Source organism: Pholis gunnellus, assembly GCF_910591455.1.
Source record: "Pholis gunnellus genome assembly, chromosome: 5".
Classification (NCBI taxonomy): Eukaryota; Metazoa; Chordata; class Actinopteri; order Perciformes; family Pholidae; genus Pholis; species Pholis gunnellus.
Genome location: NC_136531.1, coordinates 7661525 through 7925085, shown reverse-complemented (window position 1 = coordinate 7925085; position 263561 = coordinate 7661525). Strand labels below are relative to the sequence as shown.

At 40.9% G+C, this 263561-nt stretch overlaps 20 protein-coding genes across 27 annotated transcripts; 9 read left to right on the top strand and 11 right to left on the bottom strand.

Annotated features, from left to right (window-relative positions):
- Positions 1–6592: 6592 nt before the first annotated feature.
- Positions 6593–14435, top strand: anxa5b (annexin A5b; the record flags this gene model as incomplete). 2 transcript variants are annotated; one of them, XM_079159712.1, is made up of 13 exons in its annotated part: positions 6593–6708; positions 7033–7075; positions 10013–10097; positions 10457–10551; positions 11079–11192; positions 11296–11386; positions 11842–11921; positions 12267–12317; positions 12705–12798; positions 12890–12985; positions 13093–13151; positions 13761–13883; positions 14017–14435. In XM_079159712.1, the coding sequence occupies 12 exons, from the start codon at positions 7073–7075 to the stop codon at positions 14077–14079; spliced, it is 954 nt and encodes a 317-aa protein (XP_079015838.1). In that variant the 3' UTR covers positions 14080–14435. The 2 variants fall into 2 exon arrangements, with proteins under 2 accessions (XP_079015838.1, XP_079015837.1); XM_079159711.1 differs by lacking the exons at positions 6593–6708; positions 7033–7075 and having other exon boundaries at positions 10004–10097.
- An 8408-nt stretch (positions 14436–22843) lies between these two features.
- On the bottom strand, positions 22844–24892 carry LOC306695485 (fibroblast growth factor-binding protein 1-like). The gene is made up of 2 exons (XM_079158739.1): positions 24832–24892; positions 22844–24467 (listed from the first exon to the last, which is right to left on the bottom strand). Exon 2 carries the CDS (start codon positions 24435–24437, stop codon positions 23763–23765), a length of 675 nt encoding a protein of 224 aa, XP_079014865.1. The 5' UTR covers positions 24438–24467; positions 24832–24892; the 3' UTR covers positions 22844–23762.
- A 5189-nt stretch (positions 24893–30081) lies between these two features.
- Positions 30082–30855, bottom strand: fgfbp2b (fibroblast growth factor binding protein 2b; the record flags this gene model as incomplete). The annotated part of the gene is made up of 1 exon (XM_079159024.1): positions 30082–30855. The coding sequence occupies one exon, from the start codon at positions 30853–30855 to the stop codon at positions 30082–30084; it is 774 nt and encodes a 257-aa protein (XP_079015150.1).
- A 5697-nt stretch (positions 30856–36552) lies between these two features.
- On the bottom strand, positions 36553–57481 carry prom1b (prominin 1 b; the record flags this gene model as incomplete). Its single annotated transcript, XM_079160282.1, has 25 exons — positions 36553–36622; positions 36840–36905; positions 37430–37545; positions 38668–38757; positions 40395–40463; positions 40795–40875; positions 41111–41164; positions 41843–41935; positions 42601–42672; positions 43050–43196; positions 43294–43378; positions 43575–43678; positions 43886–44009; positions 44404–44556; positions 44743–44902; positions 45208–45271; positions 45410–45484; positions 45594–45811; positions 46558–46647; positions 46792–46855; positions 46968–47088; positions 49095–49300; positions 49404–49430; positions 49864–49925; positions 57220–57481. The coding sequence occupies 25 exons, from the start codon at positions 57479–57481 to the stop codon at positions 36553–36555; spliced, it is 2673 nt and encodes an 890-aa protein (XP_079016408.1).
- A 1310-nt stretch (positions 57482–58791) lies between these two features.
- Positions 58792–68203, bottom strand: tapt1b (transmembrane anterior posterior transformation 1b; the record flags this gene model as incomplete). Its single annotated transcript, XM_079158976.1, has 14 exons — positions 58792–61233; positions 61352–61524; positions 61630–61706; positions 61792–61860; positions 62445–62504; positions 63495–63604; positions 63765–63845; positions 64012–64081; positions 64171–64268; positions 64773–64908; positions 65028–65190; positions 66111–66229; positions 66333–66463; positions 68020–68203. The coding sequence occupies 14 exons, from the start codon at positions 68201–68203 to the stop codon at positions 60980–60982; spliced, it is 1725 nt and encodes a 574-aa protein (XP_079015102.1). The 3' UTR covers positions 58792–60979.
- Positions 68204–69326: 1123 nt separating this feature from the next.
- On the top strand, positions 69327–70911 carry clrn2 (clarin 2; the record flags this gene model as incomplete). The annotated part of the gene is made up of 3 exons (XM_079158964.1): positions 69327–69579; positions 70345–70524; positions 70643–70911. The coding sequence occupies 3 exons, from the start codon at positions 69327–69329 to the stop codon at positions 70909–70911; spliced, it is 702 nt and encodes a 233-aa protein (XP_079015090.1).
- A 1304-nt stretch (positions 70912–72215) lies between these two features.
- On the top strand, positions 72216–77377 carry lap3 (leucine aminopeptidase 3). The gene is made up of 13 exons (XM_079158801.1): positions 72216–72391; positions 73509–73624; positions 74092–74146; positions 74231–74336; positions 74462–74621; positions 74736–74900; positions 75306–75464; positions 75561–75685; positions 75886–75974; positions 76067–76169; positions 76348–76427; positions 76530–76642; positions 76864–77377. The coding sequence occupies exons 1-13, from the start codon at positions 72293–72295 to the stop codon at positions 77048–77050; spliced, it is 1557 nt and encodes a 518-aa protein (XP_079014927.1). The 5' UTR covers positions 72216–72292; the 3' UTR covers positions 77051–77377.
- A 727-nt stretch (positions 77378–78104) lies between these two features.
- On the top strand, positions 78105–80751 carry med28 (mediator complex subunit 28). The gene is made up of 4 exons (XM_079160237.1): positions 78105–78268; positions 79553–79619; positions 79729–79841; positions 80145–80751. Exons 1-4 carry the CDS (start codon positions 78110–78112, stop codon positions 80346–80348), a joined length of 543 nt encoding a protein of 180 aa, XP_079016363.1. The 5' UTR covers positions 78105–78109; the 3' UTR covers positions 80349–80751.
- Positions 80752–82591: 1840 nt separating this feature from the next.
- Positions 82592–94523, top strand: klhl2 (kelch-like family member 2). Its single transcript, XM_079158893.1, has 15 exons — positions 82592–82990; positions 86016–86135; positions 86247–86353; positions 86466–86587; positions 87551–87713; positions 87934–88043; positions 88146–88262; positions 89761–89910; positions 89999–90116; positions 90761–90958; positions 91195–91296; positions 91734–91862; positions 92016–92156; positions 92245–92388; positions 93079–94523. The coding sequence occupies exons 1-15, from the start codon at positions 82923–82925 to the stop codon at positions 93105–93107; spliced, it is 1818 nt and encodes a 605-aa protein (XP_079015019.1). The 5' UTR covers positions 82592–82922; the 3' UTR covers positions 93108–94523.
- A 1101-nt stretch (positions 94524–95624) lies between these two features.
- msmo1 (methylsterol monooxygenase 1) lies at positions 95625–100478 on the top strand. The gene is made up of 6 exons (XM_079160233.1): positions 95625–95658; positions 96815–97107; positions 97214–97362; positions 98104–98230; positions 98385–98539; positions 99623–100478. The coding sequence occupies exons 2-6, from the start codon at positions 96853–96855 to the stop codon at positions 99810–99812; spliced, it is 876 nt and encodes a 291-aa protein (XP_079016359.1). The 5' UTR covers positions 95625–95658; positions 96815–96852; the 3' UTR covers positions 99813–100478.
- A 2053-nt stretch (positions 100479–102531) lies between these two features.
- Positions 102532–118027, top strand: cpe (carboxypeptidase E). The gene is made up of 9 exons (XM_079160381.1): positions 102532–102907; positions 111886–112082; positions 112290–112457; positions 113643–113760; positions 114124–114306; positions 115057–115196; positions 115581–115680; positions 115954–116072; positions 116842–118027. Exons 1-9 carry the CDS (start codon positions 102667–102669, stop codon positions 116938–116940), a joined length of 1365 nt encoding a protein of 454 aa, XP_079016507.1. The 5' UTR covers positions 102532–102666; the 3' UTR covers positions 116941–118027.
- Positions 118028–128590: 10563 nt separating this feature from the next.
- tll1 (tolloid-like 1) lies at positions 128591–169734 on the top strand (the record flags this gene model as incomplete). The annotated part of the gene is made up of 21 exons (XM_079159026.1): positions 128591–128771; positions 143605–143727; positions 143922–144002; positions 144938–145111; positions 145214–145331; positions 147021–147199; positions 147750–147855; positions 148565–148689; positions 150170–150285; positions 150494–150596; positions 152446–152562; positions 152791–152936; positions 153415–153610; positions 153725–153850; positions 154881–155041; positions 155143–155323; positions 160415–160540; positions 163893–164020; positions 167520–167733; positions 168043–168293; positions 169375–169734. The coding sequence occupies 21 exons, from the start codon at positions 128591–128593 to the stop codon at positions 169507–169509; spliced, it is 3087 nt and encodes a 1028-aa protein (XP_079015152.1). The 3' UTR covers positions 169510–169734.
- A 4797-nt stretch (positions 169735–174531) lies between these two features.
- stox2a (storkhead box 2a) lies at positions 174532–191992 on the bottom strand. Its single transcript, XM_079160202.1, has 4 exons — positions 191500–191992; positions 182773–182925; positions 177318–179856; positions 174532–175362 (listed from the first exon to the last, which is right to left on the bottom strand). Exons 1-4 carry the CDS (start codon positions 191861–191863, stop codon positions 175161–175163), a joined length of 3258 nt encoding a protein of 1085 aa, XP_079016328.1. The 5' UTR covers positions 191864–191992; the 3' UTR covers positions 174532–175160.
- Positions 191993–193538: 1546 nt separating this feature from the next.
- On the bottom strand, positions 193539–198483 carry casp3a (caspase 3, apoptosis-related cysteine peptidase a). Its single transcript, XM_079158788.1, has 6 exons — positions 198358–198483; positions 197893–198032; positions 195505–195633; positions 195235–195410; positions 195021–195132; positions 193539–194935 (listed from the first exon to the last, which is right to left on the bottom strand). Exons 1-6 carry the CDS (start codon positions 198414–198416, stop codon positions 194706–194708), a joined length of 846 nt encoding a protein of 281 aa, XP_079014914.1. The 5' UTR covers positions 198417–198483; the 3' UTR covers positions 193539–194705.
- An 894-nt stretch (positions 198484–199377) lies between these two features.
- Positions 199378–209900, bottom strand: LOC306696718 (oxysterol-binding protein 1-like). Of its 4 annotated transcripts, none has more exons than XR_013767109.1 (17): positions 209765–209900; positions 208224–208394; positions 207786–207994; positions 207429–207591; positions 207205–207316; positions 206917–207115; positions 206659–206773; positions 206457–206520; positions 206171–206338; positions 205825–206070; positions 205607–205727; positions 205430–205533; positions 205223–205318; positions 204277–204461; positions 203948–204177; positions 203535–203805; positions 202208–202346 (listed from the first exon to the last, which is right to left on the bottom strand). XR_013767109.1 is itself a non-coding variant. In XM_079160396.1 (16 exons), exons 2-16 carry the CDS (start codon positions 208355–208357, stop codon positions 202204–202206), a joined length of 2289 nt encoding a protein of 762 aa, XP_079016522.1. In that variant the 5' UTR covers positions 208358–208394; positions 209765–209900; the 3' UTR covers positions 199378–202203. The 4 variants fall into 4 exon arrangements, 1 of the variants encoding a protein (XP_079016522.1); XR_013767110.1 differs by having other exon boundaries at positions 206457–206517; XR_013767111.1 differs by lacking the exon at positions 209765–209900 and adding an exon at positions 209517–209641.
- Positions 209901–211605: 1705 nt separating this feature from the next.
- Positions 211606–214552, bottom strand: sart1 (spliceosome associated factor 1, recruiter of U4/U6.U5 tri-snRNP). Its single transcript, XM_079159823.1, has one exon. The coding sequence runs from the start codon at positions 214222–214224 to the stop codon at positions 211909–211911; it is 2316 nt and encodes a 771-aa protein (XP_079015949.1). The 5' UTR covers positions 214225–214552; the 3' UTR covers positions 211606–211908.
- A 1017-nt stretch (positions 214553–215569) lies between these two features.
- pcm1 (pericentriolar material 1) lies at positions 215570–235357 on the top strand. Of its 4 annotated transcripts, none has more exons than XM_079159201.1 (39): positions 215570–215706; positions 217387–217505; positions 217616–217864; positions 218430–218756; positions 219941–220111; positions 220737–220856; positions 221032–221218; positions 221479–221588; positions 221857–222133; positions 222224–222374; positions 222706–222921; positions 223511–223677; positions 223835–224058; positions 224776–224915; positions 225047–225176; positions 225540–225710; positions 225915–226093; positions 226700–226924; positions 227019–227322; positions 227556–227701; positions 227802–228016; positions 228564–228744; positions 228836–229143; positions 229235–229390; positions 229631–229687; positions 229887–230059; positions 230595–230726; positions 231467–231596; positions 231883–231968; positions 232159–232293; positions 232401–232604; positions 232694–232753; positions 232844–232979; positions 233437–233585; positions 233692–233755; positions 233867–234075; positions 234255–234347; positions 234444–234567; positions 234734–235357. In XM_079159201.1, the coding sequence occupies exons 2-39, from the start codon at positions 217410–217412 to the stop codon at positions 234757–234759; spliced, it is 6228 nt and encodes a 2075-aa protein (XP_079015327.1). In that variant the 5' UTR covers positions 215570–215706; positions 217387–217409; the 3' UTR covers positions 234760–235357. The 4 variants fall into 4 exon arrangements, with proteins under 4 accessions (XP_079015327.1, XP_079015329.1, XP_079015326.1 ...); XM_079159203.1 differs by having other exon boundaries at positions 225912–226093; positions 227631–227701; XM_079159200.1 differs by having other exon boundaries at positions 225912–226093.
- A 1113-nt stretch (positions 235358–236470) lies between these two features.
- On the bottom strand, positions 236471–240834 carry LOC306696676 (acid ceramidase-like). The gene is made up of 14 exons (XM_079160342.1): positions 240708–240834; positions 240537–240583; positions 240143–240233; positions 239968–240054; positions 239652–239730; positions 239482–239556; positions 239340–239385; positions 239099–239243; positions 238933–238987; positions 238755–238836; positions 238048–238179; positions 237341–237464; positions 237042–237098; positions 236471–236950 (listed from the first exon to the last, which is right to left on the bottom strand). The coding sequence occupies exons 1-14, from the start codon at positions 240774–240776 to the stop codon at positions 236861–236863; spliced, it is 1179 nt and encodes a 392-aa protein (XP_079016468.1). The 5' UTR covers positions 240777–240834; the 3' UTR covers positions 236471–236860.
- A 996-nt stretch (positions 240835–241830) lies between these two features.
- LOC306695706 (acid ceramidase-like) lies at positions 241831–247304 on the bottom strand. The gene is made up of 6 exons (XM_079159013.1): positions 247178–247304; positions 247007–247053; positions 246613–246703; positions 246438–246524; positions 243869–243979; positions 241831–243154 (listed from the first exon to the last, which is right to left on the bottom strand). The coding sequence occupies exons 1-5, from the start codon at positions 247244–247246 to the stop codon at positions 243935–243937; spliced, it is 339 nt and encodes a 112-aa protein (XP_079015139.1). The 5' UTR covers positions 247247–247304; the 3' UTR covers positions 241831–243154; positions 243869–243934.
- A 2161-nt stretch (positions 247305–249465) lies between these two features.
- frg1 (FSHD region gene 1) lies at positions 249466–258227 on the bottom strand. The gene is made up of 9 exons (XM_079160288.1): positions 258121–258227; positions 257062–257129; positions 256760–256882; positions 254492–254549; positions 254217–254331; positions 253270–253374; positions 252985–253076; positions 250339–250449; positions 249466–249624 (listed from the first exon to the last, which is right to left on the bottom strand). Exons 1-9 carry the CDS (start codon positions 258177–258179, stop codon positions 249588–249590), a joined length of 768 nt encoding a protein of 255 aa, XP_079016414.1. The 5' UTR covers positions 258180–258227; the 3' UTR covers positions 249466–249587.
- Positions 258228–263561: the final 5334 nt, after the last annotated feature.

Here is a 263561-nt window from a genome sequence, read left to right as displayed (position 1 = left end):
GTTAATCATTCAAAGGCCATATTCTATGATTATGTGAGCCCCTATGTGGCTGCAGCGAATGTCCACATTCTAACTAAAACAACTGATAATGAACTATGTAAATACATTCTAACAAGTACATTTTCTCAAGTACTGTACTTTAGTGCCATATTGAGGTACTTGAGTGTTTCCATTTGATTCTGCTTAAGCCAATATTGTACTTTTCACTCCACTACATTTATTTGACAACATTAGTCCCTAGTTGTAGTTACAGATATACTTTTAATTTGAATGCAGGATTTTAGAATACTTGTAACAGAGGTTTTTTTTCACTTTGGTATTGTCACTTTTAGTGAAGTAAAATATCTGAGAACTTCCTCCATCACTGGTAACACGGGGTATTCATGTTCAGAATCAGAATCAGAACCGGTTATTGCCAAGTACGTTACACATACAAGGAATTTTAACTTGGTGAATGGTACATAACAATAAACAATGAACACAGTGCAATAATCAAGACATCATTTAAAAATAGAAACATATTAACATTTACAATAAAATAACAAACAGATAACAGTACTTTAAAACAAGTATATTGTAAAAGTAGCATGTGTATTTAAATATAGAAACATAGAAAGGATGTGCAAGGGAGTGTAACGTGTCCTGAGGATGTCAGAGTCAGAGGCAGTAGGGGTCCCGGGCTTTGTTGATGAACCCAACTGCAGATGGGAAGAAACTGTTCTTGTGGCGTGAGGTTGAAGAGTTTATGTCCAGGGTGAGAGGGGTCGGCTACAATCTTTCTTGCTCGCTTCAGGGTCCTGGAAGCACACAAGTCGTGGAGGGACGGCCAATTGCAGCCAATCACCCTCTCAGCAGGATGGACTCAATGATGGCTGTGTTGAAGTGTTCCATCATTGTCTTTGGCAGGTTGAACTTCTTCAGCTGCCTCAGGAAGTACATCCTCTGCTGAGCCTTCTTGGTGATGGAGTTGATGTTAGGGTCCCACTTGAGGTCCTGGGTTATGGTGGAGCCCAGGAAGCAGAAGGACTCCACAGCGTCGACGGGGGAGTCACGCAGGGTGATAGGGGCATGTGTTCTTCTTTAACTTGTTTACCATCCAATATAAAGATAATAGTGCATTACATTTGTTCTCGTATAAGGCACTTGCACCTACCAACATGGAAGAAGAACAAGTATTCTGTGAAACATGTCTGGACTGAGTTTGTATCTATAATGATAGAACATGTATTTCAATGCAAAACGTTATTTATATATTTGTTTTTTTACAGGTAAGACAATTGTATGTTTTTGTCTTTTTAGATCATATTTATTGCTTTAGCATAAATATATTAAACTAAATAGGCTGATCTTTTGTTTTTTCTCTAGACTTTATGCAATGGGTTTTTACTTTCAAAACAGGATGTCAGTGTTTCCAAACAAAGAAAATGTGGACATGCATGTGGCAGCGGTCTGTATAAAATCTCTGTGTAAGAAGACAACAGAGGCAAGAACTCCAATCTATCTATTTTTTGTTTTCTCTGATTACATGGAATGTTGAACAGAGGAAATTGATACATTTGGATACTCAGCAGCGCACCGCATATTCAGTTGCACCAAGGATGCAAAACTCAGATTTGTTGCTCTACGATCAAGATCTTTACTCTTGAATCTACTCGATCGGGTAGACACTTGATGACAGTCATCATTCATTCCTACCACAGAATGTTTTTGAACGCCTGGTGAAAGCAGCTCATGTGTGGTGATTGTGATCCTCACAAGATAAGGAAAACCAAAAATTCACTTGTGGACAACAGAACTAAATTCAACTCAGTTTCACTTCTCCTCTCCCATATGCAATAAAAGGAACAAGAAGAATCACATTTTGACCTTTTACCTCAGTTTCCTGTGTACACCACCATGCCTATATCTCCTAATTTGTGGAGGTGTACGGTGTACCTCCAGGTTGGGGATGGAGCATTGTGGTGTACTTTCGTCTCTTTGTCTCAATCCGCATGTTAGTTCTGTTTCTCTGGTTGTTAATTCAACAATCACAATGCTGCGGATACAGAAGGTGACGATACACTACGACCCAGAAGAGAGATTATTTTCATCATGTGATATGAAGACCATGAGATACAAGTGTTAGCTCTGGAAAGAAAGTTACTTATGAGGGGCAATATTAACGGTTAAATAACTGGACTTGATGAAAGAGCAGCATTTGTTACTCCCTCATTACCACCACTGAGAAGCCCTTTAGCAAGGCACTGGCAGCTGCTCAGTAACAAGCTCTCTCTCTCTCTCTCTTTCTCTCTTTCTCTCTTTCTCTCTGTCTGTCTGTCTGTCTCTCTCTCTCCCTTTGTTTCTTTCTCTCTCTCTTTCTCTCCCCCTCTTTCTCTTTCTCTCTCTCTGTCTCTCTTTCTGTTTCTCTCTCTCTTTCTCTCTCTCTTTCTCTCTCTCTGTCTCTCTTTCTCTTTCTCTCTCTCTGTCTCTCTTTCTGTTTCTCTCTCTCTCTTTCTCTTTCTATCTCTCTCTCTCTCTCTCTCTCGCTCTCTCTCTCTTTTTCTCTCTCTCTCTCTCTCTCTCTTTCTCTCTCTCTCTTTCTCTCTCTCTCTCTCTCTCTCCCTCTCTCTCTCTGTTAAACCTTTGTTAGAATTGATCTGCAGTTATCAGTCCGGTTTACTTGGTGATTCATTGACATGCAGATTCCACACATGCCAAAGTCAACAGAATGAACATCATTCAAAGCAGAAACAATCAGATAAGATGCTGCTGCAGTTGTGAATAAGTTCTTTCTCAAGACTGGTGGACAGACAACTCCATCTTCAACATACTGTGCAACAACTGCTTCTCCTAACTGAGCTGAGATCTCTAAGACATATGTCATATGAGATACTCAAGCCATTCTCATGAAGCATTTCAATGAGCTTCCTCTTTCTGGTTTTTGCAAACAGACATGCCAATATAGACGGCAAAAGATGTCTCACGGTCCTTGGAATGCCTGTGCACTTCTGGTTCTTCTTTATACTTTGAAAAGCAGTTGAACTGCAGGAGCTGCGATATAGCAAGGTCTGACTTTGATGCTCCATGTTTGAGTTGGGACTTGATGTCTGCATCATGTTCTATCATGCATTCAAACTGTAGAAGAGATAGTGGCACAGGTTGTTGCAGGTCTATATTGTGAAATGTGCTGCTTAAATTGGACTTGTGATGAATCATGTCCTGTCTGATCATTGCAGCAGCTTTTGCCAGGTGAATTGCATCACCATACTTGGATGCTTGCGCAAGGATGGAACCAACATCTGTCTCAAAAACCTGACTGTCATTGTCATTGCTTCTCTTAACTCGCTTCCTTTATGCTCACGAACAGTCAAGCGTTTGTGGACATGTCTCTTGAACCTTCTGTGGAATCTGGCTTCTAGCACCATCATCACTACTTGATGCTGGGGTGGATCTTTTCTTGGCTCTGTCTAACTTTGTGTTGTTGAACAACAGCCTGCAGCACTCATGATATTGTGCTCTATTTTGTCTCAAAGAGTCCTCTATGCCACAACCAAGTCAAGTCTTGTAGGGTTGAATTTGATGGGCAGTGCATTGAGTGAGTGAAACTGGGGAATATTCCTTGCCAAATTCACATAGTCACAATCTCCTCTTTTGGTAGGATTGGCCTGGGGGGACTGAAGGTCTTCCTTCCTGTCCTGCTGACATAGGCAAGACTTGCTCCAGTTGGTGGTCCGTGACTTACTAGTAGAGATTGCATCCATGGCAAGTCTGACATTCAGGGTCGAGGGTTGATCCTTTTACCACCCTGTAATGTATAGTGGGCACTTTCTTGTATGGGATGCAACTAACTAAAATGCTTTTGCCCGACACTTAGTCCGATCGTTCATCTGGTGTCATAAGTCCTGTGCGATCTGTACACCATCCAGATAACTATAACCCCTGTTATCCTTGGCTCGGCTATTCCATGCTGGCACATCCTGTCAATTCAAGTGTGGCTGCCTAACTGATCTAGGGGTTGGTTAGGCAGCATTTGGGATACTAAGTTGTAATAGAAGCTGGTATGAAATTCCAACCTAGCTGACATCAAACCCCAAGCTGAGTTTTACAGCAGTGATGTCACCAAGGTGCCTTGGTAGTGCCCAACAATCACTCTGCTAAATGCAAATACTTGGCTGCTTGATGACAAACTGGACGTGTTGATTAGAGGACTTTTAAGTTGTCTTTATCCTTTTAGTATATCTCTTTGATTACTTCCATAATGAGAAGATGTCCTCCATCACACACAGACCTTCTGTGTGCTACTCTCATCTAGTTTAGCCCGCGAGCCAACGCGGTTTACCGGGGTGTGGCCATTGCCGCTACGGTACATTGGCAATTCTTGGAACCATTGATGAGAGTTGGGCCAGTGATGAAGACCAGTGCCAGTAGTCTATCCAAGGGATGTGGCTGACTGCTGAAACAAAGGTATAGGAGGTATAAAGGAATAGATAACAAGATCATTCAAATCAGAGAAATACAAATTTCGGGAGGCCCAATTGGTGGCCATCTTGAAAAATAGCGGCCATCTTGGATTCTTGAATGGCCTATCGGGCAGATTTTACCAGATACCTCTGGAGAACAACGCTTGTATCATAATTTGCACGATTATTCTACTATCTGCCCCACTACTGATAGGAAATACCTTATTGTGAACTTGAAGCTATGTGGGGTTCCCATTGGTGTCAGTTATATATTATTAATTAAAGTTCAGCTCCAGATATCTTAAGACACTCAAATCATATGCTTTACTAAAGCATGACTGGTGATGAATGCATGAATTAATGTAGGCTGTGTTGTGAATTTCTCTCCATTAACAAAGTAAGGAATGTTAATTCACAGTTTCTTACAGTAATTTATATGTGACCAGCTGGATTTCAGTTACATATAAATTCATTTCAGAACCATGTATTTTCTCAGCCTCTCTGAAAGCAGAACAGTACTTATTCTCATAGAAATATCTATACATGTTAATAAATAATACCATTGGGTCATACGGCAACATGTAAAAGTTTGCAACCAGTTTGATATAAAACAAAGCTTCAAATTTCAGTGAGAATATATATATTGTGCTTTCAGAGAGGCTGAGGAAATGCATGGGTCTGAAATAATTTTTTATGTAACTGGATTCCAACTAATTTGGTTGTAAATCAATTAATATATAAAGTAACTGAATTACTATTCCTTCATTTGTTAATTGAGAGGAATTCATGATACAGCCTGCATTAAATCATCATCTAAAGTCATGCATTACTTAAACTTATGATACCCCTATAATAAAGTGTCTGAGAAATGCTGCTTGTGTCCAGTAACTGTGATTATTCCTCTACCTGCATAAGGGAAATGAAACGGACAAAATTTAAACAAGCAACTGATCAGTTTCTTTCTTTTCAGTGTATATGTTACATGATGGATCATGCTTTATTAAACCCTCAGTACAATCTGTTAACCAGCTGTATCACTTGGATATTTTCACTAAGAGACAATGAGGACAGCAGAGTATTATTATTATTATGGTGTATTATCTGTTTATATGGTCTTTAACTTGTGGGCGTGAGCACATTGTAAACAGACTTTCCTGCCATCTGTCAGCTCATAGTTAGCTCTGATGTGTACTCACCTTACAGCTGCACTAACACATATACATATGAATGCGTCAGGCAACCAGAGAAACGACTCCAAATGAATGCTAATGTTGCTCTGTGTCTGCTCCATGTGTTGTTATATAGGCATCTGTCTGCTAACACGTTCTACATACAAATAAAAAGAGGAATGAAAAGAAAAACTACCACTTTTATGATCTTTGAAGCATGAATGCATTGAGAGGCAATGCTCTGAATTTAATGTTTAGAAACTATAAAAGTTCCAACAAAATGAATAATATCTACATGGAAACCTGTCAGGTAACATGTTGTCATCTGTCAGGTGTTACTCACACACAGGTGTTCTGTTAATATATCGAATACAGTGGTGGAAGTACATTTACTCAAGTACTGTGCTTCAGTACACTTTTGAGGTACCTAACCTGAGTATTTCCATTTCCCGTTGGTTTCTACTTCTACTTTACTACATTTATTTGATAACTTTAGTCACTAGAAACTTTGCAGATTATTAAATAAATAAATATGGACATAATGTTATTAAGCCACACACAAAGTAGCCCAAATTTAACCCCACCTTTACCAGCTGCTACATTAGTGATGTTTACATATTTTACACATTATAATTCAGTGATATTATAGGCTATATATTATTCCGACACTGGACCACTCTGTGTGATGAGTGCTTTTACATTTGGTAACTAAGGCACATTGTGATGCTAATAGATTTGTACTTAAAAGTTTTTAATCATGCCTTGTAATAGAGTATTTGTACACGGTGGTACTGCAGCCTTACTTCTCATATAGTATCTGAGAGGATCAAACCTCTGTTTATTATGAAATATACGAAATGAAATAAAAACAGTTTCTCTTCTGGACACATGAAACAACATTTCCCACAATGCTTCGGGAGCACCAGAGTCCACGTGCACCGGGGTGTGGCCCACACACGCGCACCCTCACGCTCACGCGCGCACCAGAGAGTTTATTCGAGTGGGATTCTGGCGTCAGCCTTTCTTCCCTTCCTCTCTTCTCCCTCAGCCGGGTGTATCTTTCCGCTCTCCGAGCTTCATCTGACTGCTGCTACTCAGCGGTAAGTTTCACCGGAGCAGTTTATTTATTATTTGCATTTACTCTCTTTACCTTCCAGATACAAGTTCAGCAGCATCAGACAGGTGAGCGGGGACAGTCTGGGTCTACCTGCAGACAAAGGAGCGAGAGGTCTGCGGAAGTTTGATAGCTCGGCGACACTAAAACCGAGAAGAAATGGCACTCAGACACCGTTAAATAACCAGAATAAGAAGTGAAATGCAGATGTTTAAAGTGAATACATCTGGTTCGCAGAGAGAGAGAGAGCGAGCGAGAGTTTGGTATTTGTTATATTACGTCGCTATAACGTTTTTCCTCTCTCCAACAGATCTTCTTCTTCCGCAGAATAAATATCCAAGACTGACAAAATGGTGAGTCATGTTTACTTGACATACTTTTTTAGCTGTGAATTTAAAGAAACGCATTCGGCACATTTTAGATTAAAAGGATGATTACAATAACACAGTTCTAATGGTCTCTGCAAAAAACCGTTATTTATGCAAATATGTGAGGGACAAAATGTTTTTACCCAAGACAACGCCCACTTTGATCAACTTTATGTAATACTTAGACTCTTTTTAATCTAAAAGTAGGTTGTTAACATGAATTCACTGTTGATAAAATGTAAGATAACAATAAGTTTACACTAAGGTAGAAGTTATCAAATGAACACTTTTGCTGATGGCAGTTTATCGAGTTTTACGTGTGTGTGTGTGTGTGTGTGTGTGTGTGTGTGTGTGTGTGTTAATACTTGTAGAGGTTCCATTTGGGGAAGTTGGGACGTTTATTGTATGACTCATGTGGGCTCTCTTCCATCCGGGTGGGTCTCTTGGTCTCTCCTCCTCCCTTTGTTTTAAATACACCCATTTCCACGTCTAGCCTGAAATTTAAAGCCAACCTCCCTCTCTTAAAGGGGAAACTCTTTTTCTTCTGCCAGGGTGGAGCTTACCGTACCATAAAAATATAAAAAGCATGATCATAATCAACTGTGACGACGTAACGCTGCTGCTCTCTGCAGACAGTTTAGTCTGGGGCTGTAAACCCAACGTCTCCTCACAAAGTCAGTTTTCATGTGTCTTTCTTAGACTTGTGTCTGATTTGAGGATGAGACTGACCATAATCTATATTTTTCTTATTGTCAGCAAATGCAGTGAACAGACCAAAAGCAACAATATATTGATCTGATCATTAACAATAGCCTGATAGAGAGTATTCCTGACATGACCATGGGCACTGTAGTTTATTATGAGTCAGTCCCACATACTGTGTACACCCAAGTGCCCAAGAAATACAATATTTACTCCAGTTTTAGTAAAATGTGCTCCAAACAACAGCACCCAGCTGGTTATAAGAACTCATTATGTCTTTTTTAAAGTGCTGATTCGTGAAGTTTTTTAAAGTCTTCAGTAGGAAGGAATGGGCTTTGGGCTGCAGCCAGAACTTTGGGCTCCCCTCCCAAAAGATCATTCAGCGTGAAACCTTCCTAATATGACTAATCCAGTCATTCTCTTTTATGCATTTAAAAACTTGAAAACATGTTTTAGGACATACAATTCTCTTGTATGATTAATAGCTTAATCTTATATGGTTTTTCCACAAAAAAAGTCCAATTAACCTTTTTTTTTTTTAAATGACATCTTCGTTTTCTTGGCCGGAAAATTGTCAAAGTTTAAAAATATTATTTTCCACTTTTATATATATATATATATATATATATATATATATATATATATATATAAAAGTGGAAAATAATATTTTATATATATATATATGTATGTATGTATGTATGTGTGTATGTATGTGTGTATGTGTATGTGTATATATATATATATATGACAATATGACCTCCCTTCATACAAGCAGGGCTGCATGTGTTGTGGATTGTTTGTAGTCACTGCGTGTGCTTTAAATACCACTGAGATACCAGTTGTGACAGCCTGCGTTTACATATGACTCCATCGGACATCAGGTCATGTCTGAGCTCGCTCCACACAACGCATCGCTCGCTGTAGGAGCTAAAACGGCGTCTAACATTCCAGTAGAAATGGTCTGCGTTGTGTTGCGTTGCTGTTTGTCCGAGCAGCCGTCTGCATGCTGATTAGATTTAGTTTAGCTTGTGGTGATGAGTGTGTTTATGAGGACGGAGAGCTCGTGGACATTTTGGCGTTCTTTCCTGCAGCAGAAGACAGAATCCTGGTTGTTAACAGCGACTTGCTTTTGGACGTGCCTCAACTTATTTTTTCCAGATTTCCAGGGTCAAAACTCCAGAGACATTCCCGTGGTTTTCCCCTCTCAACATCCCTCCCCCTGAAAAAAGAAGCCGCCGCTTGGCTATCTCATTGTTAATGTATAACCGTTTTAGGGAGTGCCTGGAATGAGTGCAGCTTTATTATAGAGAGAAGCCTCTATTACTGAAATCAATCTTAAAGTTAATGTTTTTCCACCTTATCACATTCTCCCTGTGCTCCGTACCGATCGGTTTGTCTGTCTGAAACACTTTTTCCACATTCAGAGGAATGATTGGCCTCATAATCCATTATATTCGAATCGCTGGAGAATTCTGAGATAGACGGCTGACAATACGCTGTGGGAACATGAAACGGAGGGCGATGTGAGAGCTTGTGTGCACATCTGCATGTATTCTATGACGTCTGTAAGTCATTAAGTTCATCACGTGCGTCTCTAATGAGCGTACAGTATGCACATAACAAATCAGAGACACGGCGTTTTAAATATACACTATGTTCTCATGAATGTTAAGATGGATTAAGTGTGTTCTTTCATTTTATTAACGGGGAGAAGGAGAAGAGTCTTTGATGACATTATGTACATTAAGAATCTGAGATGCGTAATCTTGAGTCTGTTGTAAGCAGAGATTGATTAAGAATGTTCTGCCATGATGTAAAGGGGAACATTCTTTGATAAAGTTATGCATATAAGGAAGTTAATATGTATGAATGTAAGCATGAAACTACAGATTGATTTAAGTGGGGCCTGCAAGGTTCATCTCTGATAAGAAGCCACAGCGGAAGAATGTTTCTTTTGATAAATAAGTTCCTCTTCTGAAGTATCTGCTTGTTTCCAGACACATTTATGCATAAATATTGTCGCTGCTTCAGTATCACACATGAAGAGACTTCTTCTCACTTTACATCTACGTCGTGTTGGAAGCCACTGGGTGCATTAACGAAGGAGTTATTTATTGTTTTTTATTACTCAAACAAGAAGAAGAAGAAGAAGAAGATGTCGCAGGCGTTAAAAACCTACATCAGAATAATCCTCCTCTGTCCTTTTCTTCCATGCTGCAGGCCGGCAGAGGAACCGTCAAAGCCTGTCTGAACTTCAATGCCACTACAGATGCTGAGGTTCTGTACAAGGCCATGAAGGGGCTGGGTAAGATGCCTTTGTGTGTGTGTGTGTGCACATCTACACTGTGTCATCTGATACGTCGTAGGCGTGGCGTCAGTCAGTAGTACAACTCCAGCGCACCAATGAGAGAGCGTTTTTTTGGGAGTTCCTTTCTGTAGTACTCACTGCTGTCTCCACCCAGACAGCAGTGAGTCATAAACACAACAGCAGAGACGCAACTTGAGTCACTGTGAGGGGGGAAAAATACATCTACTGACCACGACTGAAGGCTGTGATCATGTGGGTGAAATAATCGTGATCAAGAGTCCGCCTCGACTGAGCATATTCGTTGTTATGTAGTGCGTGTGCTTGGCTGGGTAACCATGGTGCTTGTTGTCGTGTAGGGACCGATGAGGATGCCATCCTGCAGCTGTTGGTGGCTCGCAGCAACGCCCAGAGGCAGCAGATCAAGACCGCCTACAAAACCCTGTTTGGAAAGGTTGGACTACCTCAACAGCTGTTAAACCACATGAACACGCATATTACAAGAGCTTCAACTTTTAAAAAAACGGCCTCCGTATGCTTCAAACAAACTACTGTATACTTTGAAGTACAACCATGTTGAAGGTATAAACCTAACTACTGTAATGTTATACCTGTTCTAAACAGGACACAGCGAGACTAGCTGCTCCTCCTTGTTTCCAGTCTATGCTAAGCTAAGCTAACTGGCTCCAGTGTGAACATGACCGTAGTATTGATCTATCGGCAAGGAAGCAAATATTTAACTTTAACTTTAACAAAAGCTGAGCAGAAGAAAAAAAACATGCTGTCACTGTGAAAGCAATAATAAGCCCTCAACCGTTAGCTGTAGCTTATTGAGCAAGTTAAGCAAATCCCGTCACTTTCCCACCTTCGCACACCTGGCCGATCGCTGCGTAACAATGCTGTTAGACCAACCGACAAACAAAAGAATCCCACAGTCACACACAGGATCTAATTAAAGCACATGTTGTATCCTCATGACAGGATCTGATAGACGACCTGAAGGGAGAGCTGGGGGGCAAGTTTGAGACCCTGATTGTGGGACTGATGACCGCCCCCCTCGCTTATGACGTGTCGTCGCTCCGCAACGCCATCAAGGTGAGTGCTGCAGATGAGATAAAGGCTCTTACGTGCTGTAGATGGGAGAGTTTCTGAGTACGGTAGAAACTTCATCAGACCGCTTCCCTCTTTCGACCCGTAGGGCGCAGGAACCGACGAGAAGGTCCTCGTGGAGATCCTCGCCTCCAGAACACCTCAGCAGGTGAAGGAAATCGTCGCTGCTTATAGAAAAGGTAGCACTCGCACAACTTGAATAACAGAAAATATTTACAAATGTTTATTGTTTCTATGAATGGCTCTAACAAGCAGTGATTCCGAACAGGGAATAAACTGAAACTGCAGATGCTTTAACTTTTTTGGAGTCACGCCGATCACATTTTATTTATTGTAGCTTAACTTTAATTATAGACTCTGGGTCTTAAGTCTTTGAGTGTGTGGTAAGCAAAGGGACACTGGTATGTGGAGGAGGGACAGTTTAAAAGACAGAAAGGAAAGCATAGAAAGTGTTTGAAAGTGTTGGTCAATATTTAATATATTTCTGTGTTTTGATGCATGTGTCAAAGATGAATCTGATGGGCAGATGTTTTCTAATGATAGACAAAGAAAGTGTGACAATAAAACTGGGAATTCGTTTTAAAGATCAGGTCTAAAAGAAAACTTGAACATGTGTGTTTCTTGTGTTTCTCAGAGTATGATGACGACCTGGAGGAGGATATATCTGGTGACACCTCAGGTCACTTCAAGAGACTTCTGGTTATTCTGCTGCAGGTAAATCTCCTCTCCTCTGCTCTTTCCTTGTCCTCCCTTCTTCTCTGCTCTCTCCTTGTCTTCTCTCCTTTGCTCTCTCCTTGTCTCCTCTCCTTTCCTCTTCTTCTCTATCCTTGTCTCATCTCCTCTCTTCTTCTCTATCCTTGTCTTCTCTAGTCTCCTCTCCTTTTCTCAATCCATGTCTCCTATCCTGTCCTCCTCTTCCCTTGTCTCCCCTCCTCTATCCTGATCTCCTCTTATCTTGTCTCCCCTCCTATTTCCTTGTCTCCCCTCCTCTATCCTGATCTCCTCTCCTCTCTCCTTGTCTCCTCTCCTCTCTAACAGAAATGTTTTGTCTCTCCTCAGGCGAACAGGCAGAAGGGGATCCAGGAGGGAACCGTAGAGACTGACGCTCAGGTGAGTCGGTTGTTTTATCGCTAATCAGTAAATATTTCTGCTCTTCACTATCAATGGTGTCCTTGTTTTCTTGTCTGAGGGTGTGACTGTCACATGTGTTTGTGGAAAGAATCTGAATGCTGGGCTTTGAAGCATGTGTGTGTGTGTGTGTGTTGCAGTTTGCACAGCTGATCTCTGAGCGAGACTTTACTTTATTTTGTTCAGTTGCTGTTTCTGTCATTAGTATCACTGATAGTCGCTCTGAGAGAGCTGAACTCATTCCTCTTCAGCAAATATGAATGAAACACCACAATACTTCCCTCTGAAATGTAGTGAAGCAGAAGTATAAAGTAGCATGAAATGTACCTGAAAGTTGAGTTGATGTCCCGTGTGTTTCTGTGGTCGCAGGTCCTCTTCAAGGCTGGAGAGCAGAAGTTTGGCACCGATGAACAAACGTTTGTCACCATCCTGGGAAACCGGAGTCCAGAACATCTTAGGAAAGGTTCGTCTGAGAGTTGCAGTTTCAGAGCCTCTCAAATCTTTTTGGCAGCTTCACATAATATTCAAACTAATTGTGAACCTGTGTGTTTCAGTATTTAATGCCTACATGAAGTTGGCTGGATACGAGATGGAGGAGAGCATCAAGAGGGAAACATCTGGAGGCCTGAGAGATCTGCTTCTGGCCGTCGGTACGAAACTACTGCAGGCTGGTTCTGTTGCCCGCTTCTTGAGGCGGCGACTTTGAACGAATAATAATGACACGTTCTCAATCGTCTGTCCTGTTTTTCTTTTGAAGTGAAGTGTGCCAGGAGCGTTCCAGCCTACTTTGCTGAGACTCTGTACTACGCGATGAAGGTGAGACAACAAAGATAGTAGATAAAGTGTAATTAATGCTATGTTTGACCATTATAACAGTAGTTGTAATGACACATTATAATAACAGCAAAATGCAATCCATAAATAAAATTAAAAAAATGTCCCAGTTTGAATGTAATTTAAATGAATCAAGACTGTTATCAAGTTGTTTGGAATCCTAAAGAATCTCAGGGTGATAACTGCTTGTAGTTTATCTGTCTGGTCTGTAACTTTACCGCTTTGGTTCCCCGCTCTCAAAGAGTTGTGTTCATACGCAGAGAAAAAGCTCTAAAAACAACTGTACTTTGACCAGGGGGCCAGAAACACAACTCCAACTGAAAGCTCACTTTGTGTCGTAACCTTTGGATGTTTAAATGAGCAACTTTTTGCCAACATGTTCACCATATCGACTTAAAAGGTGATGATATGTCAGTGTTCGGCTTGTTTCTGCTGCCCCCAAGTGTGGTAACATGGAGCGCAATTGTCAAACAATGAACATCTGTATCCAGGCGCACATGAACTATTGCTTTATATTCACAGAAGCCTGTGCTCTCAGATGATCGTTATACATGCGTGAGGCATGCAGTCATCGTGTGTTTGTTGTTGCAGGGTGCAGGAACTGATGATAACACCCTGATCAGAGTGATGGTGACTCGCAGTGAGGTGGACTTGTTGGACAGCAGAACTGAGTTCAGGAAGTTGTTTGCCTGCTCTCTGTTTTCCATGATCAAGGTAAATACACACACACACACACACACATGAATACACAAACACACTGCACCACACACACATTTACTGAATAAGTTCCCATACTCCTATGAAGCTTTTTCTTCCTTTTCTTTATTGCTGTGTGTGTTTGTTATAGGGAGATACCGGCGGTGACTTCCGAAAGGCCCTACTATTGCTCTGCGGTGGAGATGATGCGTAACCGGGGCCACAAGCAATAAAACAGGAACCAAACCTGAAGTGCCTCTTCTCTAAGTCGGCCTTTTATTCTTGTGGGCCGTCGACTCCCTGAAACAAGAAAATAACACACAAAGTCCAAAACAACAAAACGTTCTTGTGCGTGAGAGACGGCCCATCAGGTCTTTTTAAACTATGACTCCAAATATTGTCTTTGAAAGGTAGCTAATACGTAATGCAGCCTTTGTCCGACTAACATCTTCAATATGACTAATATTATATCATTCATTTGTAGTACGAAAGCATGAGACTACAATTGTTTTCTTTGCACTTTGTATAGCAGAAACAATATATGCAATAATAAACATTTCAACTGATGAAGTACAAGGGCCCCTGTTTTCTTGTCTCAGTACCAGTCCTGTCCTGCAGTACACATGTACTAGTACATGTTGTACAAGTAAGTACCCGTTTGATTTCTGTTGGACATGCACTGTCCTCTCATTGCCACTAGAGGGAGATAGAGCCGCTTTAATAGAGAGAAATTCACCCATGTTGAAGCCAGAGGCGATAGAAACTTGAGTGTACTACACTTCAGTACAGTCTTAAGGTATTTGTACAGCTTTATACTCCTTTTACACTATTATATTACACTGTTTTATTCCATTACATTTATGTAAGAGCAACAGTAGTTGCTTACTTTGCTAATGAACACTTTACATACATAACTACAGATTAAACCCATTATAATCAGATCCACTTTGACCAGCTGCAAAGTAACAATCCTGATGATATGAAGGCATTACCAGTAATAATTTAACTATTCAAATATTCAGCTCTCTGAAAGGCAGCATTCTGTACTAAATAGGTTTTACTGATAATACTTTTGTAAAATGTCTAATCCAGGACTTTTACTTCGGAGTATAAATATAAAACATGCCATAGTTCTGTTATTTTTCTTTCTGCACTTCATTACATTAAAGATGAATGTAATTTAGTTTGTTGTGCTCAAAACCTGAAACACAATAATAACAAAAAAAGATCCCCATGCCTTGGAAAAAATGTGTTTTTATAATTTAATCATGATGTGATCCTTTAATACTCAAGGACACACACACACACACACACACACACACACACAAACACACACACGTGTGATGCCTACATGAATGGATACGAGATGGAGAGCGTAAAAAGGGAAATATCTGAACGATGACACACACACATACTCATAAAAGACAGGAAGGCGTTAAGAAAAAACAAAATAAAACATATAATTAGGATTTTTACAAAAGTAAAACTAAATAAAGTGGAAGATAAAATGCAGTACAAGAGAGTTTAAACCCTAAAAGAACTAAGAGCTGCAGCAGATCTCAAGTCTTCTCTTCAGTTTGTTGATATGTTGCATACAAACTGCTGCTTCCGCGTCATTCTTCTTGCATTCATTGTGCCGAAAGAAGTTAGTCATTATTTCTCCTCTGACACTGTCTATCTTTCATCTGTCTGTCTGTTGACGTCAGTGTAACGTCTCGGGTTGACCTGCAATTACTTTAAGTGTATCGACAGCTGCTGGCATTAACAGGTAACGTTAACTGTTGCCAGTGAAATGACATCAGGGGGAGATGCTTTGTTCTGTGTGGGTTGAAGGAGGGGTCATCACAGGTCCTCTTACACTACTCCTCTGTTATTCTTTTCACGGAAGCAGTTGCCCTTGATTGTTGCCACAGACACAAGCAGCCAATAACAAGCTCCGAACCGCAGGGTGTGGGGGTCAGGCCACCTCGAGCCTCAGGAAGAACAATACCTCCGACTCCTCCCACCTCGCTGCCCTGCGTGTTTCTGGGTGGGCATGTGTCCGGTCAGCTTTGTAGGTCAAATCTGAAGTACTTAGTGGAGCGTTGAGTTGTGTTTTGATGGGGTTTTTTTCTTCCTTCAGCCCCTCCTGACATCCAGAGCCCCTCCTCTTCTTCACCACTGAGGCTCTGAACTACTAACTGCAGTTCAAGTTCAAGTTGACCGGGAAGTTTTGTTTTCCTGTAAAGCTTAGAGCTGCTACCTTTAATGTTAAAATGTACAATGAAAGAAGCAAAAGTTTGTGCTTGATTGTCTGCCGAAAGCTGATACTATCCTCCTGCACACAGCTGCTGGTGTATTAACATGATGAAGAGCTGAAACAATTAGTTGATTCTTTGCATCAATGTAATCAGCAACTATCTTCATTGGTGATTCATTATTTAATTCATTTTTCGAGCCAGAAAAGGCCAGACCTTTCTGTAGTTTCAGTTTCTCAATCCGAGGATCCGAGGATTTTCCTCTTTTCTTTGTTTTATATTATAATAAACAGAAATGTCTTTTGGTTTCTAGATTGTTGGTTGAAATAAACAAGAAAAACGAAGCGCTTTGGTGCCTATAAGAATGTGTGACTTCACCGTGTTCTGCCATTTTATAGACTGAGCAATTGCTTGATTAATCAAAAAATAATAATTAACCATGGATAGTGAAAATAAATGTTAATTGGAGCCCTAATAACATTGGGTTTCACCCATCAGACGCTGATTGAGCTTCAGTAATAATAACACAAGATCAGAAGCTTCCGTTCGCTGGATAAGAGAGTATAGAAACAACAAATCCAGATGCTTCCACACGGCTGTATTACACGACACAATTAACATCTTATCTAATGTGAGACACTTCAGCAGAGGAAAAGATCTAATGACTAATTCAAAAGATGAATGCATGTTGAGAGGCACTGGTCTATATAGATATATGGAAAAAAAGAGCTATTTATTGTTGTGACAGTGAAGCATGTCAGTGTTAGACATGTTGTATAAGACTGAGGGCCTTCCCTCAGACAAAGCTTGGAAAAAGACTCTCTTCAGCTCCCCCTTAGTTCCTTAGTTTACTTAATTAGTTTCGGTCAATTCCTTGATGCTAGTGGGATCATGATGATGTCATTATACCGCATAGACTCTCAACAATTAAAGATATGATGTGACTGTTTGACGTAACTTCAGACTACATGAAACACACAAAAAAGCTCTGCTCTGAAGCATTTATCAGTTTCAGACCCTGAGAAAAACTCCCCAAAACGACTATCTCTGAATTATCTCTACAAGCAAACCCCACACTGAGGCTTTTATGTGTGGTCTTCTTTATGTTGTTTCACTTGCAGTCACTGAGCCTCTCACTTTGAAAACCTCTGATCTAGATCATTGATATGATGCAGAGGCTAGTTATTTCATGTTAAACAACGAAAAAAGGAAAAGAAAAGAGATAATACTGAAATAAACTAAACAGCATTAAGGAACGCGGGACCTGTTGTGTTGACCACACTGTCGTGGTCATTTCTGCAAAGCCATTGCTTCACTGCCAAGCCTGATAACTTGATTTTTAAAGCCATCCCGAAGGAGACAAAGGATGATATGGTGAGATGCACCGTGAGGAAGACAGGGCTGAGTGCTCGATGAGTATGGAAATGATGTGAATCTTATGCTACAGTCATCAGATCGTGACCCAACAGAGCACCTGTGGGTTAATTATGTTTGACAAAACTGAATTTATTGAGGAAATATGTTAATGAAGAATGGTTTTCATCCCTCCAGCAGCTTTTCAGATGCTTGAGGAATATATTTCAAGGTGCAGTGAAGCTTTTCTTTTTATAATATAGTTTATGTCACCCAACTTTATCTTTGCATCTTGCTTTGAAGAAGGGAACACTTAAGAAAGCACCGGATGGTTTTCTGTCAATCCAACCAAATGAAAGAGTGGATTTCCTCCGCTGCTTCCACAACCTGACATGAAGTCGTGACCACAAATCCGTAGATTTGGGAGTAATCTGCTGGTGGAAGCTGTCACAAATCCTAAACATACACATTCCTGAAGGCTTGCTCTGGCACTCCAGACTTTCTGCTCCTAAACCCCCAAAAGAGCATGGCTATATCCTCGATATATACACTAACACCCTGCCAGGTTGAAGCACAATAGGTAATCAGGCAGTGAATGAATGGAAGTGGGCTGGTGTTTATACTTTGGGGCTGATGAGGGAAGTGGAAAAAGGTGTGCAGGTGGGTGTGGAACATCAGGTGATGGGGATTGGCAGGAGGGAGTGGATCTGAACACAGAGAACATAGAAGGCAGGGAAACAAAGCATGCAAGAGAATGTGACAGCGAGGAGTTGGCTGGCATTAGGTGTGTTCCTATCCATCTGTTTATGCACATTTCAAATTTAACAAAACCAGAGTGGAAAAATTCAAAACTTTTTTCACTTTTGGCTGAAGGTTTGGGGTGAAGATAAAAATAAAACTCAACAAAATACGATGTAAAAAGATTTGAGGAATAACATTGATGGACATGAAGCATTTGTGACTTAAACGTCCACTGAAGAGATGAAAAATGGCAGCAAATAAAAACATCTGGTCTGTGTGATGAGGAGACTGAAACCTTCGGTTACAATCATGTTTTCACATTTTTTTCCACAATTTGAGGTTTGACTGGCGCGCTTTTACATACGTCATAACATCTTATATTTATCTCATAACAATATAGGTTATAATTCGTGCTACATTTGGGTGGAAATCTGGCAAAACATTTTTTTTATTTAGCAAGCAGGTACACTAGAGTCCCAAACCACAATTCTTAAAATAATGTAGTGTAATGATTAAATTGTAGAACATCTTATGAAACTAACAGGAATATATACCAGTTTCTGAACAAAGCAGCAGCAGAGAGATTATTTTTATTTGAAACAATTGATCACATATTAAAAAAACAGAAATGTGGGGAAGAATAAATAAATTACCTTCACTAACTCTTCCAGCCAAGCTTCCACATCGTATATTTGTGATGGAATATATGTAGCAAATCTGATTGATTTGGCTACTTTGGCATCAAAGTCTTAAATGTGCACAAGAAGAATGTCGGCATTAACAAAAAGAACAAACCCAACAAAACATTAGTCTGAAGCCCCAAATAAAACAAGTTTGCACCTGTTTCATTCATCAGGAAAAGCCTTTTCTTAGCTTTGGGAACAGGTTAGATGGAAGAACAGATAGAAAATATACTATCTACTTTTGCTTGAAAGGTCTGAAACCTCAAAGGGCTTTAAAAAGAAGTTGTTTTTATACTTTGAGCTGAGGAGTCAAAGGATGGCGCTTTCACCGGTCTTTGTACAGTTTGTAAAGCATCGTCATTACCGCCCTGCGCGATGAAGAGAAACAAGACGAGACATGCTGCCATCGTAACGGCTATGAGCGGGAAAAGGACTCACATACCTTAGATATGACTCAGATGAGTTGATGATTATTGATGATAATGTGTTTTCCTTCAGGGATTTCTTCACCTCACTATAGATATTACCAAGGTTAGTGAGAGTATTCGTCTTGATAGGGCTTCTAGTCTGTAGTGTTTTACATGTGACAGAAAAAATGTACAGTGTGACATTAGAGGGAAACTCCACCAATTCAATTTAAAAGGGACGATGAGGATTATTCAGCCTGTGAAAAGTTGTTTTTTTGGGGCTATGAAGGGGCTTTGAAAAGTATAAGAATTCTACTTAAATGGTAGTTAAGTAATGAGTAATACTTTGTTTGCCTTTATTTGAAAGTGGACAGTAAAGAGATGACAGGAAATGAGAGATAAAGACGTCGGTGTACTTCATCACACCTGCTTGACTTGACTGATGACTGAGAACAATTCATTTGGCTCTCAGATCATCATTGATCGTCCTCTGGGGAGCAGGACAAGGCGATTCGATTTCTGGGGGGAATGATTTATTTTTTCTGTCAATATTATCATAAAGTAAATGTTAGCTGATTCAGCAAGATTGATTTTTCCTTTGAATATCTAACTAAGTAGGCGACTATGACTCCCTCGCCTCATTGAAACAAATCAAACATCCTCTTGCTCTATGACCGTGTGCCGGCTAGTGAGCCTTTCGGCAACAGCAGACCAGATTTTACTGCACATGTGTTGTACCCAAATGATATGACGCCACATGAAGCGATGACATCTGCTCTTGTAACTCTCCTTGTATATTAGAGCTCTGCTTTATAGGAAGCGTCCTTAAGCTCTGGACCGCCAACTCTGGTAACTCAAAAGAAAGAATGACATAAGGCCCGCTGAACTTTTCTGAACTTTTCTGATGTATGTGCAAGTCGACTGAAATGTGAATGAGGTCGACTGACGAAATGAGGAGAACATGAAAACATTAGGTTTAAACTACAAAGAAAACTGAGGTGAGAGCAGGAAGGTTACTGATGTTTAATCAGCAGGTGCGGCCGTGATATCCTGATAAACTTGAGTCAGTGCTGCCTAAAAGCAAATTCCACTGAAAACACCTTCTAACAGAGGCAGAAATTACATGAGCGAACATGTTACCAATGCTACAAACCAGGAGTCGCTGAAACACCCAATTCAACTGCTCACTAAAACCAGAAGGCTTGTGTGGCATGAAAATGTGTGTTTTTCTTCTGATTATATTTCAGTTAAACTCACTGTCCCTCTGTTTCACACCCTCAGTATTATAAAGGAACAGTGTGCGGCATTGGGAGGGGGGGTCTATTGGCGGAAATGGAATATAATGTTAATATGTGTGTTTTTTTTAGAGTATAATCACCAGAAAAATAAGAAACGCTGTGTTTTTGTAATCTTTCAATGAGCCATTTACATCTGATCTAAATACGGAGCCGGCCGCCATGTTTCTACAGTAGCCCAGAATGGACAAACATTCGCTTTTATGCATTTTTCGCGTTTTTTGCGTCTGCTACCGTAGTTCCAAGCATATGAATGCGCTGTGTACGTATGAAAAGCGAGAGAGACAACGTGTTGTTGTTATATTGTTATCTTATGTTATTGCTTAGTTTACATACTTGTTTTAGCACAACCATGATGAAAATAAGTAATAATGACTTCAGGAAACGCCATGCGATGCACATCTTCTCATGAGATCGGGTTGGTACATCTCCTCAACGCGCTTGCCACACGAGAGAAGTTTCAGTTGGTTGCAATCTGCAACCTCGCCACTTGGTGCGGCCAAATCCTACACACTGCACCTTTAATACAAGCATGAAACAGCCATAGTGGCTCTGGCTCTTGTAAGTTATTGGTGCATAAGTGCTCAGTGCAACGTATCCTCCTCATACAACAGTTGGTATATGATATCCTACGAAATGTTACTCCTCAATTTTTGTCTCGTTTCCCTACGAAATAATTCCGTGGGATATCTACGAATTATCTTTCGTAGCTACGACTGCAGGGTGAGAGCAGCCAGCTCAGTGGCACAACCACACAAAAACACACACAGAGGAAACAGGCAAATCCTTAGATTTAAGAATGTTTAGAAATAAATCACCTGTAGACTAATCAATTGTTTCAGCACACATGTCAGTATCTCCCCACCTAAAAACTACAAAACACAGCATGCATCTGATTTATAGCCCCACAGCTCCTCCACTCTCCGTCTCACTGATCCTGCAGCACTTTATCCTGCTGGTGGATCTCCTCTTGATCAAAGCCTGCAGGAGCCCAAACATAAAATAAATACACCTACACGAGGAGGCAGCTGACACTTATAGCTCAGACTTTTGGGATGGTATCCTCATTTCCTTCTTGACCCTTGACCTCTAACCTCTAACTACTTCCTCTTTCCTGGAATGTGTCCTTGAGCTCTGGCTGATGGAGTCGGTGAAACAAAATCCCTTTTGTGTCATCAAAGAGAGCGGACTTCCGTTAAAAGGTGGAAATCTCTCTCCAGTTGGCTTTTTTTTTTTTAAGTGTCTGTCTGAGGGGACAAAGAGCAGCAGGTCAGAGGTGAAGAAGGTCAGGAGCTGACAGGAAAGCATAAAATCCACATCTGGGGTTGCACTTGTTCAGGGATTACACACACACACATACACAGCTGGATCATAGCAGTCTTTACTCACAATCTCCCCAAATGGCTTTTTAATGCAGCTCACAATCTCCCCAAATGGCTCTTAATGCAGCTGGCTGCTGTCACTGAGAAAGTAATTAGAGACTTGTGCAGGAAACCAGGTGAACACGCCTTCTATCTGGACGCCATGTACAATCACTCCACTTGTGTGTTTCTTTACCCTGAGGGCATGTCAGCAGTACATTATGTAATGCACACCATTTAATCTGCCAAGTGTGTGACACAAAGTCATACAGGATGTTTTGCTCTGAATGCTCTGTTAGTTGCTCACACTGAGAAAATCTCCATCTTATCAAGGACATTTGATTCATTATTAACCCCTAAAAGTATGTAAGTAAAAAGAAAAAATCTGCCTGTACAAACTCACCATGATGCTTTAAGACATATTAAAAAATGAAAGGATTTTTGCCCCCAAGGACTTGAAACAGTCCTGTTCAAACTTCTATTTCATTACAAAACGAGCAGACTGAACCAGTCAGAGACGATGATTTGGGTTGGAAATGTACCGTTTCTAATGTGGGAGTGTTCAGCAGTGTTGCGAGTCCTTAGGAGGACATTTTTTTTTAACTCAGCAACTCGTTTTGTACGTTGATTGTTGGTTTCTTGAAAGAAGACACTAAAATTAAGAAAAATGACACTTGATTCTAGAAAACGTTGGAAGTATCTTTTGGAAAGGAGTCATTGTTAGATCAGATATTTAGGACTCAACAAGAAAAACTGATAAAATGTGTATTTTGTGGTGCATATGTTTTCCACACAGTGTTCATATATCCCTCTGCTTCTCCCCTTTAAAAGACATGTTTCATATTCTTCAAGGCAACAGGACACATTGTATAAATAGAAAATATTTATTTTGTGGTGCATAAATACGGTGGTGTTTACATGGTTGATAAAGTTGAACAGAGAAGGAATGTACCACTCTATATTATAGTAATCAACCTTCAGTTCGGTGGGATAAACAGAGGTGCGGGAAGTGTTCAGGTTGAATAAAACAATACCACACTGTAAAAATACACTATTACAAGTGAGACAAAAACATATTCTCAAGATCCAGGATCCAAAACTCAGGTCAACATTGATTTGTGGTTGGTTTCCATGTTTGTGTTTAGTGGTCATAGATGGTCACCTGAAAGATGCTTGGAGTGGTGAAGAGGATTTCATTGAAAAGACAAAAAGACAAAACCAAACATTCAAAATATAAGTAAAACACAGATTCATCAGCACATTTTACTTCAAGTATCAAAAGTATCCATCTCTATATCAATCTATATCTCAGATCATCATTATTAGTGCATTGTTGCTGGAGCATCTTTTTTTAATGGCGTAATTGGTCAAGGTGAAGCTGAAATTGATTTGAATTTGTAACAATAAAATTATATTTGATAAAGTTTTGAAGGGACATTCAAAATCTGAAAAGTAACTACAACTGCATGATGAATGTTGTATTTATTTAACTTAAGAAAAAAAGATGAACAGAAGTGAAGTACAAGTTCCTCATTGTACTTAAAGTACAAAGTATAGAACATGTAGTTACTTTCCACTGCAGGTGATAAATTACTTGAAAAATACCTGATAATATCCACATCTGCTTGAGTTTGTGAACGTGTCATATTGGTGTTTGTGCTAACTGAAAATCACTCAGTTCACTTCTGTAGAAATCACACTGTGCAGAGAAACTCGGACTCTTGTTGATTCAAAATGAACCGCTGATTAACGCAACGAGTCCTAAAATAAATCCTGCTGCGCTCAGTCCGATCATGTCCACATCCTCCTGTGATCTGAAGCTAACAGTCGTCACTTTGCAGCATGGTCAGGAAGAAGTTGCACACACTGGCCCACGAGCCGCTGCAGTTCTCCTCGGCCGTTTTCCGGTGGTTTACGCGCCTTGTGCAGGCTGTCGGTCCGGCCGGAGGCGCAGCGGTGGAGACGGAGCGAGGCGGCTTGGTAGTCTCCGGTTCTCCGGACTGAGCGGAGACGACGGAGTCTAGCTTGAAGTGCGCCTCCCGAGGCGCGCGCTTGCACATGCCAGCCCTCACCAGCGCGCGGTCGTCCCTACACACTTTGCCTTGCAGCCTTCTCAACGCGCGGGCCACCTGCTTCCAGAAGCCCTTGGTGTCGGACTGGTAGCCCGGGCAGCTCTGCGGTTTGGCGTTGTATTCGCACCGCAGATCGGTGACTCCACCTCTAACGTGCGCCTCCCGGTCCTCGCATACCACAGACAGCCTGACGGTGTCCCCGACGTCTTTCGCCCGCCACGTGCACTGTATCTTGTCCTTGATGGAGAACTTTCCCCGGCCGCTCGCTGCGGGCTTGTTCCCGCTCCTCTGCCCTCTGCCGGGGGCTGATGTCACGGTCTTGTCCGCTCCTCGGTTCTTATTGCGCGCACCACAGGACAGAGAGACCTGCTGCCCGAGGAAGGCCAACAGCAACCAGGGAGCAAAAGTCTTCAGCAGGAACATACTCTCTTTTGGCAGACAATGTATTATTATCTGAAAGGTTAAAAAAAAAGAGGTTCAGAGCCTCAGTGATGGAAATAATCAGGTCATCCGACACAAAACTGTGTTTAGAATGAGTTAAAGGCTGTTATTAGAAAATATGTATCCACATTATCTCTTATGATATCCAGGAAAATAAAAAAAAAATAGATATTATATTTTGAATTTACAGTAAATAAACGTCATTATTAAAGGTTTTGCGTCAATCTGATAACTATTACGCAGTGAAAGGTGCAATTCAAACTTAACTCCTGAGCCTGTAGTTATTTTAAAGACACCTGTGGAAGGTGACGAGGCCGCACTATTCTACTCCACAGACAGAACATACAAGACAGTCAAAACACCGACTCCAACTTACCGAAAACTGCGAGGGTTGCTGTGCGTAAAGCTGCTTCTTGTGGCTCTACGAGATCTTGCACATGGCTTTCATACATAGATGCTGCGACACGCCTACCATTCCCGCCCAACAACACGCACACACACACGCACGCACACACATCTCGATTGGGAGAAACCTAGAAGGGAAGAAGGGAATGTGTTTTGTTCTGGTTTTACTTGACGTGTCTAAACTGAACTCCCGCCTTTAACAGAGTTTAGATCGAGATCAAAGAGATTGTATGTATGCCCTGATGATGGATCTGCGTGTCTGCACACAGTGGATTTAAATTACTTTAGCGAGGTTACCACATTACAACCTCAACACGCACACGCACATTCTCGGAGGCTCGACTCCTACTTTCCACCAATCCGCTGCTGCACTCAACCAGAAGGAGGTCCTGTCTTTTAACTTCGGGCCATGTGGCTTGACTTGGGTCATCACAGCAAAAGACAAAAGGACTCGAGGTAACAATATAGGCTACAATCTGCTAATGTAGGATAAAGTACAAACAGTGGTCATTAAAAATGATTGAAGAATATCTTTCTTATGGAATATTAAAAATGCATAAACAAAAACAAACCAAACAAATACAATACACCTTTGTTTCACTTTAAGTCATTTGCTGTCATTTACTGTAAAATCTGCTGTCACATATAGTCCATTTTACTAAAAATTAACATAATCTACTAAATGAACATCATGCTGTATTGAAGAAGACTTGACACTAGAGATGGAGACCATAAACTCATGTTTACAATATTTAGGTAATAAATATATCAAGTGAGAATTAGGGTCATTTTCTACAAGACTTCTAAACAATCGAGCCATCAGTTGCCCCCTGATGGCCAGTAGAGAGAATGCAGTTAAAAAAATAAATAATTTAAGATTTTTGGGGCCTTTTGCCTTAAATGGATAGTACAGTCGAAGAGAGACAGGGAGCGAGAAAGAGAGAGGACAACATGCAGCAAAAAGCCCCAAGTCGGACTAGAACCCGTGCCGCTGTGGTAAGGACTCAGCCTTGGGTGCATGGAGCACCAGAAGAATGCAAGTTTAAGGCACTTCAGATTTCTCAGACCCGAAAGGTTACCGCCTGGGTGCCGCTCAAAAACAGAAGTTCTTGTTGTAAGTTTCATTTTGCACATAAAGCTGACTTGGATATTGAGCTGTATTCATTGCACTGTTTAGACACATTTCTCATTGACCACATTGTTACTTTTACCTTCCTTTGTTCTGTCTGACTGTTATCTATAAAACAGTAACAGATTCACCAGATGTCAGCTCCTTCTCTCCCCATAAACCCTCAGTTGGTTCCTCCTTTGATCTCCTGACATTAACTCGGTGAGCTCCTTTATGTACTCCATCAGAAGTCAGACGAAGTCTTCATCCGTCGTTGGCAGCCTCTCGTTCATTAAAACAATCACTGCTGATGTCTTGCACTTTCTCTCATTTCTGTCTCTGTCGAACACCTTTTAAACTGTCCTTCCTTCACATGCATGTTTTCCCTTTATTTTTAAAGCACAAACTGAGCGATAAGCCCGTCTCATCATTTTGTCAAATCCACAAAGTCTAATGCTGCCAGGAAGCCAAAATACAAGAAAAAGGACACAAAAATGTACAGATATTTAGTGATAAACACTCAAAATGAACAGTTAAATGTTGTAAAAAATGTATTGTTTCACTTTTGATACACTATGTTATGTTATGTTATGTTATGTTTATTTTATTTGATATGGACATCACAGTAGCATTAGAATTGTAACACACATTTATGCACAAAGCCCAGATGCACTGTGTTAAGTGTTTGTAGCAAAATGCTAATTTACAACACCTGTCCACAGGAGGCTTTTTTTCTTTTTAAAAAGAAGTTTAAAATGGAAATAAAAAAGTTAAAACAGAAAATAGGAACAGAGAAAGGAAATAGATCCACAGATACATACACAAATACAAATACAGATGCATACACAAAGTGCAAGTGTGGTTACAGGGGTGTTAGGTGTGAGAACAATGTTGTTTGTCTTTTAGCCACGATTTAATACCTCTATTAAAAACATTAAAGTTGTGTTGCATTTTCAACTCAGTTGGTAGACAGTTCCATAGTTTTGCTCCTTTAACAGAGAAGACTGATTGTCCAAATGAGGTTTTGCGTAAAGCAATGCGACAGTTCCCGTTTACTGAGGCCCGTGTGTTCACTCTGCTGGTGTGCTGGTGTCTTGTGACGAATTCATTAAGCAGTGAAGGAGCATTTAAAAATAAGCTTTAGGTTGGAATAGCTTATGAAGCACACAAACAGAAGAAAATGTAAGAAGTGTAATGTACAACAGTCTATTTGCATGTGAAGTGAAGTGTAAAGAAATGTTGTAGAGACATTAATGGGACACTGTGTGAACTTTCAACCGGATTCTCAGCTTGTCTCTCCATGAGTTATATATATTAATGAAGTTATGTTACTATAAATAAAACACACACAGACTCTCGCCTAAACAACTGATGTTTTATATAGAGAGCAGCAGCAGCCAGCCGTGGTTCAAGAGGTCGTATCTTACCTGGAACACAGGTGTGACTAATGTCATTAACGACGACTCCAGTCAGGTGTTCCAGTTCAATCAATCATCAATGCAGTGAAAAAAAGGCCAAACAAAGACGAGTCTAAACGCTGTATCTAACCATATTCATGTTATTTTAAGGCTCAATCTGTAGACATCTTTGATTCCAGTGTTTGATTATCTTATAATTATGTTAAATTATGAAACCACATCCTAAGAAACCTAAACTTTCTCATGGAAGACAATATATTTGGACACTTTCCTATAGCAGTCTTAAACTAAGAGGGGCTTTTGCTCTTATGGGTCCTCCCTCTCGTAGAAATTGTAATTTGTTTGTTCATGTCATTGGCCAAACAAAAGATTTTTGCTGACAAAATGACAAGAGACAAGAAATTGTGTTGAAAATCAAGTTATTGAAGGATGTAAGGACAAAAAAATAAAGCTACTTGAATGTAAACTGATCAATTAGCACAGTAGTAGAAAACAAGGTTCAATATAAGAAAGCCACTATATGTAGATACAACTCCTAGGTTTGTTCTTAGTTTCTCAACATTGAATAGAAGGAACTGCACACTAAATTATACATTCATAACTTTGTATTTTGTACAATACATCTGGTGCATTTGATGCTGTGAAGTTGACCTACACATCAGATTACAGCACACCACTGATCCTACGAAGAACGTTATGAATCCACCACGCCCGGTCATCATGTTTCATTCCTGGAATGAAGCAGCTGCTGCAGGTACACAAGGAACAAAGACATCGTGGTAACAAGGAAGGAGCCATATAAAGGCTCAGATGGGCACAAGTCCAACCATCTCACAGGTTACAGTAGTTTCTCACTGAGTCACTGTGTCAGTAGTAGTAGGAGGTTAAGTCTATGTAAACAGTAGTAGGGAAGCTATGTGTGTGTGTGTGTGTGTGTGTGTGTGTGTGTGTGTGTGTGTGTGTGTGTGTCCTCTCTGCACTCAGCAGCACCATCTTGTGGTCATTAGAAGTCCAGCACCTCCTCACCATGACTGAATAACAGTAAATACAAGTGGTGGAAAGTAACTACATTTCTTCAAGTACTACAATGCAATTCTGAGATACATGTACTTTACTTGAGTTTTTTCCTTTCATACTACTTTATACTTCTGCTCCACTTCTTCTCAGAGAATTTAAAAAAACTTTTTACTCCGATACTTTTATCCGTCACGATAAACCTTAAAAACACAACATGTTGCTTAAGATTGCAGTGATTCCCAATAATTTGGCCTGTAGCCCTTTAAAGTATTCTGGCTGTTTCAGAGGTCAATGAGTTTTTAGCATTTTCCCTCTAAACTTCTCAAAAGGTTTCATTTAAATAACTGTTCAAGGACTTAAGAGGTAAAAAGATCTAATATTTTACCAAAATAAAGAATAAAAGATTCGAGAAAAGACCCCTCAGAATTGATCTTGTTTTAAAACTAGCTGAACCTCAATCAGCAACAACAGTCAAATGCTGCTTATGTGCAAGTCATTTTACTTTTCATACTGAGGTACATTTTACTGCTCATACTTCTGTACTTTTACGTGATATGAGGTTGGATGCAGGACATTTACTTAGTATTTTTACTTCAGTAAAGGATCTGAGTGCGTCTTTCACCTCTGAGGTACTAGAACTAGAAAATGTTTGGAGTTTGTCGTGACTGACGCATTGTTATAGGTATAAGTCCTATAAAAAGAAAAAGTAGCCCCACTCACTGTGATGAGTGAAAGCGAGTGTGTGTGTGTGTGTGTACAACACCGGTGCTGCAGCCACACTCGTTTCCTCTCACACAGACCCCCTCTGTTCCCGCACACGGCAGCTCTTAAGACCCAATTCATCAGCTCATACAAAGAAGTGTTTAGCTTTCCTCAGACGGCCTGTGTATTATCTTTACTGCAGTCTGTGTGTCTGTCCGCTAACAACTTCCCGAGGCCACGCTGCAGACATGTTGTTACAGCCGGCGACGAAGAGAAACAAGGACTTCTTTTGAGTGAGTGAGGGTGACAACTTGCAGCAGAAGAAACAGAGCAACACAGAGGAATAAGAAGAAGAGAGTTCTCCACTCTGACTTTATTCTCTTTACCTTCACATGTTGTTGGAACATTTATGTGACAAAAGGAGGACATTCTACATCATATACAAAAAAAAAAATCACATGCCTGCCATATTTTCCCTTTTGCCTTGCTGTGTGTTTTACAGATTTAAAAAGAATGACACGTACACTACATGCAGTCATCCACTAACCGTACACAAGTGTAGGTTGAGTGTTTTTGGCTCAGCTCGTATAAGATGCTGCAGTGTTGGGAGTCGGACCTAAAAAGGTATCAAAATCACTTCAGAGGCTCCCACACAGATCCTGGAGGTCGAGGATAGTCGAGAAGAGTTCTGGCGCTGGTGTTTCCAGCCTGAAACAAGGAAAGATTAGTGTTTTTATGTGATTAATTTGAGATAAAGTTAGTTTCTCTTATGAATATTGAGGCTGCACTGAGATAAATCACTCCATAAACTGGGTGTAGGACCTATATTTTACATTTTTCTACACAACAACCATGCATTTTTGTCTTTCTCTCACTTTGTATTCTAACATTTCCAGCCGCCCTCTTACTAAACTTCGTCTCTGACTGTTCTGTTCTTCATCTTCACTTTTCACCCACCTGTGTCTGCAGCATCGCCTCAGTTTTGGAACCAGCTGATGAAGTAGGTGCAGACGCCGTGGAAGCTCTTCCAGCAGTACTCGGAGGCGACGCGGGAGGCTTTGGAGTCAGGCTGCTCTGTGGGACGAGTAGTGGTCTTCCCAGGCTTGAGGGTAGTTTTCTTGGTCTGGGGGCCCTTGCCTGGCTGGGGCTTGCCTGGCTGCTGCTGGGGCTTGATGGGCTGCTGCTGGGGCTTGACAGGTTTGGGAGTAATGGCGGGCTTGTTCTGGGCTGGCACAACAGGTTTACGTGGCTCCTGGACAGGCTTGGAGGGCTTGGTGCTGGTTGTCTTGGGCCAGGAGGCCAGGAAGGTAATCTGGGCCTCGTCTGGGTATTTCTTGCACATGGCTGGGCGGTAGACTTTGGGTCCCTGGCAGGCGTGGCTCAGCTTTCTCATGTCCCACATAATCTGGGTGAAGTAGTGGCGAGGGTTGAGGTTGTAGGCGCGGCACAGGTTGGGTTTGCCCTGGAAGTCGCAGTAGTAGGAGCGTCCTTGGGTCTGGCCCTGGCTCGGACCTTTGCAGGAGACACGCAGGCGAGTATAGTCCCCGGCTCCAGATACCACCATGGTGCAGGAGTCTTTGGTCTTGGTGCTGAATCTGATGGGCTCATCCCAGACGCTGCGTTGCTGCTGCTGCTGCTGCTGCTGCTGCTGCTGCTGCCTGTTGTCGTTGCTGCTGTTGTTGGTCTGAGCGCTTGACACACAAACAGCTGCTGCCAAAAACAGCAGCGCCACTCTCATCTTGGATCTCATGGCGGCGTTTGGTGTGTCAGTGACGGATGAACGAGGGTATGGGATGATGTGTATGTATCCGCAGAAGAAGGTTGAGGTGTGCAAGGGTTGAACACGTCTGTGCGGGACTTTATATGGCTGAAGCTCACAAAGAAGGTATTATTCAGGTGAGATGAAGGCCTCAAACTCCTCCTCCAGCACTGACCCCCCTCTCCCTCACACCACACACACACACACACACACACACACACACACACGCACACACACACACACACACGACCACATGAAGCCTGTGTGGCATGTTCAAAACTAAAAAGTGATGGATGAGATGGAAGGAAGGAGGGGGGGAGAACATAAACTGAGGGAGGAGGAAGAGGGGTGAGGGGAAGCGGTCAACAGGTTTGTGGGGGGGGAGTACACACATGAAGCCAAATGCTGTGAAAAAGAGTTGCGAGACATTATATAATCTCACATAAGAGGTTCTTTGACTATTGATGAGAAGGAGAGGGGGAGGAGAGGACTGAGGAGGTCCCGTAAAAAGTGCCGCCTGAAGTTATTTGCTGAGGGCTCACGGTAAAAACCTCATTATGTTCATCGTAAGAGACGAAGTTCAGAACAGAGCGATATCTATTGTCCTTCTTTATAAACTCCTGCTGTATTTTTATAAACTCCTGCTGTGCAGCCAAACTTTGTTCGAACGCAAATTGCTTTATCGTGGTGGAGATCACAAAGCTTTAAAAGGTGACAACTTATGTCCCGCTACATGTTAAGGAAGTTCCTTCAACTGATTTTGGAGAGCTGGAGCATTGGAGCAAGCGGATATACTGTCAGACAGTTCTCTAATAGGATGATTCAACCTTAAAGTGAGACCAGATCTGTTGAAATAAGAAATGTCCTCTTTCAAATCATTGTTAAAATTGACCCTTCGCTAAGACCCGCCCCCCAACTGTCAGAGCTACGTTACCGTGGAGCCCACACTGTCACTAACTCAGTGGCGGGCCGTCACAGTTTAATACAAATACCTAACGTTATACAATTACAGCCCAAGAAACGAATAATAACCCTAGCTGTGGCGCCATCATGTGGTTATAAGGTGGTATTTCAGCAGTGAAGGCCCAGGTATAAAATGCAAGGCCCGCCACTGCACTAACTGCACTTCACAATATTACAAAATGCATTTAAAAGATATATCCAGGATGTGAAACTGATTCAGCAGCAAAAACAGGTTAAAAAGATAAAAATAGAAGCTAAAGCCGACACATGAAAGCGTAAAAGTGAACCACCACATCACCTGGCGATCGAGACAGAAGACAATGAAATTTAAGGAAGAACACTGTCCCAGTAAAGTCGGGTAGGTCTTCGGTCCCTGTTACAATTACTAAAAGGCAAATGCAGCATGTTTTGCACACCTTCAGTAGTTTACATAGCACAGAAGTGCTAACGCTTGATAATGATGTGCTAACGTAATCTGCTAACGTTAGCTCGACAGGTTTTTCTGTAGAAACGTAACGTTTTAAAAACGTTCATCTCCTTCCAACCTCTAGTTACTAAGTACTCTATCACTATTACACAATGTTTAACCATGACTAACTCTAAATCCACAAAACCAGCCTGATTGAATAAGAAAGAAAAACAATTCCATGAGTGTCTTTCTAGCTTGCTGATGCCAGACTAAGTTTGAAAGGCGGGACTTAGCCAGGGGTCAATTATAAATAATTTTGAATTTCTCAATTCAATACACTCAGAAGCTTTGCTGCCTCTGTCTCGCCTGGTCTGGTATGACGTGTAGCTTATGGTGGCTAGCTGTTTCCTCCTCCCTGCAGTCTTTATGCTAAGCTGTAGCTTTGTATTCACCGATATCGATGTTCTCATCTGGGCCATAAATCCAAATCAAGTAGCCTATTTCCCAAAAGGAAACAAAAAGCAAAAACTCTAATCCTAGTGGCAAATTGACTGTTTACAGTAGACAGACCACAAAAATAAACAACACAAAATGAACGGTCAAGCTGGTGGGTAAGAAACAAAATACAATAAAAAGCCGAAAGATTATACACTGAAATCTCAGAATGGTGACTGAGCTAAAGAAAGTCCCACTAACTCTGGATCGTATTATATGAATACAGAGATCAGTATCACCATTGACCATAGTCTTGACTTTTAACTTGTGAAACTAAACAGGGGAACAGACCCTGCCTTTGAGAAGACATAGTCCATATGTACCGGCTGGCTGGGACGCATAGCGGAAGAAGAGAGTGTAGCCTATAGCCTGCTGCTGCAAAGTCACACATGTGTGTACACATATACACATGCCCTCAGTACATTCAGGAAGTTTTGTTTTTATAGCCATCAATCTGGTGGGGAAGAGAAAAAGTTCCCCTGTACGAAACACAGGGAATGTGAAGTAAACATATGAAGTGGTATGTGTGTGTATGTTGTCTGAACCAGATGTTTCCAAAATTAAATTAGTGCAGTGCTCTTCTGATAGGATGCATCAGCGTCACACCACCTCAACCACTGCCAAGCCCCACCCCCGCTCCCTGCAAATCTGTCAACCTTCCCAAAACAGACCTTCTCAGCCGCTGTGTGTGCATGCACTCAACTCGGCATATGTTACATGAATGTTCTCTGCGTTCCCCTGTGCTCTGTGTGTTTTGGCAGACCGGCTAAGTTGATTTTTTTTTAGGGCGTGGATGTCTAACCCATCTGTACATCTCATACATATCATCAAGTGTTCTTTTTCAATCCTAGCAGTGGCTCAGAGTTTATGTACAGCATTAAAGCACACTTCAAAAGTGATTTTGGGTGATTTATGACACAAAGCACACACATATGAGTTTCTTCAGTAGGTGATATAACTTTATGTTTCATGTGTTTATGGAAGAAAAACACAGCAGACACTTATCAGACTGAAGTTTTTATTCACAGATTTGCGCCCTCACCACAAACTTCAGCTGTGTTATCATTTTTATATGTGTGTACGTTCGTCTGCCACCACAGAGGCCTCTGGGAGTTTTATTTTTCAAATCAAAGGACGGTGAAGAAAAAAAAAACTCTCACAAGTACAAGTCACTATTTGTCACTAATGGTCTGGCAAGAAATGCCTAAGACACAATATCTGGTTTGTCAGCTGTCTTAAAACCTTGTAAGGTTATGTGTATGTAGCTTATGTGTGTGTTGAATAGCTAGTAACACTTTGCCTCTGCCACATTGTTAGTTTCCTCCTTCAATGTTTGAACAAATAGTTTGACATTTTGGGAAATATTTCTCTTTCGTTTACTTGTTTAAAGTTAGCTAAAAAGATCGATCATTGTCTGTATGCTAACAATAACGCTACAGCATATCAACAGTTAGCTTAGCATAAAGCCTGGAAACAGAAAAAGAGTGGCTCAGAACAAAGGGAACAAAAACCACAAACTACCAGCTCTAACGCTCACTAATAAACAAGCATTTATCTTGTTTTTTAATTGTTAAAATTACACATTTTTTTAAAAAAGTATAAAAATGATGGTAAGAAGTCCAGTTAAGAAATAGTCTAGCGCATTACTCCCTGTAAATTGTCGTTTTCAGCCATGCTAGTGGCTCTATGGATGGCAATATTGATTTAATGACATTTTCTACAGACATTTATGCTCCCAGAGGATGAATCTTAAGGACTTTGGTGGATCCCCTAACGTTTTGTTTATCATTTTTGGCTTTCGGTTAAATATCAAGACTACTATGGGATGGATTTACGGTGGATTTACGGTGTCCAGCTGATGAATTCTAAAAACTTTGGTGATCACCTGACTTTTCATCTCGTGACATCATCAGGTCAAAATTGGAATTTGTTCACTACTTTGGTTTGGGCCATATGATGAGATAATGTTAGCATGCTAACACGCTAAATTAAGATGTTGAACATTGTCATCATATCTACCAAACATTAGCATGTTAGCATTGTCATTGTGAGCTTGTTAGCATGCTGACGTTAGCATTTAGCTCGAAGCACAATTGCTAGCATGGCATTAGATTTGCTACACTTTGTTTTTGTCTTTATGCTAAACTTAGCTAACAGGCTGGTATTCAACAAAAAGACACAAGAGTTGTATCTTCAGCAAACAAGGGCATTTCCCCAAAATGTCAGACTATTTCCTAATTTCCTGGTCGATCTAACCCGTTGAGCCAAAATGATGCGAGCTACATTACAAATATTGACAAAGAAAAAAAAGAGCTATATCTAAAAAAAAATCCTACTTATGTGTTATAAAACAAACATTAACAAAAAAATATATAAAACTTTCAAAAGTTTTGAAAGCGTAAAAAAATGTACATATGTGTCACCATGTTAGAAACTGATAACTGAAGTACAAACAACTGTATTCTCTACAGGTAAAAGTAGCTATTGCAGGAATATTGCTCTTAGAGTTGATGATCTACAGTATGACACACGAGGAGGACTGCTGATGCTCGTGCTGAACGTGCATGAGAAAATACTTGATAAATTATAGTTGGCTGGCATTTGAGGTCCTTGCCAAATGGCTTGAAGGGGTAACGGGGAGTGGGACTCCCTCACCACACAGTTCCTGATTGTTGTTGTTCTTCCCTTTGGTCCTTGAAAGAGTTACAAGAGCTGAATGGGAAAGCTGGAAAGTTCAGAGATCCTAGAAAAGCGAGAAGCCAAGTTAGTTGTCAAACAGTGTGTTTTCTTTTTTTATTATTCCTGAAGAGAGGTGTGGCACTTACCACGAGGGAAATATCAGTTCCAGTTCTCTTGTCCACTGTGGAAAAAGAGAAAATGAAAATCTACTCAGAAAATTCAAAATAAAATCACATTAGAAGGAGACTTTTTCTTTTAGCCTGACTTAAAAACTGGCATTGCCTTTTCTGTGACAAGATTGTAGAAGGATAGATCAAACAAATACAAATTGCAGATGTAAATAATGTAAATAATTCACAACTGCAACATTTCTTATCTATATTCCTTACTTATTAGTACTTATTGGTAAAGTGGATGAAGTTCCCATAATGTTAATAGAGTTAGAGAAAAATCATTAATTTCAGGGCCTTAGTTTTTCTACATCAAAGGCACAAGATGGTATCATCTATTCTATACAATCATATTTTTTTTCTAAATATTTATTCAAAATCTTGCAAAAAAATATCGGGTTAATCGGATAGTCCACCGAAAGAAATGTATCAGCCATTACTTAACGCCATCTTAAAAGGCCTAGGTCTGTATTTATGATATCTTTGCGTGTATGTTTTATGTTTATGTAAAACGCTCAATTTCCTGCACAACTTCAGATTTGTTTTTCACAGCACACACACCAGCATGTCAAACACACAAATCAATACTTTCAAACCACAAAATGCTTCTTCTTCCTGCAGGATGTCCGAGGACAAACACGGAAATCAGTCGGTCATAACTACACACAGTTTGGAGACAGTGTCTAGAGTATAACGGTGTCTTCCTCTTAACTCCATCATGAGGAACTTTTTCTTCTTGAGTCCCAGGCGTTTGAATGTACATGTGATGTAACGGTGATGGATGAAGGATGAAGAAAACAAGAAAAAATAGAAAGAAGAAAAAAAATCTCCTGGGTGAAATCAGACTGATGATGATTAAATGGCTGGTGATTCTCAGATGGTTTTAATTGTTTGTTAGCGTTGTTGGATGACGGTTAGTGCAAAGTTATACCTGACGGTCAGTCACTACCTCATCGACGAGTTCCTTTTGGGTCACCAGTCGGAGTTGCTCGGTGGAGCAGAGGCCCGAGGGAACCGGGTCAGAGTGTCACAATAGGGAGAGCTACACACACACACACACACACACACACACACACACACACACACACACACACACACACACACACACAGACAGACACATATATATATATACACACATGGGGAATTCTTTAAAAAGTCAAAGTCTGTTGAGAAATGTAGCAAATGTCTGCAGACTCTCCAAAATATCCCTCCGCCAATTAACACCGCGGCATGCATGCAAGCAGAGACACTGCTCGTACCTGACCACAGCGAGGTCTCCGTGGATATCGCACACTTGTTCACCATGATTACCTGTATTACCCATACTGCAACACAAGAGCGAGGTTGGACAGGTGAGGAAGAGAATGGGAAGACTCCGCTGAAAGCAACAAGGATGGAGTGATCCTCGGTATTAAAGTCGGAAAAGAGGAGGAAGACGCAGGAGAAGATGGTGAGATGAAGATCCATGCAAAGAGAGGAAGACCATGCTTGTAATTTCAGATTTGCGGTAAAAAAAAGGTGCAAGAAAGATGTGAAGGGATCCAAAAATCGAAGTACTCCGTACCAAACAGGCAATGGGCACGTGGAAGAGGGCGAAAAGACGTGTGAAGAGCAGACAAACATCAAAGTGCAACAAGCCACGGGTAAGAGGTTCTGGAGCGAGAGCGGAAATAACACGAGGAGAAAATATGAGGAGAATCACAGGAATAATGACAGAGAGAAGGAAAGAAGAGGATTAATTAATTATTTTTTAATCTACAGAGAAGATTCAGAAAAAACTACGAGGACTACTAACATCATTTCTGTCTGTGGCTGTATGTACAAAATGTGAGCGTGTGTTTGGACTCACTCTTCAAAGACGTCCTCTGTGTCCATCCTTCTGTAATACTTGGCCAGTTTGATGGAGAAGATGATACTGGGAATCAGGAGGACACAGCAGCCTCCCAGTCCGAACCAGAATGTGTTCTGAAAAACACGTCCAGTTAACCTTTGATTCATTCGCACTCAAATAAACTTTAATCTGAATTCGATTTTTAGTGCTAACATATGTTTCAAAGATTAGTCGATGAATTGATTCATCATTTAAGAGGTAGAAGATGTTTTCAGATCCTTCATAGTAGTAATAGTAGAAAGTAAAAGCAATAATAGAAATAACACATAGTAGTATTTTGAGTAGTTTTACTACTACTCTTACTCAATGCATGTTTTTTTATGCTAAGTCAGTGAAGTAACTAGTACAGTGCCTACAATACTCAGATAATAGTGATGCAGTAAGAAAGTACTATATTAGTATACTATACTATAAAGTGGCATAAAGTGGTAATTGTACAGTATTCAAATGTAAGTGTTGTTACTTTCCACCATGCTTCATATTTTCTATTTTGGTTTAGTGTTGGTCACAAAAACTTTCCTAAGGACTCATTTGGCACTTTTCACAATTTTATAGAGTTAAAAAGATGAATTGATAATCGTTAGTTGCAGCCCCGCGGTTTTCACATAAAGGCACATGGATGTACAAGAAATGTACACTTCACCAGGCACAAATAGGACGGAACATATAAATATAAACTCGTACACACATACAGCACATACAGAGGCTCCAGGCACTGCTGGAGCGCTGATGTACAAAACAAACCTTATATTTATATTGACCACAGTCTGTGACTTGTTTGAGCTCTCACAAACACACACGATATACAGCTGATATGTAAATAAAAAAACTTTACAACTCCTCAGGGTAGGAGTGAAAACAGTGAGGAATCTATGTGTATGTTACTCCCCCTCCTGCCTCAAAACAGACCCTATCTCATCTCAGTGTGTGTGTGAGCGAGTGTGTCGGAGACCTGAGAACATACTGTTCCCGTACGTGAGGCCCGAATGGCTCCACAGCCATCATCACTCCCAAAAACCCAGAGCTCCCTCAAACCGTCAAAGAGCCGTTTATGTTTCTAGTTGAAATCCAAATACATGTGGGGGGACATGTACTGTACATACAGCTGTGCAATGAATCAGTGCACACACACACACACACACACGCACACACACACACACACACATACAGATAACCACAGTGTTCTGGTGCCTTACCACTGAGTCGACTACGAAGCTGCACCCTACTATCTCCATGCTGTCCACAATGTTACTGATGGGTTTACACTGGGCCACCTCTGAAGTCAACTGTAGGGGAAAAAGACACCAGAAAACCCAAAGTATAGATTACAGTGTACGCATGAATGACGTCAAACGTCAAACCATAACTTGATGAGTATGGTGCAGCAGTGGAAGATGATCTCTCCTCAACCTTCTTATTATAGATGTTCAATTTAAATCAAAGTGGCTTCTTGGACTGTTTAAATAATCTGGTTACAATCAGAGAACTTCTAAAGCTTCCGTGATTTACTGAACATCCGAGCCCTGTTTCCACTTCACATTAACGTGCGTCTTGGGTGATCCGATCACACGTGGACAGCTCTAAATACATCGGTTCACACCTGGCATTTGCATGCGTCTCCAGATGCATCTCAAGTGACCACTTGGGATCGCTTCTCCGCTCTATACGCAAAAAGACACGTGCATCATTTCCGTTTGCTAAAACCAAATACATTGTTGTTTTTAAATGACGGGAGGCAGTAATCCACTTCCCTGGCTAGTCTAGAAATCAAAACCATACAGACTGGGTCTATTTATTTTGGGTTCCAGGCAAAACAAATTGTCCAAGATGTTTGAAGCACTTGTTATGCATCTCTGTGAGCTTTTTTCGAAATTGTCAAAAGTCGTGGACGAAGACAGCGTACGCGATTTTGATAACTAACTGGATATGACGTATTTGATGATGTATTTTCCTGTTTCATCCACGTCTGGACGCATCATGGCACATAAGCGTTCGGCTGTGCGTTACAATACCCATTCTACCATACTATTTAGTATGCCCGAAAAATATTTTGGATGTCAAAACACATAGTATGTCAACGCAGTATGTCAAAAACACCAGGATGTTCTCCTACATCAGGTCGCACATTGCAGTATGCAAGCCAGCGTGCTTTTCTGGTTATTCTGACCCACAAGCCTCTGTGCAGCAGATATATGAGCAACAGGGTCACAGTTCAAGGTGCCATGATATGTGGAAGTAGTGTGTCCCAATTGAATGCATACTGCATGCAACAGAACGCCCTTTGTAAGGGCAGCTGCTGTACTTACTTAAAGCAAAAAGCAAAAGTATGCGATTTGGAACGCAGCTTACAAAAGGTATGTTGTCAAATGGGTCCCGGACCACATCGATGAGTGCCTTGAGTAATCAGACAGGGTGACTTGGATTTAAGACTTTTCCCTTATTTGACTTGTATGACTGGTGTTTTGTCATTGTGTCACAAGATTCATGAAATCCTACTTACAATGTCTTAGCTTTTATAAGACTTTTGAAAGCATTTTTATACCACTTATGGCCTTTACGGCTTTTTAAGGAACTGTGAGAACTCTGTCAGATCACAATGTGCCTTGGTGGTCATTTACACTTGTATTTAGCGCTGTCCACTGCTGATCCGATCGCCCCAAAACACATTTTAAAACTAACTGTTAACAGGGTCCCGGTTGACTCTTAAGAGTGCAGCTCGATTGCTGATAGTTTAACTTTTCTCTCACTATAATCAAGTATGAATCCAACACTAACGGAACACTTTTACTTTGGGTTTCAATTTGCATCGTACAATTACACTCTTCCCTTCTGCTGATAAAGTCTCTGCTGTGAATTATCAACCTGTAAACTTTATAAGGAGACGTCAATATTATACAACATAGAAAACTGGTGGTATACTCACCGAGTTCTTAACCCATTCTGTATACTGTTTGAAGTATCCCACCAAGCTCTGTGTGTAGCCTTTTGTTTCCTAGAGAGGAACAAACAGAGAGGAAAACATGTCAGCAAATGTGTGACGGGAGTCTGTGGAGGGTTCGTGTGGATTCCTACGGTAAGATAAAATACTGAGTAACTTAAAGTTGTTCTTATAGTGCTGTTTCTGCTCAGGTCAATCAAACTTGTGTTGTAATACAAGAAGTTACTGTTGTGTGGGAGCTGAGGAACTTATCAAAACAAGTTTTTAGATGAATATCGCCGTTTTTGGCCACAAATGTGGCAATAAATAGATAAAGCTGTATCCACGTGTGCACAGTTACATATCACTCATATAATACAGTTTGTTGTAATTATCTTTTTAATACCTGTTTCACCACATGGGAGGCGTTATGAGTGATGAGGTACTCTGCTGCATCGATGGCACTCAGGATATTCGTAACCTTGACCTAAAAGACACAGACAGAGAACGAGATTAATTTGCACTTATGAGACAATTAAGCAAGTAAGTGTGAATAGTTTGTTTATGTTCAGATGACAATACAGAAGTTAATAGGAAGTGTTCTGCATGTTTGATAAGTAGATGGCATTGTCTGTGTGCTAATACAGTAAATTATTATATATATTATTGACAACATGTGATGGTAATACAATGATCTGTAATATCGTTGTTTGCTTCCTCACCGGCAGGTCACTGGACATCCTCTGCAGCTGCTTGATACTCTGGCTCAGTGTACTCTGTGTGAGGAGAGAAACTGTCACCAAACAAACCATAACTGCGTCTCTAAATGACCCATTAACAAAAAACGCCATCACATCACGTAACCGCTGTCACAACATTAACAACACTCCTATGACAAAACACGCAACATGAACACTGTCATGTTGCGATATATATGTATATATATATACATATATATATATATGTATATATATATGCGATATAACAGTGGCTTACCCGCGCTTTGACATATTTCTGTTACCATTTACCGAACAAAAAGGAAGAAGAGAGAAGATAAGTAAAGAGAGCGGCTAACAAATAAAAGGATTATACTTCCATTTTGTTTGTTCTTAAACTTGTGATCTGATTATTTACACTCTTTAAATGTGATTTTTATGTTATCTATCCTAACAATTTGTTTGTTATAGAGAAATAAGGTACATTGCTGTACATTATCTGACATTTTCTGTTAAGATAAGCCTTAAACAAGAGCATTACAAATGTTGTTTGCTCCAAGATGCGGCACAAGATGGTTTCTGCTAAGTCGAGTCTCATAAAGTAGTATACTGTATGTTTATTTACTTTGTCAGTAGAAGGAAGGTGTTTTTTGGACATAGGAGCAGATCTGTGTGTATTTGCTTGTGCATATGTATGACGTGTAAGTGTTTAATGTGTTTGATGAGAGAGTTGATTACCATTGCTTGCTCCATGGGAACCACATGTTCTCTGTGAATCTGTCTGATACTGCTGGCGTGTCCTTTCAGTGCGTTCTCCAGAGCACCACGTGGCTGTAAACAAACACACAAAAAGCAGAGGATGCAGCAGTTTGTTGCAGTTAAATCTTGAGGATAATCAGGTAATGACTATCAATTAAATTATTTATTATTCCTTCCTGCTTTAGAAATACAAGCACACACTAATCCGTCTGTGGTATGTCCCGTGTGCCTTTAAACGGCATAGTTCCTGTACTATGTACGATGCATGTGCCATAAATGTGTGTGTTCAGGGTGAATGGGCAGCTTGTTCAGACCAACTGAGCATGAAGCGAAATTATTTTCCAGAGAGGCTGTCCAACTGTATATTTGGGTTTGTTGGTTTAAGAATATTTCTTTAACATGTCAAGATTAAATCAAGGTTCAAAAACAAATGAAACAGAATCTCTAAAGCCAACTCCCTGGGTCCAAATACTTTCACAAGCACTCGAGCATCATAAGTTAAAACTAGATGTGACAGATCACTGCAGCCGACAAATATAAAAACTGATTATACCTCTTAGTCACTCTAAGCAGTTACTTTTTTTACAGCAGTACTACAGGTGTAACCTGCATAATAATCCAAAGCAATGTGTATTATGTATGTAAAACATTATTTCTTCATCATTTCATCATTTGAATGATAAAAGCAGCATCATGCCGTTGCTGTAATTTGTTGGTGAGATAATAATGAGACTCACCGTTAGGTCGGCCTGAGCCTCCAGGTCAGTCGAGTAGGAGAGGAGATCCACGAGAGTGACTCCCTTAGTGACCTAAATCAAAAAACAAAGGCTCATACAGTTGTAAATTCCCTCCTTCAGTCTGGAGATGCACAATCTGAATAAGAAATTTTTGCCCAAAATTATGTTAACAAAAAATTGAGCTGAAAACTTTTTGTATTTGTACAAAAGATTAGCTGATAAAATATTTATTTATTTCATAGTACAACAGCTGTGCTCATGTTTAGTTTATTGAAATAACCTTGACACAAAAACAATCAGATGAAAGGAGAACAGCACTAACGTTTTGTCAACGGCGTGGACATTACAGTAACTTACATTAAAGTCCTGGAGGCTTAGCCTGACCTTAACTAAAACCAAGACTCAATTTAGTAGAAAAGGTACTGTAGACACACAGACACACAGATTACCTCAGCCAGGTAGGCTTCATAGTCGATATTTCCAACTCCAGAGTTGGCGAAGTTGAAGAGGCTGTCTCTGCCGGCCTGCTCAAGCAGCGTGATGTCATGCAGGTCGACCTGCACACTCTCAAACACTTTGGCCAGATCCCTGTTGTACTGTTTGAACCACACATTCAAACGGATAAGTTACCATTCACACAGACTTTAACACAGACTTTTATCAGTATTTCCTACTCAGTAAACTGACACTCACCACAGTTCTGTTGAGGAAGGAGTTGATGTTGAACATGGTCTCCAGTTGCAGAGAATGGTACAGACCGTTGTTCTCATAGCAGTCCCTACAAAGACAAAAGACAAACATTTGAGTCAAAATTAGAAAAAACATTATTTATTTTTCTTTTACTTTGAGGCATAATATGCAGCTCATTAACATTATTTATCTTGTTTCATTTTTCTTTTCACTTTCAGTCACAAGACACAGTAAACAATGAGCTTCAATTACATTATGTACAGTATTAGCTGTTGGCATGTTACCTGTACATGCTTCCCAAAGTCAAGTCAATGTTGGGATTCTGAAACAGCATCCCTGGAAGGAAGTTCTTCTTGGCGGGATGAACCAGGAATGGTGTGTCTATGATCTACACACACACACACACACACACACACACACACACACACACACACACACACACACACACACACACACACACACACACAAAGACCACCGCGTTGTACGTTATTAAACACAATCCCGCTCAGATTAAATGCTTTCTAAAATAACACAGAGAAAGGCAGAGGGGAGAGTCAAAATAAGATGATTCGGGAAAGAAGTTTGTTTTTAACACCTTGAACAGCTGTCGGTTAGCGAGCGGTTCGCACATCATCTTCTCCACGTTGCCACCAACAACAAACAGGGTGGTCACGATGCCCATCAGCACCCAGACGAAGATGAAAGAGAAGCCCACCCCACTGAAAGAGCCAGAGGCAGAGTACGTGAAACACAATCACACAGAAACATCAGTAGGTATCTGCTAAGAATAACTGTTTACTGGCAGAATGCATCATTCATTCAGGGCAAAGCTGCAAAAATGGTCAATTATGGGACAAACGGGTGAACGAAACTGAACTTTTGTCACATTTGATCACATGTCTATAGAGAGAAAACAAATGTTCTATAGTGCAAACATCTGCTGTTGGTCACTTCAAATTAGCTGAGCATTAAAGTAATAATGTCAAAGATTTTAACTGAAATAAAAGTCAGTTAAGTCGCCATCCATCACCGAATGAGGTAACAGAATGGTGATTAAGCCTATGGCCCTCTGATGAAAGCCATTGCAATAAAACAGTGGTCTTAGTAACATACGCCATGAGCAGGTTGCCGCCGGTGTTCGATAGGCAGCCTCGTGTTGTTGGTGTAGCTTGCTTATCGTAGCCACAGGTGCCACACAGCAGCCCCAGGATGTTGAAGGCCAGGACCAGGACGACCATGCAGAGCACTGCCACACAGCCGACCCACCTGCGGCACAGACACATACAGACACACACTTAGTGCTGTCGTTTGCGAGGACACTGCATTGATTAACATGAATTTACCCTCACCATAACCATGTCATAATTATGAATACAATACATATTTTCCCCACGATATGTGTTCCCACGACCTGATTGATACATGTACACAGACAAATACACATGCACAAACCTGTAGAAGTCCATTTGGTCCATCTGTGGGTAATAGGACTCTATATTTTTCTGTCCTTCGTTGAGGAAAATGGTGAAATTGACCAGAGAAGGTTCCACTGGGAACATCTTTGAGAAGCTGTTGATCTCTATGCCAATCTTATCCAGCATACCTTTTACTCCTATACACACAAACAAACAATATCAATTAGAAGGCCTGTCAGTACAAAGGTGACAACATTGAGAAAAGTCTCACAGAAAGTGAAAAGGGACAAAGAAGGACTTACGAGGTAGAGCTGTGGTTTCATCATTCACAAGGTGAAGGCGAGAGAAGAACAAATACGAAAGTGAAATACCACAATCAGACTGAATCTCATTTCATTTGTAAAGAAGGGAAAACACTGTATTTGTTCGGCGAACTAAATAAACATACATACAGTACAGTGTACATACATATATATACATACATACATACACACTTCTGTACCTGAGACAATGTTTTTAGTTTGTTCTTTAACCAGATTTGGTGTATTATTAAAGGATGAGTAACCCTGGAGGTGGAAAGGAAGAGAGAAAGGATGATTTAGAAACATATATAACCATTTCTAGGGTGTATTTCGTAAGAATATGAAAAAGAGAGTGACAACAATGAGCAGGAGGATGCTGATAAACTGGAGACAGAGGCTAACCTTTTGTACAATGTTGCTGAGGTCCGTTTTCAGGACTGTATTGACATTTTCCAAGGCACGAGTGACGTCTGGCAGCTGACAGACACAGAGAGAAAAAGAGTGAAGATTAGTAAAGATGACAACTAAAATGTTTTTTTTCCATTTATTTCATTCTAATCTCATGTGTCAGATAATTCCTCAGTACCGTGGAGAAGTCAGCGTTGATTCCCAGCTGCGACAGCGTGGATCGGATGGTGTTACAGGTGTGAGACACAGCTCCATTAGTGCAGGCAGGGTCTGACAAGGTGTTGGACAGAGAGGCACGCTCCCCCGACAGACTGGCCTGAAGCATCCCCGTCCCCTCCTGGAGAACCTCCAGGGAGGTGTTGACGTTCTCTAGGGCCTCTTTGGTCTCCCGCATGGCTACAGGGGAGAGAGGAAGAGTGTGTTATTTTGTATTGTCAAACTGGTGAGCGTCATACATTTTATTTTAACACACATTCACAATCCACACAACTACCCAAATTACAACAATAACCAAAATACCACAATACCACAAAAAACACGATAGGAGACGTTTTACAGGGCATCTCAGCTCTGATTACCTTTGATGGCATTCTCAACTTTTGCTTTAGATAAAAGGAAATCAAAGAGGAAAAACGGAAAGTAAAACATGGTGAGGACGTGCCCTTAAAAGACACAATGGGATTCTGTAGTAATGAAACCACATGAGAGGAAACTGCACATAAAAACAAATCATGTAGCGTCACACAAAAAGTGTGCAGACAATAATAATAGATTTATACATAGATTTATGTTGCAATGGGGTCGCAATTTCATTTTCAGTTCAGCAAAATAAGGAATACTTTATCATGTTGAATAGTTCAAAGTAACATTCAACATGATAAAAGTGTATTATTTAGCAGTTTTTACGTGTTCGGAGGTTTCTGAGCATTTTATAAAACAGAAAACATGAACAAACTTTTACATTCAAACAAAAATAGTTCTTGGCTGAAGAGATTTATCCTTGAATTTCAAAATCAATATCACCAATTAGATGTTTCAGCAGCAGCAGCAGCAGCATCAGCACTGCATTGTGATACTACGTCTCCACTGCTTGGACTGAACAGGTGGTCGTATGAAAAGCTCATACAGAGTGTGTGTGTTACCTCCTGCCATACGCAGCGCAGTGTCCAGTGAGGGAACCACCTCTTTCTCCAGCTGACTGTGGATCCTCCCACCCAGCAAAGGTCCAATGTCTGTCCGGAAACACAGGAAGAGCAGACGGTTTTATGACAACACGACAGCTTTATATTGCCACTGTAGGTAAACACGGGGAGACACAGGCAAACAACGCGAGGGACATTAAACAAGTAAAGTATGTAAACAGTCTGAATTCTTACTGTCCAGGTCTGATAGGACTTTGTTCTTTGCTGTGGTGTACTGGGCTGTCAGGTAATCAATTTGCTGCAACAGAAGACACACATTAAGCATCCAAACATGAATTATTGTGTGTGTCTTTTAAATGGGAACGCATGTGTTTGTGTGTGTGTGTGTATGTGTGTGTGAGAGGGCATACCGCAGGTGTGTTGTTAGCAAACGTCTTCAGGTCTCTCATGTTGGTGTTGATGAGCCTCCGAGTGCTCTTAATCTGTGTGCTGACATTATGGTTGGCAGCATAGGCAATGAGCACACCCAGACTGAAACACAAGCACACACACAGGATCAGTAAAGTAAAGACAGTGAGCAGTACTGACCAGCAGAGGGCAGCATGGCTACATTAAGGTGTAGTTCGGCTCCATGGGCTTCAAAAGTCACTGTTGGAGAATTCAAAGAGATGTGACCGGCCTGCAAAGACGCATTTCTCTTTTTTTATTACACATCTCAATCTGAAATGTGGATTTTAAAAAGATGCAAGTCTCTCTTTGTCTCCATGTCGCTCTCTCTGCTTATCCTTTTAGATCTGACTGTTTATCACATGAATGCAGGGTAATCAGGTAGAGGGGTCATTATAAACTGCTCACACATTTGATCAAAGTCATTTATCCAACACACCTGTCTTTAAGTCTTTCTTTGTCCTGACTGTTGTCAGTTGAGTAAGATGAACAGATTTGGGAAAGATCTACACGATTTACAGCTAATACTTTAGCTTATTTTGGAAAATCCACATCTCACTTTCCTTCAAGCTTAAAATTATTATGTGAGGCATCTTCCACTCCTCTACAATCCATCTCCTTCATGTTTAGTAAATATTTAACAAGGAATTAATTCAAATGGATATTAACTTATCTCAAGTTTATTAACGTTAATGTGTTGTAATATACTGGAGCGAACTTACGATAATAAATCAAGAAAGCAGGACGGATAATGCCGCGATAATTCAAAGTTTTGACAACAACACAGAGTGATGAAGTCTGACGCGGTGCTGAGCTGATGACATGCAAACTTTCAGCTGAGTTAAAGTGAATTATTACTGTGATGTTTTGGTTATTCCTGAACTTGGAAATGATTCCTTTTCTTTTGAAGGGATTTCATTTACCTGCCAGATAACAAATCTCTTTCCCTCTGCTGAGCCTTGAGCAAAAGATTTGACTCAATGTCGACAGAAGAAGCAACAGAAAGAATCTTCTGTGTGAGAGACGATGCAAGAATCATGACAACAAACCCTGAGATAATATCTCCAAATGGCCACAAACTGCTGTATGTACTCATATATGCATGTTTTGTGTTTGTGATGTGAAAGCACTCATTCAGACAGAGAGGCCTCTCACAGTCAGCCAAGTGATATCAGTGACACCTAACTGTCCTGCTCACTTTGGATTGTGTTTCTCCTGCACTACAGGTTAACGGCCGGGAAGTCCCAGTCTGAATGTGAGCATTTTTGTGAAAGTGAAACTTCACGGACTTTACCCATCAAACTTCTGTTTACAGGTCTTATGGAGTACCACTGCATATGTGAGAAAAATAATTGCGTAATATTTTGTGGCTTCAAAGGGAGCTCAAAATCTGATAAACTGCCTCGAGTGATGTCACTGGGGTTGTTAGCCCGCTTGTCATCTCTTCTCGAAGCTACATTACAGGAGTTTGACGCTAAATCGGTGGAACCCACATACAAATACACATGCGCATGCAAAAGGTGTGTATACCCCATGAGTTTTTGCATAATTTGTGTTTGTGTAAATAATTTCACAATGAACTTATAATTACTTTTGATCTGGTATCACTGAGTAATGAGAAATGTCAGTTCATTTTTTATAAAGCTCATTGTAGGGACATTTGTTGTCAATTGTAGCGTTTACTACAAATTGCACCGATATGGCAGGAAATCAAGGAGAGAAGAATGCAACACAGGTGTCTGGCCAGAATTGAACCAGGAATGTTGTGGTTCATAGTCGTCAAATTCAGAAAACATTTGTGTACTGGTTGCTTTGGGATCTACGACTTAAAGTTTAGCAAGACATGTTTCCCTTTTTGTTGAAAATATATGCAAGTCGAGGTCTATATTTAAATACTTTTACCAGTACCCAGCTCAGTATATCCAAAATCCACTTTCCAACAACTCATCAGAATCTAGAAACCCAGAATGCACACAGTGAGAACAGAGTCACTGTCATAATACCTTAATTTCTCCCATGAAAAGGGAAAACTAATCCTCATAGTGTTGATAAACAAGATAATATGATAAAGGCTGAAAGGAGCGACTCACACAATGAAGATGGAGGTGGCGATGAGCGACGCGGTGTAGAAACCTCTCTGGCAGTCGACGTTCTTTCTCTGTCTCTGGTGCATCTCCCCTCCGCAGTTCTCACAGCATCGACACACACAGAAACACATGCCGATGATGGGAGTGAGGATCAGAAAGGTGACACCGATGGTCGCACATATGAGGAATCCGACTTCGTAGTGGATCATCTGCAGGAGGAGAAGATTCATACAATCACCGTTCTCCCTCGCTGGATCATTTTTATGACATTGTAGTGTGTATTATGGGAACACAATGTTATGAGGAGTTTACCTGTAGTAACAGGACCACATTTTCTGGCTGTGACCCCATAGCACGTGCACACGAACGGATGCAGACCAACAAGCGCACGTGCACACACACACACACACACACACACACACACACACACACACACACACACACACACACACAAATTCCCACACAAAGCCGTAGCAAGAGGGAAAGAAAGACAAACAAAACAGGGTCAGTGTGACAGCCAAGAGTTTAAGAGGCAGCAAAATTCCAATTTCTAAAGAGGGAATTGAAGACAACATCATGAGTCAAGGTAGAATAAAAGATGAAAAAAGTCAAATTAAATTTCTATACATCGAAGGTGCATTTTTTTGAATTTGCAAGAAACAAAATCTTTCATAAGTATCAAATCAACAATTACAGTTATATATTATTATATCCAAACACTGCTTAACAACATGATTAAGTTAATCTCCATTATAGCTTAAATCAAACGTACCTTTCTCCATTCTTCTATTTTGATTCCTCCCATGTTTTGTTGAATGACTTTAACAATCAGATCTGAAAAACAAATAGAACAGAAAGGTCGACGCTTAAGTCTTTCAATCTGCAGAAATGTAATTATAATCACTTGCGCAACAGTGTTTTACGGGCGGTGTACGACTCATATGCCAATATCACACACAATCAAAAACACTTCCTGTGTAACGTTTGAGAAGCTTCACTGGAGTGAAAAATCCATTTATCTGTTCATGAGCAGACAACTGAGATTATGAGGATTCATATTTTAATTTCCGAGGAAAAGTATTGCGAATGTATTTCCTCATATATCTGACAGCTGTGTGTTTTTGCGGAAGCTGTTTGAACTGTGTAGTTTGCCAGCGAGGACTGCAGGCTGGTCCAGCTGTCTGTGTATTTATGTGGGTCAGGCATCACTAAGCCTACCTGGATGGTGAGGGACTCACCCACACTGTTACTCTGCAGGGGAACACTGATTCCTCCCACACACACACACACACTAGGGATGCACCGATCCAACATTCTCAGTCCCGATATGATACCTTGGCTTCTGGTATCGGCCAATACAGAGTACCGATCCGATATCAGTGTTTAATTAATACGCTGTAGGCCTCACTGTGTGGAAGAGACTGGGTGCATCGATGCGTCTCTAACACACACACACACACACACACACACACACACTAACAAGAACACCTGTATGCATGCACACACACACAAACTCATTCACACTACATGTATGTTTGTGCTGTACATGAGTACAATTTCGTGATGCTTGTATTTTCCCTTTTCTGGTACTTTATACTTCTACTTCACTACATTTCAGAAGAAAATATTGCACTACTACACTTTTTAGAACGGCAAAAAATAATAAACTAAGAAATTCTGATACTGATACTATTGCAGATTATGTAAGCTACCCAGCAGTCTATAAAGTACTTAAAATAGGCCCTTTTCACAGCAGCCATTTTGACATGTAATTACATAATTATGGCCCTGTTCCATTTAGGTGGGCTGGGTATTGCCTGGTATTGTGCATGCCGGCTCACTGCAATGGCTGTGACATCAAATAGAATGGGACCTTCATCAGTTGTATCAGTTACACCTGTGTTCATCCTGCAACTACATGTCAAAGTGGCTGCTGTGAAAAGGGCCAATTAGTTAGTGATGCTTACATATCAATGCGGCAATAACTATAATCTGAAATGGGCCAGATGATAAGTACTTTTACTTAAGTCGAATTTAGAATTCAAGGCTTTTACCTGAAGTCCTGGAGTAAAGATCTGAATACTTCTTCCACCTTATTGATGTGGACATACACAGCACAGTATCTGAATAGTTGCATAGTTAGTAAAGGCAATATTTTCCAGTGTTTGTTATCGGTTTATCAGATCTCCCATATCGAATAGTTGGCGCCCCGCCCCTTTCGTGCTCAGCTGCAGATATCGACAAGTGATTGAAGAAATATGCCTCACACTACTTTTGTCTTTTAAGAATGTGATATTGTCGTATAGCAAGTCCTCTCAGGTTGGAACAGTGGGTGCCACTGCAAACGGCAACAAGCAGATGGAGGCCAGTTTAGCATGTAAATGCTGACACAGCTGTCACACACACACACACACACACACACACACACACACACACACACACACACACACACACACACACACACACACACACACACACACATTGTGTCTGTTCTGCCTCCTGCTTGCGCACCTGCTGACCCTCAGGTGAGGTGAGAAAGCACATGTAACTGAAAAGTGACTAGATTTGTTTTTCTCACTTTAATGTTCCAGTAAATTAGCTGAATTAAAGTACTATTACTGTCTCTTTGTGTCCTATGCTGTTTTGTTCATCCTCTCACATGGGGTTGCAATTTATGTTCATTTTCATCACGGATTAATCTGCCGATTGATTTGAATCTTTTTGTCATTAAAATGTCAGAAAATAGTGAACAGTGAAGTGAAACATTTCTATTATAATTCTTCAGAGTCCGCGGTGACATCTTTGAATTAATTGGGGACACAATTAAAAAAAAACTAATTTTAAAGAAGGAAAATTAAATCTGAGACGGTTCAGCATTTAGATAGCAAATACTGAAACAAACCTACATACTGGCCACAAGAATACCTAAACATTTTGGTTGTTATACTGTGTATACCCACAATCTCTTTGGAGTGTTTAGGGAGATTCTATGTGTGTTTGTTGAATGATTGGCTGCAAAGCAACTGCTTGTAAATCATGTGAGGTTTTAAGTCTGTGCTTTAACAGTAAAACTGTCTCAGAATAAGCCTTTCTGGTGAGTAAAAGGAGCTGAGATTTCGGATATCTTTTGTGACCATATGGATAATCCTCTCAGCACCATCTTCCTCTGGCTGTCTCACTCAGAGCTGTTTTATAAACGTGGTTCACCTGGAAGCCTCAGACTGTCACAACGGGGTGAAGACGTCTCCCCTCCTTTACCTCTGCAGATGAAGCATAATGAGCACATCTGAGTCATGTCGATGCCACCTGTTGTTGATCAGGTACTTAGTTAGCATTAGCCACCGGGGGCAGTTAAGCTTAGACAGCTTAGTTCTGTGACCCAATATAAGAGGTAGCTACTGCAAACGAAAGGAAGAGGACGGATAAAGAACCTGAAAGAATGAACACACCACTGCCCACCATGTGTCTGCTGCAAGACGAGGAACCGATTTCATACCAACACATGCATACGTTTCTTTCATTTACATGTTTTCAGCATCTGTTGTGAGGCTCTTGTTGTTTACTAGAGTTAAACAAGGTGAAGCAAACATTGGATCCACAACAGAACACACACAGGCCACTGTAAGGCTAAATATGTCAACAGCGAAACATCAAACACTGATGCTAGTTAGTTACCTTCTTACTGCAATGTGTAAATATAGCCCGCTCTGAGAGATTACTGGAAGGTGTGAACGCAGCCTCATGTAACCTGACAACAATCTATACTATTTACATTAAAGGCCTTATTTAACGGTAACACTCTCAGACACACACACACACACACACACAAAGCAGCGAAGGCATCTACGTGTTTGCATCCACTCCCCAATAAGGTTCATTGTGGATGGAAGTGTATTAGTCAACTCGATCACTCCTGAAACGGACAAACTGTTTACTGTTGATAAGATGGATTTTTGTTTTTGTACAGCCACAACGTCACACTTGAAATTCTTCAAGGAGTGATGACGAGGGTTCACATACACATGTTGGTCTCTGCCAATGTGATGAAGAGTCTCTCCAGCTGTCTGGACAGGGACTGACTTCTAACCCTTTGAACGTCCTTTGGGGGAAGCAAGTTAGATCGCAGTTACTCTACTGGAGTAATGTAAGTTTCAGAGTACATTCAATGGTTGGAAAATGGAAAATGGAACGGAGAAAGACTCCAGCATTAACTAGCAGTGTGTACTTGCAACCCCTCCTACCAGGTTCATGAGCTGTGAGCAGTTTAACCAGAGATACATACAATCCGCTCAAAGATTTTTAGCCTAAAAAAACACACCATGTTCTTTTTTCTTCCTTTTTTGGGAATTACCATGAACCCAGAGGAACCACTGCTTTAAGTTACCACGAGACAGCATATGGAACGGCATTGAATTGATTGATATTGGTTCTGAAACTAGTTTAACATCGGGGTGACAAACTGAGATTGTAGCTCTAAAATGTAGAAGAGCCAGGATCACTGCTTTACTACGTCGTTTTTATTACAAGCCACGATGTTGTGGGCTGCAGTTCAAAAGGTGCGATGACAAAGGTCACGTCAGGTTTGCCTTAAGCACAGTTATGTAAATAACTTAAATAACCTTATTACTCAATCAAGGCTATAAGTAGAGTATGTATGTTCGGGGCACCAGGAGCTATAGAAAGTTACACAGCCGTCTGTGAGCTGGAGCAAAACTAAGAGGATTATGTAATCTTTTTCTCTGTTTGCACTCAACACTTCCCACAAGAAATCATCGTTCAAGTGAAGATACAGAAAGACGAGAGACTGAAACAACTACTTTCATTGTCGACTGATCCGTCCATCGTTTCCTTAATAATAGTGAAATACTGGAAGTCTAACAATATCTGCAAATATTTGAGAGGCATAAAATGGCGATTTCTTTTTCTAAAAAAAATGCTTAAAACAAATAACAAATAATAGATTTTTTTGTGGATTGACTTATTAATGAATCGATGTGTCTCTTGTTTCAGGTCTAAGAGACACCTAAAGTACAAGCTGTCCAGTCTCCCATCGACAAGGACACGTTGAAAGCATGAAATAGCTTTAGTACATGAAGGACATAAAGGGCAACAAAAGATGAATACAAAATGAAAACTTGACTTTTTGGAGGCAGCAATACCTCCCTTTCCTTACACATATCCTTATCAGACAACTCATTAGGGTTTGTGATCTGATTTAAGACATTTGCCTCCTGATCAGTCCCAGTAATTAAGACAAACAGACAAATACCATGACTATGACCCACTTTCAGTATGTGTGTATGTGCGCATGCCCGTATGTGCTTACACACATGTGTGTGTGTGTGTGTTACAATGCCATCTGTAGCAGCGTTGGCTGTGCAGTGTTAGCATTAGCCCTGTGGATGCTAATCCTCTAATCTACCCTGTGTGTAGCAGAGGGATAAGACACGGCCTCCTCACACAGTAAATGAGTCCAAAATGCTTCTTCATCATAAAAACAACCGTCACACAGATTTATAAAGACGGATGAGCGGGTCAGGAACCAATGATGAACCCTTCAGCAGTAACTCAGATACAAGCAGCTCGAAACCTGAAACATTAATGACATTAATAATAAAACAGGGATTTGTGGAGATGTTGCCATAGAATCATTGTGAGATTGCTCAACCACGGACAATCCAAATGATCAGACAAGACCAATCAATCCACGACATTTCCTCAGTCTACCTGACATTGATTTGCATTTCTCCATTTAACACATAAACTCAAGCCCTTATCTCAATCGTGGACACAATTCAATGCAAGACAAGATTGTCGCATTTTCTAAAAGCTATATCGTATACTGAGCAATACATATACTTCATTTGATGTGAAAGTAAAATGTGGAACACTTGTCCATAGTAAAAGTAGTTTCTTTGGTTAGTACTATTGTCAATAACTCACATACAGACAGTATATTACATGTAAAATGTTAACAGATCCTAATAAGACTATAAATCCTAAATACTCTTCTAAAAGACAACACTATACACCGAGTCACACCAGAGAGTTCCCTATTAGAGCCAGTTCTTCAGAGAACTCAGTGTCAGCAGTTTGAACATGAATGAGTAGATAAGGCTGGACATGAATGCAATGTGATCATTTATCATCTTTTAATTGAATCAAATCATGATTAAAACATATATTAAGATATATTGATACACAATTGTGTTGATAACAATAATCACTTTCTAACTAAAATTTCTCAGGAAATCTATATTGATAAGAATTCTGCTTGTAGTGAAATCAAAATGTTGTCTTGATGTGATTATTCTGCATTTGTGTGCATGCATCTAAACATAGTCAGTGTATAACTTGAAATATTTATTAGTTTTTTTCTCTATAAATTCACTTGAAACGGTTCATTTTGCACTAAAGGTCTTAACTAAATGAGAAAATACTCAAAGTACTTTTCATTTGTCAAGTATTTAATTCCCACAGAGTATTCAAAAATAGCCTTCACCAGGTGGTTATTTCATAAATTATTTATTTATTGAATATAAAAAACATTTGTCTACTAATACTCTTGGGAGCATACTAAAGTATGCTCCGTATAAAATTAGTTGTAAAAAGAGTCGCATAGTGATGAATGTCAAATTAAGAGCAAATATTTCATTTAGTTTTTGGCTGTACACTGTATGATGACATACTAAATCAAACTTTTGCATAAAACTTTTTACTCGGTCTTAGCAAACATGTTCAGGCAGTTCGAGTAACATAAATATTATTCATAACAATCCTTTTTAAGTTTTTGGACTCACAGACGAACGTCTAAAGAATGTGCTTGTGCTGTATTTTCCCTCGAATAGTGAACCTCGAGGTACGTGTGTTGTGTTTTTTGCGTAAATATCATATATGAGTGTGTGACATGAGGTCCAGGTGGTCTCTACCTGTTCATGTGTATGACAGTAATTCATAGTGGAAAGTCCCCGACAGTGGCAGCATATGGTCCAGTGGATTAAGGTATTACGCGGTGATGCAGGTGACTGAGAAAGCCTCCTCTAATCGCTGATCTGCTAATTGATTACCCAGCCAGCAGCACTAACCCTGGACACCAAAATGGCAGCAACTTAAAACCTTCAATCCTATTGCACTATGTCATCCTCCAACGTGACCACTCATAGCTGCGCATACAGAACACAAACAAACCACTTTGAGTTGATTATGGCTCTATATATCCATGTTTTCTACCCCAAAGAGCGTGACATTCACGATGTATGTATTGACCAAGTGACAGACCTGATATCACCTCAATAATGTTAAAGCATGGGCCCCATGAGAGGATCATTCATAAGCTATATGATAGCTATTGATCCCATTAATCTGCTCATTTATGAGCTCTACAAACCATATATCATCATGCATGCAGTCCCTCCGTGCACGTGCTCTTTTGATTCAGTATCATCGTAATAAAGAGAGTTTTTGAGAAGTCATGCGTTGATATTTGCAGTGTGCAAATAAGTCCTGCAACAGTCGTCTCTTTGAGGTTTTTCAGTGTTTTTTGGACTTTGTTGTTTAGTTTATGACGTAAAACAAGGCCAGTCAGAGAGTCTGTGATGCTCCATAGACAGGAGAGTGGTTTCCAACCTTTATGACTCGTGACCCCTCAGCACATGTCATGGCTTGGCAGGTTTATGCACAGAGAGTTAAGTTTTCCTTCTCAGTGACAGTGACGGGCCCTTTTCACAGCACCCAGTTCGGTCTGTCATAGCGTAAACACAGGTGTAAATAATCAAATTAATTAGGATCCCACACAATGACACATCGATTAAATCAATTTAATATATCCTACTATTTACTGTATACTGTGTATATCATATTTTTTCTACTGAGCATATGGCACAAAAACGCTTAATTAAATGATTTGCAGTCACAATAAAGCTAAAATTCTGAATCACATAAATTAGTGTAACACCTGTTACAGGAACACACATAATTCACATGTAGGTTATTTAATGGTAATTTGAGCCATCCAGAATGACTTGTGTATCCAGAGGAAAAGGTAAAGCCCTGACAGGTGTGAGAGGAATAAGACGCAGAGTGAAGATGAAGGAAGGAGGGCATGAGTGGGGAGGAGGAATAATCTCACCTTTGGGAAAGGAGTTCGGTTGAATAACGTAGAGAAACGCGTGGACAACGTGGAAGAGGATCCCCACGGCCCCTGGTTCGTAGTAAGCGTGGGTATCATAAACCGCCGCCGGTACAAACCCAAAATCCAGCGGCTCTACCGGTGGAGGGGACCGCTGTCTGCGGGAGTCCACGCGGGACTCCACGCGCGCCTCATCCGCCTGCTGCTCGCCGCTCGTGGACCCCCAGCAGAGCAGCAGGACGAGCCACCTTGTCCACAACATATTGGCTCAGAAAAGTCCAGCTTTGTAACAACAATAAAAAAGTTAAACCTCCTAGCCCCCGGTCGCGCTATAGTCTCGCGCTGGGATGGAGAGGGGATACGCGCGAAAGGGGATACGCGCTGGTGACGCGAGGACACCTGTCCCTCTCGGTGCTTTATCCTCGCAGGAAAAGGAAAACTTTCAAACTTAACATCCAACGGTCGAGTTTTCGAGCAGCCGTTAGCTCCTGGTTTCTCGGTACGGACTCATCGCAGACATCTTTTTCGACAGTTTGAAGCGGACCAACGGACGGAAGGATGCGCTCGTTGTCTCGGTGTCCTGTCCTCACTCTCACCGGCCGGCTGTGAGTAGCCTAATCCCGCGTGCACGTAAAAAACCCAAGAGCGCTCGTGCTCGCTGAAAGCTCGGCCGGGTGCTTCTGTGGCACGCGACACTGTTACATGTTAGCTATTCAAGCAGCGATGGAAAGTATAAGTACAATCACCAAAGTACTGTTTTGAGTTACTTGATTATTTCTTGAATATCTCTCTGTATTTCTACATGACTAGATGTTATAAACAGTCAATTCTAGTCAAAATAAGTTCTCAAATGACCATTTAATTAAAATATTTCTACATCATATATATCTACTGTCACTGTCAGGTATTTCGAGACAACAATAAACTCCAACAATGACCAACTATCATTTGTGAAAAGTCTTCTGAGCATTAGAGGTGAGACAGTGTTATGGTGTATAGAGAGAATCCAACAACATAATCTCAGAGGGTGTCTGTATGTATGAGTTAATGTATGAATGGGAGGGAGGTCATTGCCTCTACACTTAGCAGCTGCCCTTCAGCTCTGAAGTTCATCAGATAGACGGTCAAGGCTATAGTGACATTTTGGCAAGAAACAAAAGGTTTGAGTTCAAAAAGGGGGAAACCCAAAGTTTAGTTAAAAAGCAACACTATAGCCAGTTAAGTCTTTGATGTATCAGCGCTCTCTTTCATCCTCTCACATCTCATAGTCACTTAACACGATACTAGTTTAATGTAAACTTGTGTGTTGACGTAATCAGGGAAACACAAGTCATGTATCCAGAAGTAGATAATTCAACAGTGTTGGACCCTGAAAAAAAAAAAAAACGTCCCCGTGTCTGAATGACTGTGATGACAGAAACCCCCCAAATGTCCATTCAGGGGGGAACAGTGGACTGCAGTGTTTTACCCTCTGAACAGAGCCTGCAGTGACTCCCGCCACTGTTCCTGTTAACCTCTTAAACACACACACACAGTAAAACAGTCACATCACACCACAAGGAGTTACAAAACAAATTCTTGTTTTATTCTCCGTCTACCATGTAGGAAATATGTTACATAAATGGGATGTACATGAAAAAATAAAAAACAATGAAATATCCCATTTATACATATATGTCTTTAGGTAATGAGATCCATTCATGCACTGCAAATGATCTCACACACACACACACACACACATTTATTTTACTGTATTGACTGTCCTCTGGTAGGCCGAGACTTGACCCGTCTGTGCCTCTCGTGTATTACATTTAAGCCAATCATATCTTTGAACAACCCAGAAGGTCCACTAACTGAAACATGATAATAGAAACGTTAATTAAGTGAGTATTGTGAGTTTTTCCTCCTTCCCACCTGTTAACAATTTACATTGTGCAATGCTTATTTGATCTATTGCCCAAGTTGCAACTCCAATTCCTTATCTTCAGAGCGGAAGTGTTATTAAAAGACCTTCTGGGGTATTTCTATTTCACGAAACCTTATGAGCACTGTGGCTCGAATGTAATGAAATGGAGAGAACTTGGGGCAATAGGTTGGACTTGGATCAGTTGGGCTCTTCAGACCACTGTTTAGTCAAACAGTTCCTCCAGCTGCAGCGCCTGAGGACTGTTGGGTACACAAGGATTTGAAAAGAGCTTCTTTCACTAAGCAAAGCCAGCAGCTGATGACCACAATGAGCAATGGCAGCAACCTTTAGGGTTCAAGCCGGACTTTTCCTATTGCTGGGTCCACACAGTGCTGTATGTCATTCAGCCTCATCAGTGTCTCAGCCTTCAGGTATCCTTCAACATTTCACCGTCCTCCATGTAATCGGAATTATTTTTCACTTCACTGTCAAGAGAAAGACTGGTAAAAACATGTTAAAATGATGCTGGTATGCCAGTGCCTCGCACCATGGGTTTGAAATGAAACACAGTGGTGTTACACCAAGACGTGGTTATCTGTCGGCTACATGCTTGGATGGTGAGCGTACACATATAGCATATTGAAGAAAAGAAAAATAAATTCACATAAAAAAAAAAGATACATCATCCAAACGGTTCACTTCAAAATAAATACTTTTGTCTTTACAAACAGGCGCTATCTTATCTTAGTGCTTCAAAGTAACAATATCAAGACAAACAGCTCGATACTAAAACTTCCAAACTTTTTACCCCGTGTCTAAAAGGTAAAGTCGCCTCTGTGACCAGACTGTAACTTCAGCCATGCCTGACGGCTAGTAACTCACTTTAAAATAAAATCCTTTAAAATGTGTGTCTGCAGAGCAAGTGGGAGATTTCAACAATGTGTTGATGTGATTATGAGTCGGCAGAAATACACCGGGCACGGACGCGACGCGCCACAGACTCCGTCTGGCGAGCAGTCGTGTGACAGCTTCACTTTGAGTTTTGGGAATTATATAATGCAGTTGATTATTAACTGGTGCTGAATTAATTAACTGGATCGTTTTAACAACAGGTTCACGAGAATCACTTTGATGCGATTGATTTATTGTAATGTCGCACTGTCTCCGGTACAATGAGGTATTTATTTTAACTATTTTTAAACTGATGTACTTGTTTTTTTTAAGTAGTTTTCGGGCCGTGTATTAAAAAAAAGTCGTGTATAAATAGAGATGAGCAGAGCCACGCCTGCAGCTTCAGTTGATTGTAATGGATGCGCTCCGTCACAGCAGACGTGTGGCGCCTCGGCCGAGCTCCGTGTATTTCGGCCATTACCTGCAGGTCGATTTTAGCAAAAAGATCTGAGATTCTTCATAAAAACTTAGTTTCAAAAACGTTTTGTTCTTTCTAAAAACAACTCTGTACACATATAAGCTTGTGCTTTTGAACACGTACTCGCACAGTCCAGCTGCTGTGTTCCTTAGATCACACAGCGACCCACGTCGCACTATTTCACATGTGCAGTTTTTGTTTCTCTCTTCGCGCTCTGCCCCAGATCTCACAATCGTCGTCACAACCGAGACCCGTCCTCGGAGGCTACTTGGTTCACGAGGTACCGACTGGACCAGACGGAAGCATCTGAAGGGACCTCTGACGCTTTGTAGTAACAGCTTTACGCCTCGGCTGGTTTTGTCAGTAATAAATAAATAAATACTTCAGGGGTATGTCAGGCCTGAGCTCGTGCTCAACGACCCGTGTCTGATCCCTGAACCTTGCTGTTGAGCCAGGACACGCTGACTGCTGGTTTTATGTGGCATTCAGTCTATTCGGTTGCCACAGATGGTGAAGCGGTCTATTTCCAGCAAATCTTTCTTGGGCGTTCGGTGTTCAAGTCTGTCCCCTTCCAGTCCTGTGTTGGCGTTGATGATTTTGCCCTCGTCCTCCTCGTCCGGCGTGGTCAGGAATGCGTCCGAGTCGCTCTTGGGGAGCGTTGGGGCGGAGCTCTCTGCCGTGTTAGCAGGCGGAGAACTGTCTGCAGCCAGTGACGTTTCTCCTTTGTCGGTTGTGGGTTCTAAGAGAGACAAAATAGTAGATATTATTACAAGAAGCAGGGGGAACATCCATCTATCCATTTATCCATTCCGGCTGTATTTAGCCGTTTAGCAACATAGAGATAGAGAAAGTGCCACCTTGCTGTGTTGCAGTGGGAACGTGTTTGGTGCGGTGAGCTCTGGAGTTTGCACGGCTGGAGACAACAGAGGGTGGAGGGTCGAAGAGCTTTTCTTCCATGTTGGCCTCTTTGACAAACGCACAAGACGTCCCCAGCAGAACGATACTGTTGAGCACCTTCAGAGTGATCATCCTGCTCACAAACACACAAAACATGAATATGTGAAAAAACTACATAAGAAACGCCCAAAACACTGCAAATGTGTTCAAAACTTGGAAAAGAGCACTTGACATTTACCCCAGGTAAAACAGCAGCACACACATACAGGAGAGCGAACCCTGGATCTTCACTGAGCTGGTCACTACTCTGATCAACTGAAGAAAGAAACACAAACAAATCATCAGATAAGTGATGAACACACACAATAGCAATAAGATATTTTCATAAGCAGTGACTGACCAGCAGAGCTAGCGGAAGGGGGATGAAGCCCATTCTTCTGGATACCGAGTCACTGTAGTCTGTGTAAGCCTGGAGGCACATTTAAAACATGTTGTCATTACATAGTCATTACATAACAATACTTAATCAAATTAGGACAAAGTAGGAAAGACGAGAGGACATGTCCTCAATATTGTAAATATCAGCGTCTGTCTGGCATTCAGGCTCTAAATAAAAGTTATTAAAATCCTTCTGTTCACACAGCGGTGATTATACCCTTAGTATCTCTGCTTGTATATAGACATTGTCGGTACATTTGAAAAAGTACTTTTATTTTTCAGATATTTAGTCACCTGCAAGACTATAACAGACATTCCCGTCCCTCTAATGCATCTATAAACTATGTCGTCTGTGAGAGCTCAATGCACTGCAACTTTTTGCCTTTTTACATTCTCTTTCAGGAGAATGCCGCATCAGAGTTTGGTTATATAAGAATGATGATATACAGTATTAAAAAAACCACATTATTTTAATAATGTGTTTAAGTATGAATTTAAGTATGAATCTCTTTCCTGTGTCCCCAACAGGTGACCCCACATTGGATCCTGAGCCCAAGTTTGAGAAACAGATTGTAGTTTGGAGACAAATCTGAAATTTGAATTTATTTTACTCACGTTTTTCTGTCGACTGCTGACGAGGTCAAAGGCAAGGCTGGCTCTGTATTCTCCGTAAACCTGGAAAAGGACACAACCGGTAACACACCACTAGTCAGCCAATTTACAAACAGATATACACAGTTATTGATGTTGTTGAAATGTCAGGGGTATCTTGATTATGTTTATCACGTATGTGTTAATATATAGGGAAGGTACAGAATGAATGAAATGAGCCAAATTGAATTTTGATAAAGCCGGCGTAAAAAGACAAAAGCTAAAATGTGCATAGCGTGATTAAAGTGGGTGAGCGTGGATACACAAGAGCTTGAACGCTCGCTGAGTGCGAGTGTGTGATTGGGTTTGACACTTTAGAGATAAAAGGGGTTAATCCCTTCCTGTGGTGTTGGTTTCTGTTACATAAGCAAAGTTACAACTCCTTGAAGGAAATCAAAACAAGAGAGAACAAACCACCAGGTTGTAAAACACAAAACACACCTGGTGTGAGTCAGTGGAGAGGAACAGAATAGAGTCTGTGGAGATTAAACATTCATTCACCTTTGACAAGTAGATCATCTTAACCTTACTGGGTCCACTGACTAGCTTTTCCCTGAGCTTTCGACTGCTGTCTTTGTCGGCGGATCGATTTTTGCTCAGTGTCAAGCAACCACATCCAAAACTGATCAGTGTCATAGTTAGATATCGCTACAAGCTGTTGAACCTCTGCCATCGAATGCTAAAAATCTAACTTTTTCAGGGTCACATAGAGAGTGTGGTGCCACTTTGTCATATTAACTTTTTTGTGTTGCAATATCGATATTTATTAATGACAATACTGTGGCTTTGAGTGTACCGTCAACAAGGTACTGATACAGTACATGGCATGCCTGGCTAACACATGTAGTGACTCAGCTAAAAGCCTGTAAGTACAAAATGGGAAAAAAAAGCCCATTAACTGGACCTTCTTTATCCACCGATTAGGACTGTAAAACGGACCTGTAATAACATTAATACATGTAAACACATCCTGAAGGATAAACTGTGAAAGTATGCACGCAAAGAGGGACTCACATCAGCACTGATGTCATTGAATTTGGTGATGAAGGCGTGCTTCACAACGTCCACGGCCACCTCTGAGGCGATCACCATGATGACATCAGGAAACAGCACCCACAGGTGGTCTAAAAACAACGATAGAAACTGGTCAGTGTCAATAGAACATGAGTTATACATGACAGAGACAGTTCACACTCAGAAGCGTGATGTAACGTCTGTCATATAGATAAAGCAGCGGTGTATATCTCAGTGATGCTACATTATATCAGCGCTGCGTTAGGTTACCAGGGTTCCATGAGAACTGCTCCATGTTTCTCAGACAGACGATGAGCAGGAGGATGTAGTTGGTGAACCTCTCTTTTATGTCTGTGGGAAAAAAACAAAAACAATCCTGGATTAACCTACTTTGAACTCACTGCAGCTGAGCTCAATTCCATAAATTTACCTTGTACCAAATCACCAAGTTACAAAACATCCAGACCGCTGATTTTGCGACGTATTTTTTTTTTTTGGGGTATAATTCAACACTAACCACTGTTGGACATCTGGAAGAGGTTGTTCTTTTCAAACTTCTTGAACACGCTTCCTTTGATCTCTACAAACTGCAACAGAAAAAGAAAATATCATGTCTGAGCTCATGCAGCACGTCCTTTTTAAGCGAGTTAAATGTTTCTGTGTGCATTACACTCACGTTGTTTGACATCATGATGGTGAGCAGGGACTTGTTGTGGGAGTTGAACGCTACGTTTAGAGTGGTGGCCTGAACCATGATGAGGATGGCATGGAGAACTAGACACAAACATTGCTGAGGAAAACATTACACTGAGGGAGAAAATCATGCCGCGTGTTCATTCTGATGTGCATCCACTATAATGTACGTTCCAATAGTCTGAAGTAAAGCTGTGCAACGTTGCAACATTATTGATTCATCAGCAGATTATTTGCAATAAATTGACTCAATGTTTCGTCAATAAAATGCACCACGCAAGTGAAAAATGCCTCTCAAGGCCCAAGTTGACAGCTTTAAATGTCTTTTGTTGTCCGACCAATAGTGTAAAACCTAAAGATGTTTGATTTACTATCACAGAAGACAAGAAGAACAGTAAAAACAAAAAGACTTAATTAACCCATAATTCTTTTCATCTAAACTAAGAAGATCATCTGCCAGTTTACAGTCACAAAATAACATTTTCCTGTCATCGCAGACGGACACATTCTCATGCATGTACTACTACATATGTGTACGCATGTAGGGGAATACATGCGCAGACAGGTCTCTCTCAGTGAGGATACAGACGTAGAGCACAGCCATGAGGAAGTGAGGAATCACACCTATGTGCGCTCTCTTCTTCTCCTTGGGTTCGGTGGCCGTCCAGTACAAAGCGTCCAGGATGTCCTGACCGAATGATGAGAACAGGCGGTCCGCCACCTGACGACACAACAGGGGGAGGCCGAGAGGAGGCAAGAGAGCGGATGAGTTGCTGGCTCACTGTATGCTACGTTCAAGAGCTATACACTTTATTATTGCAGTATCGTCCGTGTGTGTACCTCTAACATGTTGTATATGATGTACAGCTTGATGACAGACTGTCCCCTGATAAGGTGGTACATCATGGAGTAATCCACGTAGCTCATCATGGAGTAACACAGCACCATGATGAAGCCTTTCAGCACATCACACACCTGAGCTGGCTGGAGCAGGCGGGAGCCACTAAAAACACACACAAAAACAAAATTACACACGGAAGACAAGTTCACAGAAGAAGTCTGGAGAAGAAAAAGAAGAAACAGAAGAGGTTATCGTCCGTTTGAACACAATCAGAAGGAGCTCTACTGCCCCCAGGAGGTTAAGAACAGCGATGCATCGATCGCTTCTGTTTCCAAAAGTTGACATTAACACAAGACAGTATTTACCAAATCTGTGTGTATTAATACCAGACTGCAACTAACCATTACTTTCTTATACAACTTTTTTTTAAATTGACCAGTAAATAGTTAATAATAGTAAAATAACAGTTCAAAATTCAAAGAAATTCAATTTACAGTGTTATCAAAATAAGAGAAAAAGGAGCCAATCCTCACATTTGAGGAAGTGAAAACAAGAGTTTTTCGCTTGATAAATGATCTCGACATGACTCAATAATCAACATTGTTTGTTCATTTTGATAGACTAATCATTTTGGTTTGTACCGATGCACAGACACATTCAGACGAAGGGTAAACTTTCCCTTCAGAGCTCAAATATTCAGTCGATCAACTGAAGATTAATATGCAACTTTTTTGGTGATCTCTTAATGGTTTAAGTAGTTCTTTAATAACTAACATTTGATGGTTCCATGTGAAGATTTGATGCTTTATCTTGTAGCACATTACATGAAACTAAATATCTTCATGCTGATTTTGTTTTAATGAACATTTTTTACTATTTTCTGATGTTTTTAAGACTCAACAATTCAGAGAAATTAGGCAAAATTAATGATAGTTGCAGTCTCCCTTTATGACATAATTGGTCTTTGTTGAAAGACCTAATTTGGGTGTATATTCAACTCTATGAGCGGTTTAATGTGGCCAATGATCAATTCAAGAAATGTATTTTAATTTGCATCCCTAATACCCAAATATATACTTCACCTGAGGCCACAGCAAGGCAACGTGAGGAGCCGTAAAAGGGCCAGAATCACCCTGAGGGGCAGCAGGGTGAACACGTAGAGAAAGGCATCCAGACAGAGGAAGAAGCCGAATGTCATCAACTAAAGAGAGAGAGAGAACGAGAGTCAGACACATAGAAGGAGAATATTCATGTATCTGTGACTTGTACAAAGACATCTCTCAGTAAATTGTTGGCGTGTTTACCTTCTCCAGCTCTTTGGGGATGCGGAGGCAGGTGTAGACCCTCTCTCTGCGCTCGGTGTATTTGGCCTCGTTGTGTTCCAGGAAGTATCCTCTGGTCAGCTCAGTGGTTATAAATCTGACCAGAGACAAGTCTAGAGCCAGAATTGGGGAAGAAGGCAAAGCATTAAACACACACAAACACACACACACACACACACACACACAGATATTTGCTACCTTCTAAGGGAACTTCACATGCCAATGATGTGTCACACCTTAGTGATAACACATTACTACAACCCCAGAACGCTTTGATGACTTCATTCACAGGTTAGCAGCAGGTGCCTGTATTCTCACTGCAAAGAAAAGGAGAGTCCTTCGCTTCTAATAAACCATATACATTTGCATTGATAAGAAATATCTTCACCATATGAGCAGACATATGTTGAAGAACAAACATTACACCCATGTGTCATTGCTGAACATCTCATTCAAAACCATAAACCTGCTGCTGTAACAGCCTTCACTGAACTGGTGAAGTTTTCCAAAGAATCTTTGATCCAGGCTGATGTTGGGTGATAAGTACCAGCTCACAGTTGAGGTTGAAATTCATCCCCAAATTGTTGAATGAGGCTCAAGTTCTTCTACACCAAAGTGCGAAAAACGTTTCGTTATAGGGTTCGCTGCCCTTGTCCATTGTTGGAAGACCACTTTTGTCTAAAATAGGATTGTGTCCTGCAGCATATTTAGGGTCACAGCATCAATCTTATTTATCGAAGTCAAAATGTATTATGTCTGGGAGTACTACTGAGCCTGTGAAAACAGTTATATAATGCTTTTAATGGCACTAAAGGAGCTTTCTCCTCTCTGGTTATTATATCAGGTTGGGGCTCAATTCTAAACTTTTCAGCCTGCATTATGACATGAGGAGTTTGACATATGTGGGTGTTTACTAAGAAAGAAAGGTCTAATTGAAAAGCTATATCAAGTTGAATTATGGAAAGAGTAGAAATCAAACATTTTCCAAAGGTTGACACATAGAGGGTAAAGAAAGTCAGGTTATTTATCCCCTGTGCTTTTCCTACTATGTGAACTCAACATGTTTGATTTTAAACGGCCTATTTTGACCGCTCTCTTTGATTCAGTCCCTTTCAACCTTTATGGAAGTGCAGGACTAAATCATTGAAGTGCTTTAGTGAGAACCAAGAAGCCTAGTCAACCGTGACAAGCAGCCCCGGGCCAAAAGAACACAATGTGAAGATAGGTGTCCACATACTTCAGTCCGTACTATTTAACGTTACCCAGTCAGCAGCACTTCTGAATGCGCCTGTGCAGAGACATAGAGACACAGCACGTCTTTCTTTGACGGGAAAGCAAAACTGGCCTATTTGACTCGTGCGTGTTTACATGCAGCAGTGTAATTATTTGCATGAATAACACAATACATTATGCCACATAACGTAACTTAAACGTTACTCAAAATGCAAACTCGGGAGCAGCGCCCAAAGCTGCAGAGACTCAGTAACGTTAACTGTTGACTGATTGAGATTGTAAATGCGTACTCGCGCAACAGATCACCACGTATAGAGTGCAGTGATGTTATCAAACCAAACACTGGTTTGTCAGCAACGTTGAATAAAAAACAATCCTTCCAGCAGCTAGCTAGCGCTGTCAAACTGTGTGCTGTAACATCGAGGCTAGCTCTCACCTGACAGGTTGCGTTTCTTGCCCTTACTGCCGCCATTTTTATCGTTAAACCCCAACGTCTCTGTGACTCCGTCTTTCTCCTCGTTCTTCTCTGTTTGGGCAGCGTTCGCGCCTCTCTCCCTGTCCTCCTTCTCCTTCTCCTGCTCCTGCTCCTCTCCCAGACCTGACGATAGCGAGTCCGCCATCTTCACCAAACGGTCTCATCTGATGAACTGAGCGGCTGACATCTGCGTCACACGCTCTGACGTCATTACGTCTACTACACGGTGGTACCACCAGAGTCGTATAAAGAAGACAGTCGCGTCAACGTTGACTTCAGATAGTTCCTGGAAGTACTTGGCGGGCAATTTGAATGCGTAGATATTGGTATAAATCTGTATAGAGAGACAGATCTAGTAGTCAATAAATTAATTGATTTACAATATTAATACAGAGCAACGACATATGTAGTGAGATCAATTTTAGAATTTTGAACATTTAGAAAAAGGACAATATCAATACAAAAGCACTCCATTATAAATAAGCAGAACAATAAAAGGATTATAAACGATAACACAACAATAACAATATAAAAGTACAAAAATATCCTTCGTGAGTAATGTATGATGAAGTGCCGTAGCTGCATGCCCTTTCAATGGAGAAAATGTAATGCAGTCACATATAAACTGCCCTATAGTTAGAAAACCTTTTAATTGTTTTCGCTCCTGCCCCATAGACAGCCTGAGTCCACCACTGCTCGATATAGTGCTGGAGTAAATGAAGCCTACTACATTACTTTACACCACGAATTGCAGATAACCCTTAATGAATAAGTGGATGGTGCAAGAATGAGAGATGCTTTAGGACTATAAACCCGAGTCTAAACTCATTGGCCCATGTGTTTCATACTCTGACCCGACCTTTAGGGTGTTACAGAGCACCCCATCAGTCTTTCTGACGCCATTAACTACGCTTGCAGGATCTTATTAACACCAATCGTGATACATTTCCAGACAGCAAAGGTTAATTCGTCCGCTGAATAAAGAGGAGAGTGCAGAGGGAGGGACTCAGGCGCACTGAGGAGGGATAGAGTTTCTCCCGGTAACGGATCTCTTTGACCACCATAGATTCGGTTTCTCCTCCTCTGTGGACTCACATAACAAATACACGCGACATTTTACTCAGAGAAATAACTATTTACCCGATTATGATTAATTTCCTCTTTTTTTTTAACAAACTATAGAATAAACTCATGGTGATCGCTGAGTGCGCTGCGCGATCGCTGCCCGGCGTCGTGTTACCTTGCTCGGGGCACCATGGGCTCGTGAGATGCCTTCGCTGTGGAAACGGATAACCTTCTCGGTGGCCTCGGTGCTCTGTGTCGGCTCGGTGGTGCTCCTGGTCGTGGCCTTGTCCACGGAGCGGTGGGTCACCGGACGGATCCTGTGTAAAACCGGGGCGGAGATAGTGAACGCGTCCCACCCGGAGCTGGAGCAGTTCATCGGGGACATTTACTACGGCTTGTTCCAGGGAGGAAAGACCAAGAAGTGTGGGCTCGGCAACAGGCGCTCCAAGATATACAGTAAGATCAAATACTGCTCTCCCTTAATTTATTACAATACTAGATAGACTACACACAAAGTATATACAAATATTATTGAACAAAGAAATGTATGTCTCGAAATATAAAAAAATAAAGATCAAATATCTAATATTATGAAATACCATGAAATTGCAAAATAATGCAGTCAAAAATGGACATTTATTATTCAAAGTGGATTGTTTCTTTAGATTCTCATTACAGACAGACTATTCTTCCTGAGGTGTGTGTTTTTAACAGTGACAGTGACACATATAACATTTAATATCCATATGCAGATGGCACAGCATGATATTATCACATTTAATAACCAACAAAGCAAACTTGCAACCTATTTTAAGAGCAAACAAGTCCTGGAAATCACAAAGCTTTCAAACACACCAGATATATCAGGCTGAATTTGGGGAAAAATGTGTACAAATTGATGCACAAGACATGTTGAATATGTCTATTTGATGAAATAGCACAGTCTTGGGTTGAGTATTTAATTAAATGTAAACTTATATAATAGAACATATATAACATTATACTATCAGACAGTAGAATAAAATGCATTTTTCCAGCCTTAAAGCATTAAGGGAGAACTGTATATGTAGGGCTTATCTCACCAATCTCTTATTGACTTAAATATCATAATAAACATATAAAATTATATAATATCTTCACATCTACACATAAGCTCCTAAGCTGCATCCACATTTTGCTTCATTCTGCTTTGACTTTTTCATGTGCTTCTTCTCTGTCTAGTTTTCCCAAAGCTTGTGCGGGCGTTGAATGGCGGCCTTCACATGATGGTAATCCTGTTCCTGCTGGTGGCTGTGGGTTTCGCACTGGTCAGTCTGTCTTTCTGCATATATAACGCACGCAAAGTTCCCTACCAGAGCATCAAAGGGCACAAAGGCCTCTACCTGTGGAACTTCATTGCTGGTGTGTGAGGCAACTTTTACTCTTTCCCTCAGAATCTCCCTCAATTGTTGATGGTTTTTTTCCTTGCTGGCTTCACTTCCTGGTGCTTCTGAACTTCACCTCTCTATTTTTCTTCCAGCTCTTTTCGGTGCCCTGGGCGTGCTGTGTTTCCTGGCAGCCGTGAGGCACCACAGTCTGACCGAGCGTTTAGCCAATCATCGGGAGAACCTCTTCGTGCTGGTTGTTCTGGACGACAGCCTGGACTGGTCCTTCTGGCTGGGTGTGGGCAGCATTGCGACTCACTTTGCCGTCTGTGGAGTGGTTGCAATGAGTCGGATCAAACTGCCTAAACCGGAGATCAAGAAACCCGAAGAACCCACCGTCTCTGCTCTGGACCTGCTCTATTGAAGGACCAACCGAGGAGCATTTACATCACCGGTGGTTGACAGGAGGAAACCACAATGACTGACAGCAGAGTGAAACCAGCACTGTGCCAGTGCCAAGAGTCCTGCATCCCAAACGTACCCTTTGCATTCTGGACATCATGTGCTGGATATATTCTGTCTATAGCCGCAAAATGTAAATATATCATTATTGTTTTCATTATATGTATAGAATGTCATTAATTGATCTGTTTTTCAGTCACTTTATGGTTCACTTAAAGTCTCCAGTCTTTGTTTGAGATTTTAAGTTTTTTTTAATAGTAATTATTCTTGATCCCTGATAGAAATTGTACAGCTATGCATGATGATTTTCTTTCACAGGGAGTTGTGGGTTTATGTGTACAATCAATACATCAATACATCGATAAATAGAATGAGATTTCTAGTTATCAATTGATTCTATTCCCTTTTATTTACTTTATGTTGGTCATAAAAGGTCCCTCACATCTGGAGAAGTCAGCTGTTACAAAGAAAAAGGTCACTCTGGCCATCATTTAAATAACTTGTATTACATTTAATAGATTGGTTATAATTTCCTGGACATTAACACACTAATATTTACAAAAGAAATGAATTAAATAATTATAGTTGAAGTACGTGTTTGTGTTTTATTGTTGTTATTATCTCCTAATGACCTGAAGCTTTGTCTTTTATCTTTTATTTGCTCTCTACAGTAATATTATAATATCTAAACTTGCAAATATCAGTTTCACGACCAGTGAGGATTTCCTTATAATATAAATATACTGTATGATGTCAGTGAAAAAGAAACATCTACTGACACCTTTGTCTCTTGGAAGAAATAATTGTCAAAACAGTGCAAATTAATTTTAAGTATACGATTTAAATTATGTGACATTTTGAATCTGAATTAGACAGAATGCACACATATGCTTATAAAAGTGGAGATTATTTGAATTACTGCTAGGAAGTTAATTTATTCCAGAGGATCAATACGTTTTATATTAATCTACAAAAAATACATTAGCATTTACTTATTGATTATATGTTGTATTATTTATCTGATTGTGAAGTTGTCAGACAAGAATATGGAAGTAAGTATTTAGAATAGTACTTGAGTAAATGTACTTCGTTACTTTCCATTAGTGGTCAACTGATGGTTTATGTCACTATTTGTCTCTTTAGTTGTTAGGCTGCAGCTGATTCAAAGCCTCCTGCAGCTTCTCACTGCTGCCGCCATGTGGCGACACAATGACCACCTTAGTCGCTTTGTGGTGACGTATGAGAACGCGACGGTGTCAGGTCGATTGACTCTTTGCACATGTATGCGACCTCTGCATCTCTGAGTTAATAGTTTGTTTCGGGGGTTTATACATGTACAACAGATGACAATGCTTCTTTTGAGGAGAACCGTGCAGACGGCGGTGCGGACAAAATACTGCAGGTCATTTTCTGCGTCACAGACTCACCTGAACGAGAGAAAAGTAAGTAGCCGTTAGCCGTTAGCCTGTCAAACATTAGCTGACAGATAGTTTGTTACATCAGTGACTCTCACAGGATTCATCAGCACTTCACACTGGATCTCAGAGGTTTTAACACTTTAAGATAATTTATTGGTGTGTGTGTGTGTGTGTGTGTGTGTGTGTGTGTGTGTGTGTGTGTGTGTGTGTGTGTGTGTGTGTGTGTGTGTGTTTGGATAGTGTTTTTATTTATAAGAGCATCAGTGTGTGTTTGTGTGGGTGTGTTTGAGAGTGTCAACAACTGTTGATGTACAAGTTACTTCCAGTCATCAGCCACTCAGTCTTTAATTAGCTTCAAATATGCATTTCACAGTACATTTCAAACACATAAAGAATTTAATGTGCTTTACATTTAAATTGTCAAAGAAAAGCATGAGCATGTCGTTTAAAAATAAAAAGCAATAAAACCAGAGAAAAATGAATGGAGTTTGAAATAAAGAGCAATGTGATTTTACAATTTAGATGAAATGAAATAAGGTAAACAAAATAAAAACAAGTGGCTGGACCAGAAACACAATTACAGTGCAGTAATTAGTAATAAGTTGCCCCTAATGTAACAAAGGAAATCGAAATGCAGCAGAGAAACCAATCAATCAAAGGTGCATGAGAACAAGTTTTTAATTTAGGTTTTAAAGTGGCTAAAGTTTGAGATCAGCATAGTAGATAAAAGCAGCAGTTTTGTTCTGACTCAAGGTACAACAGCTGAATGCTTCCTTGAGATCAAAAAATGTATTTGATGTGAAGAGTTGCATCCATGGCGTACATTTAGAGTTTAGAAAAAAAAATGCATCAAATATGATAGCTCATTGCATAACAGTAACACAACTAGTCGGTGTAATCTGTGAGGTTTGTGGTGAAACTGACAAGAACTTTGAGCTATCAACAGCCTGATGACCAATACATAAAATAGGCGCAGTGCTGATGTCGATTGATTCGCCACAATAACACAAACGTGGGGGTCACAAGCAAGCACAGTAGTTTATTTTTCTTATTAGGACGAGAGCCATTGATATGTTAACTGACAGAATTATAGATTGATCGGTTTGTGGGTTCCTTTTCCTTTGTTCGTGTGTGTCTGCAGGGTCTGGTGCTGGGAGTGTTTGAGAAGGAGGGAGAGGAGGGCGGCCTTCATCTCACCGAAGCAGCTGCAGGTTTTGACCAAAATCTTTCTGGGAAACTTTCTGAACTTCTGAAAATGTAAGTCTGTGATATCTGTGAGCTGTCAGTACAAATCTTGTTATGTGATGATAACAATAACAGTCTTGTACAACAGTCCTGCAATGAATCCTCTCTTCAATAAAGTTATTACCAGTTTTTAATGAAACTCTTTTAGGGAGTTGTTGATTTACTGTCATCCATCTGTATACAGTGCTGTATACAGTTTACCTGGTCAGAACAAAACAATGAATGATGCAACATTCAGACTAAACATAAGGCGCAAACAGCAAAATTGGACTACAAATTGCATTTTGTTTTGCAACCCTGTTAGTGAAACCTTCCAAAAACACACATAAAGGGCAGGTCAAATGGTAGAAATATAAGTAATGTAAACAAGACAGACAAAAACCATACTGATGCATTCCTGGATACCACGTTAACACCGTGTCTCTGTCTAATCTGTTGCATAGTTGGTTAATAATCTGGTTTTGTTTTGCTCTCTCCAGCTCTGGACCGTCTCTCAAGAAAGGCAAAAGCAGAATATTTTATGGAATCGACAAGGTAACAAGAAGTGACCTTAGAATAAGACAAACCCGGTCTCTTGACAACGTCGGAGTAATTCAATCTTCCCTGTGTCTTCTCCAGGACTTCCCGTGTGTCGCAGTAGTCGGGCTGGGTAAGACCAGTGCAGGTGTGTGTGGATCAGAAAACTGGGACACCAGCAAAGAGAACATCAGACAGGCAGTGTCAGGTAAGACACACGTCTCTGCTTGTACGGGCAAATATTTCCATTTTGTGCAATGTAGTGGCATCTTTTCTTATCTTACTTGAGTTACTACCTGGCTGATATCTGCGTATTTGTCTGTGTATGTTCAGTTGGCTGCCGGCTGCTTCAGGACCTGGAGGTGAACCATGTGGAGGTGGACGGCTGCGGTGATGCCCAATCAGCAGCAGAAGGCGCCGCTCTGGGTTTGTTCTATTATGACCAACTCAAATCCAAGAAGAAGACCAAAGTAACCACACAGCTTCATGGAAGGTAGACTAACAAATGAGCTGTAGCATAAAGCCGGGGCGTTTATTACACGTTATTACACATGTACACAGCGTCATGCTAACGTATACATATATATGTGTGTGTGTTTGTTCTTAGTTCCGACTCGGCCGGGTGGCAGAAAGGAGTCATGTATGCAGATGGCCAAAACCTCGCACGGCTACTCATGGAAGCTCCCGCCAATCACATCACTCCTACTGCTTTTGCCAACACCATCGAAGAGAAATTAGCGCTGCATACTGAACGAGTCACAATATATAAGAGGTCTGTGAATCATTCATCATTACTGTAGTGTCCCAATTATGTCAGTACTCAGAAAACAACAACAAAGCATGCGGACATGTGAAATACAGAACATTATTTTGATTTGTCGCATTGTTGAAGGGTGTCTTAGACGTGTCTGCTCTTTAATCGTCCGAGTTAAGGCATTTTGGGACACGTAAATGAACGGCTTCTTATAGTGTTGCCAGATGTTGGACAACATTTTACATTTTTGCCCTTTAGACCAAGTGATTATCAACCAGAAAACAATGTAACAATTTATATAAACTATTCTTGATAGAAGTTCAATCGAAATATTCTATCACTTAAAACAAGGTCTTCTCTGATTATTGATCCTTTTTTTGCAGCCTGAAGAGTTTTTGTCTAATAGTTCCTGTGTTTCTGTAGATCTCAGGCCTGGATAGAGCAGCAACAGATGGGAGCATTTCTCAGTGTGTCTAAAGGCTCAGAAGAGCCCCCTGTCTTCCTGGAGCTACATTACAATGGTTCTCCTGACAGCAAGCAGGCCCCACTGCTCTTAGTGGGCAAGGGCATCACCTTTGACAGGTAAATTATAATAATACACACTCAAGCCCATTGACTCACATACAAAAAAAACGTTACAAAGCTCACATTAATGCTGTTTTGGCTCCTCCTTGGTAGCGGTGGTATTTCTCTGAAGCCGTCTCCTTCTATGGATGCGATGAGAGCTGATATGGGGGGAGCTGCCACTGTGTGTGCGGCTATCGTCACAGCAGCAGCTCTGAAACTACCGGTCAACATTATTGGTAAACGTTTTGACAATATGGATCCTTCAACTTCATTATTTTCTACCATAGATTATAAATGACACAATCTATAAATATCCAGAGTCCATAAAACCCCACGATTGACTTAAATCACTGCATGTACTTATTATTGATGTTGTAATGATTAATTGAAAACAAATTTCTTAACCTGTCTGTTTCCACTGGTTGTAATAAACCAGGTCTGGCGCCCCTGTGTGAGAACATGCCCAGTGGAAAAGCTACTAAACCAGGAGATGTTGTCACGGCCAAAAATGGAAAAACAATCCAGGTGGGTGGAATGAACCTTTACGTGAGTGTGATACGTTTGTGCACTTATACGTGTGTATACAGAGAAACAGGTTTTATTGTCGTTTTGTTCAGGTTGATAATACAGATGCAGAGGGCCGACTGGTTCTCGCCGACGCACTGTGTTACGGACACACTTTCAACCCCAGAGCCATCGTCAATGTTGCTACGCTAACAGGTGGGATTTATTACAGTGGGTTTATTTACAAAGTGACAAGAAACAACTGTTTGTTTTTAAATCTTTACATCATATTTACATCATGTTATGAGACTGTTTTTTAACTTTCGTTTTGTAATAATAATAAGATATGCAAATATAATTTGTAAGTTTTAAACTGGCTTTTTTTGTCTCCAAGGTGCGATAGATGTAGCTCTTGGCTCAGCTGCAACTGGAGTGTTTACAAACTCTGACTGGCTCTGGCAGCAGCTGCACAAGGTACTGTGTATGCACAATAAACATACTCGCAACCTCTCAGTCCATCAGCTCCTGTGTTGACTAATGGTGTGCGTGTGTCTGTGTACATGCGTGTGTTTGCAGGCTAGTGTTGTGACAGGTGACAGAGTGTGGCGGATGCCTCTGTTCCAGCACTACACCAGACAGGTGACTGACAGCCAGCTGGCTGACCTCAACAACGTCGGCAAGTACAGCCGGTAAGTATCTCGCTACACTAAGTGAGTGCCTGAAGACATCAGAGGAGTCCAGATTCTTCATTCGTGTCTAACCGAACCGAACAATATAACCATATTAGAGTGTTGAACACTTAGACATGAGTCTGGATGTTTTGCCTGAATTAGTTGAGAACAGGACCCAGGAGTGTTCCCATGGCTTTATTTACCTGAATCTCACCGCGTGTCTTTGGTCATCTTTCTAGTTCCGGCGGTGCATGCACAGCAGCTGCATTCCTGAGAGAGTTCGTCACAGCTCCTCATTGGGCCCATCTGGACATTGCAGGTGTGATGAGCAACAAAGATGAAGTTCCCTACCTGAGAAAGGGCATGTCTGGAAGACCAACACGTACACTGGTGGAGTTTGCTGCCGGATTGGCCCACACTGGCTGAGAGATGGACACAAATAGCAGATCGGACACAAGACTCTCTGACTGTGAGCTGCTTCTATTCAACCCTGATCTCTCAGCAATGGCCAGGTTTAGAAGTTGAAAATGGACAATATTGTATCCATTGAAGAGCTCAGAAAATGTTGGCAGGGATTCATTGCTGTATTTTTTTAACCCAACGTGACTGCTTTGATGTTTACATACAGCTAATGCATCAATGTAAGAGGCCACAATGTAATACAGGTCCGGTGGATCCCCACACTGTTGTGATTTCAGCTAAAAACAACTGGAACTTTATAGTTCACATAATTTATATGTCGTAGAAAATAAACTCTATAATGAATTATGTGTGTGACACATTTGTAATCTCTATAGCTCGCACCCTGGCTCACACTCAAACATACCCAAACATTACACCCTTATGTGATTTTTGAACACCTCATTCCAGAATCATGGGCATTAATGTGCTGCTGTAACTGCATCCACTCTTCTGAGAAGGCTTACCAACAGATTTTGCAAACTGGCTGCACTGATTTGCCCCGATTCAGCCAAACGAGCATTAGTGAGGCTGAATGCTGATATTTGGGAGTTCGTCCAAGATGGCATTCATCCCAAAGGACAGTCAAGTTTCAGACTTTGAAAGCAACTTCTTTATGGACCTCTCATTGTGCAAAGGGGGCGAGTGAGTGCCTTCCCCAAACTGTTGCCACAAAGTTGAAAGCACGCATTGGCTTGGGACTAAACAAAGCTGCTTGTGTCCCCTCATGAGTTGTGAGGAGTCCTTTCAACCAAATGGTGTTTTTTCCTTATTAAATTGCCTTAGATTCATACTTTGTAGAAGCCCAAAGAGTTGAAAATATCCACTATTGTGCACGAAATAATGCAGGAAAGGGAGAAGAGAAAGGAAAAACAACCTTTTTTGTAATATCCTTTATTGGGGCATCAACATTATTTTAAACCCACACCAGCCTGACCATTAAAAACGACAACTGGGTTGTCCCCGGTTGTCAGGAGAGCGCCATCCCGCTGTGTGCGCATGTGCGGACTGGGTAGAGCGACCAAGATGGCGTCGTCCATGAGTGGGATGTTCTCCGGTCAGCAGCCCCCGGGCGCCCATCCCGTTGGGGGTCCCGGTGGACCGGGCCAGCCGGGCTTCCCTGGTCCAGCTACCAGAGCTCCGGGAAACAACACGCTGGTGGACGAACTGGAGGCTTCCTTTGAGGTAAAGCTGACGTTAAGAGGCTAGCGTCCGTTAGCTGAGTGTGCTAACTGTTGTTAGCTTATTTAGCTAAGCTAGGTGATGTTTAATATTTAGCATTCGCTGGTGTTAAGGTACTACAGTCTCATATGGTAGGACTGTGGGAAGATTATTTTTTATTTTACCAAGTCTTTATTGAGTACATCATTCTTAGATAACTTTAAAATATAACAATAGATGGCATTAAACTAAATGAGCTAATGCTAATGAGCTAAGTGACTATCAGACTAACGTTACTTCAGTCTCTTATTTCAACACTTAAAACACCCACAGATGTTGACAGCTTACACGAACATGACACATTTCAACATTCCTCCCTCTGAGCCAACCGTATGTCCTTAACCCAAACAAACAATCGCAACTACACAACATCACTTTACTCCATTTAAATCCAAAATACCTGCTTCCCTAAACCAAAGCAGCTAATTTTTGATTCAGACATCTTTCATTTTGTTATTTACACCTGTGCTTTTTAAACTGTGACATATTAAATAGTAACACTCTGCAAAGTTGTTGGTCAAGTTTACCTGTGTCCAGATTTTAGTTCAATACAGTTCAATAGCCTGTATAAAACTGTGTTTTCTTTTAGAGCTGTCCAGCGGATTTTCAGATAGTGGCTCCGTAAAACTGAAAGCGACTCTTGAACACAGTAATGTTGGCTGCTGGGATTAACAGGAGATGTGGTTCCCACCTCTGAAAAGATTTTGCTGTGCCCAAAATGAAATCCATAAAGAAATGGTTTCCCAGTTTAGTGAAAAATAACTTTACTAATCCGCACAGAGCCCTGATCGCAAGCCCATCCAACACCTTTGGTATTAACTGCAACTGTGAGCCGGTACTTATCACACCAAGTCAGTGGCTGACCTCACTAATACTCTTGTGTGGCTGAATGGGAGCAAATCCCTGCATTCAGGTAACAACATATTGTGGAAAGCCTTCTCAGAAGAGTGAAAACTGTTCCGGCAGAGTATTAATGTTTTGGAGTGACGTGTTCAACAATCGCACACAGTATGAGTGTAGGAGGTCAACATAAAGTATATAAAAACCTTTTGTATACAAGAATATTTACATCTCCACTATCCCATAAACATCTTTATCATGGTACAGACTGTGTAGGACATGTGGTCAATTCTGCAGGATGTTTCTTAGACTAAAAAGCTGCTTTCTATCAACAGATTCTCGTGGCAAGACAACATTTTGAACATTTAGAAAAAGGCAAATTCACTCAAGCTCTGCACTTTTCTTTAGGCATGTTTTGCATCCCTGGTGAGCCAGGACTACGTTAACGGAACTGATCAGGAGGAGATTCGAACTGGTGAGTGAAACCTTTAATTCATTATTTTTTTTTGTAGTTCTGGTAGTTGTAGTTTATCTGATATTGTGATCTGTATATTGACGTTCATCTGTTTGTCTGTTGATTGCAGGTGTTGACCAGTGTATTCAGAAGTTTCTGGACGTGGCTCGACAGACGGAGTGCTTCTTCTTACAGAAAAGGCTTCAGTTGTCTGTGCAGAAACCAGAGCAGGTGGTGAAAGAGGTACATTTTTATACTGACTTGCATTCTAATTCATCTCGACTTTTCGATCCTTTTAAGTGATTCTCTCCAACTCCTGTCCACTTATTTCCCCCTCTGTGTCAATGCAAAATGAACTCTGGAAGATCCCAAACTCCTTGTTGAGAACCACTAGCTAGCTGTGCTATATCCAGACTTCACTAGCTTTGCCGTTATTTCTTAGACCTGAATCTGACATGATGTCGGTGTTTACGTATTATGCATTTCTCTCCCTTTTGTTAATGTGCGTTCTCTCTTCTCACATACTTTTTTTTTTTCTCACTTCAGGATGTGTCAGAGTTGCGTAATGAGCTACAGAGGAAAGAACTGCTGGTTCAGAAACACTTGTCCAAGCTGCACCACTGGCAACAGGTTCTCGAGGACGTGAGCGTTCAGCATCGCAAACCCACAGACCTTCCTCCTCCCGGACCGCTGGCCTTTCTGGAGCAGGCCTCTGCCAGTCTGCCCCCTGCCCCTTTAAAACCAAGTTAACACACCAAAGTTACAGTCACATTAGTCTTCTGTCGAATTACATTGTTTACACCCAGAATGGAATGTTGAACTCTGACCTGCAAGCGTCTGTCGGTTGCACCGGAACGGGAAACTCATTTGTTTGGATTCATCCATCATATAGGCTTGATTTGAAGCTAGATGGAGCAAATATTTGCAGGACTTGGGTGTAATGTGATTGTACCCAACTGTCACTATACACACCACGTACATCGTGTGATGCCCGCTCTCAAGTGTCGACCTATAAGAAACTGAAGAACAGTTTATCACTCTCCAGCTGTTGGAACATCATAACATAGATCATTTTATTTCTGTATTTTGTTTTATGTAAATATTCCTATTGCTGACTTTTTTTTACTGTAAAATAAAAGTATTTTGACTCTGGACTAAAGTCTTTATTATGTTTTTCCTTTTGCACCATGCATCATTTTTGTCTTTGAAAACAAAATGTAACTGGGCATTCCACCAGTTTTAGACATTAAGATGAGTTTACAAGTCATGTAGAGTTGTACTCTGAACAAAAAGTTTTATAATTTTGTAGCTCTGGAAGAGATATTTGTTAGATCTGAAAAAATAAACCCTGATGTTGCAAACTGAGTTTAAAAGATGGGGGAATTTACCAAGCAGAGAGGATCTGACAATAGCGATTGTGGGAATTGTGGGATCCAGCATTCTGGGAGCACTATTCGGGACTAAAAGTCAAGATCCCGCCTTCTGCTGCTTCAATTCGGACAGTTCTTTATTTTAATCTCTCACAAGTTTCCAAATTTAGTGGAAATGCAACTAAATCAGTGGATTACTCATTTCATAATCAAAGTGTGTCCTATAATTAGAAATATTCACATAGGTCTATAACAGTGGAGTCTTGACATTATGGGTAAAACCATGCTGACAGCTTTAATATATGTGACTTCTGTATTTAATCATGACGGAGAAAAGACTTCAGATAAGCCGTGCCTGAGCCTCCTGACAGCCTGTTGTCTCTAATGCATTCAGCGTCTTCACACCACAACAGACTTGTTCTCCGCAGCTTCACAGCTATCGCCCGTCCACGGACTGCACACAAACCTTCACAGATGGACTCCAACGACAAACCTTCTTGCAGAACAGGGGTCTGTGGTCTTGACATGATCAAGCAGGAGATTTATTATTGCATTTTCAGAACTCCAGATGGGCTATTCTTCTATTTATACATTTTATATATAATATTAACTTAATGTCTGAATAACTGAAACAGTTGTAGTTGTGTAAAAATATTGGTATGCATCCTCTAGTTTTATGTTTTTATAAAATCAGAATTTTGATTTATAAAATCTTAATTAAGAGATGGTAAATCAAAATGTTAAGTTAATCCAAATTGAGTCAAAGTTAATAGATGTCAGAATTTTGAGATACTGAAGACAAAATAGGAGATTGTAAATCAAACTTGTGATGTATATCATTGTTTTTAATTACCAAGTAAATAAGTTCTGAGATATTAAGACAAAATTATGAAATATGAATGTAGTTAGTCAACATTGTAAGATGGATAGCCAACATTGACTGAGCAAGTCAAAAATATACACTTACTAAATCAAATGTATGATATTGAATAAATCAAGTTTATGAGATAAATCAAAATTACGAAGTATGAAGTCAAAATTGAGAGAAAGTAAATCAAACTTAAATAATGATAGTAAATTAAATTATTATGCTATTTTTATTCTAATCTATAATAACTTCTAATTCTAGATTTTTACACAACAGACCTCTTCCTGTGTACATTTATATCTAATGTACAAGGGCAGCATGTAACATCATCCACTGACCTGCACTAGTTATGTACAGTATATTATTGGACACTATCACTGTACAGCGTGTATTTAATACATATTTAAGATACTTTAGATTCTAATCTTTTAGGATTTGTTTTCGCCTTCGTTTTTTCAATTGGCTGCTGTAACGCTGCAAATTGAAGTCAAAATAATGAGATACGGAGTCGAACATTTTGACTTGCAAACACATCATTTTGATTTAGTTGTTGTTTTTGACTTTTGTTTATTCCCAAAGAGCGTTTAATTCATATCATGAGCCTCCTCCCCGCTCGGTCTCCCACAGCTAGAGGGAGACAGTGCTTTCTTGTGGGACGCCTTGGCTGCTCGGAGGACCGTCTTTGCAGACATGTCCTTGTTTGTGCGTTTTAATCAGCGATTGGAAAATAACAGGTAGCCCTGTCTGTACGCCTCTCGCACCCATATACACCCAGGAGGGGAGAGAGAGGGGGGCGAAACAAAACCCCCACAATAAGCCCTCATTGACGCTGCTGGTTGGCGTGTTTTTTTTGTGTCTTCTTTCTTCTTTGGGGCGGCCGTCAGAACAGACAACAGCGGCACAACAGCCGGGTTTCAAGCGCAACGTGTTTGTTACTGAGTGTCACCCGCAGTCGGGCTGTGTGTTTCTATGAGACAGGCTGATTTAATGGGGCTGCCGTCAGCCCGTCTCCCCGCCTCTGGACAGCTGATCGCCGCGATTCACGCTTGGATTTAGACCCATCAGAGACTACATTGTGGATATGGAATGGTGCATGCCGCTGGGCCAAGTTTTCAGCCTCTGAAAAACACCGGAATCATGGACAGTCATCCGCTGTGAGTGCAACAACAATCACTGTGTGTGCGCGCGCGCGTGTGTGTGTGTGTGTGTGTGTGCGCGTGTGTGTGTGTGTGTGCTGACGTTTCCCAGTGGCTGCTTTGACTGATGGTGCCGCATTGAGAGCGACAGCGGCCAGCCGGTGTGGCTGCTCACTGACCGGGGAGGACCGGGTCACTGAGAGCCGGGGACCGATACCCCGTCCGCAGCAGGCTGAGGGGGTAGAGGGGTTGTCTGTGGTTGTGTTATAATCCGATGATTTGTTGGGATTACGGAGGTGTTTTTGTTTATGGCAGAGAGGATGTGTGTCAACTGCTGGGTGGTCGTGTGGGTGTGTTTGTGACAGAAAACAAAGGCCACGTGATTTTGCCATGAGCAGCATGATTATATGTAGGCCATATGTGTGTTGAAAGTAGCCCACATCCACAGTTTTGAGGTACTTGTACTTTACTTTAGTAATTTCAATTTCTTTCTCTTTTATACTTCTACTCCACTACATTTCAGAAATGTTGTACTTTATATGACAGTTATAGTTTGTAGTTTCAGATTGAAATTTGACACACAAAATATATGATACACTTATAGAAAAGACAATACCATCAGTAGCTTCCAACCATTTTCTCAAAATTCAGCTTAGATTAAGAGGAAGTCTTAACTTCTGCGTACAAATCAGTGTAACGTTGTCCTTATTTCCTCTCCCATTAATCATCTCATGACCCCTCAGATTTATCTTGTGACCCTTTAGAGGCCCCAACCCCTCGGTTTGGAACCACTGGACTGAACTAGCTAACTTTATTTAAAGTAGTTAAAATCCAACTTGACCTGCTACAACAGTAAATGCAACTTAATGCATCAGTATTAACAATTGAATAATGTAATACACAATAATATATCATTCATGTGGGTAATTGTTTTGCAGAACGAGTACTTTGATCTTTTAATAGAATACATTTGACTGATAATACGTCTTCAACTCTAGTAGGATTTTGAATGAGGGACTTTTACTTGTAATGGAGTGTTTTTACATAAATGTATTAGTACTTTTACTGAAGTTAAATATCTGAATACTTCTTCCATTCAGTCGAGCTGAATATTAGATGTTTGTGTATTTGTAGTTGGATGTGCTTCAGATGTGCAGCATCTATAAATTCACACTCACCGGCCACTTTATTAGGATGAGGCTGGTTTATCATCCGGGCCCCCAAGAGCCAGGTGATTTAATTAATTGCTGATTTGTTTGGGAGCTGAGGCACAAAATCAACAATGACCAGCCTGTATTATTAACTATTGTTGTGGCCCTGTCTTGCAAAAGGTAAAACCTCATCAGAAGACTTTATTTATTAGTTTACATTGAGCTCACATGGAGCATATTCCTAAATAGAGTGGTGGTTTTGATCAAATCACCTCAAACCAACTGACTCTCATAAAAGCTGGGGCCGGTTAGTATTATTCCAGCAGAGCAGTACTTGTTGGGTTGGGTCTTTACTTAATAGTAACATGGAAGCAAAAGGGTATATAAACACTGCTCAGAGGGTTTGAGGTGGGTGGTAGCTCCAGTTTATTAGGTCCAAAATTAGTGCAGGTTAATACAACAGATCGGCCGGTTTGGTTTTAGTCTAAACTGTTTTACAGAGGTGTTGATTCAACAGTGTTTTTGGAGGATGCAGCCTTGTTCTGCACCTCAATAGGAGGTACATGGAATTTAATTCGGGGCACTCACGGCATTGGGAAATGGCAGCTACACCATCTCTCTCAACAATCAATTGCTCAACTACTCGGATACGTAACCAACACATTCTCATTCCAACTCGTCACATACTGACGATTTTTCAGACCTCTTGGCGTCACTTTCTAAGGAAAACATCACAGGTGGTCTTAGTATTTAAACAACATTGCATAAGTACACAAACCTCACTAACATAACTTCAAAATAACCCGACACCGAAAGTCCAGTATTTGTTTGACCCATCCTCACCTGTTTGGGTTTTTTCGGTCTTCAAACTGCGTCGTCAGACTCCCGGAGCATTTTCTCTGAGCGTCTTATAATGACGTGGATGGTGCGTCTCATGCAGATGCTAAAGGGTGCCTTTTGCGTCGGTATCAGACGCCGTTGGGCGTGACAAAGCATCGCTATTCGGTGCCCCGGGAATGAGAGCAGGCTGAAATAACACGCGTAACAGTTTTCATGTGTCTGTTGTAGAAAATATTGTATTCTGGTGGAAGCAGAGCAACATCTCAAAACCTCAGAAAACAAAGTCAAAACCGCATGGCTAGAAACTTCTAGAGGTACATTTGGGTGAATCGACACTTTAACTGTGAAGTAACCAAATCACAGCTGCAGATCGTCCCACAGTGCTGACTCATTGTAGGTTTCATGCCAGAGCACCATTTGTCACATAATGATCAGTCATACCCCTGGTGACCTCTGTTTCTTTTTCTCCATGTGTTTGGCATTATTGTAATGATTTACACGCGTTCTTCCCTTAAAGACATGAAGTAAACTGAATCCAGTTCAATGCTTTATTTTACTCGTGCACCTGCAGATTGAGCTCTTTATAGCCTCTAATGCTGCTCAGTGACATTCAACCTGTTGTGACGCAAACCTAGTTAAAGTCCTGTTTGCAGTGTTTACGTTATTTTAGGTCATAGTTGTGGAAAATACTTGTTTCTGATTGTCAGGTGTCAAGAACATCTCATACCTATATCTCAAACATATTTTTTTATTCACCTCTTATGGTTGTGAATGACATACTGTGAGCAGTGCAAAAATAAAAATCCATTCACCTCTATTGCTTTGAAATGGAGGCAGACATCTCAGAAACAAATCTCTTAAAACTTGGAAAAATAAAACCAAAACTATCTACAAGGCATGATATTTTTTTGTAATTTGGGTGAAACAACACTTCAAAATAAATTTTGAAAGTTAATATATGCATATTAAACTTAAACTTCCTGTCTGTAAGAATATGCTGCCGTCTGATGTCTGCCCTCAGTAATGTTGTGCATCTGTGCCGTCCCTCTCAGGTGCACCAGACTTTGTCCACACGCTCTGGACAAAGAAGATGGCGTCGAGAGACAAGGTCCTGTCACGCTCAACCCTCGGCACATGAGGAAGGCGTTCAAAGTCATGAACGAGCTGCGCAGGTGATGCACACTCTTCTCTTTCCTGTTCTCTGTTGTCCTCTTTGGTGCCACCCTGTTAAACTTTATATAACTGTAATCTCTCACCTGTCCGTCTCCTAAATGCCCACACAGCCAGAGCTTGTTGTGTGACGTGACCATAGTGGCGGAGGATGTGGAGATCGCTGCTCACAGGGTGGTTCTGGCTGCTGGGAGCCCATACTTCCACGCTATGTTCACAGGTGAGGACTCGCTGCCATTCGTGCTGCTGGACATCGGGCAGGATCTTGTTTCACCCGGTGTTTCAATTGTTTGTTTTTTTGCCATGTCCTGGTAATGGATGTCTACCGACAGGTGAGATGGCAGAGAGCCGGGCGAAGCGAGTGAGGATAAAGGAGATGGACGGTTGGACTCTGGGCCTGCTGGTCGACTACATCTACACAGCAGAGATACAAGTCACAGAGGATAACGTGCAGGTAGACACCACACACACACACACGCACACACATTTATACTCACATAAACACTGAGGGCATTTTGTCTTTAACACTGATACATTTGGCTGTGCACTGTATCACAGTATTTGTTTGTCAGTTAGTTGATTTCACTGGTTGTATTGTACGACTCATTCGATTTTCTCGGTGAGTCGATAAATCCTATCGGTGCTAGTCGACTTAGAATGTCTTTGGTCGACGACAGCCCTAGAAAACAGTGAATTGCAGTAACAGGAGTAAACAAAATACCCATCCAGTGAAGTGATCACAAACTTCTGAAATGTCCCACCTTTCTGATCGCTTTATCAACTGAAACTGCCTTTTTTCCAAAACTGATAACCAAACCCATTGGTTTGCACTTTCAGATTAATCCCTAACTGTTAACTCCTGTCCTGACAACCTGTTTGACAAAAATGTACAAGATTTTATCCTACTTTTTGTTACTTTTACCTATTGAGAGCCGTCAAGAGGCAATCGAAATGCTCAACCATGTCGGATCCTGCAGCTTTAAAATGGGAATTGACTCTCTTGATGATGCTGCTGAGATTAGGGAACTGTAGATTACAAGCATCTATTTGTTTCACTTGATCTTATGTTGAGCAACGTCGCTAATCTTTTAAACTCCTGCCTTGCTTTCAGGGAAATTCACTCTTTTGGAAAGTGTAAAAGTTTAAAAACTAAACTAAAAGGAGCTCAGGAGTTCTTGCTGCTGTAATTTACAGTTCAGCTTGGAAACTCAGACCGTGTACTGTAAATCTACTAATATGCATTTGATCAGACAAGTCTCAACAAGCTGGTCATTTTGAGTGCCTGAACCTGTAATCATCTGACGTAAAGATGGTATCTCAACACACCAGACCAGCCTGTCACCCCTTTAATTTAATTAATCTTCATTGTAGTATACCCATCTTTATGCAGGATGTTCTGTGTGTGTGTGTTTGACAGGCATTGCTGCCTGCAGCTGGCCTGCTCCAGTTGAACGAGGTGAAAAAGGCTTGTTGCGAGTTCTTGAGCTCTCAGCTTCATCCGTCCAACTGTCTGGGGATACGAGCTTTCGCTGACCTACACGCCTGCTCTCAGCTCCTCACACAGGCCAACAGCTACGCAGGTTTGTGTGTGCAAATCTCTACTTGTTTTGTGTGTGTGTGTGTGTGTGTGAACAGCTCTTATTGCTCCACTAAAATGGGTTAGTGTGTATCCTGGAGGATGTGGGACGGTGGATGAGACGGAATGAGAACAGGTTTAATTAATGACGATGTTAGGAGTAGAAACAAAATGATATGTTCATCTGCAGGGTAGTTATTTTCATTCCGTGCTTTTGCTGACAGAGCAACATTTTGCCGAGGTGGTTGGGAGTGAAGAGTTCCTCAATTTGGGCATGGAGCAAGTGTCCAGCCTGATCGCCAGCGACAAGCTCACCATCCCCACAGAGGAGAAGGTATACACACATTCACTCTGCTCAATATACGCAGGTAGGACAGCACAACCAAACGGTTGCGCCTGATGTGCTTCACGTGTCTCCGTGTACCTCACTGTGCAGGTGTTTGAGGCGGTGATAGCTTGGGTCAACCACGATAAAGACGTCCGGCAGGAACACTTGGCTCACCTGATGGAACACGTTCGCCTGCCGCTGCTCTCCAGAGAATACCTGGTGCAGGTATGAGCGGCCGCATCTGTATGCTTCTGTTTGTGCTCTGAAACTGACTGTGACTGCTGATCTGTCACTTTGCATCTGACTAGTTCAGCTGTGGTTTAGAACAAGATCAGCTGAACTGGACTTTTGTTTCCACCGTTGTTCACATTTCCACACTGTTGTAGAATTCATCGTTACGAGTGAATGCGATAATTATCGAGATGCTCACCCGTGTCAGGGGCCTGATGACTTGCAACAGTGAAAATGAATTAATTGAAACATGTTGATTGTCACTACCATTAAGTAACATTGATCTAAATATTCATGTCAAATGTACATCATGTTGCAGCACATTTTCCCCTTTGTTTCCTTTATTTAACAATCTATTTACAGTATCAATAATCCGTTAAATATACAGAATAAACAATGGAAGTCTGAAAATACATGTACATGATTTTTTTTTCTTTCTGCTACATTACTGACAAACTGATCACACGTCCTCCCTTGTGGCGGTGGATTAATTAACAACTGGTCATTTGTTGGTCAGATAATCAGTTTCGGTCATCAAAAGTGTCTTTAGGAGGAAGTGACACCTTTCATTTTCATAACGAGACTCTTCAAGTTGGACACTTGCTGATAGTGTTGCCTTCAAAAGAACGTAAATGGTCAAATAATTTCAATCAGGAGAGACTTCAGGGATTGGACCCCATAGTGACGCAATATATTAAAAGGGGGCAGTGATGCTGTGGAAGAGAGGAGAGCAGTTTTTAAATGTGATTGGCTTCGGGCAACCGTGGCAGAATCAGCCCACAATCAGCTGACAGAGTAGAAGCCGCAGAGACCGAGGGAAGGAGAGATTTGTGAGTGTAAAGAGAGTCTTCCGCTAAGCTTCATTGAACTTTTAAAAATGATTAAAATGATTGTAGCTGTATCGTAGCTGTATATGTATCTGTCTTTACACTGAACCATATGACCTTTAACCAGGTCTGCAGCAGGTTGAAGTTAAGCTTCAGATACAGTGGACTCTACGGTAGCTAACCAGGTTCAGACCAAACCACAGGTGCAGTTTAAACCGTTGCGTCTGAGGACAAAGCAGTGGGGTTTAAATGATCATGTGACTTTGACACAGACACAGGTTTCATCCTGAACATTGGACCACAGCTAAGCTGATGACAGAGCAACAGTGTGTCAGTAACATACAGCCAGGCAACATGTTGCTACGTATCCAGTTGTCCAACTTGTTTTTTTCTGCTGCGTTTGAAACAGGGGTGTTTTTCCAATATTGCTACTTATTTAATACTACTTCAAATGTTCGCCGTTCTTTATGTTGTGTAGTGTAGAAACTATCATTGGCTGGACATTGCCTCATCTTGGACAAGTATTCATGCTGTAATTATTATGTTTTGGCTCTGTTTGTAATGAGTTGATCTTTGATTAGCAGCTGCTGTGTCACAACATGCTGCAGCATTTTGTTAATCCATTTGGCTGACTGGCTCCTCTCTTACTGTTTTGGTTGTGTTAGCGGGTGGAGGAGGAGTCTCTGATTAAGAACAGCAGTGCGTGTAAAGACTACCTCATTGAGGCCATGAAGTACCACCTGCTGCCAGCTGACCAGAGAGCTCTGATGAAAACTGCACGCACACGCATGAGGACTCCAGCCTGCTGTCCTAAGGTACTCACACACCCTCTGCTACTCTTAGCTAATAACAGTTGTCGTACACTTCGTCACATAATGGCTCTGCTCTTCCTGTTCTGTGTAGGTGATGGTTGTGGTCGGAGGCCAGGCTCCCAAGGCCATCCGCAGTGTTGAATGTTATGACTTTGAGGAGCAGCGATGGTACCAGGTGGCCGAACTCCCGACCAGGAGGTGCAGAGCAGGTAGGAACACGTCAATGTCAACAACATGAACAACAACACAGTTGAATAGCCGGATCCTCTGAAGAACGTGGTTCCATCAGAGCACCTGAACGCCACTCTAAACCGTCACCTACGCCCCAAGTCACCAAACTGACGTTGCATTCAGGTGGTCCTCATCATCTTGTAAATATTAAATTAATAAAATCAGCAGGTCTTTGCCCTCTAACTGCTGATGAAATGTAAATACTGCTGGTAAACTGGACAGGTTGCGCGATACATTACCGGTGTTTTTAGCAAATAGCGTACAAGGTTAATATTTAATATACTGTATCTGAATAACTTCAATAAATCTGTGACTAATAACATAGTTTACTGGTAAGAACTGTGTTGAGGCCTTCTGGTGGGTCTAAAAGTATTTTGACCCATATTTCGCCTTTAACAAACATTGTTTCTCCTGCAATTTGCAAGTTGCATTAGGCCATATTGCAATATTGATGAAACTTTGATTAATTGTGCAGCCAGACCGCACTTCCTGACATTCCCACTCTTGAGTTTGCTTCAACATTCAGCCTCACTGCACCAGGCTGTTTGTGTGCGAGTGTGTTTTTTTTTTTCTATATATTTGTGTTTTTTACCTGAGTATTTCCTGTGTTCTTGCCTTTTAGGTGTGGTGTACGTGGGTGGGTGTGTGTATGCAGTTGGTGGTTTCAACGGTTCTTTACGTGTCCGGACGGTCGACTGTTACGACCCGATGATGGACCGATGGACGAGCGTCAGCAGCATGCAAGACCGTCGCTCAACGCTCGGGGCTGCTGTGCTCAACGGACTCCTGTACGCTGTGGGGGGCTTTGACGGCAGCACAGGTACAGCTGTGTGACTGTGACATTAAAATGTTTTTTTAGATTACAGTGATCAGTGAGAGAGTTTGAGTTGAAGACATTAAATCCCTACAGGCTTTTGCTTTGTGTAACTACAGGAAGTTATATAATATGTGATTGTGCATGGTGTTTTTGATACCTGTGTGTGTGTGTGTGTGTGTGTGTGTGTGTGTGTGTGTGTGTGTGTGTGTGTGTGTGTGTGTGTGTGTGTGTGTTTGCAGGTTTGTCGACAATCGAGGCGTACAACGCGAAGACAGACGAGTGGTTCCATGTGTTACCCATGAGTACCCGACGAAGCAGTGTAGGAGTGGGTGTTGTCAATGGTGAATACAACTCCCAGTTCAGTTTTACAGTCAGTATTTAGGAATAGATCAAAATAATAGAAACGCTTTATAAACCATGCAATAGTTACAATAATGCATTATTGCCCTCTTTAATTTATGAAACCGTACAAGTTAACCCTCATCAACAAAGAATCATCAAACACTTAATCTAGCAAGCATACTTTATTTATGTAGTTTACAAGAAGAAGGAAATGGGAGAGATGAATAAGTACATAACCAACAAAGGAAAAGTTAATACTTAAATAGCAAAATACTGAAAATACAATATCAACAAGGTATTGTTAAATTGCATCAAAACTTTTCAAAATGTTGAGCTTTACAAAGTTTTATTTCCTGCAAGGCTACCATAATGTATTTTAATGTGTTTCTATTCTTCTAAGTTATGAATTGCGTGTGTTTCCTGTGTCTTTTTTCAGGGATCCTGTATGCAATTGGAGGCTATGATGGTGCAACCAGACAATGTCTGAGTACAGTAGAATCTTACAACCCTAAAAGCAACGCGTGGAGCTACATCGCAGAGATGGGCACGAGACGCAGTGGAGCAGGTGTGTGTGTGTGTGTGTGTGTGTGTGTGTGTGTGTGTGTGTGTGTCTCACAGATTTATCCATTCTGACAAAAAGACAAGATCATTGTTACTCAGTGATGGAAATTCATGATAAGACAGAAATGGTGATCTTGTGTCCGGTGTCTTCCCTCAGGTGTAGGTGTGTTAAAAGGTTTACTGTATGCTGTGGGGGGTCATGATGGTCCACTGGTGAGGAAGAGCTGTGAAGTTTATGACCCGGCCTCTAACAGCTGGCGGCAGGTGGCTGACATGAACATGTGTCGACGCAACGCAGGTAATGCAGACAGTCTGTCCAGCAGAGATCCTCAGGTGTGAGACGTTAGACGTATATTAATCTTAATTTTGTGTGTTTGTGTTTTCAGGTGTGTGTGCTGTTAACAACGTACTGTATGTGGTGGGAGGAGACGACGGCAGCTGCAATTTGGCCTCTGTTGAGTTCTACAATCCAAACTCAGACAAGTGGACACTACTGCCGACCTGCATGAGCACAGGACGCAGCTATGCAGGTGTGTAGAGAAACACATAATGAACATAATGCTGAAAACGTAACATTTTGTATTCACACTGCAATGAGAGGTTACTTTTGTAAAAGGTTGAATTTTGGGCCATGGCTCAGTATTACTTTATTTAACAACCTTTAGGAGAACTATATAAAAATCATAACAAAATCCATAATTGTTTACTGTTTTATATATATGTTACTATACATTTTCAACACTTCTACTTTTCATATCAATTGCAGCACTACATATCTGTTAAAATGCCATTTTTATGCTTCGCGATTTCGGGTTGTCCGTCCTTCCCATTCTTGTGAACACAATGCCTCGGGAAGGCCTGGAGGGACATTGTTCAAATTTGGCACAAATGTCCTCTTGGACTCATGGATGAACTGATAAGAATTTGGCGGTCAAAGGTTACTGTTACCTCACAAATCATGTGTTTGGCCATAACTCAAGAATTTGAACCCTAATTATAACAATTTCACACAAATTGTCTAATATGATAAAAATGATGAAGTGATAGTAAGATAGAAAGTATTACAACTACTTTAACAGTAGTAGCAACAACATTACCTATAGTGGACATATCCTTTTTTCACGTTTATACTTAACATTTACAACGTTTGCCATGTATGAAAATGATACCACATGTGGCGATAGCGATGCACACGTCTTACTTGTTGTTTTTGACCACAGGTGTGACTGTGATTGACAAGCCCTTATGACTGCTCTTGACACTTGCCACTGATTTGAAGCAGAGCGTATTCTGCTGAATACTGATCTTGGATCTGTCGATGATGCCGATGCTTGGATGATGTTGGGCAGCACAGGCACTGACGAAGATTTTTTGCACTTACCTGAAAGGGGGAGCTGTAACAAACGGAGGGGGAATCGAACCCGTGTTTTAATCCCCTCCTGGAAGGACTGCCGCTGGCGACTGGACAAACCAGTTTGAAGCACCAATGCAGTGTCATTGAAACGCTACTGACATGAAGCTACTTTAACTGCAAAGCTACTTTAACATTAGTAATGTTAACATGAACCGGCTCTGAGAGAGACCACGGATCCAATCTATGGGAGAGGAAGGCAGAGAAGGACCCTTTGGGACTGAAATCTTTGTTTCTCCTTTGTTTTTATCGTGGAAATGTGTGTGCGTGAGTCAGTGTGCGTGTGCGCGCTTGCATTTAAAGGTGCTCCTTTGCTTGCACATGTGAGCATGTGTGTTTGTGTGCATCTGAGTCTCTGTGTGGTGACGCCTGGTCCGACGCCGCATGAACGCACTCTGTCTGACCTCTGACCTTTTACAGTGTTGCAGTGTGGCTGTTCAAGAGTGCCTGAATGTCAAACTACGCCCCTCTTCTTCCCCTTTGTTATGCCTCGAGTACTGTTACTGGACAGAGCGCAGCTGTTCCGGGATACATTTGAGAACTGACTCCAGATCGGTGATGATGTGTCGGTTGCGCCAGCCCGCATGAATTCAGAACAGCAACGTGAGAAGCATTTGCAGAAAATGTACATTTTCTTCTTTTAAAAAAAAAAAAAGCAGACTTTAACTGGAACACCTCCCTTCTGGGGAAGGAGAGGAGTTATTCATGTTGCCAAAAAGAGTGATAGACGGAGGGAGAAGCTGTTTGAGATCAGAAACAGCTGGATGTATCAGTGCTTTACTGTTACCCCAGCAGCCATCTTTGCTGCGGTTGTAACCACTAATGACAACAACAGCCTGAACTCACTGCATGGTCCCTAAACTCGAACCTCCTATCCTTCAACGGTTCCCTCTTCCTTCTTCGGTGTAGCAACCCTATTAACTACTGCACACCCTGACGTACTATGAATGTGCCAATTTTAATATGTCTCTTCATTTCTGTCTCTCTTTACTACTTTACTAATCTGTTCTCTCTTTCTGGAAAGTGACCAAACCGACTCTTGATTTTCTGTTCCTCTATCTCTTCCCTCTTGTCCTATATTGAAAAAAATTATGCTAATATAGTAACTGGTATCGCTGTTTTCTTGTCAGTGTATTGAGGAATGTCATGTCAGCTAATGACTTTGAAAATGTTTCATTACTTGTTTTATATTATCATTAATAAATATGCTTCTTGTATTTAAAGCTGTGAAATGACATAATCTGTTTTTAAAACTTTGCCAAATCAGTAAAACGTTGAAATGGAATACGCTGTGTGTGATATTTTGATAACAATACGGCGAATTATTTGTTCAAATTTCACATGTCAACATTAGTGTCGTGTAAAGCTGACGTTATTTTCCTGCTCACTTTCACCCTCTTCTTAACTTTTCTGCCATTTTGCATTTATTCAGTTAAAGTTCTTGTTATTGTGGCAGTAATTTAGACATTAGACATTAACATTCAATACTTTGGCTTCTTTTGTTAAATAAAAAAAAAAATACATTTTGCGTTGGTGGAGAATAATAGGTACATATACACAAGTACTGTACATAAGTAAAAAAATGTTTTTACTTTATATTTCTACTTCACTAGATGTATTTGAGAGCTAATAGTTACTTAGCAGATTAAGATTTTCAAATTGAAATCTTAAAGTACATTGTGCAGATAGTACTTCCATACTTTTACATAAGCAATATTTTTAATGTAGGATTTTTTATTTTTGTAATTCAGTTTTATTCAGTGTGGTACTTCTACAGTACTGTACTGAACTTTTAATTAAGGATTTGCATACTTGTTCCACCCAGGAGGGTTTTGTAGAGTGAAACAGTATTCAGGTGTGATATCAGTCTCAGTCCTAAAAAATATAAATTGATACTCAGCCGTCATAATTAAATGTTGAATATGACAAGAACTGTAATACAACAACGTTGCACGTTGTGTGATTAAGAAATACTTCAGTGGTGCTTTGATTGAATATAATGATATTTCTTAAACTTTTTACCACAGTGTATTTGTCTAAAAGTCTCCACCACATGACCAAATTGGAGTCATAAACTCTATCAATGTAAATCTGAAACGGAAGACATTCATGTATGACTCAAAGTTCTCCGGACCATTCCACCTCTTCCGTCGAACACTTTGTTCAACACGGCAGAGGTTATGAAAAGCCGAGCTCGCCTCTGATTGGCTGTCGCTCTAGAAACAGTCAGTCTCACTATCATCGCTCCATCCCGCGGACCAATCAGCGAAGCCGCTTGCCCGCTCGACGTCAGTCGCCTCTCCTCTCGGCCAATCAGATTGTTCGATGTGACTGTACTTCACCCGGTCAGCCGCTTCTGTGCAGGTAGACGGGACGTTTCGGCTGAAAGGTGAGAGAACCGTCGTTGTTCGCTGAAAATGAGATATTTTTGCATGTTTATTAGCAGCGATTGCTAAAGTACATCTGTTGTTTCTGTATTTGAGTGAAGAATTGAGGCAGATGTTGTGACATCTAAAGAACAACATGTCGGCCTGTTTTGTAATCTGAAACACAGCAGTTCTGCTGACTGAATGCTTCTGTGTAGAATTTGTTGATTCATATAGTATTTATTGTTGCCTAATGCACCTGATCTTAGGCAATATTGTTATGGCATAGTGTATCACCATTATAAAGCAATACAATCAAATAGCATTTTTTATAGTTGTTATTGTGTGTATTTCAATGGAGTAATACCTTTATTTTCTGCAGTGGTGGAGGATTACATTTACTCATATCATTTTATGGTTCTTGTACTCATTCCTGGAGTATTTACATGTCATATCACTTTTACTTCTACTTCTACATTTTTACTTTTTAATTGATACATTTATATAACTATTGTTAATTAATTTGCATTCACATTGTACGTACATAACCTATTGTCTTTTCATAAAATCCGATGCATAGTTATAGATTAAAATATCCAACTAGCTAGTAAACTAAATGCAGTTTGCTGATGATTATTGTAATTTTTACAACTGTATAAGGACCAGAGGAGTCGAGATGTGGAAGGAAATATTACATGGCCTACTTATGTATAGCATACCAACGCGTCTGAATTTTTGGTGTAATTCTGATTGGTACACATTTGAAATTATATTAAAATAAACGGTATCGATGGATTTCTATAAGTTCGGTAGTGTTTGGTTATATTTTCACTCTATCTATATTTATAGAGTGTGTTTTAGAAGTATTATTATCTATATAATGAATCGAAATTATGTTTTAATGTGGTAACAACTAAAATATTTGCAGCAAAATAAAGCTCTGTGAATTTATAATTAGCAAACATTGTAAATTGTGCATCAAAGTGAGTTGGATTGGAGTGTAAAAGTTCATTGTTTTATAATAATGCTTTTCAATTCAGTCATATTATGGCAGTTATGTTCCTTTGACATTTTTCATTATTTCTTGTTTTTCTTTTATGGTTCCTCTGCTGTATTTATTATAATTCTATACGCCCCGTCTGAGAGTTGTACATGTAACGTAGTGTTCCTGTCTTTCAGTCTTTTTCTCCACACCTGCACTCACCCTGTTGTCCATCATGGAGGTGAACGGCACGGCAGACATCTTGAGCTCTGCTTACCTGGCGGCGGAGTACTTGGATGCAGCTTTGCCAGAAAACCCCTTCCAGCCCTCCATGAAACACGCATGGGGCTACATGATGGACAACTACACCAAGTTCCAGATTGCCACCTGGGGGTCGCTCATCGTCCACGAGGTCATCTACTTCCTGTTCTGCCTTCCTGGTTTCCTCTTCCAGTTCATGCCCTTCATGCAGAAATACAAGATCCAACAGGTTGGTTTGGTTGTTAAGATTTTTTTTTTTTCAGTATCTTAGATGACATTCCTGTTAACAGACCTCCTGTGTGTGTGTGTGTGTGTGTGTGTGTGTGTGTGTGCAGGACAAGCCAGAGACCTGGGAGAAACAGTGGACTTGTTTCAAGATGCTGCTGTTCAACCATTTCTGTATCCAGCTGCCGTTGATCTGTGGGACTTACTACTTCACTGAATTCTTCAACATCCCTTATGACTGGGACTCCATTCCACGCTGGTCAGTTGAAGTACAATTAATCACACCTGAATGCGTCATATTCAAACCACCCTAGATACTTGAACAACTGCTCCACAAGCCCACTTGCAAATGTCAACAACAGGGTGTGGACGCTTCATAGACTTTCAATCTTGTGAAAGGCTTATCACAAAAGTCTCTTTCTAAATAATAATCCAAGGCACACTGTAGGGTTTCTGCAAATTCAAATGCTTTTATTACACATATATTAAAATGTCCAATCTTTTTTTTCTTATTATTTCTAATAATTATTTTTTAATTCTTTATTTTAATTTAATTCTTTATTTTCAAATGCATATTTAGTATTATTTTTTTCTATTTTTCTTTATTTGATGATGCATCACTTCCTACCTTTGGACAAATAGTCTTACACATTGATAGAGATCCACCCTCCCACTCTACAGATTATAAAATATAATATAAATCAATGGTAATTTGCTTGTAATTATTGATTTTAACAACATCATTTTAAAAATTAATAATATAATAATAATGTATTTATTTTTGTAGCAATCACCAAAAAAAAAGTAGACAATTTAACTTTTTTATTTGTCTTGCCCATGCAGAATACTTTGTGGGACGATAAAGATTTTTTTCTAGAAATGGCTTTTTGTTACATTTGCTGCCACTCGTCTGAGGACCTTCAGTGGAATCCATCAGTCAAATCTGTTATTTGAGATAACTCGGTGAGCTTGTCCTGTCTCCTCTCGTCTCCTCCTCCAGGCCGTACGTCCTTGCTCAGTGCTTCGGCTGTGCCGTTGTTGAAGACACTTGGCACTACTTCCTCCATCGCCTGCTGCATCACCGCAAGATCTACAAATACATCCACAAAGTCCACCATGAGTTCACCGTGAGTAAAACATACACAAGTGATAAGATGAATAAACACAAACACAAAACTCTTGACGGAAGAGTTACTTATTACTGATGCCGTAGCTCTCACACGTGGAAAAGTGCCACGCAAACACAAACGTCCTCATCACAGTGTCTCCGCTGTCCTTCAGGCTCCATTCGGCATGCAGGCAGAATACGCTCATCCTGCTGAGACTCTCATCCTGGGAGCTGGTTTCTTCATCGGCATCATGCTGTTCTGTAACCACGTCTTCTTCCTGTGGGCCTGGGTGTCCTTCCGCCTGCTGGAGACCATCGATGTCCACAGGTTGGATGCATTTTCTGCTTAATTTTGTCTTCTCCTGCTCTCTCTGCAGGAGAGCTTTGTTAGAATGTTTATTAAGGCATATTTATTTGAGTGTATTGGAGAAACGGCAGCAGTTGCGTCACTGATTATCGTCGATAAACTCTGTCAGTAATAATGACGTCGACCACTAGATGGCCACAGAGGGCACCAGATGTTACTATCTTATTATCAGGTCACACAGAACTCCAATTCACATTTATATGTTGCTATTATTCTTGAGCTAAATGTATGCTATGCCTACATTTGTACTGAAGACTTGTATGCACATGCAGAAATGTCTCAGAAGACACCAGACCGAAGGCTCACAGTCTGTGGTCGCATAAACAACAACACAAATTCACAATGTCTTTTAAAACTCATTGTTTTATACTTTTTATTTAGCCTTTTCCCATTTTGTTTTTTTTTGGTCATGTCTCTCTGTGCTTTTATTACTTTTTTAGCTGAACATTTATTTGCTATAATTTGATTTTAAATCAAGTCACAAATTGAATTTATTGCAAATAAATTCAATTTAAAATATCTAATTCAATTTGATTTATATTTTCACACTGGTCTATGCATTTTCCTGATTTGATATATTTTCTTAAATTTCTTTGCAACCTGCTTTTAGAAAAAAAACTAAATATTTTATTTATTATTATTTTATGCTAAATAACCTGCTGATTCTAAATGATCACATTCTTTGTTAGCAATTTCCATCATTAGAATATAATATCATAATCATTTAATCACAGATTAAGTATAGAACATACATAACGCAACAACAAGAAAATTAGAGAGAGGTAAAGTAAAAGGATTTAGAAGAAGAAAATATTGAAGGATATCCAACCAACAACAAGGCAGCAACACTATGACTGAACCAAAAGAAGATCTTCAGCACCACCACTAGAAAAACACAATATTTTGATCATTTCGAGTGCCTCATCTGAAAAGCATGTTGGAAGGATGATTTTAATCAAAAATGTTGACTCTTAATATCCGAGACAGAACGAACACTGGTGGTTTTCTTTGAATGACAGACTTTCTTTTTTTGTGTGTCTTCAGTGGTTACGACATCCCTCTGAACCCGCTCCACCTCATCCCGTTCTACGGCGGCACACGTTTCCACGACTTCCACCACATGAACTTCGTCGGGAACTACTCCTCCACCTTCACCTGGTGGGACAAGCTGCTGAATACGGACAACCAGTACAACAAGTACATGCAGAAACAGGGAGACAAGAAGGAGCAGTAAACCCCCTCTGTGCCTCTGTTCTTACACTGGCCTGTTTTGTCAGGAGCAGGTTAGAGGCAACGAATTGGACAGACACACACATACACACACACACCTACACACACACACACACACACACACACACACACACACACACACACACACACACACACACACACACACACACACACACACTAAAGGTGTACTGATTCTGAATCAGACTGCGTGTTGACTTCAGTGTGTCTTCTGTGCCTTAATAGTTTTTGTCTGCTTCTGTCAACAGCTGCTGGCTGAATAAAAACCGTCAACATCCTCATTTTGATTTGTCACTTTGCTTGGTCATTGGATGAAAAAAAAAGAAGTTTGTACCACATGACTTTCTTGTGAAATGCACCGTATACCTCTGAATGTCTGAGCACTTTGGCGCTTCCTCTTGAGTTAAACTGAGTCAGAGAGTAACGTGGTGTTATAGCTGCAGTTCAGTCGGAACTGTCAGGGCTCAAGTCTGGCACGTTTGATGCAAATCCATGTAAACATTTTGATGAAAAGGGGTTGACTTATGGGGCACTTTCAGGTTGTTCAAGCCTGTTTTGTTTAAAACTGTACAAATAAATAAATGCTGTCTTGATTTTTACAATCCTTGAATATGTTTTGGTTTTCTGTTTTTATCATAAATATATTAACTACTTTGAACAAGAGTTTGGTTGTGTTTGAATTTGATACAAAGAAGACACTTCGTGCTCTTCAGATCACGATAAACGTGCCACGTTTATCAGTGGGAGACACCCCAACAACAAAGAATTTCATGCACTGGTCAATTTGGAGATTTTGCTACATTACATTTCAGAAAACTTGTAATGCAAGAAAAAATAATTGTCTTAATTTGAATAATCTACTGGGGAAGTTTCATGGTGATATCTATTAGTAGCCTATGTTTTTACCCTATTCACCTATAGTGTCTTGCAAAATGTTTGGAGTTTTACATCTTTTAAAAATGTGTTTCTTCTCCGTCTTTGAGCCAGAAATATCCACCTCAGTAACAACACACACCAAACTTTCCAGTTTCATTCCTATTTATATTCAGAAGGTTTAACAGAGGTGTTTGTTCATAAATCATCCATAATCTGATTTATAGAACATTCCTGAAGACATTGATTTTGTTTTTGATTTTTTGATTTATGTTGTGATACAAAAAGATATCCCAAATTCTCTCTGTTAAAACCTTTGACTCTTATTTGTCAACAACATGAAACAATCATTTTTGACCTGTCTTTATCAGATTTCCGTACTGGAAATGTATGCAGATCAGCACATATTTGATAAGATATTGCCTATATTGAAGTAATTAAAAAAACAATTGCCTTAGTGTAAGTAATGAACTAGGGTAGTTTCATGATGATATCTCTTAGTTATTTGTATTACTATTTTTTTCATATTGGAAAGATATTGCTAACTATTGACACATTTCTACACAGGACTCAGTGACTGTTTAGGCTCAGACATTTCTGAAATTAACATCACAGATCTGCATCTTCTCTGCAGACTCTTTTGTAGACGAAGTGTGGGTTGATGGAGGAGGTGGGTGATACTGTAGGTTCCCTTCATCTCCTCTCTGCTGCACTGTGGACACACCCCTACTGCTGCGTCAAGTCAGCTAGCAGCAGCAGCTACCAAACAGGAAGTGAGGCACTTTTATACACTGAGGACCAAACCTAAGTTAATAGTCATAAGAGTAAGTTAATGGACAACATGGTCCCACACACTCTGAAACACATTTTTTAATAAATCAGTCAAATTACTTTGTTATATATTAGGCACAATGTTGTATGATTGGTTTTCCACCAGCAGAATTGATTTTGGGATTCATTTTTCTCAAGGTGTTTTTACTTTGGTGCTCTTTAATAGAAATACACAAAATACTGTTTGAGGTTACAAGAGGGTTTGAACTGAAAATGACTTGCGTTATAGTTTAATCTGATGATTATTAACACTTTTGTAGGATATATAACTGTGATAACAAACTAAAAAGCAATCCAAATATAAGCTATAGATATGCGAAATAGCCTCACGGAAACAGTTAATGTTGAATATTAAATAAGTAACTAAAACTCTAATGAAATAAATACACGTGTGCAATGTGATCATGGAATAGGGAATAGGACTATTCTTTGTTTAAAAGTAATTGTTAAATTGTTATTTCTTCCTTTTTTCCAATAACAGAACTTATTGCAATTCAACCATTTTTATTTTAAAATGTTTTGAAAAGTTTGCTGCATTTTTTCACGATATACATTTTCCCCTCAGTCAGTCATTCATGATGAACAGAGCAGAGTGTGTGTTTCACTGTTGCTGGAATTAAATGTTATTGTGACAGAAGCAGGAAGAAATAACATAATAATAATATTAGTTTTAACAATTTAACTGGGTTATTTCACATAAGGGTCATATATGTTGTCTATTTATTTCATAATGTTTTATTATTTATTTATTTATATTGAACACTTATACAGGGTATAGGCTGTTCATACACTCTTTAATACTTTTCAACAATTTCTCTTGGGATAAATAAAGATCTATCTGATCTTATCTTCAATTAGTTGTCTTTGAAACTGTCTTAAAACTACAAAAAAAGTCATTATTTTGAAAATTGAGACCGGATGTTTCAGTGTTTTATCGGGCTTGACTCTGGAGGGAGTCTGCGCTCAGGTAGAGCAGCGCATCACAGACGGAGAGAGGGAGAGAGAGGCAGCAGCAGCAGCAGCAGGGTGAGAGATATTTATAGCCTAAAGCGAGGCTGCAGCACAGAGATAAGGCTTGGTACCAAGCCGCAGGCAGGACATACACACAGGGCTTAGGGAGAAGAGGACACGTCGAAATGAAACACTTCACGTCGGTAGTTTTATTCGGGGCCGCGGTGGTCGCCCTGGTCAGCGCGGCCGGTACCGAGGGTGAGATCTCCTTCGAGTACCACCGCTATGAGGAGCTGAGAAAGGCGCTGGTGTCGGTGTGGCTGCAGTGTCCGACCATCAGCCGCATCTACACCATCGGGGAGAGCTTCGAGGGCCGCGAGCTGCTGGTGCTGGAGATGACCGACAACCCCGGGACGCACGAGCCTGGTCAGTTTTACGCATACAACCCAAAAAAAAAAATCTGCTTCATAATGCGGTGAATGTGCACCCCCCTCCTCCCCCCCTTTCCTTCATTTTAGGAACCCATCGCCTCACGCTGTGATAACACAGACACATCACGCACTATTGCGCAAAACAGCCTGCTGGTGCGCTTGTTTTGCATGTAAGGGTTGTTCAGAAACGACCGGTGTGGCTTGATCGGAGGACAGTGGAGGAGCGCAGGTGTGTCGCCTGCGTGACACGGTGGGCTCATGGGGGGGGGGGGGGGGGGGGGGGGGGGGCTGCTGCATCACTTCAGTGGAATCTAGATGATAGATTGTGGGATCAGCCACGCAAAGCCGCCATTTTGCTGGGTGATAAAGATCTGTTCGCACTTATCCCGAGTCGTGATGCTGAGAAGGAAAACAAAAAAAAAACATCCTGCACGCGGTGGATGGTGCCGCGGATCACTGAGATGTGTTTTGAATGACCAATCAATAGCGGATGTATCAGCAGTGTTGGCTGCAACATATGAGAGAAAATAGTCATGCACAGCATTCAGAGGAGGAAGTCTTTGACTGAATATTAAATGAAGTCAGGAGACATCATGTTCCTCAGTATACCTGGGTTATGTCAGGACTTTCCATCATCTCCATCACACTCCTTCATACTGGCAGGACTGGATGAAATAGTAGAATAGAAGATGTAAGCAATTGTGAGACTTCTTGGTTTGAAGGGCAGTTTACACACCAGCCACAGGAACAGCGAACCACCACACGCTGTTTTAGATGCAATGCACCTTCTAATTTTTCCACAGTCACACCCAAATAGAGGAAAAATACACATAATATATGTATATTATAGTGTCTTTCCATGCATAATCACTTCAAAGGTCAATTTCTTGAAATGCATACGACGGTTATAGCAGGGGTAGGAAACATGTCTGAACAAAAAACCCAGAGTGAACGACTGGTTTTAATGTTGAAAGGAAGCCGGTTGTACCTGCGATTCAAAAGCTGTCTGGAAATGGAGGGACGGGCCTGAATTATCTCAAGCTCTTTGTGTGATGGAGACAAACACTGAGAGCCAAATTCTCTGGATGTTCCTTTCACTTCACGTGTGTTTTATGTCAGGCTGGAATTAAATCACACTGTAATTATGTTCTAGCTTTTTAGATTATAGTTTCTTAAAGTCTATAATTGGTTGGAGACTTGTTAAAAGTTATTAGACCATGAAAACACCAGGGTCGATGATGGCAATAGGGCCAGGACTTTATCGCTCAATCCCACACATTGCATTTTATAAATATATTCCAATCTAATAAACCAAAACAAATTGGCCATTTTCAACCCCTTAATCAAAAACAAACTAAATATTCATTGCACCACCCAGAAAAACGAGGACACCGTGTTGGAACCAAGAGCAATAGTGCAACATGAGTGGCTTAGCCTGTCGTACATTTAACTTTAATGAACGTTTGGGAACGGGTCAGTGGTTCCTGTCCAACTCCTTAAACAGGAGATTTAACTGTTACATGCAACAGGAAGTGATTCATTTAGTAATCCTGAAACAGAGCCCTCAAAAGATAAAAAAAACAGCATTGCTTGTAATTAAAGTATATATACTTCACAGTCTAGTTTATGTTGTTTCAACTATATGTCTCATATAGCATGTGTGTGTAAAGGTGTATTTTCTTCTCTGGGTGTAATTGTGTGGTCTTAACGGCGCACCACAGGTTGTGTGTGTTTAGCTGCTTGCATGGTCACAGAGTCTAATGGCCGTGTGTGCGTACTAAATAATCCCGTAATAGTCCGCTGGGTGTGTGCGAGCATGAGTCACAGTAGCGTTGTGGAGACCTTATTACTACCAGATGAGTTTCCAAGCTGCTGCTTCACCAACAGAGGCAGCTCCTCCTCCTCCTCCTCCTCCTCCTCCTCCTCCTCCTCCTCCTCCTCCTCCTCCTCCTCCTCCTCTCCTCTCCTTCCACCTCTGTTGAGCAAAACATCCAGAGCAAGAAGGAGGGGGATGAAACAGAGAAGAGCTCCAGAGACTGACAGGCCAGAGGAGGGTGAAGCAAGAAAAACATGACGGTTTCAGAGTCGCTGGTAGAAAAGATAAATGTGTGTGTGTGTGTGTGTGTGTGTGTGTGTGTGAGAAATCTGCAAAGACCGGAAACATTTCAAAGCTTCCCCTTTAAGGTGCCCTACCAATATTTTATCTGACCCCGCAATGTGCAAGGTGGAGCCGAAATAGCCGTTGCCGGGGCAACCGATCGGCTTAGTGCACTGAGCTGACTGGAGGCTCGTGGTTGGTTGGCTGGCTGGCCGGGCCGGCTCCGGAGGACGACGGTCCTGAGCTCGCGCATCTGTCAGCAAGCAGCCATCTGTCACACACTGCGGCACAGGGAGTATCTATAGCCGAGAGTGTAGGAACACTGGTTACATATTAATATACAGATGCATGCAGTGCAGGAACATGGGTAATGGTGGGAAGTAAGGCAAGGTACTCAAGAAGGCCCGCTGTTCTTAAAGTGGTACTGAACACTTAAACCAAGGTGCTGAGAAAGGGCCCAAAAAATGTAGTTGTTCGAATGACCATTTGTAGGTTGGCTCCAAAAGATTAGTCAATCCACACAGACCTCCATGTTAAAATGCCCAACTGGTACAAAAAAAAAGGTTTTGGTCTCAATAGCTTTTCCCCCTTTCATGTCAACTGTCAATAACGCACGTTTAAATTATATTAAGGCCTAAAGTAAGCTAGCTAGCTGCTAGCCATGGACCCATACGTGATGCGGCTGGTGGAAGCACAGGAAAAACATGACTCAAATGTACAACCCAACAACAAGATATGTAGGTAAAACCGTCTTTACTTATCAGAAGGAGTTCGGTACACGGTTAGGCATTCACAACAATTCAGGCACTTCACATCTCTTATGTAATTGTTTTGACTGCACTGTGCTAAAACACATCAATGCTGGTGTTAGTATTGATGCTTCTTACAAAATGTATAAAGATCGTCATTTCATGGGTTGAAAATGACTCAACGTGCCATCTATTAGGACTTATCTATATCATGAAATCTATGTATGTGTGGATGAAATCGGTGAGCTTTAGAGGTGCTGTTTAGTGTGTTTCCTGTCTTTGTGCTAAGCTAAGCTAACCGGCTGCTAGCTTCATGTTTAACGTACAGACCATGGATGTCTAAAGAGAACTGGATACAGCGTTGGAGGCAGCGCCCCGTTTATTCCTGTGAACATTGCTCAGTGGTTCATGAAGCAAAATGATGGGGCTCATATAACACAAGTGTTTCCTTGAACCCCGCCTCCCAGCCCTCGGTCCAGGCTCGTTCTCAGGCTCATTTGCATAAACAGAGGATGGAAAACAACTCTGAATTTGGCTATTATTTTCCAACTTTTAGGAGCTAATGATTTAAACAAGGGCTTTTCAAGTGTTCGTAATGGGAAGTTTTTTTACCTAAAAAAAATAATTAGCCACTGAGTTACAAACGTCTCTTTCTCAACGTCGTCTATGGGAGAAAGTCTACTTGATCCCCATGGCATCACAATGTCAAATTATCTTGTAATTTTGTACTCACTACAAAACATCCATCGGAGACAGTTAGGTCTACTACTTACTTTACAAAAATATATATAAAATTGTAATTTCTGCCGATTACATTACGTATATCAACAATATATATATATATTAAAGAAATAATGTACGTTGACTTTAGTAAACATTTCTGTTTAATGGACTAGTTTTATGTTGTGATATTTACTTTAGTAGCAAAGTAAAGGATCTAAATACCTCCGTCAATACTGAAGATGGGCCACATGTTTTCTCTTTAGAAGGTGTTTACATCTTGCAGCTGGGTCATATTGGAGTGCACAAGAGCTGAAAAGAGGGGGTTCTCTCCAGTGAAAGGGGCTCTGGCTAAACTCTTTTTCTTTCTCATGTCTGGAACTATTTAGAAGGCTTCTAGTACGAGGAGAAACCCTATCTTGAAATGGGTTTGGCTTCATCTGAAGGTGAAAAAAAAAACTGCTTCACCCAATATGCTGTAGACCATCTCCTGTGGACTGTTTTATCAGACGACAGGGGAAGTATGTAATCCCCAGCACAGAGCACGCACACAGACGCTCCGTCACTGCAGGATATTGTCATATCAAGTGACATATTGAATATGAAGTGAAACGCAGGCACACATGGATTTAATAGTGCACATTTCAGTGGAGGAGAATAGAATGTAAACCCAGTACATTGCTGTGAGGAACCTCCTCAAGCAATGATAACAAAAACAGCTGAAAGGAAGGACGAGTTGATGAAAAGCAGAGATAAAAAAAAAAAGAAATGATGATTGAGAAAACAGGAATGGTGAGGATGACAAGGGAGAAGAAGAGGGCTGTAGAGGGAATACGGGAGAGGCAGAAACGGAAAGAAGATGAGAGAAAGGCCAAGGCGCAGCTAGAGGTCATTTATTATACATCAGACACCGACATGCATCCTCCTCCTTGCTGCCTTCACTGTGCCCCGACTACCTCTCCTTCTTCTTCTTCTTTGTCTTCGTCTACTTCTTCTTTTTTATTTTTCTTCTTCTTCTTCTTCTTCCTGTCACTTTGCTTCTTCTTCTGCCACCAAAGCCTCCTTTCTGCTTTACTGCGCATATTTTCATTTTTCCCCCTTTCCTTTTATTCTCTCGTTTTTCATCACCATTTGCTGTCTTGCAATTTATTTTTGTGTGGTTTTGCATGCTCCATATGTTCCAATCCCACATGCTACGTGCCGTCACTTCGTGTGAATTGGCCATACAAGCAGTAGACAATCCTCGGTTTCTTATATTTATCTTTCTCAGAAAGATGGAACATGTCGATGGGGTTTTCCATTTTCTAAGCTTCTTCGAACACTTTGTCATTTTACCACACACATAACAGAAGCTAATTTGTGAGCAATCAGCAACTTCAGCCACCACTCAGCGGATATGTTGTCGTTGAAGGCTAACAAAAAGATTCACGTTTTATCTGTTGGCTAAAAGGAAGAGGTGTTCAAATTTCACCACTGTCTTTACACCCCATAGATACACATTAATGTAGAATATGGCTGTCACAGTTATAGATATTAGAGCTGAACAATTACTGTATTAATACAACTATTTTGAAAATCCATCAATTGTTGCCAACCTTTGCGTTTTGGACTGACATTTAAAGGCTATAAACTGATCTACACCAAACAATTAATACATTTATTGAAATAAGTAACCTGCAGAGGGATTGATAATGAACATTGAATGAATAATAATAGTTGGCGCCTGTATTTTGTTTGTTGAAAATAAACTATAATACAGAGAGGAATCTGGTTGAGTTACAGCAGCAGCAAGGAGGAGGTCAGGGACTTTGGCTCTCCATACATGTAGCAATTATTATACAATCTATTTCTTTTATTTTACATGTGTGGTGTTGTTACATGTCTGGTGTCGTTACATGTCTGGTATCGTTACATGTCTGGTGTCTTTACATGTCTAGTGTCGTTACACGTGTGGTGTCGTTACAAGTGTGGTGTCGTTACATGTCTGGTGTCGTTACATGTGTGGTGTCGTTACACGTGTGGTGTCGTTACATGTCTGGTGTCGTTACATGTGTGGTGTCGTTACACGTGTGGTGTCGTTACATGTCTGGTGTCGTTACATGTGTGGTGTCTACATGTGTGGTGTCGTTACATGTGTGGTGTCGTTACATGTGTGGTGTCGTTACATGTGTGGTGTCGTTACATGTGTGGTGTCGTTACATGTGTGGTGCGCTCCCTCCTCTCTGTATGTCTGTGTAATGTCAGAGCTGGCCGTCATTCAGAGCTAACGAACTGCTTGTATATATATGTGAGTGTGAGTGTGTGTGTACACGAGTGAGTGTGTTTACTCAACCTCCCAGACGATTTGTCTCCCTAAGCACCTGCCCGTGTCAGGGTTGCCACGACGACTGAGAGCCCTCTAATGCGGTGCTTCCCTAATGACGTCATTATTACGTGGTCACCTAGGAGACCGTATTGATCACCTGCCAGACTCGTCTGACAGATCCTGACAAAGCGTACTATGATGCCGTGGGTTTCAGCCTCAGATGTGTTATGTATCGACCTGTGTGGAGCCCAAATAACCTGCAGTTTAGGTGAGGAGCTGAGCCACGTCAGACTTTTAAACATTCAGAAGGTCTTCACCACTTTAGGGATGTTTAAGATCATCTCGCTCATACGTTTTCACACGGGAAATGTGTCCACTATCCACCTTGAAGTTCTTCTTCAAGCAAACATACATCTTAACAAAAGGCCGTCTGTTGGCTACTAGAGTGGAAACAATGAAGCGGTTCATTAGTCGATTGACAAATATTAAGTAGCAACTGCTTTGTTTTGACAACGCAAGACGTCATCTCTGGGACTAAACAATGAAGCAATTCATTATTAGTTGCGATAAAAATGACAGCTCCAGCTATGATTTGGAGACTTTTGCTCACATCCCTGTAGTTGCCATAAGAAGATCCTTGAAGGTCTAACTGCTGTATTTGCTTACATTTTTGGAAGCTTGCAATAATTAATGTTTAAACTGCCCCTCTTTGGGTCATTTGTGTTGGATGTGCACACTGTCCACCTTCTATGCTTTACATGTACGAACACGTACAACCGGGAAATTCTTATCACATGTCCAAAAACCACATGTGCCCATATGTGAAGCTATCGGATGTTCAATATACATGTGCACTTTCTTTTTACTTTATGTGTTTGCACAAGACAATAAAAGCCCAGCGAGGTACAGAGAGGACTGGAATCAGAAAAAAAAGGGAGAAGACACATTCGGCCCCAGAGGATAAACGACATTTTGATTTGTTCCACCTATACGCAGTGTCGCATCATGCTGGCCGGTCAAAAATGTGTGTGTATACAGAAAAAAAATCATGATTCATGATATTAATACATAATAATGTATGCATTGAATTATCTTTAACCCCCCCTCCCGCCTGCCCTGCATCCTAAACTCATCAATTCCTACATGTGTTAGAGAAAGGAAAGGTCTCCAGATACTGAGCATCTGTGTAATAGCTTGAATCATAGTAACTCATTTTGACAGAGTCCAACTTCAAAGTGTGCGTGCGACGTGTGAGTGCATGTATTTGACAGCTCTGTCAGGCCTCCGAAGCCTGTAAAAACCATTCACCAATGTCCGAACAGAAAGAGTTAATTGTAGTCTTGAAATCATTAGTAGCAACTCTGAGAGGAACGAGATTCGAGCGTTTAAAAATAACCTGACTACCAGATGTGTGCTGGGCGTTGTGTGTAGCCACTGGCGTACATCAAACACTCAAAGAAATATGCTAAAGTGGATCAAAAAGATGCAAATTTTAAAATATTGACACACATGTTCACTTGCATCTTGAAAGCATTACTTTTTTACAGGCAAACAAATTGAATTTAATGTGAAAAGGTTGAAATGGGAGAAAAAGAATCCCTAATAATTGGCCAAATCAGAGTAGAGGTAAAAAAAAACAACCAATAAAAACACACACAAAAAAGCCCCTCAATAAAAACCGGAGCCCTGCTGCAATTTGGCTTCAAACACACACACACACACACACACACACACACACATCCTTCACCATCTGCCGCTCTTGGGTTGCATTTCATAACTCGTAACTGATCTGAACAAAAGACTTTTTTTTTAATTCCTCAGAGCTCAGAGAAGTTCCCTTTTTTTCTCGTACAGCTGCAGAAAGCCACTAATGTCTGGTTTGTAGTTAATCAAAAGAGTGTGCACACTACGCTGTAGCTCATACTTTGTCATGCTCTTTGTCATTTTGTTAAAGGGCTTTATATAACACCTTAGTAGCACTCTCTCTTTGTTTGTGTTTGCATGCATGAAGAGACTCACAGACGTGTAAGAGCAGCTAATTAGTACATTAAACAGACGGTCATTAAAACACAGCTTTACTGAGGATGCTGATATAAATATCTCTCAAATATAAAACTAATAGCTCCTGTGATAAAAGCAAGCAAAGGGAAAGCAGCCTAGTCATATGTAAGCCTGTACACAGACATGGCAAACTTCAGTTAAACAAGGAACATTCAGAAAATATCAGCATAGTGTTGTCAGGTTGATAAATTGATTAATTAACAACAATTCTGATATGCCAAATCATCTCTGGTTCCCTCTTTTCAAATGTGAATATTTGCTGCTTTTCCCTGTTTTATATCTTGTCTGCCCTATTACTTGAAACTAAAACCCACACTTTTCACATGTAAATGGATGAAAACCACTGTGCCTGTATAAGAATATTATATTTCACACGTAAAAACGTATTATTGATTCATGCTCTTTTTTGTATAGGCATAGGGTAACTCAGGGATTACAAGCTACAAACAGCAGGAGGTTTACATGTTGCCGAAATCCCTCATTTCGTGACATCATGTCCTGAAGTCAGACTCTCTGTGATGTTGTCGGATCTGACCCCAGACCTGTCACTCCAGCTGTTCAGGCAGAACAATTGTGGCAGCGTGACTCAATAAGCCACCGTCTCTTGGTCATTATTGTCCAAATGGAGTTCTGGACGGCAAAGTTCAATTGTGTTTAGCCTTTTAGCTGATGAGTCAGTGTGTTTGCCACTGCTGGAGAGTAAAGGAGCCAGTGTTTTAGCCTAATGGTGTGCGTGTGTCCAGGGTTACCTCCCTAACAAATGACAATGCTTGGTGAGTCGCCTTCTCTCGGTTCAAAAGAGATACGTGTCAGTTTCCATGACTACTGGCTGCTTCTCACAAAGGTGGTGACGTTATTGTGACATTTCTCTTTGTGAGTACGTGACCCAGTTGTGTGAAATGTGATTGGTTTCAGCTGGTAAAAGGTGCGTTCATTGTCCTCCGCTGTAAAAAATGTTCCTGCAGCAATGACGCTGTGCAGACGAAGGTGGCATACAGCATGTGTGAATTAAAGCTCTTGTCTGTGTCTCTGTCCTGCAGGTGAGCCTGAGTTTAAGTACATCGCCAACATGCACGGCAACGAGGCTGTGGGCCGAGAGCTGCTCATCTACCTGGCTCAGTACCTGTGCAACCAGTACCAGCAAGGCAACGAGACCATCATCGACCTCGTGCACAACACCCGCATCCACTTCATGCCCTCCATGAACCCAGACGGCTTCGAGAAGGCCGCTTCACAGGTGATGACACGGGACGACGAAGACACGCTGTGCAAAACATAAAACCTGATCCGAGGATTTACCACCAGACAGATTCAAATTTCAAGACAACAAATTTTAGATCTCACATACACAGCAAGAATAGTAATTATTAAATCTCCAGACACAGTCTCGCTTCCCTTCTGTCTTGTGTACGTCTGAACATCATCTCCCTGTTTTCCTGCTCAGCCGGGAGAGATCAAGGACTGGTTTGTTGGCCGCAGTAACGCACAGGGGGTGGATCTGAACCGCAACTTCCCCGACCTGGACCGCATCATCTACCTCAACGAGCGGGAGGGTGGAGCCAACAACCACCTGCTGCAGAACATGAAGAAGGCAGTGGATGAAAACACCAAGGTACACAAACAGACAATGTTAAGGATTAAAGGACAAGACTGGTGTTATTTCTTGTTGTCAACAAAGACCAAAACAACAATGCCCCACTCAATACCAACTTATCTACCCCGTCTGTGATTCAGCCCTAAACCGAGTTCCTACTGAACATGTAAATCTTTGTAAACGGGTCTGAAATATATATAATATGAAGTGTAATCTAATTTCTTCTTTTTTTAAACAATAACTAAAACATCTGGCCACTAGTTTTTAGCAAGCTTTACTCAAACAGGAGTAAGTTTCCTGTGCAGATAAAAAGCATTTGCTTCTCTAGTGAGTCAGCAGGATGGTGGATGTGAGATTGACCTTCAGTGGATATAATCAATATTTTTTATATTAACAATAACAAATGACAACGTAAAAACAGTCCGACAGTGTAAATGGGTGTCAGGTAGAGTTGAACAAGAATAATCACCTAAATCTGTAGCTCCGCTTTGCTGAGCTCATAGCTCATCGCTCATTGTTCTGCTGTTAGTTTTGCAACTTTACAGTGTTGGTTCACTATCAATATCTCTTCTGGAGTCGTTTTCAGACACCGCAGGCAGCTTTACTTAGTTAAAAAAAACACTCTACACTACCTGCTCACAGCAGAGCAGACAGCCACAGGTAGTGAGTATCTGGTGAACAGAGTGGAGCGTTCATCTGTTTTAGAGCCAGGTGTTGGTGGAGACCGGAGACCAAAAAACAGATCAAAAACAGAGTGAATATTGGATTTACGTCCGCCAGTTGGACAGCAACACAACCCAAAATGAATGATGACTTGGTTGCTCACAAGTTCACCACATCAACTTTAAAAGTGAGGAAATGTGCTGTTTCTGCTGCCCCCAAGTGGCCAAATACAATCACTTATTACAGGTTTAAAATAAAATACAGAGTCCATGTTCATCATAATGAAGAAACATGTCCCCCAGTGCAACAGTGTGATGCGTTTCAATAGGTTTCTTTTGCAGCGATGGAGCTTTATGGCACAGAGGAATAAACAGGCGTTGCTCGTCAGTAGGATCAATACTAAATATATAGAATATCACCAGACTTCTCCTCTACTGCTTTATAAGAAACCTGGTGTGTGTGTGTTGGTTGGAAGTGGTATTATTTTAGGTACACTATGTATTTCTAAGTGTAAGTAATTTATGGGTTTGGCCTTTGCAGCTGGCTCCAGAGACCAAGGCAGTGATCCACTGGATCATGGATATCCCCTTCGTCCTCTCAGCTAACCTGCATGGAGGAGACGTGGTGGCCAACTACCCGTATGATGAGACCCGCACCGGTACATGAGCACACAATCTCAAACACACCCATGTGTTTTCTGTTTGGGTTGTTAAACTGTATATAAAATGTTCCCTTGCTCTTTATGAGAATGTTTCCACTCATTTACCGGGACAAATATTTCACCCATAAATGAATCAACAAACATTTTATTAGTTTTTCTTCAGTGTCGTAACACTGATTTAAATCAGATGGGAAATGTTTTGCATCTACGGCTTCCTGTGCGCTATTACTCAAAGTGAACAAAATGTGTTTTCCCACGTTTAATGTGCAGCAGATGCAGGTGTTCAGTTAATTAACACTTTGTCACAGCTGCTGTCTAAACACTGGGCTCTCGTCTGTTCCCTCTTGTTCCTCCTCTAAGGCTCCACCCATGAGTATAGCTCCAGTCCAGATGATGTGACGTTCAAGTCTCTGGCGAGGGCCTACTCCATGTACAACCCAGTCATGTCCGACCCTAACCGACCCCCCTGCCGCAAGAACGATGATGACTCCAGCTTCAAAGATGGCATCACCAACGGAGGGGCCTGGTACAGCGTGCCAGGAGGTAAGATCCAGCAAGCCCCTGATGTGTGTGATTTGGTGTTTTGCAAGTAAAGTAATTGATATTTGAGAGTTACCGTATGTATGATATATGGGACAATGTGGGGCGCTCTGGTGGCCAAAGGGTTTAAGACCCCGACCATCCAATCACAACACCCTCTGTTTGATAACTCTCTCCGGCACTCTATCTAATAAGCGCAGAAAAGGCCTCCCAGAATATATAAGTTGTTTATAATTAAAATAAAGTTGACTTAAAAAATATATTTCCATGAACATTTTGAAGGATCCCATGTTTTATTAAAGAAATATGCATTTAAGGTGATATTTTACAGTTGAAAAGTAGAGTTGTCAGTGCTCTCTGGTGTACAAGTCGAGCAATGGCAACTCTTTCCAAATTACTCCGAACATATCTTTCACATTTCTGTTCTGCAAAATCTTCCTTATCATACAGCGTTTGCGACAATACAGATATATCTGTGTATATGTGCTAAAATGATGCATTGGACTGACCATTTATTTTTAGAAATGTTATTGAAGCAACAGTCATATGTAACTACTAACATGTCTTTTTAAAGACTTTTCAATAAAATATATCCCATTATTGCCCAAGAAGCCTGTCTTCTGAAAACCAGCAAAACATGAATTACTGGGTTCTAATTTTTGTAAGAAATGTCTAAATCTGTCATTTGCTAATTCTCTTTGTTTTATTAATATCAGTATTGCTCTCTTTCTCCCTGTTTTTTTTTTTTTACAGGAATGCAGGATTTCAACTACCTCAGCAGCAACAGTTTCGAGATCACTCTGGAGCTCAGTTGTGACAAGTTCCCCGCTGAGGACACACTCAAGACCTACTGGGAGCAGAACCGCAACTCACTGGTCAACTACATCGAGCAGGTATGCAGCCCCACCGGGACTAAAGGAACATGTCCGAAATAGGTCTGGTTTGACTGATGAATTGGGTCTCGTATGAATTTCTATAAGATCTAAATCACCATTCGAAAAAGCAAATTTGATGAGTTATGGCCAAGACGTCTTTTTAGTAAAATAAAACTAGTGTTGACCACAAAGTCAGCCCAAAGGATTTGTGTGACAACACAACACTACTTCCACCTTTGCAAACACAACACAGTTTGTGCATTTTTTTCCCAGGGTCCGTGAATTCTTACGGTCACGTAAAGCATCCGAGATGACATTGTGTCACAGTGTATTTTCCAAAAAGCATCATTCCCTCTCTCCTTGAACCGAGCCCTGAGTATGCCTCTTTGTTTGTGTTTGTAGGTTCACCGTGGTGTAAAGGGCTTCGTGCGTGACCTCCAGGGCAACGCCATCTCCAATGCCAGCATCTCTGTGGAGGGCATTGACCACGACATCACCACAGGTATCAGCATCTGATGCAAATTCACACAATCCTGCCAATCGTACCCCATCAACATTAGATTGTAATGTGAGAAATGTAATGGTAAGATGTTGGGATGCCGACTGGTGGACAGAGCTGGTACTGCATCCCCTTTTTCAGCAGCTGATTTGTATTTGCCTGCTATATTACAGTGACAGTAACAGGCACTCAAAACACTCTGCATTGAGAGGATTCGTTAGGTGTTGGGTTTGTTGTTGACGTACATGTATTAATGGGGAAATCTGTGTTTTGTAGCCAAAGATGGAGATTACTGGCGCCTCCTGGCTCCAGGAAACTACAAAGTGGGGGCCTCTGCCCCAGGATACCTGACTGTCATCAAGAAGGTGGCCATTCCCTTCAGCCCTGCAACCAGAGTAAGACTCACAGACAAATCAACCAATCGAAATATGCCTCTCCATTCACCGTGTGCTCACTTCATATTTCCAAAAGGGTAGCTAGCAGAGGACCATGACGCAATCCTTAAATCAAATCCTCCAACACGTCTACGCTGCCAGTGAAAAGTGTGCAAAAAACGCTTTTAGTTCACTCTCTGGCAAATGTATTGTAAATATTCCAATATTAGAGCATGTGAGTAAGAATTGAGTATAACACATTCAGGAATTATTTGGAAAAGATTTGGATGTAAAACTGTAACTTGATCACTCTAATCAGGGACCTCTAGCAAGATAATGTATATTTGACGCAAACAAGTAAGTGTCCAGTTGGGATCTGATATCGAGTAGAATTTGATGCCTTAATTCAAAGGTGCTTAAGGTTTTTTAGCTTGTGACTGCTTGAGACAAAGCTTTATTTTATAACCTTATATTTACCTCAGTTACCTTGTTTTATGAGACTGCTTTTAGGAAAAATACACACGTATTTGTAACCTGGTTTTTTGAAGATTTATGTCTTAGGAATGAAATAGTTTGGGGCTGAGAGCCACACATAGGAAAGTATTGAGAGACAGACTAATACATTGGGGGGTTTGGACATAATACAACTATAGAATAAGAACAGCCTTAATCTTTCAAGCCCTCCGGTAAGAGTCCAAGTCTGAAAAGAAACAAAAACATAAACTTTAAAATAAGAAGAACCCCGTTAACTCAACTCCATCTTTTGCTTCTCACCTCTCTTCCGTCTCAGGTGGACTTCGAGCTGGAGTCTCTGATGGAGAGGAAGGAGGAGGAGCGGGAGGAGCTGATGGACTGGTGGAAGATGATGTCAGAGACACTGAACTTCTAAAGCGTTTGTCCGGCTGATGATCGGACCGTCCGCACATCGATGTAATATAGTCAACATTCTGTGTGACCGTCCACAGAATATTTTGTCTCTTTATTTGTTTTGTTCTATTTCGATCATTATTTTAATTGATCATTAATGTTTATTAATGTAATGGTTTGCCTCATACTTTGTTTGTTTGATTGTTTAAATATCCTGCAGACACAGAAACATATACTAATGGACAGAGAAGGAAATTGCAGGTAGTTTGATGGCAGTGAGATCAATGTTGATTTCTGTGGTATTGTGTTCTTTATCGTACATGTGATTTGGTAATCATGGCACCCATCTATATAACCAATGAATGACTGAGTAATTATGTGTGTAAAAGAGCTGTTTACATCATTACCACATGGCTCTGTCCAAAATAATTCATCATTTATTTCCTGTTTTAAATGTCTCGGTTTCTCCAGGCTTTAGTACAAATACAGAAGTACAACACCAAAAACACACACACACACTTTCGGCAACTGTAAACTTGCACACACTTACTCTGTTTCTGTCTCTGTAAAAAACATACAAATACAACGCTGTATTTGAGCACATCAGACAGTAAAATCACTGTAAACATTATATTGTAAACAATCTATACAGGCAAGTCCATTTCACAGTATGTTATCGATGTCCAGATTTTTTTTAACTGACTGCAGCACAGCTTTGATTTTAGCACAAGATGAATGGTTATAATATATACTGTATTTATGAACTATACGTATAGCAAGAAATATGTGGTTTTTGTAACGAAAACAAAATCAAAGAAAACACGGCCATTACACCAATAACTCTGTCCACCTCTGTCTACCCAAAGCCATTCCCTCGTACTGTATGTGCACTCCACAGGTGATACTGTGGTGGGCTACATAAGGAGCTGTGGTACATGTACAAGTTGTTTTTTCAAGGATAAATTAACACTAATCTTGTGTACACAGAAGGTTTGGCTGACTGTGTGGATGCCGTTCAACTGGTTTGAGACCACAGAAAGAACATTGAATGTATATCTATAGAAACAGTTACAGATGTAAAGAATGAACTGATCAATAAAACTCCCCTCTTTATGTTGTCAAACTGCAGTCTTGTCTTTGTTTCAGCTCATTCAGATGAACATAGCCACCTTTAGAGAGACATGTTAGTTGTTCTAATGTACTGGATAAGGCTGAATGGGGCACTTCTTTTTCTCCTTAGTATTTGTCGAGTGACTTTATATTCGACCTAAATAAATCTGAATTTGAGATAAAATGTGTTGCTTGCAAAGAAATGTATATAATTGAAATGGGTTGAGTTGGCGGCACCGCGGTAATACTTTAGTGGTACAATGAAGTATTCAGGATCCTTCCTTCAGATGGATGGGAGTGAAATAAAGTGTCTCACACATTGTAAATGTCCCACCACAAGGGATTCAAAGTGCCTCGCTTGTGGTAATACATTAAATGTGTAATGATTACAATTCTTAATTAAGTGTAGAAGCAAGGGGTAACAGAAAACAATAGCGATAGGACAGATAACTTGATTTTTTGGGGGTGCTTTTTTACATTTAAAATATATTCCCTTACAAAAAAGCCGTCATTAAGGTAAATTAAGATAAGCCTTTATTAATCTTCAGAGGAGAAATTCAGTTGTTGCAATCATGAATACAGACAAGCAGAGAAAAGTAAAAAATAAATAATTAAAGGTATATAGAATATAATAACTATATAGTACAAGAGTAATTAAACTCAAATGTACAGGCAAGCAGTACACATTGAGTACCCCCGAACTGTGTGGTATTTCAACTTAAAGTGTAATACTTTCTCACTAGAAGTTACATAGTGGTGGGATTAATCACTGCAAAGTTAGCAAAACATATATATGCCCTATAAGAGTAATATTATACCCTGTACTATGACAGCGTACACCAGAATGATGTATAATATAATGACGTAATGACACCTAGTGTTTGTCTGTATTCATATAGAAATAGGATATAGTACATAAAACAGAACAGTAGTAAAGTCCCTTAGAAATATGTTTCAATTGTGAATTATGCAGGGTTTTGTATTACTTCCCCTTTATGCGTTTATTTGTTTTTCTTACATGGCCTTGAGTGTTTGTTTGTGACCCATTGTTGGTGTATGTATCTGGGTACAGAGTTGTTATTTTTGGTTTTCAGAACTCTGAGTCTATGTCATGGTATTTGACATTCTGTACATGACCACAAATAACTTCCAATGACTTGTGTGCTCGTAATTTCTCGCTGGTTTAACGTTCTGTACCAGGTTTCTCCACCAAATATATATATATGCTACTAAAAAGTGGGCCACTTGCGAATGTAATCTTGTCATGGTCAAATCTGAGGGACTGAGTTTATAAGTGAATGCAAACTTGACTTAAACTGTGAATCCCGGTGTACAGGTATACTGAAAGTCTCACTGTGTCCTCCTGCATCTGTGCGTATATTTCAGCCTAAAGCAGGAATACAATGTTGCCCAAGTTTATACACACACACACACACACACACAGAGCAAGGGTGGCACTTTTAGTCCAACTATGTAGTTGAATCAGCTGTTTTAGCATGAGATGCTAACTCTGCAGATCAATGGCCCCCTCGGTCTATTAGTCATACCGGCCCTATTAGCATCAGCTATTAGCATCTCCTCATCAATACCATTGATCAAGCTTCTCTGGCTTCGGGGCAGAGCGGGACACAGAGGAGAGAGAGAGAGAGAGAGAGAGAGAGAGAGAGTGAGAGTGAGAGAGAGTGAGTGAGAGTGAGAGAGTGAGTGAGAGAGAGAGAGAGAGAGAGATTGAGAGATTGAGAGCAAGAGGTATATGTTTTTCAGTGACATATAACAAGATGCTATCATGTAACTTTAGTTTTACAAAAAGGTTTATTTATTTATAGAGTTTATTGAGATTTTGGAGTAAATTAATTGACATCAGTTAATTGACATTGAACATGTTGACATTACACTTTATATGCGTTAAAAAATTCCAGAAACATTTTTTATGTTTACTCTTTAAAACATACAATTTCAATACCATTGAATGGTATTAATTTGTTCAAATTGTTCAGCGTCATTGCTGGAAGCATGTTCAGCAGCACAACGCAGATGATGTCAGACAACTTGGCTTTTGATAAATCAAAGAAATGTTTTTGCTGCATAAGCTATAATTTGTCTTTTTTTTTACTGGTGTCACAGCTGTCTTCATTTGTCATTACTTCTTTAATCCTGTAGATGACAGTAGTATGCTGATGACCTGACATGTCATCGGGAGAAGTTAAGTCTACTCAAAGAGCTAAATCAGTGATTCACCGAATGGTCACGGGTCATTATTTGTATGCGGATTTGAGCTCATATATCATAGGAAGCGGTTGTTGTTTGTTGTGGTGATTGTGGACTCTGTGACTGTTCTTCATTAAAGAGCGGTTTCCTCAACTCCCACACAAAGTGGCTGCAGGCCCATCTTTTTAACAAAAGCATCCAACTGGAAAAATAGTACATAATCCTTTTCATCTGATATGTAGGAAAAGGTGATTTAACATTAAGAACCGCTGAGAGCACAGAACATCTCTATCCTCATCTGTGCTGCATGTGTCTTTGGTTACTTTTGGTTTCAGTTGAGAGTTTAGTAAAGCCTAGAGAGCAAAGAGCCAGCAGACAATTCAGAAAATGTCAATCATCAAAGTGAAGAGTAGAAATCAAAAACAAAAAGAAACTTAACATTTTTGACAACTTTGATCTATTTATGTTCATTTGTGAAAATGTATTACCAACTCTCAAATAGTGTCAATGTTGATATTTCATATTTTGATTATTTAAAAAATGCCTTTTCTGTAGGGGATGATGTGAATGTTACTCAGTTATAATCTTTGATTTTCTGTTTATATTCAGTACAGAAGAGCTAGGATCATTTATTAAACTTTACATTTATGTAAATGTAATCATTAAACTAAGTTTAGGTGATATTGCCCTACGATATACTTTAACTTACAGCTAACAGAGCTTGAATAGGAAATGAATGCATGGAAACACGTCATTCTTGAAAGGAACTCTCTAATGTCATGATTTCGACTCTAAATCAAAAATCGATTGAAATGAGCTTTTGATTTTGACCTTCAACCCTTTGAATCTTTGTATGTGTGAACACACTGTACAGGTCTGAACTGTTGCTGATACCTCCTTTTCCTTTAGGTGGTGCAGGCTGACGCCCGTCCTCCCCGTGAAGAGTCTGCTAAACATGACTGAGTGAGTTTGTGAGCGCTTTATAGGAGGTGCTTCATATTTAAACAAACAAAAAAAGCTTTGAGGTGGATTCAGTTGTACTACAATGTTGAACTAGCTGGAGAAACATACATTTTTAGTAAGCCAAGGTTGTTTTCTAAACACACACACACACAACACACACACACACACACACACACACACACACACACACACACACACACACACACACACACACACACACACACACACACAGAGTGCAAGGTCTTTGCTGCTTATTTCTTCAGTCGTTCTGAAAGGAAGCATATCTGCTAGGAGCAGAGGCCAAGGCACACACACTCACACACACACAATCCCAAGTTCCTGAAGAAGTGCTATGTCAGCAAAGGGCTACTGTTTACATTTACACACACAGGCACACACACATTCAGCATCTTGGGCTTTCAGAGCAGCGAGATGATGTGAAGAGGAAGATTTATTCTGTTTTTGCTCGCTCAGTGCACTTCTTCCCCTCTGTCACTTTTGAATTCTGTAATGAAAAAAGCGGCCCGATCAACAAATAATTGTATTATTTTTCAACTACAATTTTTTGTGTCAAACTGGAAAATCTGCACCTAATTCACAATTTTATTTTAGACATTAATGAGAGTTTCACCAAAAGTGTAATGTGAATTACAAGGAAATACTTTTTGGAATAAATCTAGGATTATTGGTTTTATGTAACGTGGCAGACAAAGAAGACCGCTTTAATTTGAATATTTCATGTAATATACTAGAACTTAGCTTTAATAAAACACTTACTTACATGTGTTGAAGGAAAAGTTCAACATTTTGGGAAATCCCCCCCCCCCAATTCACCTTTTTTTTCCTGTGAGTGGTTACCCCAGCTTAGCATGAAGACTCAAATCAGGAGGAAGCAGAGAGCCTGGCCCAGTCCTGAGTAAAAAAGCGTGAACAACGCTCACTAATTAACAAAAATGTAAAGGCAACAAGTTGCAAATCTTGTGGGAGTTTTTTGGCGTCTTTCTTGGCGTACAACAGCTGGACACAGTGACTCCTGGCGTTGTGTTGTCAGTGAAGTTGTCAGGTGTGGTACCAACATGCTTGTACAGACACACCTATATCAAAACCTGTGCTCACGGAACGAATCTAGCAAACTGCGTTATAGCCGGCGATGCTGCACGAATGTGATGAATCGATAAACATCAAGTAATAGACTCCAGACATTTTATATTCCTCTAGACCTGCTCTATGTAAGAAGTGTCTGGAGATAACTTCTGTTATGATTTGATGCTATATAAACAAATTCAATTCAATTGAAAAATGTAATTTGAGTTTGTGTACGGATTAAACAAACAAGATAAATCATGTTAATTAGTAATTAAGAATTATTGGTAGGGGCAGTTTTGAACTTTAGCATGTAGCATATTTCCTAAAATGTTTAACTCTTCTTTTAAAATTGGGATATGTGGAACATAAGGGTGTGGAAAGTCAAAGTTCTGCCCTAGATTATTTAATAATCAGATATTTATCTAGAGGATATTCTACTAAATAACTGGAACTTGGAACATGTTCATTCCATCACATCTGTGGCCTTTCCAGGATTCATTTCTCTGTTTTCCATCGTTTCCTCCTTACAGCTGCAGACTTTTTTTTATTTTTTCTTCACTCTAACATGCATCCTGCATTCATTCTTCTATTCCCTGTTGGTTAATTCTGGCAGCACAAAGACAAAAGCGGTCTGTGTCATCTCTCCAAACACACGACCAGGATCATGAATGTGAGCCACAAGCTGGCACGTGCACACCCACGCAGTCACGCCCACATGCACGAAACACACAAGAGGCAGTGGAGCAGAGGCGAAGGTGGAGAATCTGAGCCCCGAGTGGTGCAGAAAAGAGGAAATAAGATCAGGAGAGAGAGAATGCCACGCACATCTTGGCATTTAAACAGAGGATTTCCTCTGTACCTCTTCTTCCCATCCGCTCTCTCTGTTTACATAAGGAGCGACTACTTCACATAGCTTGTATGAGGGTCTGGGAGTGCATTTGTGCATGTAGTGGTGTATGTTCTCTCAACAAACACAGGACAGTAACAGCCATAATTTATCTAGACAATAACAGTTTCATACTGTATCTTAACGTGTTTAGTGGAAGTGAGAATCATTCATTCTTTAGATATTCCCATTAAACTTTCCCTTAAGTTGCTTCAAAGTGAATACCTTTTTACGTTTTGTTTTTTTCTCTATTTGGCATTTATCAAATTTAATAAATATAGTGATAAAGAAATTAAACTGTTAAGAGATTGTTGGAGCTAGTATACAGTATCTAAGCATCTTCTCTTGTACTCTGCTGTGGTGTCAGCAGACTGTCTTCCTCTGGTGTTTCAGCCAAAGGGTGATGGATGTCTCTGGCCACCTCTTAGCTCCCTCAGGGGAATTTCAAAGAACACTTGACACTATCGGAGTCAGCAGGCCTAAGAGGAAGGATAATATGTTCTTAAGTTTTCTTTTATGAGCTGTCTAATGTTTTAGATAGCACACCTTGTAGAAAAAGTTGCTGGTTTGGTTATTTTATTGTTCGCAAAGTGTGGAATTATCTTTGGTAATTAGGACAAACATCAAGAACATAGTGTAGCAGATTTGTGTTTCTGGCCCGCTGACGAATGTTAAGTCTGATATTCACTGTCTTTCTGGCTCTGTTTTTTATCTCCATCAACTCCTGAGCCATATCTGGCTCTTTAGCTGCTAACTTAGCCGTTTGGTGCTGGGTAGTTTTTTCTTTTTTTTTCTTTTTCTTTTTGACTGATAATAGTTGTCTGTTACTGGAAACAAGGTTGATGAGAGTGGTGGGACTAAAAACAAGAGTTGCAGGCCAGAAAATGCATTAATGACCTGAAAGAAGCTAAACATTTTGTTGAGCTGAGGGGATCTGCAGTGTTGGGTGATCATTTTGTATGGGTTAGTCCACAACTGATGCCCCTTCACATTACAAATAATAATTTGATCCATTGTTAATACAAACGCATTGATTACTGAAGCTTAAAATCTGAGTTCAGTAATGTTTCAAGTCCACAGCTGCGGTATTTGGCCGTATTTTAGCAAAACTATTGACAAAGTCACAATTGTTTGGAAAATAGCAAGGATTTGAATGGACAACAGAGAAGAGTTTTTTGCTGCGGGAGGGGTTCGAGAAGTTTCTATGGATGTTTCATTGTTTCTCTGCAGTGAAAATTGGTCAACATTTGAGTCCAACTGACTGAACTTAAGATATTAGCCACAGCTACTTAATCTCAGTCTTTGACAAAACTAAAAAGATTTTACATCTTCATTTGTTTAAAATGTTTGACATTCAAAAACAGTTTTTTAGGCAGAGTATACGCCTTTAAAGTTAAACAAGTACAGTGCAAACCTTGTGGATTCGAGCCACTGCATATAGAATTGATTGGAGAGTTTGTTTGAGGAAAACAATGCTAATAATAGTGCTCCAATACCTGCAGACCACAGCACTTGGGGGAGTCTCGAGGGGCTGCTGCTCAGATTGAGGGTTCCTCTCCGTGTGTGTGTGTGTGTGTGTGTGTGTGTGTGTGTGTGTGTGTGTGTGTGTGTGTGTGTCCGTGTGTGTGTGTGTGTGTCAAGGAGGGGTGGTGGTGGTTGTCAGTGTGCTTGGTCAGAATGCTGGCGATGTACTTTCACAGAGTTTCAGAGTCGCACTGATCGATAAATGCTTTAAATAGGGACACAAATACCTGCACACAGCATTAATCTCAATAGCTGGATCCTATTTAGTAAGGAAGCATTTTGCTGAATAAAGATTACCTGGACAGTAAGTGGTTAGAGAGGCCCAAACGCCACTCAATGCCTTCCCCAGCGTTAATTAGCAATTGCTCAGGAGGGAAATCCAGACCACAAACACACAGAAACACACACACATGAAGTTGTATTGAGGTTTTTCCAGACACTGGCCCATGTTTTGGTTTTATTTAGTTTTAGATCACTTTATTCATCTCCAGAAGGTAAACTATAGTTTGGTTGCCCATGCAGCCACCACAGTAGTAACACTAACACACACACTAACACTTTTTCCAAGTGGATATTAGTGTCTCTCAGGTGTTACAGCCCTTATCAATCTATGTATTTAATACAGTTGATCAGTCAAGAAATAAAAGACGACCATAAGGGATACACCTGAAACAGGCAAGTGTTGAGTGTTATTCAAATGTTTCAAGGGTTGGCCGACTTTCAGGCCAAATGTTTGTTTCAACGTGATGTCACAGGAATTTGATAAATGACAACAACCTCTTTAGGGCATTACGTGTTACGTCCATCCCGCCACCATAACTAGTCTTTCTCACTGTTTGTACTACATCACTAGCTCAGAGCATTCCCCATTCGCGTGGATGTGTTTAATGTGTGTGTCCACCACGACAAAGGATCCTAATTGATTTTCCATGGACATTGTTTCCGTGCTGCCAACATGTTAAGTGCTGTTAAGAGCTTGTGGTCAGTTCAAGTATTTCTGTGAACTCAGACTGGTCTATTTTGTCAAAGACTTTAATTTATAACCAAATACGTAGCATGTAGCAATACGTAGCATACGTAGCATGCTACATGATAAATCAAGATTGCAAACATAGTAAACATTATTTGCTACAATGTCAATGATAGCATGTGAGCGTGTTGATGTATAGCATTTAGTTTAGCGACAGATTTACAAAGATGCTGGCATGGTTGTCGACTCTTAAGCTGCGTTCAAAATCACATACTTTTTCTTTTTACTTTTATTACGTAGGCTACTGCAGCTGCCCTTAGAAAGGACGTATACTGTTGCATGTAGTATGCATTCGATTAGGACATACTACTTCCTAATAACCTAACACCTTAAACCCTGACGCTCTCGCTCATATATCTGCTTCCCCAAGGATTGTGGGTAGACTAGCCAGAAAAGCATGCTGGCTTGGATTCTGCAAAATGGGACCTGATGTAATATTTGTCATGTGTTGGGACTTAGAAAATATTTTTCTTGCACACTAAATAGTATGGTAGAATGGTATTGGAACGCACAGTCAATTTCACTTGAATAGCTACAAACTCCCAGATATGATGAGGAAACAGTTAACCTATAGGCTTTTTTAAAATGAGAATTGGTGATGCTTCCACCTGTCACCGGGACAAAAATCAGGTGTTTGTTGACCTACACTAACTAAACTCCGCGCGCGTCTGAGTGTGTGCGCGCAGCCTCTAGGGGATTTGCGTCCATGCCTCGGGGCGTGTGTAGTGGACAGCTTGCGGATGGATTGATACAGTGACGTCAGCGCGCCGCTACCTCTCCCCGAGGGCAGGATTAGTCGGGAGCAGCAGAGACAGCGCTCCGGTAATCTCCCGGTAATAAATGGGGGGAGACGGGCACGTTCGGAACTGCCGGTACCAAGTGACACCGCAGGCCCCCTGAGACTCCCGTGATTAGACTCCTGCATTTGAGGCATGATGGGTCGCTTCGTGACACCGCAGCAAACCGACGCGGCCCGGGCAGGTAAACGCAGCAGGTAAGCTGTGGAGACGCAGGGTGAACTGGTCTCAGGAGGATTTATCTCGGCAGGGTGTTCACTGGCGGCGCTGATTGTCAACAACTGCTGCTGTTATATTTGTGTCTGCACTACGTGTGCGTGGAGGTTGCACTTGGGAGATTATTGGGTATTTGTTGACAACTTTACAGTCCGTGCAAGACTTTTTTTTTGTGAAAAGACGCCAAGTTTAAGTGTTGGTAAATGTTCTTTGCTCAAATGGAAAAGCTGGTTTGGCTTCACAAACACCACAGAGTAGAGGTTCATTCAGTGTCGGCTAGTTGTAGGTACCAGTGATGCAGTGGAGGATCGCGAACCTACGTGAACTCGGTTCTTCTGTTGTTGACCGACTTATAGACTGATGTAGCCTGGTTAATGTATCTAACTTTGCCAAATATATATAAAAAAACAAAACATTTACGAAATCAATAATTAGAAATAAAATGTAAACTCGTCTACAACTGCTGGTTTAAAGTTAATATGTTTATATTTTGTGATTGGGACACATTATGCAGCGAAACACTAAAGTAATTTGTGTTTGGCTTCATAATGATCCCCCTCTGAATGTCGAAGCGGATGTTGGGCTCTATTTCTTGACCAACTTACTCCGTTTATGTCACGCTATTGTACAGGGAAGCCAGTATCTATACCTCCAGTTTTCAAGGTGCACGTCTTTTTACGCATAAGACCTAATTATTGCAATAATTGCATTTAATATAACCTTTGATCTTTTTACATTTCTCTCTTTCAAGGACAGAAAAGGAGGACACAAGAGGAAGTATAATGACAGTCTTAAAGGCGACCTAGTCTGTTGACCTCTGGGCATTTATGGTTTGGTTGTCACCTACTTAGCACCTGCCTCTAAATCACCAGATAACACCCATTATGAACAGGGTCTAAGGGCTGATAGATACTAAAACCGACAGACCAATTTGTAACCTCCTTGTTACTTTTACTGCTACCGGTTTTTACTGTAAATTCTCTGGAGCCTATTTTACGGATCGGTGTGAGTAAAGGTCCAATAACCTGTGAAGATCAGTGCGCGTTTCCTCCGCTGTCACCCCGCTGTGATAAGGGATGCAGCTCCTGAAGTTTATTTATTACAGTGGGTTATCCAAATGTATGCGGCGTTTTTGCTCAGTGAGAGGTAGAGGGAGAGGGAGAGGGAGAGAGTCTTTGCACATGAAAACGGCATCAAATACTCTGTGAAACGAGACAAAAGGTACAAAGAAAGTTTAGGTTCTGCACCACTTGGATGGAACAGTGCAGGTATTTTGGCGGTGTGTGTGTGCGTGTGTGTGTGTGTGTGTGTTTGTGTGTAGGCGGTGCGCTGACTCGGGAGAAGGAGAGAGAGAGAGAGAGAGAGAGAGAGCGAGAGAGAGAGAGTGTGAGACAGTCAGTGCTGGTTGGAAATATACGAGGCGGATGTTTCTCGTGAGCAGCAGACACACAGCCGTGCGTCTTTGCGCTCAGAGATCATATAGTCCAGATCCACTCATCGCGACTTTCTCTTGTTTCTTTTTTTTTCTTTCTTTTTTTCACAGCAGCCTCACCTGCGAAGCTACAGCGGAGGACAGCGGAGCTCCTCAGCGGACACTTTGCTGACTGACAGCCACCGGCACGGACGGACAGACGGACAACTCAGTGTACTTTTACCATGGAGGAGAGCCGGGAAGATTAACTTGCAGCCGCCTACAGTATCTGCAACCAGACTGTCTTAGAGGAGAGCAGTCTTCGCAATGATCTGTTAAAATTCCTGCCGCCAATGCTTTCTTTGGAGAGTGGATAGACCATCTCCGAAGAACAGAGGAGACGAGCAGAGAGGCCTTTTGTTCGTTTATTTCAGTCCTCAGATGGACCGAGTGCCCTCGGCACTGGCCGCTAAGATGCGCTGGATCACGCTGGTGCTTGCCGGCTTGACTTTCTGGGGCAAAGTGACTATTTGTAACTGTTTCGACTACGAGGAGCCAGACTATGATTACTATGAGGAGGAGCGAGCGGAGACCATTGACTACAAAGACCCGTGCAAAGCTGGTGAGTCCTGTATTTACTCAGTTTTAGTTTGTAATCATAACGGTGAAAATAAGTCATTTTACGCGTCTGGTTGCGTTGATCCACCGCTCTAGCGCACTGTCTCTGAGGTGGCACGTGCATGTGTGTATGATACATGACAGCGTGTGTGTGTGTTTGCATGTGTGTGTGCACACTGGTCCAGATGCCCTCTTTTACCCACGATATATCGTTATGATCACTCGGTGGTGCCACGTGCAGCTCGGTGACGGTCCTGCTAAGCCGGTGTCCTCCTGAAATACACGCGCACACATTCGGTGCGTGCATTATGTGTAGGCAGAATTTGGGGTGCCCGAAATGTTGTTGCTACATTCTGTGCTTGTGCACCAAGTACACTGCTGTGTGTTTGCGCGTGCATCCAGACGTTACATCAACCATCAAGGAAGATGAGAAACAGCTGGACTCAACTGTACCAAAATGCCTGCGCTGATGCAGGCTCTCTCTCTCCTTTTCACACACACACACACACACACACACACACACACACACACACACACACACACACACACACACACACACACACACACACACACACACACACGCACACACACCTTGGACCTTTAATGACGGTCTTGGAGCTGCTGTGCAACAACAGTGAAACCATGTTTTGTCTCATAAAATAGGCAGTAGATGTGTGTATATAATGAAAGAAAGAGCACATATGCAAATTGATCACACACTCATTTTTAAATTGTGTCAACAAATTATTGTCCCTGATTTAATGCAAGGTGTATACATTAAAAATGCAAGTTTTTCCTCATTACAGTATAGGTCGGTAATAGGTGTCGTGCGAACTCAAGCTGGATATTCACTTAAGCTTTCATGCAGTCCCAGTTTTAAACTAAGCTCTCTGTCTTTCCTTCCTTCCTTCTTTTACAATATATTATATGTGCAGTATTTGGTGTCCAGCCTATCTACCTATTGTGGCATTCATGATTTAAAATTGTGTGTCAGTTATCTTTTAACATGAAGAGCACTCTGTTCACTGCTCTTTGTCCAGACCATGTAGCAAAGCTCAGTAAGGATTATTGTTGCATGTTAACTCTACAGTACACCAATCATTCCTACGGAGCAGGTGGAGGAATCGGAAGATACCTGAGAGATGTTGCTGTGTTGTGTCTTCTTCTTTCTCCAGATTTTTGCTTTGGTTACACCTGTCTGACTGTGTGTGTATATGCAGATGTGTTTGTGCACACAAATATGTTCAAATGTGTTTTAATGGCACCTTTGAGGCCTTAATGTTGTCTGTGATGACACGTTGGACCGATAAGGACTCCACCCAGAACACAGAGTGTCCACACGCTGACATACACACATTCCTAACATACCAAATACACAAACCTGACAACCCTGGACACTTGCCACTGTGTGTGTGTGTGTGTGTGTGTGTGTGTGTGTGTGTGTGTCTGTGTGCTTTTTCATGTGCATGTTAAACTGTTCTCTGTGTGGGTGATTTAATGTTGATACTGCAATCCCATGACTTTGTGGTTTTTAGTTATGCTGAGACCTGGCCGTGTGTTTGTGTTTGGATTGAAGCCCGGCAGGTTACAGGGAGACAGTCAGTCTATATATGTTTAGGTAACTGAGCAACTCTTGTAGGTTAAAATAACTGAGTGAGAAAACACAGGCAATGTTTTTATTTGCTGGAAATAGCAGTGAACATAAAGAATGTATTCATACTTATACACTTACATTTCTCACAGCAATCGCACACACGAGTATCCCGTTTCCCCTGTAAACCTCAACTGATACCTGTTTCTTCCTATATAATCACGTGTGCATTTTTAAGGCATTTTTTTGCCTTCATTAGATATATGACAGTAGAGAGCAACCAATAATTCTAGTAAAGAGAGGTTAGAGGGTGAACGTGCGGAAAAGGTCCCTGTCTGGGAACATCACATTTACATCAAACACGCTTTATTCTGCTGGAGGGAAGTCCTTGTTTCTAATAACTAAGGGACAGTATGGACGTTTTCTGTAGCCACCTAACGGTATGTGTGTCGAATTTCAAAACTTTTATTCAAGCACTCTTAACTTTTATACCTTTCTGTACAATAATCACCAGTCCTCAGGATAGCCGTAAATGTTTTGCTTAAGTTGAAACATTTTCAAATCAAGTGGTTATGTCTTCATGGCAATTAACAACAACTAGATCAAATCTTCATCCGTTTGCATCCTTACATTCACTTTTTATGCATCCGTGACATCTCTAATTTTCATTTACCTAACATTCAGTTCATCTTCATTCACCTTCATCCTCCTCATATGTTCTCTTACATCACGACAATCTTCAAATTGAATTGCATATAATCGTCAGTGCTGAAATAGTAAGTCGGTTACTCAGTTAACTGACTGACAGAAAAATAATCGTTTGACAAAATAATCTCACCTCAAGGTCCATTATGTAGCTTTCGGACAAATCACAGGGTCCCTATCCGCAGATTGAGTTTTCTTAATTTCCATGGAACAATGGATGCTCACATATATGCACAACAGTTGACTAAAATTCATATATTGAATAACTGTATACATGATACTGTAAATACAAATCAAATTCTTCTCTGACACCACTGTCTTCAATTTACACAGCCACCTTCCCACTGTCCCCACACCAAAGGAGAACAAATAATGATAGTGAACATAATACAATGCGTCCCGACATCTGTACACACACATAAACCTCTCACATCCAAATACACACACAGTAGGGATGTGTGCGATAAGTCAACTCACTATTCGGCACCAGAAATACTAGTCGGTAAAAGTTTATTTTATTTTATTTACACATTGATATTACATATTGCTTTCTCAGCTGTTGCGGGGAAGAGCCGTCATTGCTTCTTTAGCAGCGGCTATACTCTCTGACCTGACCTGAACTCGTCAGCCACCACCTCTTTTGGAAATAGGTGCCTTGTTCTGGTGCTCTCCTGATCAACCGGATTGGCCAGCAGCACACTGAAACTAGCTTGCTAGCTAGCTAGCCGGCTAGCATGTACGCAGTAGACGAAAGCCAGCGACCTACCGTGCCAGGAGTCAAAGAAGCGGGGTAACACCAGCTAGCTCAATGAAATCAAATGTGCACGCTCAGATACTGATAGTGCAACCGATGCCAAACCACGACCCTTGTTAGACCACAGTCCCCACTGGCGTTTCATCAAATCTTACACCACACACCGGGTTCATCAGGCTCATTCCTAACCAGGCGACTGGAGCGGACATATGGATTTCAGCAGCATTTGAAATACGTTTTGGTTATTGAAAAATAGTGATTATCGATTTCAAATCAATTTTTTGGGACAATCTTTAACCTCATAGATTACATTGTGCTCAATTTTGACTGTTTCTGAGTGATTTCTTACTTTTAGACTAGTCGACTAAGTTTGAACTACCGTTTAAACAGGGAATTAGGTCGTTCAGAACATCCCTAATACACAGAGATGCACATAGGATGTGAGCACCAAACGGAGTCGACACATGCACATAAGACAATTGTTGGTTGCACCCCTAGAGTGGACCCATTTTGTTGTCATTGTGTGAAGAGTTGGTGGCTGCGTGTTTCTGTGTGTGCAGCTTTTAAGAAGTGGAAGCGCGGCTCATTCCAGGCCTGACCCTGTGGCATCGGTCTGAGTGGTTGGTATTCCGCCTCCTGTTTTTGCTGGGAAAACACAAGGGGAATATTTGGCTGTCTGCTTATCTCCTCCGAGTCCCGCGCTGGTAGACAGGAGAACACACACTTCCAGGCCTTTGTGAAGTGATTTCCCTACGCGAACACACATGCACACAGACGCACACACTCGATACACACACACGCAGAGCTCCCTCCATTCACCCGCGCTTATCTCTTCCTGGTTGTCTGCATCCTGCTACTCAGCTGGAGATGACACACACACGCGCATTGCACACACACACTCGTACGGACGTGCACAAGCTCCTACGCTCACTCAAGAGTCATTCATGCTTCCTTCCAAATCACTGTTCTCATAAAATGCTCACACAAACGGAGTGAAAGCTAAACAAACCACGATGTCGGAGTGAAGCTGTGGGTCATTTCTTCAGGAGTGACCCAAGAGACCAACTGCCTGTTCTTCAAATACAATAGCGGTGTATCACAGGAGTGTGCAACAGTATAGTACAATACATGATGTACATTTTCTCATGGACGTACATCTCTGAACTCAGATGTTACAGTACAGGAATTACATTAAGAGTTCACTCTGCAACAGTGTAAACAAAACAAAATAAAACCTCCAAAAATAGCATTATGATTTCTAAGAAAATTAAAAAATGGAGAATAGTGGTTTTGTTCTCTTCATTGTGCACAATCTGAGCCATTCTGTTTAGAAGAAAGACATTTCCCCAAATCCTGGAGTGAGGAGTTCTTCTTTTTTTGGTCTCCACACAGGGATCAGAGGGCAGCGTCGGGTAAAAGAGTTGACGGTGATTTAAAGTCGAGTTTATGAGCACTTAAGTAACATGAATAGTTACGTCACAGTTTCCATGTGGAGCGTGAAGCAGGACCTTCCACTTGAGGGAAGATCTCCACCCTGCTCAACAGTACATTAAGTGGTTCATGATGGCTGAAGCTCATTCTGTTCAGATAGTTAACGTTGCTTCAACCTTTTGTAGAGGATCAGATACCTGCTATGCAGACCCATGAAAACGTCTGGTCCAGCTCAGACTCTCACTGATCTCAAAACTTACCAGGAACTCCAGGTCTTTCTGGGACTTTTCTCCAGACCCTCCGTTCTTTTCTCTTGTCTTTGTGCATTCAGGAAGTGAAGTCTTACATCTTCAGGTTAATTGTGAATTGTGAATCATTTTCAACTTGCATGAACACGTCTTTGCCGTCGTCCAAGCGACCAAGAGTGGATCTGTGTCTGTTTACGTCAACTTATTTTTTTTCGAGTGCTTATATGCTCTCACTGCCAGTTACAGTGAACACAAGCTTTTAATGAGTCCGACAAATATAAAAACACAGCGGGGAATCCCTACCTTAATATTGTGCATGACGTCACTTGGGAATTCCCCTAAACACAAGTATGGGATTTCTTTTTTTATAGTTGTATACAGTAGTTTATTAGCCGCTTAGCAAATGCGTGGATACCAGTCCTCATACGCAGAGGTAGTAAACACATAGCCGAAATAAACACACGGATACACACGGATTCACATTCTGTTCTTACTGTTTCGGTTCTACGGCTGAGAAACAGCTGATTAAATGTCAGGAACAAACTTAAACAGATGAATATCAGCTCAGAGTATCTCAGAATATCTCTTCTGCAGTGTTTTAACTTCCTGTGGATTCAACAAGTGAAATAAATAACTGACAGCGCCACTCTGCCATTGTAACCCACATAGTGGTTAAAGGGGGTATCGAGAAAAATCCTGCAATCATGATTTAAGCACATCACCTAAATCACTTAAACACGTCAAGTGAAACCAGCAACTTCTGCATTTTGGTCTTTTCTGGATTCAGGTGACATTTATTAAGTATTTACACAGCTCTTTTGTAAGTTGAACATACAGTCGGAGTCTAAAATTAACACTCTCCAGTTGCCAAATGCAAGTAGATTGCGACTTGTTCTTACGTCATTTTAAATAAATGATACTTATTGCACTTTGAGGTGAATCAATTCAAATGTGTTACACTTCATTGTTGAAACAGTTGAAGTGTGCATACAATACATTATCACTGCACACTACCATAATATTGATTGAGAATTGCATATGAGACCAAGATGACATGCTAAAAAAGTAGTAATAGCCAAATACAACCGTCAAAAGCAGTTTTAATTTTTTGGCTGGTAAAAAATACGGCTGGTCTGTAAATTTATTTGCAGCGACTGTGGCTAAGTTTCCGTCCTTCAGGGCCACAGGGCCGCAGGGCCGTCCTTCAATCAGAAGATCGGCGGTTCGATCCCCGGCTCTGGCTCCATAAGTCGCATGTCGACGTGTCCTTGAGCAAGACACTTAACTCTAAAAATTGCTCCCATAGCTGTGCCTACAGTATGAATGTGATAGAATCTGAATTGTAAGTCGCTTTGGATAAAAGCGTCATTACATGACTGTAATGTAATGTACCAGGCACTTTGGCCAGGAAGCCACAAAGTTTTTGGATCCTGCTCTTGTATTCTATCAGTGCATCAGGTGTATCTTAAACTGAGTGTGTGTGTGTGTGCCCATGCCAATGTGAACTGTATGTGTGCTTTTGAGTTTTTTAATCCGAGAGTGAAGCCCACCATGTCGTGACAGTGAGCTGCAGCTACTGTTCACCCCTTCCCCCATTTCTCAGTAGGAAGGAAGCCAGAGCAATGTGTGTGTTTGACACTGAGGCTGCGTTGTGTGTGCGCGTGTGTGTGTGTGAACGAGCGTTCTCACTCATATTATATTAAACAGGATTTTCCCGAGCAGAGTGCTCATGCCACTGAGCTTCCGAAGTCTTCTTCAGGATCCCCAGCTCAGCATAAACTCTGCGGCCGCGCTGAGAGCCGACTGTTTGTTTTGGAGCGTCATTGTTCTTGAGCTGCAGAAGCCATGAGTCAGCGCCGCCATCACTCAGCCCACCTGCCACACATTGCTCAATTATTAAATGCTTTTATGTCACCTAGCTTGTCCTGATGGTATTTATAGCAGCAAAGTAATTCGCATACACCCTTTGTTGGTTGCGGAAAAGCCACCTTGCCCTTACAGTCAAACTCTATATATTTTTTCAGATGTCCTAGTATTGTAGGAACCCAGCTGCGGTCACAGTTGCAGCCCCCTAGCGCCACATGATGCACAGCTACATCCTCTTAACTCGGGATATTTTAGCCAGAAACAAGCCTTACTGTGTGCAAAGACAGTACTGCACGGTCAGTAATTTAGAAGTTCTAAGTCCAGGGCAACTGGACTTTGGGTTCTTCAAGATGTTTCATCAGTCCAGTTGCTCTTGACCTTCCACTTCAAGATATAAGCTACCATGACCTGGATGACAGAAAGTCTTCACAAATACATGTACACTTGATGCACAACAACCAAACAGTGGCTAGTTTTATGCCACAATAAAGTATAATTTGAAACAAACACATCCATATTATTTCGACTCATTAGAGCAATGGTAGCCACATAACGTTACACTGTTGGTCATAATATTGCAAGTCAATACAGTTTACAGAAGAAATTATAGAAATAAATTATATTTAGCTTGATGTATTTCCATCATTTATCAAAAAGTGATTCAGATTCTGATGATCAATTCAATCTACGCACAGTTGATTAGTGACACCGCAAACTGGCCGTGGTATGGACGGAGGGGGAATCAATGATTTATGATAATCCAGTTACTTGAGTTTCAGCCCCATAAACATTCAGTATTTATTCATTAGGCCAATATTCACTCTCTTTTAGCTGTTTTTTGTCTCTATCATCGAAGACAGTTGAAAATATTGACACTGAGAGCGTTTACAGGGAACCGAAACAGTAAAGTTGTAGGTCTCACCGCTAAAGAATGAGCTGACAAAGCTCCGTAAAGCTGATCAAGATGCAGATTTGGGTGATAACTGTCTGTAGGTTCATCCCGACGATGGACCCTTTCCACATTGCTTTTTTAACAAACACTTCTTGAATATTAGCCAGCTGTGTCTGATTTCATGCCTTAATCTACTGTGTGTGCGTGCACGTGGACTGGCGACAGTCTGTGTATGTAATGTATGTATGCAATATGTTATTTTGTATTTTTTCAACAGCAGACACTGTGTGTTTCCAAGACAAATTTCCTTCGGGACAATAAAGTCTATCTTATCTTATTATCTTATCTTACTTGATTTAGTCATTGTAATCTGTTTACGAAACTCATTACTTAGCAATTAAACTGAAATCAATGTTACAACACACCTCAAAGAAATGAGTCCTCCAATGAGTGAAGCTATGCAGTCACACTTGATCTACAGACTGGAAGACTATCCACCATCCTCACGAAAAATAACATTGCTCTGTGTTATATATATATCTTTCAATTGATCTTTGTTCATGTAAAAGCCTGTTGTCTGCCGGCTCCCTGGGTGCAGACCCAGGACACCCTGACCCGTCACAATGTCTGGCCAAACCCATGACCTGCTGGAGAGGAATCTCAGTGTCACAGTAATGTGATTAGGAGGTTACACCATGCTCTCTGCGTGTGTGTGTCATATGATATTATATTATTTTGTCTCAGACCGAACATGTCTTTGCTTGTTTTCACCTTCAGTTTATGTGGAGTGCTCTTTAAGTGTGTGCTCTACTGAAGTCGCAGTTGTTCATTTTACTGAAAATAAATGAAGCTACAGTACATTGTTTTGTTTTTTTAAATAATAATTTTGTACCTTTTTTTTAAATTTTTATTCAAGTTATTTTAATTCTACTGTGACTTCAGGATTATATTTTGGTGCGCTCTCCGCCGCAATGCTTTTGGTCTTGTGTACTTTCATACAACAGCACACAGTTGCATTCATGGTAAGTTATTTTGCAAAAATAAAAATAGTTACAGTATACCGACAGTGTTTCCCTGTTAATTGGATTTGCCAATGATCAGTCTGGGCTTTATTTCCGGGTTGTTTCATATGTCCCGTTGTTTGCCTCACTGCCCTGCCATCTTTTTTATCTTCATGTGTGAAGAAACTTTGCCTCTCGTGAACTGTAGGCAGACATACACATGAGGGATGGGTTAGGATTTGCAAGTTGTCTAAATAATAAAAAAAGGGAATAGTTTATACGACTATTTGTCTTAATGATCAAACCGTTACCAGTGATTATCAAATAGTATTTTTGCTTGAAATACCCATCCCCAATAGACCAATAGTAAACACAGTGATGTGTTGGTGTAGAGGTGTATGATTGGCTCTTTGTCAGTGCCTGGGACTCTGCCAGCAAAAACATAGTGTGTGTGTGTGTGTGTGTCTGTGTGTGTCAGTGTTTGTTTCAGGGTTGAACTGACGTTACATATACTTAACTCTGCAGATGCACATTAGACATATATGCTAAAGATAATTGGTGGTCAAACTCACATCTTAGCTTGCCTGAGTTGCTGGCAAATCGGAAAATTTGTAATGAAATAACTACATTTTCTCCTTCAGTCCTACGTGATCACACACAGAGACACACATAAACACTACGCTGTTTTCTTCATGATAATTTCATTTTAGGTCACAGAGGTCAAGATTATCTGGTTGTATCTCTCTTTCTGTTTATGTCTCTCATAACACACATACTTGCAGGAGGGTGGAGGTTTGAACATTTTATACTTGGCCTGAGCTTCTACATTTTTCCGTTTTTTTCACTAAAAAGCACATTTCTGACTGATGACATTACAAACTCCAGTTCAGCATCTCATCACATTGCAACACCGTACATGTGTGGCGAAACAAGTGGCACATTGTTATTTCATTTGAAGTACTCACAAAACTATAATTTGTAATCTAGCATAATCCGGCTCGGTAGGTGCAGTAATTAATAATGTACACATTGGACGAGTTCAATGCAGATGCAGGAAGTAGTGTGCCCGATATGTAGAGAGGCGTAAAGTAAGGGTGTGTAGGGTTGGGTTAGTGGATCTGACTTTCATGAAAGACATCGGAGTCTCTCCCTAACGCTAACCATGTCTTAAACACAGTTTACTATTTAGGTTTTATTGGATGGTTTGGGAGAACTTGAAAAACTTGAAAAAGTTTTGCAGAATTGTAAAGTCACGTTTCGGTCCGATGTTAGGGTCGTGTTATCCATTTCTCTCTGCTGTCTATTTGTAATCTCAATAAGTTTCAAACAATTTTGCCAAAGCGTGACAATCCTGCAATCAAAACAAAGACAAAGTTAGTGTCATCCATATAGTGATGATAAACAAATGTGAATGAAGGTAGAGTCGGATATTTGGTTAACAGAGGAAGTAATTGTTTACGTGACGTCCTCAGTAGTCAGTCAGGTCAATGAATGAGTTTTAGCAGATGTCAGGCGAGCCAATGACTGAGCTTGGACAGGCAGTCAATTACTTTTATTATATAATATTGTAAAATGTCAGATTTTAAATGTCTTGTTTTGTCCAACCAACGGTTCAAAACAACTTTAAGCATTAATTGGTTGTCAGAATTGTTGGCAATTAATTTTCTGTTGAATGCCGATCACTCGATTGATGAATAGTTTCAGCTCGACTCAGCAAGTGTAAGGATTGAGTCATTAGCAGTGTGCTGGATTTGACCCTATTTTGACAAAAATGCCCATACATACATGCTACAGGAAAGGGTGATGAGGTTTTGGGGAGTATCATTTTAATGGCCGACACAGCTGGGTAGTATGTTGTATTTTTTCAGGTGCTGTACAGTTTTTGGGCTCTTTCGTTAACCTTGTCACACTTTCAACACAACGGGTTAATGTGGATCAAGCAGCTTGCACAACAATTACTTTTAGAGAAAATCCTCAAACAGGGCCGAGATAATCTCTTTTTAATATCACAGTACGGTCACGGTCGGTTATTTACAGTATAATAATATCACACATGCACATGTGCACGCACACATCTTAGGCCCCCGACAGTGTGACCTTATATTTGCTTAATGAGGAGCTTAGCGAGATGTGTGTGTGTGTGTGTGTCTGTGTGTGTGTGTTTGTGTTAGATGCACAGCAGTGAGTACAGCATGAGTGCATAACTCAGCAGTGCATAATTCTCTACTGTATTGTACTGTAGTGTCTGTAGAATGTCAAAGATAAATCTCTTAACAACACTCATTAAATCAGCAATGTCTGAATGGAAACAATATATTCTTCAGCAGTGGAATCTGGTGCCAGACAAAAGGAATGTAAACATGCAAAGTAAATAACTTCAACATAAGCCTTTAAAAAAAGCCATTCAACCTATGTAAATTTGAGTTATTTATTCATTTAATTCATTCTTTTATTTATTTCATTGTCAGTTGGATTTATAAACTGTTTTTGTATCCTGTTAATGTATCAACAGACTACGATTAAGCATTGAAAAAATGTATGACTGGGCAGATATTGTCTTCATGAGCCACTTATTCATCAGATAAGTGTAATCTGTACATGTAACTTAGTAAGTAAATTTGATTTATACAGCCTGTTTTTTTAACAAAGGTCACAAAGTGCTTTACAATCAACATCAGTGCAGAATAAAAAAAACACCAAGTAAAGCAAAGCACATACAAGAGAGAGAGAAAGAAAAATCTAAAATACGTACTAACATAACGCACTTGCAAACACAGAAAGCATACAGAAATCAGTCACCATCCAGATCAATCATCATTATAGAAAAACAACTTAAAGAAGTTGGTTCTCAGATGCTTTTCACACGGAGCCACTATTGCGACATTTCTTAGCAGGCTGCGGAGTAAACTTGCAGAAAGCCGACAATCAGTCCTGTGTGCCTGAGAAGTCGATCGATACAACACAAACCGATCTGCTCGCTCTCCAAGCAGCCACCATGGTGTGAGCTGCTGGATGCATGTGAGGGAAGTCTGCCTCTCCGTTTGTGTTTGGTGCATTATTCCTGTGAGTGTGTGTTTGCTGCAGTGCCCCTGCTGAAGGGCGAACAGTAAGGCCCTGGTCAGCATGATGTAGGTCTCCTGGGACATCCTGGGGTTTTTGGATCAATACTTTTCCTCCTGCATCTCCCTGCCTCACCGTCCTCACCCCTCCTCACCCACTGGCTTGACTTTGGGCTATTTATGGTATCTCTATGGATTAACAAGACCCCAACAATCAATGGGACAAATTTACTATCACTGTACCCTCCCTCCTCCTCCTCTCGCTTTGTATCTCCTGCTTGCGTAAGCTCCTTTTGTCCTGGAAAAGCTTTAGTCCTTGTAGTTTCTCTTGTTTTCCTGAAATATCTGAAACCATTAGGTGTGTACTGTCACAAAACACGCCGTCCCACAGATAGAAGCAAATGCCCGGGGAATATAATTTCAAAGGCAGCGCCATGTGATACTATCTTAAATGAGAATAGACACGGATGATGATCTTTTGCTGGTGATGTGCGAGTTTCTTTAGGTGTTGAGTGGATTCCTTTTGCACATTTGGTAGTTGTTGTAGCTCGCTATGACACCACTTTGGCAGCGTTGGCAGTAGACGGGAGTGTCAGTAGAAATCGCCCACAATGCAATTTGTACAGCGCCTGTTCAGACCACATCTTAGCACCAGGAATGGTGTAATTGTGTTATTTTTGTGGCTTTATATGGCAGAGTCACACCAACATCAATCAATCTACAGACTCAAATAAACCTCTTTTGTAGATGTTGAGTTTGATTGCTTTACTTTTCAACCCGTGTCTCACTAAATGCAGCCTTTTTTGTAAAAAACATGCACAAGTAAAAGACATTTTATTGCACTTCAAAGTTTGTTACATCTGCACATTTGATTGTTGTATAAATAAAAGTTTTCCAGCTGTAATCACATTACAAAGCACTATAGATACAGTATAATTAATCGATAACAACAAAACACTTGTTTTGAATCAGCTGAATTATAGAGTGTCAGAAAATGTATCAGCAACTATTGACGTCATCAATTAATATTCAAGTCATTTTTCAAACAAAAATGCCATTTCAAGGTTTCAGCATCTCAGATATGAAGATTTGATGCTTTTAATTGTCTGTTATTATAGTAAACTGAATATTTGGGGGGGATTTAGAGTAAGATTAAGAGTTCGAGTAAGTTATACTTAGTATTGTCTACATGAGAGATACATGATATATCATAATAAATACATATAATACAGGAGATACTTCACAGCAGCTCTATCCTGTAGACCAGACGTTATCCTCATATTCAGCTCACCAACATATCATATACTAGCAATCAACAGCACACACTCACAGTCTGTATCTGATATGATTTGTAAACCATCTGTGGTCATTGTGGTTTGCTCCTCTCTTCAACAATAGCTCGGAGTTAAGCACAATGGCACCCTGACCCCCCATTTCCTTTAGTGGCAATCCTGATTAGCTAAGTGACAAGCTTCTCCCGTGCCATTGTTAATGTATTAGTGTCTTGAGTCCCTCTGGAGGGCAGTAACTCCGCTCAGCTAATCATTTTGCGATGGTTATCATTCAGTTGCTCATTGTTGGAGGCTGATAGATGTTTTGGGGGTATGGAAGGAGAAGGAGAGAAGAAAGAAATACACTGGTTGTAGTGGGTCACAAAAGGATGAGGTAGGATGGGGATTGAAGCGGGAGCAACGGGGAAGGTTTTTGTGATTTTACGATTGAGACATTTTCAAACATTTCTTTTAAATCAATCTATCTATCTATCTATCTATCTATCTATCTATCTATCTATCTATCTATCTATCCGTCCATCCATCCAAATATTGTTTTTAATTTCTCAGTTTTTCCACAGACAGCATTGCATTGCTGAGTTGCAGTGCAGTGATAGTAACAAAAAGAGGGAATACCTACTAAAAAAGGCAGACATGTGTTACCCAAGGCTAAGCCAATCAGAGGCCGATTAGGGCAGGTCCGGATTTAAAAAAATCGCCGCCTGCATAAATTAGCTTTGCAGCTATCCGGCTTATCCTTACTCATAGCTCTTCTACTCTCACTTGTTTTAAGTCACTTCATTGCCCGTGTTTTATTTCAGCCTAACATTGTTAGAACAACCGAGCAGCTAATTCTGGTAGCAGGAGCAACGAGTTCAGGGACTACAGACTGTTTGAATGCTGCCTCTCGGCTCTCGCACAGTTTGCAAAAAGCCCCGCCCTCGGTGAAACGGAGAAGAGGAGAGAATGGAAACTAGCGCGGTAGTAAATGACAGCACAATGCATTTAAGACTCTCACACTGGGCTGAAATAAAACGAGCGCACATCAATTAGTAACTAAAATTCCAAACACAGCTTTATAGGTATTTGATTGTAGTATCGGGTGTGTGATTGGAGGGAGTGAAACTTCGATGACTCAGTACTGTGGTATGACAGTGTTGCTGTAACTCAGAGAATCAATAACCAGAGGATTCAATTTATGTGATGACTTCCCCTCAAAAGAAAGCACCTGAGCTCCTTCCTTGTGCGTGTTGGTGTGTCAGCTACTGTAACCTACTGCCCAGCATAGACGTGCACATTGCACCCAATCAAAGGCTCGTGGAGCTCTGCTGCACTGCTGGTCTGAGCGGGTCAAACTGTTAGAACTCGAATTGGACGTAAGCCTGACACAAAACACACAAAACGAAACAGGGCATCATTCTGAAAAAGACCCTTGTTAAAGGGATCCGATTTTGTTTGGGTCCAGTGATTTCAATACCCACATACGGAACAAAAGTGGTCAAAGTGCACTACTTGTAGATTTTTTGTTATTGCTTCCATTTCTGACATGGTAGTAGGAATGCCCTGTCCACACTCGCACGGTAATACTCACACACCTGGGAGCTGCAATAGTACGACCACAGTCTGATTTGTTGACCACTGAGTAGCTGGGGCTTAAAGGCCGTGCTCGAGCACACCTAAGCCATGGTAATAAAGGAGGAGCAAGTGCTGCTCTTTCACTCTACACACTTATCCTGAGTCACTTCCTCTTTGTCAAGCTCCAATTCCCAGTTTGCTACTTTTTCTCAGGATTTTATGAATAGTGAACAAACCACACACAAAAAACAAAACAAACCAGACACATTGTCAGTGGCAAATGAAGAAGAAAGATAATGTCGGCAACGTTTTGAGCCTACCTGGATCTTCGACAAATATTACATTTTTGCTTTTAATATTTATGCCTTCCAGGGATATTGATAATATGTCTGTGATTCTGCTGTTGATTGTGATTGTTACAGGTGTTTTTCTCTTAACTTCCAGCTGCATTCTGGGGCGACATCGCTTTAGACGAAGAGGACCTGCGCATGTTCCAGATTGACCGGACGATAGACCTCACACAGCACACACACATGCACACACACTCCCGGCAGGGGCACACGTCTGGTAAGTGGACTCAACATGTCACTCTCGCTCAGTAATCATCATTTAATGATCTCTCTCATGTTTCCTCTGAAACTCTCTCTCTCATTACCCATCGGCTGCAGAGTAAAGCAGCGTCAATAGGAAGGAAGTAGACAGGGGCCACCTGATATCAGCGTTGTTCGTGTTTTGATTCTTGGCTCTTGTGTGTGTGTCAGGTGGCCTGGAGGAACATGCAGTTTCTAAGAAGAGCGGATCTTTATATCTACTGCTTGATAGAATACGCAGGTTTGGCTTTGGTAAGGACCCTAAACTTTACTTCTCACTCTGATGATGGAGGTTTTAAATGTTTTTGCCAAGAAAATACAAATCCTATATCCTTTACCTTACTACTGACGTACCATAATGGCATCCTAGATCTTCTGGTTTCCATATATTTACATACAGTATGAAAGCCAACTTTTCCGCAAAGCCTAGGAGCTTTGATTCGACTTCTAAAACCCAGCTCTCTGAAACACTTTGAACACACTACGACTACGATTTTATTGATCTACAGTTATTATAACAATGTTCACCTTGTAGCCAGTATCCTTTTTGTAATTTTGGCTCATTATAGCAAGCGAGGAACATCCAAAAATATCAGCCTCAACTTTTCCCCTCAAGAATCCTACGCAAAGCAAAGCGCCATGCTTTATTCTCCACTTTAATGTGAATACAGTTTATATCATGCAAACCGCTGGTCCTTTTAGACTTCTTTCAATGAAGAGTCTCCTTTTCACTGTTCTGACTCAGATTATTTCGTGATGAGAAAGACGGGCACCTCTGAAACACAATCACACCTGATGGAGGCTACAGGCTGAAATGCAGTTTCATAATAATGTGGTTTTCAATACTTGTTTTCCGTCTTTATGCTCTTTGCAAAGAGCAAGTTGATGCACGATTAGATCCAGAACTACAGCATGTTTGAGTTACCTTTTTTAGCCCAACTCAGTAAACATTATAAACTTATTACAATTTGATGTTTAATAAAACAGTGTATTGCACAGCCAGAGCTATCTGACTTTTATTACCCTCTGATCTGAGAACAAACGTAGAAAAAGAACGAGAGTGATCCAATAATCTCACAGCACATTTATTAACTGATATTCATAATAATAGACCAGTAATGTATTCAGTTTGAACACACATAACTTGTGGTAAAGGTAGATTTAACTGTTGTTTCTTGCTCGGTTAGACTACCTCCCCAAGAACTCCAGCAAGGGAGCTGCCAATCCCAAGAGCCAAACTGGGAAAGGTGGGAAGACTGGGAACGTTGTGAAGAGCCGTATTCGTCGAGCGGCCACATCCCGAGCTGAGAGGATATGGCCTGGAGGAGTCATTCCCTACGTCATAGGAGGAAACTTCACTGGTAAGCAACTCTACTGGACCGATGCCCCGTACGGCTCAACAGTAAATTACACACCGACGTGTGATTGTGTAAAAAGGAGGATGTGAAATGCGTGTGTTTCAGGTAGTCAGAGGGCCATGTTCAAGCAGGCCATGCGTCACTGGGAGAAACAGACGTGCGTAACTTTCATTGAGAAGACAGATGAGGAAAGCTACATCGTGTTCACCTACAGACCCTGCGGGTGAGTAGGCTGAACCTCCGTGTGTGGTTGTGTATGAGCGTGTACCTAGAGTTCAGTAGTGACCTTGTCACAGCGAGAGACGATATGGTCACTCAACAATGGCTCCACTTTCCTTCCTGTCCTGCCGCTGTTTCCCCATCCCACCAATCACGCAGCTCACGCTACGTTTTTGTATGTTTTTGCAGGTTTTTTTGTTCGTACGCTGCAGAACTGCATTGTTCTGTCGAGTGGCGGCACGGTGGGGTCATAGTGTGTTTGTACAGAGTGTGAGGTTTTAGAACGGCTGAAATCAGAACGTTTTGGTTTGTCTCTCCAAGCTGTTGTTGTGCAGATGATACAGTAGAAGGAGTCTGACACGTAGGATATTAATATGATACATTAATACATCCATTAGTTGACTAAATGTGAATGAACCAACAGCAATTGGAATAATTGAATAATTAGAGTCGTAAGATTCCAGCATATTAAATATAAAAAATGTTTCTTTTATCATTTGTTATTGTGAATGAAATACTTTTAGTTTTTGACTTTTGGTTGTACAAAAGAACCAATTTGAAAACGTGTTATGCAATATCAAGTTGTGTTATGGTTGCATCATTTTTTATCAAATGTCTTTTTGCATTCAGTTAGTATCGATATGGAAACTCAGTTATTGTATTGTATCGCCTCTAGTATGATACCCAGAGCTACATTTTCGGACTTCTGTGGACTGATCAATAATTGTAAGGCAAAGAGGAGTCTGCAGTAATCTGCATGCTGTTTCTTTGCCCTCAAAATAATATTTAATACCCGCTGAAGATCTTGAACAATCAAAGTGTTGCACTGTTACGGTGGATGTTTTGTCTGAACAAAGAAGCAGATGCTACTGTGTTTATCTTAATATTCCAGCACAGTTACCCAAGACACAAATTCTAAAGTCCATTTCAAATATATCAGGTTTTTAAATGTCATTTAGATGAGTGAAAGATCTGCATGTTAACAGATGATGCCAGTTTTCTCCTGCTTTGTGATTGGCTGGCTGCATCAGAGATTAGACACTTTAATCTGATGTATAAATACCCTGCAGCTTGGATGTGTGACAGAAACAGACAGAGACAGAGAGTAATGCATTCAAAGTATTTTTTTATAACACAACCATAGTTAATTTGATGCACCTGTTTTGGGTGACGTGCTGATACTAGAGCTGCAAATGCTGGAAGAAAAGACTCCATATCTACTCCAGTGACTCCTGATCCTTACCCTGCAATCAGCTCTTTGGATAACTTTAATCAGATTTGTTAGCCTGGCACGGATGTCTCGGCTAACCAGAAAAAAAGACGTGTGTATGCTTTTTGTGTGTGTGTGTGTGTGTGTGTGTGTGTGTGTGTTTGTTCTGTAAGCAGCGATATGTAAATTCTTACAGCTTATTCACATTGGGTTATGAAAGTGCAGCGTTATCGCAGCACTGTATGTAAATAAATCGCTTTCCTTCTGGTCGACGTAGTACGGGGCAGGAAATCCTGAAAAGAGTGCTGCGAACACACAAAGGTGTGTGTGTGTGTGTGTGTGTGTGTGTGTGTGTGTGTGTGTGTGTGTGTGTGTGTGTGTGTGTTCATACAGCACTGCTGATGCTTTTTTTCAACTGCCAAATGTGCAGTAAATATCCTCTGCCTGTCTCCCTGCCCTCAACTTCTTACTGATCCTTACTAGGTGTTGTTCCTATGTGGGCCGTCGAGGCAACGGGCCCCAGGCTATCTCCATAGGCAAGAACTGTGACAAGTTCGGCATCGTTGTGCACGAACTGGGCCACGTCATCGGCTTCTGGCACGAGCACACGCGGCCTGACCGTGACGATCATGTGACCATCATCCGCGACAACATCCAACCAGGTGAGACTAAGGACCCACGATGCACCTGGGTCTCTTGTTAGAGTCATTCAGGGTTGTTTCTAGCTGCAGACAAGTGAGGACGTTTAGGGACAACGTGCATGTGCATGTGTGTGTGTGTGTGTGTTTATTTTTTAATTCACACTAGCGTCCAACCCTGTGTGAGTGTGAATGAGGCTTTTAATGACTGTGAAGTCATCTCGGCCCCCAGACACCTTTTCCTCCCACACACTCCTCTGCACCACAACACAGTCTGACAGGTGTTAAATCAAATTACGCAGCAGTGAATCAGACCTGACACAAGTTTTTGTTTAACATACCAGAGCTCTGCACTACTATGCTCTGTGGGACTACAAGTATTTTGATAAATACCCGAAATCAATGCAGACGTAATCATTTAAATTATGCTTTGTGTGTTCAGGGTTGTGTAAAGAATATATTTGTGTATTCTTTTATTGTTGCACTCTATTTTGTTGATCAAACTAAAACGTTCTACCGCTGCTGTCCTTCCGTGTGTGCGTAATGTGTTTGTATTTGTTTGTGCGGTTCCCAGGCCAGGAGTATAACTTCCTCAAGATGGAGCCAGGGGAGGTCAACTCTCTCGGGGAGCCATATGATTTTGATAGCATCATGCACTACGCCAGGAACACCTTCTCACGGTAACCAGCGGCGCAATCTCATCTCTTGAGTCGTGTTACGTTTACAAAAGAGGTTTTTCCTAAGTTTAAAGTGAGTTACGTTTTTTAAAACAGTGAGGTTTTGAATGTTTCTCTATGTTGATGTTGTGTAGTGTAAGTCATGGCTCAGTGCAACATGTGAAAAATGAATAGAGAAAGACTGCCACTCTTCCTTTTCCTGGGCACAGAGTGAATTGCAACCTACAAACAATTAAACATTAACTGTTTATCATCATCATTGCTGAGCTTGTGATCAACATGCTACAACCTGTAACAAACTAAAGGAATCTTAGCCAGAGACAGTAGTGAAGGGGACGTAGTCAGCTGTAGCACACTTTGGGAGAAACTAAAAATAATCATTTACCTGCACAGTAAAACTTACGGAAACTTGTCAGCATCATGGAATCCCTTCCTATGTTTTCTCCACCATCCAAAATCAGCCAGCTATTTGGTAGTAAGAGCAGTCATGGGTTCACTTTCTATGCTTTCCATGTGAGGATGCTTTTTAATCTCTGCAATACCTTCTCTTATAACCCCGCCTATTCCCTAGGCGGGGGGGGGGGTTAAGATCTGCTCTTTGGACATAAGTGATATAGTTTTGAGGATACGTGGCAGTATGTTTACATCTTTTATTTGATTTCCTTGAAATCAGAACATAATATGTGCTAATTCCCTCTTCTCCTTCCTGAAGAGGGATGTTCCTCGACACCATCCTTCCATCCAGAGATGAAAACGGAGTCCGGCCAGCTATTGGCCAGCGAACCAGGCTCAGTAAAGGAGACATTGCACAGGCAAGGAAGCTGTATAGATGTCCAGGTACTGATATATTTACTACGAGACCACAGTGTGAGTGTGTGTGTGTGTGTGTGAGTGTGTGTCATTCTAGCTGGGAAACAAATCAAAACACGACCCCTGTTTATCTGCTCGCATCTTTGGCGTAAAAATGTCCCCACCATTCTCCAAGGCACAGAGGTGAAGTTGAGTAATTTGTTTTTCCATGTGATGCTTCCCTCTCTGTTTTATGGGTCTCACACACATCACACACACACTCTTCCCATAAGTTCTTGCGTACAACTGTGTTGTTTGGGACGTCCCTCTGGTCACTGTTGCACGGTTCTTACGAGATCTGGATCTGCTCTCAAGCCGAGCTGTGCGGTAATGTCGCAACAGTTGATGATTGCAAATGCTGCCATCCCTTTTTGGCCCACACACACACACACACATCCCCAGGACAGGTTCACACTTTAGGTCACACACAATGTACTGTATCTGAGACAAACAGATGAAATAATATTTGTTGACATTCTTATTATTGAATTGACCAAAATCTCTTGTTTCATAGTGTTTTTGTATCTGTATTTATTTATTTTGACAAATTTTGTTCTGGTAAAATCCAATTCATCTGACAACATGCAAGTATAGCATTCATTTTATTCGGTAATGTTAATAACTCCACATATATTACAGGATATATGTCTACTAAATTCATTTTGATACTGGGGTGAGAACAAGACTGTGTTTGCGTGTCCCAGCTGGAAATAGATACAACTTCAACCTTATAAGGTCATAAGTGATACCATATTCACTGACAGATGAACAGAGCCCCAGGGCATTGTGGGGGAAAACAGCATGCATGATGGGATAGGAGGGGCACATTTGGCTAACCTCCTTTTGAGAGGGAGCGACGGCATTAAACTCAGAATGAAGGAGGAAGAAAGCAATATTGTCTTGATAATTTTCCATGAATTCCCATCCAGCTGTAATATTTCTCTTTTCTTGTCTATATTTTGATGAATTCAAAGTCTGTCAGTCTTGTTCACTTACAGTAAATGACTCTGTTTAATTCTGCTAAATTGTGACCAGGCTTATTGACTGTGGTCGGACCCCACATGTATACAAACACAAACATACTGCAGACTCCAACATGCCAAACCGAAACAAGCCAAACACGAAACACAAGTTTGTTTGGGACGGTCATTTTATTTCCTTTACTGTTTTCCTTTACTGTTTTCCCGATGTTATAGAATGAGGCTGTTGTTTTGTCAAAAAAGTCTATCGTATGTTTATTTTGTTAATTGGCAGTAAAAGATTGAGAATAATAATAGATATGAGAGTCATGTGTTCTTAAGCAATGTACTAACCACAAGTATTGGTACACAGCTGAAAGGATTACTCATAACAGCAGGACTCACCACGAAAATGTAACTCCATCTGTGTGTGTGTGTGTGTGTGTGTGTGTGTGTCTGTGTGTGTGTGTGTGTGTGTGTGTGTGTGTGTGTGTGTGTGTGTGTTGCAGCGTGCGGAGAGACGCTCCAAGAGTCAACGGGCAACTTCTCGTCTCCTGGTTATCCCAACGGATACCCTTCTTACACACACTGTGTCTGGAGAATATCTGTTACACCCGGAGAAAAGGTGCACACACACACACACACACACTCACTCAGTAGCACCCTGCAGTGCAGTGAATGTACATGCCCTAACAATAAGAGACTGCTGACAGAATGATGATATCCTCACAATAAAGGAACACTCTTCCTCTCTTCCGCCTCTCCTCGTCTGGTCTCCGAGGTTCAAGCGTCTGTATCAAATACGTTATAAATATTTACTTTTGTTCCTCCAGATTGTTCTTAACTTCACCACCATGGATCTGTATAAAAGCAGTCTGTGTTGGTACGACTACATCGAGGTTCGGGATGGATACTGGAGGAAAGCTCCGCTGCTCGGTAAGATCAAGGGACAGTCAGCCAGAGGAGCGCTGGTTACCTTTTCATAAACTCTTTTTTCTTATTCGCTTAGTCTTTCATTGGCTTTTTAATTCTGCTGAAATCACAAACTCAAATCCCCTCACATGATTGATGCTGCGACTGTAAAGCCACGTTCAGACTGACTATAGCGCTATATAAAAATATATGTATGTGTTGTCATCATGTCTTTCTTTTTTGAGGTTTCCTTTTTATTTAGAAAAGTTAATATTGCAGTGTACACATTTTTTTCAATATTTTGATATTTTCCAGTTTTTTATATACGTTAATAGATGCATATACACTGAAAGCGGTATTTAAAATTCCTCAGTACAAATTTCAGTCCTCAATCTTCTCTTCCAGGAGAATATATCCATGTATTCCTTATATACAGGTTTACACTCATCTACACACACATACGCATCTATATTCACCCGCATATCCACATGTATACAGCCTACATACAAGAAGAGTGTCATGATCCGAAGCGTACCACATCTTTTGTCAAACATGGTGGAGGCTGTGTTATGGCATGGGCATGTATGGAACTGGGTCACTGCTGTTTATCGTTGATGTCACAGCTGATAGAAGTAGCAGGATGAGTTTTCAGGTGTTTTGGGCTAAAATATCTGCTCAGATTCAGCCAAATGCTGCAAAACTGATTGGGCGGCGCTTCACAGTGCAAATGGATCCAAAACATACTGTGAAAACAACCCGAGGGCTTCTCAAGGCAAAGAAATGGGATATTCTTCAATGGCCAAGTCAGTCACCTGATCTTAACCCAATTGAGCATGTTTGTCATTTACTTAAGATAAAACTGAAGGCAGAAAGCCCTACAAACAGGCAGCAGCTGAAGGAGGCTGCAGTAAAAGGCCTGGCAAAGCATCTCAAGGGAGGAAACTCAGCGTTTGGTGATGTCTATGGGTGCCAGACTTCAGGCAATTATTGACTGCAAAGGATTTTCCTCCCAATTATTAAAAATGCTCATTATATTCACAATTATGTTAGTTTGTCCAATTACTTCTGAACCTCTGAAAATGTGGGGGACTGTGTAAAAACAGTTACTGTGATACTTTTGTTATATCCATTGAATTAAAGCTAAAAGTCTACACTTCAAGCACATATTGACTGCTTCATTTCAAATCCATTGCGGCCCTGACTGTACCTATGTGTACTTCTACTTCAATCTGTCAGCAATTTGTTGTGGTTAACTTTCAGACATATGTCGATCCCACAGTGTACTATTTCTATCAAGTAGAGGAAAGAAACAGGGAACGTTAGTAGAGTCATTTTAATGAATTTTTTTTTTTGTTTCCTCACAGAATAAGTCAACTTTCACATTATAAATATTTCCCGAATTATTTCCATACCAACTCTCCATTGTAGGCAGTACTGGATTTAGCCCCTTTCTAGTGATTTATGATTTACTTGCCGCCAAAAGGGCCTGAAGCAGCTTTGTATCCCTCCTCTGTTTCAAAAACAAAACATGGCCCAGATAAAGAGTCCAAGTTTAGGGGTATTTGAGTCTTGAATACCGTGCTTAATGTTTTGTGAATGCCATTCCAATATAAACTCAGTTTGAGGCTCCCAAAATATATGAGAATGATTTGTCTCCATTGAGCCACATTGTCTCCAGCACATCAAAGTCGTATTCTTGTGTTATTCTTGGTGTGGGGTCTTAAACTATCTTATAATATTTTTCAAGCAGTCTTCCCTCCAATTCATGGAGTTTCACATCACATTTCAAAGGCTATATTTCATCAACAATCATTGGACAGCACACGTTATGATTGTGACATAGTTTGTTTTTATGTGTGTGTGTTTTTAACAGGCAGGTTCTGTGGAGATAAAGTTCCTGAAGTCTTGATCTCCACTGACAGCAGGATGTGGATTGAGTTTCGCAGCAGCAGCAACTGGGTGGGGAAAGGCTTCGCTGCCATTTATGAAGGTAACTCTTCTACCTTAGAAACATGTGTGTTCACATAAATAATTACGTATAAATACACAGATTTTAAACCCACACATGATGAGGTTTCAAATTAAATAAATGACTGACTTTTGTGAGGAGTTTGCCTTATTCATACCTACACATGTTCAGGTGTTGTTGGCCTGTGCACTTAATGCTAATCGGTCCAGTTTGTCTCTCTCTCTGTGTCCGTCTGTCTCTCCTGTGCAGCGATCTGTGGAGGGGAAATCACCAAGGACTCAGGACAGATTCAGTCCCCCAACTACCCTGATGACTACAGACCATCCAAAGAGTGTGTGTGGAGGATCACTGTGTCTGAGGGATACAACGTCGGGCTCAGCTTCCAGGCCTTCGAGGTGAGTCACTCCGTGCATGTGTGTGATCATCTTTGTGTGTGCGTTTCTCTCTCTCTCTCTCTTCCTCCCCCTCCGTGTGTGTGTGTTTGTGTGTGTGTGTGCTCAGGAATGTCTGGGTCAGATTTCACGCTCGTATAACTGCGAGGAAGTTAATAATGTTAGTGGTGCATGTGTTGTGTGTGAGTGTACAGAGCCACAGAGCCGTAAAAATGTCAGTGTGCTAAAGGACTCAATCTGACCCAAACCTCACTTCACTCTTGTAAGGTCAAAGTTCACCGTTACACAGGAGCAAAGATCAACCTCATTTAAAATCGCTCCAGACATTTTTCTTGAATGAAACTACGCACATAAGACCGAGCGTTTAAGAAGATGACATTTTCCTTACGATACCAGATATTTGATGGTGACAGGATGGATGTTCACAGCAGTGTCGTGTATCTCACTCTGTGTGTGTGAACCTGCATGGATGTTTTCGCAGATCGAGAGGCACGACAGCTGCGCTTACGACTACCTGGAGGTTCGAGATGGCCCCCTGGAGACGAGCCCTCTGATTGGTCGATTTTGCGGCTACGACAAACCTGAGGACGTGCGCTCCACCTCGCACACACTGTGGATGAAGTTCGTCTCAGACGGGACGGTTAACAAGGCCGGCTTTGCTGCTAACTTCTTCAAAGGTGTGTGTGTGCGCGGAGGTTGATTGTGTTTTCTCTCACATGGCATTTCAGCCAGAGCATTCTTAATGTGTGTGAAAATAAATGTGCGTTGACATGTGTGTGTGTGTTTTTCAGAGGAGGATGAGTGTGCCAAGCCAGACAATGGAGGATGTGAACAGAGGTGTGTAAACACTCTCGGCAGTTTCAAGTGTGCCTGTGATCCGGGCTACGAACTAGCTCCTGACAAGAAGAGCTGTGAAGGTAACTGTGTGTGTGTGTGTGTGTGTGTGAGATGCTAAATTCATGTTTGTATGTGCATGCCTTTGTATGCTGCTGTGTGTTTCTACAGTCTCAATAAAAAAACATCCGAACCGCCTCCATCAACAGGAAAAAACATCTTCCTGACACAAAGCCACATTCCTCGCTGCTCCAATGCCACAAATGCTGTGAAGGTCCTTTATTCCCACAAAATAGATGAACTACCCGTAATGACCCACATACTGAAACAACTGAACAAACCACTTCTGAGGCAGAGAGAAAAAGCTATGCTGGAGAAATATCCAAATTGTGGTTTTGCTGTATTTCTTTGGAAAGCAGTAGTTACTTTGGCAGTGATTTAATGTGTGGAAAAAATCATGTAGAAAGTGTATTTTTTTAAAAACAATAATATATATTAAATATCTGTTTACAATTACAGTGATGTTTAGGCTCATTTCACCATGTCCACTTGAAAATTTAAGATCAACAGCAATAAATATGGTCAGGAGGATTAAGGTGCAAAGCAAGAATTGAGTTGTGGTCTGAAGAAAATGCTGTTGTGAACTGTACAGGTATTATAGCTTTAGGTCACGAGACCTACTTAAAATGAGCAAACATCAGTAGTAATGACTTTCCATACACATTACACTTTCCCTCTGAGCTGAATCTGATGGCATCATCAGTTAAGCAGAGTTTTCATCCTTAACTGCATCATATCAGAAATAAAACCCTTCTGGGACTAAAATAAATGCAGTATACAAGTCTCATTGAATAAAACCAACCACTCAAACTCAATATGATAGCTCTGTATCTTTACAGCTGGTGCAGCCTGGAGCACAATAATTCACAGCTAATGTATGATGCGGTTTGGCATGGTCACGGGAATCCCACTGCCACCATGATGTAAAACAGCTGAAAACTCCTTCTTTTTCTATGCATTTCTGTCCTTGTGGCTTGTGAAACATGTGAACACAGATATAATTTCCTAGTCGTGTGTGTTCATGTCTAAATCATTGTTTGTGTGTGTCAACAGCGGCATGCGGCGGTCTCCTCTCTAAGTTAAACGGGACCATCAGCACTCCCGGTTGGCCGAAAGAGTATCCGCCCAACAAGAACTGTGTGTGGCAGGTGGTCGCTCCCACTCAGTACCGCATCTCCATGCAGTTTGAGGCCTTCGAGCTGGAGGGAAATGAGGTGAGCGTGTGTTTGTGTGTTGTCTGTTAACAACAGGGAGATGCTAAGCATAGTAGTAAACGTGTTGATGTGTGTTACAAGAGCCTTATTTGTGTGTTTAGGTGTGTAAATACGACTTTGTGGAGGTGCGCAGCGGCCTTTCATCCGACTCTAAGCTGCATGGTAAATACTGCGGCACCGAGGTCCCTGAGGTCATCACCTCTCAGTATAACAACATGAGGATTGAGTTTAAATCTGACAACACGGTCTCCAAGAAAGGCTTCAAGGCTCACTTCTTCTCAGGTAGGATACATGTGTTAAACCTGTGTGTGTGTGTGTGTGTGTGTGTGTGTGTGTGTGAGTGTGTGTGTGTTTGTCGGGGGTGGGCATAGCAGTGTATTTTGTTTCGAACATACAGATGAAGTTAAATATGGTGTTGGAGCAGGTTGAGAAGCTCTCCATGTCCCTTGTATGAAGCTTGAAGCTTGCATTTCTCCGCTCATCTGATATCAGTGAAGGGCAGACATTTCTATGGGTTGACATTAATTTATAATTTAATCAGCTACTGATGACACACCGAGTGGTGTCTCATTTCCCAGGTGAAGACTTCAAACCCCACCCCTTGTGGCTTTGTTCTTTAAGGGCCACTACTCCTTCAAGGGCGCTCCAAAACTAGGGGTAGGGCCAAGGGACGGGAATTAAGATTGGGCCCAAAATGTAGTTAAGATTAGAAAAAAAATCATTGTCATGGTTAAAAGCTAACTGAAGATGGAAACCAGGGTCTTTACCTGCCCATTTACCCCCCACCCCCCTCCCACCCACTACCTCCGTACCTTTTTACTGTGCTACATCAACGCCACACACATTTCTTCCATTCCTGATCGGCCCACCTCCATTGCGTGTTCATTTGTGTGTGTGTGTCTGCTTGCACGGTTTTGGTATGTGTGGAATCATCCATAAGTCATGCGTTACACCCTCTCTGTTCCTCTGTCTGTCTACATGTGTCTGTCTGTCATGCTGTGTCTCCTGAGCCTCCGCCGGCTCTCAGGCCTCCTGCACACATCACCCTGCGCTCTGCCCTCTCTCCCTCAGACAGGCTGGCTCTGTGTCAAGAGCGTATGATTGTGTTTGAGTCATGCCAGGACATTAGGCGCAGCCGCTCTCCCACCCGTGGCCATTTCAACAACAAGCTGGCAACCTCATCAAAGGTCAGAGGTAACATGACCTCACAATCGGAATCTCTGATTGGCTCTGGTCTCTCCGGTGACGAGGGAATGGATGGATCCCGTCTTAATGGCAGGGATCATCGTTTGAATCCATTCTCCTCCAGAGGGAAACATGTGCTTTGTCCCAATTTAATATTAGTGCAACACAATACAATATTAACATTTAGCCAATTTAGCATTCCATGCAGGCTGCCATTAAAAACGTATAAGATGTAGTCTTATTTTTTCTTTTTTGTCTTTGCAAGTGTGAGATATAGGTGTGTCTATATTTGTATACTGGTTAGAAATAGATGTTTTCAAACTGCAGCTGCAATTGCCAGTCGCACATTATTACATTTTTATTGTCTGATGTGTTCTAGAAATGTCACAACTCCACTACTTATTTATATTTCAAATTCAATTTAGTTTGAATTTGTTGGAGATGTGAGGTCTTTCTTTTCTGTTGTGCATCATAGGACATCATCATTAGTACCACACTCAAAAAAATGCATGTCTTAATTTTGTTGCTTTCCAAGCATGAACACACTACATACTGGAAAGAGTTTGGACGTAGTATTGAATTGGGACACCGCTATGATTCTCCAGTAAAAACAAAACAAATATCCCCTACTCGCTGGGATCAATTTGTTGGATTTTAATTCTATTTAACAATTTCAGGAAGTTCTCCTGAAGAAAAATCTCTTTTCATACTCTCTCATAACTTAAAACGGAAATGGCAAAACTGATCCAAAAAAGCCTTCTCCGTCAGAGGAAGTAAAGCTGTCATTTGGATGAGCTCATCAAAATGAAACTGCCTCCAGAACACCTGGAAGTTAAAGCGCTCAGTGGAGAGTTGCTTCAAAGGGAAATTACTTACTCAGATATCGATAATGTGTGTGTGTGTGTGTGTGTGTGTGTGTGTTAAAAGTTGCTGCGTGAGTCTCTTTGCTATTGTCAGAAGCTTTTGGTTGGCAAAGATCCAGCGGCTTTTGGGAGGTCCCTCCGGCCTACCACACACTACTAATCCATGTGAGTGTGCACGTGTGGTGAGTGTGCACGTGCGTGTGTGTGTGTGTGTGTGTGCATGTGGACATTGTGTGCTTAACCTGAAGAAAGCCACAATGCACACTGTGTAACATCTACCGCAAAGCTTCTTAGCCCGCGTTAGGGTGAGACTGAGCCCACAATAGCACCGTAATACCACATCAGACACAGACAAACACACAGACACACCGGGAGAGGAGGATTTAGTGGTTTCATTAAAAGCAGATCTAGTTTGATTCGCAAGGTCTTGAGTTGAGGTGAGACTCGGCGTCTGTGTCTAATCTCACATCTCTTTATAGGAATCTGTCTCTCACTCCGTCACAAACCAGCTCTGCTCTATTTCCCACACTCACATGCTCTGTCTTCCTGCGCAGTCATCTGTAGATCCCCACCTCTCTGTCTCTGACACCATCACTGTTGTCAACGTGGCAGCCCCACACAGAGCGAGTCTTCCCTGCTCCTTCCACCTCCGCCCTGTGAGCTTTCAGTGTTCAGTCAGGAGAAGCCGTGTGTTTTAGAGGAAGCCACAAATTAGAGGATGAGGGAGAGAAAACACCTCAGTTGTGTTCTTTGTTTTTGTCTTAACGCTTTGACCTCTTAAGCAGCGGCATTCCAGTCAGTGTAAACTCATGCTGTACAGCCAAACATTGTTCAAGTTTACAGACATTGCTTTATTGCAAGTTTTTTGTCGAGAACTAAATCTCCAAAGATGCCAAATGTGAATTTTGGGGAAATAATGCTGCCAATTGAAAATTAAGTCTTTAGGTTTGAATATTTCATTCACGGTAAAACATATAGCTTCAATGAAGAGGAATGCCAAGCTGATCCAGAATATGTATGATACTGTCAGACAGTGTTGAAGATTATTTTAACAAACTTAAAGCTGTGATACAAAGGGAGAAAACAGTTTGTTAAAGGAATTGTTTGACATTTTGGGAAATATGCATGTTCACTTTTTTGCCAACAATTGGATGAGAAGATCAACACCATGGTTAAGTATGCAGCTCCAGTCAGCAGCTGGTTAGCTTAGCTTAGCATGACTAAAATGGGGAAAAACAGCTAGCCAGGCTATGTCCAAAAAGTAACAAAATCCATGAAAGAGCACTTCCAAAGCTCACTAATAAAACCTTTGTAATGGTACAAAAACCAAAGCAGGCATATCGACTTCCTGTTGTGACCAAAAGCAGCAGAGTTTAAATGCTAAGCTAAGCTAACCAGTTGTTGGCTGTAACTTCATATTAGGCGAGCAGACGTTAGATAGATCTTCTCATCTAAATTTGCAAAAAGAGAATTAGGTGTCAAGTTATTCTTTTAAGGTCTCTTTAATTGTATCGGTTTTAACTATTATAATACGAGCCATGCCACTAAGGTATTAATTAGCACAAAAAAATGAATGATAATAATAATAGTAATAGTTGATTTCATGTAAGGCAACCATTTAATAGTAAAAGTACTCTCAAGTAAATTAGTTATCCTTGTTTGTATGCAAATATGTGGAGAAAAATGCTTCATAATCAAATCAGTTCATTCATGGAGGGAATTTGTGAACTACATTTAGGGGTCACCATTTAGGTCTCACCCTACCATGTACAGTGTTGGTGAACATATAAACCACAGAGAAGTAGGTCTCCAGTATCTTTCCAAAATAACGATGTGAGGCTCACAACAGCCAAACGTGATGACAGAAGCTCTCGTCACATTTTTACAGTTTCTCCACAGTTGGCTGAGTGAACACATGATTTAACAATGGTTGTCTGGCCCGAAGAGAGCACAGCTGATCTAAAAAACAAAACAGCTGTTACTGTCAGAGGCGTTTCAGAGACAAGGCCTGACCACAAAGCAACCATAACCATGAAGCCCAAGAGCAGCACAAAGATAGTTTTACAGGCCAACAAAACCAGACACACACGCACTTAACCATTTATAGTTGTCTGCTTTAGCTTTAGCTTGAACTTCTGTTGTAGTTTTTTTTATTACACCTTAATTTCTCCAAACCTTTCTTTTGGAAATCTTTAGATTTAGTAATTATTTCAAAATGATTCTTCTCTAAACAATATTTAAAGCTGTCATGGCTCCACAGTACTTAAGTCACACATTGCTTAGCTCCTGTCCCCCTCAGTTACTGCTGCTACACCCGTCAAGCTCTCTATTCTAGCATGGCACATACGCATTTGAAAAAGTTCAAGTGTTAGCATATCAACTTCAGCATCAACTTAACTAAAACTCTGTCTGAGTCGCTTTAAAACAAGAATCCTATAAAGGATTTTAAATATGTATTTGATGACTACGTGCATGATGATGTCAAGAGATGATGACAAAGAGTCAGCGTCCTTTTTTGGATTTTGGATTTGTATTAGCCAATGACTTTGGCAAAAGTAACGCTATGTTATGTAATGGAGTGTAACCTTCCCAAAATCCAATTATGTGCAGGACAGAGCCGCTAACACTGTGATATACAGTCGTAGTATCCAGGACCAGTTTTCACAAGATGTGTTATATTAAACAGTGGTTGTGTCAGTACTTTTTACAGTACAGTACATAAGCCCACAAAATAATGTAGATAACTAATGAAATGGAAACAACGCTCAATTACGTAGTTATGTCGTAAGCTAGTCAAGTGGGCATGCTAATGTTCGCAGCTTATTTTAGAGCAGATAAGCACAAAGCTTAACTCATTCATTACATATTTGCTCTCATGCTTTTGGTTCAAGTGAAAAAAATCCCAAACTTGACAGTAAAGCTGTTTTGGGAACGAATTGTGCATTGACCCTTTCTCTTGGCTTTAACTCTTTACAGGTGAATTATGAACTGTATCTGGCAGTCTTACAGTTAATTTGGGTGATCATGTTTGCCTACCAGGATTGCTGGATATAAATGTTCATGATTCTCTTCATTTGTCACTTTCTCTTATACGTACTGAACCTTAACTCTTGTTTTAGTTTCGTCTAGTCTTCACTTTATATCACTGTTTGTTGCTCCACCTGTGCTGTCCTCCTGTACTGCTTTCCCTTTTCCAAAACCCTCCTCCCCTTCCTTAAGCTCTCATCTTTTCACTCCTCTCCCCTGCTTGACCTCTTGCTTCCCTCCACCCCGTCCTTTTTGCTGTTCCCACATGAATGATGTGTTGCATGTGTATCTCTCACAGACAAAGATGAATGCAGCAAGGACAACGGCGGCTGCCAGCACGAGTGCATCAACACAGTGGGCTCTTACGTTTGTCAGTGTCGCCATGGCTTTGTGCTGCATGAGAACAAACATGACTGTAAGGAAGGTGGGTTTCACGTTCATTCACATCAGCACACACACTGGCATAAAAGCATCGGAGTGCACTTGCACGTGCTGCCACATTCACACAAGCATGTGCTCATTCACAAGAGCAGTCATCGTCCATCATACGACCCCTCCTTTGTTCACCCACATCAGAGTCCACATGACAACAGACTGGTCGTTTCCATTTGAGGACAGTGTTTTCTTTACATGCGTTTCCACAGTCGGTGCCTGCAAGCAGAGCTGTAGACGTCGGCATGTGTCACATTAGGTCGCAAAGGTGAAGACTAGAGTCATGACTTTGACTTGAGGCTTTTGAGACTTGACTGACTTGAAACTTGAAAACATTCAAGTCTCAAGCTTTGACCTGGTAAAATCCTGAAACGACAACAAAAGATGTAATATCAGGCAGGCTTAGCAACATGCCTTGTATAAAGGAATTACTATATAATAATTATATACATGGTTAGTTGTGTGCATTGAAATGACATGGTCAGCTATTTCTAGGTTTGTGACATATTCATGCTCATCATTGGGTATTTGATCGATTCATTAATTTGTTTATGAAGACTTGTGACTTTCTGTAATAGTATAATAGAGTCTTGACTTGAACTTGTCTTTAACAACGTGAAACCTTATTGAACTTGAGACTTGACTTGGACATAAAATAATTGTGCACATATTTGCTGTTAACAAAAAATACACAAGAGATTGAAAGTTTGACGTGACAGGTTTCTGGGTAGTGTCAAATGAAAGACTTGAGTTGTATATTGACTAGCTGGTTGCTACTCAGTATAGCTCTACCCACTGAGACTGGACTTGGACTTGCACTAAAGCACTTGAGACTCACTCGTAAAGACTCAAGACTTGACTTGTCTCAAATGACTTGAGACTGGACATGAACTTGTCTCAGAAGACTTAAAAACAGCTTTGCTTGCAAGTCACTAAAGCTGTTTGTGTGTGAGAAACAGACTCACAGAGAGGGAAGAAGGTTTCAGTTTGACAGACAACATTATTTAGTAGAAGCTATTAGCAAATTCCCCTGCAATCACACACACACACACACACACACAACACACCCCACTTTTGAATTGACATATTATACTCGACTCTTTGAAGTTGAACTTTTGAACGTGTGCACACACACACCACATCAACACACACACATACTCACCTCACTAAAGGCTCCCTGTGCTGCTCATAAAAACACTCATGTTTCAAACATCTGGGAGCTTTAAAGATTTGTATGTAGCGCTGTCTTCCTGTGCGTATATGTGTGTGTTTACGTGTGCATTAGACCAGCTTGACCCGGTAACCTTGCAGAGTCATGTAAATCCATATTCCCATCACACAGCTTGTGTGTGTGTGTGTGTGTGTGTGTGATTACATGCATACATATAGTATTGTGCGTGTGAAAGTTTCAACATCACATTTTAGTGATAGTAGTCACGTGACAGAAGTGTTTGACAACATGAGATACCAGCAAAAAAAAAAAGACAAAAAACTTAAAATTATGTTTTTCATGAAAGGAAGCTGGTAAGCTTGAAGCTGTTGGTTTATTTACTTGAGTACTGGTAATATTATGATGCTGTGGCATTATAAACTACTCCTGTTATGATAATGTGAAAATAGTTTGCTATGTCAGACAACACAGTTATTTTTTTTTTTAATATTGTCAGAGCTTAAATCTGTGTATTGTAAGTAACTCAATTGTTTAAAGGTGTGAGGGTCTTCTGTAACAATAGTGTGTGTGGAGTATGACGTCTATATTTAATACTTTGCCTGTTAGAAGACTCTCCTTCATTTACATTGGTCTTGTGAATTCATCCATCTCATTCTGTACCTGGGTTCAGTTTGTCTGGCTAAATAAAAAATGTCACTCTGGAATACATTCTGTTGTCTTGTGCATGCCTCCTGCCTCCCATCACCTTCATTAAAGCCGTTCATTTAACTCACACTACACACACACACACACACACACACACACAGTGACTGTGAGGGCTGCCTTCACAGCTTTTGTTGTGTTTTTTTTAACTGAAACTTTCCAGGAGGAAACCAGTCACAGTTATTAGCATGCTGCAATATTTGCCTGCAGCTGACTTGTTATGTAAAGTATTAAGAGTTATAACAGAACAGATAAATACAGATGAAAAATAGGCTTTGGGCTAACTCTGGCATATTTACAGCAATATTTATTAATGTGCACAGTCCCTGTTAAATAGACTAATAAATACATGAATAAAATGGACTACTGAGTAACAGTTTCTGTAACATTAAAAAGAAGCAGTGTCGGCAAAGCTGCAGATCCCAGAGATATGTTGTCTTCCTTGACTTGAACTTGTTTAAAATAACTTTGGACGCAAATTAAATTGCTTAAAAACAGCACTGGTCACTATAGATCTGTTCACTGAGTGTCTGTAAGACTTGAGACTCACTGTGAAAGACTGGAGACTTGACTTGGACTTTCCCGAAAAAACGCAGCACAAACAGACCGCACCACTGAGTAACTGTTTCTAAGCTATATCGAACCGCAAGGTGAGCAAAGCTTCACATTACAGAGTTTTTTTATTTTAATTCTTTACAGAAACTAAGTTTTGTTTCTTTGGCGAAAACCCCAGCCAGTGAAGGCCAAATAATAATTTCCCCCGTACAATGTATCGAAGCATCTTGATTCATTACGTGTTTCCATCTCCGCATCTCTTCCTTGTCTTTGTTCCTTGTTTCTGAACTCATCCAGAATAATTTGATTGAAACTGCTGAATGCATCAACAATCTCGAACAAGTCTTGTATACGTGTGAGGAACAGAATTGAATGCTCAGTAATCAGATGTTTAGGATCCAATCCTTCACATCCTGTGTTTTAAGGATACATTTCCTAAACATCCAATCAAAGGCTTAGATTTTAGACAGCAGTAAGTACTGTGTTTTGGTTTAAACAGTCTAACTATAAGCAGTGTAACTAGAAGCACAAAAAAATGACCTTTTCTCCTAATTAGATCCATCCTCTGGGTTTTTGCTTCTATAAATACAAATTCGAGATTCAAATGACATCCAGGATAATAACCTTAATTTCACCTGTAAGTATTGTAGGTAATGTGTGACTGGTCCTACTACTAATAGAGATACTCCATCCAGACATGTTAAAGCATGCGTGCATGCATCCATGTGAAATCCACACTGAACTTGTCATCAGGATGTGTTCTTTTGAAATCTTTTCTCTCTCTTTCGGTTCTCTTGTTTCTCTCCTTCCCGTTCCCTTTCCATTTCCTCTGACCTTTTCCTGTGCAGCTATGATTTTAACTTCCTCTCTGTGTGTGTGCTTGTGTGTTTCTGTGTGTGTGGATATGTGTGTTCAGCTGAGTGTGAGCATAAGATCCACAGCCCCAGTGGGACCCTGAGCAGCCCTAACTGGCCAGACAAGTATCCCAGCCGTAAGGAGTGCACCTGGGACATCACAGCCACGCCAGGACACCGAGTCAAGATAGTAAGTGTGTTGAAATCGAGAATACTTCGAGGGCTTGTGAAGCCTCTTTAAACCCTTTACTTTAGCATGAATGGCCAGAACAATGCATTATTCTGTTTGTGGGGTCATATCTTATGTTAAACCTTCAGGCTGCCCTCCCCCCCATCTTTCTCTATGATCTCTCCTCCCATGTTCCACTTATGAAACCCAAATGTGAACGGTGGAGAAAGTGCACGTTTGTATATTCGGGCTAACTGCAAGCGTGTGCTCATGCGTTAGAAAGTGGCCTTGGGCAGTGGCCATCTGTGTCCTTGTGGCTTTCTGTGTGTTTGTGTGTGTGTGTGCGTGTGTGCATGGCTGCATGCGTACACACACATGCATTTGTGCATGCAAGCATCGATGTGTCACCACAAATATAGTCATCTCCACATTTTTCGAGTTACTGCAGCTACATATTTAGGAATAAACCCACTTTGTTATTCTCTGCCGTATGCATCTTGGATAGAAGATAGCCGAGGCTGAACGTTTAAAGTGTGATGTGTGCGTGGTTATTTGTCCAGTAAGAGACAGAGAGAGAGAGAGAGAGAGAGAGAAAGGAGAGGAGATGATGTGACGGAAGACAAATGGCGTTCAGCTAACAGTGTTAGCTTTGATGCAGATGGAGTTTCTCCTGACTCAGGTGGATTCACAGAAGATGCTTAACACTGTTTGCAAAAGGTGATTGAGTGGTCTAGACACAGATTTATAGTCTAACCGTGACGTAAATGTATGCAAACATTGTGACTCTTGAGGTTGTTGCAATGCTAGCGTTTGGATCAGGACAGAAAATGCATCAGTGGCGACATGCTAACCTTACTTCACATCCTGATATATCGCTGCCACTGTTCATGTGCTTAATTGGTTCTTGCCAACAAGTAACATTAACTTCTGAGGATGCATGCAAACAGGAACATTATATCTGTAGTTAAAAGTATTAACTATCGATTAACCATTTTATCTATAAAACATAAGAAAGTAGGGAAGAATTTAAACTCACAATTCAATAAAGCCAGAGGCGACGTCTTCAAACTGCATGTTTTGCTCGATCAGCAGTCCAAAACCTAAAGATATTCAGTTTATCATCACATTACACAAAGAAAATGTGCAAATCACCATTTAATTCTGACATATTTTGGCTATTCATTTTCAGTCAATGAATCCGCTAATCTAAAATGCATGTGTATCTTGATCCTGCAATGCAAATTGGTCCTTACAAAGATACAAGTACAGGAGCACACACGCCCACATTCACACAGATAATCCTCCTAAAATCCACTCGTGTTCCTCATGCAAATAGTGTCGCACACAAACAGTGCATTCTTTACAATATGCACACACATTCCTGATCTAGACACGCAGTCAAATGTTTAGGATTTGGCTCCTTACCTCACTTCCTCCCTGCAGCCGCATGCTGAGCTTGTTGCGTGTTGTCAAAATGGTCATCAACTGTCATTTAGTTTTGATAATCTCTTTTCACCACTTACGTAACTGAAATCACATTACATCATCTGCTATGATTTACTGTAGTAGTTTTTGCACCTATTTTTTATGTGTGAATACATGGGATTTTCACACAAATATATGCAAATTGGGAAATTTGTTTGTGTGTGTTGAGATTGTGCTCTCCGTTTCCATCGCAATGACATCTCAGTGAGATATATTGAATGCCAGAAATATGAGCATAGACGTGAAGGTCATTCTGTTATTTGCCTCTTCAGTCTTCACACAAAATTGTCGTGGGAGTAGAGAACAGATCCACAAACCAGTGTCTCACCCGAGCTACAGTTAGAAACATCTGGAAGCCATCACGACCCCCAGAATCAAACACTTCTCAGTAACGACATCCTCACATCAGCCCACCTTCGCCCCTCTCTCTCCTCTCGCCTGGTTGGTTAAAAACCAATGCGGTGCGGTGCTTGTGGTGGCGTGATGGAGCACGGCTCAGGAGACAATCGGAGAAGTGTGTGTCTGTGTGGGAGAGAGGCCTGCAAGGTGTTATGACTCAGCTCACGGTGACTTGATTCGATTAGGAATCGTGACACTGTGTACAATGTACATGCGTGTCAGTGTGTAAGCAATGTGTAGGCAAAGAGGCAGGGAGACAGGCAGTCTGTTCTGAAGATATGTCAACAAATATGAAATATATTTATATTGGCTTGAAAGAGTTTTAAAGGGGTGTGACACTGACGGAGGAGCCTTAGCAATATTCATAGCCCTCTCAGCATCTCGACCAAAGATGTCTGACATTGTAGCAAACCACTGCGTTATTGGTGACATTTGGGTTATTTTGGTTAAAGTAGGTTTAATATTTTATTTTGTATAATAACAATAGATCACATGACTGTGTGTTCCTTTATAGCACCTTTCAGCTCATTGTTTTGGTTTGTGGTCCTAACTTTACTGTCACCGTTGACATTTGTTTGTTTTTGGCCAAAACAGGCCAATGTTTCCAGATGAAACGCTGTAAAAGAAAATCACTGTACACTACCACAGCACCAAGCTACTAACTGGTGACTAAAGTGGAGCATAAAAAAAACATTATTTTAGAAATATTATAGAAAAATATTTCTCAGGAGTTGATGGAGACCAAAAGAGAGCTAAAATAAGAGCTAATAATGGACTTTCATTCATTGGGTGGCTAGAAACGCAACTCAAAATAAATGATAATGTTGCTCCATATCTGCCGGATGTGTAACTGTTTACTAACAAGTTCACCAACCTAACAACTTAAAAGGCGATAATATGTCAGCGTTTGTTTCCACTGCCCCCCAAGATGCCAAAAAATCTGTTATTGCATGTTTAATTATAGACTCGGTAAAGCTTTGTCGTCTTTTCTAGCTTCTTCATCCAGCTACATGAACTCAGTTGTGCCTTATTTTTAATGAAATGATTGGATTCCAATTCAGGAAATGACTCACACGGTTTAATGAAGGCTCTCTTGTCATTAGTCGCTGTCTAATTCTCTAATTTCCTTCTGAGCGACATTCATTGTCATTGCTGTCTGACATTGTGCACTGTTCTGAAGTTATGCATACGTGTGTATACTGTAGGACATACATTTGTGGTTTTGTTATAATTCCTGTTAACAAATAAGAACATCACCAAGTGAAAGTTTATCTCAATATAAAAATCTCTTAGGCTGCTTACTATTGGCTTCCTTTCTTCTAAAAAGACAAGTGAATGCTACATGTGTGCACGTGAAACTTCAAAGACTCACCCACATTTTAAGAACAAACGAACACGTAGATGTTTTTAAATCTGAGGTGTCAAAAATTGTAAAATGCTTTTCTAGAAACAGTGTCCTGTTTATTTTGGGATAATCTAGCGACATCAGCTTGAAAACCTTTCACTGGTATTACTTTCTAATAAAGAAATAGTCCCTATAAAACTGTGAGCAGGCAGGTCAAACGTTAAAAGTCTTTGAACACTCTCTCACATCACACCCAGCAGTCTCTCATCTTCTCTGCTTCTCCCTCTCCAGGCCTTCAATGAGTTTGAGATCGAGCAGCATCAGGAATGTGCATATGACCACCTGGAGGCCTTCGACGGGGACAGTGACACGGCAACCATCTTGGGTCGATTGTGTGGCAGCAAGATCCCGGAGCAGCTGGTCTCCACCGGCAACAAGATGTACCTTCGCTTCATTTCTGACGCCTCAGTACAAAGAAAGGGCTTCCAAGCGACGCACTCCACAGGTGTGTTGAGGTGTATTTAAGTGTTTATGTGTGTCAGTGATAATATCTCACTTTATGTGCAACACTGTGTGTGAGTGTGTGTCTGCAAAGAGCATCACTCACAGTCACCAACGTTGATTTCTCAAGTTTGAATAGATTTCTAAGAGTAATACTTCCCTCTAGTGGTTCACCACAGCACATGCGAGATGAAAATCATTCACGAAATCAACTTCACAGAGTTTATCGACTATATTGGCCCAAACTAAATCTAACGAATGCCTGATTTATCAGATTAATATGTCACTCTTTCCTGATCCTGTGTCTCTGCAGAGTGTGGAGGTCGTCTAAAGGCAGAAGTTCGTCAGAAGAACCTTTACTCTCACTCCCAGTTTGGAGACAACAATTATCCGGGTCACACTGACTGCGAGTGGCTGCTGACGGCCGAGCAGGGCTACGGCATCGAGCTGAGCTTCATTACGTTTGAGGTAGAGGAGGAAGCGGACTGTGGTTACGACTACATCGAGCTCTACAACGGGTACGACGCCAACTCACATCGACTCGGCCGCTTCTGCGGTTCAGGGGTAAGATTTGATGTTCTTTTTAAAGGCTCAATTTTCGTCTCCGACGTGAAAACTCAGCCAGGTTTAGGGGACCGTTAGACCAACAATGAATTGATTTCACTAAGAAGTATTGCTTGTATAACCAAACCCTGACATATCTTATTCCTCTTTCCTGTAGAGCGTCATTGTTGTCCCAAAAACTATATAAAAACACACGTTTGATACTGGGTGACATGTTCCTTAATTCATAGGCATCACACTTTATTTTGTGTTGATCACACATGCACCATCCTGCTGCTGTAAATACTCAAAGCACCTGCATATGAATTTAGTACCCAACAAATGTGCCGTTTACTAAAAACTACTGTGTCCATATGAAAATAAAAAACCTAATTATATGTCTGCGAACCGGTTGGGAAGTCAGAAGGTATTGAGAGAGGTTTAGGTCTTTTCATATATAATCAGATAAATATATAGTAACATCAGCCTTACCTTTAACTACAAATAATTTCCACTTTGTCCATTTTTGAAAGCATGCTGCACTATTTTAAAAGTTTCCTATCAGTACAGGCAGCCTGACTTGCTTGACTTGTGCATCACAGTAGACATCAACAGATATTTAAATTATTGTATAGTTGATTGTCTGGTATTGAAAAATAGATTTTTTGGGGGTATTGGTACTGAATTCAGGTATTGTATTGACACGGTGAAAGTAAAAAGTTATACACCTAAATTGTAACTTATGTAAAAGTACATTAGCGTTGTCAGCAAAACAGGCTTGAAGTATTAAAAATGAAAGTACTCATGTGGAAAAATGGACCCTGTAAGTGATAATCAATACAGTACAAGTACCTCAAATGTGTACCTATTGTAAGTACAGTATTTGTAATTGTACCTTATATGTTCCACAAATGAGGACGACACAAGTTTCAAAAGTTTCTAATTGATGTTCATACAGTTAAAGTAAACTTGAAAGTGGGAAAAAACACACCTAAGCTGGAACCTAAAGTATAAATATTATATTAAAACCACAGTTATGAACCTCTAAATGTCTGACAATGTCTGATATGCTTCACGTGTCCCTCCATCTTCCCTTCCTCAGCCCAGGGAGGGCATCTACTCGCCCGGAGGTGCTATGCTGATCCGTTTCCACAGTGACGACACAATCAGCAAGAAGGGCTTCCACATCCGCTACACGAGCACCGAGTTCCAGGAGAGCCTTCACACCAGGAAATGACCTCACACGCAGCCCGTGACCTCTGACCTTTGTGCAGCCCCACGCCACTGTCACCCTGACCTTCACCATGGCAATGAGAACAGTACAGCCTGTCCCCTCTTCTCTGACCCGACAGACAGAAGTGGACGTTTGTGGACGCTCGCCAGCCGCGGGAGGAAGACGACACTTTTATGTGAACATTGGTCTCCCTCTGTGGCTCCACACAGGTCATCGCACTCTTGATACGAGACCGGAAAAACAATGAGACATCCACAAAAGCTTCAACAAACGTGACGACTGAGCGAGCCATTTCTGTGGAGGAGATGGTTTTCATTACTGCGCACCAAGCTACGCTCGCTATGGATGCTCACGGTCGCAAAACAAAAGAGTACAAACAAAACACATAAACACACGAGATTCATATTCAGAATTATAAACTACGGATGCGTGAGGAGCGTCTACCTAAAACAAAATGCATCCAACCAGGGAGTTTAGAGACTTTTCCGACTCCTTGAACTGTGACTTACTGTGATCAGACGGCTTCTCAAACCCGCAGTAACTGAGAGGAAACTCTAAATAGACATTTTTATTGCCTTTGATGCCTGGGAACTGGTCTCTTCAGCCCAGCTCAGAACGGCTGCAGATGATTTTATTTCATGTCTTATTGTAAAACCCATCGTGTTTACTGTATGTGTGTACAGAGAAAAAGAAAAAACTCAATTCTGGAGTCCGTCATTTGCCCTTTTTGCTTAAAGCTTATGCTGACGACCATCGTGGAATGGGAACAAATATAAAAAAAATGCAAATGGAGAATTTCCAAATGATCTGTGATGTTATTGTTAAGCCTTGCATTATGTTGTGTGTGTATGTGTGTGTGTGTGTGTGTGTGTGTGTGTGTGTGTGTGTGTGCGTGTGTGTCCATGCCGTTTTTGAGTTTGCACTGTCTTGTAGCAAACTTTCATGGATGTTTCCGGTTTTCCACCTCACCCCAAAATAAAAAGTGGATATCGGAAGGGAATATTTTCATAGCTGTCTCTCGGAGTGATACCATTCTGACTGAAGGAGAGATTCCCATGGTGCTAAAAATAAAAAATACATTGAATGACAGACGAGTTTGGTTGGAAGATCAGGTTTTGGAAACACAGTCAGCGTGCAAACAGCACACTGCATCAACAGCACTAGTCCTGTGGAACTACAATATTGCCTTACAACCAACATGTATGCTGTAGAAGGTCGCTCCTATGCTCTTGTGGCAGTGTATTGCATTCGTTTGGAGAGCTTGAATGGTTTTATTGTCAAAAAAAAAAGCAACAATGAAAAACATGGGAAATGTAGTCTGTGTGTGAGATAGAGTCTCAATGGTGCATGTGTGTCATTTTTTGTAGCTGCTCTCAGAGATACATACACACATGCTTACACGTCCACAAAAAATAAATGTGTGTGCTTTTCCCCCCAAACATCTCAACACACACTTTCCCCCTTCTGTATATTTGGAGCGTGGAGAGCAAAGTGATGTAAAGTTGAAGGAATATCAAGGTGCATACAGGATGCATCATCTGTTTTGTTAAATGAAACCGTGTAAGTGTGTGTTATAGGTGATTATAGAGAAAATAATGTGTGTGTATGTCTGTAAACTGTATGTTTTTAAGTTGAATCATTCATCGCTGTACGTGCCAAGCTCCAGGTGACCCTGATCCACTGTAGTTTTTGTTTTATCATTCCACCTCTGTGTCTGTAGTTCAGGGACACCGACATGACGTCCTCCGCATCAGTCATTAAAATACACACAGGTAAAAACCACAAGCAGCTGTGTTTCGTGGATTATTGCTGTGTTTGGTGAATGGATTTATGTTCTTTTGGCCTGATGATTATGTTATACTTATAAAACACATTTGATAGAGTTTAATGGCTCAGATTAGGTCTGTTGTAATCTATTACTCTGTTTTCCACTCTTAGTCCACGGCAAAGGTTTAGTAAAAGAAGTCACGATAAAAGAATCTGTCAGCCCACTTTGAGTGTTTTTGTTAGACTTTATTTCCTGTCTGAAGCCGTTTCTACTCACTTATTCTACATCAACAGACATCTTATGTGTTTCTATGGAGTCTAGAATGCACAACTAGAGTAAATATAGTCTTTTTTATTGTAAAACTATAATCAATTTATAAGTTTAAACATTTTGGGAAATACGCTTATTTGCTTTCTTCCCGAGAGTTACATGAAAACATTAATACCATTATCCTGTCTGTATGCTAAACATGAAGCTACAACCAGCAGCTGGTACCTTAGCTTAGCATTAAGACTGCAAACAAGGGGAAACAGCTAGCCTAACTACGGTCATTTTGCCAACCAGCATCTCTAAAGCTAGTAGATTATATTGGGACTTGGTGTGTGTTGTTCTATTTATTTGTGTAACTTCATATAATAAGTTCCATCTCACAAACAATATGCAGAAGTGCTATAGTGTATTTATAAACTGAGTACAATTACACACTGAAAAAGTTTATAATCAATGTCCATAGTGTTTGAGTTAAAGCCCCACCTGCTGGCAGCAGAAGAAAGTGTGATTTTATTGGAAGGTAACATTTTAATTAATATAATTCTGACTTAATGCGCAACATAAAAATATTCAGCTGCTGGTGTTATTTATCGTTGTTCTACAATTTAAGGTCAGTGGCTGACAGAATACTCAATTGTGTTTTAGTGTGCATGTTCAGAAGGTAACCGGCAATTTATGAAACTCTCGCGAGATTTGCCCCGTGCGGCTGATAACCTGTTAACCCCGCTGCAGGTTGATTGGCTCTTTGCCAAGTAACGTTTGTCATATTTTAATGTTCTCGAATAAATAATATCTGCTCTTTTCATGAGCGGTGTGGATTATCTTCTACAGCACAGATGTTAAAGTATGTCCTTTAAAGGGAAAGTTGACATTCAACACCTCGGTGCCCACCAGCCGCGGGACTTTGTTATAAACCAAACCGCTGATGAAAATAATCAAATTTAAGGTGGAGTGGTTCTGGAAAAACTGCACGCTTGCGCAGAACTCTTTTTCCGTGTGTTTTAATTGGAGGGGATCTCAAGTATCGATGTGAGAGGATTTACCAAACATGGAGGCAGCAGGACAACTTGGTGAAATTGGGCAAATATTAGTGAAGTTACCCAAACTGACTGAATAACAGCAAATTGAGGAGAACAGGTACGTGCTCTCCGATTACCACCTTTGTATTGAAAATGTGAAATAGCGCATTGTGTCAAATAGTCATTTTCTGATTTTGCATCTGTGCAAAGTTGTTACCCAACTATTTATTCTACTGAAAAACGCCACTGCCTCCTGTGCAGGTAGTCAACGTTTCATAACGGTAACTTGCACCCACTGAAATACTAGAGTGAGTTAATATGTATACTTATGTTATGAGTAGAGTAAAAAAAAACAACCAAAATGCGTCAAGGCTCCAATCATTTCAGTCGTGAACCATTAATATCAATGTAGCTCTACAAGAGATTAACGTTTGACCCATTTTAACACAACAGCTTGGCGGTATCTTGAGGATAAGCCACTTACCTTTATAGGATCAGTTTGACGAGCTTCAGGTGTAACGCGCACACACGCGCGCGCTGTTTGGTGCCACTGTTGTACAGCCATTCAACCACCACAGGGCGCTAAGTTTGAGCTTTTCAAAGGTCAGTGATCCGATCTGCTCGAATGTTTTGACTCCATCTACAGTTCCTCCAGAGAACTGCAGTGACATCACTGTATGTTCAAAGCCAAGCTTTCAGGAACAGGTCACCCAAATGAGAAGAAACACCTTTTCTCTCTTGCCCCTCATGGTATTTACCCTTTTCTATACATGTACGTGACTTCTACCATCCCAATACAATACATGTTAAGTTGAAAAGAGTTTTGATTGTGCTGCTCAAAGCATTAAAACATGAACCAAAATCAAACTTGAGTTACTAATGCATATAGGAGCAGGATGTGGAATTTAAAATATCTTTATTTTGTCCCTCATGAAAGGTGTTTAATAAATCCCACATTAGTTGTTTCTGCTCCTGTCTGAAGTTATTCTTCTAAAGAAAACTACAGAACCATTTAAAGCTAATTGGGTGCATCATAAGACTTTCTGGACTTTCACTGAAAAATTGCAAAATTATTTAGAGCATCAACTTGTTTTTTTTAGGGGATAAACAGATTCATGTTTTTGTCCAGAAACTATAAGAGAATAGTGAAAATACCAATCAGAATCCCCCTCAGCCTAAGGTTACATATTCAGATATCTTTCTTTGTTAGTTAAAAAGGCAAAAGATGTTCAGTTTACTTACACGACAAAGAAAAGCAGCAAATGTTCACATTTCAGAAGCTGGAACTATGAAATTTGTGTAATTTTTTGCTTGAAAAATGACTCAAACAATCCCCTGATTATCAAAATAGTTGCTGATCAATAAACTAATCATTTCAGATCTAAAATGATTACTTTCTAGAAACAATAGTTTGTTTCTTATTATAGATTTTCTATTATATATAATACACAGATAGAGCCGGCATCAGTTCACAACCACAACTGCTGAGTCTACGGCAGTAGTAGCAACTGAAGTCACAAATTGTAATCATTCTGCCTACAATTCTTAATGAATCTACTGATTACATTCTCCATCAATCATGTGGTCTATATACTCAAGTTTACAAAGTGCACGGTGATGTGCAGAGTGTCTTGTTTTGTCTGATCAGTTTACTATCATAGATGAGTAAGAAATGCAGAAAATATTCACATTTGAGCAGCTGAAATAAGTCAGTTTATGCCTTTTTCCTTTCTTAAACATGGACTACATAAATCCTTAAAGGTCTCAGGGAATAGTAGATGTTAATATTTCCATTTTTATGATAACTTGGCGAACTCGATCTACCGAGGAAGATCATGCGATGGTATCAAAAGCTCCAGATCAGACGCTGAATGAACCTCGCGGTGGGATTGTTTTTGTGAGGTATCTGGGATGTACATGTGCGTGTTGGGGTGCAGCTCATTTTGTCCAGACATCATCTTTGGTCACATAGCATCTTTAATACCACCATTATAATAATTAGGATATCAAAAGTATCGAGTATACATACATCATTTGCATTGCGGTACACAAATCTGAGCCGATTTATGTTTTTATATCTTTCATTCGTTGTTCTCAGGATCAACTTTTATTGTCTCGACATTGTGCTGACATTGAATTGTCCTGAAGAACTTGACGCTATTTCAGGAAGGAGAACATTTAATTGGACATGTATTGTTAAGTAATATAAAAAGTTTTTTTTTGATATTTCCAAATGTAACTTGAATCCTATAGTCTACTACTTTCCAATACCAATAGTCAATAATCTTGATATAAGCCAAACTAGAGTCCATGTCACCAAAAATCAAAGTACTTCAGGTAGGTTTCTTCCCCTACGTTGGTCTTGATATTCTGTAGTTTTTCTTCTCTTTTTTGCAGTAAAGTTCTTGAAGCTGTGGGAACAGTCTCTTGAAGCCATGCCTGTTTATGTAACAGTCCCAGTAAATGGATTCTCAGGAGTCTGAAGATGTGTGTGTGTGTGTGTGTGTGTGTATTGGTTGAGGAAAGTGAGGGTCAAAATGGTGAAACACCTCACTTCCTCCTCCACCACCTTTCATGGTCTCAGTCTGTGCTGCCCGTCAGACGCTGGTGATGGAGGCCAGGCAGTTCGATGACTTCTGGAGTTTCTCAGGCTGTGTGGTGGGGGGTTCTGGGATGGCGCGAAAGCTGAATGGCAGTCCGATACTACTCGTGCCGATGTGGCCGGGGCTCAGCGCTGGATTCTGCCGTCTATTGCTTTCCACTATGCTGGATGTGTTGGATGCAAGGCTTTCACGCGTTCTGCACAAGAGACAACAAGAAGTCAAGTGTTTGCTTTCAAAAAGGCACAAGAAATCTCACATCGTGTATCTCAGAAGGTGTGCCTGGCTAGAAAGAAGAACACCAGTGAAATAAATGGAAGCAATTTGCAGAAGATTTTGCAGACTGAAGAAAAACGCAGATGAATTGTAGTTACTGAGATTAATAATAATAATAATAATTCCAGGTTTCCTCCCATTATAATCCCAAAAGTTTTTTTTGTCATTCATCCAGGAAAAAACATAAAAAATCAAATGGAATAAAGCAACTTTGAGTCTGAGTAGAAGCCATAACCATATATGAAGTTGATCATTAATTAAATCATGTTTATATAATGCACATGCTTCATGTTGTGTAAATTATTTATTCCTCATATTTAATATATTTTAGCCCAATATTTATGTTTGAAGAGTAATCTTTCTTAAGAGCTTACATATGTATCATGTTTAATAATGAATTCTATTAATTTTCCACGTGAAGATTAGCCCGTGGAAAGCCTGTATAATGTCTTCTGTGGCTCTGATGGAGGCGTTCTAAAGCCCACATGATGTCATCAGGGTTATTTTCCCTCAACTCTAACTGAGAATGTTTTGACAGAAAGCTTGTGTTACAAAAAGGAGAGTCTAAGGACAGACGCTATTTAGTTGCATTATGGGATGTGTCTCACTCAGCGTATTGCGAGCTTAATCCAAACTAGGCAATAGAAGTCAGGATATCTCTGCTGCTTTGATTTGACTTTTATTTTTTATTTAATCTGCCCAACAACTTTCTGGAAGTGCAGTATTCAATTGGTGGAGTTATCTCTCTGGCAACTGGTTGATCGTGTTTTCAATGGTTTACAAGTGATTCACCAATGTCAAACGGCAGCAGTGTGTTCGTGTTTTACTCAAGCTAGTGTGTTTGTTTGTCTGACAAACAGATGTTTGCAGATGTTGGTATGAAGTTTCAATGATTCATTTCATGTTGATGCATTTTCTATTGATCATTTACTTCAGCAGTTTTTTCTGTACATAACAAAAAACTGTCTATGTCATCTTAAATTGAAGCACAGGTTGATAAGACATTTGTTGCCATCAAGATGAAGGAAATAAAACAAGGACACTGCAGTGTCACAGCCGTGTACTTTAAATATGATTCCAGTTATCCATACACCAACCAACAGAATTAATATAATTAATAAATTACTGGTAAACCAAAGAGGTATTTATTGTTCAGCATGAAAGTGGTGGTTATGGTGTTTTTCTGTGTGCAGATTTTGACGTTTGTAATAAAATAATCGGTGAGAACGTGCTCTACACATAATCAGCTAACCCCACAGCCAAGTTCAGGGTCGAAACTTATGAAGTGTGCGAATGACAACACTGAACACTTCTAATAGAAAACGATTTGTTCTGTTTTAGCTGGATTTCACAACAAGTAACAAATGTTATTAGACTGTTTGTTAAAGTAGGAAACTGGTCCTCACGGTTTTACATTTTATCTGATTTTAAATAGCAGCATTGGGACACATCACGGAGAGCTGCTCTTAAAATAGCCCAAAAAATATAATATAAATATAGAATACAGATAGACACTCAGTGTCCACTTTTTTAGGTACACCTGTACAATGTGATGTAATCAAACCTCAATAATTAACATATCAAATGTATTCTTTCACCAAAAACATGAACATTTTGAACTTCTTATAGATTGTATTGGATTACATTATATTCAACAGGTGTACCAAATAAAGTGGTGTGTAGATGTAAAGACCTGAATTTGTTTTGTAAATGCATCAACCTCTATAGTTCAATCTACATCCAGTTTGACAGCAATCCAGATGTTTGTGTTCTACTTGATTTTTACCTCCCCCACTTAGACTTAACATTTTAAGAGCAAACTAAAGAAAATGGTGTCAGATGATGGGACACTCATTACTGTTATGTGTGCGCACATACCTGGGGGAGTTGAATCCACTGTCCACCGTGACACTGCTGCTGTCCATGCTGTCCAAACGGGCAGAGTGGGCTGACTTCTGGCTGCTGCTGTTCTCCGTCTCCTTGGGGCTCAGTAAGGTCAGATTGGTCTCCAGTTTCCGCTGCAGATCATGGTCCTTCTCCCGCTCCATTAACCACTGCATGGTTCCCTCCCCACCACCACCACCACCGCCTCCGCCATTACCACCCACTTCCCCATGGTCCTTGTTGTCCTCTGCTGTCGCCAACTCTTTGTGCGAGTCATCCTCTGCCTCTTCCTCTTCCTCATCATCTGATACATTATAATAGTCAAAGGAGGCGGAGGGGACTGTTGGCTCTAAGCAGCTCTGTAAAACTGCCGGTGACGCTGAGGAAGTGGCTGAATTGGAAGGCTGCTGGGGCTCAGGATTGTCTAGGGCCTCTGTTGATTTGGCATGTGAGGCTTTCCGCAATGTGCCGGACTTGGTGTAGCTGCTGTCCACGTAGCCTGTGGACAAGGCATTGTGTGGAGGTTTGAACAAAGTGTCCTTGCTGAAGATCTCTTTCCTCTTGATCAACATACTGCCTCCTCCCCCTCCCGGATCTACATTGTGTTGGTGTGGCGTCAAACGGGCATTTTGCACCGGCTCCGGCGTCTGGCTTGGCGTCAGTCGCACTGAGCCGTTCTGTCCCTTTGCTGCCGACAAGTCCTCTTTGTACTCCATCGTGTGAGGAGAGGTGAGGTGAGGCGTTTGGCGGTCAGCCGGAGAGCCCTTTCGGAGTCCCCCTGATGAGGTTAATGTGTCATATTCTGATTTTGCCTGAGGCGAAGGGGCAGTTAGGATTGTTTCATTTGACGTATTGCACTGGAAGTACTCATCTGCTGAGGGCTTAGGAGAAAGTCCCATTAGCTCATTGTACGATGGCAAGCTGTCTCTGCTTTTGTTCCTCTCCATCGTACTCCGGATCCTTGACTCGTCCAAACTCCCTTTCCCCAAATCAGGCACATTAAAATCAGAGTGGAACTTAGCAGCAGAGAACATGATCCTTGAGTAGTGGGAGGACTTCTGCGTGGCGCGCAGGGTGCCGTCATCAGTGTAGTAATGACTACGCTCCTCCAGAGTGGGGTCAAAGTCTTCTGGCACCCCCAGTGACGGGCCCTTGAGGGAGTTGTCCATGGACCGAGAGCGTTCCTTAGCTTGATCTGACCTATCGTGACGTGACTTCCTGTCCTGATTGTGACTGTGACTTCTCTGCACTCTGGACTGGCACGTCCCGCGCGACGGCTCTGGGAAGGGCATCTCCGTCCGTCTCTTGGCTAGCTCCCCAGACACGTCCCACTCGGGAGTAACCGGGCAGTACGATTCAGTAATGTTGGGGTTGCTATGGACCAGGTACGTAGCGCCTCCACTACGTCTGCGCTCCACGGTGTACATGGCCTCCCGAGGCGAGCGAACTAACGAGTGGCTAAAGAAGCGGTAATCCCTTTCCATGAACAAAAGGTCCCAGTTTGAACCCTCGGACGGGTCTCCCCTGGAGGTTCGGGGCTTGCTGTGTGAGCGGGACTTCCCATGTAGGGCCCTCCTGTGGCCCCTCCCCCTCCTGCTCCGTGCACTGTGCTGGGCTGAGGAGCCTGCCTTGTTCTTTTGCGTACGCTCCTCCTCCAGCCTCTTCATCACAGCCGTGTGCCTTGCCACATTCTCCACTGATAGGTCAGGGTTGATTCGGCGGATTATCTCCATCTCCACCTCGCGGGGAATGGGCGTGGTTGGCACCTCCTCGTCGCGAAGAGGCCACTCCTCTGGGGGGAACTGGGCTGAGAAGGTGGCCAGCTGTCGCATTTTGTCCTTCTTGAAACTCAGCCTGAAGAGCCTGAGGCCGAACCTTTTGGATTGCTTCTCGCCGCTTCCACCGCCACCACTTCCTTCTTTCTTTTTGGTCAGAGTGTCACTTTTATAAGGGAAAGAAGGGATGCTTTTGCTCTTCTCAGCGGGCTCTTGAGGCGGCGGTTGCTGGGCAGGAGGGGAAGTGGGAAGAGGGGGATAAGGGTATGACGGAGGTTCTCCTCGGTGCTCCTTGGTTGACGTGCTTGGTGGAGGTTCCCCGCCATTGTGATCCTTGGGGGGCTTACTTTGATAAGAATCTCCCCTGTGCTCCTTTGGTGACTTACTACTGTGAAGTCTGGCCGAGTCTTCGCGATAGGAGTTGTATGAGTCATTGTGATTCTTGCGAGGAGGCCTCTCTCTCAGGCAGCCAGGTGTAGATGGTGTTACGTTGCCAGACTGAGGCGAAGTGCATTGCTGAGTTTGCTGCTGCTGTTGCTGCTGCTGCTGCTGCTGCTGCTGTGACTGTTGTGTTTGTCGCTCTTGCAGCCGATCATCCAGGTGATACCACTTGTTGTTGGTTCTGATGAGGGAAGGAGTAATAAAGTAGGTCTGGGGGGTGACAATGAAGTAGCCCTCTGGAGTTGGGTAGATCTTCCTCTCTCGCACCAGCATGTTCAGGGTATGTCGCAGAACCTCTGAGCTGGGTGTAGGCACGCCTGCAGGAGACACGGATCAGAAGCACAAATACATTTCAGATACATTTTGTATTTACAATAAATTTGTTCAAACTTCAAAATTCTCAGCATAGAGACCATTTGGAGACAGTTAAATAATCAAAATTAAAAGATTATAAAATGTGGAACGTCCATGATGTTTCAGTCACCCAATGCATGTGTTAAGATCAATTAAAATCTAAATTGAACATATATAATCTCACCAGAGGCAAAAATTATGAGTGAAAGATGGTACTGGGTGAGTTTTTTTTGAAGATCCAACTACATTGAATTGTTTCCCATAAATTCCTCATCTTAGTAAATAAAATAGCATATTCTGCATCTTCTTATTAAAAATGTCTTTCACGTTTTATATAATGTTTGTGGAGTGACATTTTCAAACCAAAGTCGCCTCGTTTTTCATGGATGCACCATCTCAGAGAGATATTGTTGATGTATTGTGGCACGTTTTTTCCACATGTCTCTAAAACTAAGCTTGACATATTCAGTATGTTTGGAAACATTATGATCTCAATAGAATTTAAGCTAAACTTGCATTGGTTTGAATTTAGCTTGGCAGCACATGAATGAATAAATGAACAGACCCACCGGTGGGTTCATCAGAGTTTTTACAGCTATTCATTGTTTGAATGTTTTGAACATTGGATGTTTCCTTCTATTTTTAAAATAAACAGTTGAATTAATAATAACACAAATTTCATGTTTTTAATTCTCTAGAAAATGATAAAAAATCATTGCAGGTATTTTCGGCATTTCTTTAAAAACCTGTCGGTGAGTTTTACATATCAGAAAAGCATTTTTATTTTTTATAAATTTGTTAACTAACCTGATTTTACTAAATGACAATTACCACAGCTCACACAAATCCTCAGACACCTTAAGTAATGTCCGTGACTTGTATACTATACAACTGATACCGTGATCTAAGATTTAATGTGTAAAAACCAACTGAATAAACTTAACACTCATTCCTAGATGACTCCGGAGGATATTTTAATCAGTCACCTCAAGAGCGTAGCTAGTATAAATGACCAAATCAACATTACAAGTAGTACATTTTCAACATCATTCATTACCTTTGTCTAGCATGGTCTTGTGTTGCCTGACATTACATCACCCCCGTGTGTTTTTTACACAGCAATGATGCAACCCATAAGATCGACTCCGTTTCACTGAGGCGTCATATCGAAATAGAGATACATTTGAGGGACATGCTTCCCATTCCCAAATTTGATCGACAACTCGGTTACACAGTCCTGTGCTTTTAAACATTGTGTTTGGATACATTTTAGGATTTCATTTTTTTTATACAATTTAGTAAAGAAGAAAATAACTAATGTTAGAACATTACGTATTTTCAACCCATTAACCCATTGGAACAAGGCAACAATTTGGAGTCATTAAAAAACAGATCATAGTATTTTTTAAAACCAGGGAAATCTTTGTTTTGTGCTTTTAGAATTTGCCAAAAGATAGTTTGAATTTTTTGCAGTGAGGTTGTATGAGGTATTCACCCATCGTTCTATTACCTACAGTAGATGGTGGTCAGCACGGCTGAAGTTTGTAGAAGCAGACAAGAGTACCAGCACGGGAGCAGAGCAATGTACTGCTAAAACACATTTTAACTTCTTAAAAGAAAGGCCCACCTAAAAAACAACATCAGCTTAAGTGTATGCTGTATTTAGAATATTTTCAGATGGGGAACTGAACTGAAAGGGAAATGTATCTATACTGTTTTTGTCAACACAGTCTCGTGGTTTTGAAGTTCAATTTCCCAGCAAGATAAAGCTGAGATATTCTAAATATAGCATTTACGTAAACAAATATTGATTAATTTTACAGTGGGCCTTTCTTTTAGGTTGTTAAATTCGTGTTGCTGCTGCTCCCGTCCACAGCAGTACATTGGTTTGTTCCCGTACGGGACGACCGCCATCTACTGTAGATAACACACTGACCATGGATAAGTACCTCATACAACCCCACTTCAAATAATCTCAACTATGTCTTCATGGAGAGATAATAATAATATGATGATGATGCATTAGATTTTTAATTTATAATAAGAGGAAATGTGCTACTTCCATGATATCACTGAATTAATATAAAAAAATGAAAACTGGTCTGGTTGAGGTTCTTCAAATCACTCTAACAACATAATATGTTCATAGACAATGTCCTATAAATAAATGAGTATTATATCGCTTTTGAATAAAACCGAACACCGACTATGAGTAGAGAAAATGAAGAGGAGACTGGCACAGGGAGCTGAAGTGTTTTTCTACATTTTAGACTTGTATTTATTATTCATGTTTAGGGCTGCATGTCATTTAAAAAAAATAAAATGTAGGAAAATAGTGAAAAATGTCCGCTAGCTTTCCTCAACGGGATATCTTCAAATGTTTTATTTTGCCGACACAGAATTCCAAAGGTATTCTGTTTACTATCATATATATATATATATATATATATATATATAGTAGAGAAAAGCAGCAAATCCTCACATCTGAAAAGCTGCTTGAAAAATGACTAAAAATAACTTGATTATTAAAATATGGGCAGATTTATTGATTGCTTAATTGACTAATTGTTTCATACCTATCCCCATTGAAACGTTGATGTTGCTTGCAAGATTTTACAGGATGAAATAACCAATCACTGAAATGCATCAGAGCCCTGAGGTGAGATCAATAGATGTTTAATGTCTTTATATATATATATATATATATATATATATATACCATTACTTTGCTCTTTGAACCTGGCGTGTATAAAATGAAATTGATTTTAATAAATAACAAATCAGGAGATAATAAACCAGGGTTAGGGTTAGGGTTACATGCACAGATGTGTATATGTATTCAAAAATCAGTTTCTGCATGCTTTGTCAGAGGAGCGTACCTGGGAAGCTGGCAGTGAGGTGCTCCACCAGAGCCTCCTGGTTGACCGGCTTGTGGGCAGAGTTCATAGCAGAGATGGCCAGGCACAAGATCTCCCCCAGCGGGATGAACTGTGACTGGCTGATAGGTGACATGCTGATCGGAGACACGTCACCTGCAGGAGGAGGAGGAGGAGGAGGAGGAGGAGGAGGAGGCACAACTGTTAGATCATGAATGAACAGCAGGCGCAGCGTGTGAAGCTATGATGTAATGGTCAAACAGCAGCAGTTTGCATGCTGCCTTCGAACAGCTCCACCCCTCCTCTCTGTGCTTCCTTTAGCCCCTCGCTCCTCCCGTTTCTCGTAGGTTAGCATAACGAGGCAGCTGCTGCTGCTGCTGCTGCTGCAGCAGCCGTAGTGTGAGATCACCTGAGTCTTCGCAAACCTCGCTGTTCATTTCACATGATCTCACGCACGGATAAAAGGATGCTTACACAATCAAACCCAAGACATTTTGATTTGAACAAAACATAACTGACTTTAGCGCCACATTGACGGCTTACACACAGACATTCTCTGTAGCCTTTGTTGAATTAAGCTGGCTTTGCCGTCAGCAGTAGTGAGTAGTGAGATCATCCTACAACCAGACGGGCCCGGCTTCAAGCCCCTCTGAGAGCAAACATCTGCCCTGCTTAAAAGGTTGTAAAGCAGCACACTGAATCCATCGCTGCAGCACCTTTTGCTGTAGCTGACCCCGTCCTCTGACCTAAACCTGGTGATCGATAGAGAGTTAAGCGATAAACTGAGAAAATATACAACCGAAGCCTCCGTCTTTGATTTTTAACCTTACATTATGTCTTCCGACGTGGACGGACAAACAGACGAATTAATGTCGCCTCATCGATCGCCGTTTTTTAAGTGTTGTGATCATTTTACTATCTACACTTCTTTTACCTGAGCTGAAATGTGTGCAGGGCCCTGCCTCCTCACCACACTCAACGGAACGGTCAGTGAAGCAACACGATGACGTTATCTCTGCTTAGTATCACAGCCCCTTAAGCTTTATGTGGCTTTACGAGGCTTTACTCGTTTTAGTCAACATGAGGAAAGCTGGATCCCCGTCCTGTGCTTGTGTAGTATAGTATGGGAATGAGTTGTCGTATTTATTCCACACAATGAAGCAACAAAGACGGCAGAAAGATATATGCAATATCTATAATAAAAAAAGGGACCGAACCGATGAGATTTTCTCGGTAAAGACATTAGTTCATGATGAGAGATGGCCCAGAAGCCCTTTTGTAATATCAACAAACACAAAATATGAACCTGACACTACATTTGGCACAAGGGGTGATGCCACTGATGTATTGTACAATGACTGACTGAAGTTTTTTGATGGTATACAAAATTTGTAAGTGATGAAAAAAACATTTTTAAACATAGGTCAGTAAATATGAAGGAGATGGGAATAATATGTCAGGAAGTAAAATGGTTATTTGGACCCACAGAAATACAGATTTTAATTTGAAAATGAGCCAAATGAGTGTCCAGTATCCAAAGTATTTCTTCTCTATTTCAGTTTGACCTGAACTTGATACATTAGACATTACAAGTAATGCAAAAAAGGGGAAGTTGCCATAATTTCCTACTTGAAAGTACGAACATTTTGTCCGTTTTGAACTCTGCCTTTTGCCCCCAAAATCAAACCGTCTTTGCTCTGCGTAGCGAGAGGGTGGATCCTCAGCTGGTGGGAGTGTCAAAGACTCACCTGGCGCACGATAACTCGGTGGGGACGGAGAGAAATGAGGAGCAGGAGGGGGAGGAAGATGCTGCTTCTGCACACGGATGTCTTTCTCACCACGGGAGAGATTGTGCTCCAGCGGGCGCTCGGTATGCTCCGAGCTGGGCCAGGCCCGCCGCAGATTGCTGCTGCGGTTCTTCTTCATCGTGACCCCTTTACCAGGTGGCCTTCACCCCCCGGGGGCTGGGATAAGGTGGAGGGTGGAGGGTGGGGGGGATGGGGGGGGGGGAGAGAGAAGGGGCAAGGGGAGGTGGGGAAGGGGAAGGGAAGGGGGGGAGGGGGTGTGTGCAGGGGGAGGTCGACCAACCTCAGGCTCAGTGCCTCCCCCGCATCAGTAAGAACGTCCCGCTAGAGCGATCACACACCAGACATGGCAGGAACCAGTGTGCGCCTTCACACACATACACACGTCTCATTTACATCCACGAGCAAGCTACAAACGACTGTGTTCGCACTGTGGGTGGTTGTCATAGGCTGCTGGGCTCTCCCAGGCTGATCTGGAGCGATGGCAGCAGCGGCGGCTAAGGTGCAGGTGATTGCGCGAGGCATCACCCTTTCATCGGCATCAGTCCCAGCCACCATTTGTAGCATCCCCATTTGCATGCGTAGGGAGGCACATTACGTAGCCGCTCTGATGTGGGAGGAGGGAGCGGGAGAGAGGTGGGGGGGGGCAGGGGTAGAGATGAGGGAAATGGGGCATTGGAAGCAAGGAGGACGGTGTGGAGAGATTTCAGTGGAGCTTTTGGGATCCGCTTGTTCCTTTTGAGTAGTCGGTAACAGGGGAAGGAAGGAGGGGAGAGATGGATGGTCAAATATTCAAAGCTTAAGAGGCCCAGTCTTCGACAACAGCTCAATTCACCACAGGAGTGCTCGGCCGATCCCCGGAAAACAAAAGAGCCCACTTAAAAAAATAAAATAAAAGCTCCATTCACCCTAATGGGCAGTGAAACCTCAATAGTATGCAAAGCACCGGAGACGCCACGTTAACCTCCATCTTTATCCGATCAAGCACAAGACCCCATCGTCCTTTCGACAACAGCACACCAGGAGAGGGTGGGGAGAAAAAAATGGAGAGCATAGAAATAAATAAATAAAATTTCAAGAATAGAAATCCACCGTTTCCCGCAATCCAACGGAAGAAGCTCCCGATTCTATCGCCGTAGCATCCATTCATTAACAGGGGGGGATGCAAACTCCAGTCAACGGCAAATCTCTTTCAACGCTAATGCTGCAGCTGCTCCCAGCACCTCCAGGAAGGGTGTGTGAGTATGTGTGTGTGTGTGTGTGTGTGTGTGTATGTGTGTGTGTGTGTGTGTGTGAGAAAGTGTGTATGCGCGCATCCGCCTGCTGCGCGCGATTCTGCGTGAGCATGCATGCGTCTGTGTCTGGGTGATTGAGGCTGAGGGGAGGGGAGGAGAGGATGCAAGAGAGGGAGAGAGAGAGATTGAGGACATGCATAAGGCAGAGAGGAGAGCAAATATCAACAGCTCAAAACACACACAGGAACAATATATATATATATATATATTCAGCCCTCAGATGTTGTCCGGGGGAATAGCTCAGGCTCTGAATCTTTGGCTGAATTTCCATCCTCACCCTCCTTCCTCTCGTGTTCCCTCACCCTCTGCTCTTGAAGGATGAGGGGCCCCTTAAACCACCATCCGTCCACTTTCTGTGTCTCACCTGAAGCAAAAGACTTTGACGGGGCCACAACCAAAGGGAACCATTTTACAACGACCCGGTTTTGTGTGTGTGTGATCAGTGCTTTCCACCGGTTGATTCAGTAACTTAATACCGTGCGGAGCTGTCAGTGAAAAAGAAAAAACCCCCAAAGCATCCCCTTAATCACATCCAGAGTGGCAGCTCCTGCTAGCTGCAGACTCCTGCTGACTCACATGTGTGGAGTGTGAATGGGCGGTTGGAGGGACAGAATAAGGAGCAAAGTGAGAGGGCAGGACAGGCCACGGGAGGAGGAGGAGGAGGAAGAGGAGGAGGGGGGTGGCGGTGTCACAACCAATCTGCTCCAGTTCACTGATACCAAAGAGAAGGAGAGGAAGGGAAGGAGGGGTGAGGAGGAGGAGGAGGAGGGAGAGCGACACCACGCCAGCCATTTTATTTCTCAGTAGTACTGCAACAGCCTTTGTTGCCATGACGACGCAAGCCGATGATCTCATAGCTGTTACCTTTTTGAGTGCTGTTCCCTTAAAGAGCCAGTTACTCCAGATAGAAGCAGACAGACGCCACACAGACGGGGGGGGGGGGGGGGGGGGGGGGGTTTGTACGGTCAGTTTGTACGGACATATAATACTCCTGCATCGCTGCTCGACACATTGAGATCCTTCCAACAACTATTACACTAACTGTGAGAAATAAATGGCAAGATGTCCCGATAATAAGAAGGCATTTTATGAAACATCCACGAATCCACAGTCACGACAAGATATCCTATAAAATGCCCTGCTCACTCCAAACGTGACGCAATTAAGAGTCGGGACGATTAGTCGATTCATTTGTTAGTCGGTCGACAGAAAATTAATTGGAAACAATTTTGATAACTGATTAATTGTTTGTCATTATTCAAGCAACAATGCCTAAAACATCCATGACAGTAAACAACGGACATTTATCACTATTTTCTTACATTTTGCTGATGAAAACATGTAATTGAGGAAATATCAAACTGTATCAATAATGGACTTAATGCAGCTAAATAGGCATTTAGCTAATGAATGTTATTAATGTGTAGCATTATTGTAAGCATGTTAACGACGATGCATTTTGATGTTAAACAGGTATAATGTTTGCCATGTTGACCGTCTTCGCATGTTAACATTCGCCAATAAGCACTGAACACAACGTGCAGCTGAGTTGGTTAGTTTTAGCTGAAAAGTATTAGAACAAATTTAAATTGTGACCTGATGATGGTGTTAAATGACAAGTCAGTGGATTGTAACATCCATAGAGCCGACGCTATAAGAATGTTACACATTATTGGAATCTCACTAAAGGTTGTTATAGCTGTGTGTTGAATGTCTTTTAGGTGAAGTACATCAACTGGATTTGTCTAAAGGCATGCTTTACCAATACATTACCAATAGAATGTCATTACTGTAAATGTAATACTGCATGCAGGATAAATCCTACACAGATATTGCATTGATAGTACTATCCTGCTGTACAACACACTAGGTCTGAGCTTTAAAGGATGTGTGGCCTGCTACAAATTCATCCAACTTCCTTGCAAACAGGACCATTTTTGCCGGTGGTCTGCCCTCCAGTGGAATATTCAGGACAGCACACGTCTTTTTCGCAGTAAGCTCTTAAGGCCAGACACCGAATAAAGAGACAAAAGACGTTTCACCACAGCCCACAGCCTACAGAACACATCTGACATTAAGATATACGGCAACAAGCCTCTCCGCTGCGTTTAACATTTCCCCCCAATTCTCCACTGGGACCCTCCCTTTCCTTCCAGTGGAGACCTCTGCTACAGCAGGGAATGCCGTAGTCAGTGTTTTCCTGCACAAATGCTCCACTTTTCCTTCCTTAAGAGCACACACTCCTCCCAGTCCATTGTTTGTATCCTGCTAACGGATACAAAGTCCCTCGGTTAATCAGATTGAATTGTCAGTATTAAAAAAAAACACTTTGTTTCCACACAGCTGAAAATCCACAACTTTAGTCTAAATGTTGTAATCCAGCTACTGTTCGGCTCTCCGCCCTAATCAAACACTCCCAGGCAGTTTGGTGGATGATCTGCATTATGTAAACATGTAGCACTCGTATGTGAGGAATGTGCACAACTGTATATGTTTACAAATCCCACATCAAAAATGCATTTCACAACAGCTTTATGACTTCAGCCATCTAAGACATGAAGAACATTTGAATAATCTAGATTTATTTATTAAATAATGGAGATTTTAATCCATTCCTGTTTCCCTCCAGCTAGTTAGTTGTTATCCTACAGTCTTTTGTGTAAGACATGTTCATCATGTCCAGAATCTTGTTAATAAAAGACATCGTTGCCTGATTTTGCAAGTATACATTATTCCAAACTCTGACCATCTACACTCGCAGCTAATGAACAGCATAATTTGTCTGAACTTTCTTTACACTTGTGTCGTAAAGTCAAATGAGTCAGGCAGCAACTTGCAGCCCATACTAGTAAATACTATTATCATTATCACTTACTCAACACCCCTAAAACATGGTTGCATGCTAGAGTTCTTTTAGGTGATCTCAAAGAGGCCAGCTGGTTGAAATGTAACTCTTGCTTGAATTCAAAACGAGCTTACTATTAAACTACAGAGTGATCATAGTGACCAGTAATGTGGTGGCCACGTCGCCGTTGCATGCAGTGCAACTACACAACTAAAACTACTTTTCACCGTTGGTCCCGTTCCGAGTTAATTATCCGATAGACCGCGGGTTTATTGGTGAAAAATATATATCGGTAGCTCATCTGCATGTGGACCAACAGCCTATGAGCTCTGTTGGTTTTGGCATTATAGAGACTGGTGAGTTATTAGCTATAAGACAAACATTCCACAGCTTATCTGTGTTTGCTCCAGTAGTGTCAGTGAAGCTACGTCACTGCCTCTGACAGACAGACTCAGAAAATAAGCACAATGGCCTTAAAGATTTACCTTTGGACTATACAATCAATGTCTAGCAGCTCAATGTAGACATCTGATAACATGAAAGGAGCTGTAGAAGTGTTTGAACACACAATACACACTCAAATCAACCGTTCAATCGGAACAATGAAGAGTCTGCTCAGTGTTGAGGCGGAGCAGCAGGTGCTACAGGCTGACTTGAGACACATTTGTTTAATCCCAAAGTTTGAGTTCAAATATCTGTGAAATTACAGGCAGATACTGTTACACAACTGCCGGAAACGATGCTAATGAGAACAGAAAAAAAAATCTGCAAAGTTGCAGGCCGTTAAACCAAAACAATGAGCTGAGATGAGGGGAACTGCAACTGCAAGTGACTGCTCGTGACACATTTGACATAACACATACTAATCTAATTAAATCCTATGTAAAATCTAATGTTTTTATGAAAAATATTGATCACAGCAGCTTTAAAGATTCTTTACATATACTGTTGCAACAATATACAGTACAGGGTTTCCCCAAAATGCAATTTACTCATTAAATTAAGACCTTAACATTAGCTATAATTGTTCAATATAAGGAATTTGATGTTTTATATAACAACTCTGCTCATTTTCTTAGAAGGTTCCTGCTTTATTTCATAAATGTTAATCACTCTGTTATGATGGTTGCGTGCTGCAAAGGACAATAAGCTGAACGATGCTAAAATGCTCTGTTGAGTTCAAGGGAACTGCAACATTTGGGGTGACAACTGTTTTCGGATTTGTAATGACAAGCAAACTCATTTGACCCATCGTTAAAATAAAAAAAATTGATGAGTGCAGCTTTAAATATGCTGCATTTGCTGTGTAAGATAGCGACACAAAGATCATTTTATCAAACAAACTGCTACAGGTTGATGCTGCGGACGATCTAAACTGAGGCTCTATTGTGAAACTGACATAAACGAGGTAATATATGACATGCTGTGCACGCATTGCTCTCATTTGCACACACACTCTGATAAAGAAGCCTGTGAGGGCAATATGATGGGTGCAGCGGTTAGACTCGCTGACAATAAAATCATCCAAACCTGTCCCAGCACATACATGAGTTATAGCCTTGTCAGGAGAAGATGAGTACGAGTGTGGGAATGTTGAGCTGGAGGAGAACTGGGCCCGAGTCCCGTCTCCTCCTTGTGAAGGAGTAAACAGCCTGATGTGAAGCAGCCGAGGTTGGAAGGTGAGATGCTGCCTAAATGCATCGGACTAGCTGCGACTGGTTTCATGCAACCTGTCCTGACTCACAGAGGGAGTAAACAATATCATATAAAAAGCTCAGGGGAAAGTATTTTCTCTCACCATCATAAATAAGGAGAGTCATGTTCAGTTTAATACCAATCAGCACATTCTGACACGTTGGTAGACGAAAGAAGAATCTTCAGAGTTGTCTTTTTCACGTTTAGTTCTTTGTTACTTGAGCACACTTATCATTTGAAGGGTGCACTCATCCTAAAAACCAAGTCTCAAGTCTTCATAATAAGCTGCGTCTCGCAAGTCATTCAGGTCTCTGAGTGCTGACCATTCAATAGACAGGTATAAGTCTTTTTATTCTGGAGGTTAAAGATCGAAAGTCAATTCAGTGATCGCAACCACAGTCACGTTAACTCAAACATAAACAAGTATTACTAAAATATATCGGTAAGCAGAACTTTAAAGTCTCCGAGAAGGTTGGTGTCTCTAACTTCAGTTTGTGTTGCAGTTTATTCCAGTAGCAATGGTCACAATAAACTAGTCTTCCCTAGTTCAACATTATTCAAGGTGTGCAGCTATTGTTTTTTTTATTGTTCCAGGATGTTACGTTGTGAAAACCTGAACCCTGAAGTTCAAGTCTGAGACCAGTCACGTCCATGTCCTCATTTTTCGTATCCAGTATAAATGGAAATACTGCTAAATGGTGCAACGCAAGTTAATATGACCAACCAGAGTTTAAGTTTGAATCACTTTATTTGTGTCATCTAGTCTTCTTCTGACAGAATGTGGTCATTACATGTCAATGACGTCATTGTCACTGCACACTTTACTCATTGTTAACACTAAACTTTCTAAACGCTCGCCTTTACTGCTAATTTGTGCAACTTATTTAAATTATAATATTTCTCTTTTTTTGTTTTTACTGGTGGATGAGTCTGCTTTGGTATGCATGGTTTTGTGGCCATGCTGCAGGCTGCAGGCCACATTCTTCCCATTCAAAAACAAATAAAGTGTCAAACAACGACTCCTATGCAAGGACTACCTGTGCATCTTTAACTTCAGTTGAGTGCAATAACATTACCTTAACATACTCACCTATGCACGTGATGGCAAAGCCCTGGGGGGGTTTGAGGGTCCGTCTTGTCCACCCGTTCCTGAGGACCTGCAGATGAACTTCTTTGCCCTGAATCAGCAGCACATGCTCATCGACCCAGCCGAGGAAGAAGATCTCAGACAGCGCGTGTGTCAGCGCCTTGTTCCAGAAATGCTGCATGTTTACGGATTTGAAATTCGCGAATACCTCGTAGCCGGAGTGATGCGGTACCTTCACCGAGAGCACGGCCGGTGGTGGTGGTGGTGGTGATGATGATGATAGTGGGGAGTCCCCTTCATCTTCTCCGCGAACCCGCGACAGCACCAGAGCCAGAGAGTGCGGAGCGACGGGAAGGGACTTCTCCATTCCCTCTTCAGGCAAAGTTCACGGTGGTCCGCATGGAAATGAAAGACAACTTACTTACGTTTCTTCACTGCAGGACGTTGTTTTTTTTAACGTTTCTACGGATGGTGATCTTAAACTGGTTCAGACATATTAAAGAAATGGACTGCAGAGTAAAAACACGCTGCGCTGCTCCAGAGTTTGCAGCACGACGATAGAAAAGTGAAACACAGGTGCTCCATGTAGAATCAGGGATATAAGCAACCTGACCCGCCGTCCGCTGCAGCTAACTAACCCAATGTCAAAGAGTATTAGAGCCTATTTACAGCGACAAAAGACTCAAGAGGCGAGGACTTGTGCTGCGTTCAAGGGCCACACGTAAACTCCCATTTTACACTTTTGGAAGACCATCAATGTGCAATGTGTGGAAATTGTGAACCAATCTGATCTAATTGTTAACAAAAAATAACAATCGATTTGATGTATGACTGAAAACACCAAAATAAGTTCAGCAAAGATTCATACAATGGCACAAAGATGTGGCCAGCAATAAGAAACACCTGCAGGATTCAGTGTACAATCTACTTCAACTTTATTTTCACCAAATGGAGATTTGTTCTACTGCAAGCTCACACAGAACAGACACAGATTTATATATAAAGCACAATAATAATAATCATATGTAAAACATATTTTAATCAATCAATTAATCGTTTATCAAATTATTAATAAAAGTACAGGTCTGATCCTAAGTCACTACGAGTGACAAAAGCAACACAACCTTGATCAGTCCCAAAACGGTCAAGTTAAATTCAGAATTGTCCTTTTATTAAATTAGGACCAGAAGGCAACCTCCAGTTCTGAAGAATTCTGCATTCTCTCTACTGACCAGCAGGGGGCGACTCCTCTGGTTGCAAAAAGAAGTCTGATTGTATAGAGGTCTATGAGAAAACGAGCCTACTTCTCACTTGATTTATTACTTCATTAAATATTGTGAACATGAGTTTATGGTCTGTCGCTAGTTTCAAGTCTTCTTCAATACAGCATTATGTCCATTTAGAGTAAAATAGAGCATAAAGCAGAGTAGGGCAGACAGTCTATGAGCAGGGATGATTTCAAACTGTAGTTGGCGTTTTGAGCAATCATGGAATGACTTTTATTTTTCTTTATAAATTTGAAAATAAATATCAATATTAACACCAGGATTGATGTTTCATCACAAAACATTCTTATTTTAGTTTATAGCTTAAATAAAATGTTGATTTAGTATTGTGTATGCTGCCGATTTTATCCCAAGACTATATTCTTAACATTAGCAAAGGTGAACAAATGTAATCAACTTATGATTGGAGTTGTATATTAGTGTGTGTTCAGTACGTCCAACAGGTACTAAGTGGCCTGTCGTGTTTGTGAGCTAGTTGAGGTGAAGTGCGTCTGTGTGCACAGTGAAGGAATCTCAGGCCCAGTTTTATTTGGCCCAGGGCCTCAGGAGCCGGTGGCCCAGTTCTTCTCACCTCGTGGCAAATCTGGAGTAATCCTGGTTGTTTACACTCAACAGTGCAGCACAAGTAGACGTTAGTTTGTAGAGGTTAGCTCTATGAGAGATGAACAACACTGGCCAGACTGGAGAAATTGAGCATTTTAACTTTAGTAATGAAACTGGATGTTATTGTTACACTGACTCTGCTGTACAACAGAACAATGAAAAGTGGTTTTTATTTTTCAGAAAAAATAACATTACACCAACCTCACAGTATCACTGCTTACAAAATAGTAATGTAAAAAAAAAAGCCCAAAGTGATGCTCATAGCAAAGTTGAGTCTATTGATATGACATAAAACCTGGATTGTCCAACAGTGACATTTTAACAGCAAAATTGATATCAGCTAGTTTGTTGTAAATATTGAAATATTTACTCACAAATGACCAGCACCTGGATCAGTACACAATCAAATTGTGTTTTGGAATTATATCAAAAAGCATCCGGTTTGTTTTAACTTTAAAAAAAAAACAAGAAATACATCAACTACTGCCTTAGATCAAATGTAAACATGTGTTCAAGTATGGAAATGAGCGAATACAAGTATCGTGCAAGTGGGCTGGCTTTTCTCATGCATGCTATGAAGTCTGACATTTAGAAAATGAAAAACCAACAAGCTAGCTTAATGGGTGTACCTGAACTTGCTACACATTATCCTTTAATGTACTTAGGCTTCACAACTCTAATATTTCAGTGAATTAATTATTGCAGTGTGTGAACCTTTATGTCAGCGGTCACTACACCGACTCAATAGTGAAGAAAGATTAAAAACGGGCACAGAAATGACACGATCCCTTCAAAATAGACTAGTTTTGTTTAGAACCTTGGGTTAAAAACTGCCTAGTCATAAGATGCTGATGTTGGAGGGCAGGAAGCCCATCTATGTTTTCATGATCAAACAAACATAAAAAGGTTTTATCAAACTGGCTACCAAAATATTTCCCTGAAATGTGTTTAGTATAAAACAGAAGAGGCATTCACCGGTAGAAAACAGAGCTTGAGATTATACGGTCAATTACATTTCATCTTTTAGATCCATATTTTCATTACTTAACATCATTTTAAGATAAATGTTTAAAAGACAATTCAAAATTCTTGTCCTAAATAAAAAAAAAAAAATAACTCAATGCCTCATATCTCAGAACTGTACTCCACACAGAAAGAACCTTATAATGCCAAGCATTGTGAAATATGTGAGCTGAACTTTCAAGATATATGCAGTCAAGACAGTGTAAACTAAAAATAATTCACAAACACCTCCTCATACACAGACTCCAGCCTTTCTTCTGCAGCTGAAGGCTGGAGTCTTCCAATGGAAAGACGACATCAAGGGGAGAAATACATCTCTTTGGTCAGCATCGACACAATGCACGGGATTTGTTTCCTTGCATTGAAGCCGGGTGAATTGGAGACGGACTCAAACTCTACTGCCACCTTGTGGTTCACTCGAACCATGATGTGCTGGAGCTCCAATTCTTTTCCATGTGTGCTGATCATGTCACACAGCGACTGCATGAACCAGGACCCAGTCGTCGTGTTCCTCCATGAGTAGTAGCCTGTAGGCAGTAAAGGGTCCATCAATATAATGAGTAAAAAAGGAAAACAATTAGTCTAGAAAAATACCTGTGAGAGAGTATTAACCTGGGGCTGTGGAGAAGGCATAGAAGAAGTCGGCTTCGACAGGGATCCTAGTAGTGCCGTCGTCTCCACTGTCTGTTTCAATGCCTGCGTCCAGATCGGTGCCTCTGCAAGCCTACTCCATGTGCACACAAACAAAAACAAGACCAGGTTAGACATTTTAGCAAAGCCCAAGAGGAGGACAAATAAATAACAAAAAGACAAACTCTTACAATACCTGGATGAAGAAGAGTTTGGGCTTCCCCACCAATGATTTGCAGCGATCACCTCGAAAAAGTGATGTCAGATACTTGAGCTCAACTGAGCCATCGGTACCGAAGAACACGCCCTCGTCTCCATGACTCAACAGAACACAGACAAATGAGGCGTAGCAGCTGTGGTCTTCCTTTGACGCTAAATTAAAAGAATTTCATCTTTAATATGCGATGATATGAAAGACGGCAGCTAGTATTTGTGCGTGTGTGTACACATTTTGTAACAAGCTCACCAGATGTTAAAACCTGTTTCATCTGGTCGACTGACTGGTCGTTGTAAACCTTCACTTTATAACCCAACTTCTTAAACACTTTCATCGCGTTGGCTGCATCCACATCTGTACCGTTCCGTTGATTCATGCCTTTAAAAACAAAAAAGCAACACAATGAAAACACAACTTCATTTTAAGGAACCAACATCTTCCTTCCTCTTAAGCAGATTTCACCATTAGGACAGACTGAAGGCAGATTGTATGCAAAACACATTTGTTTTCCTATCATTGTACTGACACACACAGGTGACTGTTTTGGTGTTCATTAGTCTGTATTATTTTTTAAGAATCTGTTGTTCAGAGCCAGGCATTCAGGCCATTCTCCTGACAGACTTTTTGTTCACACTCAACCTGCACAAACCTGCACGGTGACAGTGGGATTATCTAGCGCACCTTTCCTGATCTGTACTGACGTCTGGTTATCTCACATAAAGCGCCACATATCTTCACCCCAATCAGCCAGAAAAAAAGAACACCTAAACAGGTGTAACTAATGAGATGATTGCTGGCTGAATAGCATTCACACCGTCATGGATGACTGAAACATTTGAATAGAACAGAGCCATTAGCCAACACGTCATTAGTAACACCTGTGCTTTTCCCCGCTATGACAAGTCAAAATGTCAGTCTTAGGAGGGCTCAACCACGTTGTGTGCTGTCAGACTACATCGTCTAGCTCCTGTCTGGAACCCTTGTGTTCAGGATTGAACGCCTCTCTAGTCTGTTAGCTACAGTAACTGTGGTCATCTGCTTTATTTCTAAGAGTGGCGCTGTGGACCACACCTATGCTGCTAGCTTTCTACACAAAGTCTTGTTGGCTCTTGCACAACATGCTGCAATACTCTTGGAAACATGCGTGGGGATTTAGAGAAAGCACATATTTACCATAACAGGAATCTATTCTCGGTTGAGCAGGCCTTACCTCCCCACTCATATGATGCACTTGCTCTTGAAACATTGTTGACCATGCAGTCATGTGTACTCAAGTTAGTCCTGCTCGACAAGTTCGTCAAACACAAGTCTGACGGCAAAATAAGACAAATCATACAGTAAATGACGCACAGCAGCCTGAAGCTGTATTCACTGATACCAACGGTCTTCTCAGACAGATAATAGAGGCTCTCTCAGTCACGGCAGATACTGTTCTCACACATTATCTCCAACTATTGTAGACATCAGGCCTTTTGTATCCAAAAAGAAGTAACATGCCCTTATAGATCCTTAAAGGGCAGACATGGTGATGATTCACAAAAAGATTATGAACACCAAAAAGCCACGTGCCAACTCTGCAATGGCTGTCTTACTGCATTCTGCCACAACACCCAAGTGACCAATTCCATCAAACTTGAAAGAGGAACTAATCAAACCATGGGCTCACATGTGATGCACGCCAAGTCACTGTAAATCATGTGGATACATGAACTTCCCGGAGGGGCCACTGACAGTTTGCTGAACGGAGTTATTGAATTGTCTAATCAAGCGCAATGATGCAGAGACAACGAATAGTACAACTGCCTGCTTGTTCTAATTTTCACTAAAGGACACAGAGCCATCGTTCTCTAATTAACTGGCATGGGATGCAGTTAAACGGGATCCACAGCAACAAGAGTAAATTGGGTACCCGAGCGCACGCGTCGTCTCGTGAAAGGTGTGGATGAGAGATTAAAAAGATGGTTTCACAAGCGTCATCCTAGGAAAGAAGAGGGGGGGGGGGGGGGGGGGGGTGTATCCTCGCGGAATCTACTTTAACGGAGATTCACTTGTGTACACCCAACTCCCAGCTGGACAGGGACACCACAGACACCTCTCCAGCCAGCTGATCCCTTACTCCTAATGAACTATTTAACAGTGAACATTTGAGGCATCTGACCCATTAGCCTTGGACCCACCTGTTGCTTTAGTCTACATTAACTGAGCATTTCAAAAAATGGCACATTCTTAAAATCCAGTGTGGCTTTTTCTTGATTGCTGGAAAATAACCTTGAACATATCACTATAAATTACTTTTTGGGTTGTAAATTAGTGTATAAAGTAAGTGCTTGTCGTGAGAAATTAAGTTATTTCGTCAAGCTCAGGTAACAAACTGAAGGGTATTTACTATTTAAATGAATGTGCAATGATAGAGTGAAAGAAAAGCAGTTAAATATTCACCTTTGAGTAGATGTTACCACCAGATGGTTCTCTTTAAATTATTATGAAATAATGTTATGTTCCAGAGTTTCAGCACCAAGTAAAACCAGAGATTACCTTTAAACCTGGTTCTGCATCAAATATAATAGTCTACAGTGGTACAATGTCTTCACAGCAGATTAATGTATAAATTTCATTTTAAAGTAAAATATAAAACACCTGTTCTTCTGTCAAAGTTCTTGTTGTTGATCACGATGCACTGGCCGATGCAGGGGAAGTTCAGACTGTATCTGAAGCTGTGGGCGGTGGGCTTGGCGTCCACGTCCATGGAGCCAGAAGCAGACAAAGAAAACTCTGACCTGATGGACAACGAGACCATAAAATCAGCCTGTACTTCAACTCCGATAACAACACGCTGTACGTAAGGCTCGACAAAGAGAAAGGCTAAGGAAGCATTTAAAGGGTCCCAGGCCTGCATTAGTGCTTCATACATCACGAGAGACTCAAAGCTAAAACTAACGTTACAGACTTACACACAGCTGATGTGTAGTAATAAGCGGGTGTATTAAAATATGCTAACAGCTTGCTCATCTCTGCACGCCTACTGACTTGGAGAGGACAACAATGAGCTGCTGATAAACATCGCTAACTGGCTAACGGACAAACAAACAAACCGTGACTCACTGTTGTCCGTCGCCGCTCTTTGCGTCTGTGGAGTCTTCACCGGGTCCGTTTAGCGACATACTTCTGATTCAGATAATTAAGCTCACAGTGAAATGACACACCCGGTGTATGATGCACGGTAATAACCCAGCGGACGACTAATGCTAGCGGCTAACGTAAGAGACTAAACTAAGCTAGCTGCGCGCGGCTGGTAAAAGAAGATGCTGATGTCACGCGCGGAGATGCGCTCGTTTTAAAGCCCAGAGCCTCCAAGTGACGAGGGGCGGAGCCAGCTTCAGGAAACGGAACACTTTGTGGTTTTATTGCTTTTTATTGTATTTGTGTATTGTGAATATAGTTCTAAAACTGATATCTTATTTTTATTGGCCTAAAAAAGTGTATCAAATTTAAATCTATCTGAAAATACTGTAATTAGCCTGTAAAATACCCACTGTGTCATTCACCCTGGTCGCTAAATCCCCCCCAAATCCCCAGTAAAAATAAGTCCCTCTTTCTGATGCTAACTCTTTTTCTTTATACGTGTAGATTTCAAGCTCAACTGTTATTTTGTCTCCTAAATATTCCACATTATTTCATCCTGGAGTCACATAATGTAATCACAAGCCTCTAAGCTGACAGTCACACATTAAGTTTAAATGTATTAATCAGATGCTGTTAAATAAATGTTATATTGTTGTTTTATGTAAGAGTTCGGCGGAATCTCATAGTTAGTCTCTCTCACAAAATCCCCCAGAGATTGAGTGTTTTGATACTTTCACAGTATTTATATAGCACTTAGAACTGCTTTATAATAAAAAAAAGACACATTATAACTTTTTACAATATGGGACCTTTAAGGTTCTCCAATTTATACCAATTAAGCTAAAGTATCGGTGATGACATATACATACAGTAGAATACTCTGGAAGTGGCCATTTTGCATGAGTCATTTTACTTTTGTTCACAAAATCTTTTCAAAACACTTCCCAACTAGTTTAAGTTGGTGGTGAATTGTTTTGGAAAATCAAAAACACCGATATGCACTTCATTTCCATTCAGACTTTATTTTTGCCAACCCCTAACACAATCCTGCTAAAGAAAAACTGCATTGAAGGACACAAAAGGTTAAAAGTACTCTCAGTAGAACAGTGAGTCAATACATATGTATATTTTAACCAATGTACACATGTTTGCAATTACTTAACATGGCTCAGGAAAAGTTGTCAAAACAAGCTCAACACTTCAGTAGCCAACATCAAGTAGGGCACGATACATAATGCACTGTATGTTAGTGCAAGAACACCGTGAGTTAATCGAGGGAAGCTGTGGCATTGTGACCATCTCCACCGTGCAGGCCAAAAACAAACTCAGCTGGAAAACACTGAAAGTGATGAAAAGGGTAGAAACCTCAGAAATTAGGAGCCACGACTAAAAATCAAGATTATACAAATGTTGAAAGAGACAGAACAGACGGAAACCTGTCAAATCTGAAATATAAGAGACATAGAGGCTGTACATTCCTCACACAGACTCTTCAACCTGTACTTAAATGTTGTGCGAAGAAACAGTCAATCAAACGAAGTGATGGTTCAGACCCAAACAAATGAATGTCATTTAAAATAAAGCTATCCTAGCTGGTAGAGGGTGACTCATGTAACACAGTATACATCCAGTACTGAGTAAACAATGAACCAAAGCAACAAAAAGATAAAGCAAAAGTGCATCACCGCCATTAGATTCTCTATCAACACAACCAGTTAATATCACAATTACTTTACTATTTAATATATTTATACAGAAATATAACCTTTTTTTTTGTGATCTTCATTTTCAGTGTTTTAAGTACACTTGAATATAAAATGAAATTTAGATTTTTCATCAACCACACAGTCCTTCCATTCCAATGACAAACAACAACACAGACACATACAATGACAGGTTTCAGTTTTTCCAGTTTTAGCAATGTCACTTCACACACTTCATTTTGTGCTACATGTATATACGCACTGAGGCACTCTTATTGCTGTCCGTTAGAAAAACTACACTCGCAAAACACGAAGACTACAATACATCAAGATTAAAGCTATTATCGATACGTTTGAGGGAAACCAGAAAGACAAAAAAAACTTGCCTCACATTTCCCTTCAAATTTACTAGAAGCATCACGCCAGTAGAAATCAGCACACAGCTCAGCTTGAGACTCTCAGCATTTACTGTGAGAGCAGAATTTAAATCACTGATCTCAGAGTTAGTGAGGGCACAAACTTCAGGTATGAAAATACAAAGCTGAAAATAGTGTACGTGGGCGGAGAATCAGAATAGGCCTTTATCTTAAACATGATTAGTGTCAATCTCACAAACGACATGATTTAAATCTTATGAAGCTGTTAATCTCAATAACCTGATCGTCCCGTTTCCGGTCATAGTTTATCATAAAACACAGATTTTTCATCGGCTCTTGAGGTTCTACGGGACAGAATTATGGGATGGGACGACTTTAGAATGGGAACAAAATCAATGTATAGTGTACTGTAGTGACTGTACATGTAATTTAGTCTTAAGTAACTCTTTAAAGTGAATTGTTGGACAAAATACAAGAAAAAAAAAATAGTGCCATGGGTAATTTTTTTACTTCATATTTCCATTGGTACTTATACATTTGTTACCACTATTTTAATTCATATAGTATTCAAAAGGGTATCATATAAAATAAAGAACATATATTTTATTCAACTTAATGTGCTACGATAGAAAAATGTAATTATTCTTCCCCAATAAAAAACAAAAACGTACAATTTATTCTTATATAGTGAAAAGAAAGGTTAAAAAACAGCAACTGCGTGTTTATGTAGTAATGACTTATGTGTAGACACACAAATATCTTTTTAAATGACCAAACCAGACTTAACGAGGCCTAAATATGAGGAGCGGTACAATCATAAGGAGCTACTCTCACATCTCTTCACAGCTACCGTGTATTTATGTATTTCACAGGGGAATTGGGAGGATGTCAGAAAAGAAAATCACAAACAGATTTTTTAATGGACTACTTAAATTGTAAAGATTAAAGAAGGCTAATATGTAGTATACCTCCGGAGTCCCAAACTACCATCAATTCAAAGGCAAACTTTGTATCATGTCTTGGTGTTTGTGACACTTCTAATTTTAAACCAGTTCAAATACGCCATTATTTACTTCTTTAAGAAACAGCATTCATCTGTCTTTTGCATCTATGCATATTTGATGTGGTCTGAAACTGGTATCGTGAATTTTTACGGTGTTGGAATAAAACAATATTGGACATCGTTAAACTCTGATTCACCGCAGTGCTGGGGAAGCTTCAATGAGTTCATTGCAAAAGGCTTAATCAGGAGTGCACAACAAAAACAAACACACAAATTACATGTTCTGTAGTCGCTGACTCTCTACAAGCAAACCTTGTATATTGTAAGATGTCATCTGGATGAATTATGCTTCTGATAATAGTGCTCTTAAAGAAAATGCATAATGACATTATAAGAATAACTTGCTGCCAGCTGCAACTCGAAGGCCAAAGAACCCTGGAGTGAGACCAAGCAGTGGACTAAGATAACCATCAGTGTTTGAGAGGCAGTGAGAGGGAATTCTGAACGCTAATCAGCTGCAATGTTAACAACAATGCTACAGTGTGCATCGTATCTACGTTGAGGGTGAAGTCCAGATGCCCTTAACCCTGAGCAAATCACTGCTGGACAAGGGGGACCGCGTGTGGGGGGGGTCAGTTGAAGCTACGGACATTGAAGACAGGTTGATGTCAGGCTTGAATCCCCGTTTTAGCTGATGTAAGTTTTGTACACCACAGAGGAAGAGAGGCCGACTCCGCTGTCATCAGAAGAGGTCAGGGCACATGTCCCAGCCGCCCTGTTCCTTTGCCTCCCAGTAACCGCCCTTGTAGACGTGCAAGGTCTCTCCGGACACGGGGTCGTCCAACTTCTCGAACCACATTGCCGTGTAGTTGTCTGGATGAGTGCCTAAAAAAGGAATAACAGAGGAACATCTTTCACAAAGAAGAAGCTTCAGCTGGACCTGAGGTGAGGGTTTAGAAGCCACTGAGCCATGACAACACACCATGCTTAAGTTAAGCCGATGGTTGACTGAAAACAAAAGATGACAAATTATAGGTGAGTACTCGATGAAATCACTGATTTGCTCCTCTGTGGAGAGAATCAGGCTCACAGCTAATGCCCAGGACCACAGTAAACTGAGCAACGACAGACACGATGCTACTCTAAAATATTCAAGTACTAGGTTTGTGCAAATTCTACATTGAGCTACACGGCTCCCTAAAGACTACCAACACAAATCTAAAAGGAAATAAAACAGGGGGTAATTGAGAGCAACACTGATGTTACTTGCTTTTGATTTGAGCTCCATAAAGACCTTCATTGCCTTCCACTAAGAGAGACCAAGTTGGACGTAAAAGGGGAAATGGTTAACAGAAGGCTTCTTAAATCGAGATCCAATTAAATTGAAATGCGAGATCATTGCACAGCATGTGTTATGTCATGATCAGAATACTTGCTTAGAGGTGATGGTCCATAAGGGGCTGAAAATAGAAGAATTAAGGATGAATCTTTGAGAGTCCAGACATAAAAAGGTTGGGTATGAACTGAAGATGACTGACACAAAGAGAGACAGCCAATCAAATCAAAGAGGCTACTTGCATGCAACAGGTATATAGAGATGAGAGTCCTCTCTGTCAGCTTAACCCCAGCACAAAAAAAAAAAAAGATGTGAATCTACAACTCAGTATCCAAAATCCACACAAATATCGTGTTTATGTTCATTTTAGAAATGCTGTGTGTAGCATTTTAAGCAAAATACCATGACAGCTAAATATCTTTGAAGAGAGCATAAATATCTTTTACTTATAGATCAGTTTCCCGACCGAAAGGACTGTATGACGAGAAGATAAAGCAGTGAACATATGCCAAATATAGTGTGAATTTACACCGATACTGTTGTTTATATAAGTGGACCTTTCTTTTGGGTGGCTCGTCGGTGTTTTGCTGCTGCCCCCGTCCTCAGCAGGACACCACTTTGCTCCCGTGCCGGTACTCATGCAACCCCCACTTCAAAAACACCCAAACGATCCCTTAAGATGCCACACATAGCACCGCAAAAGCACATATTATGTTACGCAATGAAGTGATACTTGCTTTCATCAAAACCCTCATTTGCAGCTGTGCCAGTCTCCCTTGCATCAGCTAAATGGAACAGAAACGGATGAAAGGATGGTAAAAGTACTTCAAAGATGACGAAGGACGTTCCCGTTACATACGCAAACATCTTGTACATGTGTCGCTCTATATATATATATATATATATATATATATATATATATATAGCGTTGATCAAAGGGTGGGAAAAGACGAAGAGAAGAGTACTTGCTTTTCGAGGGTGAATCATTGATTGAATCCTCAGTGACAGCTTAGGGTTGAGACAAAGACAAGGTATTCCAAGACAGACGGAGTGGAAAAAAGATGAATGGACAGAACAAACATTGGAAAGAAACACAAGACAAAATCCAACTTCAAAACTAAGCTATTTCCTATCTTGTTTTGTTTTTTACCTTCCTCGGGTGAGCTGGCTGCTTTAACAGCCTCCCTCTCCCTTTCTCGGCGGACGGTGCGCTGTTTCTCTTCTAGCCTCTGTTTCTCTGCGTTCGCCTCATCCCAGCGGCCGTCCTCCATTAGCTTCTGGTCGGGGCGCCGTCTGCAGTCTGTTGGCGCCACTCCCTCCTCGGGCTCATTGAGCGTCAAGGCCAGGGAGGAGAAGAAGTACATGTTCTCTGCTCCCTCTCTGTGAAGGCATCAACACAAAAAGGTTAGAGGCACGACAATTTATGCGCTCCATCAGTTTACGAGCACATTGGACTTTCTCAATACCACCAAAACTCACGGTAAGGGGTTCTTTCGCCAGATCTCTTTGGCTTTGAGGGTCTGATAGACGGTCCTCTGTTTGCCTTCAGTGCCGTTCTCGCCTTTACTGCTCTGCATTATCCTGGAGAACTCCATCTTCTCATCCCAGGTTCCCGATAGCACGTAATGAGCCTTCCCATCCTTATCAGTTACTACTCCTGTTACCTGAGACACAAACACGGATTACATCGCAGAGACAACAGTAGGCAGTACAGGGATTCACATTCAACGCAGTGAAATACTACAGCTCTGCCAATAATTCTACTTTCACAAAGTTTATAATGTTTGTTGATGTGTTAATTAGATTATATATCTATCACTGAGGTCTAAAGCTAGAGGAAGTCTAGTGTGCCTAGACTACATCATATTGAGAGGCCTTTCAAATGGTTTGTCTTTCCCATTTTCAAGAGGGGACAGGATATTAGAAACACCTCAATATGATGCAGTCCAACACCATCACTAACTATGACCTCAATGCTAAAATATGATCTAATCAACACCTCTATGGCAGTGTCATTAGAAGTACACTTTATGGCAGAACATTTGTATTTGGTCGCATTACACCTCATTAAGTGATGAGCTTATATAACACACAAATCTTTATTTATATTAATTTTAATTTATTGTTAAATATTTTATAACACTGGAAATCCCAGATCCATACTAAAAAGCCCCAGGCCTCTCTAGTCACATCATTTCCAAGAGATAAACCAGCTATTTTTTTTTTTATTTCCTTCTAATTAACAGACAATTACACTGATAAACCAGGATGAAAACATCAACATTTCTGGCAAAGGTATCAGTGACATTTTAAATTCTTACAGTTTCTTAAACTGTGTATTTTATAGACAGTATTGTGTGGCGGTGTATTATGCATCTTCCTGTGAAGAAGCATAAAAAAAACGTCAATTTAAAGAAAAGCCCACCTTTCTTGGTACATCTCTGGAGAAGTAACTGTAGGGAGCAAACTTGAGGTGGCAGCGATCTCCTGTCTTGTGGTTCACCACATCTATCTCCCCTGACTAGAAGGGGATGAAGGAAAGAGACAAAAGGTTTTGCTCTTGAGGACTTAAAAAGGATACACCCAGCAAAACATTCAATAAAGACACAATGCGGTTCAAGTTTAAATGTACCTGGTCAATCCATAACTTTCCAACAATGATGTTGTGTACAGTTGTAGTCACTTTCTTCCAAGAGTAGTGATTGTCGCTCTTGTCAAATAAACACTGGATAGAACCTGAGGATACAGAGGGAATAATCTTAGACCCCGCTCACCCAATATATCATTTATTTGCTCTTCACACACTCACCCAAAGGCATGATGGAGAGATATTTTCCTCTGAACTTGCTGGCCAGGGTAATTTCTTGTCTGAGGTTCCAGCCCTTTTCAGAGCTGGCATGGTGAGCTGCAGCTGGTGGGTGGTGACTCACCTGAGAAGAGGGATCGTAAAGTCGTGTTTTGTCATTACAATTGTGAGTTTGTTTTAAGACGATTAAACTTGCTTGCGTAAACATCCTTCCGACGTACCTGTTCACAGAGGGAGCGGTAGCCACAATCTTTTAGCCGATCGAGCTCAAAGGTTTCTCCCAGCAGAGGATTGAAGGGTTTCCCCGTGCGGTGGACAGTGGTGGAGTACGAAGAGACCGTGAAAGCGGCCACATAACACATCTGCTCCAGAGAGCTCTGACATTTAGTAGCCTTATCCAGCAGCTCGTAGTACTCCAGGTCTTCAGACAGACGTTGCAGCATTGAGAGGGGCTCATTGAAATTCACCTAGTAGGTACATAGTCACAGAGAGAAGAAGTCAGATTACTTCAGAGTACTCTCACAAGCAAAGGCCACTTAGACACCAACATGAGTACGTGTTTCTTACAGGCATTGGTATCTTTGAGAGCTCCTTTCCAATACAATTCTTCATGATGCTCCACAGATTGAGGTAATAGTTGGGCTTGTCGGGGATACGAGTCCGTCGTTGTCTAACAGGCTCCAGCTCAAGAGGCTGTGGCGACTCTGGGTTGGACACCAATGACTGTTCATCAAACTGGAAGAAGAAAAGGAAAACAGCTTTCCGGGTCAAGTGACTGTGGCGTGTTGACAAGCAGAGGAGAGGACAAATCAACACATCAAAACTTGCTCGCAAAAAACCGAACTTAACGCACATTAACTGACTGATCGTCCATTCCAGTCTCACTGCTGATCCCACTGATGTTGCTGCCAGATCTCCTGACGGACAGAGAAGCCATATTTAAAACAAAGCAGAGCACAAGGAGGCAAAATAACAACAACAACAACAACAACAAAAACGAGGTCGATGTAAAGAAACAAAATCTGTGACATTTGAAAAGACAGGCAGGTAACAACCTGTGATACTTGGGGTCAGCAGGGACAGTGATAAATGCTGCGGGGTCCTCCATAGCATCAAAGAACTCATTGTCGTCATCCTCGTCACTGGCATCACCTTTTACTGGACCACCACCTGAGGTGAAGACAAGACGAATAAATAACTAAATGGCTCTACTGGCCTCACTTGATTGGCGCAGCTGCGTTAACATAGGAGCGAGCTGTGAGTAATATTAAAGGGTCCTGAGACAGAAGTGCAGTTGGGGATGAGAACCGTACCTTTGTTAGCTAAGGCGGGATTGCTGAATGAAGGTGGGAGAACTGTAGCTCCTCTGAAAGCTCTTTCCAGGTGATTGTGCTGTTTGGCCAGCTGCTCCAGAGTCTCCTCCAGCCGTATCCTTTGGTCCCGTTCAACCTGCAAGGCCTTCTGCCAGCGCTTACTGTGGTTCTGGGCCAGGGAGAGGAAGTCTCTACACGCCTTGGGGAACACGCAAAAACAAGCGCAACGTTTCGACAAAGGGAGTCAACAACAATGTTTATCAGCAAATGAACACTTGGTCAGCTTACGTTAATCATGGCGTTAGAGGTGATTCTGAACAGTGTGGCTCTCTCTGTGACTTGTCTCATCTTTTCCCCCATGTCTCCTACGACACGAATCCCCTCCAGTTCTGACAAAGACCTGTGTGTGAAATCAAGGAATCAAGGAATGAAGGAAATAGGCAAACAAAATGAATAAAGATAACATTGTTTTTTTCTAAAGCAGTCAGACTGCTCAGTCTGATAATCGATACCTTTGGAGGGCAGACCCATGCTTCACAATGAGATCATTGCAGGTGTTGAGGTCCTCCACCTTGCTGCCGAGTGTGCGGAGTGTGGACTGGATTTCTAAGTTACGGCAGCCTCCACTCTGTCCCGAGGTGGGGGGCACTGCGGGACAGTCGTCACCCGAGTCATCTGAGGAGGAGAATGGGTCAGAGAATGTGACCAAAACCAAACAAATACAAGGAGAAAATACTTCTCCCACACACAGACAAAAACACACATTTCTGCCTGACATAGGTGCCGTTGTTTCAGCTGATCAGACTTTTCTATACACATGTTCATATTCCGGCTCCGGCATTCTCCAACGTATTTGTTTTCCCTCTCACCAGATTCAGCCTGCATGTGGACGGCCTTTGCCTTGGCGAGCTCCAGAGCAGTGATCCATCGCTGCCGCTCTACTTCTGAGCTGGCCTTCAAGTGGTACGTCTGCGCGCCTCCGTTGGAAATGACAAAATTGCACGAGTCCTCCACGGCGATATTGGCTGTGGCCAAGTTGATGGTGCCTCGGCATGTGTGACCCATCTCTGCCTGGGTCCTGCAGACAACAGAATGAAGGACAGTCAAATACAGATCCCTGTCTTAGGAAGTCACTATTTTATTTCTTGTAAAGCACGTTTGAAATTGTGTATACAGTATGCAATCCAAGTACTACTTTGAATGCACTTCTGATTTAAATGTAATTTAAAAGCTAAATTAACAGCCAGGGAAAACCCTTAAATTCAAGTTCATATAATTACATCTTTAGTCGTATACATGTAACTTACCTGTAGTAAGACAAAAGTCCATTGCTCAGAACAAACCAGCGTCTCTGGTAACCTTTAATGTAGTTCGTCCATTTGAAGAGCCAACCCTTGTACATGTCTCCAGGGGTTGGAGTGGGGGGCTTAGGCTCCGACATCACAACAGACTGTAGTTTCACCGGGTGAAGTTATGGCCTGTTGAGGATAAAAAATAATCAAGATTTACATTGCTTTTAACTGTCGGACATTGCTACTATTCAGCCTGCTTAATGCACACTTGGAACATGAAATTAGGGTTGGGCTATATGGAGAAAATCTAATATCACAATATCTTTGACCAAATACTTCGATATCAATATTGCGATGATATTGATGCTTTCACATAATATTTACACAGTGAGATTTTGGATAAATACTCATCAGTACTGTGGATTAAATATCAGTAACCTTCCTGCTCTCACCTTAGTTCTCTTTAGAGTTTAAACATAATGTTTAATACATCAGAAAAGTTCAGTTGACCTTATGTCCACATCAGTAATGTGGACATAATTACTAATTGGGTAAAAACAATATAACCATCTCGTAAATTCAGTAAATCACATGACTTTACTGTAGGCAGCCTTTGGAGCCAAGAAAAGACAACACATGCCATATTGTGATATTATAATATCGAGTCTCATATCACAATATTGATATAGCATCAATATATCGCCCAGCTCTAGCGCCACATGAAATGTAAGCACAAACTAGTCCTGCAGGTTCTAAAGACACCAACCTCACAGTGTATATTGGTAATGTCAACAACTTCAAGTTCAACAAGTTCACTGTGTCATCCTATTGTGACGTAAGCTAAATTAAATTATCATTAAATAGATAGATACTTTATTCATCCCGCAAGGGGAAAAATAAAAGCAGCAAAAATGTATTTAAGCAATCAAAGTAACACAGAGTAAAAAAATAAATATAAAAATGCACAATATATACAATAAAATAGAATAACATTAAATTAACTAACTAAACAAAACATTAGCCATATAAGGAATAACGATGTGATGATTTAACTTGTTAGACATTAACAAACAGGCCACTTATCTCTACCATTAGCTCGGTAAATGACAGCTTAAGTTTCCTGGATATTCAATTTAAAGTGAAAACATGACATCGACACATAAATACTAAAACGCTTTCTATCGGTTCATTTTCACCGTTTAGCAGCTTGGATTCAACGTTAACGTGGAATTTGTTTAGCTAACGTTTTTTACGTTACTGCATCGTAAAAACACAGCTTCCTACCGATAACAGTCCTATAAAACACACCGTTTCCTCGTCGAGATGACGGACTGGAGTCACGTAAACACAGCCAGGACACGGGTGTGAGGTACTTCGAGTAACAAGAAGCCTCTTCCAAACATCGAAGCTATTTAAAACAGTGTCCGTGTCACTAAGCTCGCTGCTAGCTACACAAACAGGAAGCTGTCAAACCAGCCTGACACGTCCCACGTACACGATGCTAACGATCATTTCTGCTGTCTCTGGGACATTAAGACGTAATTACATTACTTTACCGTGCGAGACTTCAGCTGTTAACGTTGCGCATGTCGTGTCGGGTGAAGCAATGTCAGCTCACCAGTGTTAGCTTGGCTAACTACTTTCATGGATGTATTAAGGACGTAGGACAACAGCTACTTTGCTACAGGTTCTTCTTCTTCTTCCATTTACGGCAGTTGGCAGCCATAACATGCGTTACTGCCCCCTCTGGTCATACTCTGTATTGAATAGTCTTTATTGATGTCCATGTTTTTAAAGTGATGTAAGTAGTCCAGTTAACTTACTCTCGTAAAACCAAATATATATATCTAATAAACTTAATATTTCATAAAAAATGTATTTATTGGTTTATTTGATAAGGGACAGTGCACATTAATAAAAACGTTGCTATAAATGCGCCAGTTAGCCAAGAGGCTATTTTTCATCTGTAGTCCCAAGGCAGATGTTACAAAGTAAACCTAAAAATAGAATATAATATTAAATTTACAAAGTTATGCAATATTGAGCCTTTACAATCTGTGCACAAAAAATGAAAGAAGTGAGAATATTAATATAAGTAGTATCATCATTCAGGAGGCTCTTATACTACATTATCAAGTACTAACACAGAGGCTCTCAAATTTAACACACACAAAGCAAATAAAATGAGGGATAACTATGTTAAATAGAAACATGGACTAAAGACAATATTATGCTGCATTGTTACAAGATTATGCTGCATTATTAGACACTAAAAAGCATTCATGTCAGAGGCACAAAACCTAAAAGCATGCAGAGCATGTGATATATATATAAATCAGTCAGACACAGCTAAACAATAAAAGACATGCATGCAGGTAACCATTTATTTAATTGAGGTTTAAATGAACTGTATGTTTGTAGTTCTCTGCATGTCACTATATGCTCCACTGTCCCTTTTTAATGAGGTTGTCCATTAATGAATAATGAAATGCACTCTGGTGTCCACTTCTCAACCTGCTTATTGTTGCTTATTTACTTAGTTCTCATTTCTTACCATACCTACTTTATTTATGTTGCATTATCGCAGTACTGTTGCCACTGTTGGTACATTTTCTCCTCTGGATTTGAAAGTCTTTCATTAATTAAACAACTTGTTTTTGATCACGTCTTCTGAACATGTGGGGACCCACATACATATATTTCTCCCTTGACTAACTCATTTGTGGATCCTTTGATCCTTAGGTAAACATCTGTTGGGAGTCACAGTCCCTACTGTAGTATTCACATATTCAATCTGTGGTTTTGTTACTATATGCTTTTATCTTCAGCAGGTCCAGATCTACACAGTAATGTTGAAATTCCCAGACAGGTCTGAGAGGCCATACCAGTTAAAGAAACTAGATCAAACTGAAAAAGGACACCCTGCAAGTTATCACACCAGTCATGTTAAAGAGCTGCAAGGCCATCATCTAATACAGTATAGAAAAAAAATCAACCCTATTTAACACTTTCTAATTTAAATATTAAATATGTATATTCATAATGTGGAGTTATATTCTCTGATCTACTGTTAAGTATCTAAATTCAAAGGCCAATAAATACATTGAATGTATTTCTCAAAGCAGTTCCTGTGAAAAATTCGTACACATTGTGTGTTAATGTATAATTTTAACTTTAGGATGAGACCATAGCAGTGGAAATATTAACCTGGGTTTTAAAAAGATTATTACACGATGTGCATTTTCAGTGTGTTAATTTTTATTTTGTGTGTTTATTTACTTTAACTTTAGTTAAAATAAAAAAGCTGAATTATATTGGCTTTACTTTTAGTATTTAAAATCAGAAACATAATGCATTTCAAACCTTTTTGAAAAATACTTCTTAGTTCATTACTGGATCTGCGACTTATTACCGGCCACAATGTGCAATGTGCATGAAACTAACCAACGGCCTTTAAAATTGTTACATTAAACACATTTAGCTTCTCATTAAAATAATATTTTCATCCTGAAAATAGTTGCTCTTCACCTTCTACATTAGCGACACAGAAAACAATAAAACATCTAATTTGTGTTCATTTTATTGGACAATTGTTTACTACAACAACAAAGCTTGTATGAAGTAGGCATTTACTTTACTTAAAACATTGTGTGTGTATCAATGAATGTGTATGTTTGTGTTAAAGATAATTCACTCAGACTTATTTGGTGATGGTATTTGCATTCATACTTTTCCCACCCCCACTAAGCACAATATACGGGGTTTTCTGAGATTTCTGCTTCTCTTGAAGCAAAGCCACCGTCCCGAGAGGAGTATCACTGCTGCTCATCTTCTTCAGCAGGGCCTCTTCCTCCAGCTTCTTCATCCTCCTCTCAGTCTTCATCTTTCCAGACCCTTTACCGTGGAATCGATGGGAAAGCTGCCGGAAGGCTTCTTTTGGAGTGAGCCTCCGTCCAGATTCGTCCACATACTCGATCTTGACCTCAGGCCTGTATCCATCCTTGTCCTTGAAATCCTGCGTGAAGCCCCTGTACTCTTCTCTGCGACTGTACTTGTCATCGAAGCCCATCTTGTCCTCGATGCAGTAGTTGTCGTTGGGCAAGGCGCCTTTAGTTGCTCTGACGCGGGATATCTTCTGCATTTCAGTGTCCAGTAGACCTTTGTTCTTGCACAAATGCAAGGCAGCAGCAAGACCGGAGCTGACAATGGGCTCTTCGTCCAAGATGGTGGCAGAGGCTGTAGAAAAATCTGGTTGTTTCTGCTCTTCGTCCAGGTTGACCGTGCTCCATCCGATATTCTCGTCCAGTTCAGAGTCTGAATCTCCAGCATCGTCTTTCTCTTCCTTCTCCTCAAAGTCCATAATGTCTTCTTGGTCCTCTCTGTTGCCTGACAGTCCATACGTTGGGATATCACCCAGGGTTCTGCAAAACTCTGAGGTGGCGTTGAAGACAATGTTGTTCTTCCGCTCAGGATCATTTTCACTGTCGACTTTATCGAGCTCTTTAATCTTCTCCGCCACCTTCTCCCCGGAGTCTTTGAGAAGCTGCTTTTGCTTCAGCTTCCTCTGCTTCTCCAGCTGTTTCTGCAGTTCCTGCTCGGCCTCGTCCTCCTCGAATACAACTGGCTCAGAAGGAGTAAAGCCTTCGTCGTCACTCATCTCCATTTCTGCCATCCTAACGTCGTCGGACATTCGGGGGGCATCGCTGAGCATTATGCTCTCCCCCTTAACCTCCTCGCCGTCTTCACCCAGCTGCTTGCGGCCTCGACCGCGTGTCCTGGAGCCAAAATCGGTGCTGCGAGTGTCATCGATCTGAAGCTCGTCGGCAGCCGTCTGCTTCTCCTTCTTCCTGATTTTCCTCACACGGTGTTTGGTCTTTTTGAAGCCAGTCATCTCCTGAGGCGTGTAATACTCAGAGGCGATGGCGAGAGCGGGCATTTCCAAGGACTGGGCCTGATCCCGTAGAGCCTCTCTCATGGCTTGAATCTCCCGCTCTCGCTCCCCGTCGGCAAAGCCCCCCGTATTCAACCGGAAACTCTTCTTCTTTTCACCCTCAATTTCCTCGTCATATTTCGACAGCACAATGTGGGGCTTCACCGTAACCATGTCGTCCACACTCTCGTCTTCTTCGTAGGGCTTGTATTCAGGCTTTTTCTTTTTTAACTCCACGTTCTTTTCTGCTTTCTCCTTGTCCACCATTCCCACGTTCACCAGCACATCTTCCTCCTCCTCGAGTACACCTTTGTCTTGCAGGGTGAGGATGACGGTCTGGCCCTCGTTGAAGGAATCCACCTTGTGCTGCACTTTGAGTCCCTTTAGATCTCGAGAGGTGTACGGATCCTTTTTGCGGTGTGCAAACTCCTCCTCCACCAGACTGCTGACACCAAATTCCTCGTCCATCTCTTCCAGGAGTTTGGCTCTTTTATCCGCCAGTTCCTTTTCTTTTGCCATATTTCGGCTTCTCTCAACCCACGCAACGGTGTCATCCAGCCAGTCTTCCTCTGCTATGGTCTTGACTTTTCCCAGTTTCTGGTTCTGGATGCGCTTTTCTTTCATAGCTGCAAGCTTCTCTCTCATATCTTTCTGCTTCTTAATGAGAACAGGGTTGATGGTCTCCGCCACCAATGGGTCCTCTTTGGTGCCCAGCTCCTTCTTGTTCTCATTTAATTCCAGAGGCTTCAGACCCAGCTTGGCTCTGAGTTTGTTTGTCTCCTCGATGCTGAGGGACGCGTCTCCGCTTGCAGACTGGGGCGCCACTTCTTTGTTGCCTTCTTCGTAGCCAAGGTCGACTTTCTCCTTCTTCACTCGTGGCTCGCCGGCGCTCCTTTCACCTTTGCTCCGGTCCCGCCCGCTTCTTTCACGGGACCTGGAGCGTTTCCGTTTCTCTTTATCCCGAGTCCCATCCCGGTCTGAAGCGTCTCTCTCTCGGTCCTTGTGGCGATGTTTCTTGTGTTCACGACGGCGCTCTTCCGTGTCTTTGTCGCGACTCTTTTCCTTGTGTTTCTTGGACGACCCCATTATTTCATAAGCAGGTTACAACAGTTGTGACTAAAAAAAACCACACAACTGTTATCAAAATGTTCTCGTCAACACAATGCGTTTGGTGACGGGAGGAGCAATGCTGCTGCTTTTCCTTCGCTGACTAGCTCACATTAGCTTTGGAGGCTAAGTGGCTAACGGACGACACAACTCACGCAGTAAGAAGGCAAAAATGGTAGCTCGGGTTCACAATCCACTGTCAATCGACGACGAGTGAGGGTGTGGGAAAAATACTTAGCTCACGTTATTTGTTTTTTTCACACCAGCTTAATCACTTCGCTCCACGTTCAGGTACACAGCTCTCGACGTAGTCAGACGAACACTGAACGACAATATTACAGTTTCCTGCTGCGACCACTTCTTCTTCTTTCAGTTACACACCGACGTTTAAGGTGCATGCCGCCACCTACTGTACCGGAGTGTGTAACATCATGACTTCAGAACAATTATCATTTAAACACTAAAATAAAATAAACTAAAATGAAATGAATAAATGCTCCACTCCCTTCCTAAAGTTATTACTTTGCCCATTTATCCGACTCTGTCTTTTTCATGATGTATAACGTGTCATTGAGTCCTGTATACCTAACCTTAATCTACAGAAAGTAACATCAAATGTTCTACATTTACTTCCATCACTTCTCACTCTGACTGACGTCTGAATTTTGTTATAATGTCTACCCTTTTTTTAATTACTGATTTTGCTTCTGACCTCCCAAAACAAATTTCTAAAAATATCAACCCTTTAGGCAACTTTATGTGCAACTTTATTTCCCTCTATTCCAACATGAGCCGGTACCCAACAGAAGTGTACATCTATTCCTAAATGTTGTAAGTTCAGTAATGACATATACACTTCAGTTAAAAGATCATCTCGTACTGTTTGACCAGATTGTATACTTTGTGTTGCAGCTGCATAATCTGAACATACAACTACTTTCATTGGTTAACTACCTTCCTCCACCCACTGAAGACTGATAATTATTGCTGTCAGTTCGGCTGTGTACAATGATAACCTGTTTGAAATTATTTTAACAATTCCTTTGTTGAATTCTGGAATGTATATGCCTACTCATACATGATTATTATCTGAGTGTTTTTAACCATCTGTAAAAATTACATTAGCTTACATTCAGGTAATCTTGAACCAAGTATCCGATGTTAACATTCCTGCAGAGACACTTCCTCTGGTCGAATATTAGCATGCGCTAATAGCTCAATACTGCCCCCTGCTGCATGGGAGTGTTTATGTCGTAGCTCATGTATACTGCCCCCTGCTGTATGGGAGTGTTTATGTCGGCCAGGATCACATCCATGAGTTGCTGCGTTTTGGGACCTGCAAGACGTTATTATTTATCAAATGGCTTTCACCAGAATCAGAGAGAATTTGTAAAACCTCAGCTGCAGTAAATGAAGTGCTTCCGCTAAGGAACGACATTTCCTTCACTTTCCCTCTGCATGGTAATACCATCGTTCCCTATCTTACATTGTAAGCTAACTTAGCAAGTGCAGTTTTAAATAACATGGAAGCCAGTATTAAACCTGCTGCGTTCGTCGTTAGCTAATGTCAGTGTTTGTTAGTCACGACAGTTTTCAAACCCCTAGCGTAGTAAGATTACTGACGTAAGTCTGAGCCTGAAGTTTATATTCAATGCCGAGATGCTTGTTTGCTTAAACTTTTATCGTGACGTTTAAAGTTAGCTCCGTTGTGAGCAACTGTTCGCAAGCTAGGTATTGTTAGCATTAGCGAGCTAACGTTACCTCAGCTATTTTTTTTGTAACTTTCGCTGCTCATTAGCATAAGGTTTCGTTGATTAACACAACATAACGTAAAGAGTTGTGGTGTTCGATCGATAAGAGAATCGAAGCAACGTCAACTAGCAGGTTAGCTGGTGCACATCGGGGGGTATTGCGTGTTGCCATGGCGATTGTAGGACATAATTAGGTCACCAATGTTGAGCTAGTAAAGTTTCTCCATAAAACAAGTTTGTTTAAGCTAACTATAAAAGCTACATCGGCGATCGCTGCACTTTCTGCCCGTTAAGCTAACATTAGCTCGTGTCCCTTCTGGGAGCAGTTACAGAAGAGCTCGCGCTAACTCGCTCATTGTTTTTCCCCGGGAATCCGAGCGGGCCACACACATAAACCCACCAACGGCAACTAACGGTAACAGAGAGGGCACGAGACAGCAAGTAGTTATATCGTCAACGTAAAACCCACCAACGGCAACTAACGGTAACGGAGAGGGCACGATACAGCCAGTAGTTATACCGGCAACGTACTGATGTTTTCAAGCTGGTCGTGATTGGAGAGTTAACGGTAGTTAACGTTAAAGTTAACGGCTGTTGGTAAGACATGATTAATTAGATGCTTATAGTTCATAAAACCTGTCTGCGTTATTAGCATTAACAGTCATATCAATATGTAACGTATTAACTAGCTAAGTGAACTACTGTTGGCTAAATAACCAATTTCATACGGTTAATTACATTTAAATGTCAAGTTTATAGTCGTTTTTAGGCACTACCTTTATGTTAACTAGTTAGTTAGCGGTAGTTAACGTCAACCTAATGCTAACGTTACTTTATTTTTTCCGTATTTTTCTGAAATTATCTTTTTTTTTTTTGTTCTTTTAATTTATGTTAAGTGTGTGTAACGTGCTTGTTGTCCTGTTGGGTGATCAGTGTCTCTTTTGTTTACAGCAAGCTGTTTCCTTGAATGTGATGTGTCCTTTTCGTGTAATGTTTTTAACATAGACTTGTATAACTTGCTTTTTGTTCTGTATTGTGTATGAAGGCAAATCACTAACAAAATCCGAGAGCGCAAATGAGATCTGCGCGTGCAAATCAAACAGCCGCGCACGTATATTACTTTGATGAGCGCTTTCACATCACTACACTCTCCTTGCGCGAGCAAAATTGCGGCCTGCGAGGAGAAAACCATGCTTTGAGCGCGAGGGGCGTCCCCTAGCTCGCGACTAACATCACCCAAAACGTTTACCTTTTTTTTCTTTTTGACACTAAGTGGGCGGACCAACTCACCATTGTATAACTACATTTAATTGGTTAATTGGATCTCTCAGATCTTGACAGTGATTTGTGCTCATAATTGTGACCCATGTGCATGTTTTGTGAATTCCAGCAAGCTGTAACTAAGTGGGTGTCATGGCTACTGGAGGCACTCCTTTTGATGACGGTGCAGAAGAGCTGCACAACTGGACTGTAACCAATGGAAGTCTGGAGGATAGACTCAACAATCTGGTGAGGGCTCATCAGAACCTCGTAGAAGAAGATTCATCATGTTGCACTGTATCTTATAGACAATATGCATCTGCCCCTATTAATGTAAACATGTATCATAATTATTTCAGGACTGGGGTGTTCAGCAGAAGAAAGCCAAACGATCTTCAGAAAAGAACAAGAAGAAGCTGGCGGCTGCAGTGGTGGAGATCCGCCTGACTAATGATATTTCGCCAGAGTCCACCCCTGGGGCCGGTCGCAGGAGAGCGCGCACTCCTCACTCCTTTCCCCACATCAAATACACCACCCAGATGTCCGTCCCGGACCAGACCGAGCTGGACAAGCTGCGTCAGAGAATCAATTTCAAAGACTTGGATGAGGTGAGAAGCTGCTGTACCATCATTAATTGATTCTGCTCAGTGTGGTCAATATGTTGTTGTTAATTCACATCCCAGGCATACGAGGGTAGAGTTTTTGACAGAAAGTGGCATTGTGTGACATACTGGTAGATAAATAAATATGTGGGGAGTAGCTTAGTCTGTGGACATAAGCTACTGCCCAATGAGCTGATGGTTTGACAAACTCCTAGTCGCATCACTTATTCAGTGATAAAATGCCAATGCATGACCATGATGCACTGGCAGGCAGTAGAAGAAGTGATTGCAGAATATTTTTCATAGTTTGGTATGAGGTTGTTTAGTTGTGGAGTTGAGGGTGTCAGAATGGCAGAGCAGTAACATGTAGATCGTTGTGAAACTCTTCCAAGGTGGACAAAGTTGAAGTCAGAAAGGATTCTGTATCAATGTACTTTTTGACAGAAAAAAAAATTATGTAAACCATTAATTAACAACACCTTCAGTACCTACAGTATATGAGATTTTAAAAGACAATACCCGGAGGCTTGAGTGGTGATTTGTCTGACTTGTATATTCTTTTCTCACTCAGAGGAGCATTGGCAGTGACTCCCAGGGGCGCGCCACAGCTGCCAACAACCAGCGGCAGTTACCTGGAGAGAACAAGAAGTCCTACAACTTCCTCCCTCTGCATGTAAACACTAACAAAAGCAGGGAGCTGCTCCCTCCCTCCTCCTCTGCCCCAGCCACACCAGCTATCACCAAGGAAACTAAGAAGCAGAGCCCAGGACGCAGGGACATGTTAACCCCTGTGGTTCCTACCAAGGAGACTCCGAGGCCCAGCCGTGGTGGCACTGAGAGAGGACCCCTACCTCACAGAGCATACGACAGAGGACAACCCAGAATAGACAGCAGCCAGGTAACGTTTTGTTTTTGATGTTGCCATGGTTTTGGTCAGCTCTCGTCTAACTGCCACTTGATACCTTCTAGACATAAACACACACTTATGTGTACACAATTTGGTGCCAATCCATCAAGTAGATGCTGAGATATTTTACAAGAGAAAAAGTCCCATGATCACTGACGTTAGGATTTCTCCTCTGGGTACCATGAATGTCTCTCCACCTTTCAGCGCTACACCAATGTTCACTTCAGTTTCTGAGAAACTAAACCAAGTGTATGGTCAAATTTATGTTGTTTTTTTCAGAGGGCCTGGAGATGCGCAGCATTTACTTATTTTAGTTGAATCGGCTATAATTTATGTTTTTGCTGTAACAGTGTATTAAAAACGCTGGCAATGTGAAAGGGGTTGCTAGTAGTGATGCACCTACAAATGATTGTCACCTGATTCTGCTGCTCCCCTTTTGGCTTAGTGAGTCTCAGCTCATTGTTTTGTTGTGTTGTCCATAACTTTTCGTTCAAGTTTTGGTTCAATCTCAGACAAGATGTTTTCAGGGAAAAAGCTCTAAAAAGCACCAAACAGCAGAAAGACACAATTAGGGATTAGCTGTTGAGCAAAGTTGAGCTTAACAGCTAAAGAGACAGATCATTGTATGTAGAAACCAGACACGGTGCTAAAAGAGAGAGTGAGTATTGAATGATAGTGTTGCTACGTAACCATTGGTGGTGTGAACATGCAACTATTTGTTAACAAGTTTGCTATATTAAATTGATAGGTGACGACGTTACGTTAACAACTTCCACTGCCCCCAAGTGGCCAGAAAAATCAGGTATTGAAGGTTTAAGTGGACTAATCCTGGTTAGAAAGACCTTATTTCACATTTCATTTAAATGAGTCCCTTTTCACACGTACACTTGCTCGTGTCTTTGTGTCACTGCGCTCCAGGCTACTCTGCGAAACCAGAACTAGGATGAAAGTGAGGGAGAGTTATTGCAGCTGAAACCAGGCTGTATTTAGGGCAATTTATAAATATGCCACCACTGGTGCTCAGTGAGTTCTGTGCCCAACCCCCCTCTGCCCTTATTTAGCCCAATCTGAGGCGTTGCTGCACACGCTCGCTCACCTTTCTTTACTTCTTTTTTTTATCTACTCTTCTGAAACCCACACCCATACACCACCCTCCTCTCGCTGCACGGTGTCAGGTGGTGAGCAAACTGGTACAGATCCGGGAGTACATCAGTAAGGCCAGCTCCATGCGGGATGACCTGGTGGAGAAGAACGATGTGCCGGCCAACGTGGAGCGTCTCTCCCATCTCATCGACCACCTCAAGGAGCAGGAAAGGTCCTATCTACGGTTCCTGCAGAAAATGCTGGTTAGTTTGTCACTTGTTTCCTCGTTATTGTTTTCAAAATGAATCTTGTCCTTTTTCTTTTCTCACGCTGTCAGACATTGTTAATTAAAAGAAAAGTTGTCTTTTGTTGGAAAGCTTGTTTGTTAGCTAATACGCGGTTGAAATCGAACCTGTTAGTGTTGTTATCCTGGCCGCTTGTCACTCATATATTTTGAATGGCTGTCTTTCTCTGTGGCCAACCGTCAAGTCTCATGATGGTAACATTGGGACATTCAGTAGCATGCTACCTTCTACTGCAGGGTGGCTTTGTTATGTGTTCGATATCACTTTGAACTAACTATATAGTCATATTTGCCATAAACAATATTTTTTGTTATGCAGACGGTTAAATTCACTGCGGGGTTTTTGTTTTCCATATTCCCACACATTTAATCAGCTTGAACATGCAGGCATTCTCCTCTATGGAGCATTTTGGGAAACATATGGCATGTTTAATTATTATCAATTACTAAGTAGCTTACCTTAACAATGCCAAACAATTGTTGGACAAAAGATTGTACTGCACACTTGTTTTTTTTTTTTACTTTTCAGTGATTTGAAAAGTAAACGTCTCTTGCTGTTCCTTCCACTCTCTCGCTCTCTCTAGACGCGGGAGGATGACGAGGACGATGTGGGGACCCTGGACTCTGCAGTGGGCTCTGGTTCACTGGCTGAGAGCACTTCTCTTAACATTGAGGTCCGTTCCTCAGATACCTCAAATGCAACGGTGTGTACATTGGTGGAAGCAGGTCTCTGTTGCGTTACACGTAGCCATTATAATTAGTGGGAGGTGATTGTATTTTGTCTTTAAATCCAGACATGAAAATGAAACACGCAGCACTGTTGTTGTGTCTTGGTGAAGTCGGTGTTTGCAATGCTTTTTGTGGATGTGACTTTTGTAGGGCGGCAGGCCAGAAACGGTGCGAGCTGACCAGAAGGAGGAGCTGGAGAATCTGCGTAAGCAGCACGAGCTGCTGAAGAAGATGCTGGAGCAGCAGGAGCAGCTCCGGGCCCTGCAGGGTAGACAGGAAGCACTAATGGCCATGCAGGACAGTGCAGAACACGCACTTGCTGTGATTGAAGACACTGGTTAGATGCACACTAACACAGTCACAGGCCCATTCACAATCAAGTGCAGACCAATAGTTGTTTTGTGTTTCCAGAAGAAAAAGTAGTGCAAATATTGCTTTCCTTCCAGACAGAGATGCATCAATGGCAACTCAGCTGGAAACCTTGTAATCAGAATGTAACTGCAAGAACCAATTTAATTTTGGAAAGCATATTTATACATCATTTAAAATAAATAAACAAATATATGTTGAATTAATTTGACATTGTGTTGTCGTTAGTTGTCACAGAAACCACCGGCAGTGTTTCAGGCCTGAGCATCACATCAGAACTGAATGATGAGTTGAACGATTTGATCCAGCGGTTCCACAACCAGCTACATGATTCTCAGGTACAGCAGACCTACTTAAATAACACCATTACGTCATCTAGAACTGTCTTCTGATTAATACCATATGTTTTAAATGAATATTAATAATGATTACAACATTCTATTAATGTCAGTATGTGGAGATAATTATTTTATGTAATTTGTTGGACATAATCTGTAATGTTGGTTTGACAAGCCATGTCAACTTTGTTATTTCATCAATAAATGTGTTTTTAACTGTTTAATCACACATTTATTGTTCAAATATTCTGTCATTTATGCCTTGTAGACTAAAGCAGTGCCAGACAACCGTCGCCAGGCGGAGAGCCTTTCCCTCTCAAGAGAAGTGTGCTGGTCGAGGGCTCCCCATGCTGTTGGTCCACCTCAACACAGGCCTCTCCTCCACTCTGCATCTGGTCCCCACACTGGTCTAGACACTGGGGCAACAGCCGCCACCAGTGCCAAACTCACTAAGCTCCAAGAGCTCCAAGACAAAAAGCAAACCATGGACAAGATCCTGCAGGAGCTGCATTCCCTCAGAGACCAGACACTTAACAACAACTCGTGTAAGAGTATTTCTGAAGCCTTTTTTTGCTGTAAGCTTGTGGCTTTTTCCCACTATAAAATGTAGATGGACTGTATGTGGTTCCCCTCAGGTCGTGGCTTGTCAACCCAGTGCAGTCTGAGTATGGGAGGATCTTCAGAATGTCCATCTGCTCTCTGCTCTAATGGGGCCTCAGCTTCCACTCCCTTTCATCCTTCCCGCACGCAACACCAGAACAGCTCCAATTCCACAGACAAGCTCAGGTACGTACAAAGACACGCGCCTCTGAAGAGGCAGCTCAGATATCAGCACCAGGGTGTTGTATAGAGTGGGGATGGTGTAGTGACAGAACCTACTGCCTGTGCTTCTGCTCACAAGTTTCATCCTTTGCTAAAGTGGTGTTGAACAAGAGACTCAGCGCCCACCCTGTTTATAGGGGGGCTTTTATGTAGGCGTCTCTGTTCTTGAAAATTAAGTCGAGGAGGGAATTGTGAAGACATTATTTTGGCGTGTCACATAACCGTTTTAATTATTTAGCCTAGTATACGTTTACATTTAATTTGCTCATTGTTTGTTCTTTTCTACTCCCTACAGGAAGCTGAAGGAGGTCCACAAGCGTTTGAATGAGCTGCGGGAACTGGTTCAGTACTACGAGCAGACCTCCGATATGATGGTGGATGCGGTCAATGAGAATGTGAAAGAAGAGGATGATGAGGAAGAGGAGGAGGAAGATGAGACGGAGGATGGTTCTATGTTTGAGGCCATGTTTGACTCTGAGCAGGAGAACCGCCAGCCTGTTACAAACATCAGGTGTGTTTGTTTAACGACCCGCCATCCTGTGTGTTAATTGTTCATTTATCTCTTGTTAAATGCCAAATACTTGGCAAAAATAATTGTCCTTTACCTTCTGTAAAACGGTTTCTAATGTTTTATCAAATGCAAAGCATTTCATTTGAAAAAATCAAAGAAGAAAATTAAAGAAAAGAAAAAAATCAGTGGCTATTTTGATAATCAATTAATTGTTTAAATTAGTTTTCAAGCAAAAAGTCAAACATGTTATAATTTGCTGCGTTTCCTCTTCTTACATTATATTCATTGGTTAGAGAAAACCAGACTTTTGATATCGTCTGCTTGGGCTCTAGGTCATTGTGATTTCTTTTTTTAAACAAAATGATTAATAAATTAATTGATAATGAAAATGATTGTCAGTTGTAGTCCTACATTATTCACATGGTCACCTGTGTTGAAATTGTTACATTGTACGTAAACACCGCCACTGGGAGGATTGGTGGTTGTTGGGCTCAAGTTACAGTATGAAGAGCATTAGGTCACAGTGTGTGCAATTCTGCTACTGGCATTGCGATGTGTCTATAACAGTAACTGCACTTTATGTCTCTAGAAACCCACAGCGCAGTGGGAACTGGACAGACTTGAACAGCCTGATCAACCCGCGCAGTGTCAGGAGCAGTGCCACGAACAACCGTGATGGAAGACTCAACACAGAGTGTGAGATCAACAACCGGTCTGCAGCCAACCTCCGCAGCCTCAACATCCCCTCAGCCATAGGTACACTCGTGCACATGCGTACACACATCCATGTTACAGCTGATGGTAACCTTCCTTTTTGATATTCATTGTTGAAGTTCTGTGTTAATGCAATGTTTAAGGAGGGCGAGACACCCACTTTGAAATGATGTTTGATTTCATCTTTGCTCTCATTTAGAGTGCCAGTACAATAGGGACACACCCTATAATCAGGTGAAGGATGAGGATGAGGATGAAGACGACCTAGATAACGATGAAGGGGCTGTGGCTGCAGACAGTGAGGCGTCGGGTTCTAGTCAAAGAAGCAGTCTGGGAAACAATGGCGGTTTTGCCCAGAAGGTTCATCGGCACACAGCGAAGCAGAAACTCCGGCAGCTTCAGGAGCTGGTGGCCATGGTTCAGGTGAGGCAGACGACAGAACCATAGTAAAGACTCCATAGCAAGACTGTAGGTACTCTTTGATTGACACAGTTAAAGGAGAAGTACCGAACAGCACTCTGCTTTGATGTCTTATTCACCTCTGTCATACTGCTTTGAGATTCTATCACAGTTTCTTTTCTGTGGCCGTTTTGTAGGCTTATCAGTCTCCCTCTTTTCTACTTTTCTCGAGCCTTCCTCATCTGTGTTCATAACCGTAGCGTTCAGCTCTGACTACCACTTCTTTACAGTACTTTGTGAATCTTCAACCCTTACAGCGAATCTAAAACATTCACACAAATCCTCCAACAATAGACGCCGGGTCTATATGAGAGAATTACCCCGACATCTCTGAATCGTTCACTCAATGGCCTCACTGTTGCATTTGATATGACCTCCTTGATTAACAAATTGATTTACATCATAAATGTAATAGGACCTGAAATAGTAGGTTAGTTCTGTGTTGTTGTTTTTTAACTTTCTCTTTTAACTCGCTCTGACATGTTGGATCACATTCACCTTTTTTATGGGAATAGAAAACCCTTAAAACAAATAATGAGCCTTCGACTACAAGGAAAATGTACGACCGTTGTTCTTAAACAGCAGTAAAAGGTTTTTTCCTGTTTTTGTACTTTACAATGTGATGTCTCACTCATATTAAGCTGAACACAGTGTAAAGTGTGTGTTTCTATCTGTGTCCAGAGTGACGACACTGATGGCACAACAGCTAATGAGGATGAAGCTTTACACCAACAGCCAAATAACACCAGAGCTACTGTGGTTGGTGCGTTCAAGGACGGATCTAAACCGAGTCCTCGACTCACACTCTCCAGCAAGGCCAGGTACAGTGCAATGTTTGACTGTTGACGGTCTGTACAGTTGTCCTGAAACATTATTTTGACTGAATGTTTACTTAATCATTGATTCAATAATTATATTCACTTTCATTGCATCCAAACTATTCTGGATGCAGGAAGAAGCTGTATGAGGAGAAGCTGCGTCAGCAGAAGCAGGAGCTTAAGCAGCTCCATGAGGAGCGCCAGAGGCTCACTGAAATCCAAGGCAAGATTCAGGATCTGCAGTGGGCTTGCCCTGACCTCCAGGTATGTTACACACACACACACACACACTCCGGTTTTGCTATGAAGCCGAATCAGTAGGTAGAATTGAAATCAGATTTTAAAACATGTTTAGAAAAAGTGTCAATATTTCAAATAAGGTGTGGACTAAATAATACAAACACCTCTTCGTAAAGAACACCACAAAAAGACCTTAAAGTTGAATAAAGAGTTTAAATAAAAACAGTTTCAACAAAACCTACATGAATGTAGGGTTTATAATACGGCTGCTGTATTAGACTGTATTATGTTTAGCTAGGTATACCTAATAATCTGGCACCTTTTTAAAGGGTTGCATATTTTATTTAGAAACTATACGTTTTTCACTTTTTGCGGTCTCTTTTCTAGTCCTCTGTGTCCAGCACAGTGAGTCAGCAGGGCTTGCTGAGGAAGGTGCCAGTTTCTGCTTCCTCTCCGGCCACTCTCCCGGCTTCCTCCTCCTCTGGACCCCAAACTAACTCGGCCGTGTTAAAACCCACTGCTCCAGAAGCAGCTTCTTCCTCAGTCACTGACAATGAGGTAACAGACTCAAGCTTGTGCACACACACACACACACACACACACACACACACACACACACACACACACACACACACACACACACACACACAGACACACACAGACACATGGCTTCAACTCTTCAAATGTCACAATGAGATCTGTACATTCAGAACCGTACAGATTACCGTTAACTGTTCCCCTCTGGTCTTGTTTGGTCAGCAGCTGTGGTCTGAGATGCGTCGCCACCAGATCTTGCGGGAAGAACTGCGACAGCGCAGAAAGCACCTAGAGTCCCTGATGGCTGAACACCAGAGGCGTAGTGGTCTCAGTGACTCTCCTCGGCGGATGGACGACTCGGAAGGCCTCGCTACACCCTCGCAGCCTGTCAGTAGGGATGAAAGGTAGGAGACGTGCTGCTCTGGGGGCCTGTCTCACCAAGTCCAAGATAGAAGTCAACTAGCTTAGCTGTCTTTAGAGGTGTCACGATTCTCCAAATCCGCAATTTAATTTGACTTTTGAATTTAAGGTCACGATTCGATTGTCAGCACTGACAGCTGTACCATTTGCAAAGATCAACAGGTCATTGGTTTTATGCCCCTGCCACGGTGTCTACCGTCTACAGGCTACCGTAAAATACACCGTGACGTCTCTAAAGTGTTTTACTATTTTTTTTTTTTTTCTCTTATCAGACTCACTTAAGTAGGCAGGGGAAGGAGAACAGAAATACAGGGAGTATTGCAGATCCTATTTTTGACTTCGAAGGTTGAAATGAAAAGCTTATTTAGATAATTTGTATTCCATTTAGAATATAAATTGTGACACCTCTAGTTATAAACCTATTCAGTGTAATAGGAGATCCTTTCAGATGAACAGCAGAGACCCCACAGCAGCCACATTGTACAACATGAGCGCTTATGCTTTGCTAAAACATGTTGTAAGAGCTGTTGTTTGTTTTTTTAGCTGGAGTAGACAACACAATTTGTACCAATTTGCCAATGTGTCTTCAGGACAATGGCTACCTGGGGTTCCACTCCCTGCCACCTTGATGATGATGATGATGATGATGAAGATGATGAAGAAGATAACGATGATGATGAATATCATTCCGAGATGGGTGCAGAGGGGGAAGAGGAGCATGATGAATGTGAAGAAAGCAGCTCTGATGACGACATCCACATATACTCATCCAGTAGGAACCAGTGCTCCTACAGTAACCGGAAGAATCAAGGAAGGTCAGAAGAAGTGGAAGCAGAAGCAATTCTATTGCACTGATATCTATAATCTGTCTTTTAAAATGATGTTCATACTTCATTTTTGTGTTTTTAGCAACCTGAAGCCTCCGCCAGCCTTCTCGGGTGACGGTAGTGGGAATCCATCTCTTCATAACAAGACTCAGGCCAAGCAGCAGCAGCAGCAGCAGCAGCAGCAGCAGCAGCAGCAGCAGTCCAGAACTTTGAACCAGTCCGCGACGAGCCAGCATGGAGCTACACGGCGACAAGAGAACCTGCGCTGGGCCTCTGAGCTCTCCTTCGCCGAGGGCTCGGGTCAGTGGCAGGAACAGGTCAGCCAGCTGCAGAGACAGCTGGACTTCAGCACCAGCATGTGTCAGACACTCCTGCAGGACCAGCAGGTTTGTGGACAGGACAGATACATGCACATACACCGGCATTGACCTTAATAATCGACACAAGCTTGCACTGCATTTGTACACTTTAAGATTCTCTAAGAGAGCTGTGACTTCATTGACAATTTCACTATAACTAAGACTCATAGCTTTCTACCCAGTCTTTGTTTAGGTGTTTTTTTTTACTTTGTCTTATTTGTATTTCAAACAAAAACAAATTCTCTCACCTCCTTCCACAGACACTCTCTTATATGTTGCAAACCCTGCTGACAGGTCAGTACAGTTTGTTACCCAACAACCTGTCATCACCACAGGTCCACCTGGTCATGCACCAGCTCAACCAGTGTTACACCCAGCTGGCTTGGCAGCAAAACAACGTACAAAGGTGAACAAAAAAAGAGTATACAACAGTACACCTCTTGATTTCTATCAAATGGTTCATTTTTAAAAAATATTTTCTCTATTCTGTCATACTTTTCCCTCAGACTAAAGCAGGTCCTTAATGACCTCCTTCGCCAGCAACAGCAGCATCAGCAGGCTTCCTCTTCCACAGCCGGTTGGCAGACACAGAAGCATGGCTCATCCCAGGAGTCCAGCTCCGGCACCTCAGCCTCCCCTGGTGTCTTCCTCCCCTTCTCCTCCACCCTGCATCCTTCAACCAACAACATGTCAACGGCTGCCGTAGCCCCGTTCCCTCCTAGTATGACATGGATATTTTCTAGCTCTTGAGCTTCAAATTCCTAATTCTCACACTAAACATGTCTTGAATTGTGTGCATTAGAAGCAACAGAAAGCTAAATAATCTACATGAGGCTCAAAAGACTTGAGGGTTTACACTGATTATTTTAGACCAACTAAAGATTTTTTGGGGTTATGTGCTAAAAAGCGTCTTCGCTGTTTTAACATCAATGAAAGTTTGACCTTTATTAGGTCATTGCATTTATGAAAATCTTAGCAATGCCTCTGAAATATATGAAAATCAGAATATTCAAGATATTAAATCTAGAAAATGTTTGTGTGCACTGTGCACTGTCTGAACATTGTTTATGCTCTCAATACTGTTAGGAGTAATCTTCTTCAGTGAGCACCATTTGAATTTGAAGTTAGTTATAGATTTTGAAGTGATTCGCTCGGGTAGAAATGAAAGGCCGAACATCCTGCTGTCATGATTTAATTGATTCTTTGGACCATTAGCTCTTCCACATGTGCAAATTAATTTTCTTTTAATCTTTTTTTTCACTCTGCAGGCTTTAATTTATATCCACTCTTCCCGGCTACTATGGGCGAGTTCCCTCAGGGTGCAGCAAGTCAGGCGACCCCTGACCACCCAAAGCAGCCGTTAGACCCCAACACCTCGATTAAAACAGAGTACATGAGTTTCCCTCCTCCACTGCAGCGCTCTCCTCTTAACACCACCACAGATAGAGGGTACGTCCATCATTTCTGCCTGAGAGGTAATTTACATCTATTCATGTGGACATTATTGTTCATGTATTTATTTTCCGTGTGACCCCTTTAGACCGTCTGGCTGGCATAAAACCGCCTACGCAAACAACACCGTCCAGCATCACCGATCCAAAGCCGAGCCCCAAGAGTCTCCCTCCTCCTCCGCCTATGCCAGCCGCCACCCCAGACCTCAAGAATTCGACCGGGCATCACAGGAAAGCTTCAGCAGCATGCCTGATCCTGTTGATCCCACCACCATCACGAAGACTTTTAAGGCCGGGCGCAAGGCCTCTGCACAAGCCAACCTGGCCTCACGAAGCAAGATGCCCAATTCTAAGAGTCGTCGCAGGAGGAGCAGAGGGCACAACAAGAACAGTGATGGTACCAAAATTGAGCTGAATCTTCTGTTTTATTTGCTGACAAAGACTTGATGAGGAAAATCTCATCAGTGTTTTTCATGTATTTCTTTCAGGCCATGAGAGTGATTGCAGCACTGCAGACTTTGTCCAGAAGAGGGCAGCCCTGTCCCATCAGAAGGATCAGAATAAGAGTCTGCTGGACAAGCTGACTCGGGAGAAACTTGACAGCAAAACTAAGCCTGGAAACAAACCAAACGACTTCTCTTCTGGTGCGGGTCAAGCTGCTTGTAGTGACAGTTATGCACACACGTCCACCCTCTTCTGTCTGTGTTTTTTGTTTTTATTTATTTACATTTATTGTCTGTATCAGGCTTATTTTCCGTCAGTTTTATTTATTTTTTTGTACATCTTGTCCTTCACTATTTTTTTGCACATTCATCATGACCTCGTGTTTCATTTTAATTTTGGGTTAATTTACTTTGTGTCACTTTAATTTATCTCACTCGCAGCATATGCTTGGAGAACACCCTTCCTCTCTAACAGAATTGCATGCACAGAAGCACCAGGTAAACTCACAATGCAACCCAAAGCATCATGTGGTTATTATATCACCTAAACATCCCATGTATGTTCTGTTTTTGCCTTAACCTAAACCAAAGCTTCTAAGTTTGAGAACAGACTATTGTTTTTTTGTTTTTTTTACTAATTAATGAGGTTATGCAAGTATCCACTCAAATCTCATGCTGGCATATCTTGAACCTGTAGATGCAAGCAGCGACTTCTCACTGTTCGAGGCACTGAGGGAGACCATCTACTCTGAGGTGGCTACTTTAATATCCCAGAACGAGTCCCGCCCCCACTTTCTCATTGAGCTCTTCCATGAGCTGCAATTGCTCAACACCGACTACTTACGGCAAAGGGCACTGTATTCGCTACAGGTACGTACAGACACATGTAGCCGTTGTATGTAGCATGTATGGATACACCCTCTGTAAGATACTCGGGGCCCAGAGAATATGGGGTGAGTTCTTGTCTGGGCTCTAGATCAGAATAGTTGTTTGGCAGATTATCTGATCATGTGACTGGTTATTGATAAGATTTATCTCTCAGACTATTTTCAGACATAATTAGGGCTGTCTCGACCATTTTAAACCTTTTGAGACTTGATATTTGAGCGAGTTTGGGTCCAGAGGTCCAGAAACACTTCTTAAACCATACAGATAAATAAGAGATCAGAAGAGTTAGAGAAATCATGATAAATGAGTTTCCTCTTTCATTCTACCAGTCATTTTGTGTGAGTGTGTATGTGAGGTAATTTATAGTTTCTTTGTTTGTGTATTTCAATCAGAAATCAATTCAATCAGTGTATTTTAATCGGCCAGAATTCCACATCTCCTATAATCTGAGCCGTAAATATATATATACAATGTCCCCCTGAGAAATGACAATGGTATCTCCCTGTGTTTCCTCCAGGATATAGTGACCAGACACCTGTCAGAGAAGAGTGCAGCCGAGGACCAGTTGCCCCTTCTTGGCCCTGTGGTGTGGGCTGCAGGCTCTCAGTCTGAGCTCACACCCAGTGAGAGTTTAGCAACCAGTGATGCAGTAAGAGACACATTTTTGCTTCCCAGTGGGGCATTCTCGCACGTTTCTAATGTTTGTTCTCTTTTATTTTAATTTGTCACTCCATAGTGAGGTATCTACCAGTACTGAAGTATTTCTCTCAAACCTCCCCTTACTCTTTTTTTTTTTTTAAATCACTTTTACTTGCTTCCTCTTCTATATTTCACATCTTTCATTAGTTTCTCTCTCAGCCTTGTCCCCTTTCATCCTTCCCCCGCCTTGTCTCTTTTCATCCTTCCATGTCTCTCTTTATTCTCTGTTTTTAATTTCCCCTCCCACCATCTTCATTGTCTTTGAATTTAACTTGACAGCAAGACTTCAGAAACCAGTCTGTAAAAACGAATGACCATCATCTCTCCACGTCTCTTTTGCCAGATCAGACATGTGTTCTTTGTTCTGGGCCAAGGTCCCCAGAGTTACACTAATTGGATGCCAGGCCTTTTTTTTCTGTCTAAATAATGCCTTTGTTCAAGAATGATGGATGAAATTTCTAATTCTGCAAGTTAGGAGAATGACAAGAGACGCCACCATTGCTGTTAATACTATATGCTGGAAATCTTAGGGGGACATTCTGCTGATTTTAATGTGGATCTGTGAGGAATTATCGATTCTTCTATAATCCAAACAATTGGGGTTAAAAACCTTTTTGGTTTAGGAAATGTCCGATATATACAGAGAGAGTCCCTCTTAACAGGATCTTTACCCTGTTTTTTTTTTTTCAGGAAGTTGTGGAGAAAAACCTGAGGCTCACACAGGATATGATGAAGAAGAGGGATGATGCAGAATCTGTGGGCAATGACAGCACCATGTCAACCTCCTCCAACCTGGAACCGTTTGCTTGCGATGACTTGGGTATAGTTACTGTGTGCATGTAGAAACTATTTGGGACTGAAGCTTTAAAACAGTTTATCTTAAACCGTTCTCACATCCTGGTGTTCAGCGTGTGTGCTGGTCTCATGATCAACATTACATGGTCAGACTAAAGACTGTCACCTTTCAGAGGAAGACTCAATCATATAAGCCTGCCTGAGTACACCACGTGCCAAGACGCATAGCAACACAATCACTGTCTTTTACGTTGCTGTTGCAGTTTTGCAGAATTTTTTTAATACAATTAATTGTGTCGGTCTGTGTGCAGGAGGTGCAGCTGGTGATGTGCACGACACCCAGCAGTTGGACCGTCGGATCAAAGCCATCATTACAGAAGTCATTCCTTTCCTGAAGGTAGGACGATACGGAGAATGTGTTGGAAATGAACATTCATGAATATCCTGTACTTGAACTGAACTACTAAACGTAAAAGGGTGCTTGTTAATCATTAGTCAGCAAAGGTTTTCAGGCTCAAATTGAATGTCATCAGCGCCGTGTTTCAAGAGTTAAAACATTCTGTGATGTTCCTGTTTTCTTTCATTAGGAGAACATAGATGAGGTGTGCTCCATCCAGCTGTTGACATCTGTGCGGCGCATGGTCCTTACTCACACCCAACTGAATGATGAAGACAAGGAGTTTGTACGCTTTCTACACAGACAGCTGGGAGGCATTCTGCAGGTATGACCGGGCCGACAGCAGTCTATTCAGGTGCCGGTGACACAAGTTTAAGCATCTGAAATGAAGAACAGCCGTTCTGATATTCTCACTCTTGTGTCTTGCTCCAGGACTCTCTTAGTCAATTTGTGGGCCGTACTCTGAAGGACTGTGGGGAGGATCTTCTGGTGGAGATCTCAGACATCCTCTTAAATGAACTCGCCTTGTATCGGTTCATGCAGTATTTTGACGACAGCCGCAGCATTGCCCTGGCAACCCAACATAAATATAAGAAGAGGACTGAGCAACCCAGTAGAGCAAAGCACGGTCTCAGGGTAAGTTGTTTTTTGGTGATATGAATTAACACTGTAGCACAGCCGTTTGTTTGATCGAGACTAATTCAACCTTTTATGTTAATGAATAGGAAAATGCAGACGCTGGTGGTGTTAAATCAACTTCTCCAGCCTACACAGACGAAGACAAGGTCAGTCGTTTTAACACCGATAATGAAAGTGTCAATACCACCTAAGGTCCCCAGTAATCTGTTACAATAATGTCCCTCTTGTTCTTCCAGGACCAAGATGAGGCTGAGCAGGAAAGTACCCTGCAGGAGCTTTACCTGCAAACAGAGAGGAAGAACAGCAGGAGCAGTGAAGCTTCAGAGGTGGAAGAGGAGGAAGAGGATGGACAGGGAATCCCTCTGTCAATCAGTAAGTGAAAGTATTTAAAAGGGCCCCTTGGTATCATTTAGTGAAGAAACAACCCCCTAAAAGAAAGCCAAAATGCAATATAATCTTTCATGTTAAATCTGACATTTTGTATGTATTGTGTATACGCCTAGACATCATTGGCACATTAGTTGTGCCACTACTAGCTCAGGCTAATTGACTCCCACTCACTTCTAAATGCCATAACAAAGTCAACTCATGCCTTCTGGTTATGTGGTAATCCATCACTGTCAGTGAATCAGGATGTAATAATAGTGGTGTAGTAAAACAGTTCTGCAGGAAATTAGTGAAGATTCATGCTAAAAGCTTTAATGTTTTTCTGCCTAAATGCTATTTAATGTGTATATATATATATATATATATACACACACATACATGCGTGCATTGATGTAACACATGTACCTGTACGTGTCATTCTCGTGTGTTGTCTTTCTCTCAGGTCTGTCTAAAGCAGAGACGCAGGCCCTGACAAACTACGGCAGTGGAGAGGATGAGAACGATGAGGAGGAACTGGAGGAGTTTGAAGCTGGACCTGTTGATGTCCAAACATCCTTGCAGGCTTCTGCTGATGGACAGGTGGAGCAGGAGGTCAGTGTTACTTGTGCCGCACAGGTATTATGTTATAAACAACCATGACTTGTATTTTTTAACATACTGTTCTTAGTCTGACCCGTCGAATTGTTTCGCGCTTCAGGTGACGACACACAGCGAAACCCAGGCGACCGAACAGAGGAGCTCAGGTTATGATGATGACGCTGGTGAGGCCCTCCGTGATATTTTCACTGGGAATTTAAACTGGCTTTTGTCTGATAGAAATCTTGTATTTTTTTTTTTTTAATCAAATCTAATCACATTAACGTTGATTTTAGATATCAACAAGTCGGTTGGTGCTGTGGACCCCACAGTAGAGGACCCTGACATGGCGGAGTGCCAGAGTCCTAAAGAGGACAGAGACGCTGGGAACGCTGCTGCCTCAGAAGGAAGCTCCCATGAAGTCTCTCATGATCAGGACGTCCTCAAGGAGCCAAACACCACGAGCAGCCCCGACACAGACTCTCCCGTCATGATCAATGTAGATGTAAGTTCAAGGCTGAAGATGTTTAGTTTAATAAAAGAAATGTGCTCAGGATACGTGTCCAATCGTCAGGTTTTACCCATTTAGTCTGTGGAATGACATCACTATTACTCAATAGTATCACTACAAACGTTGCTATTCATTGTGGCTGTGTACTGATTCTACCAATGTTGTTGATGCAGGAGATGGGTTCAGGTAACACCAGTCAGAAATCTGATGAAGACGACTTTGTGAAGGTGGAAGATTTGCCATTGCAGCTGACTGTCATGTGTGAGGTGTGTAACAGCGAACAAATGAAACGCGTGTATAACACTTTCTATAAGCTATTAATACCATTTTATCTAATGATATCCTCTGTGCTGTGACATTAGGAGGAACTACAGATGAGAATAGTGGAGGAGCAGCAGAACAACAGTCTCTCTGTAGAGATCCTCAATGGAAACACTGAATCGCTGACTGGGCTGGTGGGAAATGCACAGGCACTGAAGGAACCAGGTATGGAGGACAGCTTTGTTTGTTTAGCTGCCAAATACCCTGCAATAGCTAAGACACTGTTTCTTGTCCTCATCTGTACATCCATACAGGAATGATCTGCTGTACCTTAACTAATAGTCCATCCCTTTTAGAGTAATTTTGTGTTTTTTCCTTTGTTTCTTTTCAGACACTGTTGGTGCCCAGAGTGTGTAAAGATTTATACCAATGTCTCAAAATCTACTGTTTTTAGCAACACTATGATTGCACCCTCAATCTGCTCTGGATGTATGATTGTTGATTCTTTATCTGCTAGTTTAAAGGAGCAAAGGCTCATTTTATTCCTGAATGTTTAATGTGATTAATGGGTAATCTGGGGAGGGCTTGTCTTTATGCTGCTGATTGATGACAGTCGAGCCGCTGTCTGAGTCTTTATAGTCCTGAAACTCTCGGTCAGATTCGCCTTAGTCTCCTTCTTGGTTCTGGGATCAGTTTAACATGAGTTGTGATTTTATTATTATTGTTTTATTTGTCTTGGCCTTATTGTTACACAGCTCGTCTACACTGCACTCGATTCCTAGTTATATGGAGATTCCAGTAGGATGGAAGTTCAGTGCAGGCTGACTGACTTAGCTCATGGTTTCTCGAGCTTGAACACTTTTTCCATTATATCAGAGCTCAAAGCTCAGATTTAACTTTTATCCCTTCACACACATCTTTATATACTGTTCTGTTAATGTTTAGTCTCCATTGATTTTCGTGTAATTAAAATGTTGACGACAGTAATACGTTTTAAATAATAAAATGCTTGAACTTTAAAAACATGGTGTGTTGGCACGTTTCGTACATCAGTGTTTATGTATTAACCATTTAGGCCTTGCCAACGCTGTAGTGTTATGCCTTTCTTCAGCAGCTTAATATCAGACCTACTGTTAAAATAATGTTATCACTGTGGTTTACACTACTGCACAATACTTATAGAAAATAGATCTGATTAGTCAATCAATTGACAAACACTTAATCTGCAACAATTTCAAGAATCTATTAATCATTTCAGTCACAAATGCAAAATATTATTTGGTTCCAGCCTCTAAAATGTGTGGATTTGCAGATGTCCTTTGCTCTACATCAGTCATAGTATAGTACAGTATGTCGAAAAGTCATAAAATAGGATGTCAAAAAAAGTCGTATAGTAAGTTGATGCGTTTTTAAAAATGCATAGTATAGTATTTCAAAAAAGTCACAAAAAAAACTATAGTATGAAAAAATCACAAAATAGTGAGTGTGTCCAAGAAAGTCTGTAAAGTACTATTGTCAAAGAAAGTTATTAAATACCAAAAAAGTGTCGAAAAAAGTATGCCATAGAAAAACCAAGGTATAGTATGTCAAAAAAAATCATAGTATAGTAGGTCATCGCCAAGTATGTCAAAATGATGGTATACTATATCAAAAAGGCAGTGTATAGTATGACAAAAAAGTGATAAAAGCTGCAGTACATGTCAAATAGGTCAGTCAGAACATTTAGGCTATGACTGTTGCCTAAAGCTTTACAGAAAACTGGTTAAGTAAAAAAAAAAAGAGGCCAATTATATTGTCACAAAGTCACAGTACACTACGTCAAAGAGTCCTAGTATAGTATGACAACAAAAGTCCCAAAAAAAGTGATAAATGTATATCAAAAAAGTCAGAATCAGAAAACACGAGTAGAACCTTTAATTTGGGAATATTTTTTATTAACCATCTAAAACAGAGTGGTGCGCTATGAGGCAGATTAGTCAGTATCAGTGCGTTAAGAGGTCATGTGGTGAGACAGTTCCTGTAAGTTACGTAACCGCTCGTGACATTTTGACCTGCAACCCGGATTAAAAAAAAAACAAGAAAACTAAAGCAGGGCCACAGTGTGGAGGCACAACATGGTGAGTGTGGGAAGATCTTTAGAAATTTAACATAAATCGAACAATATTTTGCATTAATTTAAATACACACAAGCATTCATCTCAGGGGTCCCTTTGTTGAGATCCACTGCTGGACTCAATAACACAAACATGATTACAGTAAAAATAACAGGGAATTTACAAGTTTGATTCACTTTTGTCAGTTTCCCTCATGTAAGATAAAAGTATGATTTAGTATTCACATCAAAGTATTATTGATTTGACTGAAAAACAAACTTTGGTTCAGGTGATTTGGTAGCTGTGCAAACAGTCAAAGAGGAACAACCTCACTTCTGTTCCACGATCAGCAACGCTCGTCTCCATCACTGCGTCTCCATGCAGGTAGGCATTTACAAACTGATCAGGGTTCAGAAGTTGGGCCGTTACCAGGGCATGCAGGGGTTTGGGCAGTCGCGGATATACGACTCCAGTTTTCCCTCAGACACTTGCATCAGTGTGGTGTATGTAGTCAACTGTGAAAACACAGCAAGAACAACTTACTTACACTGAACAAATATGACATACTTTCAATTAATAAATACAAGCGGACATTAAAGGACTCACCTTGTTCAGCATTGGTTTGGTTGAAAGGACATCATAAATGGTCTTCAGTGAGATGTTCTAAAAGAAAAGAGATCAAAGGCGTCTTACCACTTTGAGTTTAGGCCTGAAGTACAATTTGTGACGAGTTACATTCCCGTTCATCACATGGCTGAGCTTTAAATACATCTGAAAACATTCACATCCTCTAAATCAAATGGTTTTACTTTTAACCGAGTATTTCTACATTGTGGTATTGTTGCTTTTACTTTTGAAGAGTAAAAGATCTGAATACTTCTTCCACATGTGTCATCAGTACTCACCGTCTGTGTGGTCTGGTTCATGCACTTTATGGCAGGAGTTCTGCGATCATCCAGGAAAAAAGGCTCCTTCCAGTGATCGTAGTTTGTCTCCAGGACATACCACCGGCCCATCTTCAGGTCCATCCTGAAATACAGGAATCAAATATTAAAAAAAAAAAAAAACACATCATGTGACATGCTGCTACACTAAGCAAACAACTTGTGAAATAAGAGTTTAATCAGATGACCTGAAACCAAAGCGGTCACCAGTTCTTAGCTCAGCAAGATGTGTTTCACAAGAAAACCAGGAGAAAAGCTGAGTCACTGCGACGCTAGCAGCAAACATTAGGCGGTTCCACACAAAGGGGCAGGTCAGCTACATCTCCAGATAAAATCATTGGAATTTTGTAGGTTAGAGTGTTTTTGATTTGCTCAGGACTGTGTGATAAATCAGTTATTATTAATCCAAACACACAGTGATTAAGCATGTAAAAACTAAACCACGGACATTTCAACATCCAGGAACGCAAACGTACTGTATTGTATTGTTGACATTGAATCTGGATCTGTCTGTGTTATTGAATTTTAAATTGTATACGTTTACAAATAGATTGTGTGTCCATGGAGAACTCTGTGCTGCTACTCCTAAGGGAGACAATAAAGGCTAATCTAATCTAAAATGCTAATCTAATCTGCTATAGAAGCACAGAATAAACTCCAGTACTTACTCCAAGACATCGATACTGAGCAGTCTGGACCTGGTGATGATGCAGCCCTGGCCTGTCTGGTTCCCTCCAAGGATGAAGTAAGCTGGAGCCAGCAGCTTGGTCCGCGCCAGCAGAGTTTTGGCTTCCTCGTAGCTGGTGAGAACGAGATCACACTCATTGTTGGTACAGAGACATGTTCGCTTGACCGAGAGAGGCAGCATTCAGGTTTTATGAATCACAAATCTGAACCCAGAAAAAAAATATATGAAGTCTGCTGTCTTTTAAAAAAAAAAATCATAGCTTTAAACTTCTGCCACTGCCTTTTATCCCTCAATTATGGACAATTCATTCATATATTGAACGGTATTGTAAGTACACTCTAGTCTCCCGATTCTTCTTTTTATATATACACACACACTATCTTTTATATTGTCTTGTGTTTGTCTCAATATTGTTTTATTTCTTATGTAAAGCCTTGTCATTAAACATGTAAAATCCAAATAAACGTGTCTTGAAACAGATGACATTATATTGTTCAGATGCTAAAACGTTACCCTGTGGAGCTTTGATTACGGAACATAACTGCCATCAGACATAGACATAGACGAGTCACATGTGTTGAGCTAGACCACAAGATACAAATTAAACAGGGGACCTGCTCTTAGAATCAACACCAATGGCCAAAAACTCCACGATGTACCTTTAAATATCCCAAGAGGAAAGAATACCTGTTTGCGTTTTCTAGAACGGAGCGAGTGAGGAAGCTCATCCACATCCCATCTCTCTTCCCCAAGATCCACTCCAGGATTCCTGTATGTGAACAGATGCCAGACAGGTAGTCACAATAAGAGAGCGCGTCTCTAATGGAAGCACAAATGGTTCTAAGAAAAACTGATCTTCACTCACCGATGTATCCTCCATCGAGGCTGAAGCGCTCATTCATAGTCAGAGAGAATATGTTCTAGGAGAACGAGGGGAGAAGACTTTCTTACATCCACAAGAAGTATCAACAACTCAACAGCTTTAACGGGTGTTAACAATGTTTAATGCTGATTGAAGCACGTCGACTTACAGGCTTGATGCCAGTCAGCATGCCAACATATCCAGCGAAGTTTGTAGACTTAAAGAGAGTCTGGTTATTTCTCTTGAAGTCTAGGTTTACCACCAGAGGCTTCAGCTTCTCACTAATGATCCACGACTTGTTTTTCACATCCCAGCTGTGAAGATGAAGGACAATTCATGAGATGTTCTTTAGCCGAATCTGAGTCAAGACTATCAAGCTTCAAAATTGTGATTTTGGGGTAATTTCTTACCCCATAAATAATCCAAAATCCAGATTTCTACCATGGAACAGGTTACCTGTAAGAGTGTAAAGCAACAGAAGCATTTCAGTATTGATGTACTGTGATTTTAAAGTCAATTAATTAATCAATCTGATTCTGGACGATGACCCACCCTTATCGTCTTCTGCAACAACTGATGTGCACACAGTGAACACCTCATAGAAGATGTTGAACAGGACGACCTCACCTAGATTATAAAAAGGAAGACAGACGATTTCAATAATAGGGCAGAGGTCAATGGAACAATTTAAAAAAACATTTATAGGGATTTTGTTTTCTTACCAAGAGGAATCCCTGAAACGGCCGCAATTCCTTTGATTTCCTCACCGAAAGGGTTTGGGAGTGTATCCACCATCAACGGCTGCAGAACAGTATACAAAGCAATCAAGAAGCCTTCAATGGCAATACAACTATGGCAGTCATTGTAAGGAAAACAGAGGAGAGACAGAGAGAGAGACAGAGACAGAGACAGAGACAGAGACAGAGACAGAGACAGAGACAGAGAGAGAGAGAGAGAGAGAGAGAGAGAGAGAGAGAGAGAGAGAGACACACACACACAGACACACAGAGAGACAAAGAGAGAGAGACAGACACTCACCAGCGTAATGTCAACGAGCTCAATCAGCCTTCCACTGGGAACAAACGCGTTGGCCAAGTCTCTGATGGCCTGAATCATATTGACCAGCTTCAAAGAAAAAGATCAGGAGTAAAATAAATAAATAAAAAAGGCGATATTTCTGTGAGGCTAGTTTAAAGTACTTCTTCGTTCTCACATCAGTTTTTTTGTCAGTAATTAGAGCCGTCCATCTCTCGCTGGGCGGTGAGTCCAGGTCCACTGTGTACCAACGGACCGTTCCTCTGAACCTGAGTAGGAAGGAAATGATAACAACCGATCATCACTGACTAGAGGTGATTTTTATTCATGCATTTTGAATTAACTTCAGATTTAATGCCACTGGAGTTGTACTATAATGCAACGGCTGAGGCCATTCTGGCTAATTCCCTCTCAAGTAAATCACATTTTAATTAAATTACTCCAGAAAACTACAGCAGGAAAACAACATATCTACCAAGTGAAGGTAGCAGAGTTCAGGTATGAGGAGTTACACAACACATCCGTCATCAGCCAACTCGTTAAAATGACTTTTAAACACGTATGTTACTCACGTGGGGCCCGTCGGTGGATACATGTCTGCACGACAGTCTTCTGTATACTGTAGATACATAGACATGTTTGTGTGTGACTTCAGAGTAAAACAGATCAACGCAGCTCAACGTGGCTTTTTTTTAAATCTAACATGTTAAACAGCATAATGTTTACGCAGAAATGTCGCTTACCGGTGGGATGAACTGTGTCGATGTAGCGGAAAATAAAGCCGCTACGATTATTAACACATAGAGAGACATTTTTGGAGGATTTCACTCCAACTGTTGCTCCTCCAAGAGCCTGCTGCTGTTTACCGCGTGACAGGGAAACTGACTGATATGCGAAGGGAAACCGGAAGTTCTGTAGCGGCATAAAACGCTTTTGTACAAATAAATATAAATATGTTATCATACACATGAGTGCTTATTCATATACGTTTTCAAAGAAATTAAATATTAAAAAAATTCCGTTCCTTTTATTTGCCATAAAAGCAAGAACCTCCGAAAACATAGTGAGGAAGTGATACAAAAACACCCCCTCGAAAGAGATCCCCAGTGGTAGTGTCCATGCGGAAGTGAAAATACATAACATGACCAACTGCGATGGTAAGAATCACAACAATACAATCTATAGAGACAGAAAGAAGACATATAATGACAATTGTAAACTAATCACATAAATCATTGTGTGGTCAGCCAGATATACTGTGTGTGCTCACATAAACATACAAACCAGTGTTGGAAAGTAACTAAGTACATTTACTGAAGGGCTGTAACGTTACTTCAGTACAATATTGTGGGAATTTGCTTATTTCCATGTATGCTTCTTCAGACTACTCCACTATATTGCAGCGAGAAACATTGCACTTTTTACTCCACTACATTTATTTGACAGAATTAGTTACTAGTTACTTTTTTTCAGATGAAGATTTTTCATAAAGCATAATAATCAAATTAAATACAATACCTTCGCGAATGTTTGGGCTTGTGAGCCTTTATAAAAAATGTCTGTCTAGTTGAGGTCACATTTCTATTCTTGGTCTTCAAGTTGTTTAGTAGGCCTACAGGGATTCTCAAACTTTTTAGGGTTGGGGACCCCTTACAGGTGAGGACATGTTCCAAGTACCCCCTCCTAATCGTTACGCCTATCAAGCGTTTGCTTACTACAGTTTGTGCTCTTATGCCATTCAAACTATTTGTATTCTTACACGTTTAATCCAAAAGATACTTCAGACCTGTTTCATAGAGATAAACAGAAACATGTTTCACTTGGAATCATATTCATACCACTTATTTCCTTTATACAGAGGGTCACTTTATTCAAAATGGAATGGACTTCACTTGACAGCATTCATACTTAAAAAAGCTATCAGAAAATGAACAGTAGCAAGACTGGCATAGTCCTAATAAATCCAGACATTTAAATGTACTAGTCTAAAGCTGACTTTCAGTAAGTGCTTCAGCTTAAAAAAAGGAACTTATGTATTGCTGTGCGTCACAATCACATCAGAGTTTCTGTTGCATAAGTCGGTGGGAGTAATGGACACAATATAATCGTTTTATTTCCACAAATCTGTAGGTTTGCACTTTTTAATGATACAGCACAGTTTTAGGATTTATATCAAATTATTTCGCAGACCACCTGACAGAATCCCTGGTTTAGTTCCTCTAATTGTTCCGACCCCTCCCCTCCACTGGGGGTCTGTGCCATTTGTTGTCTCTCTGATCGTCAGCTAATGAGCCACACCTGAGCCTGCTGTGGCTCCAGCTTTAGAGTCTCTCCACCTGAACATTGATGGTCTCTTCCTTTGCTGACACGGCTGCTGTTTAATTTATTTCGGACATTTCTGATTACCAACTCTTTGTTGTGTTTGTTTAGTTAATATGATTATCCTTTAAATAAATGTGTTTATTATTTTTACACTCGTCTGGTCTCACATTTATGTTACAGCCTTTGAGTCGGGTTGTAACATAATAATATCCCCTTTAAACTTTTCAGATGGTTTGATTCAAAAATGTTTTATGCCCAAATAACCCCATATTCCCAAGTCAACCTTTTTTCATCTTTCGTACACACATAATCATTCCACAACCCCTCAGATGCATGTTGTGACCCTTTGGAGGAAACCTGACCACCAGGTTATGAACCACAAGCAAATTGTAAATTAAGTAAACAGTATTAACAATCGAATGTCATATATGATGAATGAATCACAGGGCATCAGTCTCCAGATTGAGTATTTTAACTTCTGATCCTTTAAGTTGTTTTACTGTCCACAACTGTACTTTTTACATGTATTTTTCAGTGTTGTATCAATGTTTTTACTTAAAGGGTTAGTGTACCTCTTCCATGAGACACAGCAAAGTAAATGTACGGTTAATTATTTACACAACATAGGCCAATGGGTCATCTGAATTCTATAAACATCTCCATTAAGATTCTTTCAACTGGCTGCTAAAAATACATGGAGACCATAGAACAGATTTGACCATGTCATTTTATTAAAAATATTAAAAACAAAACAAAAATCAGATCAAATGGCCAAATCTTTAAAATCAAGACATTTACAAAGACATGGCAGGAACCTACACAGTTGAGGCTTCACTTGCAGTACCTGTCGGCTTTCATTTTGCTTCTCCTGTAATAAAAGAAAAAACATATTTAACTCAGTGCAACAACATGTCAGCGCAATCAATCTATATTCTGTCATGAATTCAATGTCTATTTATAGAAATATGTTTTACTGTTCTGATAAATAACTGATAATTGGGTTTTAATACCTTACATGCAGCTTTGTTTAGTGCTTGTTAACACACTTATTAACGTATTTAATGTTGCCGGGTGTGAGATATATTAACCTGCATGAATTCTCACGTCTCCTACTTGTTATTACTGTTAGGTTGGTGATGTAAATAGATTTCTCAATGTGTTATAATGACAGCAGGAGGTCACCTGAATTACCTGCCTGTGATCTGCCACATGTTCCACTAACACATAATGCTGCAAATAAAAACACACAAAATGGAGGCTGGTCCTTTGTCTGGGTCTACACAAATATATCAATGCAGGAAGGTGTTTAAAGGTAAACAATTACAACAGCAGACACATTATTTAGAAATGTATTTAAGGAGGTTTGCAATGTGTTTGTATTTATTAATTCACAAATTAAACCTAAATGCCAGCCTCTGACTGTAACAAATCTTAATGCTGTGAGTTAAAAAAGAAAATAATTTGCAGCTTGATTTTATACCTCCACGTATACATTTCCTTGAAGGAACAATTAAAGGAAGAGTGATAAGACAAAATAAATTAGGTGTTTGAGAATAAATATCCGATGAGCATATTTCCACACCTGTCAAGCAACTCCTCGTGAAACTTCCCGTCTGTTCTGGCTCGCTTCAGCGTGGACGAGTCTCCCTCATTGACCCGGAGCCGCCGATCTTGAAAACTCTGAAACTTCTTCCTGTAATTCACACAGCAGCATTGATAAGACTATTACCAAAGGAAGTGCAAAGGCAAATGACACACCACCCGATCCACACATGCCTAAAAACACATTTCCACAATGTGTCCTCTTTGGAGAACTGGCACTGAGGCTCTAAGGAGCCAAATCTCTGAGAAGAATTCCAAACATTGAGGCCAAGTATTCACTAAAGCAGAATATCTAAATGGTGACAGTGGCATTTAAATAGCAATAAGCTGAATGTCTAAGCTAACAAGCTGCCACAAACCAACATGTACTGTTTTATTATTGAAATATTCAGTGAAGGCTGGAAGTGGAATTTGTTAAAAGAATGACCTAAAACTGAGAAATTATTACTTTTTTGCTAATTTAATTTTAATGGGTTTTTCGAATGTTTTTTTTTGGTTAAATGCCTCAAATAAAATATCCCACTCATTAATTGTTGAGCCTTTATTCATCATAAAAAAGGTGGTCGCTAACAAGTGGCTAAATGAGACCGCTATCTGTCATCACGGCAAACATTATTCGGCCTTTTGAAGTAGAAAAGTGTTATTTTTGAGATTACCTTACTGAACAAAACATGCAAGTATAATAAACTTGTGTTTGCCAAAGAGCTTCATTTCTGCAATACTCCAAAATCCCATGGAAAAATGCCATTTTATTTTGGCCGAGGGCACCTGTGTGAGGCTAACTTCCGTTGGCTTGGCCCACAAAAACACGTCGACGGTGCAGCACCTGTATCTAAATAAGCTCTGCCATAAAAAGTTAGCAATGTACCAACTGCATCGGGTGACTGTGAGGACTTCATCCTCCTCCTGTCAGTGTGAACCTTCTTCAACATTTCCCCTTTAAAATGTGCTTCTTAAAATATTAAAATAAAAAGTTATTCTAAAGTAGGCAAACTTAACCATAGGTTCTAGTATGCATCTAGCCAGAAACTTCTTTGATATTTAGTCTCTCTTTGCTCTGCTTGTGTTTTATGATCCCCAAGCTGCACTCCATCCTAAAAGGCCTTTTAGACGCTAAGCACTACATCAAGACACAGGCTCAAGGGCAGCCATTATCAACATGTCAACATGATGAGTCCATTTCCCCAGCATTCATCTAAAACAAATAATAGAGCTGGAACACCAGCCAAAGCATGCCAAGCTAGAAAACGGTTTCAGACATATTGCCTTGAACTTAATAAGCTGCAGACGGGGCGTAATATATATATATATATATATATATATATATATATGGAACACTTGCAGCATCCGAAGCTGATATGTGGTGTTGCTCGCGTTCTCTTCCCACTCTAACAGCAGACCATCAATTGCATCTTTAAAGGCGGAGGAGTGATGAGGGAGTAGCTCAAAGGCCTCATCTCACATCCGGTGATTTTGTTGTCAAAATGTTGTCGGTGCAGACCGACACGGTGTGGAGATAATGGGAAGGAAATCACCCTAAATTCTCCTCAGTCGCAAATAAAAGTGCTTTAGCACGCATTTCAGAGGAGGCTGAAAGGTAAACTACTTAAACTACAAAACGTCGAGCTGTTGTGAAATAAAAGTGTAGTTATTGATACAATGTGACAACAACAAATACCACTTAAAAAAAAAAAGTCACTTCCTGGAGCCACTTTCAAGGAAAGCAAGAGACACAGTTTACTGACAATAAATTCATTCTATATATATATATTTTTCAAGCGATTAACTAAAAATATTTTTGTATATGCATGGACACACAGCGATCCAAAAGAACATGTAAAGGAAATTTAGTAAACCAATTATCATCAACGGACCAAAACTAACTATGGGGGTCATGTGACAATTCAATACTGAATATTTATTTCAGGTTTTTTTGTTATTATTGTTTGTATGTATTTGTATTCAACACGGTCTGTGACAGCATAACTCTAAACCGTGTATACATGGTATGAAAATACTCTGGTGGTATTTTAAAGCAGATGACAATCAATTCAAACAAGTTTGTTGATCTGTTGTTGGCGCTCTGTCTGTCAGAGAGGAGGTGATTACACTCTGGACATTTGTGAGGCTGTGTTGTTTGATGTGATGTTACATTATACTGTGGGGCAACGATTGCCAACCTTTATTTTGCTTGTGACCCCCTGAAAAACTGAGCAATATCTGACTACATTGATTATTTTAAGAGGTAAATTTGCCAAGTAATTCCAAAAAAGCAAAGTTTAGAGGAAAGTTTGAAGAAATAAACATTTGTGGAGCAGAAATGGTTTTTTTTTTATGGTTTTCTATCCAGGTAATCAACCCACAACCCTCAGATCTGTGTTTTCCCTCGGTGGACGTGTATTTAATACGCATGTAAACAAACTAGACAGAGACAGAGACAGAGACAGAGACAGAGAGAGAGAGAGAGAGAGAGAGAGAGAGAGAGAGAGAGAGAGAGACACACACACACAGACACACAGAGAGACAAAGAGAGAGAGACAGACACTCACCAGCGTAATGTCAACGAGCTCAATCAGCCTTCCACTGGGAACAAACGCGTTGGCCAAGTCTCTGATGGCCTGAATCATATTGACCAGCTTCAAAGAAAAAGATCAGGAGTAAAATAAATAAATAAAAAAGGCGATATTTCTGTGAGGCTAGTTTAAAGTACTTCTTCGTTCTCACATCAGTTTTTTTGTCAGTAATTAGAGCCGTCCATCTCTCGCTGGGCGGTGAGTCCAGGTCCACTGTGTACCAACGGACCGTTCCTCTGAACCTGAGTAGGAAGGAAATGATAACAACCGATCATCACTGACTAGAGGTGATTTTTATTCATGCATTTTGAATTAACTTCAGATTTAATGCCACTGGAGTTGTACTATAATGCAACGGCTGAGGCCATTCTGGCTAATTCCCTCTCAAGTAAATCACATTTTAATTAAATTACTCCAGAAAACTACAGCAGGAAAACAACATATCTACCAAGTGAAGGTAGCAGAGTTCAGGTATGAGGAGTTACACAACACATCCGTCATCAGCCAACTCGTTAAAATGACTTTTAAACACGTATGTTACTCACGTGGGGCCCGTCGGTGGATACATGTCTGCACGACAGTCTTCTGTATACTGTAGATACATAGACATGTTTGTGTGTGACTTCAGAGTAAAACAGATCAACGCAGCTCAACGTGGCTTTTTTTTAAATCTAACATGTTAAACAGCATAATGTTTACGCAGAAATGTCGCTTACCGGTGGGATGAACTGTGTCGATGTAGCGGAAAATAAAGCCGCTACGATTATTAACACATAGAGAGACATTTTTGGAGGATTTCACTCCAACTGTTGCTCCTCCAAGAGCCTGCTGCTGTTTACCGCGTGACAGGGAAACTGACTGATATGCGAAGGGAAACCGGAAGTTCTGTAGCGGCATAAAACGCTTTTGTACAAATAAATATAAATATGTTATCATACACATGAGTGCTTATTCATATACGTTTTCAAAGAAATTAAATATTAAAAAAATTCCGTTCCTTTTATTTGCCATAAAAGCAAGAACCTCCGAAAACATAGTGAGGAAGTGATACAAAAACACCCCCTCGAAAGAGATCCCCAGTGGTAGTGTCCATGCGGAAGTGAAAATACATAACATGACCAACTGCGATGGTAAGAATCACAACAATACAATCTATAGAGACAGAAAGAAGACATATAATGACAATTGTAAACTAATCACATAAATCATTGTGTGGTCAGCCAGATATACTGTGTGTGCTCACATAAACATACAAACCAGTGTTGGAAAGTAACTAAGTACATTTACTGAAGGGCTGTAACGTTACTTCAGTACAATATTGTGGGAATTTGCTTATTTCCATGTATGCTTCTTCAGACTACTCCACTATATTGCAGCGAGAAACATTGCACTTTTTACTCCACTACATTTATTTGACAGAATTAGTTACTAGTTACTTTTTTTCAGATGAAGATTTTTCATAAAGCATAATAATCAAATTAAATACAATACCTTCGCGAATGTTTGGGCTTGTGAGCCTTTATAAAAAATGTCTGTCTAGTTGAGGTCACATTTCTATTCTTGGTCTTCAAGTTGTTTAGTAGGCCTACAGGGATTCTCAAACTTTTTAGGGTTGGGGACCCCTTACAGGTGAGGACATGTTCCAAGTACCCCCTCCTAATCGTTACGCCTATCAAGCGTTTGCTTACTACAGTTTGTGCTCTTATGCCATTCAAACTATTTGTATTCTTACACGTTTAATCCAAAAGATACTTCAGACCTGTTTCATAGAGATAAACAGAAACATGTTTCACTTGGAATCATATTCATACCACTTATTTCCTTTATACAGAGGGTCACTTTATTCAAAATGGAATGGACTTCACTTGACAGCATTCATACTTAAAAAAGCTATCAGAAAATGAACAGTAGCAAGACTGGCATAGTCCTAATAAATCCAGACATTTAAATGTACTAGTCTAAAGCTGACTTTCAGTAAGTGCTTCAGCTTAAAAAAAGGAACTTATGTATTGCTGTGCGTCACAATCACATCAGAGTTTCTGTTGCATAAGTCGGTGGGAGTAATGGACACAATATAATCGTTTTATTTCCACAAATCTGTAGGTTTGCACTTTTTAATGATACAGCACAGTTTTAGGATTTATATCAAATTATTTCGCAGACCACCTGACAGAATCCCTGGTTTAGTTCCTCTAATTGTTCCGACCCCTCCCCTCCACTGGGGGTCTGTGCCATTTGTTGTCTCTCTGATCGTCAGCTAATGAGCCACACCTGAGCCTGCTGTGGCTCCAGCTTTAGAGTCTCTCCACCTGAACATTGATGGTCTCTTCCTTTGCTGACACGGCTGCTGTTTAATTTATTTCGGACATTTCTGATTACCAACTCTTTGTTGTGTTTGTTTAGTTAATATGATTATCCTTTAAATAAATGTGTTTATTATTTTTACACTCGTCTGGTCTCACATTTATGTTACAGCCTTTGAGTCGGGTTGTAACATAATAATATCCCCTTTAAACTTTTCAGATGGTTTGATTCAAAAATGTTTTATGCCCAAATAACCCCATATTCCCAAGTCAACCTTTTTTCATCTTTCGTACACACATAATCATTCCACAACCCCTCAGATGCATGTTGTGACCCTTTGGAGGAAACCTGACCACCAGGTTATGAACCACAAGCAAATTGTAAATTAAGTAAACAGTATTAACAATCGAATGTCATATATGATGAATGAATCACAGGGCATCAGTCTCCAGATTGAGTATTTTAACTTCTGATCCTTTAAGTTGTTTTACTGTCCACAACTGTACTTTTTACATGTATTTTTCAGTGTTGTATCAATGTTTTTACTTAAAGGGTTAGTGTACCTCTTCCATGAGACACAGCAAAGTAAATGTACGGTTAATTATTTACACAACATAGGCCAATGGGTCATCTGAATTCTATAAACATCTCCATTAAGATTCTTTCAACTGGCTGCTAAAAATACATGGAGACCATAGAACAGATTTGACCATGTCATTTTATTAAAAATATTAAAAACAAAACAAAAATCAGATCAAATGGCCAAATCTTTAAAATCAAGACATTTACAAAGACATGGCAGGAACCTACACAGTTGAGGCTTCACTTGCAGTACCTGTCGGCTTTCATTTTGCTTCTCCTGTAATAAAAGAAAAAACATATTTAACTCAGTGCAACAACATGTCAGCGCAATCAATCTATATTCTGTCATGAATTCAATGTCTATTTATAGAAATATGTTTTACTGTTCTGATAAATAACTGATAATTGGGTTTTAATACCTTACATGCAGCTTTGTTTAGTGCTTGTTAACACACTTATTAACGTATTTAATGTTGCCGGGTGTGAGATATATTAACCTGCATGAATTCTCACGTCTCCTACTTGTTATTACTGTTAGGTTGGTGATGTAAATAGATTTCTCAATGTGTTATAATGACAGCAGGAGGTCACCTGAATTACCTGCCTGTGATCTGCCACATGTTCCACTAACACATAATGCTGCAAATAAAAACACACAAAATGGAGGCTGGTCCTTTGTCTGGGTCTACACAAATATATCAATGCAGGAAGGTGTTTAAAGGTAAACAATTACAACAGCAGACACATTATTTAGAAATGTATTTAAGGAGGTTTGCAATGTGTTTGTATTTATTAATTCACAAATTAAACCTAAATGCCAGCCTCTGACTGTAACAAATCTTAATGCTGTGAGTTAAAAAAGAAAATAATTTGCAGCTTGATTTTATACCTCCACGTATACATTTCCTTGAAGGAACAATTAAAGGAAGAGTGATAAGACAAAATAAATTAGGTGTTTGAGAATAAATATCCGATGAGCATATTTCCACACCTGTCAAGCAACTCCTCGTGAAACTTCCCGTCTGTTCTGGCTCGCTTCAGCGTGGACGAGTCTCCCTCATTGACCCGGAGCCGCCGATCTTGAAAACTCTGAAACTTCTTCCTGTAATTCACACAGCAGCATTGATAAGACTATTACCAAAGGAAGTGCAAAGGCAAATGACACACCACCCGATCCACACATGCCTAAAAACACATTTCCACAATGTGTCCTCTTTGGAGAACTGGCACTGAGGCTCTAAGGAGCCAAATCTCTGAGAAGAATTCCAAACATTGAGGCCAAGTATTCACTAAAGCAGAATATCTAAATGGTGACAGTGGCATTTAAATAGCAATAAGCTGAATGTCTAAGCTAACAAGCTGCCACAAACCAACATGTACTGTTTTATTATTGAAATATTCAGTGAAGGCTGGAAGTGGAATTTGTTAAAAGAATGACCTAAAACTGAGAAATTATTACTTTTTTGCTAATTTAATTTTAATGGGTTTTTCGAATGTTTTTTTTTGGTTAAATGCCTCAAATAAAATATCCCACTCATTAATTGTTGAGCCTTTATTCATCATAAAAAAGGTGGTCGCTAACAAGTGGCTAAATGAGACCGCTATCTGTCATCACGGCAAACATTATTCGGCCTTTTGAAGTAGAAAAGTGTTATTTTTGAGATTACCTTACTGAACAAAACATGCAAGTATAATAAACTTGTGTTTGCCAAAGAGCTTCATTTCTGCAATACTCCAAAATCCCATGGAAAAATGCCATTTTATTTTGGCCGAGGGCACCTGTGTGAGGCTAACTTCCGTTGGCTTGGCCCACAAAAACACGTCGACGGTGCAGCACCTGTATCTAAATAAGCTCTGCCATAAAAAGTTAGCAATGTACCAACTGCATCGGGTGACTGTGAGGACTTCATCCTCCTCCTGTCAGTGTGAACCTTCTTCAACATTTCCCCTTTAAAATGTGCTTCTTAAAATATTAAAATAAAAAGTTATTCTAAAGTAGGCAAACTTAACCATAGGTTCTAGTATGCATCTAGCCAGAAACTTCTTTGATATTTAGTCTCTCTTTGCTCTGCTTGTGTTTTATGATCCCCAAGCTGCACTCCATCCTAAAAGGCCTTTTAGACGCTAAGCACTACATCAAGACACAGGCTCAAGGGCAGCCATTATCAACATGTCAACATGATGAGTCCATTTCCCCAGCATTCATCTAAAACAAATAATAGAGCTGGAACACCAGCCAAAGCATGCCAAGCTAGAAAACGGTTTCAGACATATTGCCTTGAACTTAATAAGCTGCAGACGGGGCGTAATATATATATATATATATATATATATATATATATGGAACACTTGCAGCATCCGAAGCTGATATGTGGTGTTGCTCGCGTTCTCTTCCCACTCTAACAGCAGACCATCAATTGCATCTTTAAAGGCGGAGGAGTGATGAGGGAGTAGCTCAAAGGCCTCATCTCACATCCGGTGATTTTGTTGTCAAAATGTTGTCGGTGCAGACCGACACGGTGTGGAGATAATGGGAAGGAAATCACCCTAAATTCTCCTCAGTCGCAAATAAAAGTGCTTTAGCACGCATTTCAGAGGAGGCTGAAAGGTAAACTACTTAAACTACAAAACGTCGAGCTGTTGTGAAATAAAAGTGTAGTTATTGATACAATGTGACAACAACAAATACCACTTAAAAAAAAAAAGTCACTTCCTGGAGCCACTTTCAAGGAAAGCAAGAGACACAGTTTACTGACAATAAATTCATTCTATATATATATATTTTTCAAGCGATTAACTAAAAATATTTTTGTATATGCATGGACACACAGCGATCCAAAAGAACATGTAAAGGAAATTTAGTAAACCAATTATCATCAACGGACCAAAACTAACTATGGGGGTCATGTGACAATTCAATACTGAATATTTATTTCAGGTTTTTTTGTTATTATTGTTTGTATGTATTTGTATTCAACACGGTCTGTGACAGCATAACTCTAAACCGTGTATACATGGTATGAAAATACTCTGGTGGTATTTTAAAGCAGATGACAATCAATTCAAACAAGTTTGTTGATCTGTTGTTGGCGCTCTGTCTGTCAGAGAGGAGGTGATTACACTCTGGACATTTGTGAGGCTGTGTTGTTTGATGTGATGTTACATTATACTGTGGGGCAACGATTGCCAACCTTTATTTTGCTTGTGACCCCCTGAAAAACTGAGCAATATCTGACTACATTGATTATTTTAAGAGGTAAATTTGCCAAGTAATTCCAAAAAAGCAAAGTTTAGAGGAAAGTTTGAAGAAATAAACATTTGTGGAGCAGAAATGGTTTTTTTTTTATGGTTTTCTATCCAGGTAATCAACCCACAACCCTCAGATCTGTGTTTTCCCTCGGTGGACGTGTATTTAATACGCATGTAAACAAACTTTAAAACAGCGGCCGCCTCCCCCCCACTGCCCTAATTTGAAAGCACTTGGGTGAAAGAACTCCTGATTGGCTCTTAGATTTCACATTAAATGCAGCACAAAAGGGGCCACTGAACCTGGCGGAAAATGGTCAGACAGTAAATTAGAGAGTTATATGCTATTGATTGGGCTGCTTGTGCACACATAAAAAGGGAAGTTACTTACACATAATTGACCTCGCAAGACTTCACGTTGCCCCTGTCTTCCTCTATGATGTCATCTTTACGCTTGACCTCTTGTTCCGCACTCGATCTGATCTGCAGAAAGAAAGAAAAAAAGAGAAAGAGGGAGAAAGCTTTGCATTAAATATCAATGCCGTGGACCCCCTGAAGTGAGGTCACAAACATTTCCCCCTTCCGTCTCAACAGTCGGGACCCCACAGAGACGGCACGCTTAAAGCCAAAAGGATTAACATGCAACCTTGTGGAAGGAACCCAATTTACACCTCACCTTCACCATCTCGCCGTCCCCTGCCGTCTTGGTCTTGGCCTCGATGTCCCCACTCTCACTGTAGGAGATGAAACAACTATTTGCTGCCATGAGAGCCAGTTTGCCCTGAGGCAGAACAGGAAGAAAACAAGAGAGAAGGCGGTTGATTAGATAGATTTGCAGCAGGACTGGTTGTTGTGAGAGACATGAAAGGTCACCTGATATTTGATGTAAAAGAGTCTCACGGTTGTGCCGAGGCAGGTTGTTTTATAGGTTCAACAAAGCATCGAGGCGAGCAGTGCGCTACAGCGATAAGGTAGACGTGTTCTGCATAATGAATTAGTTGTTTTTACAGTTACTACAGCTAAGCGCTCTCTCTCTCTCATGGGCTTCACTCTAATCAGCCACGAGGCGAGACGTGAAAGGCAGAGGACAGCGGTACAGTACGCCACTACTGCAAAGACTGTGTATGCATTATGAATAAATAAAATATGACTTCTACAAATACATTTCAATAACAATATTTATTTCTAGCATTCATGCAGTCTTGCACGATTTGTACCTACAGCTGAAACGAGTGACTATTTTCATCATCGATCAATCTGCAAATTATTTTTTAGATGTGTTAACTTGTTGTTAATTATTCAGTTTATTATCATATATGACCGACAAATGCATTAAATAGTCACAAAAGAAACTGGAACCAGAGAAATGTTTGCATTTATGCTTGAAAAATGACAATAGTAGAAAATTGTTGCTGATTACTTTTCTGTTAATCAACTCATCTATTTATCAAGGAATGGTTTCAGCCCTACTTATATTAAAGAGAAGATGGCCTCACATTATGCCCCAATGACTTTGTTGTTGTTTAACTGAAGTTTCCAAGTTGTTCTATCCACTGTTCTTTCTATCTATCTATCTATCTATCTCTTTAGGACCATTAGAGACGCTGTAGAAGATCCACTCACGTTCTCGAAGACGGTTTCCCATTGTTCCCTGGAGCCGATGGCATCAGAGCGGCCGACGACCAAACCCTCAGAGTTGATACCCAGGTACTTGCCATATCCAGACTTCAAGGCTATCCTGCAACAACGTGATGGAATTCTACGGTGACAGTACACTGATACGGGCCTTTTCAATGCCTCAAAACAACAGAATAGGCTAATCTGATGTTTATTTGAAAAAAACAACGAGTTATTTCCCGGATGCTAATTCCATCAGCAGTTTGTTTTTGTTTACTCACCTTGTGTCTGAGAGCTTGACGGCAGTAAACTGTTCTGTGGGGTCGGGTCCTTCATCCTCTGAAACACAAAAAACATTTACCTTTTAAAGATATTACGGTTCTTAGTATTGCTTTTTAAATGACTCGGTATACAGCATTTTTGATTTTTTTGATTTGTGAATAATAGGGCCTCTCTACACACAAAAAGCTTCTGCCACACAAAAACAATCATTTAGTGTTTAATTAATTACTGTGTAAAAATGATGTTCCATAATTAAAATGTGCATAATTCTTCTTCTCGTGGTTTATACTTGAGAGCTGCGTCATGTTTAAGTAATGCGTTCCTTGTAATTAATAATGAAAACGCTCCGGCTACACAGCGCTGTGCTCATCTGGATCCATTGCAGCAGCAGCAGCAGCAGCAGCACGGAGACATTTGAAATAAGATACGAAAGGAACTGTTGCGTTGCATTTCAATTCTCTATTCTATGCCGAGGTCTCCCGAGTTCCCCGTGATTTCATAAAGTGACCTGCTTGCGATTAGGTCGCTTCCTGGCCTTTGCAATAAATCAAAGTTTCGCACAATTTCTAGTGCATCAAACAGGCATCGGGTCAAGGGAGTGCAGAGCCTGCGAGACATTAACGAGGAACGCATTAATAAAGTAGAGGGAAAATGTGACACGCGCTGCTTCTTCAAAAGGCTGATTATCTTTGGAATATGTCGGATGGTGACCCTCGGAGTTGGCTAAGAGAACATCAGCATGTTTCCTCTGACCTGAGGGTGAATGTGAACACTTTTTGGCAGTCTTCTAAAACGCTGCATCATCCAGCGAAGAGGGGAAAACCTCTAACGTCTCTTTCAATACTGCTAGCTCGCATCCACTTTCATCTCCCTGAAAGGAGCTTATGTGCATGCAGAGGATGAGGAGGAACCACTAAGGGATTTGGGATGTTTCAATCTAGCAGCCACTTTCACTGGTTCTCACAAAAACGTGGGCTGACTTTTTTGTTAGTCGTGTCTCTTTCCGGGCAGACTGTTTCGACGAGCAACACTCCCTCAGAAGAGCCCAGAGGCAGAAGTGAGCGAAAACCCAGAGTTAGCTCTGTCCTTACCCTTAACTCAACCCCCGTTCAGCCTTATTGAGTGTGGTGTCTGGATTTACTACTTAAATACTTAGGCTACTGCTTTGTGGTCTGAAGGTAAACCCCCCCCCCCCCCCCCCCCCCAGTAAATGTAACCTCAAAATTGAGTTTTAAGTTCTTCAAGTTTGTACAACTGTGGACTCAGCAAGCAGATGTAGAAGTTGCATCTTCATCTAAATTGCAGACAAAATTAAATGCATAACGGCTTACATTCCACATGGTGCTATTTTTGCATTGTAATCCTGCTTTCCAGGTAGAGTCCCACTCACGTCTTCTGTGCTACATATATAGATTTATCATCCTGGGTAAGGCTAGCTGATACGGATCTATTCATACGTTTGATGTAGCTAATGGTAATGGAGGTTGAATTGGGTCAACTTGTGATGCATTCAAGCTCTAGTCTGTAAAAATGAGTATTGGGCGAATAAATTATAATGTTTGCATGATCAAATATAATTGTGAAAAAGAATGTAAAATGTAGTTGTTGACAAGAAACTTCAATAAAGTTGTTTAAGGACAAGACAATATAAATATATATAGACTATATATAGATATATTAGACTTATGAAATATGACCTGTTTAACTTCCTCACTCTAAGCAGCTTATAATACCAATACTGCTCAAGACGTTTTTAATAAAATGTATTTCCTTAACATATGAATTGTTTGTTCATACAAATAACCATTATAAAAGACATTAACAAAGTAAAAAGATGACATTTTACATTTTTGACTGTTTACACTGACTTCGGGATGGTTGAAATGATTTTTCGAGACGGTGGTGAAATAGTTATTCTGGAGCCTCGTACACCAGCTTCTATAATAAAACAAACCGATTGGTGTCTGGCATGTATTGGTCAATATGGCTTATCAATGATTGGCAATTTAACCAGCTGCAAAAAACAAGATCGGGGCATCTCTAGTTCCTTCAGAAGATATCTTCATTTTCATTATTAATTAATCTGCCAATTATTTTCTGCTTTGTCTATTTTTTGTTATGTCAGAAAATAGTGAGAAATGCCTGTGATTTCAAACAAGCATAGATGATATGAAGGTAAAATAGCTTAATTTAACAGTCTAAAACTCAAAGATATTTAGTTGAATATCTTTGAGTGAAAGGCCTGACTCTCCACTGCGTCTTCTCACCTTTGTGTGGTGCACCGAGCGTGAATAGGCCACTATCCAGAGCATGGATGTAAGCGTTGTTCTGCATCTCGATGGCAATTGTTCCGGATATTTCCCCAAAGTTGCTGATGGCCCACCAACCACCTGGAGGAGCAGCAAGACCCAAATGTCACAAGATGCAACAATACAACACATCAACCGTAAGGTGCAGCATCCAATCAGTACAAAAATCATACCAGGAAAAATCAACGGAAAGAAAATCAAAAGGATATCAAAAGTCTTTGGTTTCTTTCTACAATTCGAAAATACAGTACAAAACATACCAATAATATCAGCTTTTTCTTCACCATCTCCTGCTTTTCTCTTCTTATCTTTATGCTTCCTCTTTTTCCTGTGAACAAATACAACGTCTTCATTAGTGTTGAGCTTGCTAAATGTTGATTACACAAGTAGGCCTTGCCAGCATTCCATAACATTAAACTTGTTGGGCTAGCATATTTATTTGTCGAAAGTGAACACATTTTGAAAATGCAAAATGACTCTTAAAGTCATTAACAAATCATTGAGTCATCGTTGCTTTAAAAAAAAAAAAAAGACAAAAGAATTATGGTTCTAGGACATGAGCTGAATTAAGAGAAACTTAACACCACTGCCGTCTTATTTCAAGAGTTTCAAGTTCTGTTTGATTGGTTGTGTCCTCTCACTCTGACTATCCAGTCTTTATTCATAGGTTTCTCAAGAAAGAGTCAAAGTAGTCCCTTATTGTTATGTGTTTAAAACTTTCCATGATTAAGCCTTCTGTAATCTAGAGACTGAGTTGTCTTTGTTTGTTTAGCTCTGAACAGTTTCTATGCTCTATGACTTATGCTCTAATACTATGGGGTTTTCTACATGTACTTGAAATCAAAAGTAGGTAAGTAGGCTATTGTTTCTGTTGCTCAGGCATCTCCATCATTTCAGGCAGACTGTAGTAAGCGTTCAATGGTTAATATATATATTACATTTCAGGCTAGTATGGTTAGTATCATCATGCACCTCAATGTCTTAACCTGAGGATATCTAACGATTCTGCTGACGTTTAAACTACTTTTGAACAAATTAAAGCTAGCTTGCTCATGGTTGATATTTAGCGAACGTTAACTAACATGAGTTAAACAAGGCGATAATGTGTTTGCTAACAGCCTTTGGCGCCATGCTGATAGTTTAAGAACAGCTTTTAGAGAAATAAACACTAGCTGTAATGGTCTTTCACAAAGCTAACGCTAACGTTTTAGCTTCAGCTAGCTTTAGCATAGGCTACAAAACCTCCGTAAGTTAGTCGTAAATAGAACTGAAGATTGTAACGTCAGTGATAAGTGGTACTAAGTAAAATAAACACTTACCCTTTGTTAAGACCTTTCAAAACCAGTTTGGTTGATTTTACGTGAGTATAGTCAGCCATAGCTCGACCTAGCTAGTGGGTAGCACAGCTACTAGACTATACTTTCAGGCACAAGTACGGCGGCCGCGAAGGCACAGTCAAAGTCTGATCCAAATATCCACTCAACCACCAGTCTATGCATCCAAACAACGTTTCCAACACTAATATACAGTATGTGTATTACACACATACACACACACACACACACACACACACACACACACACACACACACACGCACACAGGTAAATATATAAACATATATATATATATATACACATATGTAATTATGATCAGGATTGAGGTCAGGGTCTGAAGAAGTGGTATTTGTCTTTTCTTGCACACACACACACTCGCACAGCACCAGAAAATGTACTCCAAGTCAAACCTCTGAGACCCTTACCACAAATTAAAAAATAGTCACACCAATCAACTGGTAAGGAAGGCAAGGGTGACCTGAGTGATGGTGTTTTTATATGACTGTGTATGCTAATGTTGCCTCATTTAACAGGAAAGTACCAAATCAGGAGCCTGGGACAGGAGGTATTAAATAATCCGTGGACCCTGTTAAGGAGTAAAATAAATTAGACAGTGGCTTGTGCTATCTGCTCAGTGCAGTAAACCTCAATTGGTAAGAACTCAATCATCCAACAGAAAAAAAAAGGCTAGGCTGGATAAAAATGAATGACGGCTGCCCAAAACACAGCCAGACTAACCATAATAACTCCAGCAGGGGAGGAACTGTAATACCTTAGTGAGACTCCTTGTGTTACTTTGCCTGAGGAAAAGTTGGTTCAAAGTACAGAAGATTAATCTGGCCAGAAGAGTCTTGTAAGCTTTGAGAAAGTTAGCCGGTGGGGTTTTCAGAAGTCATGAATCAACATTTTACCCTGCCTCCACTGAATCCCATTTGTGCTCCCTCGGTCATTTGTCAAATTCAATGATACTTTGACAGCAATCCCTGTTGTTGATGGGATTAAACAGTCATAACTTGTACCGAGAGAGCCGAGTGGTTAAGCCCATAAGTACTTAAAAAGAGCTGACAGAAGACAGTGCCAGGCAAAATGGTAACTTAAATGCTGTATCACCTGATTCTGCAGGCTGATATAAAGGTGGCACTCTCTAGTATATCACTCTAGTGCCTTTACTAATGTCTTAATACATTTTAATGAATAATTCACCAATGATTATAAGCTCTTAGTATTGACAACATATCTGTCAGGGTTGTGAAAAGTTCCTTTTGATGTTTTTTATCCTTTCTATTTGGTAAGGCAGTCATACATGTTTATACTTTACTCTCCAATAAGCCATGACGTCTGTAGTTGTACAGTTTCAATTAAATCAAAGCCTATTGTTAAATCTACTTAGCAATAGTCATTATGTATTTATAATCTGTAATTACATCTCCATATTGTAGCAGTTTTCATTGTTAATGACAATGATTCAATTTGCCAGTTACCACGGGAATATGCATGAATGTAAACCAGTATTGTTAATTTGATCTCACAAGATATCAGCCTCACTGTTTGCTGTTCACTCTCCCAATGCCTAATTCCTAACTCCGTATTTGACTTTAGTGGTAGTTCACATTAGAGCTTTTTCCAACAGACTCATCCAGCTCCGCTGTCAGAAGGACAGATACATTCCTGCCCACTGCAATACGACTTTATAATAAATCACCTCTGGCCAAATCAATCACACAACTATTGTTTAGTTAGTTAATTATTCTATTTCATTGTATATATTGTGCATTTTTATATTTCATATTTTTTCACATTTTTTACTCTGTTTATTTTCTATTGCTTTACCTGTACCTATTAATGCTGCTGTAGCGAAAACAATTCCCCTTGTGGGATTAATAAAATATATCTATCTATCTATCCATCTGACTATCTATCTAATGGGTCTAAATTTAGATATTCAACATTAAAGCACCAACAACTCTGATACCCCTAAACCAACAAAAATTGGAAGCAAGAAAACAAAATATTCCACAGCTGTTACCTAAACCTCCTGTCACCTCCTGTATATTTAATGCATCACTGACACATCACAATACCGGTGATCATACTGTGCCATTACAAAGACAAGCTTGAGTGACTGAAAATCCTCCTCACAACATGTAGGATGATACATTTCATAAATAATTTAACAGCACCACACCTCTCTCAGTCTAAACTGTCATTTTGTGAAGGATGAGTTAATTGAGGATCACTTCTATGTCCTTTGTGTCTTTCATGTCCTTCTAAAAGTGCCTTTTGTCTAACAAGTCTGCCTGCTCCATTAGCCGCCTTTCAACTGTGAAAAAGCACATTTATCATCCTTTATATATACTGTACAAAACCCACAACAGCGCTGACAAGGAATTAACTCCTCAATGCTGAGGTGCAATCTTCTTCCTGTTTGTCCCCAACTCTGCATTGCAGATGATAAAAAAAAAAATCAGTTTTATTTCTTGTTTGAGCCAAAGGGTTTGATGTGAGTCGACCATCTGCACCACTTTGATCCAGACTGAAATATCTTGACAACAAAGGACGGATTGCCATGAAAGATGTGTGCAGACATTCATGTCCTCTAGACAATCAACTCAAATAAATTTCGTGATCCCCTGACTGATCCTCTTCTACCACTGAGAGGTTGACATTTTTGGTTTTGAGAGATGTATCTCGACAACTGTTGGATGAATTTCCATATCATTTATCATATCATGTTCTTTTTTTAGATATTAAAGGTCTACAGAGAATGAATCACAATTAATGTCCAACGGATATCTTTGAGGCCAATACATAAGAGATTAAAAAAGACAATGCTGTCTCTTTTTTATTTTCATAAATAAGCATGCTTGTTAAACATCCTTTACATTTGTTATTTTATTAAAACGACAACAACTGTTTACTGAGTGAGACATTTGACAGTTAGAAAGTTAACTCGTCAGTGTTTTTGGGGGCAAAATATAAAATACTGTTTCTGAATTGCCTCAAAACCTATTTTTGGTGCTTATTGGCCGACATACCAATTTGTCTTTCAATCTCTAACTCAAATGATTTTGGTGATTCTTTGACTTTTTATCTTGCGCACCATGCAGGTCAAAATGTTCAATTATCCAGTACAATGAATATCAACATCTGCCGGAAAGATTTGCTCAAAATGTAATATCGGCATTCATGGTTCCCAGAGCATGTATAGGAAAGACTTTGCTGGTCCCCTAAAAAAACATTTGGGGAAAGGGACGCCTGGACTACCTGGCCCCAGAAAAGCTTAATTAAATGGCTCCTACATGTTGTTACATTGCGCAAGCTCATGATGTCGCTTATTCCAACACACTCTCCTCACACCTTTTCTAATTACTTCTCCCTTGGACTTGTTTGTTGTGCCTCTCACGTCCTTCCTTCTGCTGTTTTTCCATCCCTCTCCAACAAACTTTTACTTATGAAGTCACTTCTGTCACACTCCACCTCACCCCGTCACCCCCGCCCCCCTGACCCCCTCCTGTCCTACATCTGTCACATATAATCCTCCGGTGGGGATTTAGGTGATAGAAGGTTAAGTTGCTGACAGTGTGGAGCAGGTGTTTTCATAAGTGGCAGCGTGCTGTTACACTGCACTTTGGCCACACTCTCACTTTGTCAATGTCACCGCTCCTTCACAATGGGTTTCCTCTGCTTTCACGGTGTGTGTTTGTACAGACTGACAAAGTTTATGACGTGGACGACATCTGAGAGAGGGAGACAGATGAAGATGGATTAAGTGACTTAGTTAAAAAGGGTGTAATGATGTAATTTCCTGAGAGTGACACTGGGGAGGAGAGTGAGATGTTGGACAGGTGGAGAATTTAAATGAATGGTCTATTTATGCCATTCTTCATTTGTAACGTGGTTATTTACACTCTATATTTCACTTACATTGATGACAATATTTAGGTAAGATGTGAAATAAATCACAGCACATGAAGATCCATGTAAAAGCTGGATTAATAATGAGTTACTACATCTTTTTTATTATATCTTAATGACAGTTTTTTTTAATAATACCATTATATTTTCTGCAATGTATTCAGGCTTCACTTGAGTAAAATTACCTGTCACATGGTAATCGTGTAACAGAATATTGCATCTCAGCTTGTGATTGAAGGCAATGTGAAAAGGAAGGCTCTTTTGAAAAGAGAGTGCCGAACATGCATTTATATCCTTGTATTATTAAATGGAGGGCACAAAAAACATTTATCAACAAAAGACATAAAGGTAAGAAGATTAACTTGAGAAGTGCAAGGAGAGCTATTTATCCTCGGATGAATAGAGTGCCTGCCTTAATACTTTTCATGGTGGACTGGACTGGGGTATTACTTAACTTCATGGATTTCTGGTTCTGGAAATTGACTAGAGTCTACAGTCATTTAGAGGTCTTATGGCAATTACGCTGCAAGTTATGGAAGAGAGGAGTTCAGCGAATGGATAAACACCTGTGACATTTGCTTTCAGGACTATGTTCAAGGTAACAATTTCCACACCACCTTTATTCTTTGCTCTCTTCCTAGATTTTTAATGCCTCCTTGCAGGGAAATTATCTCCACATTGGATTATATTTTATTCTTTTTTTTATTTGAATCCATAAATCACATAAATGACATTGGCTTTATTTGAATTGTAGACTTCCTGATATAACTAAATCACAGTTCACTGATACACAAATGTGGTGTACGCACATGTACTGTAGTGTGCTCTCTATAAAGGCGAAACTGTATTTTAAATTGTCTAATTCTATCAATGCGTCAAACAAACATATGCTACTCATCAAGGTTATTGAGGAAATAAAAGTTGTTAAAAACTTTTACAGCCTGTAACAGCCCGCTGCCCCTGAGGACCATGTTCAGTGCCAGGTTTTATAAAAAGTACACTGCCTTCTGTCTAATTATAAACTTTCTGAAACCAGTCATTTTGTGAGCAACTGAAAATAAACTTCTTTTGATACAATTTTCCATACGTGGATGCAGGATTGTTGCAGGCATGTGTTTTTCCAAGATGATGACTTGCATACATCTCTCCCTCTCTCTCTCTCTCTCTCTGTCCCATTGACAGGCGCGGTGCGTTTTTGCTCTGAATGGTTAGTGCTTGCTGTCTTTGGCTCTGTGCTCTGTTGGCTCACGCAGTCTTGTTCTTGCTTCAGAGCAGCCCAAATGGCGGCTTCACTCCTTCCCCTGCTCCCTCCTGTCCTTTCACTCTATGCTCACCGTCTACACAGTCCTTTCAACCTCATCTTCACAGACCTTGAGATTGGCTTCCATCAGCTGTGAATGTTAAAAGAGACTAATTTATTAAGCAACTCCCTCTCTGCATGCAGGACCGAGGAAGGCAGTCAGGCTGCAAGAATGACTCATCCAGGCTGTTATTGTTTGCACAATTCCACT

What these genes read in the sequence shown, in the direction of transcription:
- LOC306696718 (XM_079160396.1), bottom strand. Translation starts at nt 208,357, where the DNA reads ATGTCGGAGCCTAAGCCCCCCACTCCAACCCCTGGAGACATGTACAAG. An exon ending in GGACTTTTGTCTTACTACAG is followed by an intron (nt 207,995 to 208,223) that starts GTAAGTTACATG and finishes TGTTGTCTGCAG; the next exon opens with GACCCAGGCAGAGATGGGTC. An exon ending in CATGGGTCTGCCCTCCAAAG is followed by an intron (nt 207,317 to 207,428) that starts GTATCGATTATC and finishes TTTCACACACAG; the next exon opens with GTCTTTGTCAGAACTGGAGG.
- med28 (XM_079160237.1), top strand. Translation starts at nt 78,110, where the DNA reads ATGGCGTCGTCCATGAGTGGGATGTTCTCCGGTCAGCAGCCCCCGGGC. An exon ending in TCAGGAGGAGATTCGAACTG is followed by an intron (nt 79,620 to 79,728) that starts GTGAGTGAAACC and finishes TGTTGATTGCAG; the next exon opens with GTGTTGACCAGTGTATTCAG. An exon ending in CAGAGCAGGTGGTGAAAGAG is followed by an intron (nt 79,842 to 80,144) that starts GTACATTTTTAT and finishes TTCTCACTTCAG; the next exon opens with GATGTGTCAGAGTTGCGTAA.
- LOC306695706 (XM_079159013.1), bottom strand. Translation starts at nt 247,246, where the DNA reads ATGTCTCTCTATGTGTTAATAATCGTAGCGGCTTTATTTTCCGCTACA. An exon ending in TATCCACCGACGGGCCCCAC is followed by an intron (nt 246,704 to 247,006) that starts GTGAGTAACATA and finishes CTTCCTACTCAG; the next exon opens with GTTCAGAGGAACGGTCCGTT. An exon ending in TTACTGACAAAAAAACTGAT is followed by an intron (nt 246,525 to 246,612) that starts GTGAGAACGAAG and finishes TTTTCTTTGAAG; the next exon opens with CTGGTCAATATGATTCAGGC.
- frg1 (XM_079160288.1), bottom strand. Translation starts at nt 258,179, where the DNA reads ATGGCTGACTATACTCACGTAAAATCAACCAAACTGGTTTTGAAAGGT. An exon ending in AGAAAAAGCTGATATTATTG is followed by an intron (nt 256,883 to 257,061) that starts GTATGTTTTGTA and finishes CTGCTCCTCCAG; the next exon opens with GTGGTTGGTGGGCCATCAGC. An exon ending in GCTCGGTGCACCACACAAAG is followed by an intron (nt 254,550 to 256,759) that starts GTGAGAAGACGC and finishes TTTGTGTTTCAG; the next exon opens with AGGATGAAGGACCCGACCCC.
- LOC306695485 (XM_079158739.1), bottom strand. Translation starts at nt 24,437, where the DNA reads ATGTTCCTGCTGAAGACTTTTGCTCCCTGGTTGCTGTTGGCCTTCCTC.
- lap3 (XM_079158801.1), top strand. Translation starts at nt 72,293, where the DNA reads ATGACAATGCTTCTTTTGAGGAGAACCGTGCAGACGGCGGTGCGGACA. An exon ending in CTCACCTGAACGAGAGAAAA is followed by an intron (nt 72,392 to 73,508) that starts GTAAGTAGCCGT and finishes GTGTGTCTGCAG; the next exon opens with GGTCTGGTGCTGGGAGTGTT. An exon ending in AACGTCGGCAAGTACAGCCG is followed by an intron (nt 76,643 to 76,863) that starts GTAAGTATCTCG and finishes TCATCTTTCTAG; the next exon opens with TTCCGGCGGTGCATGCACAG.
- casp3a (XM_079158788.1), bottom strand. Translation starts at nt 198,416, where the DNA reads ATGTCGCTAAACGGACCCGGTGAAGACTCCACAGACGCAAAGAGCGGC. An exon ending in AAGAGCGGCGACGGACAACA is followed by an intron (nt 198,033 to 198,357) that starts GTGAGTCACGGT and finishes GTTGTCCATCAG; the next exon opens with GTCAGAGTTTTCTTTGTCTG. An exon ending in CCAAACTCTTCTTCATCCAG is followed by an intron (nt 195,133 to 195,234) that starts GTATTGTAAGAG and finishes CACATGGAGTAG; the next exon opens with GCTTGCAGAGGCACCGATCT.
- stox2a (XM_079160202.1), bottom strand. Translation starts at nt 191,863, where the DNA reads ATGGAGAAGTCCCTTCCCGTCGCTCCGCACTCTCTGGCTCTGGTGCTG. An exon ending in CCTCACTGCCAGCTTCCCAG is followed by an intron (nt 179,857 to 182,772) that starts GTACGCTCCTCT and finishes TGTCTCCTGCAG; the next exon opens with GCGTGCCTACACCCAGCTCA. An exon ending in AGTGGATTCAACTCCCCCAG is followed by an intron (nt 175,363 to 177,317) that starts GTATGTGCGCAC and finishes TCTCTTGTGCAG; the next exon opens with AACGCGTGAAAGCCTTGCAT.
- klhl2 (XM_079158893.1), top strand. Translation starts at nt 82,923, where the DNA reads ATGGTGCATGCCGCTGGGCCAAGTTTTCAGCCTCTGAAAAACACCGGA. An exon ending in CATGTGTCGACGCAACGCAG is followed by an intron (nt 92,157 to 92,244) that starts GTAATGCAGACA and finishes TTGTGTTTTCAG; the next exon opens with GTGTGTGTGCTGTTAACAAC. An exon ending in CACAGGACGCAGCTATGCAG is followed by an intron (nt 92,389 to 93,078) that starts GTGTGTAGAGAA and finishes TTTTGACCACAG; the next exon opens with GTGTGACTGTGATTGACAAG.
- pcm1 (XM_079159200.1), top strand. Translation starts at nt 217,410, where the DNA reads ATGGCTACTGGAGGCACTCCTTTTGATGACGGTGCAGAAGAGCTGCAC. An exon ending in AGCTGGTGGCCATGGTTCAG is followed by an intron (nt 224,059 to 224,775) that starts GTGAGGCAGACG and finishes ATCTGTGTCCAG; the next exon opens with AGTGACGACACTGATGGCAC. An exon ending in ACAGGCACTGAAGGAACCAG is followed by an intron (nt 234,568 to 234,733) that starts GTATGGAGGACA and finishes GTTTCTTTTCAG; the next exon opens with ACACTGTTGGTGCCCAGAGT.
- msmo1 (XM_079160233.1), top strand. Translation starts at nt 96,853, where the DNA reads ATGGAGGTGAACGGCACGGCAGACATCTTGAGCTCTGCTTACCTGGCG. An exon ending in AGAAATACAAGATCCAACAG is followed by an intron (nt 97,108 to 97,213) that starts GTTGGTTTGGTT and finishes GTGTGTGTGCAG; the next exon opens with GACAAGCCAGAGACCTGGGA. An exon ending in AAGTCCACCATGAGTTCACC is followed by an intron (nt 98,231 to 98,384) that starts GTGAGTAAAACA and finishes GCTGTCCTTCAG; the next exon opens with GCTCCATTCGGCATGCAGGC.
- cpe (XM_079160381.1), top strand. Translation starts at nt 102,667, where the DNA reads ATGAAACACTTCACGTCGGTAGTTTTATTCGGGGCCGCGGTGGTCGCC. An exon ending in CCCCGGGACGCACGAGCCTG is followed by an intron (nt 102,908 to 111,885) that starts GTCAGTTTTACG and finishes TCTGTCCTGCAG; the next exon opens with GTGAGCCTGAGTTTAAGTAC. An exon ending in CCTTCAGCCCTGCAACCAGA is followed by an intron (nt 116,073 to 116,841) that starts GTAAGACTCACA and finishes CTTCCGTCTCAG; the next exon opens with GTGGACTTCGAGCTGGAGTC.
- sart1 (XM_079159823.1), bottom strand. Translation starts at nt 214,224, where the DNA reads ATGGGGTCGTCCAAGAAACACAAGGAAAAGAGTCGCGACAAAGACACG.
- LOC306696676 (XM_079160342.1), bottom strand. Translation starts at nt 240,776, where the DNA reads ATGTCTCTCTATGTGTTAATAATCGTAGCGGCTTTATTTTCCGCTACA. An exon ending in TGTTGCAGAAGACGATAAGG is followed by an intron (nt 239,386 to 239,481) that starts GTGGGTCATCGT and finishes ACACTCTTACAG; the next exon opens with GTAACCTGTTCCATGGTAGA. An exon ending in GATTTTGGATTATTTATGGG is followed by an intron (nt 239,244 to 239,339) that starts GTAAGAAATTAC and finishes TCATCTTCACAG; the next exon opens with CTGGGATGTGAAAAACAAGT.